This window comes from Geotrypetes seraphini, chromosome 1 (genome assembly GCF_902459505.1).
Source record: "Geotrypetes seraphini chromosome 1, aGeoSer1.1, whole genome shotgun sequence".
NCBI classification, from domain to species: Eukaryota; Metazoa; Chordata; class Amphibia; order Gymnophiona; family Dermophiidae; genus Geotrypetes; species Geotrypetes seraphini.
This window is the reverse complement of record NC_047084.1, coordinates 251,986,481-252,273,534: the sequence shown is the minus strand read 5'-3', so window position 1 is coordinate 252,273,534 and position 287,054 is coordinate 251,986,481. Positions and strand designations below refer to the sequence as shown.

Sequence of the window (287,054 nt, the reverse complement as noted above, 5' to 3'; positions counted from 1 at the left end):
ACTAGTTATTTCCATCTCTAGATCATTGATAAATATATTAAAAAGCAGCGGTCCCAGCACAGACCCCCATGGAACTCCACTATTTACCCTTCTACTCGTACATTCTGAATATTGACCATTTAAACCTACTCTCTATTTTCAGATTTCAACCAGTTCTTAATCCATAATAGGACATTACCTCTTATCCCATGACTCTAATTTCCTCAGAAGTCTTTCATGAAGTACTTTGTGAAATGCCTTTTGAAAATCCGAATACACAATATCAAATGGCTCACCTTCATTCACTCACCCCTTCAAAGAAATGCAATAGATTGGTGATGCAAGATTTCCCTTGACTTAATCCATGTTGGCTTTCTGTCATTAATCCATTCTTATGTATACTGTATGTTCTGTCATTTTGTTTCCCAGATCATCTCTGAAACCACTTTTAAAAATCGGCATCACATTGGCCACCTTCAAGTCTTTAGGTACTATGCTGAATTTTAAAGACAAATTACTAACAATAGCTCTGCAAGTTCATTTTACACGTTCAGGCAATTTGTTACTGTTCAAATTCAGAGCAATGTGTGCCTACAAGCAAAATGTAGTAGTACAAGAAGAAGAAGAAGAAAAAAAAAAAAAAAACCAACCCAAAGCAATATGACATACTGCAGCAGTACGAATGATGATGACAAAAGAAATTTAAAAAACTGCTAGGAGCAGAACAGATTTAATAAGAAAGCAGTGAATAATTTTATCTTGTCACTAGAGTAGGAGGTCTTTTTTTCTGAATATGTAAACTCCTTAGTGTCCAAAATGTTTGTGAGCCCCATAATCCATCCTCACCAGTCTCCCCCTCAGGTTCATCCCTCCCACTCCCTGTCTCTCTCCTTTCCATCCTAATAGATTCTCTCTCTTTCCTATTGCCCTTTCCTCCAAAAAAAGAAAGAAAAAAAAACTTTACTATCAGGGTCTCTGTTTCTCTCCCTCCCCCTCCCTTAAGAACATAAGAATAGACTTACTGGGTCAAACCAATGGTCCATCAAGCCCAGTAGCCTGTTCTCACAGTGGCCAATCCAGGTCACTAGTACCTGGCCAAAACCCAAGGAGTAACAACATTCCATGCTAACGATCCAGGCCAAGCAGTTGCTTTCCCCATGTCTTTCTCAATAACAGACTATAGACTTTTCCTCCACATAATAGTCCAAACCTTTCTTAAAACCAGCTACGCTATCCACTCTTACCTCAACCTCTGGCAATGTGTTCCAGAGTTTTACTATTCTCTGAGTGAAAAAATATTTCCTCCTATTGGTTTTAAAAGTATTTCCCTGTAACTTCATCGAGTGTCCCTTAGTCTTTGTAATTTTTGACAGAGTGAAAAATCGATCCACTTGTACCCATTCTACTCCACTCATGATTTTGTAGACTTCAATCATATTTCCCCTCAGCTGTCTCTTTTGCAAGCTGAAGAGCCCTAACCTTTTTAGTCTTTCCTCATACGAGAGGAGTTCCATCCCCTTTATCACCTTGGTCGTTCTTCGTTGAACCTTTTCTAGTGCCACTATATCTTTCTTGAGATAAGGAGACCAGAATTGAATACAATACTCCAGGTGAGATCGCACCATGGAGCAATTCAGGTGCATTATAACATTCTTAGTCTAGTTAACCATCCCTTTTTTAATAATTCCTAGCATTCTGTTTGCTTTTTGACTACCGCCGCACATTGGGCAAAAGATTTCATCATATTGTCCACAATGACAAGCAGATCCTTTTCATGGGTATTAACCCCCCATGGTGGACCCTAGCATCCGGTAACTGTGATTTGGGTTATTTTTCCCAATATGCATCACTTTGCATTTGTCCACATTAAATTTCATCTAGCACTTGGACACTCAAAGGGGCATAATCAAAAGATACGTCTAAGTCCGTTTGGGGCCTAAGTCGCTAGTCGCCCAAAGTCGGACATGGAAAAAGTCCATTGTCGAAAAATATGTCCAAAATATATATATATATTTTTTAAATCATCTAACTGTCCAGCCTTCTGATCGTCCAGGCAACTAAATCATCTATCTTTATACCCCATTTTCATCCAAAAATTCATCCAAGTCAAATGGGGTCAGCAAAGTGATGGACTAGACACCCAAATATTTCACCAGAGTAGTGGGGTACCTAGTGGGGTACCTTACAGAGCACTGCTGTGAACTTCACAAAAAGGGTGCCACATACACATCTCACCACAACAACCTTATAGGTCATGGTGAGTCCCCCAAAACACCCCTCAGAACCTACTAGATCCACCTGTCTTCCACCCCAATAGCCCTTATGGCCACTTATATGGCAGTACATAAGGGTTTTGGGAGTGCACATGTTTCACCATGCATGCAGTAGTTAGAATGGTGTATGGGCTTGGGTCCTCCTCTTCATGGTTCACTAGCCCACCCCCCAGACCACTTAAGCTTTACTATGCCAGGCTGCCAGGTGCTGATATTCTGGAGGCAGATATGTGATGTTTTTATTACAAATTATATAGCAAGGGGGGAGGGGTCAGTGATCACTGGGGGAGTTGTAGGAGTCTGTACTTTGTCCCTGCAGTGGTTATCTGGTCACTTTGGATACCTTTTTGCCACTTAGACCTGTTTTTAGATGGCCTAAGTCACAACGTTCAAGTTCCATCCAGGCAGTGTTGTTAAAGTTTTGGTTACACATGCAGTACGACTAAGTCTAGGACGGCCCATGTCCCGCCCAAATCCCGCCCTCACCACTCCTAAAACGCCCCTTTTAGCTCTGGGCGTACTGCAGCACTGTGAAGGCCTAAGTCATTTTTAGATATGTCTAAAACCTGGTTCGATTATCGGCACTTGGACAACTTGTCTCACTGATCGTCTAAGTGCCGATTTAGGCTGGTTTTTAGACATATTTCCGTTTCGATTATGAACCCCTCAGTCTTCCAATTTCCTAAGGTCTGGCTGCAATTTTTCACAATCTGCATTTGTTTTAACAACTTTGAAAAGTTTAGTGTCATCTGCAAATTTAATCACCTCACATGTCATTCCAATTTCCAGATCAATTGTAAATAAGCTAAATAGTACCAGTACAGATCTCTGTGGCACTCCACTGTTTACTCTCCTCCATTGCGAAAAATGACCATTTAACCCTACCCTCTGTTTTCTATCCGATAACCAATTTCTAATCCACAAATGAACTTTGACACCTATCCCATGACTGTTTAATTTTCTCAGGAGAAAACTTTGTCAAAAGCTTTCTGAAAATGTAATTACACTACATCAACTGGCTTACCTTTATCCACATGTTTATTCACACCTTCAAAGTTAATCAAATTGGTGAGGCAAGATCTCCTTCATCTGAACCTATGCTGACTCCGTCTCATTAAATCATTTTTGTCTACGTGTTTCACAATTTTATATTTTTATAATTGTTTCTACCATTTTGCCAGGCACTGAAGTAATTTCCTGGATATCCCCTGGAGCCCTTTTTAAAAATCAATGTAACATTGGCCATCCTCCAATCTTCAGGTATGACAGATGATGTTATCAACAGGTTACAGATCATAAACAGCAGGTCAGCAATTTTATGTTTGAATTATTTTAGTACCCTAGGATGTATACCATCCGGTTCAGGCGATTTATCACTTTTTATCTTGTCAATTTGGCTTAGTACACCTTCCAGATTTACTGAGGTTTCTTTCAGTTCCTCTGCATCATCACCCTTGAAAACCAGTCTTTCTCCCCAGGTTCTCCATTTTGCAGCCCTTATCTACTGATTTTTCTCTTATTTCTTATCACCTAACTGCTGGTGCTACACCACTTGGCTTTTATGAGTTGCTCCTGCTCCTTGCTGCAGTTCATGGCCTTCTACTGTACTTGCTGTGGTTCTTTGCCTGCTACTGTACTTGCTGCACCTATTCCAGGCAGAGTTCTACTGTTTCTGCTGTTCCTGGCTCATATGCTTTTGCCACTACCAATTAGCTAAGGAAATACAGCCTTGTCAAATGACTTTAAAAAAATATTTTATTGTAAGCATTCTTTAATTGTCTCATAGTCCCTCAGAGGACCCCAGACCATAGAAGCTATATTTCCTACCAGGACTATATTCAAGAAGTGCTACAAAGAAATAGAAATACCATTTCCCAGATTACAATAGTGCTGATTTTGTTTTCTCTGAGCATCATATCAGCTATTTGTTCCTATTGAATCCTGGGAAATTTGTCAATATACTTTTTTTCTATCATTTAAATATGTTCATATTGTATATTTTGAGGTACAAACTATGTACAGATCATATAACTTCACTTCTAGGATAAATTGGAAAGAGTGATTGACTATTTTTGGTGATAGGTCTGCATAGATGCTTCTACAAACTTTTTGCCTTTACGATATGCTTTTTTGCCTTTCTTATATGTGCCTTCTTCATTGGAATGACTTTGTTTATTACATAGCACTGTAGTTTTAAAATGTAGAGTCTGAGGCAATTAATAGCTATCTGTTAAGGCTGGAATTAAGTTTGGAATGAAATAATATTTGGTATTATGTTAATAATGTCTCAAAATGATAAATACACGTGGAAAGATGTACTGAAATTTAATAACTCTTAATTATTGACTAACTTTGTCACTAGATGGCACTGTAAGACTGAAAAAATTATCAAGGGACCCAGGTAGATACTGTAGTTTAACTGTATAATTGTTCAGTAAATTGGACCCTGTGGTGCTAATTTTCAAAAGTGGTTTTACTGTGTCAAAGTATTTAGTACAGGGTCTAATAACAAATGTTCAAACATGTACCCAGCACAACAACCTCAAACTTAATAGATTTCATCAAATGAGAGAGCATTTTAAATCACAACAAATTGATATTTAATTTATCATTTCCAGCATTCAGAGATCCTCTGTATTGGGCTGTATAAAAACATTCATAAAATCACCTCACAACCACCCATTTCTTCATTTTCAAAAGTGGCACAACGTGCCAGATGGGTGTTTTTCACAGAAAAACATTCAAGTTATGATTTTCGAAACTCAGATTTGAGACAGTTTTCTCTGCAGTTTGTCTAAATAGCAAAAGGGCATGTTAGGGGCATGTTTTGAGTAGAATTTGGGTGGGCTCAGAATTTGAATGTTTTCCCAGAATAATGGAACAAGATAAAATGTCTAGGGCAAAATTGAGACTTTTTTCTGGACCTGTTTCAATCATGGTTAAGTCAGAAAAGGGCATCTTAACTCATTTGGTGACCACTGGAGAGATTAAGGCATGGCCCCCCCTTAATCAACCACTAGTCTTTGACCTCCTCCTATCCCCCTAAAGATGTGACAGTGGCATTACATACCAGAGTTATGGCTTGTTTTTGTGCATTTTTCTCAAGGATTTTTTTTTTTTTTTTTAATAGTACTTGAATAAATATTTACTGAGCTCAAAAACTTCTGGCAATTAGTGATTTTTGAAACAAAAACAGATGATTTTCCAGTTTGAAAGTTGCTCTGCCCTATATTTAGCACTAGTTGACCAGTCAGGAACGGCTCCTGGCTAGTTAAATAGTGCTAAACCAGCAAAGAACTAATATTCAGCACAAGATGGCCATTGAATATTAGCGCTTAGCCAATAGAGAAATGCAAGGTCATGCATGTAGGGAAAAAGAACCCGATGTTCAGCTACAAAGTGGGGGGATCATTGCTAGGGGTGAGCAACCTTGAAAGAGATCTGGGGGTGATGGTGGACACAACATTAAAAGCATCGGCACAGTGTGCGATAGCCTCAAAGAAAGCGAACAGAATGTTGGGTATCATTAAAAAGGGTATCACAACCAGGACGAAGGAAGTCATCATGCCGCTGTATCGTGCAATGGTGCGCCCGCACCTAGAGTACTGTGTCCAGTACTGGTCGCCGTACCTCAAGAAGGACATGGCAGTACTTGAGGGGGTCCAGAAAAGAGCAACTAAACTGATAAAAGGTATGAAAAACTTTTCATACGCTGACAGGTTGAAAATGCTGGGGCTGTTCTCCCTAGAGAAACGGAGACTTAGAAGAAACATTATAGAAACCTTCAAAATCATGAAGGGCATAGAGAAGGTAGACAGGGACAGATTCTTCAGATTGTGGGGAACCACAAGTACTAGGGGTTACTCGGTGAAACTGAAAGGGGACAGGTTTAGAACAAATGCTAGGAAGTTCTTTTTTACCCAGAGGGTGGTGGACACATGGAACGTGCTTCCGGAGGTTGTGATAGGCCAGAGCACAGTACAGGGGTTCAAGGAAGGTTTAGATAGGTTCCTAAAGGATAAGGGGATTGAGGGGTACAGATAGAAGCAGAGGTAGGTTATAGAAATGGTCAGGAACCACTTCACAGGTTACAGACCTGATGGGCCGCCGCAGGAGCGGATCCCTGGGTGCGATGGACCTCTGGTCTGACCCAGTGGAGGCAACTTCTTATGTTCTTATGTTTATGTTTTATGTCACGTGAATTAGCTGGCTATCAGCAAAATTTAAAGGGCTGACTGGCTAAGTTTAGTGGCCAAATCAGGCCACTTAAATAACTGGTCTATCTTTGGCCATTATACATTTAGCTGGCTAAATCAATATTAAGCGCTGACCGGCGTAGTATATAGTGGGTAAAAATAGATCTGATATTCAGTGCTGCTCATCGGAAACAGCCTGGAATTGAATGTCTGGGTTCAGCACTGACCCCAGGAGTCAGCCTGGCTAACTCCTGTAATCTCGTATCAGGCCTGCTATGTTTATAATGAGAAGTTTAGACAAAACAAACTTCATCCTTCTTGAAAACTGCAAAACCCCAACCTTGACAAAAATAGAAATCAACTCGATCTCATACCCCATTCAACCCATGCTAAAACTCCTCGGAGTGCTGATAGACAGAGGCTGTACAATGCAACCACAAATCAACAAAATAACAAAAACTTCATTCACCACTATGAGAAACCTTAGACAAGTCTGAAAATTATTTGAAAGAAACAATTCCAACTTGTGGTTCAATCACTAATCCTAGGCCTAATAGACTACTGCAACATACTATATCTCCCCTGCCCAACAACAAAGATGAAACAACTCCAAACAATACAAAACACAGCCCTAAGACTTATCTACTCTTTGAAAAAATTCGACCACATCACGGAGGCCTACCACGACTCACACTGGCTCCCAATACAAGCCAGAATACACTTCAAATTCCTTTGCCTACTATTCAAAGCTATAAACGGAAACAACCCTTCCTACTGGAACAATCGACTAACTCACTCCACCTCAATCAGACACAGGAGAACCCATACAATATTCACACACCCGCCAACCAAAAATGTCTAACGAAAAAAAATATATGACAACCTTCTGGCCACCAGAGCAGCAAAACTGGACCGACAATTCACCAATCTGCTGACTTCAACCACAGACTACAAAACTTTCAAAAAAGAAACAAAAACCTTACTCTTCAAAAAACACATAAAACCAATATAACTTTACCAATAAAGTCCCAATCTCCACTGGCTTTACCAATCCTCTCCTTAGATAATTAGAACATGCTCTTTTATAATCTTATGTATTAAGATCATAACAATTCTTATGTAATTGCCTTGAACTGCAAGGTATAGGCGGAATAGAAGTCACTAATGTAATGTAATGTAATGTCAATGGACCCTACCTGTGCTTCCATCACCCCCATCTCCTTTCTCCCCTTCTAAGCTGCTTGAATGTGCTGTCCACCGCTGTTGCCTTGACATGTCAACCCTAACTGTTCTTAACCCACTCCAATCAGGCTTTTGCCTCCTACACTCCACAGAAACTGCTCTTGCCAAAGTCTCCAATGAACATAGGAACATAAGAATTGCCATGCAGTGACAGACCAGGTCCATCAAGCCCAGTAGCCTGTTTCCAACAGTGACCATCCTAGGTCCCAAGTACCTAGCTAGATCCCAGATCCAAAAGGCCTCTATTCTATCTTCATCCTTCTTGATCTATCCAGTGCTTTTGACACTGTTGATCACCACCTTCTCCTTATTACACTATCCTCACTTGGATTTCAGGACTCCATACTTATTTGGTTCTACTCTTATCTCTCACACTGCACCTTTAGAGTATACAGTGGTAGATCCTCCTCCACTCTTATCCCATTATCAACCAGGGTACCCCAGGGCTCTGTCCTGTGACCCCCTTCTCTTTTCCATTTACACTTACTCTCTGGGTGCCCTGATCTCTTACGATGTTTTTCAATACCACCTCTACATAGGGAGAGGGGAGACATGATCAAAACATTTAAGTACCTCACGGGACGTGTCGAAGTGGAAGATGATATTTTCTTTCTCAAGGGACCCTTGGCCACAAGAGGGCACCCGCTCAAACTCAGGGGTGGAAAATTTCATGGCAACACCAGAAAGTATTTCTTCATAGAGAGAGTGGTTGATCATTGGAACAAGCTTCCAGTACAGGTGATCGAGGCAGACAGCGTGCCAGACTTTAAGAATAAATGGGATACCCACGTGGGATCCCTACGAGGGTCAAGATAAGAAAATTGGGTCATTAGGGCATAGACAGGGGGTGGGTAAGCAGAGTGGGCAGACTTGATGGGCTGTAGCCCTTTTCTGCCGTTATCTTCTATGTTTCTATGACTTCCAAATTTACCTCTCCACACCAGAAATCTCTACAGCCTAACTATTTGACATTGCTTCCTGGATGTCCTGCTGCCATTTAAAACTGAATATAGCTAAGATTGAACCACTTGTCCTTCTGCCTAGGCCTACTTCTCCTGTGCCCCCACTTTCTATTTCAGTGGATGGTGCTCTCATCCTCATTGTCTCGTCAGCTCACGACCTCGGGGTCTCTCTATCCTTCTCTGCACAAATCCAGCAGACTGCCAAAACTTGACACTTTCTCTATAATATCACCAAAATCCAACCCTTCCTTTCGGAGCACACCACTAAAACCCTTATCTTCACCCTTGTCACTTTTTGCCTAGATTACTGCTTCTCACAGGTCTTCCTTGTATCCACCTCTCTCCCCTTCAATCCGTACAAAATTCTGCTGCATGACTTATACGAGTTATTCTGCCAGAGTCGCTATACCCATATCATCCCTCTCCTCAAATCACTCCATTGGCTCCCTATCCACTGCCGCATACAATTCAAACTCCTCTTACTGACTTACAAATGAATTCACTCCATAGCTCCTCAATATCTCTCATATCTCTCCCTATACTCCTCCCCGGGAACTCCGTTCATCAGGTAAGTCCCTTCTCTACTATTGCCAACTCCAGACTCCATTCCTTCTCTCTTGCTGTGCCATATGCCTGGAACAGACTCCCTGAATCACTACACCAAGGTCTGTCCCTGGTTGTATTCAAACCCAGGCTCAAGGCCCACTTCTTCGAGGTTGCTTTTAACTCCTAACCTCCACTTGCTGTAAGGCATTCATGCCTGAAAAACTTCCCAACCTCCTACTTGTCATGTTTATCTATTGATTAGATTGTAAGTTCTTCTGAGCAGGGACCATGTTTTGAATGTTCTAATGTACAGCACTGAGTACGTCTAGCAGTGCTATAGAAATGATAAGTAGTAATAGTAGTATGTGCTATCTTACTGTGCCTTTCTGTATACATTTTTTCTGACATCAGACACAGCAAAGAGTCATGCCCTTGCCCAGTGATGAAATATGTTTCCATCACTCTCAGCAATGAAGTGTGTAGCTGTTGTGTCCAATGATAAGGTATATGATTGTTTCCAGTCTAGTACTGAAAGGCAAATCACTTAATACCCATTGCTCCATTAGATAGAGTGGGAAGCCCATGGGCACAGTTAAGGAATAATGCTTGGGTACCTAAATAATTTGTAACCCGCATAGAATTGTAGGATATGCAGAATATAAATTATATTTTTAAAAAACCCCAACAACTGCGTATGCTTATTTTACTGTATTTTTCTCTACGGAGTCTACATGGGGGTGCTGAAAAGTTCTCAGCCCAATCAAGAAGGGAAAGACGAGGAGCCAAGAAACTTACAATTTATTCCACATATTCAAAGAAACATAGAATATGACGGCAGAAAAGGGCTGTAGCCCATCAAGTCTGCCCACGCTAAAGGCCCACCCCCAGACTTCACCCGGCTAGAGATCACACATACATATCCCATTTCTTTTTGAAATCGAGCACGCTGCTGGCGTTAATCACCTGCAATGGAAGTTCATTCTAATGATCGACTACCCTTTCGGTGAAGAAATACTTCCTGGCGTCGCCATGAAATTGCCCACCTTTGATTTTCAGCTGAAGACCTCTTGTGGTTGAAGGTCCTTTAAGAAAGAAGATATCGTCTTCCACCTCGATGCGGCCCGTGATATATTTAAAAGTCTCAATCATGTCCCCCTCTCTCTACGTTCCTCGAGTGAGTATAGTTGCAGTTTATTCAGTCTTTCCTCATATGGGAGGTTCTTGAGTCCCGAGACCATCCTGGTGGTCATTCGCTGAACTGACTCGATTCTCCGCACATCTTTTTGATAATGTGGTCTCCAGAATTGAACACAATATTCAAGATGAGGTCTCACCATGGATCTGTACAGGGGCATTATGATTATTCATCCCAAAGTTCAACACACTTGGTACATGAAGTTTCTATAACCCTTCCAAAAAATACTCTGATGTCTGGTCATTGAAACACTGCTCTACTGCTGCAATCATCTCTGAATCACTTGAAAATTGTCACCCTTTCAAACTCTTTTTAAGGTTCTAAAACAGAAAATAGTGGTGAATAGGGTGAATGGTCTATGAACTGAATCCCCAACTGTGTCAAAACATCCATCGTTTCGCCAGACTTGTTGGTGCATTGTCTTGCAAAAAGAGAACTTCTATCCACAGCTTACCTCTCCTTTTTTCTTTCAATGCCTCCTTTAATCAACACAGCATGTTATAGTAGTATTCTGCATTAACTCTTTGACCCCCTTGGAAGATAGTCAGTCATTTCAGTGCCTTCCTGATCCCAAAACACTGTGGCCATGACATTTCATTATGACTTTGGGGTCTTGAATTTCCTTGGCCTTGGAGAATCTGAGTACCATCATTGCATGGACTGTTGTTTTGTCTCAGGATCATAGTGGTGTAACCATGTTTTATCAGCAGTAACTAGTCATTCCAAAATATTGGCACCAGCTTACTGAAAATGCTGCAAAATCAACTTGGAAGTGTCCACTTGATGTCGTTTCTTGTCAGTATTCAAACATTTGGATACCCACTTGGCCTACAGCTTATGCATACAACCAACACGTTCTCTGGATATCTGTAGCGTCTCAGCATTTGTTTTAGCCAATATTCGCTGATCTACCAAAATCAGGTCATGGACATGGTCAACAATTTCAGGAGTTGATACCGTTTAAGGCCTCCCAGACCTTGCTGCATCTTCGGTCTCAAAATCTCCATGCTGAAAGTTTGCACACCATTTCTTCACTGTGGAGTATGACGGGCATTTGTCACTCAATGTTTGCATCATGGATTTCCTTTGGAGTTTTCTTTAGCAGGGATAGGAACTTCAAGATCGCTTGGAGTTCCACACTTCAAAATTCCACACTTTTCGTTGACATGGTTCAATCAATGTTCAATCAATGATTTGAGACAATGTCAAAACATAGCATTACGATTCTGCAAATTGGTATTTTGTAAATAAAATAACACTCTTTTCAGCTATGGCGATTGGGTAGAGGCTTGTGAACAAGCCATGAGAGGAGACAGAAGAGAGAAACAGCAGGAGAAAGAAGGCAGGAGAGAAACAGCAGGGGAGAAAAGGCAGGAGAGAGCAAGGGGCAAGCGGCGAGAGTTAGCTCCGCCCACTCTAACGTCATCCACCAGAGCTCCCCCTTAAAAGGGGAGAGGCCAACGGCGCTCAGCCGTTCAGCGTGCATCGAAGGCAAGCGTTAAAGGCGCTCGCCTTAGCGACAGCGCCTTTGCAAAGGGCCTTAAGAAGGGACGATTCACTGCAAAAGAGAACAAAGGACAACAGCAGCAGACTCAGAGGACACACAAACAAGCAAAGAGAGCAGAGGGCAACCGCAGCAGACACAGAGGACACATAAACAAGCAAGGAGAACAGAGGGCAAATGAAGCAGTCACAGAAAACAACCACAGCAGTCACAGAGGACAGCCACAGCAGACGCAGAGGACAGCCACAGTAGACCGGCAAGTGGGCAGCAATGGAAGCAGCAGACAGAAGCAGGAAGTTGAGCTACCCAGTTTTCTGCACCGTCTGCCATATGTACGACTATCTTGCATACATGTGGTGGAAAATCAAAAGGTGGAAAAGCAGGCACTGTAGCAGTCCTCAGGAAAGCCACTCATATGAAAAGGCACGTCAAAATGATTAAAAAAAATGTGTGTTAAAAATTCTGCACCTAAGCAGTTCAACTGGCTGCGGTGTCCAGGTGGTGATTGGGAACAGCCTGGACCCTGTCTGCAGCTAAGTTTATCGTCTTTTTCTGCTTTGGAAGATTTGTGGAAGTTGTTGGTGACTTTGTGCTTAGGTGCAGAATTTTTCACACAAATTGCTTTTTTTTTTTTTTTTTTTATTTTGGCGTGCCTTTTCATATGGGTGGCTTTCCTGAGAGCTGCTACAGTGCCTGCTTTTCCACCTTTTAATTTTCCACCACATGTATGCAAGTGTTTTTCAACCCTTGTTTTTCTTTATAAAGTGGAGTTTTTTGCCAGATGAAGCTGAACTGAGGCTTTTTCTCCACTTTTCTTTCTTTTTTTCTGAATGATTGGGTTGCGAGTATGAGCCTGTGTGTGTGTATGTGGGATGTGTGGCCTTACAGTGTCTCAGGGGCCCTCTGATTTTCCATATAGGACGTAGGTGTGTTTGGTAGTGATTTCAATTACCCCCAACATTGACTGGTTAAATGTTACATCGGGGAGTGCTAGGGAGGTAAAATTCCTAGATGTCATAAATAACTGCTTCTTGGAGCAACTGGTCTGGGAACTGACAAGAGAGGGTGCTATTTTAGATTTGGTCCCTAGTGGAATGCAAGACATAGTACAGGAGTTAACTGTGTTACGTCCACTGGGAAACAGTGATCATAATGTGATCAAATTTGAGCTGATACCGGGAGTAACGTCACAAAAGAAATATACTGTAGGGGTGTTTAATTTTCAAAAGGGCGGCTATGATAAAATGAGGAAAATGGATAAAAGGAAGCTAAAAGGATCAGTTGCAAAGATTAGGACTGTAAACCAGGTGTGGATGTTTTTTAAAAAAATACTATCGTGGAAGCCCAGACCAGATGTATTCCATGCATCAGCAAAGGTAGAAGAAAAGGTGTGGTTAAAAGGTGAAGTGAAAGAGGCTATTAGAGTCAAAAAAAATCCTTTAAAGAATGGAAAAAGGATCCAAATGAAGAAAATAAGAAGAAACACAAGCACTGGCAGGTTAGATGCAAAGTATTGATAAAGACATTTAAGAAAGAATATGAAGAGAAACTTGCAAAAGAGGCAAAAACTCATGGAATTTTTTTAAAGGTACATCAGAAGCAGAAAACCTGTGAGGGAATCTTTGGGACCGTTGGATGATCAAGGAACAAAAGAAGTGCTCAGGGAGGATAAGGCCATAGCGGAAAGACTGAATGACTTCTTTGCTTCAGTCTTTATGGAAGAAAATGTAAGAGATCTACCTGAACTGGAAATGGTTTTCAAGGGTGATGATGTGGAGGAACTGAAAGAAATTTTGGTGAATCTGGAAGATGTACTAAGCCAAATCAATAAGTTAAAAAGTGATAAATCACCAGGACTGGATGGTATACATCTCAGGGTACTAAAAACTCAAACATGAAATTGCTGACATGCTGTTAGTGATCTGTAACCTGTCATTAAAATTGTCTGTAGTACCTGAAGATTGGAGGGTGGCCAATGTTATGCCAATTTTTAAAAAGGGCTCCAGGGGAGATATGGGACATTACAGACTGGTAAGCCTTACTTCAGTGCCAGGCAAAATGGTAAAACCAATTATAAAAAATAAAATTGTGGAACATATAGACAAACATGATTTAATGAGACAGAGTCAGCATAGGTTCAGGCGAGGGAAATCTTGCCTCACCAATTTCCTTGACTTCTTTGAAGGTGTGAATAAACATGTGGATAAAGGTGAGCCAGTTGAGATAGTGTATCTAAATTTTCAGAAAGCTTTTGATAAAGTTCCTCACAAGAGGCTCCTGAGAAAATTAAAGTGTCATGGGATAGGTGGCAAAATTCAGCTGTGGATTAAGAATTGGTTATCAGATAGAAAACAGAGGGTAGGGTTAAATGGTCAAATGTACTGGGACCGGTACTATTTAACTTATTTATAAATAATCTGGAAATTGGAACGACGAGTGAGGTGATTAAATTTGCAGATGACACTAAATTATTCAAAGTTCTTAAAACGCATGCGGATTGTGAACAATTGCAGGCGGATTTTAGGAAATTGGAAGACTGGGCGTCCAAATGGCAGATGAAATTTAATGTGGACAAATGCAAAGTGATGTACATTGGGAAGAATAACCTGAATCACAGTTACCAGATGCTAGGGTCCACCTTAGGGGTTAGCACCCTAGAAAAGGATCTGGGTGTCATCGTAGACAATATGATAAAATCTTTTGCCCAATGTGTGACGGCGACCAAAAAAGCAAACAGGATGCTACGAATTATTTTAAAAGGGATGGTTAACAAGACTAAGAATGTTATAATGCCCCTGAATCGCTCTATGGTGTGACCTCATCTGGAGTATTGCTTTCAGTTCTGGTCTCCTTATCTCAAGAAAGATATAGCGGTGCTAGAAAAGGTTCAAAGAAGAGCAACCAAGATGGTAAAGGGGATGAAACTCCTCTCGTATGAGGAAAGACTAAAACAGCTTGAAAAAGAGACGGCTGAGGGGAAGTCTACAAAATCCTGAGTGAAGTAGAACAGTTACAATTGGATCGATTTTTCACTCTGTCAAAAATTACAAAGACTAGGGGACACTCGATGAAGTTACAGTGAAATACTTTTAAAACCAATAGGAGGAAATATTTTTCACTCAGAGAATAGTTAAGCTCTGGAACGCATTGCCAGAGGATGTGATAAGAGCAGATAGTGTAGGTGGTTTTAAGAAAGGTTTGGACATGGGGGAAAAGTCCATAGTCTGTTATTGAGAAAGACATGGGGAAGCCACTACTTGCCCTGTATCGGTAGCATGGAATTCCTAACATCTTGCTACTCCTTGGGTTTTGGCCAGGTACTAGTGACCTGTATTGGCCACCGTGAGAATGGGCTACTGGGCTTGATGGACCATTGGTCTAACCCTGTAAGGCTGTTCTTAAGTTTTTATGCTCTTAGAAAACAGAGAGTAAGTTTAAATGGTCAATATTCTCAATGGAGAAGGATAAATAATGGGGCTCCCCAGGAATCTGTGCTGGGACATCTGCTTTTAACATATTTATCAATGTTCTAGAGATGGAAATAACTATTGAGATAATTAAATTTGCTGTTGAAACAAAGTTGTTCAAAGTTGTTAAATTGCAAGAGGATTGTGAAAAATTGCAAGAGGACCTTGTGAGATTGGAAGACTGGGAATCAAAATGGCAAATTATGTTTAATGTGAGCATGTGCAAAGTGATGCACTATAGCTACTTGATGCTGGGTTTCATATTAGGAGTCAGTGACAAGGAAAATGATCTAGGTGTCAGTGTTGAGGATATGTTGAAACTATCAGCTATGAAAGATGTTAGGAATTATCAGGAAAGGAATGGAAAACAAAGATGAAAATATTATAATGTCGTTGTATTTCTCTATGGTACAGCTGCACCTCGAATATTGTGTGCACTCCAGGGATTTGGAGCAGAGGTAGCCAGACTTTCACATGTGTGTGTATAGATGACAGCTTCTGTGGTGCACTGTATGCTGTTTTGATGTCATTCTTATTTAGAAGTCTGCCTGCACTGCAGTTGTTAGTTATTGTTAATTTCAAGTGCTGGGTTGTCCAGATGTTTTGAGGCTTGAGAAATGGCCCTTCTGTTGCAGCTATTAGCTAAGAATGTGTCCCAGAGGGTTTCCTTTTCTTTCTAAAGATTGTCTGGGTCACAAACTCGTAGCACTCTGTTCACTAGTGTGGCCAAATGCTGGTGGGTCTCTGCATGTAGATAACTGTTGGTGTGGGTGGGTTTTCTGTATACAGTGTGACCCAGGCTTCCATCTGTCTGCTCTCTGGAAAGGCATCTCAGTCTCCATGGTGAATTTTATGCTGAAGTGGCTGCTATTCAGATGTTTTAGAAAATCACAGATGTTTTTCTATTCAAAACATACAGCTTGAATTCCTAATCCTACTAGAAAATGAATACCCAAGGGCCTTAAACCAGACTCCCTATAGCCCTTTAAGCTTTTAGAACAAGTTTGGAGCCAACAAACTATGTGAAAATAGTGCAAACTCTTTAAGAAGGGTGCACACTTTGGGAGAAATTCTATAAAAGGCGCCAAAAGTTAGTCGCCTAACTTACCCCCCTTTTATGAAGCCGTGCTAGCATTTGTATTGTTGGCTGTGGTGGTAAAAGTTCCAATGTTCCAATAGAATAGGAGGGAGGGGAGTTAATTAGTAAATTGGCTTGAATAATGAGCTTTAACAAGCTCATAATTGGAAAAAAATAAAATTTAATTTCGAAATAGGCATCTATCTTCATAGGTGTAATTCTACACATGATAAAGTAGGCGTGTTTAGGGATGGAGAAGGACTTAGGCACTGCTAGGTACGATTCTCTAACTTAGACACCTATAACGTAGACCTTAGACACCTATAACGTAGACCTTTAAAACCCTGGACTACATTACAGGTACCTAAGTTTTAAGCTAGGCGTGATTCTGTAATGGGCGCCTAAGTGTGATTGACATGCAATAGGCACCTAATTTTAGGCACCTAACTTTTTAATGTGCCAATTTCAGAATATGGCGCTTTGTGCGTATGGTGTGCACCCTTATCAGCAGATGAGAGCCCATCCTCAAAATTTATGCGTTATTTAAAATCTGCTCTACTGCCAGATTGTGATCATAGCAGAAAACAATATAAAATATATTTTAAAGAACTCCATTACCATATGACAAACTTATCTCATTCATACTACGCACGCAACCAAGAGTAAAATCATCTAAAAATAAAATTCATCTGCATATTATGCAATGCCTAAAAATATACTTGGTAAAAGCCAACAAGTACTCAGAGGTGGAGTTTGGGTGGCCCATTGATTCAGTCATGATTTATGTGTATTATACACCAGTACACGTATAGGGTCAGATTCAGTAAGTGACACTGAAAATAGGTGCTGAGAAAAATCAGTGTTCACTGCTGTTCTATATAGGGCATTCCGGGAAGAGCATTCTATTTGCTTTCTTAGCAGCTGCTGCACGTTGAGCTGAGGGTTTCAACATATCCTCAACAATAACACCTAGATCCCTTTTTCTGGGCAGTGACTCCTAACACAGAACCCAGCATCATATAGCTATAGTTTGGGTTCCTCTTTCCTACATGCATCACTTTGCACTTGCTCACATTAAAACATTATCTGTCATTTTGATACCCAGTCTTCCAGTCTCATAAGGTCCTCTTGCAATTTTTCCACAATTTTCTTTGCTTGGGGAAATCCACTGCTTATTCCTAGGATAAGCAGCATGGAATCTGTTTTGCTACTTGGGATCTAGCTAGGTGCTTGGGACCTGGGTTGGACACTGTTAGAAACAGGCTACTGGGCTTGATGGACCTTCGTTCTGTCCCAGTATGGCAATTCTTATGTTCTTATGTACTGGGTAAGGTCTGTGTTCTGCATGTGTGAAAAGACATGGTTTTCTGTCAGCATTGACTGCAGGATTAATTTACTATTCTAGCACGTTTAATTCTCCAATCAGTGTATTGATGTTCTAGCACCCTCTGTGATGCCTTCTTTTCCTAAGTAGGATAATGTTGTGTGACTCATGGAAGTTATGGTATGTTGGAATTGCTATTTAAGTCCTGAGTGACATATGTAGTGTTTTGTATTACTTCACATCATGCCTGCTATTGGATTTTGGATTTACACTACATATTTCCCAGTAAAATCTCACGGGACCAGGACGTGATGTTAGAAGGAAGCCAACGCCAGTGTGGGCAATAAGTGGAAAATGCTGCTCATGCCTACAAACATTTCAAGAGGTATGCATGGGGCGGTGTGTGGGGGGATGCTCAAGTGGGGGTGGGAAAGAATGGGGGGGGGAGGTGTATGGCAGGTCAAGGCCAGGCACCATCCTCACTTACTACACCACTGGTTCTGTCTATACTCTACCCTGTAATGATATGATACAATATGGTATTTATATTCCACTAGCTCCCATAAGAATGCTCAAAGTAGATTACAAAAGGTCAATATATAATCACAAAAAGCAATAACAGATTATTGTAGTATTTTTAAATAAATATAATTTCAATTTTTTTAACTCACTTGGTAAATCCTTCCAAATCTTAATGACTTGATAAGATACTTTCTTATATTGCACACCAGATAAGGAATAGGGAAAAAATAATAATCTAGATGTCCCTATCCAAGTACATTCTGTGTAAGTTAAGCAGCTATTTGCAGAATAGTGCTCAGGCAACATGCTAGCATATAGACATATGTATATGTTAGTATTCAAAATATTTATGCATATACCCCCAGTTTCTTTATATAACACTGAAATTAATTGAATAACAAGCCCTGAACCATCAATAATTGGGTTCTAGCAACCAAAAAAGTAAATCAGCCTCCATTAGAATTTACTCACTCATCTGGCTATATACTATTCTATAAGGCAGGGTACCTGAATCCCATAGTGCATATCTCAAAAGGGGGAGTGGTCGTGAAAGGGGCATGGACATGTCAGAGACGTTCCAATACTTGCAACGTAATTATAGAATACTAGGTTAGCATACCCAACATGGGCCCCAGTATTTACATCAGATTTAATCAGGCATCTGGTGCCTAAAATTAGGGTGTGGAAATCAGTACTAAGGCCCTGATTCTACAAATGGTGCCTAGCTCTTAGACATTGTTGAGCGTAGTTGTCAATCATTCGATTATAGAATCATACCTAGTTGTGCCTAAGTATTCTTAGGTGCCAATAGGCACTAAAACCTTTGGCACACTGCGATTTAGACCAGGGTTTTCTTGGCCTAAATGAGTTCACCTAAGGTAGGTGCCTACTGGCGCCTATGTGAAACCATGCCAAATATCTGACTCGAGCCACAAAACTGCTCCTAACCATGCCTACTTGCCGGTAGATGCCTTGGTGCAGGCCCCTACTGGCTAATTAATTTTTTAAAATGTTTTTTAAATTGACTTTTAATGGCACTTTCAATTATCAGTGCTGATTAAGCCAATTTTTTAAAAATTAGGTTATGCACCCAGATCAGCTAGGTGCGCCGATCTATATGCCTAACTTCAGGAACCATTTATAGAATCTGGGCCTAAGTGCAATTCTATAAAGGGCAATATTTTGTTTATTGAATCATGCTTAGCCCTGATCTTTTCCAGTTCCCATTTTTGAGCGCCATTTATAGAATCCAGGCCATATTATATGCATAAATGTCAGCACCTAGTTCATAGAATTGCCCTGTTAATGGGTATTAATACAGTACATGGTAACAGGCAATCAACCAGAAATCCCTTAATGTATTTATGCAGTAGCTTGCTGTCATACTCTAACTGCACATTAAGGGCTTCACATCCTTTAGTAAAAGGGTCCCTTGGGTATTTATATATATTTTCCTGCATATATTCTTTATACTATATCCTTTTGTCAGAGAGATTTTTTTTTTCAGTTTTCTGTAGTTTTTTTGTTATGAGAAGTTATCTTTTGTCCAGCTCAAAAATCATCTTGATGTTATCCAAGACACTCTTCACTACTCCATATTGTTCCATCAAATATCAAGCAATACAGATTTAAATTCTACAAAAATAGTGTGATGTTATCTGACCAAAGAAACCTCATTATTCCACTGAAAAATTGGAGGAACCACAAAACCAAAAGGAAAAAAGTGAAGTAGATGGCTGAAGCAACCACGTTTATTCCAACAGATGAATCAGTCTATAAAACAGTCAATTAAAAACTGTCAATAAAAACAGTAAATTAGACAGTTCAAAGAAACAATCCGGCTGACAAGTATTGCAATCAAAAAGCTTGTATTACAATACCATATGATGAATAATTGTGATGACCAAATACTGGAGATCATGCAGCCAGAGGGTTATACTACATGAGTCTATGTGAAGGGTGAAGACCCTACACGGTCTGTGTTTCAGCTAATATAGTAGCCTTCATCAGGGGTCTTTAAAAAGTCATATGAATAATTGTTTTGAAAACATTTTCTGAAAATGTTTATTGAGAATGGAGCAGGACTGCTGGAATGGAAGAGTGGTGGAGGGAAAGAAAGGGGGCAGGGTGGTATGGAAGGGTGGTGCTGATGGAATTGATGTCCAAAGAAAGGGGAGAGACATAAGAGGGAAGGATATTGGAGGGAAAGAAAGGGGGCAGATGCTGATTGAAGAGGGTTGGATGGAGAGAGAAAGGGCAGACATTGGATTGTAGTGGGGAGCCTAGATAGATGGAAGTGCAGATGGGAGAGATAAGGGAGCAAATGCAGGAAGGAAATGGGAGGCGAGAAAGAGGGGAGCAGATATTGGATGGAAGTGGACAGAGAGAGGAGAAGGTACTAGATGGAAGAGTTAGAGAAAGATGGAAGGAGGGGATAAATAAAAGGATGATGGGGAGAAAAGGATTAAGTTAGGGAAACACTGGAGGGGTGAGGGAAAGAGGTGGCAAGCTTTAGGTAGACAGTAAAAAAGGAAATTGATGAGAGGGTAGTAAGAACGTAATCTAGACAGAAAATAAATTGAAAAGGAAAATAAATTGAAAAGGAAAATGAGGGAAAAAAGGGAAAGGGATTGCAGAGGAGAGGTGTGGGAGAGGGAAGGAGAGGAGAGAGATGCCAGACCAATTGGGGTGAAAGGAGAGATGGAAGGGGGAGGTATACAGTTTCTGGAAGGGGTATAGAAGGAGAGAAGATGCCATATAGGGGAAGAGAGACGGCAGACAGTGGATGGAAGGAAGAGAGTTACAAGAAGATGAGGAAATCAGAAACCACAGAAGACAAAGGTAGAAAAAATGTTTCTATTTATTTATTGCTTTAGGAGACATGTGCCACTGTTTCTGTGGTGCATTGTATGCAGAGTCCAGCTTCTTGCTGGTTCAATTTAACCTTTGTCTATGTATTTCTATTTTATTCCCCCTTTTACAAAACTGTGGAGCATTTTTTAGCGCCAGCTGTAGTGGTAGCAGCTCTGATGCTCAGAATTCTATGAGCGTCAGAGTTGTTACCTCCATGGCTAAAATCCACACTACAATTTTGTAAAAGAGGGAGGGGTTAGTTTGTGATTACATATTCCATACTAGGCGAAGGTATTTTGTGTGTTTTCATACAGATGGGGGGGGGTGGGTGTCAAAAAATGATGGGCCCCGGGTGTCACATATGCTAGGTGCGCCACTGACCGAAACATCGGTTCTTTCTACACAGACATGGCGAGATCCGGTAATCTGCTACAATCAAAAATTATCCTTTGTTCAGCATGGAGGATTGAGATCACCTCCCCTCCATCTTTGCTTCAATGTTTTAAAAACAAAGAATTTGATATCTTGAATAGAATGTTGAAAACTTATCCAATGATTAACTTCTCTGATAATGCAGCTATGATGTTCAATGATGTGCATCTGCACCATTCTTTTGGTTTTACCTACATATAGAAGATTGCATGAGCAAATGATAATGTAAATGAAGTGATCTGTATTATAATTGCTGGAAAAATTTTATGTGTATGTTCTACCTGTGGTTGGATATCTAAAACTCATCATTGCAAATGGATGCTTGCAGACAGAGCATGATCCACATGGGGAGTGTCCAGAATGAATGAGATTAAAGTGTGTGGTAACAGGAAGAGTGGCAGGGACAAGTTCATTGCATAAATTTTCATTATGTGTAAGGGCTGTGACGGGATTATTTTCCCAAAAAACATTGATGTAATTCAAAAATGTGCCAGTGTAATCTTATAATTTGGCTAATATCTCATGAATAATGAGAAAATTTTAAAGAACACACTATTTCTGGAGGAAGTCTGACCTGTTGTCCCATTTTAAGAAGATCTTCGTGGTGTTGGAGTTTGGATCTTTGGTATCCTTCTTTGATGCATCTCATAGGGTATCATCTGCATATAAATCTGTGGAGACAGGAAGTTGTAGCAGAGGGAAAGCTTCCAGTGTCACCCAAGGAAGCAGTGTGTTTACTTCATTCACACTGCCCGTGTCCTAAAGAGTGCAGGACTGCAGTGCTGGAAAGAAAAAGTAGTAGATCCTAATTGAGGAGTATAAAATTATTTTGCGAGCCACCACAGAGGTCTTGGAGGGCTGCCATTGGCTTGCAGTCTTTGCAAATGAAGACCACTGAAGAAGCAAGAAGCTGGGGTTATTTTACAATGAGGTTTGGACCCTAGCGCAACTTGTAGTGTATCACCTCAAGTTGTGTTAGGGTATTTACATAGTAATGAGATATAAAACATAGATGTGCATATTTTGCATCTCATTACTGTGTAACCTGCAGTGACTTAAATATTACCAGCAACTATGATGTACAATTTTTTTCACTTGGAATATTCCGGAACAATATCCAATAATTATCACACACCAGACATGTTTTGCAATAGTGTGCTTTTTCAAGTTTATAGGTTTTGGATAGAAATTAATTTCTATTTTTCTTTTATTATAGGGGGACCCTTGAAAAAGCATGCTAGTGCGAAACATGTGGGGGTCAATTCTTCATGGGTCATACCAGCTGTTAAGATAAGTGGCTGAGAATAAGTTTTAAAGTTTATTACAGTCTTGAATGTGATAAGAATTGAACTTATAAAAGGGGATTAAATTAATGAAAAAATGAAAAGTAAATTAATCTATGGTCGATGATGAAGGTCCACATAATTCTTCACGCTCTAAATTTATACTAGCAGTGGAGTGGTGGGGCTGAGACCCAAGGATATTGTATATAAGAAACAAATTAATCTGGATCATTATAAGAAGGTATGATAGTTTTTAAATATTACCAGGGCAATTTTAATCAAGCAGCATTAGGACTATTTAAGTTGCATTATGGACCAAATAACATGACAAAGTCCTAATGCTACTTAATGAATTCCCTTCTTTAGAGGCATAAATCAACATTTTACACATTAAAATAGTTTATAATTAGTGTACAGTACAATGCAAGATTTTATTCTTTAGCTTATTTTCTGCGGTCATGCCTACAGTCTTCTCCTCGGAAACATAACACTGTTGTGATTTGTTCTCTCAACCTCCTTATTCACTTTACAACTACTGAAGTATTCATGGTGAGCAACTTCTATGTGCTTTTCTTGTGCCAGGGTGTGCTCCATTGTAAGTGAAAGAGTCCTAGATATTTTGCAATTTTCAACATTAAAGACAGAAATGATGATTAAGAAATTAAAGAAAAGATGCACAGTCAGAAGGAAATGCCAGAGAATCATGAAAACTCAATAAACAAATTTGTGCACTGAAATTCACTTACAGATGTGTTAGACTTAAACTAGCCACCAAGTAATAAGTTTAAATAGAAAGCTCTAAAGAAACTACACACAAGTTCCTCAGTTTGCCACACAGTTTTAACGTATAGTGTTCCTGTGAGGACAGCTACCATACGTTAAAACTGTGTGGCAAACTGAGGAACTTGTGTGTAGTTTCTTTAGAGCTTTCTATTTAAACTTATTACTTGGTGGCTAGTTTAAGTCTAACACATCTGTAAGAGAATCATGAAATCACCAGACAGTAAAAGGTAGGAAAAATGATTTTATTTTCAATTTAGTGATCAAAATGTGTCAGTTTTGAGAATTTATATCTGCTGTCTATATTTTGCACTATATTTGTCTATTTTTCTATAGTCACTGAGGTGACAACTTTGAAACCCCCCAAATATAAATGTGAACCTTTGAACCTCACTGAATTGCACAGCACAGTGTTTGATTTTACAACTGCTATTATTTTTATTGTTTTAAAGTTGTTTTATATTCAGTTTTCAAGTTAATTTTATTGTTTTATTTATGCTATTATTGTCTGTTCCAGTTGCTTCCTGAAGGCTTTTCTGCCGCCGCACAGCGGCGGCACGTTCCAGACTCCGCCCTCCCTCTTACCGTTGCTTCCTGAAGGCTTTTCTGCCGCCGCACAGTGGCGGCACGTTCCAGACTCCGCCCTCCCTCTTACCGTTGTTTCCTGAAGGCTTTTCTGCCGCCGCACTGCGGCGGCACGTTCCAGACTCCGCCCTCCCTCTTACCGGTACATGTCTTATAAATTGGAGCACTTTGCGGCGCACGCTGATCACCTTTGAACCTCACTGAATTGCACAGCACAGTGTTTGATTTTACAACTGCTATTATTTTTATTGTTTTAAAGTTGTTTTATATTCAGTTTTCAAGTTAATTTTATTGTTTTATTTATGCTATTATTGTCTGTTCCAGTTGCTTCCTGAAGGCTTTTCTGCCGCCGCACAGCGGCGGCACGTTCCAGACTCCGCCCTCCCTCTTACCGGTACATGTCTTATAAATTGGAGCACTTTGCGGCGCACGCCGCAAAGGCGCGCGCCTTCGTTCTGCTCCTTAATGCGCTCCTTTATGCGATACTTGTTTGCACATTAAAAATCTTTAAAACAATAGCACTGAAATTAAAAAACCGTCTACTAGTCCCTGGTCAGTTGCAGCACTCAATTTTTATATCATATATACTTTATCTATTTCTACTTTTATTCTTAAATAATTGTCTAAATTCTTATTCACAAGACGCTACTAAAACTCATATGACATTACACTATAAATATATAATGGATAATTCTCCTTCCACTTTTCAAGACCATTCTACTGCTTCTATCCCGGTAATTTGGGGAAATAGATCAACAAAATTAAAAAACAAATTAAATTTTCCTCGCTACCCCGAACGTCGAGAAATTCCCTTACATTCCCAACAAACACCCTCTCTAATCTCTCATCAACTATATTCCACTACAATAAATTCATCATCCTTAAATGAGGAAACTAAACAACTTAAGATAGGTTTAATTAATATACGTTCCATTAAATCAAAGTATCATATTCTAAAAGATCTCATTATACAAAATTCTTTTGATGTTTTATGCCTAATCGAAACATGGCTTGTAGAAGGGGAGGAAGCATACCTTAGTTATGCATGTCCTCCTGGTTTTTCATTTATATTTAATCATCGTTATCATAAAAAAGGCGGAGGTTTAGCAACTATTTACCAAAGTTCCCTTTCATTAACTAAAATTGACTTTTCAACAAACACACATATTGAATACATACAATTTTCTATTCACACAAAACCAAAAACCGATATTTTTTTATTATATGTACCACCCCCAATTAATAATGATACTCTTATCCATTTACAAACTCTTCTCTTTGACTTTGGTTCATCAACACCAAATCCATTAATTTTAGGAGATTTAAATATTCATTTTGAAGATCCTACCAACAACTATACTAAATCTATGCTTTCTCTAATTAAAGATTTAGACTTACATCCTTTAATGACGCAACCAACCCATCAAGCTGGTCATATATTGGATATGGCTATAATTCCCATTTCAATGACTTTAAATTATATTGTAAACTCATTACACCCAGTTCCATGGTCAGATCACTTCTTAATTTCAATATCATTATTTCTTTCACACAGTACACATCATTGCGAGTCCCGGACACTTAATATTAGAGACTTCAGTAATCTTACAACAGAATCAATTCGATCATCCTTTAAGTTAGATTTCTCTGATACAATAAATACTGACATTGAAATTTTATTAACACAATGGACCACCTCTATAAACACATTACTTGATGACCTTGCTCCATTACAAACTAAAACATTTTCAGCAAAACGAACAAAAAACCCATGGTATACAGTAGATCTAGCACTTATGAAAAAACAACTTAGATCTATTGAACGTAAATGGAGGAAAAATAAAACACATGAAAATACCCAACTATATAAAGAACACTCAAAAATATATAAATTAAAAATTAACCACACAAAAGAAAAATTTTATTCAGAAAAAATACAAAAAGCTAAGAATCCAGCAACACTTTATGCATTATTAAATTCTTTAACAAATACAAAAAAACAGCAAACACAAGCTCTTAACTCTTTACCAACAGCTCAAGCCCTTTCAGATTATTTCATTGAAAAAATTATAAATATTAGAAAATCTTTGACGAAACAACACTCCAATATCGAACAAGATCATATAATCACAAATCTGCCGTATTCAACATGTTCTAATTTCAACCTGCCTAATCTTATGGAATTAGAAATTATAATAAAATTCATTAATATTAAGAGCTCAAATGCAGATTCATATCCTCCATTTATCTTAAAAAAATTTTTTGAAATTTTTGGTCCTTTTGTCCTAAAATTAATAAATGAAAGTCTTACGCAAAGCATTATTCCTAAATCTTGGAAATCTTCTATTATTCGCCCTATCATTAAAGATCATAAGATGAGTTCAGAAAATGTTTCAAATTATAGGCCAATAGCGAATCTTCCTTTTATGGCAAAATTGACAGAAAAAATTGTGTTCAATCAAGTTGCAGAATTTATTGAGAAAACTAATGTCCTTCATCCAAACCAGACAGGGTTTCGACAATACCACAGTACAGAACATTCGTTAATAGGAATGACTTCTTCGATACACTACTTCTTGGATCATCACCAATCAGTTTTATTAATATCTATTGATCTTTCTGCTGCCTTTGACACCATAGACCATCATATTCTATTAGACAGACTTCAAACAATTGGCATTACTGATCAAGTATTATCATGGTTCATATCTTATTTCACAGATCGCACATCCACAGTTACATTTAATAATACAAATTCTAAAAGCTCACTATCTTCCCATGGTATTCCTCAAGGATCTATATTATCCCCTTTACTTTTCAATATTTTTCTGGCACCATTGATGACAGTCTGTCAATCAATAGGATTTCATGTTTACGCATACGCGGATGATATTCAACTTTTGCATCCATTAGATCCCAACAGTACTTCAGACATTATATCAATAAATAATAAACTTGAACAAATTCATCAATGGTTAGATACAAATAGGTTGTCCCTCAATATTGAAAAAACAAAAACATTATTTTTTCCTTGGAAAGAAACTTCTAAAATTATTGCTCCCATCACTATAAAAAACATTCCTCTGCAAATAGTTGACAATATCAAAATCCTAGGAGTTACATTTGACAGCAAATTAACCTTTCACGAACATATAAGCAATACCATTAAATCTTCATTTTATAGACTTCGTCAAATACGTTCTCTCTCGCAATATCTTTCTTCTAAATCATTAAATATCCTGGTACACTCTCTAATAATTTCCAAAATTGATTATTGCAATGCCCTCTTTCAAGGGATTACACAAAAAGAAATAAGAAGGTTACAAATAATTCAAAACACCGCCATTAAATTAATAACAAAAAAAAAAAAGTTTGATCACGTAACGCCACTCCTCAAAAATGCCCACTGGCTTCCAGTATCGCATAGAATAACATATAAAATATGTCTGCTTACTTTTAAAGCAATGCTTTTTAAAACTCCGGCCTTTATCTACAAAACTCTAATTCCTTATTCCACTAATAGACTATTGAGGTCCAATGAACAACATTTACTTACAGTTCCTTCTCTTAAAATTATAAATACAAGAAGACAATATATCTTTTCGGTTACAGCGCCACAAATATGGAATTCCTTGCCAATCTATTTAAGAAAAGAACGTGATATCGATAAATTTAAGATCAACCTAAAAACGTTCCTTTACAAAGACGCTTTCGATTAAGTACTCATAAACAGGAACACAATGATGCATTAATTTTAATTCCCAACCTCATGTTTTGCCCCTACCTCTCTTTTTTATTGAATATTGTATTTCTTATCCCATTTCCCTTTTATTCATGTCTTGTCATGTATGTATATAGTATATGTTTACAATTAATGTTTTAGTTTATATTTAATTTTTACTTTTTATTTTTTAATAAGGTAATTTTGTATCTACTTCTATTACTTTGTATTTATGTTCATCGCTTTGAAAATATGACAAAGCGATTAATCAAAAATTTAATAAACTTGAAACTTGATAACATTTTCTTTGCGTATAGGGTGCTTTGTGGGGGGTTTTAATTTTATGGTTACTGTTATGAAATAATAAGATATTGTGTGTACATGAAAAATGAATGGAAGAAATTGGGGGGCGGGGCTAGGGCGGGATTGGGGGTGGGGCTAGGATGGGATTGGGGCGGGACTGAATATTAATAGATGTCCCATTTTGATGAAAAAAATAAATGGTCACGTTAGGAATGCCTTGGCTTAGTCCAAGTAAAGTTCCCAAGTACAGCTTTAACACAGGTGCACAGTTTTTTAAGAGTCTTTTTAGTGGGTAACACAGTAGGGTTGTCCAGAAAATCCTAAAGTTGTAAAAACTGTATGAATTGAAGTTTTTTCCCCATGAATTTGATTGTGCTTAATCAGAAAATCATTTTTTAAATTAAAATTTTAAGTTTACAATCATCATATGAAGGGGTGCTGGAAAGTTCTCAGCCCAACGAAGAAGAGAATGGCGTGGATATGATTCAATTAATGAAATGAAACAATGTCAAAACATAAAATTTTGTTTCCTCAAACTGGCACTTAACAAAATAAGATAACACCACAGTGGCAAAATAACACTCAGAATTTAGGAAGTTGGTTGGTTGGTCTGAGAACTTTTCAGCACCCCATCATAATACAAAATATGAACTCCAGAAATTGAATCATAAAGGAAAAAACCCAAGAATATTTTTTAAAGACTATCAAACTCAGAAGCATTAAAGAAATTGAGAGAACAGTATATATTATAGGGGCCTCAGGCCCTGTTTTACAAAGGTGCGCTAAGCGTTTTAGCGTGGATTTAGCACATGCTAAATCGACGCATGCTCTATCTGCTAACATGTCCATAGGATAACATGCACGCATTAACATTTAGCGCATGTTTAGCGTGTGCTAATATTTAGCATGCGCTAAAAAGCTTAGCGCACCTTTGTAAAAGAGGGGGTAAGTCTTTTAGAGAATCTCGCCTAGTGGTGCCTGTTTTTCGCCACCCCTAAACATATCTACTTTGGTGTTAGGCACCATGTGATAGGCACCTATCTTTTGTAGAATCTCCCCATTAAATTCTAATTTTTTTCCAATTATTAGCTTGTTAAAGCTCATTATTGAAGCCAATTTACTAATTAAATTAGGCGCCTGACTTCAGGCGCTTCTTACAGAATTTCCCCCTGAATGCTTCAGTGCTTGGAACACCATTGGTAGATGACTACACCAAAATGTACATGTTTATTGGTTTATTTATCTTTACACATCCAGGGGGGTGGGGGGTTGGAGAGAGAGGAATAAATATCGATAGTGATATTTGGGTAACTTTATTCTTTATTTGTATTGTACATTAGGATATATTATGAAATTATTATATGCAGGAAAATGAAATTATTGAATGATATTTATGTTACCTGTATAGATAATAGTGTAATATGTGGAATATCTTTTGATCTTTCATTTGTATGACTGTTTTTTTTGTATGACTGTTTTTTTTTTGTATGACTTTTTTCATTTGTATGACTGTTTTTTTTAATGTTACATTTCTTTTAAATTTCAATAAAATTTTATTGTATTTATACAACGAAATACAGAACAAAAAAAAAAAGATTTCAAGAGCATAATACACTTCCCCAACAGAGTGCAGATATTGAAAGTTCATTTAGTGTACGGTAAATCATTTTTTTATTGCTGAGCAGTACTGAACAACATACAATATCCCAGCATGAACAGCAGCCAAAAACAGTTCAACAATAGTAACAATTTTCAGTTTCACCCCCCCCTACCAATTCCATATAACCCCTGCCCCACCCCTTTGCAAAAACAGCAGGTCCGAATCAGACGTCAGAAAGCTGTACTCTTATGCCTTCCGACTCTCCAGGAACCAGGAACTAGGGATCTAATGCCAATATACATAACATACAGTTTACAGCAGTGTTCTTCAACCTTTTGACATCTATGGACTGGCGGAAATAAAATAATTATGTGCCCTCTTCCTAGATCCCCCCAAATGAACCCCTCCCACCCCTTCAAAATCAAGTACACAACCAGTCATTCCACCAGTCACATCAAGGCTCATTTAATAAAAATCTGCTAGATCATTTGCACAGTCTTTTTTTATCAATATATCATTGCTAAGTGTGAAAATGTAAAAGTTATAGTTATAATACCATGAAATTTGCTCCATTAAGAAAAACTAATTGCAAATTTTAAGAAAAACGGAGTTTAACATAATCAGTGGCTTTGAGCGACCCCAGGATGGGCTTTAAAAAATGTTTAAAAACTTTTTTCTGATCAAGCACAATCAAATTCATGGGCTAAAACTTGTATTGAAAAACCTTGCACTGTAAATATGGCAAATTGCATCCTGTAAACCAGTGTTCTTCAACCGCCGGTCCATGGACCGGTGCCGGTCTGCAAAAATTTTCTGCCAGTTCACAGGGCCGGCACGTCCATCGGGCAGAAGACAGTATTCTTCAGCTGTTGGTCCATGGTAAGATCAACGTCTTCGAGCCGGCTCCCTGAGTGCTGCAGTGCACAAAGCCATGGGAAAAGGCTCCTATGCGCATCCTGCGCCTGAACTGGAAGCTTTCTCTCTGACGTTGCAACGTCAGAGGGAAGGCTTCCTGATGAGGCGTGGGAAGCGCGTGAGAAGCTGCTGCCCACAGCTTTATGCAATGCAGCACTGAGGGAGCCGGCCCGAAGACGCCACGTTGATCGTACCATGGACCGGCCCGAAGATAACACTGGGGGGCAGGCCTGACGGCAAGGCACAGCATGGAGGGAGAAAGACAACAATGGTAGGGGGAATGCTTTAATTTTTTTATTTAGTGATAGATTTACATCTGCTGTCTGTTCAGGAAGAATGCATTTGTTTCTTTTCCCCTGGGGTTGTACTGCTTGCAGAGTCTTGCATCTTAGGGTTTGTTTGTAAATATTAGTACTTTGAGTTTTTGGTCCTGCATTTGCATGAGGTTATCTGTTTTCTAGTATGAATGAATGTTGAAAAGCATACAGTGTGCTTTGTGTATTTTAATTTTGTGGTTAACCATTATATTGTGTTTGTGCATATATGAAAAATGAATGGAAAAAATGGTGTTACAATTAGTACTATTATGGGGGAGGGGTCTGGGGCGGAGATTGGGTGGAGATAAGCACGACTTAGCCCACTGTTCTTCAACTGCTGGTTCGTGAACCGGTGCCGGTCCACAAAATAATTATTTTATTTCCGCCGGTCCATAGGTGTCAAAAGGTTGAAGAACACTGCTGTAAACTGTATATTATGTATATTGGCATTAGATCCCTAGTATGTGTCAAATTAGGATAAAAACTTACATTAAAAAAACAAACTATGACAAATTGTAACCTGTTAACTGTATATTATATATGTCAACCTATAACCCATTCAGAGCTCCAAGGGGATAGAAAACAAATTAAATAAATAAATACTTCAATTTACATAGTTTTTCAAATGTTAGTTGGGGGGTTTTTCCGGACAACCCTAATAACACAGTCTTGTACCCATAGAAATGCTTTTGAAATGTATCCTCTGCATGTGTGTAAATCAGAATGAATTGTGCCTGAAGGAAATGCATAGGAGGAGGGGCTGAAGATGAAGTGTTCAGGCATTCTATATGCATGGGAATTTATGTGACTACAGAGAGCAGACAGAGTGGGACGAGTTGTCATGGAAAGGAAGGTGAATGAAGGAGAGGGGGGGATGTCACATCAGATGCATGCGATAGATCCGGTTATGGATGTGGGGGTTTCACAGGAAGATGCAGAGTAATAGACTACAGTGTTAAGGTAAGAAAAAAAAAATGGATAAGAAATGTGTGTGTTCTAACTGGGGTGAGAATGTGTGTGCATACGAGAAAGGGAGAGAGTAAAGGCACGTACAGGTTTTTGCTGGAGGAAAGAAGTTTCAAAGGATGGGGTGGAATTTTCTTTTAAGGGGCATCTGGATAAACAAGCAAACCGGATTATGAAGAATTCATTCAGATCAAAGGAGAAAATATTGTTTTATTTTCTGTCTATTCAAGAGCTAAAAAAAATAAAATAATCTAATCTCTGTGTCTCAAAGTACTGAAGTAAAGTGGTCTAGCCTTTATTTAACAAGAACAGATCATAGTATTAAATAAGCTTTCAGACCTGTGAGTGAAAAGATGGTACAGTCATCTGCTAAAGAGAACCTAACTATAGTAAGGGGAAGAGGCACAGATCACATAAGGGGCTGCTGTCCTGGAACTTAGGTAGAGGGGGGGGGGGGGTGGAGTGGGTATAAACAGCAGGTGAGAGATGTGGGGCCAATTTTAGGGGCTGGGGGGGGGTATAGAAACAGGACAAGAGAAGCATGGGAGACCCCAGCTCTGCTCAGAGCAGGCGAACCAAAGCGAACTGCACAGTAAAGGACAGCCCTCTACTCTAAGCAGTTGTTCAAAAGCAGCAAAATCTCTTCACAATAAACATCACTTCGCTCGGCACTCTGAGGTCATCTGTCTCACACGCCAAACCTACTGCAGTTATTTAAAGGGATAGAAAACCTGCAAACCGCCTTGAAGAATTGAAAAGATGGTTTGATTTGGGATGAATAGTTTCATAAAGGATGGCTATAAGGAGAACGCAGGCCATCCAGGCACTGCTCAAAAGGAACGGGGAATGCGTGAATACTGCCCTAGCAACTGAGGTCTGAAGGAGGTTGTGGGAACCCAGGAGGTCCGTGTTTTACCCCTTCCCGGATCAAAAGAAGAGAAGTGAGAAGAAACTGACCTGCTACAGTGCAGCAAACGCACAGCTGTTGGATATCATCAGTGCAGGTAAATAAACACTGAGTGGAAAAGTGAAACAAGAAGAAAAAAGAATAGAGACAGAAACGGGACAAGGAGCAATCAGAGGGCGAGAGATCAGAAGGGAAGATGCGGAACAGCAAAGGACCAGAGAAAGACACCGGTGATGGAGGCATCAGAGAGAGGCTGGAAACAGCCCGAAGATCGACAGCAGCAAACAATAAGGGAGAAACAACCTAGTGGCTAAGGGTTGCTGCATTGGACCAGAGATCCCAGCAAACGGGAAGAGTCTTAGAGCAGCTGCTTAACCAGCTGAGGACTGCAACAGGGGCTGTTCCGACATCAGAAAGGAAGAGACGGGACCTTCCAGAGCAGGAGCAGAAAGTGAGTATGGGACACACTCGAAGGGAGGGGCAGGGGGAGAGGAGAGGCAAAACAGACTCCCATCGGTACAAATGCGGTTAGCATTTATTAAACACAAAAGTTTTATAAACTAGAACGCAAGAGAAAATAACTGCACAAATAAATGTGAAGATGAATGGGCAGCAATCTGGACCAGTGCAGACATTTTTAAATGGTCAAGAGCAATACATACAAACTTTCCTGCTACACAATCAAGTAGATAACCAGGGTTTGCTCTTAGGAATAATGGGGAAAGGGTAAAACGCGGACCTGACGGATCTCGCGGATCTAAAACCGCACATCCTTAAAAATCTGAGGTCCGTTTCCGTGCCACTTGTAGTTTCTGTCTCTTGCAGACATCTATGACATTGTAGTTCTGACGGATCCATCTCAGCATAGGGAGGGAAAAGTATTAGGATCCGTCAGCACTAAAATCTCATAGAGGTCTGTCAGAGCCAGAGATTAGTGCTGGAGCAGCAGAGCAGAAGCCTTCTCATGTATAGGTTTAAGTCTGCCAGATCTTATTATTACCGTTTTGTGCTCTGCTTATCCTTTAAGCCCGACATAGAATTTGGCTCTGACAGACCTCTATGAGATTTTAGCGCTGACGGATCCTAATACTTTTCCCTCCCTATGCTGAGACGGATCCGTCAGCGCTAAAATGTCATAGAGGTCTGTAAGAGACAGAAACTACAAGCGGCATGGACATGGACCTCAGATTTTTAAGGACGTGCGGTTTTAGATCCGCGAGGTCTGTGAGGTCCGCGTTTTACCCCTTCCTGGAATAATGCATTTTACAGTATGTTAAGCTGCTTTAGATATCCAAGTGTGTGCTTAGAAACTGCACCATGCACTAACACAGGGGTAGGCAATTCCGGTCCTCGAGAGCCGGAGCTAGGTCAGGTTTTCAGGATATTCACAATGAATATGTATGAGATGGATTTGCATGCACTGCCTCCTTGAGATGCAAATCTATCTCATGCATATTTATTGTGGATATCCTATAAACCTGACTTGGCTCCGGCTCTCGAGGACTGGAATTGCCTACCACTGCACTAACAGATGTTATCAGGAGACACCACGATGAAGATAGCTGGGTTGGAGGGTGGAGAGAGGCTATGTTTTTATAATTATGTTATATATGATGAAATATATAGATACTAGTGTTTTAGCCCGTTACATTCGTTACAGTAACAGGTGCTAGAATAGCCCCACCTATACCCTGACTCTGACCCCACCCATGGCCCGCCTCTATATTTAAGCAGCATAAATTCATTCTACTCTTTGGGACCTGTGGTCTGTCTCAGTATGGTAACTGTTATGCTTCTCTGGCTTACTTCCTTTTGTTCTCTAGTCACCTCCTGCCTCATTCCATCCCTGTACACCATGTCCTCCCTATCGCTCCTCTTTCCCTCCATCCCTGTGTACCGTCTCCTCCCTCTCTTTACCCCTCCTATGGTCTGGTATCTTTATCCTCTTTCCCAGTCTGGCATCTCTCTCCCCTCTTTCTCTTTCCCCCCTTTTTGTTCTGGCATCTTTGTCTTTCCATTCCCCTCCCCCTGCCTTAGTCTTGAACCTTTTCCCCCTCCTTCCTTTCCCTGGTCTGACATCTCTCTATTCTCTCTCTGTCCCCCACCCCCACCCCCTTTCCCATCCAGTAGTCTTAATATCCCCTTTCCTTCCTCTTCCTCTTCCTCCCATGATCTGGCATCTCTATCTGCCCCTTCCCTTTCTTCCCTAGCAGGTGTGGTCCTTTATTTTACTTTTCTCCCCATCCGGCTCTGAATTAAAAAATGACCTCTGGGGGGGGGGGGGGGGGGGGGAGGCGCGAGGCTGCTAGTGCCGAGGCGACAAGCTGCGGTGGACTTCTTACCCCGGCTCTCCCAATGCTGATCCATTTGCATGCCACCTCCCCACCTCACCCTCGAAAACCTAAAGGTCCTTGGAGATCACAACGTGACCCAATCCGATGATTAAGTTCCATATCCCTCTCCTGTCCACCCTTCTTTTACACTGCACGTCCGTTGAATTTATTAAGAGTGCCGGCACCTTCTCTAAAGAGCCTCACCACCACTCGAGCGCTGCAGCCGACTCACACACACACCCCAGTTGAATTCGTTAGTTCCTCTCAAGAGCCGCATGCAGATCATGGGAGGAGGCGCTGCGCCAAGTACTTTACAGGGACTGGAGGGGGAGGGAAATAATGCTTCTCCTGCACATGGTGGCCTTGCAGTGGGGTGGGTGGGCTGCGGGCAGGGGACCTATAGCCGCCGACAGCCGCGGCGACGAATACCTTCATGCCGGCTGTCCCGCGCAGAAGCAGCGCCCGACCCTCCGCCTGGCCCCGTTTGCTGTTCCGAGCTCGGGGCAGTTGTAGTCGCGCATGTGCACTTCTTCAGGCCACGGACATACTGAACACGCAAATAGAAGTGCGCATGCGCGGCTTAGGGTTTTATATATTAAGATACTGTAGAGAGAGAGAGAGAGATGTGTATATCTGTCTATATATGTTACCTAAATTTATAAGCATGTGCAGATTTGGTGTTGCGTGTTTACTATAAATAGCAAGGAGAAGAGGATAGATATACGTATTTCGAGTAACTTTGTGCTAAAATGACCTATAACTTCAATGAATGAACAGCTGTAATGTGTCCTTAGGATCTCTCAGATGTATTTATTTGAGACCTGTTTTCATACAACTTGTAGCTGTGTGATAGCATCACTTTACTCTTCCTTTAGGTGTTAGACATGGGGGTCTCATAAAAGAAATTCAAGACATGGGTTTTTACTGAGATTGTTAATCTAACTTAGTACAGCTTTAAACTCTGATGTTGTGACAAGACTTTTCTTATGTCTCAGGTTTGAAGTTTTTTGGTTTATTTTGTTGGACAGTGCAACCCCTCCCCCCATGTTGCATGCATTTTGTCTATGTCAGTGGTCCCCAACCCTGTCCTGGAGGACCACCAGCCAGTCAGGTTTTCAGGATAGCCCTAATGAATATGCATGGAGCAGATTTGCCTGCCTGTCACCTCCATTATATGCAAATCTCTCTCATACATATTCATTAGAGTTATCCCAAAAATCCAACTGGCTGGTGTTCCTCCAGGACAGGTTTGGGAAACACTGGTCTGTGTGTTATTATACATTTAATTATTTTTGCTTTACTTGTATTTTTATTTATTATTACACCACAGGTCAAATGATGCTCTATTGAACTATCTGCTAAACCTATTGAGAAGACATATTTTGACGTTATAGGCTGATCTGAAGGCAGATATATGAAAACATTTGCAGTTCTACAGTATATATGAGAAGCTGATGTAATGCATCATAGCAATAATCCTCTAGTGACTTAATTGAAGAGTAGTTTCCTGCGGGGGAGCCTTTGCACACATAAAGATGAAAAATTGAGTCCTGATTTCATTGACAGAGCTAAGGAGAGGCCTTGCTTCATGAACAATAGACGGGGGGCAAGCAGGGAGTAAGGGCTATGGAACAAATTGTTGAAATTATGCAATTCATGGATATGTGCTGCAGGGATTTTAAGGGGGGGAATGGTACTCACATTTTTGTCAAGCATACAGGCAGGCGATGAGCGTGCACCAGGAGCTAATCACATTAGGTTGGTATAGCTCTTTGTCATACAATAATAAAGCCAGTAAAGCACATCTAGGAAGGGTCTGGAGCTGCAGGGCCAAGAAAACATCTGGTACAAGGGGTTGCTCTTAGGAACTGAAGAACAAGTCACTGCAAGGATTTAAATAAATACAACAAAATAAATAGCTAAATTATCCCACTTTTGCTCTCCTATACATTTAGGAGGCAATTTTATAAGGAGTTACCTAAATTTAGGTGGAAAGGAGACACATAAGTGCCAGTATTCTAGTAATTTGCACAAGCATGTTGACACATTTATGCATAAATGATCATTTTCTGAGGTGCACTTTTCTGTAAGAATGCCCCAGTATTTCATAGTGCCTACTTTGCAGGTGAGCATTCACATAGGTGGGTTTACATTTGCCTACATTTAGAGTACTATCACCTGTGCACCTTCTAGAACAATCTAGGCACAAGCATTTGCACCCACTCTTCCAAACATTTCCAATATCACAAACGTCACCAGTAAACATGGACCTCTCCAAATGGTATATATTGAAATAAAATTTACTACTTCTGCATAGGACAGAGATGGAAATCTGCAGTTTTGACTGCAAGGACTACAGCAGGAGCCGATTGTGGAAGCGAGCACGAGCTTTTGCCATCGAGTTCAAAGTAAAGCTTTGCAAGAAGAAGATCATTAGGGACCTCCTAAAGTATGACATTGAAAATATTCCATAAGACTATTGGATAAAAGTAGACAACAGATTTGCCTGTCTTGACAAAGGAGATAGTTTTCTATCATGTCACTCGTGCATTTTTTGTGTTTCAAATGTTCTAGAACTCCTGACGCAGGCATTTTAGCCAAAAAATGTTGCGTGTTGAATCCTGTGACTTGCCAGATGTTTTTATGACTGGTTGATTGTATCATTTGTATTGCTCTACTGGTTACTTCTGCTCTTGTTTACTGAATTTTGTTTGTGCAGAGGTGTTTGTCTCCTTTGGTTTTTTGCGTGGAAATGTTAAAACATGTTATACTGTATAATAAAGAATCCTGTGTGCATATGGTCACTTTATTAAGGTTTATGAGGACAGGATGTGATGGGTCTGGTATACTGGAGGAAAGATACCACAAGCCGAAGCTATGCAATTCCTTCTTTAGCTCTTATTGGGGTTTGGAAGCATTATTATTCAGGTTAATTTTGTATGAGGCCAGATTGCAAAACTATACGACAGGAACCAGCATTGGGATAATTGTATAAATTGGTGCCTCGGTTTAGATACCCCAATATCATGCATTTAGGGCCTGATTCTATAAGTGGTGCCTAGCCAATTTCTACATGGAACTTACAATTTTTTAATTGGCTTGAATGGCGTGATAATTAAAAATAGAAAACAAGGGGTTGAGACAAAAATAGTTTTTCACTAGACTTTGGCATGCCGACAATCCCATGCTGACATTTGCACGTAGGATATATGCACACTGCTGCTTCCGCCGCTTTTAAGCCTTTCTGTAAGTACTGTGAGGGTGTGTGGGGGGTGGGTGAGGAAACAAAAGGAAACGGGAGTTTTCAGTGTACTTGAGGGGGTTCCCCCCAAACCCTCAGAACTCCCCCATTGGGAGCGCAAGGACTTGTAAATGTAGTAGGGGGTTTCCCCCCACACCCCTCACAGCGCTAACGGAAAGACTTAAAAGCGGCAGAAGCGGTGGTGTACATATGTCCTGCATGCAAATGTCACTGTGGGATTGTCGGTGCACCAAGGTCCAGCGCATTTGACAATGTACTGGCGTGGTTAGGGGTGAAGAGTAGGCATGGTATGACTTAGGCGTTGGTAGACATCTGTGTTAGGCACCAGTAATTTAGGCCAGAGAAATCCTGGCCTACTCTACCGACGCTTCGCATTATGATGCTTACTTGTGTCGAGTTTGGCACTGCTAGGCGCAATTCTATAAATAGTGCCCAGTGGTTAATTGACAACCATGCCAAACGGTGCCTGGGAGTTAGGCACTGCTAGGTGACATATATAGAATTATGCCTTTATGTAATCTTAAATTAATATGTTGGAGTTCTCTAAGTGACACATATACAATAATTTGTAATCTTCTATAAACTATGCACATAATTGGGAAATATGCCCATAGCCCTCCCTCCCACCCTTTTTGCAGTTATATGGTATGGCACTTAGACACTACCTTATACAATAATGCTTAATGTACATAGGTGCCTGTCAATAATAATGCCTTGGATGGACATAATGGTGTATACCTATAGGCACCAGTTTCTAGAATTACCCCACATGTGTTTAACTGTTCTGCTGACTCTTCTTTTCTTTTCCCTTTTTGTTGCCAGGGTCCTGTGGCTGGGTTCGTGGTGACATAAATGCAGGCACAGGCTGGATACTACAGTAAAGACATGTGAATGTGCTTCTTGCAGTCCCTGTTTCCATGGAGTAGCCCCCTCAGTGCTCTTATGAAATCCGTGACTTTCTGGCACCAATCAAATCATCTTGGCTTTACTGCTCATGAAGGTCGAAATGCTGAACTGGACCCTGGCTCAGCAGCAGCTGCAGCAACCTCGAAGAGATCTGCTGGTTGCACAGATAGTGACTGGAAGCCTTCTCACCCTGCTCATTGTCTGGACCCTCTTTGGCAACCTCATGGTTTGCGCTGCTGTCATGCGATTCCGGCATTTACGGACCAAAGTCACCAACATTTTCATTGTGTCTCTAGCAGTCTCAGATCTGTTTGTTGCCCTCCTGGTGATGCCATGGAAAGCTGTAGCAGAAGTGGCTGGTCACTGGCCCTTTGGGGCTTTCTGCAACATCTGGGTGGCTTTTGACATTATGTGCTCCACTGCCTCAATACTGAACCTATGTATAATCAGTGTAGACAGGTACTGGGCAATCTCTAGTCCCTTTCGATATGAAAGGAAAATGACTCAGAAGGTGGCTTTAGTGATGATTAGTGCTGCCTGGACATTATCCATCCTTATATCTTTCATACCTGTCCAACTCAACTGGCATAAGAGCAAAGATGCCAGACTGGTATCCAGTAACCATAGCACTGGGGATTGTGACTTCAGCCTGAACAGAACCTATGCTATCTCCTCCTCTCTCATTAGCTTCTACATCCCAGTGGCCATCATGATAGTGACTTACACCAGGATTTACCAGATAGCCCAAATTCAGATCAGAAGGATCTCCTCGCTGGAAAGGGCAGCAGAGCATGCTCAGAGCTGCAGGGGCAAGCGCATTGACTGCAAACACCATAACAGCCTGAAAACCTCAATTAGAAAGGAAACTAAGGTCCTAAAGACTTTATCTGTCATCATGGGGGTGTTTGTTTGTTGTTGGTTGCCCTTCTTCATTTTGAACTGCATTGTCCCTTTCTGTGACAGATCTGAAAGTCATCTCAAGGCTGGACTCCCCTGCATAAGTGAAACCACTTTTGACATCTTCGTTTGGTTTGGATGGGCCAACTCGTCCCTGAACCCTATCATTTACTCTTTTAATGCTGACTTCCGTAAAGTATTCTCTAGCCTCCTAGGGTGTAGTAACCTTTGCTCTAATACTCCTGTACAGACTGTCAATATCAGCAATGAGCTTATATCCTACAACCAGGATACAATTTTCCACAAAGAGATAGTCACCGCTTATGTTAATATGATTCCCAATATGGTTGACTGTGAGGATGAAAACGAAGACACTTTTGATCATGTGTCTCAAATAATACCTCATGATGAGCTGGCTTTGGATTCTCTGTGCGATGTGGACTGTGAGGGGGGCATTTCGTTAGATAAAATAACACCCTTCACTGCAAATGGTTTACATTAATCTGAAAATAATCTATAATAATAAAATGCTAGCCGCGCGTGCGCACTCTCGCCACGTGTTCCCTGAGATCTGATCTGTCACGCTGTGCGGCGAGAGTGCACATGCGCATACTACGTCACCAGCCGACGATCGCCTCCACAAGCCCGCTTCCAGCCAGCTGACGATCGCCTCCACAAGCCAGGACTGGGGCACAAAGAGTGCCTCCTGCCCCCCCCTCTCCGGGACGAACCGAGAAATGGAGCAGGACCGCCCTCCGCGATAGACCAGAGGAGTCTGGGTCCTTTGCCGCCCCCCCTTCCCTTCCCTTCTCGCGGACCCGACTACGAACTAGAGAATGACACAGTGACAAAATTCATCATCGTTCCCGTCCCCGCGGATAACCGCGGAAAACCATCTTCATGTCATTCTTTAAGGAGAGAGGGAAGAATCAGAGTATAATTGGGCACAACCACTGACCCGCAAGCTTTGCTTTGAAGAATGCTGTTGTAGAAGGACCGAGGTTGAAATAGACACTAGAAAATGACATGGGATTATTTCCCGTGGTTATCCGTGGGGACGGGAACGGTGATGAATTTTGTCACCGTGTCATTCTCTACTACGAACCTGGCGATTCAAGCAGCGTGTGCAGCAGTCTTCACACACTGCTTCGGGCCCTTCTACTGCCCTAATTTGCTCTGCTGCGTCTCTGATGATGTCATCAGGGACGTGCCAGAGTAAATCAGGGCAGTAGAAGGACCCGAAGCAGCGTGTGAAGACTGCTGCACACGCTGCTGGAATCACCAGGTTCGTAGTCGGGCCCGCGGGAAGTGAAGGTGGGGGGGGAGGGGGGCGGCAAGGACTCTCTATCCGAGTAAAGAACAAACGGCTGAGACCGGGCCTGTACTAACTCCCGTGGACAGGGGGAGCAAGAAGAGGTGCTGATGGATGGGGGGGGAGAAATATGAAGGGAGGCCTACTGCTGGACAGGGGGAGCAGGAAGAGGTGCTGATGGACAGGGGGGGAAAAAAGGAAGGGAGGCCTACTGCTGGACAGGGGGAGCAGGAAGAGGTGTTGATGGACGGGGGGGGGGGGAAGGAAGGAAGGGAGGCCTACTGCTGGACAGGGGGAGCAGGAAGAGGTGCTGATGGACAGGGGGGGAAAGGAAGGGAGGCCTACTGCTGGACAGGGGGAGCAGGAAGAGGTGCTGATGGATGGGGGGGAATAAAGGGAGGCCTGCTGCTGGACAGGGGGAGCAGGAAGAGGTGCTGATGGACAGGGGGAGGTAAAACAAAGGGAGAAGTGCTGCTGCTGGATAAGGGGAGCAGTGAAGGGGTGGTGGTGGACACAGGGGAGGTAAAAAGAAGGGAGAATGGACAGGGGGAGCATGCAAGGGGTGGTGGTGGACAGCCAAAAGTGAGAAAGACAGAAATACAGAAAGCGGCTAAGGAGACAGAGAGAGAAAGAAATAAAGACAGACATACACATATATTCTAGCACCCGTTAATGTAAAGAGCTATAAAGCTAGTAGTAAATATTGATGAAGTAAGGCCAGTATTGGACAGACTATGTGTCTGTATATGATCTTTTGGTTGAGGATGGGCTGAGGAGGGCTTCAATGGCTGGGAAGGTATGGATAGGCTGGAGTGAGCTTTGACAGAGACTTCAGCAGTTGGAACTCAAGTACCGTACCGGGTAGAGCTTTGGATTCCTGCCCAGAAATAGTTAAGAAGAAAAATTTTTTTAAAAAATTTAATTGAATCAGGTTGGGCAGACTGGATGGACCATTTGGGTCTTTATCTGCTGTCATCTACTATGATGCTATGTTACTATTATGTATTGTATCTGCCTGATGCTTTGCCAAGAAAACAAACAAACAAAAAACTTTAAAAATGATAATTGGATATATTTTGATCAGAGAATTAAATTAAAAGAAAACTTTGAGATGATTTGTCCTTAAAGTGTTATAAATGCTACAGTTATGCACTGTAGTTAGGAGTGATAAGATAAGAATTTCCTGGGAAGAGTGCTGAAAAGTTCTCAGCCAAAGCAGCATCAGATGTTAACACAGACATTTGAGCCCAGAGAGCAGAGGGGCTCTTCTAAAAAGTACTGTAGTAAATTTCACATTAAAAGTATCAGGTACAGATGTCACTATATCTTGCTTATATTGTTTGGTGAACCCTAAAAATCCTACTGTACCTACATTAAGATGACACTTGCAGGCATAAGGGCTATTGTTGTGGTATATAGGTAGGTACCATAAGTTTTGGGAGGGTTTTAGAGGGCTCACCATTCTATATAAGCAATATCCCTCTTTTACTAAGGTGCATTAGCCGATTTAGCGTGTGCTAAATGCTAATGTGTCCTTAGAATATAATGGACGCTTTAGCATTTAGCGTGTGCTAAATTGGCTAGCGCGCCTTAGTAAAAGGACCCCATAGCGACATCTGTACCTGGGACTTTTAATGTGAAATTCACTACAGTACTTCTTAGAAGAGACCTTCTGCTACGCTCAGCTGTCTGAACAGTTTACTAAGAATGCAGGCTGCCTAGAGAAAACTTTTATGTTTTTCATGTGGACATATTTATATTTGAGAATGGCCAAAAAAGATATACGTACTAAGGACTAAAATGTCTACATAGGTAATTTAAAAATTAAAAAAAAGTACATTTTCTCTACTGGATTTCTGGACGTCTTTCCCAAAATATCCAAAATCAGACTTATCGAAAATGCCCCTCTATGGATTTAACATTAAAAAAAAGAAAAACTTTATTGTCAAGTGTCCTGAGGTTAATGCTGAGAAACAGTGCATGTTTGGTAAGGAGTCTACATGTTTGGTAAGCAGCCTTTCATATATACACAGAATCATTAAAATTAGATCTTGAGTCGATAGATGCTCTCAATTATTGGAAGAAAGTCCTTTGCTACCTGTGAAATCTAATGAGAATCTGTTTTACAATACTAAGTACAGCTTTATAGTGTTAATGAAGCTGCAATTTCTTTCATAATCTACTGTATCACTAACTGCAATAGAATGTTAGAAGAAATTGAGAAAGGAGAACCATGTGATAATGTCCTAATTATATTTTATGTGTAGAATACTTATAGCATGAGAGGGCAGACTTTGTTCTGGAACAGAGGATACAATACCTTGTGACAGCAAGCAGCCTGATTCTGGTATCTGAGCACAAAAATCTTTATTTAAGAATCAGTGGCGTACCTAACATATGTGACACCTGGGGCCCATCATGTTTGACACCCCCCCATCTATATGAAAAATATGATTTTTAGTAACAATACACATATCGCACAACAAGAGTGTACCTAGGAAAAGGCAGCAGCTTAAACACCGCAGTGAGCACTAGAACACCAACACATACATTGTAAAACTAAACAAGCCAGATCCCGCATAATCAATTGATCCTGCAGTCAATGCCAAATGAAAACTAGTCCTTTTCATACACACAGAGCAGAGATACACCCTCGCCCAATATGGAATAATCACAAATTAAAAATAGAAATATGTAGACAAAAGCTAAACTGAACCGCCAAGAAACCAGACTCTACATACAATGCAACACCACAACACCACAAAAACAGTGACACTTGTCCCCTAATACTGTGCACAATATAAAGACAGTAGATGTAAATTTGAAAAAACTGATACATAACAATCACCACTTTACAAATTAACAAACAAAAATAAAACAAATAATGAGCAATAAGAAAATACCATTTTATTGGACTAATCCATTTTTCAATTAGCTTTCAGAGGCCAAATCTTTCTTCAGAACAGTACAGTATACTGCTGTTATGGTATCCTGTCCTAACCTGAGGAAAGGGGTTTAGTCCAAAAAATTGCCTTATTTCCATTTCCTATTTATAAACTTTTATCAATACAGTTACAATACTACTTGATTCTAAGTAAAGCAACAAAAAATCTTTCTACCTTTTGTCGTTTCTGCTTTAATCATCTTCTCTTTGCTCTCTTCTTTCTATACAGACTTTGTCCTCCCTTCCATGCAACATCTGCCCTCTCTTTGCCCCTTCCACCCAGTTTCTGCCCTCCCTCTCTACCCCTTCCATCTACTGACCTCCCTCTCTCTCTTCTGTATGGTATCTTCCGTCTTTCTATGTCCCTTCAATAAACTGTATATCCTGTGTCCCTTCTCTCCTTTGCAAATGATTCATTTCAGCTTCACCCCTTCTCCATTTTTCTGTCTCCACCCCTCCCCTATGCTTTGGCATCTCTCTTTCTCTTCTCCTTTCTTTCCTTCCTTCCTTCCCACTCCACACCATGGTGTGGTATCTCTATCTGCTTCCCTTCCCATCCCCATGCCATTGTATCTCTTCCTCCCCCTCCATGGTCTGGTATCTCCTTTCCTTTTTTCCTTTCCCTCCCTCCCATGGACTTGGCATCTCTGGTTCCTCTCCCTTGTCTTCATTTTCCCTCCTTCCCTCTCTCTCCCCAATTGGGTACTGCAGCAGCAGCATTTCTATCCCCCCTTCCCTGTGCAGCAGCAGCATTTCTCCCCCCTTCCCTGTGCAGCATTTCTCCCCTCCTTGCCTGTGCAACATTTCTCTCCCCTTCCCTGTGCAGCAGCAGAATTTCTCTCCCCTTGCCTGTGCAGCATTTCTACCCCCCTGCCTGTGCAGCACTTCTACCCCCTTTCCCTGTGCAGCAGCAGCATTTCTCCCCCCTTGCCTGTGCAGAAGAAGCATGTCTTCCCCTTGCCTGAGCAGCATTTCTACCCCCCCCCCCGTTTCCTGTGCAGCAGCATTTCTCTCCCCCTTGCCTGTGCAGCATTTCTCCCCCTTGCCTGTGCAGCATTTCTACCCCCCTTCCCTGTGCTGCTGCAGCATTTCTCCCCCTTGCCTGTGCAGCATTTATACACCCCCCCTTTTCCTGTTCAGCAGCAACAATTCTCTTCCCTGCCCAGTATTTCTGGCTGGCTTCCCTGCTCAAAGTCATGGGCGTCTACACCTCACGCGATCTGCAGCTGCATTGGAAGCCTTCTCTCTGATGTCGTGATGTCAGAGGGTACGCTTCTGATGCAGCCATGGATCACACGAGGAGCCAACGTTCGTGGCTTTGAGCAGGGGAGCTGGTCAGAAGTTGAACAACCGCCGGAGAGGGAGCACCTGCGGACACCCCTGTTTACTGCTGCTGCTGCTGGTTAAGGAAAGCAGCAGTGGCAGAATAGGGAGAGTGGCCAGCTGTACACCCCCTTAGGGGGCGCACCCGGGGCAGACCTCCCCCCCTTGGTATGCCACTGTTAAGAATAGAAAACCACAAAATAATGCATGACTTACCTTTGAAGGCTTAAGAAAGTAGAACAGTAATATTAGCACCTTCATCACCTAACTTGGGCATCCTTGCTTCACTCATGACCTGGATTTTACCTTCTTTCCCTGGAGCCCATCCTCTATTCTATGTTGGGGTCCTTAAAGTGAATCAGGGATCACTTATACATTTTTTCATAAAATATAAGAAAAAGTTGAAATGATGTACCCAAGAGAGCATGATTCAAATTCTTAAAAGGTGTACTGACAATTTAAGAGTACTTATTTTCTTGTTGATATCTAAAATTTGCACATTTTTAGGGGGAAGTTACTAAGCTGTGGTAAAATATGGCATTTTATTGCAGCTTTATTGGAGTAATTAACTTCTGGAAATGCAGCACTGCAGGTTAGTGACTCTTGTGGTGAAGGAATAAAGCAACTTGTGATCAACATTACAAGCTGCATTATTCTGCTCACTGGGAGAATCAGGCAAATAAAGTATAGTCTGAGACTATTTGAGAGCCTCCCTTAATGAGCTGGTGCTATCAAAAATACAGGATCCAGGGTCCCCCTCCCCTCCTCCCTCTATCCTAGGCCAAAGATACCCCCAATTCCCAAAGGCCTCCCATTCCTGAAGACATAGTTCCAAAATATTCAAGTGTTGACGCCACTCTCCATGGGTTCCCTGAACCTCTTACCCTTACCCCACCCCCTGTTAGCACCTTGGCCTACCTGAAGGTTGATGATGTAAGGGTGATATGACAGGAGTGATCCCAAGAGCCTCCTAGTGGTAGACTGGGAATCGCTTCTGTTAAATAACCCCTATCCAATGTCCAATACACGTCTGTCCAATAACCCCTATGCCAATCCCAATGTATTTATAAATGATCTAGAAACAGGTATGAAGTGCGAAGTAATAAAATTTGCAGACGACACCAAACTATCCAGTAGGGCTAGGACTAAAGAGGACTGTGAAGATTTACAAAGGGACCTGAACAAACTAGGGGATTGGGCGACTAGATGGCACATGAAATTCAATGTAGAGAACTGTAAAGTCTTGCATGTAGGAAACAGAAACCCGAAGTACAGCTATACGATGGGAGGGCTGTTATTGGGTGAGAGTACCCAAGAAAGGGACTTGGGGATAATAGTGGACAAGACAATGAAGCCGTCGGCACAGTGCGTAGCAGCCACTATGAAGGCGAATAGAATGCTAGGTATAATCAACAAAGGTATTACAACCAGAATGAAAGAAGCTATCCTGCCGTTGTATCAGGCGATGGTGCACCCACTTCTAGAGTACTGCATCCAATATTGGTCACCGTACCTTAAGAAGGACCTGGCGATACTCAGGGTTCAGAAGAGAGCGACACGTTTGATAAAAGGTATGGAAAACCTTTCATATGCTGAAAGATTGGAGAAACTGGGGCTCTTTTTCCTGGAAAAGCGGAGACTTAGAGGAGACATGATAGAGACTTACAAGATCATGAAGGGCATAGAGAAAGTGGAGAGGGACAGATTCTTCAAACTTTCAAGAACTACAAAAACGAGAGGACATTCGGAAAAATTAAGAGGGGACAGATTCAGAACCAATGCTAGGAAGTTTCTCTTCACCCAAAGGGTGGTGGACACCTGGAATGCGCTTCCAGAGGGTGTGATAGGACAGAGTACAGTACTGGGGTTCAAGAAAGGATTAGATAATTTCCTGAAGGAAAAGGGGATAGAAGGGTATAGATAGAGGATTACTATACAGGTCCTGGACCTGATGGGCCGCCACATGAGCGGACTGCTGGGCATGATGGACCTCTGGTATGACCCAGCAGAGGTACTGCTTATGTTCTTATGCCACCAATGATTCCTTCAGGTAGGTATGTGAGCCTATTGTAGGGTTACCATATGGCTCCAGAAAAAGGATGATGAATTGAGACATCCAGATTTTACTTCTATTGCTTTCAGTGGAAGAAAAACCCAGATGTCAATAGTAGTAGTAATAGCAGATGTCTTAATCTGTCCTCCTTACTTCCATTGCTTTCAATGGAAGTAAAATCTGGATGTCTCAATCTGTCCTCCTTTTTCTGGATCCATATGGTAACCCAAGCCTACTGTGCAATAGGTTGTATTAGACAGGGTGCCAGGGGGACACAGGGCTTAAACACTTGGAAGCTAAAATATCTTTAGGAGGGTTTCTTTGGGGGAAAAGGTTTGCTGGGAGGAAGAAGAAGGGGAGGAGGAGGGGGACTGGGATGTGAGACCATGCATCGTTTTGCCAGCACTAGAGAGAAAACAGACAAAGAAATTATGGATATGGCTAATCTCACATTGTGGCAGGATACAGAAATTCCAAAGGCTTCTATAACTTTGGTTCATAAGGTCATTCCCATGAAGTTAGCCACTCAATGCACTAAAGCAGCTCAGCAGCATGATCTTAGTATAATTCCCTCAGAGGTTGCAGATGTTTCAGTTTGGGCACAAGACAAGCTAGATTGTAGGAGAATGCTTGTTGAACTTCTATTAAAGGGAGAAGATCCTCCACCACAAAATTAGTACCCACTATTTCATCAAGCAACAGAACCAATCACTAACATGGAGGAGAGGGGTCTGATTGGAACTATCTCTTCAGGGTGTGGCTCTAGCCTGGCCAGTTGCCAAACCAGGGGGCTCCTTTGGGCTCACTATAGACTCTCGGGACTTAAATCTGTGGTACTGGTGGTGGCCTCTTACTCTGAAATGATGTTTTAATTTTACCCCAAATGTACATTTTCCTCTGTCTTGGACATATCTAATGGCTTTTGGAATCTGCCCCTTGAATGCCAGGACTCGACAGTGTGGAACAAAGAAGACGCATCTAGCCTGAATCTGACCTCTTCACAGCAGTACCTACTCTTCAGATTGCAGTGGGATGCAGGTGGCAGACATGTGGTCTCTGTCGGCTGGACTAGAACATGGACAAATTTTGCTCTAAGTGATTTTGATAATATGAGTTAAAATGTTTCTTCTTCTTTTTCTTAGCAGCCACAGTTAGAATGCATACATGACTATTCCAGACCAGTTTTGGCACAGAAATATTTTTAATTTAAAAGGTACTCCAAGGAGTGTATTTACAGCTGCAGAGATAAGGACACTCCAAGGTGCAGTTAATACTGTGCCTTTTCTGATTATGAGATAGTTATACTATATATTATTTGTATTTCTTCTTTGTTCATGTGTGCACACAAGAAGTATGTCTAGCGCTATGACAGTGTATTGGGAATCCAATGGATACCATATAGGATTATGTTTTTATTTCTATAAGCATGTGTTTATTTGCAGATTTACAGTAAGTTCTGCCCTGAATCCTTGACAGATGGAAGAAAGTTTAAAGCCTACTGGAACTCTGTGTTTTGTCTTGTTTGTGTCATGTGGTCTCTGTTTTGTCTGTCTGTTTTAATAATAATAATAAAAATTTTATTCTTAATAATAATAATTTTATTCTTATATACAACAAGAAATACTGGACAAGCAGTAGAAAGATACATATCATCCGAAATACAGTATTAAAATAAGAATAAAAATGAGTTAAAAAGTTAAAACAATAAACCTTCAAATTAAAAATTGATCAAACAGCTGGGTTTTTACTTAATTTCTAAAAGTAAGATAAGAAGGTGCATGCATAAAGATATTACCCAACCAGTCATTCATTCTGTCAGCTTGAAAAACAAGGGTTCTATCAAAAAATCTTTTATACCTATAAGCTTTTACTGTTGGAAGAGTGAACAAATGAATTCGACGTGTGGATCTGTTAGAACAGTCCAAGGAAAAATGTGAAACCAGGTAGGCAGGTACCATATCAAATAGTGATTTAAAACAGATACAAATAAATTTAAATAAAACTCTTGCCTCAATTGACAACCAATGCAATTTTTTAAAATAAGGACTACTATGTTCCAATTTTTTCAAATCAAAAATCAGTCAAACGCTGAGCTTTGAACAACTCGAAGTCTATTAAGGGTTTTCTTGCAAGTTCCCAAATAAATAATATTACAATAGTCCAGCATACTTAGTATGGAAGACTGAACCAACAAACGGAATGAAAATGCATCGAAATATTTTTTATGGCTCGAAGTTTCCATAAAACTGAAAAACATAACACATTAGAAACTTAGAAACATAGAAATAGTTGGCAGATAAGGGCCACGGCCCATCTAGTCTGCCCACCCCAATGACCCTCCCCTACCTTTCTCTGTGAATAGATCCCACGTGTCTATCCCATTTGGTCTTAAAATCAGGCACGCTGCTGGCCTCAATAACCTGAAGTGGAAGACTATTCCAGCGATCAACCACCCTTTCAGTGAAAAAGAATTTCCTGGTGTCCCCGTGCAGTTTCCCGCCCCTGATTTTCCACGGAAGCCCCCTTGTTGCCGCGGGACCCTTGAAAAAGAAGATATCTTCTTCCACCTCGATGCGGCCCGTGAGATACTTGAATGTCTCGATCATGTCACCCCTCTCTCTGCATTCCTCGAGTGAGTACAGCTGCAACTTATCCAGCCGTTCCTCGTATGGGAGATCCTTGAGTCCCGAGACCATCCAGGTGGCCATTCTCTGCACCGACTCCAGTCTCAGCACATCCTTACGGTAATGCGGCCTCCAGAATTGCACACAGTATTCCAGGTGGGGCCTCACCATGGATCTATACAATGGCATAATGACTTCAGGCTTACAGCTGACGAAACTCCTGTGTATGCAACCTATGATTTGGTCATTTCTAGAGCTCTTTCCCCCCCCCCCCTTTCACTAGACAAATTGTGCAATGTCCTTTTCCAAAATGATTTTGCAATACAATCAGTACATAGTTATGGTCTCTTCTGAGTGACATAATAGCGGTGTGCAGAACATAAAAAGGTATCTTTTCCAGAATTTCTCATTAAGTACTTTAAGTACATGAATATTGTCTCTCTTTTATCAAACGTATACCAGTTTAAATGCATATTGTCCGATGTTGCCACACTCAGTACAGGCAACATGGTCTCTCTCTCTCTCTCCTTTGGATCACCTTACATGGGTACTGCCGCTAGATGATACCTAGACTTCCTTCAAGCCAATGGTTCTCTCTCTTTGTGTGCAATCACTATTTCAAGTGTGAACCTCATCAGTTTAAAGAGGCTGACAGCTCCTGCTGAACTAGTTCATCCTCCTGGTCACTGACTGCCAAGCTCAATGACTGCCTCATGGTTTTGGACAATCTCAGAGCTGGACAGTTTTGTTTTCGCTGTTATTTCCACAAAATCTTTCCTTTTCTCTTGATCCCCGGGTACATGACAGCCCCTTCCTAAGAACACTTTGCAATACAGTCAAGTTATTTACTACTACTATTATGTCTCAATCTATAGCGCTACTAGATATATGCAGCACTGTACAGAATCACAAAGAAGACAGATCCTGCTCAAAAGAGCTTACAATCTAAACAGACAAGACAGACAAACATGATATCATGGATACAGTTAAGGGGAACAGTTAATCTCCTGGCTGCAGGGCCGCCATCAGGGCAGTACTACCAGTCCTGCATTCAGGGGCCCGGAGCTGACAGGGGGCCCGGGCTCCTCCAGGGTCGCAAGCATAGTCTCCTCTCCTTCTCCTTACCTGCCCTGCCGCAGCACACAGCCGACCAGAAGTCTTCCCGATGTCAGCACTGATGTCGGAGGGAGGGCTTAAGCAAAGCCCTCCCTTCCTCCAACGTCAGCGCTGACATCGGGAAGACTTCCGGTCGGCTGCTTGCGGCAGGGCTGGTAGGGAAAAGGCAGTCGTGTACCGAAGGGGGGGGGGGGGGCGGTCCACTCCGGTGGGGGGGAGTGTGCACAGCTGGTTAGGTCCCCTTAGCCTTGTGGCGCTTCCCCCGACCGACCGACAACAGGCCCGGCTGACAAACCTCCCTGCCCTGTAGCAGCGAATCTAAATTATCTTCTTACAGCAGCTTCAATACTCCAGCTGCTGTAAGAAGGTAATTTAGATTCGCTGCTACAGGGCAGGGAGGTTTGTCCGACCGGGCCTGTTCTGTTGTCGGTCTGGTGGGGAAGCGCCACAAAGGTAAGAGGCAGGGAGGGAGAAAGGGAGGAAAGGTGGAGTGGAGAAGAAAAGACGCTTAAGGGAAATGGGTAAAACTGAGGGGGGAGAAGGCCGCTGAAAGCACTGGGGAAGACAAAGGGGTGGAGAAGAACGCTGAAAGGACATGGGGAAGATAGAGGGGGAGAAGGACGCTGAAAGCACATGGGGAAGACAAAGGGGTGGAGAAGGACGCTGAAAGGACATGGGAAGATGGGGGGAGAAGGACGCTGAAAGGGCATGGGGAAGACAGGGGGGAGAAGGATGCTGAAAGCACATGGGGAAAACAGAGGGGGGAGAAGGACCCTGAAAGGATATGGGGAAGACAAAGGGGTGGAGAAGGACGCTGAAAGCACATGGGGAAGATGGGAGGGGGGGGGGAGAAGGACGCTGAAAGCACATGGGGAAGACAGAGGGGGGAGAAGGATCCTGAAAGGACATGGGGAAGACAAAGGGGTGGAGAAGGACGCTGAAAGGACATGGGGAAGAAGGGAGGGGGGAGAAGGACGCTGAAAGGACATGGGAAGATAGAGGGGGGAGAAGGACCCTGAAAGGACATGGGGAAGACAAAGGGGTGGAGAAGGACGCTGAAAGGACATGGGAAGATGGGGGGAGAAGGACGCTGAAAGGACATGGGGAAGACAAAGGGGTGGAGAGGGACACTGAAAGGACATGGGGAAGATGGGAGGGGGGGAGAAGGACGCTGAAAGCACATGGGGAAGACAGAGGGGGGTGGAGAAGGACGCTGAAAGGACATGGGAAGATGGGGGGAGAAGGACGCTGAAAGGGCATGGGGAAGACAGGGGGGGAGAAGGACGCTGAAAGCACATGGGGAAGACAGAGGGGGGAGAAGGACCCTGAAAGGATATGGGGAAGACAAAGGGGTGGAGAAGGATGCTGAAAGCACCTGGGGAAGACAAAGGGGGGAGAAGGATGCTGAAAGGACATGGGGAAGACAGAGGGGGAGAAGGATGCTGACAGGACATGGGGAAGATGGGGGGGAGAAGGACGCTGAAAGGAAATGGGGAAGATGGGGGGGAGAAGGACGCTGAAAGGAAATGGGGAAGAGAGAGTGGGGAGAAGACACTGGCAGGGAAGAAGACAGAGATGCCAGACTATGGGGGGAGCGGAGGGAAGAAGATGGGTGCCAGACCAATTTGGGAGGGGGAGAAAGGGAGAGGCACAGTAACAGAGCAAATGGAAGATGCAAAAAGAAGAGAGACAGTGGATGGAAGGAATTAAATGAGAACATGAGGAAAGCAGAAACAAGGCAACAAAGGTAGGAAATTTTTTTTTTTTTTTTTGCTTCAGGATAAAGTAGTATATTAGTTGTGTTGATAAAAATTTATAAACATTAGAGGGTCTGGTAGAAACCCGTTTACAAAGTATGTATTCTTCCCAATTAATATTTCCAAATTAATAAAGTCTTTTTGCTTATTTTTAAATGGGTTTCTACCAGAGCCTTTAATTCAGTGGCATAATTAAATGAAATAACTATTTCTGTAGTTTATAGGGACGGGCGGGGATGGAGGTGATTCCTCGCGGGGACGGGTGTGGACGGAGGGATTCCTCGCGGGGATGGGTGGGGACGGGTGGGAGTCCTCATGGGGATGGGTGGGGACGGGTGGGATTTCTGTCTCCGCGCAATTTAAACATGCACCTTTCTTCCTCCATCCCATAACACACACAGCTTGGTGGTGATGATTATCAGATTGATTCATGAATATATAATGATGTTATGAGTGTGCACCTCTTCCTTCCCATCCTCCTTAGCATGTCACATACAGCATGTTACATTACACAAAGTCTGTGTAATGTAACATGCTGTATGTAACATGCTGAGGAGGATAAGAAGGAAGAGGTGCACACTCATAACATCATTATATATTCATCCATAGCTGCATGTTAATGATGTGCTCATATGCACTTATTTATCATCATAACATATACATCATCATTAACATGCAGCTGTGGATGTGTAAGGACAGGCTGAGGAGGATGGATGGGAAGGAAGGAAGGTGCACATATCAACATATCGTACATTTTTAACATGCATGATGCAGCTATAGGCAAGCTGAGGAGGATGGGATCATACAGATGTATATGTTCAGATATGCGCTCAGATGTGTATGTTTAGATATGCGCTCAGATGTGTATTTTTTTCTGATATATTTATTAAGCTTACAGTATTTATAAAAACACATTTAGATGAGGCAAGATGGCGTCAGGAGCAGGACGCTGAGAGAAGCACTCCCGTTCTGAAAGGAAAAATTTCTTCATTTCTACTTTTAAATAACGATATTTCTATGCCTAAAAGAAGAGGGAAACCGAGGGGTAACCCTCCACCTACCTCGGGCTTCTCGACGCCGAGGCAGACTGTGATAACATCATACACAGTCCCTACCTCTACATCGGGCGTCTCCGCTGCTGTGGAACGGGAAATCCACAGCTTGGACGGCGAGATGTCGCTCTCGCTGAGCCCACGAGGACCGCATACCTCTCCCATTCCCAGAGAATCTTCGCTGCAACGGAGCTGGCGGGAGGGCCCCCCCGGAGTGTGGGGTGAGGCTTGCTCTCTCTCCGAAGTTGACCCGGAAGTGGAACACGCAGCAGACACGCCGATCCCGACGTTGGAGAGGCAGCGTTCTGGGGGAGAGGAGCCATCGGTGGTGTGACAGGGATCTGGCTAGTCCTAATAAAGCCCGGGGAAAAGCCCAGGGAAAAGAGCAGGGAAGCATTAATAATGTGCCAGGGACTAAGGAGAAGAAATATCCTGAGTATAGGGAAAATCCTGTGCACAAGGTTAAGAGGGAGCCTGTCCCTTTAAAAGCTCACAGAGCTCAGGCTGGAACGGGAAGGACAGGGCTCTTTAAGGAATTAGCTAAAGCTGCTGTGAGGGGGCGTGGTTATGGGCCGAGTCTCCCTTTTTCTGAAGCTCCCTCGTCAGTGAGGGGGGAGGGACAGCTGGGACTGGAAGCTCAGGGGAAGCTGAGAAGGAACCCAGCTAAAGCAGCTAACTTTTGGCCAGCCTTGGAAAGTTCTCACCAGGATAGGGAAATGCAAAACCTTGAAACACTATCTGAGGTTTGTGACATGGACTGGTTAGAGAATAATGCTATGTCTTCTGAGGAAGAACACCCTATGGAATGGGAATAGGTTTAGGAAAGCCTGAATGTCCTTTTTCCTTGGTGAAAGGGGTTTTTTTTTTTGTTTCTTCCTTTTTGAGTTTTATGTTTTGTGAAGGATTTTGTATCCGTGTTTCAAGCTGGGCTGGAAGCTGCTGAATTTACTTTTGTGTTAGATGAGTGGTACAGTGGCCACACCTGTGGGAGCACAAGTCCCTCTGCTCCTAGTAAAAGGGAACTGCCACTCAAATCTACCAGAAGCCTAATTAGTGCCTAGAACCAGGTAGCCTAACTATTACTAAGGCAGGTACGGTTCTAGCACTGCTTGGGGAAATAACACCTAACCTGAACTGTATTTTATGTTCTTAATTTGTGAACCTGAATTGGCCAGCACTGAGGGTGCAGTGAAAAGAACTGGCACATGAGAGAAAGAAAGCAGAACAAGAGAAAATTGGAATGTTTTTGGGTTTTTACTTTGAATGCCAAATTTTGACCTTTTTTGTTTGAAACTTTCCTTGTGGATAAATAAAAGTAATATATTTGGACAAAACCCGGCCAGTGTGGTGTGCAGTTTATGGGAGGCACCAGGCCGCTGTGATCCACCACGGTTACGCTCGCGCCAAGACTGGGATTCTGGGGAAGTTACTAGGCCTTGCCAGGACCCCGGTCCCACAGTGGCCAGCGGTGGGGAGGTTGCAGGAGCCCAGATTTCTATCGCTGGAGCAGGAGCCGTGCTTGGGTCGGCTGATGTCCCCCTCCTTGGACCGTTGGTGAAACCACAGGCTGTTACCCTGGACTCCATTTGGTCTGTAATCGAGAATCTTCACCTGGTATGTTCTAACTTTGTTACTATGACTCAGAATTCTACCTCCAGGACAAGCTCCTTAGAGACTACTATTCAGCAACACCAAGTGGAATTAAAAATTTAGATAAAGCAACAACAGAGACTAAGAATTTGATTACCAAACAAACAACAGAAAAAATGATGATTTTGAGGAAGATTGAAAACCTGGAAAATCAGCAGAAAAATTTAAATTTGAGGATTCTTAATTTTCCGATTGCCAAGTTTATGTCTCCTCTAGAACTTTTTAAGAACTTTATGTTGAATGTTTTACATGTACCTGAAGTAAGTCTTCCCCCGATACAAAGAATTTACTATATAAAACAAGTGCAGAAAGAAAAAGCTACAGCAGATGAAAATGCTCAATTAGATGTTTCTGCTATTCTGCAGTCTTCTGATATTGAAATTCAGGGAAGAGCAACTTTATTGGTCTCGTTGGTATTTCTTCAGGACAAAGAGATGTTGCTGAAATTATATTTCAATTTAAAGCAGATTTCCTATTTGGGGGAAAGGGTATATATATTTCCTGATGTTTCGAGGTGGACGCAGTCCAGAAGGAAAGAATTTCTGTTATATAGATCAAAGGTGATTGCTTTGGGGGCAAGTTTTCAGTTGCGATTCCCTTGTAAATGTTTTATTTCCTATCAGGGAAGTAAATATATATTTTTCAAACCTGCCCAATTAGGTTTTTTCCTTGAAGGTAAAGGTATTTCTACACAGTCCGAATGATACAGGTTAATAACGTGGTTAATTTTATTTTGGATAGGTAAGATCTGACTGCTCTATTTCTAAAGTTTTAGTTTCCTTTGTATATTTCCCCTTTCCCGAGGGGATTTATTTTCATCTTGTCTCTTCTCCTTAAGTTGTGGACTGTATTATATGATTTATATGGATGCTTAAATTTCAATTCTTGGTATGTAATATGACTAAGAGAATAATATATTGCTGTATTTCTTTAAACATCTTGTATAGGATGCATTAAAATGATAAATAAATTAAAAAAAAAAAACCAAAACACATTTAATACTTGTTACAAAAAATATTGTGCAATTGTGATCTACTTCTGGCCTACAAAGGTCAAAAGAAATCCTTAACTGAGATTTTACATTCAAAAGTGAATTATAGCTACTAGCACTATTATTTATTAGTTATTTATTATGCAGATGTTTGTTAGTTTGTTATTAGTTCAGTATTAGACATATGTTAGTTTAGAATAGATAGGTATAGATTAGTTTAGTTTAGTTTAGGTTAGGTTAGGGCCCTGCTGAAAGAGTCTACCTTGACGTGGTTGCAGGCTTACAAATCTTTTGGTCAAAGAGTGCGGCGACAGAGAAAAGTATGTGTGTATTCGGCCCATGGAAGAAGGGAGGGTTGGGGGGGAGGGGTGCGTAGGGGGCCCAATAGGATTGCTCAGTAAGGGGCCCAGAAATTTCTGATGGCGGCCCTGTCTGGCTGGGTTTGAGGGCACTAGGAAGTAGGGTTATGGATTGAAGACTATATCAAAAATGTGTGTTTTCAGTCTGCTTTTAAACAAAGTAAGGGAAGGAGCTTGGTGGACAAACTCAGGTAATTTATTCCAGGCATAGAGGGCAGCTAGATGAAAGGAACAATGTCTGGAATTGGCAGTGGAGGAGAAAGGTGCAGCTAAGAACAGTTTATCTGAGGAACGGAGTTCTCTGGGAGGTGGATGAGGAGAGATATTGAGGGGCAGCAGAATGAACACACTTGTAGGTCAGCAGTAGGAGCTTGAATGTAGATAGGGAGCAGATGAAGTGATTTAAAGAGAGGGGTGATATGCGTGTAGCGAGGATGATAGAAGATGAGTCGTGCAGCAGAGTTTTGCACAGATTGCAGGGGGGAGAAGTGGCCAGTTAATTTTAATTTAATTTTCTATACCGTTCTCCCAGGGGAGCTCAGAACGGTTTACATTAATTTATTCAGGTACTCAAGCATTTTTCCCTGTCTGTCCCGGTGGGCTCACAATTTACTTAATGTATCTGGGGCAATGGGGGGATTAAGTGACTTGCCCAGGGTCACAAGGAGCAGCGTGGGTTTGAACCCACAACCCCAGGGTGCTGAGGCTGTAGCTTTAACCACTGCGCCACACATAGCCAGTTAGAAGTAGATTGCAGTAATCTATGTGTGAGGTTACACACGTGTGTACAAGGGTACATGTAGTGTGCTCAGAGAGGAAGGGGAGAATTTTGGTGATGTAGATAGAAGCAACAGGCCTTTGCAGTTTGTTGGATGTGCAAAAAAAATGAGAGGTCAGAATCAAAGACGACTCCAAGGTTGCGAGCAAAGGAGACTGGAACAATGACAGTGTTACTTACTAAGGTGGAAAATGAAGGAGGAGGAGCAGAGGGTTTAGAAGGAAAGAGAAGCAAGTTTATCAAGTTTCAAGTTTATTAGGATTTTATATACCGCCTATCAAGGTTATCTAGGCGGTTTTTACAATCAGGTACTCAAGCATTATCCCTATCTGTCCCGGTGGGCTCACAATCTATCTAACATACCTGGACATGTTTAGTTTCAGATGATGGCAGGACATCCAGGCAGCAATGTCAGCCAAACAGGCAGAGACTTTTCTTTGGACTTTAGGTGAAATTTCGGATGTAGAGCGGTAGATCTAGGAGTCATTGGAATATAGGTGATACTGGAAGCCATGGGAGGACATCAGGGCACTGAGGGAAGAGGTATAGAGCGAAAAGAGAATAGGTCCTAAAACAGAACCTTGGGATATGCCAACCACTATCGGGGTAACAGGAGAAGAGGACCCACCAACACATACACTAAAGGCGTAATGGGAGAGGTAGGAGGCAAACCAGGAGAGGACAGATTCACAGAATCCAAGTGAGGACAACGTATCAAGGAGTAAGCTGTGATTAACAGTTTCAAAGGCAGCAGAAAGGTCAAGAAGGATGAGGATCGAGTAAAGGCCCTTAGATTTGGCCATGAAAAAGTCACTGCAGACTTTGATGAGGGCATTCTCTGCGGAGTGCTTACTGAATAATTCCTGGTGTAGCCATATACCACTGATTTCCATCACCATTAATGGGACAACCTATTCCATACCTCTTGTAACTAGTGATTCTATGGACATTCCAGACTTTATTTCATATGCTATGCATCCACACCCTCTCAGCATGGGGGATGAGACATTTCACAAGCTGCTGAATTTTACAGAACTCCATACCTTTATTGAACCACTTAAGACAACCTCAAAAGAAGTGAATCATACCATCACTTTTGAAAATGAACAGATTGCACAAACTCTTGAAAATTTGCTATGAGATTCTCATGTCTCTGGGAACTTTTCTTTGTGTATTCGCTTACTGCTGATCATGTCTTCAATGTTCTAATTCAGTGGTTTCCAACCCTGTCCTGGAGGACCACCAGCCAGTCAGGTTTTCAGGACAGCCCTAATGAATATGCATGAAAGAGATTTGCATGTAATGAAGATGATAGGAAAGCAGATCTACCCTATGTATATTCATTAGGGCTATCCCGAAAACCCGACTGGATTACTAGCGAAGACATGAAGACTGCCAATCAAGTGGAGAAAGCTTCATCCATGGCTAGACAAATCATGGGCTGTATCCGTAGAAGTTTCGTCAGCCGTAAGCCCGAGGTCATAATGCCGTTGTACAGATCTATGGTGAGACCCCATCTGGAATACTGTGTACATTTCTGGAGCCCGCATTATCAAAAAGATGTGCGGAGAGTTGAGTCAGTTCAGCGAATGGCCACCAGGATGGTCTCAGGACTCAAGGATCTCCCGTATGAGGAACGACTGGGTAAGTTGAAGCTGTACTCACTCGAGGAACGCAGAGAGAGGGGAGACATGATAGAGACGTTCAAATATGTCACAGGCCGTATCGAGGTGGAAGAGGATCTCTTTTTCTTTAAAGAACCCACGGCAACAAGAGGGCATCCGTTGAAAATCAGGGGTGGGAAATTTCATGGCGACACCAGAAAATATTTCTTCACCAAAAGGGTGGTTGATTGCTGGAATAATCTTCCACAACAGGTAATTGAGGCCAGCAGCGTGCCAGAATTTAAGAAAAGATGGGATTGGCATGTGGGATCTCTTCATGGAGGTAGTTAGGGGGGTGGGCCATTAGTGTGGGCAGACTAGATGGGCCGTGGCCCTTTTCTGCCGTCATGTTCTATGTATCTGATTATCGCTACCACGCCCACTTTCTACCCATAAACATGCCCCCTTGAAGAAAATTAAGGAAAATATTTTGTGCATGGTGTATGCAAACAGACAGGCAAATTTATTATGGGACGGTAGCGCATGTCCAGTGGTAAGTCTGTTTAATGTGTGGTAAGCGCATGCTAGTGCTTACCACAGTTTAATAAAAGGACCCGATAGTGTAGAGCAGTATAGAGCAATCTTTTTCTGCCACAGCACACTAAACTCAGGGCCACATCTACAGGGCCTCTGAGCATGCGTGATGTCGACTAGTGATGTCGCACGCATGTTGCGTGATGTCGACTAGTGATGTCGCACGCATGTTGCGTGATGTCATCACTTCAACATCTGCATGTGCTCAGTGGCCCTGTACTTGGGGGCCTTCCAAAACCTGGACAAACTGCCTGGTTTCGGAAATCCCTCCATCACCGGGAAGGGGGGCGGGGGCAGAGAGGAGGAGAGGTACCTGTGCAGGCAGTGACCGATTCGTCTCTTTCATGGCACACCTGGAATCTCGCCATGGCACGCTATTGTGCCGCAGCATACAGTTTGCGATACACTGGCGTAGAGTACCACCATGTAAAAATTTAAAAGCAAACATACACATTTTAAACTGAATCCTAGCTTCTATAGGCAATCAATGCAAACTAATCAACATAGGAGAAACCCGTTCATACTTCCATGCAGAAGAAATCAATCTACCTGGCATATTCCTGCATTGTCTGCAATTTTTTTTCAGCAAAGCCCTAGAATGGCCTATTACAATAGTCCATCTGTGAGAGCATGAGGAAGCAGTGTTTTGATGGGTTTTGAATTGTTATCCATGAACTAGTTAGGAATTCTATGAGCGTTGGAGCATTTACCATGCCGGCTCATGTTAAAAATCTCTAGCACAGCTTGATAAAAGGGGCCCTTTTTAATTGGCCTGATAATTGACCATGCCAGTTTTCAGCCAATAAAAAAAAATGAAGCAATTTAAGAGTTCAGTGCTATAGTGATGCCTAAGTGGAGGTGCCATCCAGCACCTAAAGCCACCTAATGATGACTGTGTTAAAAAGTGGGCGTGGTTATGGGCAGAGACTAGGCGTGATTGACTTAGCGTCTTTAGGCATCTCACATAGACTCTGCCACATTAGGCGAGTGAAAAGCTGGCCTAATGGAGCGGCACTTATGTCTGGGATGTCTAACGATGCCAAAGTCTGCTTAGGCACTACTAGGCATGATTCTATAAACGGCACCAATTTTTTTGATTCACAGCTGCGATGAGCGCTGCTGTTTATAGAATCTGGCCCTAACTTCTTATTGAGAGCTTGACTGCAGAAGGATTTATGAATGAAACACAGTCAGAGATTAAGGAAAGTGCAGGCTCTCTCTTTAAGGGGAGAGCAGTGTTAAAGAAATGATAGTCTACTGATTCAATTTGTCAAAAAACAATTGCTGACCTTCAGAAAAAAAACTGAAGGCTTTTTTTAGTCCCTTCTTGATAGTTTTCTGTTGGTCTACATCCAGTTTTAGGTGTAGATGAAATATTTTTATGTTGACATTTTGTAATGTACATTGTTAAGTGTGTATTGCAATTTTAGTTGTTTATATTATTACATTTTAGTGTATTGTGACAGCCAAATGGTCACCTCCCATCATTGCATCACCACCAGGCTTTTGTGGTCACATTTTTCCATTCTATCACCAGGTTCTTCCAGGCACTTTTACTACCAGGTTCTTCCCTGTTTAATCTCACCACACTTCCCTGGTCAATCTGGCCACCAAAGATTGTGCCGGTCTCCACCAGTCCCGCTGGTCACCACAGGTCCTCTTCAATCCTCACTGGACTTATGGGTCTTCTAGCTGCTTCCGGTACCATTACCAGTCAAATCATGTTGGTCCCAGGCTCTAGTTTCTGTTTGTCTTCAGTTAACTCACTCACCAGGATCTCCTACCCAATGGACATTTTCTTCTTTTTCCATGCTCACCAGCTATCTTCCATCTCTGGACCTTCCCTTCCTCTGCCATAGCCAACATTTCTTTCCCACCGTCCCATCTCTTTCTCTCCCTGCCTTGTGCCCTGGGTCAAACCTCTCTATTCCCCACCATGCAGCATCTCTCCTTTCCTTCCCTCCATTATCATGTGCAACATTTCGTTCTCTCTCCCCATGCACCATCTCTCCCTGGTCTTCACCCTATGTCCAACATTTCTCCCTTTCTCTTCTCTGTGCATGACTCCTTCCCCTCCACCATATGCAGGATTTCTCCCTCACCCCTTTCTACCTCTTTCTTGCTTCTCACCAGGGTTTCCTACCCATTGGAAGATTTCTTCTTTTTCCATGTTCACCAGCCATCTTCCATCTCTGGACCTGCCCTTCCTCTGCCATAGCCAACATTTATTTCCAACTGTCTGCCATCTCTCATCTCTCTCTCCCTGCCTTGTGCCCAGCTTTCCATTCCTCCCTCCCATCTGCCTGTGCAGCACCTCCGGACCTGACCAAACCCCAGCATGAGATTTTTTTGTGGCCTGCTCTGTCAGGGCTTCTCTCTGCTATGGCATCAGTGACATCATCAGTGATGTGGCAGAGGGAAAGCCCTGGTGGGTCGTTAGAAGCCTGTTCAGAACGTTCTCTCATTGTTGGCAGCCTTAACTCACTGCTCTGCCAGTGTCGGGCCTTGATCCTGCTTTTGTGAAGGTAGGACACAGCAGAGAGGAAGGTCCGATGCCGGCAGAGCAGTGAAGTTCCTGGATCATGACGCTGACCCTGGAAGCACCCCCTTATGGTCTGCATCCGGGGCGGACTGCCCTCCCGCACCCCCCCTCGGTATGCTACTGTTATGGATATCCTGAAAATCTGACTGGCTGGGGGTCCTCTAGGACAGAGTTAAGAGTCACTGCTTTAAAATATTACTGTATAGTTTATGAAGAACAGTAAAATTGCTACCTTCCCGCAATCAACTTTGAGTAGCCTGCCACTGGCAAATAGTTATTAGCAAATGAGTCAATGCGTTCCAGTTGAGAGCTTTTAAAAGAATGTTTATGATAATTAGTTTAATTAGAATAAATGACACAGAACTAATTTGTAAGTGAATGTTTTGGCAAGCATATCTATGCAATGCAACATTTGCATCATGGCTGAGCAATTGTTATTAGCATAAGTTAAACAAATTAGTTATTTGAAAATGTGTGAAATATGAGTATTATATAATGACTTGGAATAAGTACCACATGCATTTACTGCTGTCTTAATGGAAAAAAACCTAAGTTGCGATCTGTTATTGCAGAGAGAAAAGAATGACATTTCTGTTGTCAACTGAATTCTGTATTCATATATTGCAAGATGCAATCATTGATGTTGCAAATAAAAGGGCCATTTTACTAAGTTGCATGGCCAGCATGGGTCTTTCCTGCATGCTGAGACCATTTTTAGTTTGATGGTAAAATGGCTCCATTTACATTTTTCCTGTTAATAGCTAATTAGGTCGAAACACGATCGTATCGAGTCAGTGTTATATTACCCAACAAAGGAGATCGAGCACCAACCGGTCACCTTCTTTGTTTGCTTTCTTTGCCTTCCATGATTTGGGAAGGAGGGATCTCCTGTTTTTTCTGAGTGACTGACTCGCATGCTAATTTCCCCAATAACGTGTGAACACATGGCCAGATTCTGTAAGACTCTTACCATGATATATACCAAGCTCAGTATATATCACAAACTCCTCATCTCCAATATATAATCTCCAGCTCCTCAGAAGTACCACCTGGGCTCAAAAGTTTTCACTGCCCTAGGCCTTATGTACTACCACCTCACTGGAGCCGCCATCAAATTTTACTAACAAACTTTACTTTTAAATTTTAATTTAACAACCCTTCTAGCATATTTCAAGGGTACTTAGCTTTTAATTGTGGTCTTAAAAGCTAAGTACCCTTGAAATATGCTAGAAGGGTTGTTACATAAAAATTAAAAATTTAAAAGTAAAGTGTGTTAGTAAAAATTGATGGCGGCTCCAGTGAGGAGGTAGTACATAAGGCCTAAGGCAGTGAAAACTTTTGAGCCCAGGTGGTACTTCTGAGGAGCTGAGGATTATATATTGGAGATGAGGAGTTTGAGATATATACTGAGCTTGGTATATATCTCGGTGAGAGTTTGATTGGTGATACTCACAAGAACATTCATATAAAAATTGAGTGCCGTTTGGATAAACAGATTCTGTAAGAGACACCTAATCAAGGTGCCACTAGGTGCTTAAATCGGCACCTATGAGATGCCGCTGAAAAGTTCTCAGCTCAACCAAGAAGAGAATGATGTGGAGCCATGAAACTTACAAGTTATTCCACACTTTTCATTTCAAATCACTGAAACAAAAAGCGTCATGAAAAGTGTGGAATAACTTGTAGGTTTCATGGCTCCACATCATTCTCTTCATGGTTGGGCTGAGAATTTTTCAGTGGCCTCTCATACATTAATTACCTAAACCAGTTTTAACAAGTTCATAATTGGGAAAAAATATTAAGTTTTATGTTTTATTAAAATTTGATATTCCTTTCCAGCTTCCAACAGTTCCAAGCAGTTTAAAAGTATACAAAATTATAATAAGAAAGAGAATTCCATAAAACAAAATTAGACCTAAAATAAAATCACACATACAAATCAACTATTAAAACAGAATCATGCCATTGTTCCAGATAAAATTTGTCATCTACCAAAATATCCCAAATTAGTAAATATGATCATTATTAGGTATCTCTTTACCAAAAACTTGTGAGAAGAAATAACTTTTAAGTAGTATTTTAAATGTCATAAAATTAGGTTCTAATCGCAAATAGTTTGATAATTGATTCCATAAACTGGGGGGCTAAGCAAAAAAATGCTTTGAATCTGGTATTCTCCCATTGTATTCTTTTAATAGATGGTATACCTAATCTGTTATCTTGTAGCGATCTAAGCGTTCAAGAAGGAACATATGGTATAATCAATGAATTAAAATGCATTGGTTCCTGAAGATGTAATACTTTATGCGTAAGCGTAAGCAATTTGTATTTTATCCTATACTAGTCTTTAAGCCCGTTACATTAACGGGTGCTAGAATAGATGTGTCTGTCTATCTTTCTTTCTGTCTCTTTGTCTCCTTAACCGCTGTTTGTCTTTCTTTCTTTCTTTCTGTCTCTCTCTCCTTGGCCACTTTCTGTCTGTCTTTCTTTCTGTCTCTCTCTCTCTCCTTGACCGCTTTCTGTCTTTCTTTCTGTCTCTCTCTCCTTGGCCGCTGTCTGTCTTTTTTTCTTTGTCTCTCTCTCTTTGGCCACTGTCTGTCTGTCTTTCTGTCTGTCTCTCTGGCTCCCTGTCTGTCTGTATTTCTTTCTGTCTGTGTCTCTCCCTGGCCCCCTGTCTGTCTTTCTTTCTTTCTTTCTCGCTCCTTGGCCGCTGGCTATCTGTCTATTTGTCTGTCTGGCCCTCTGTCTGTTTGTCATTCTTTCTGTCTGTGTCTCTCCCTGGCCCCTTGCCTGTCTTTCTTTCTGTCTGTCTCTCTCCCTGGCCCCCTGCCTATCTCTCTCTTGCCCCCTGAGCAAACCAAGATTGCTGCCTGCCCCCCCAGCACACCCCTCCCCCCAAGGCAGCCCTCTTTCCATCTCCCCATCCACTTCCCTGTGCAGCAGTAGCAGCCGGACGCCTCGCAACACCTCGGACACCCTCCTGCCTTGCTCTCACTGCTGCACCCTCCACAAGCCGCTGCACGCACTGCAAGCCACCGCAAGCCACAAATCGAAGATGGCCACAGCGTAACAAATCACGCTGTCAGGGATCACGGCATTGTAAGTGCGCATACGCGCTTAGGGTTTTATTATAGAGGATGTTCTCAGGAGCCAATGATATTGCAGGAACAAAGGTGCTACATGATCAAATTTTTGTTTATGGCCTAATAATTTTAGTTAGCTACTAGGTGCCTACCTGATTCTATAAAAGGTAGGCGTCTATCGCATGGTACCTAGAGGCACCTAATGCTTAAATGGGCATGTTTGGGGATGGAGATAGAGAAAGGTCCTGCTAGGCACAATTCTGAAAAGAACTTAGGCACCTGCAATGTAGGCCATTAAAACCATGGCCTACATTACCGGCACCTAAGTTTTATGATAGGCGCCATAAGACAAATTTCTGTAAACGGCACCTAAGCTTGATTGACACATGACAAGCACCTTTTTTCAAGGTGCTGCCAATTTAGGTGCTGTTTACAGAATCTGGCCCTTACTGACACTTATTTTCTAAGGGGTACGGGCTCATACATTAATCACACTCTAAGTCAGGGGTCTCCAAAGTCCCTCCTCGAGGGCCGAATCCAGTCAGGTTTTCGGGATTTCCCCAATGAATATGCATGAGATCTTTGTGTATGCACTGTTTTCAATGCATATTTATTGGGGAAATCCCAAAAACCTGACTGGATTCGGCCCTCGAGGAGGGACTTTGGAGACCCCTGCTCTAAGTGGTTAACACGCAGCAATGTAGCTGATTAGCAGAGAACATAATTACTTTCTGCCCCAGACACGTCCTATCAATAAAAAATAAAATTTATTTTTTTTAAATTGAATTTATAGCATACAATCCAAAGACAACTTTGAAAAATAAATTACAGAAAAAAATTCAAAGCTAATTAACATCAATAGCACAGTATTAAAAAATAAAAAAAATCTTTACTAAACAGTGTCTGCTAGAAGGAAGAAGAGTCAAGAATAATTTCCATGAGAACCCACTAAAAAACCACTAAGGGCTCTTTTTACTGAGCTGTGTTATGGCATTAACGCGTGGAATAGCGCTCGCTGAATTGCCGCACACGCTAGACCTTAACGCCAGCATTGAGTTGGCGTTAGTTCTAGCAGTGTAGCGTGCAGTGTAGCGCACGGTAATATCCTGCATGCGCTAAAAACGCTAGCGCACCTTAGTAAAAGGAGCCCTAAGAGCAGGAACCTGATGCAATCTAAATTCAAAACCTAAACTACATTAGTTTTCTATGGGCAGCCACCGAGATACCCTTATCCTCAAGGGAAAAAAAAATTGCAATTGAGCTGGTTCATCAAATATATATATATCTACTGCCATGAAAGGTTATAAAACATTTACAAGGACACCTTTAGAAAAGGGAAGTGCACACTGATCCCAAAACTACCGCAAGGTGCCTCAGCACGTCCTGCGATAGTGTTTTTTCCCCTGCGGTAAACACATGTTAGTGCTTGCCACAGTTTGGTAGAGGGCCACAAAGTACTTCTAAAGTTCAGGATTTTTTTTCTCACAGCTAAAAACTTTATCAGCTAATTTATTGACCAATAACAGGGTATATAGGCAACTACATTTCCTGTACTTGAATCCTTCCATGTGCTAGATTTTCTGAAAAGACAGGAATGCAAAGGTTCTTAACATAAAGGAAGAGCTACTAATATCCACTAAAACTAGGGATTAATTTGTAGACTAAAGGAAGTAGAACTGTATAATCCGCCAGTATCACAAAGTTCAAGAGGGCTCACATAAAGAAAAAAATAAAACTGAGCATGCTCAGGAATATGACAGATCATAAGTTGTCAAATACAACAATCCAAACTGATTTCAATTTTCCAGACCGAATTTCTGAAATAGAAAATCTTTTAAAGCTTTCCAATCAGGCACACATTTCAAGACATTCCAGTTTTTTCAGCTAAAAAAGTTAGTGATGTGGAAAACAGTTTCTTATATCTAATCTTTGTTATAGTAGGATACTGAAGCATGGAAACCAACCGGGCAAACACACTAGCCTGAAAAAGCTCCTGTAGGTCTTTAGTTGAAGAAAAAAAAAAAAAAAAAGGTTCAGTAGGCTGATAGCAGCTTGTTTTTCAGAAAATATAGTAATGTGAGTATAGACGCTACTTTTCAAGAAATGCCTGCAAACGACTTACTAATACTAGCTCCTTCCCACTTCCCAATACCTTCCCGATTCTCCCAAAGCAACCTCATCTACTCTTTATGTCCTCTAGAAATTACCAGATATCTTCCTCTTATTAATACGTTTTTTTGTAATTCTTTTGTAATCTGCCTTGAACCGCAAGGCAATGGCGGAATAGAAATCTCTAATGTAATGTAATGTAATAAAGACCTGCATGGTCCATCCAGTTTGCCCAACAGTCACATTCATTATCAAGGCAAATGTTGAACCAACAATCCAGTAATTATTTATTTTATTTGCTAAGGTTGTCACCGGCCGGGGTCACTGATCAAGTAGTATGGACCCCCAGCAAGTGGCAGTACAGATCCTCCTAGACAGGGGAAAGCCCTACAGTTCGGCCAGTACCCATTCACTGTCTCAACTATATTTAAAGAGTTCAGCTTGTTGCATTTACTACACATAGGGGGGTCTTTTACTAAGGCATGCTAGATTTAGTGCAAGCTAAATATTAGCACATGCTAAATGTGAACGCGTCCATAGAATATAATGGGCGCATTAGCATTTAGAATGCGCTAAATCAGCTAGCACACTTTAGTAAAAGATCCCCCCATAGCCCTTGTTTAAAGCAAAAATCAATAAACACTTGAATCCTCCGCTATCATCAAAAGCAACAAAACAAACACTCAGGCTTCTGCCTAGGTCCATAAAGAAAACAGGCAAGCTTCTGTAGAAAGCCAACAGGTTAAGTACACCATACAGTTTCTTTCCTGAAACTGTAATATCCCTTAGGTAATGTTGTACAGTTCCCAAAAAGGTGATTCAGTTTCCACCTTCTGTTAAGGAACCTGGGCTTTGAGACAAAACAGTTCCTTTTCTTCGCCAGGCCCTTTTTTTAGTTTCCAAGAAACACAAAACTAATACTAAAGCACAGTTCATTCAAGTTCACTAGTGCTGCCTGGCTTTAGACTAGGCAATTCCTAACTCCAGAGAGCTGGGGGAGGAGAATTGCTGAATCCACTATTCAGAATTGGCTTTTAACAAGCACCCACAAAGAAAAAACACACCTAAGAGCTTTACTGGATTCTGCCACACAATTCTAGCTTCACACTGTGACTTCTGGAGCAATGTAACACTCAAAAATAAGGGGAAAACCAATTAGCAAGCAAACAGTTCCAACAGCTAGTTAAACTGTGACATTCTGTGTACTGCTCTGTATTTAGTGCGAAACCTCCGTGATTTCCTCTGGATCACAAGGTTCTGCTGGGCCCAGCTGCTTCAGTTCCTGTCCCATGGGCTCTGCTTCCTGACCTTGCTTGGCTCTGAGAGCTTTCCAAAGCAACTCTTCCTGTGTTGCCTCTGAGTGTGTGTGCTCTGCTTAAGTTTGGTAGGACCACACCCAAACCTGTGTGGCAGATGTACAGGCTTGAGAACTCTCTGGTCAAAGCAGGCATAAGTTCCGGATCGGGCTGCTGAGCTAATCGCCATGGGGGAACTGGGGGAGGGAGGAGTAGGCTGGGTGGTACGCCAAGGGAGTGGGTGGGGGGGGGGGAGGGTCCAGCAGGAGGGACTGGGCATCCCTCATATCGGTGAAGAGCGGTTTGGGGGGTATCCGGCAGGAGGGACAGGCTTCTCTACTGCAAGTGAAGCGCAGTTTGGGGGGTGGGAAACCAAGGGATGGTTCTATGATTCTCTAACTGGCGTTGTTTATGACAGATGCTGGTTAGAGAATCATGCTTTTAGGCGAAGGACTGGCCCCTCCTTCGCCTAAAAGGTCATGTTTTGGGCATTTGGGACTTGGACAATTTTTTGGTTGGGAATGTGTTGAAAGCATACATGTAGTGGCAATCTGGGCAACTAAATTGCTGAACATACAGGTAGGCCATTCTCGAATAAAAACACATTTTGGACATTTTTCTTCAAGAATGGATATTTCCCTGCTGCCTACTTTGTGTGCCTAGGGCCTTAGACTTTACTTTTGATTATGCCCCTCCACGTTAAGGCGCCTTTAGAGAATATGGGCCAAACAGTTTAAATAAACATGCATTTCAATAAATGAATGAATTATAGAAATGGGAGATACCTCCCAAAATATGCCTCACCACTCAATCATGGCATATTCAATACATGCATTTATCATACAGTATGATAAGTGATCAAATAATCATCACAGAATAATATTAATTATCTCCCCAGTTATTGGCATATTCAATACATGCAACCACTTTAAGTTGTATGTTTCTAACTTCTTTAATAAAGCTTCAAAAATACAAAATAAACTTATCTTGAATCTGTGCATAAGGACACATTTTGGGAGGTTTTTCCCCATTTGGTCTCTGGGCCTTTGTGCATGTTCTGAGAATTAAATACTAATTATTAGTTGGAGACAGTGGTGTTCCAAGAGGGAGGGGTGGTCCGCTTGGGCTTGGGGGGCAGCACGGCTTAGGGGGCAGCACAGCCGGCTGGGTCCGGGTCCTCCTGCCCTCATGCCAGGTCCGGGTCCTCCTGCCCTTCCTTTCCCCCGGTCCGCACTGCTGCAATCTTACCTCCCCGCTGCTGCTGCTGCTAATCGCCGACAAGAAGTCTTCTTTCTGATGTCAATTCTGACATCGGAGAGGACGTTTCGGGCCAGCCAGGCAGTGATTGTTGGCCCAGAACGTCCTCTCCTACGTCAGAATTGACGTCGGAAAGAAGACTTCTTGTCGGCGATTAGCAGCAGCAGCGGGGAGGTAAGATTGCAGCGGCGCGGACCGGGGGAAAGGAAGGAGAGAGGCGCTTTTTTCCCACGGCAGGGAGGGAAGGATGTAGGCAGGCAAGCTGGCTGGCTTTAGCGCAGCAGGGAGGGAGGGAGATAGATAGGCAGGCAGGCAGGCTGGCTTTGGGGGTGGACAAAATCTGGAAAGCAGTGGGGGGACATAAGGAGACACTGGGGGCACTAAGGACACGGGAAGGGGGCACTATGGACACAGGATGGAGGCACTGGGGGCATCATGGACACAGGACGGAGGCATTGGGGGCACTAAGGACACAGGAAGGAGGCACTATGGACATGGGAAGGAGGCACTAGGGGCACTAAGGACACGGGAAGGAGGCACTGGGGGCACTAAGGACATGGGAAGGAAGGAGGGAGGGAATAGAAAGGGACAATTGTTGGGCCTGAGTGCAGAAAGAAAGAAATGAAAGAAAGGATTCACAGTCAATTAATAGATGTCCTTTTTGATGAAAAAAATAAATGGTCATGTTATCTCTGACTTACTTTCTCTGCAGCAGAGTTGGCAGCCGCGCTGAGGTGCAGGAAGGTCCCGCGATGACTCGTCTGCCGGCTCTGCTCCAGAAGAAGTAAATTACGTCAGAGAGGGTGGACCCGGCAGACACAGTCATTGCAGGACTTTGCCACAACTCCCTGCGTCTGCCGGGTCCACCCCCTCCGACGTATCTTATTTCTTCTGGAGCAGAGCCAGCAGACGAGTCATCGCGGGACCTTCCAGCATGCAGTTGCTGAGTCCCTTCTAGAGCAAGTACGTCGGAGTGGGGTGGACTGGCAGCCGGCAGCTACAGTCATCGTGGGACCTTGCTGCATGAAGGGAGAGAAAAGAGCAGGACTGCTGGAATGGAAGAGTGGTGGAGGGAAAGAAAGGGGGCAGGGTGGAATGGAAGGGTGGTACTGATAGAATTGATGTACAGAGAAAGGGGAGAGACATAAGGGGGGAGGATTTTGGAGGGAAAGAAAGGGGGCAGATGCTGATTCAAGAGGGGTGGATAGAGATAGAAAGGGCAGACATTGGATGGTAGTGGGGCGCCTATGCTGGATGGAAGTGCAGATGGGATAGATAAAGGAGCAAATGCAGGAAGGAAATGGGAGGAGAGAAAGAGGTGAACAGACGCTCGATGGAAGTGGACAGAGAGAGGAGAAGGTACTAGATGGAAGGGTTGGAGAAAGAGGGTACATGATGGAAGGAGGGGATAAATAAAAGGAGGGCACATGAAGGGGAGAAAAGGATTGAGTTAGGGAAACACTGGAGGGGTGAGGGAAAGAGGTGGCAAGCTTTAGGTAGACAGTAAAAAAGGACATTGATGAGAGGGTAGTAAGAACGTAATCTAGACAAATGCAGAAAATAAATTGAAATGGAAAATGAGGGAAAAAAGGGAAAGGGATTGCAGAGGAGAGGTGTGGGAGAGGGAAGGAGAGGAGAGAGATGCCAGACCAATGGGAGTGAAAGGAGAGATGGAAGGGGAGGCATACAGTGTCTGGAAATAGCTGATAGGAATAACATAGTGTAATAAACATTTGTTGGAATGCCCTGAATCTGGCCCTGATGCAGCGATTTTTTGACAGATTCGCGAAACGCTGGCCGCGTTGGCATATGTGGGAGGCATTCATACCACTGTGAAGCTAATTACCATTACAGTACTGTTTTCAATGAATATAGAGTTGTGCATGAAAATCTATAAAAAAGAAAAAATCCATAAAAATGATTTAGAATATAAGCTAAGTTTTAATGAACACTAAGTTAATAATGTATTATGAAAAAATAAGATTTAAGCTTTTTTGAAATTAAGTTAAAAAGATGGGTTTTTGCTGGCCGATGACTGGAGCAAGGAGCGTGACAACTACGCTGATCAATTTGATCAATTCAGCCAATGACTGTGCATAGGCTCCATATCTGAGGCCTTTTCCCGTTGTAATTAAAATTAAAGTTAAAAAATGAGTGCACTTCTCTGAAAAAGTAATAGTGGAATTTTTTCTAACATATTATTGGACTATATACTCCACTAGGGTAGGTTTATTTAGGTTACAATAAATTTCGGTGCTGCCATTTGAAAACTGTGGTGCAAATGCATGTGCCTAAATTTAGTTGCAGATGCCCTAATTCTGTAATTATATACATAATTTAAAAGAATGCCCCAATCTGCACCTTTTCTACCTATTTTTGAACTCCCTTTTTTGCCTCGTGTGTAAAGTTTAAGCTCAGATTCTGCACCTAAATTTATGTGCATAGCCCTTAATTGATTCTAATTAATGTTTGGTAAAAAAAAAAAAAGAGATTAGGTTCTTACCTTGCTAAAATATTTTCTAGTAGATAGCTATGTCATTCTGCACAGTAGGGTATTTACCCATGTCGAATTAGTATAATCACACCAGGATCCACATAAGTTTTTCATGACATGTTGGGGGTGAATTTGCTCTCTTTCTCAACACTATGTTATTTTTACTTATGATCGGCTACAATATGTTTGTTACACTTTTGTACACCTTTTTTCCTCTACACCATTGGTTCTCCTTTTGGCTCTTTGTTCATCATCTTATGCACCTGATTTTCATACACATACACAACAATGTCCTTTATCAACACACATTTCAATAAATTTCACCATAGGACCTGGGAGTATTCTTTGAAACATGGACCGTGTTGGGTCCCAGTGTTTTATCTACAAGAGCCATTTTTTTTGGAAAATAACATTTGTTTGCCTTTAATATAATTCCTATATCTAGTACAAGGGTAGGGAACTCCAGCCCTCGAGAACCATGAGATCTATTTGCATGCACTGCTTTCAATGCATATTCATTGGGGAAATCCTGAAAACCCGACTGGACTATGGTTCTTGAGGACTGAAGTTCCCTACCCTTGATCTAGTACATCATTTCTGCACTTTCTCCTTTTTTGTTTTTGCTACTTGATCTCCACTGCAGAACCGCTGGATTTTTCTTTGTTTTGTCAGTAGAGTATTCTCACCATGCTTGTAAGCCGTGCAGAAGGAATCCACTCCAGGTTTTCAAATCCACCTCCTTCTCCAGATGGCTCTGCTATCCCCTTCAGTTTGTACCAAAGCAGGCAATAGCCCTATATAGGAACAGATAAGAAGGAAGGGAATGGGGAGGCTCGCTTAACTACAAATCTGTTCTACTCTGAAAGTGTATCAAACATGTTAAACATTTTAATTGAATAATCAAAACAACATAATAACTAAACCAATCAGAAACATTTATGGAGCTCAAACAGTCCTCCAATGAATAATAGCAATAGATTATTGCGGTATACAAAAATTAAGTTATTATTATTATTATTATTATTGTTCATACCCTCAAAAATTAAGTTATTATTATTATTATTATTGTTCATACCCTTGGGGTCTGGCTGACATCAAAATCTCAGTTTTGACTGGAACTTCTGATTAAAACAGTAGGCAGCTGGAGAAGTAACTGATAGGGTGGGGTTCCAGAATGACATACTTATCTACTAGAAAGTAAATTAACAAGGTAAGAACCTAATCTCGTGTGCTTCTGGAAGATAAACCTGTCCTTCTGCCATGTTGAATAAAACTCCCAGCTATTCCAGGGATTGGGGCAGAACCAGTTGGCTCTTTCAAAAATTCACTAGACAGTACAGGCTGTGTAAGAGCTGGACTACTTGAGCTGCTGCTTGTTCTCCTTCTGAGAATGACGGAGCCCTGATCAGCCAGTTATCCAGATATGGGTGCAATTGCAACCCTGCCCTGTGCAGATGTGCTGCGATGGAAATAATAAAGAAATATATAGAGCAGATCAGAAAGATACCTTCCTGCTCGTGCACAGAAGGAAAAACTGAAGGGGGCAGCAGAGCCCTCTGGAGAAGGAGGTGGAGTTGAAAATCTGGAGTGGATTCCTTCTGCAAGGCTAGCCAGCATGGGATGAATACCTTACTATCAAGAATGACACACCTGTTGTTCTAGAATGCCAAGCTAATTATCAGCGCTAGTTAGCTTAGTATGCAATTAATTTGCACGTGCAATTTGGGTATGCGTCCAAAATTATGTTTGTAATTTTTGGTGCCTTTTATAGAACTAGGTTAGGGGGAAAGCTATCAATGTGGGCTACTGTTAAATCTATTTTACCATAAACTGGGTTATTTTAAGCATAGAATTCCATTTCATACAAGGAGACACTGTGTTAAAAATCTTAGTGGCCCACTTTATATCTTCTTTCCCTAGTGGTCTAACCTTCGAGAGTATTACGTTCAACTGAACACTTATTAGTTGTTCCGTCGTTAAAAGTTATTGGTACACGACGTCACTCCATTTTTTCAGTTACGGCCCCTCTAGCCTGGAACGCTTTGCCAATTTATTTGAGAGAGGAAAGAATGCTAGATAAATTTAAGAGTAAACTTAAGGGATTCCTTTTTAAAGATGCTTTTAGTGACTAATTGAATTTTTTCTTTTTTACATCTTATATTAAATTTCTCCCCTTTTCCTAATGTTTTTAACCTTAAATGTTTCTTTTATATTGAATTGTATTTCTCCCCATAATTTTACCCTTCTTTGATCATACATGTTAATCAGTCTTGTTGCCTTTGTCTAGTCATGTGATTTTATGTCAAGTACTTTTATGTTATTTTAACTTGTTTAATATTAAGTTCTTTTAGTTTGTATGTTTCCTTAACTTTGTAACTTATAGATGTACATCGCTTAGAACATGGAATAGGCGATTTATCAAATCTTATAAGAAACTTGGAAACTAACTGGAAAAGTCATATGAAGATGCAATTACAGATAGCATTGTACCCTTGAGGAGAGAAGGTGCTATGATAAAATCATTAAAATACCTCAGATGGATAAATATTTAATGAAGATGAGATATGAACAGGAATGTAAAACAGCTCTAATTCAGTTTTGACTTTAGGAGTTAAGAATAAGATGGAGAGTTTGCACCATTTTCTTCAGAGGGAACACTCTAAGGTGTTTTTGTGTTTGATTTGGCCATTGTCCAGTGTAGATGAGAGGTCTTTCCCAGGCTCTTGGTTTTCCTCCATTGCACAGTTTTCTGATTCAGGCACTGTAAAGGGCATTTTATTTCTCTTAGCGAATGACTGACTGATTTCTACAAAAGTTTTATTTTTTGTTTCAGGCAGCACAAAATATAGGTAGGAAGCTCCAGCCAGGCAGATAACAGCAAATACCAGGAAACAGTATGTCTGCAAAGCTTCCTGCAGAGATATAATAAACACAAAATAAAATATTAAATTGCCACTGGTCATGGGGAAAATGTTAAAAGTCAGCATTTTGGAAGGCAGTTTTTCTTGTGGACTTTCACTTTGAAACTGAAGCACATTGGCCTAAAATCAGCACAGAAAAAAATGTGCACTATTCTATAATCAGCATTTTGAGTTGGGCACCGTTTATAGAATATATTTAGTGCTGGGATCCATGACTAAATTTAGACACAACCATTTACATCAACTGAAATGTTGTGTAAATCCCTGTGCTTAACTTAGGCATGGATCAGGTAACTGTATTCTGTAACTGTGAGCACAAATCAATAGAATGTTCATGACTCGCCCATGGCCACACCCCCTTTCAGATCCATGCACTAGAATTTACACGCACCTCTTTATAAAATATGCCTAACAAGATGCAAACATAAATTCTAGATGCTAGTACTGATAATTGTTACTGCCCAATTATCGGTGCTGACTGGCACATTGTTCAATTAATTTGCATGCACAAATTGGGTGTGTGCCCAAATTTGCGTGCACAACTCAAAGTGCCATATACAGAATCTAGGGGAGTATGGGGTTATTGATTTAAGAAGGCTTTCGATAATGTCCACAGATAGTCACTATAGAACATTGTGAGAATGTACGGCATCCTTGAGTGCTACATTAACATCTGGAATGTGTATCTATACTCAAGTTGCATAAAAACTGATAACAGATTCACCGAATTCTTTAGTATCAACACTGGAGACAGACAGGGCAGTATCCTCTTTCCATTTTTATTTTTCTTCATAATGGACTTTAACATGAAGAGAGCAATGAATGGTTCAGAGCAAGACATCCCACTGAAGGACCAGTCTCGACTCACAAACTTGGGTTTTGCAGATGACATCACATTACTAGAAAAGATGAGAAAAGATCTATAAGACATGACAGCCAGCTTGGAAATAGAGGAAGCAAATATTGGATTGAGGATCAGCAGTGAGAAGTTGAAGGTCTTACAGATTGGTGACATTCAAAAATACATACAAAATGCACACATATAGTGGTCGGCTAGCTATCAGATGCGAAAGTTCTATTCACCTACCATGGAAGCATGGCATCCAATAAAGAGAATGTAAAAGCAGATGTTAATTGCAGGATTGGCAAAGCATCAGCAGTTTTCTAAAAATTGCAACCAATCTGGTCAACATCATCAATCAACACCACAATTAAGGTTCACCTCTAGTGTACAGCTCCATTTTCATCCTAATGAGTTTACACCAGAACCATACCATATTGTTTCTTATACCCTGTAATTGTCTGCTAGGAATCATTGCGGCTTATATCTAATCTAATCTTAGATTTATATATCGAGTCATCCCTAAAAAAAATAGGGCTCAATTCGGTTTACAACAATTTATCTAAATGAGATAACATTACAGTCCTTAAAAATTATTGTTTAAAAAACATTGAAACAACATGGTTTTAAAAAATTTTGGGAAGACCTTAAGCAAAATACAAGATCTTATTTGAGAAGGTAGATCATTCCACAATGCAGTTAGTAAAAACAACAAAAAAAAAAGAACCATTTTACTGACCGATCTGATACCTTTAACAGAGGCCCTGTTAGGGTACCTCACCATTTAAAATGACTCTCGCGTCAGAACCTGCTTAAGCTCTACATCTTCACTCACTGGCAAGCGTGGTGTTTTTTTGAAATTGGTGAAGATAAGTAACATTTAAAATATTATTGGATTTATATAGCATTTGATTATCACGTTTTTGATCACTTTATATTATCACCTATCAAAGGCTTGCAGCAGTGCTATGAAAGACTAAGGAGGCCACATTGAGGGGCTCGCCCCAGGTTTGTGGTTCTTCTACCTTATTCAAGGTTCTAAGCACTAGCAAGAGTCATTTTAAATGGTGAGGTACTCTTATTTGTATAGGGCCATTTTGGTTTAATTTAGGACTCATTTAGAGTTTATTGATCCAGCACAATATCATTTGGGAACCTTTAACAGAGGGAAAGGACAGTTTATATGTATGAATGGTTCTACTACCCGAAATTCTTGAAAAATTTAAGGACAAAGGAATCAATGAATCAAAGAATCCTTGTATAATTTTAAATACTGTACAAGCACATTTGAACTGGACTCTAAAATGAAACAGAAGCCAAAGTAGGATCATTAGCAAAGGTGGCACTTGATCAAATTTTGATTTCCCCAAAATCATCCTTGTAGCTGTATTTTGAATTAACTGCAACCTTTTCTCATTTCCTTTACTTAAAACAACATATAGTCATGTGAAAAAATTAGGATACCCCATGAAATATTCAGTTATTTCTTAAGAAATGTTCACATATAGATGTCAAATCTTTTTAAAATTTATCTCTGGAAAAGAAAGTGATGTAATTCAGTGGCATACCAAGGGTGGGGCGGGAAATGCGGACTGCCCTGGGTGCCAGCCCAAGGGGGGTGCACAACCGGCCGGGTCCGGAACCTCCCGCACTTCCCTAAACAGCACCTCAGCGCAGCTGTCGTACTTACTCTGGAGCAGAGTCGGTAGCTGCGCTGAAGGGCAGGAAGGTCCCGCAATGCCTGGGTCTACTGCCTCTGCTCTGGAAGAAGTAAGTGACATCGGAGGGGGTGGACCAGCAGCCGCGGGACCTTGCCACAACTCCCTGCATTTGCCGGCATACTCCTCTCCGACTTCACTTACCTCTTCCGGAGCAGAGGCGGCAGAAGCAGTCATCGCGGGACCTTGCTGATTTGGATGGAGAGAGAAAGGAGCATAGCAGGGTAGTGGAAGGAGAAAAAGGGGGTCAGGGTGGTATGGAAGGGTGGTAGAGGGAGAGAAAGGGGGCAGATGCTGATGGAATTGGTGTGCAGGGAAAGGGGAGAGAGACGAAGGCGGAATTGGATTGGAGGGAAAGAAAGAGTGCAGATGCTGATGGAAGTGGGGGGAAGGGAGAGGAGAGATAAAATGTCAGACCATGGGAGGAGGGAAGGGAAGAAGATGGATGCCAGACCAATGGGGGTGAAGGGAGAGATGGAAGGGGAAGGCATAAAGTTTCTGGAAGGGGAATAGAAGGAGAGAAGATCACATTACATTACATTAGTGATTTCTATTCCGCCATTACCTTGCGGTTCAAGGCGGATTACATCCAAACTAAAACAAGAATTACATTTCAACTTTGAAGTAATAGAATAAACGAAGAGATAAAATTTTAAGGGAGAATTATGGGTTTTAGATAATGTTTGGTAACTAGAAAATTAGAGAGTACTACGGGTTTATAGAGTGTTGGATGTTGGTTAGGATTGTTGTGCTGGATAGGTTTAACGTGTTTTTTGAAGAGTATGGTTTTAATTTCTTTCTTGAAGGTTTTGTAATCTGTGGATGAAGATAATAGAGTGGTGAGTTGTTTGTCCAACTTAGCTGCTTTGGAGGCTATAAGAAGATGCCATATAGAAGGGGCAGAGAGAGGGTAGACAGTGGATGAAAGGAAGAGAGTGACAAAAAGATGATGAAAGCAGAAACCAGAGAAGACAAGGTAGAAAAAAATTCTATTTATTTATTTTTTTTGCTTTAGGAGAGATTCATCGCTGTTTCTGTGGTGTTGCATTGTAGGCAGAGTCTAGCTTCTTGGTGCATCAGTTTAACCTTTGTCTACGTATTTCTATTTTATCTCCCCTTTTACAAAACTGTAGAGCGTTTTTTAGCATTGGCTGTGGTGGTAACAGCTCTGATGCTCAGAATTCTATGAGCATCTGAACTGTTACCACCGTGGCTAAAAACCACACTACAGTTTTGTAAAAGGGGGAAGGGTTAGTTTGTGATTACATATTCCATACTAGGCGAAGGTATTTTGTGTTCTGTGTGTTCGAAAGACATGGGGCTCCTTTTACTAAGCTGCACTAGCATTTTTTAGCATGCGCTGCATTGCTGCATGCGCTAACCCCGCGCTACACGCCAAGAACTAACGCCAGCTCAATGTTGGCGTTAGCGTCTTGCACATACTGTATTGTAGCACGCGCTACTCTGCACGTTAATACCCTAACGCACCTTAGTAAAAGGATCCCTTGGTTTTCTGTTAGGATTGACTATGCAGGATTGATCTATACTAGTCTGGCTTGTTTAGTTTTACAATGGGTGTATTAATGTTCTACTGCTCACTGCAGTATGTAAGATGCTGCCTTTTCCTAGGTACTCATGTGTGACGTGTGGATTGTTACTAAAAATCATGTTTTTCATACAGATGTTTTACATACAGATGGGGGGGGGGTGTCAAAAAATGATGGGCCCCGGGTGTCACATATGCTAGGTATGCCACTGATGTAATTGCAGGTAAAAAATAAAACTTTTCCTTGATATACTCATGAAACAAAAGATATCCACATTATAATATTATCGGTCTTATTTACAATCACTTTCCTTATCATTCCTAGCATCTTGTTTGCTTTTTTGCTACAACTACCCACAGGGCAGATTTCAGCATAGTGTCTAGAATGACACCCAGATCTTTTTCTTGGGTGCTGACTTCTAAGGTGGACCCTAGTATCAGGTAACTATGATTTGAATTATTCTTTCCAATGTGCATCACTTTGCATTTATGTACATTAAATTTAATCTGCCATTTGGATGTCCAGTCTTCCAATTTCCTAAGGTCTTCCTGCAATTTTCACAATTCTCATATGTTTTGACAACTTTGAAGAGCTTTGTGTCATTTAATCACTTTACTTGTCATTCCAATTTCCAGGTAATTTATAATTAGATTAAATATCACCATTCCCAGTACAGATTCCTGCGTCACTCCATTATTTAGCCACCTCCACTGAGAAAAATGGCCATTTAACCCTGCCCTCTGTATTCTGTCCAATAGCCAATTTCTATTCCACAACAGAACATTGCCTCATATCCCATGACTCTTTAATTTTCTCAGGAACCTCTCCTGAAGAACCTAGTCAAAAACTTTCTGAAAAATCTAGATACACAACATAAACCAGCTCACTTTTATCTATATGTTTATTCACACCTTCAAAGAAATCAAGCAAATTGGTGAGGCAAGACCTCCATTGGCTGGACACATACCAACTTTGTCCCATTAAACCACATTTGTCTACCTATTCCATAATTTTATTATTTATAATTGTTTCCACTATTTTGCCTGACCCTGAAGGCAGGCTTAACATTTGGTAATTTCCCAGATATACCCTGGAACCCTTTTAAAAAATCAGCTAACACTGGCCACCCTTCAATCTTCAGGTACTACAGACGATTTTAGTGATAGATTACAGATCACTAACAGCAGATCAGCAATTTCATGTTTGAGTTTTTCCATACCCTGAGATGTATACCATCCAGCCCAAGTGAATTTATCACTCTAACTTGTCAATTTGTCTTAGTAAGTCTTCCAGGTTCATTGCGGTTCCATTCAGTTCTTCCACATCATCACCCTTGAAAACCATTTCCAGCTCAAGTATATCTCTTATATCTTCTCCTGTAAAGACCAAAGCAAAGAATTCATTCATGTTCTCTGCTAAGGCCTTATCCTCCCTGAGTACCCCTTTTTCCTCCTTGCTCATCTAATGGTCCCATGGATTCCATCACTGGTTTTCTGCTTCTGATATACTTGACAAAGTTGTTACTATGAGTTGTTGTCTCTTTGGCAAGCTTATGCTTCATATTAGTTTTTAACTTTCATTATCAATCTAACTTGCTTATGTCTTTTCTTATTTTCTTCATTTGGATCCTTTTCCATTCTTTAAAGGATGTTCTTTTGACTCTAATAGCCTCTTTCACTTCACCTTTTAACCATGCCAGCTCTCATTTCTCTTCTTTCCACCTTTTTAAATACATGGAATACATCTGGTCTGGGCTTCCATGATAGTATTTTTAAATAACATCAATGCCTTATTTAAAGTCCTAACCATTTCCATCAATCCCTTTAGCTTCTTTTTAATCATTTTCTTCATTTTATCAGTCACCCTTTTGAAAATTAAATGCTGCTACAGTAGATTTCATTAGTGACATCAGTCCAGATAGTTTAAATTTGATCATTTTTTTTTTTAAATTGTGTTTATTGTGAATTGCAACAATGACTGTACAACTAGCAAACAATACAATCTTAATCATTACTATACAATGATTATAGGAAAATAGCAGCCTATAGGCAATAGCAAAAACCTGTGAGAATCATCTACCAACTAGTCAACAGCCTAGTTGCAACATTCATTTTCTATTTTATCCCCCACAAATACTCAACCCTACCAACTACCCCAAGTACAATCATATCCACATGCTCACCACCCATGACTCACCAGACACTCCACACTCACTCTACCTCACTCATCCACTCACTCTCACTAATCCACTCCTCCATCCGGACCTCTGTGATCTCCACGAAAACTATGAAAACCATGAGATCTCTCATCTACCCAGAAAACAACTGCAAAAGGTTATCTCCAGGACAGAGGATCAATAATTCTTTCCATAGGGCCACATAGCATCAGTACACCCAACACAGTTACCTCTTGTACTATGCCCTGCATTCCACTAAGGATCAAATCTAAAATAGCTCCCCCTCTTATCTGTTCCAGGACCAGTTGCTCCAAGTAGCAATCACTTATTACATCTGGGAATTTTACCTTCCTAGCACTCCTTAATGTAAAGTTATCCAGTTAATATTGGGGTAATTGAAATCAAACTTTTAACAAATTAAGCACTCATATATATTAAGAAAGGCTGACCAACCAACCCCACCTGTAATTCAAGACTTATCAATTTTGAGCCTATAATAAACTCTTACAATGCAGGCACAAAATATAATTGGAGAAAAAGACCTCAGATGTGATTCATAGGTCTAAAAAAAAACAACCTCTCAATGTCCAATATTATTCTAATCTGCTGCCTTATATTTAATCTCAATGATTAGTTTATATATTGTTAACAGCAGATCTCAAAATGTGTCCATAAAGCAGATAAGGTGTCAGCTTTCAAACTCACTGCACATATAAGCAATTAAATTAGATGGAAAAAGCTCTATGCACAGAATCATTCAACTCTAGATCTGATTTTTCTCACCTCCTTCTTTTGGGATTCCATATCCGAATTGATATTTGATAGCTGTTCATCTACTTGAGCTCTTCTCATATTATCTTACCATAGTTGTACTTGACTCTGACTTTGTCATGATCCTATGTTACTTATACTTGCATCTTCACCTCTTATGTACGGTCTTCTACTTAGCTCCTATGAACTGCATTGAACTTCACAGTATATTGCAGTATACAAATAAAATTTTATGTTATGTTACTTAGCTTGTTATCTCAGATCTCTCCAGTTATTATCTTGAATTCACTAACCGTTGGGACTTGCTCCATTGGTCTCTGTAACACATCCCACCAACATTCACTCTCAACGGTAAACAGATCCAGCTCTTTTTTATATGTGGGGCAGACCTCCCGTAAGCTAAACACAGGCACAGTTGAGGAATCATTGGTTTCTCATTGTCTACAGTGCCTGCATGATTTCAGTTCATTGTGTGGTATTGTGCTGGAGCATGTGGTGAAATCACAGTGGCATGGTGATTGGCAGTGGAAATTGCTACAAAAAGAGTAGTGCTAGATTTTTTAGATGGATTCTATAAACCTCAAAGGACTGAATGCACACACCGAATGGGCAGCATTTTTATTTGAATGAATGAGGAGACGTGGTTAGTGATTGGTGTGAAGAATGAAGATTGATTGGATACTGAAGAGGAAGATAGAGGCTTGTCAAAACAGGAAGTGTTTCTTTTGGATTGTCAGCGGCATCTGGCATCACTCAGAGAAGTATTCTAAGAGTTGAGTCGTTGTTCCTTTAATTACAGTGGAAGATTCCTGATGCAGCTAGAGGAAGACGAAATAAGGAAACCCTGTCTGGATCTGTTTACCATTGAGAATGACTATTGGTGGGATGTGTTACAGCAAGCAGTGTCTCTTTTGAATACACAAACCAACGGAGTGGGTCACAATGGTTAGTGAATTCAAGATGTTGACCATAGAGATCCGGGATAGAAAGCTAAGTACTGTGGCAGGCAACCGCCTGTCATGAGTAGAAATTCTCCATTTGACTCTGCCAGAGTTAAAACAGCCCCAGGTCCTATGAGTAGAGACAGTCCTTTGAATATGGGAGATGGGGGTGGAAGGCAGGCAGAGGGGCCTAATTGTTCAATGGAGCTTGGCACCAGTGATCCTGTCTTCAGTGACCTAGAGAATGACGTGAAGTTGATGTCTACTGAAGAAGACAGCATGTTTGAAGGTATGAGTGAATAGAGCTCTGTAATGTGAGAATGACTGAAAGTGAAAGAAGATAGTTCTAGGTTACAATGTGTGCTGTGAATGTGAGTTAACAGAGTTCCCTGAGACATAAATGGGTTTGGAGGGATTGTTGCTTAAGGGAAAGCAGAACCAGATGAAAGGAAAGGGAGTTTTATTTTCTTGGGGCACGTGGCCTAGGTACAGACAGTACAAGAACTGTTTGAGCTATATTGCCTGGAATAAGAACCTGTGGAAAGAAGACTAGAGGCTGAAATAAAGCAATTTTTTCTGTTGTAACTTAAGGTGTTGAGAGTGTTTCTGAATTTATCTGAAAAGTTAAGTACCACTGGCACTCCAGGAAGACGTAGGATCTAGCATCTGTGGTGGGAGACAGGGATTGCCCAGTGGCCTCTCACAGCCCTTCCACAGTACTCATTTAATTGCTTATATGTGTAGTGAGTTTAAAAGCTAGCACAAAACAAAAACTGCAGATCATGTACAAGATGCTCGTTCTTGGTTTACTGCAGTCTTTGTTGGATTCTTTTTTTGTGTTCTCTGAGTTTAAAAGCTGACACCTATCTGCTTTATGGACACATTTTGAGAACTAATATATATACCAGTGGTCTCAAACTCAAACCCTTTGCAGGGCCACATTTTGGATTTGTAGGTATTTGGAGGGCCTCAGAAAAAATAGTTAATATCTTATTAAAGAAATGATAATTTTGCATGAGGTAAAACTCTTTATAGTTTATATATCTTTCCTTTTGGCTAAGTCTTAATAATAATATTGTAATTTATAGCTAAAGAGACATGATCAAGAAACTGTTTTATTTTACTTGTGGTTATGATAAACATACTGAGGGCCTCAAAATAGTACCTGGTGGGCCACATTTGGCCCCGGGCCGCGAGTTTGAGACCACTGATATATACTAATGATTGAGATTGATATAAGGCAGTAGATTAGAATAATATTGGACATTGGGAGGATTTTTGTGACCTATGAAGCACATCTGAGGTCTTTTTCTCCCACATATTTTGTGTCTGCATTGCAAGAGTTTATTATAGGCTCAATATTGATAAATTTTGAATTAGAGGTGGGGTTGGTCAGTGGATAATTTGATGAAAGTTTGATCAGAAATTCACTTATTCCCCTAATTAACCTTCTGTAATTGAAATCACCTATTATTATACTGTTGCCCAATTTACCAACTTTCCTAATCTCTGCAAATATTTCTTCATCTGCCTGTTCATTCTGTCCTGGGAGATGGTAGTACAACCCTACCTTTATATTCTTTCCCTTCAAACAAAGAATTTCTATCCACACTGGATTCCACACTGTTTATTTTGTTTGATTCAATTCCCTCTTTAATATATAGTGCAACCCCCCTCCAATTTAATTACTCTATCATTGCGATATAATTTGTAACATTGTATCATTTGAACATTTGCATTAGTGACATTTCTTTTGCTTCATGTGTGATATGTATTTGGCTGACCCATGAACACAATAAGAAATTAATTGGAATGTAACTATCAGCCATATTAAGCTCTGAAAGGTTCTTCTAGTCAAAAGGCTAAAGGTAAAAAAAGGTAGCATTTACTCTTTTATTCTAATCTCTGCTTGAAATTTGATTTAAATACATTACAAAATTCTAATAATATTTATTTTGACCTTAATTCTGCTTTAGTAAGACTATATGCGAAGAGCATCTGATTTATATATTTGGGTTTGAGAAACTAATAAGAGACCAAATCTCCCGGAGAAGGAAAAATAATTTAGGCCCTCTTTTACAAAGGTGCGCTAAGCGTTTTAGCGTGGATTTAGCGTGCGCTAAATCAACACGTGCACTAACATATCCATAGGATAGCATACACATTTATACACATTTATAGGATAGCATACACGCGTTAGCGTTTAGTGCATGATTAGTGCGCGCTAACAAGCATAGCGCACCTTAGTAAAAGAGGGGGTTAGTGGTGGTCATCTCAATCCAAAAATATTAAGTTTCAAGTTTATTAAAAAATTTTTGATACCGCCTAATCAGGCTTCTAGGCGGTGTACATTAATCAACAAAAACAATTAAGTTAATAAAAATAAACATGATTGGGGGAATATTTAACCAGACAGACAGACAGACTTGAACAAAAGGAAAAAGGGGTAGAACTACAAAATTAAAAAGAAAAGAGACATGGAAGGAGAGAACAAGAGGTAGGGGAAAAGTCCAAGGAAAGGAATGTCAAGATGTCCTTATGAGGACAGTTGCTATTCAAGAGAGTCTTTCAGAGGGCAACTGCTACTCGAAAGCGTCTTTAAACAAAAAGTCCTTCTCATTACATTTGTGTCTCTATGTTTTTCAAAAGCCATCTTACAAACATCATTTTCTCTAAAGTGTTTTACTGACATTATAACCTTCGTCTTCTCAGCAGTCACTGTGCAGTCATCCATCATTTGCACACTGTGAAGGGAGTGAGTCTGAGCCCTGCACTTTCTTGGTAGTAAATAAACAGTTAGAAACATGATTATGCACTACATAAAAATATTTTACAGAGATTTTGTAGATAAGATTCAGTCAAAGGTAGGAAAAGGAATTTAAAGGAAACTGACCCCCCTCTTTTACTAAGGTGCGCTAACTGATTAGCACATGCTAATTGAATTAGCACATGCTACGCTAACGTGTCCATAGACTAACATGCACGTGTTAGTGTTTAGAGCGTGCTAAATCGATTAGCGCATGCTAATCGGTTAGCGCACCTTAGTAAGCAGGGGTGTCCAACCTGTGGCCCGAGGGCTGCATGCGGCCCAGTGAAGTATTTTGTGTGGCCCCGGTCAAGGGCGTAGCAGTGTTTTCCTCTGCTGCCCCCGGGTGTTTACCGTGTTGCCGGCTCCTTCCTCTGTCTTGCTGCAGTGTTTGCGTGTTTGTGTGGCCCACAGAAACATTTTTTTTTGGCCAATGCGGCCCAGCGAAGCCAAAAGGTTGGACACCTCTGAAATAGGGTGTATGTTTTACTCTGTCATCTTCTAAAAATCTACTGTAATTATTTCTCTCAAATTAGATTTGTTGATTTCATGATCCCGTCATCACTGTATAGATAAAGATATTATAATCACAAGGTAATGATGTCAAATGCAAAGACTCTTGAGGATGTGTTTGACAGAAATAAAAGACTGAATGACTTTAACAAATGGCAGTTAAATTCTTCTAAAACAGAATTATTGTGGTGGCATAGATATATTTGTCAATTTACTCATCCATCCCCTAATTGGTATGGAATTACTCTGGTAGCCAAAGACCAAGTTCATAGTTTGGATATTGTATTGGATGCTGGTCTTACTTTTTTTTTTTTTTTTAACAATTACAATGTATTCCCTCCCCCCCTTCCTTGTGTGTCATTTTCCTCTATTTTCCGTCTCTCTGTCTCTCTCTATATATTTTATTGTATATTTTATTAAATGTTTTTAACTTACTTGTAAACCACTTAGACCAGGGATGTCCAATGTCGGTCCTCGAGGGCCGCAATCCAGTCTGGTTTTCAGGATTTCCCCAATGAATATGCATTGAAAGCAGTGCATGCACATAGATCTCATGCATATTCATTGGGGAAATCCTGAAAACCTGACTGGATTGCGGCCCTCGAGGACCAACATTGGACACCCCTGACTTAGACACTCGTGATAGGCAGTATATCAAATTTAAATAAACTTGAAACTTTAGCTAATCCTCTATCGCAACTGGTGTCTACTTCTTTTTGTTATTTATGCCAGTTGTAAAGGCTTCACGCATACCTTTCTAAGTCTGATTTTGCCCAATTACTACACATATTTGTATTACTGCATAAAGATTATTGTACTGGATGGCTTGTAGAGTTACAAGATAAAGAGTTATATCATCTGCAGCATGTACAAAACACTGCTGTGAGGCTCTTAAAAAATCTTGGTCCTTTTGATCACGTCTCTCTAGCTTTGACTACTGTGCACTGGCTACCAAATTGTCAAGTTGTTAGTGATGGCTTTCAAGGTCTTTCATGACATGATTCCAAAGTACAGTATATGTTAGAAAAGTTACCCATGTATTTTCCAAAACATTTCCTTACATTCACAACAAGAGAGAAGTTTTTGTGTTCCCTCTGTAAAAATGTTTCATTTGGAATGTGCTCTTAAGCAAGCTTATTTCCAGTTTATGTCTCCTTTTAACAAGAGAACTTTACATGGATTATTTTCTTTTCATAAAGCTGTGAAAATTTACCTGTTTAGATTTTTAATTGGCTTAGTGCTTTTGTAAACGCTGTAAAATTTGCCTGTTTTAAATCTTTAGATGAGATTCTTAAAATGAATTATTGTTTTTTTGTAAAGCTGTGAAAAACTTGTGGTAAATGTTTCAATTTTTATCTTTATCATTATATGAGAATATTGTTAGATATGCCTTGAATATGGTTTAGGATCAGTCACTGTGGCCACATAAAATGGCTAGGTGGGCTGGATTTGGCCCATGGACCTTGTGTTTGACACATGTGCTTAAAGTGATCTCAGTGGAATTTTCACTGGCCACAACAACCAGTTAAACTGTCCATTGTGACTGAGTTCTAGAAGAATTGACTGCTTAGCCATGTCTCACACTGACAAAAAAAAAATGACATAATGGTAATGTATATACTCTCATGGGGTGTGCACCTGAATAAAAGGGAAGACAAGTCCAACGACAAAATTGCTGAACCAGTTGACAGTACCAGCTATCATGAATGCTGCCGATCGATGAGACTGTTGGAAGAGCTCTCCAGTTAGGACAAATGGAATTCCACCTAAAAATCCCATGAAAAAAGTTGAAAATTTAATAATATCAATTTCCTTAAAGATAATATAAAATACTTTGTTTATTATAGCAAGTCAATGTTCAAAAACACGAATGTGGCTATCGTTGTGTACTGTGTTTTTGTTTAAATTTGTTGGCATGTTCCATGGATAAGTTTTGGCAATATAACTTGTTATATGACAAAAAAAATTGCACCAACATTTCCAGTACTCAGATTTAAAATGCATATTATCTGTGCTGATATTCTGCTTAAAGATATACGGATAAAATTTCAGCTGGTTTTCAGTTATAATTGCAAAGAAGATATTTATTGATAAATCACAGAGTCTCAACACGGAGCCATGCTTCTGTGATAATGCCTGTTTCAGAAGTCTGCAGATATGAAGGCTAAAAATTAAATAAATCCTCTCATGAGATGGAATTGTTAATAAAAATGTCACCATAAAATGCCTAGAAATGCAAGAGGGCTCATCTATAAGATTTTCCCGTTATAAGGCGCTATTGTTATTAACAATCTCATCACATAAGAAAGCATTTAGTTAATTTTTAGGCTTCATATCAGCAAACTCCTGAAGCAGGCGTTCTTGCCGAGACACAGCTCTGTATCGAGTCTCAATGACTTATCAATAAATATGTACTTTGATGACTTTGTGACTATGTGATTTTTCTTGGAAGACCTATTTACAACCCTTTCACTTCCTTTGAGGTTTTCACAGCGGTTTCTTCGTTCCTCCACTTTGGTGGCATTTTGGCCTAGATTCTATAAAAGCCATACATTCCACATCAGCACCTAGGGCTCCTTTTACTAAGCTGCGATAGCGTTTTTAGCTCGTGCAGAACAATAGCGTGCCCTAACCCCGCGCTACGCGGCTAGAACTAACGCCAGCTCAATGGTGGCGTTAGTGTCTAGCGCACGTGGCAAATGTAGCACGCGCTAAAATCGCTATCACAGCTTAGTAAAAGGAGCCTTTAACGCAATTCTATAAAAGATACACATATTTTGTAGAATCGTGCTTAGTGTCGCACTAGTCAGGTTGAATGTTTTGGGTGTGATATAGTTTAATTTCATAGATCATAGTTTATTTGATTAAACGCAAATCATAAAATTCAAAGCATTGTACAGTTAAATAAAACATTTTTAAAAAAGGAAAACTAACTCCAGGTTACCAACAAGACAAGACAACCGGCCTAATCTTACTAGACATAGGGAGGATTGGAAAACAAGAGGAAAACCGTGTTTCCCCGAAAATAAGACCTATCCCGAAAATAAGCCCTAGTTAAGACCGAACCCCAAAGCCCCTCCTGAATGTCCCCGACACTCCCTGACTCCATCTCTGACACTAGTGCTGCCCGATTCGCCGGCAGCAGCACTTTAAATCCTTGCTACTCTCTTCAGTTTCTTATTCTCAATTTAGAAAACTACTGAACACTTATTTGTTCTCAAAATTTGGGGGTTCTTAATTTGGGGGTTCTAATTTTCGGGATTCTTATTCATTATTTATTCGTGATTCTTATTCATTATTTATGATACTTTTTAGTTAACCTTTTGTAAACTGCATAGAACTCAAAGGTAATGTGGTTAAGAAATAGATTTTATGTATGCTATGACTTTCTCCCCCCCCCCCCCCATGTGCAGCATAGGAGGATGGGAGGGAGGGATAGAAAGATACTGCACAAGGGGATGGGTAAGAGAGTTGGTGGGTTTCTGCTGCAGGGAGATGGGAGAAAGGAAAGAGGAAGAATTGGGGTGGAGGAGAGGAAAGGAGAGATGATTGTTGTACATGAAAAAAAATAAGATATTCCCCCCAAATAAGCCCTAATGCATTTTTTTTAGACCCCAAATTAATATGACACTGTCTTATTTTCAGGGAAACATGGTAGAATCAGGACCTTTGTAAATAGTGCATGCTCTTTTGAAAGAGAGCATTCTCCTTCAGTAAAGCATGCAAATTTAACAGGACACAAATTAACCCCATAAAATTTCAGATTTTTTCTGCTTGTTTACATTTGCCAGCAACATGAAATGGCATAGGATATGTTGTTTCAAACAAATACACATTTCTATTGTGGTCTGAGAGACAACATCTGATGCCAACTGACCATGGGACATGTGTTGATGAACCATAGACCCATCAGGCCCTCTTAAACCAGGAAGCAACTGCATGATATGCAGTCTGGCTATCAGAAAGTCTGTAGAGGGTGTACTTCACATTCCTCTTCAATGGATCTAATATATACATCTTGTCTTTTTTGATTCACTAGTTGACAGGATTTTCACCCAATCCGGCTTTACACATTCCTGTGATCAACTCACTCCCTGCCAAAATCCCTCCTCCAGCTCAGTGGAGCAGTAACCTTTCAAGGTTTATATAACCCCATTCATTCATTCTGTTCCAGTAGGGCTTTCAATGGATCTAATATACACATCTTGTCTCTTTTGGTAACTTACTCTGTGCCTAACTGCATTGAAATCCTCTCTTTCTTGTAAAAGTGCTCCTGCACTTTTCAAATAGTATTGAAATTTTGACTATTTCTCTTAATGCTGTATTTTCAAGTGCATATGAAACTCTCTTCTTTCCTGTGACCTCTTTGATCCTCAATCTTAGCTTTTTTTGCTAATTGATTAATCCAAGACATTCATTCACTTTCATTAAAGTATAAATTACCTCTAGGAGAGAGTCTCCACAGCCACATCATGAACTCAGCCTAGACTCACCCCTAGGCTCACATTAGATATATAGTCACACCCACCAATCACCCTCCACCTGTTGCCCAACTAAATCCAACCAATATAGAATAAAAGCAACTCTCATCTAGTTACACATGACAAATCATAGATTGTAGTAACTGCAACAGGATACAAAAAAAAAAAATGGTCAAGCAAAAAGTATTCCCAGTGCTACACCTAATCAATCTGGCTTTCATAAGAGCCACAATGAAAATGTATGAGAGAGAGCAGTACACCAGATCTCCAATGTACTTTATGTAAATATATCTTATTTATATTCATTACTCTGAAAACAGCCTGGTCAGGTGTTCCTCCAGGATAAGGTTATGAAAACATTGGTCTAATATGATAGATTCCCTGCAGGAGAAAACAATTAAGATCTCTGGTATGATGCATTATAGATGTGAGTATAAAAATGATTGTCTTGATCGTACAAGGAAAGTTTCTCTGAACCAAACTTTTAAAAATAGTTATGAGGTGTGAATAAAAAAGATGTTATCTGACCAAGTGGTCCAAATAATATAGAACCAAATAATATTAAATCTCACTCCTAAGTTGAGAGGTCCCTTAATTTGTAACATCAGACACAATAATTTACCATCTCACTCATGTAGATATAGTGGAAAAAAGCCTCAGAAACTGGAGCCCTACACACAGTAAATCCTCCAAAGTACACAGTTTTAGCATATTGTATCAATTCTGCTCCTCAATGCAGTCATCGGCAAAAAAAAAACCTTTATTATATTAATTTTTTATTTTTTAATTTTAATTTATTTTTAATTTTTCTTGTGTATTTTTGATTATTATTTCTTATCTTCACTATAACAATGTTAGGAATCACCCACAACAACAAAAAGTAACATCATTTATCTTGTTTCTTTTGTCAAGACTCTGCTCTTTCTCTTGTTTCCTTTTAAATTATTACTTTGTGCCGCTAGGGGAAAGCCAAAGCTGATGCGGCCAGCGTTTCGCGGACTTCCTATATTTTGTACATCCATAAGGTCTTGTTCTGGGCGTTTGGGACTTGGACAATTTTTTGGATGAGAATGTGGTATAAAGATAGACAACTTGGCAGTCTAGATGATCAAACGTCTGGATGTATAAGTAGACGATTTTTTGAAAAAACAATATTTTGGACCTATTTTTCGAGAACGAACTTTAGACACTGCTGACTTTGGGTGACTAGCGCCCTAGGCCCAAAACAGACTTAGATTTTTTTTTTTTCTTATTATGCCCCTCCACATATCTGGTAAAATGGGAGGCCAACCAGCACAGAGTTGCAGTAGTCTAGTTTATTAGAGATCAAGGCATGAATAAGCATTTTTTGAGCCCTGCTATCCAGGAATGGATGAAGTGACTGAATTTTCCTATGAGATAAAAACATACAGGTGATCATGGAGGAAACATATTTTGAAAAACTCAGGTGCCAGTCAAACATCACTTCCAAGGAATGAATCAAGCTCATCAAGGGCAAAGGGACCCCATCCAGAGATGGCTGAAAAGGTGGTGTGGTATCCTGAGAGGAAAATCAAATAACTGTACATTTTTGGTAATTTAGGAAAAACTTATCACTAAGCCAAGAGCACAGACAATCCAAACTGGAGCTAACTGACAACTGAAACGTAGGATCCCAGGTATCATGGGCAATCAGATGTTGAATGTCTTAAGTATACTAGTTTTATATTAGTTTTATGACATGGCTCTTAGGTATATTAAGGTTATTCTCACTTTCTAGAACTCTAGTGCTACAATCATTTCCTACTATGATGTGTTAGCAATATATTGTATGTAATGAAGTTTTGTGCATGCTGCAGTCACTCTTTTTTACCTGTATAAGCTTTACGGCTAGTGGTCTTTTCTCCTGTAAAGACTGCCTCTTTTCCTCAACTGAGCTTGAATCCTTTGTCTCCTTACTGTATTTCCTGGTCACTTCTACTTCTTTGCCCTGATGGGTCAGCAAGAGTATGACCTTTCTCTATAACCTGTTATCAATCTCTGTCACTATTGGTCTCTTCTCTTCACCCTACTAGTCTTGTAACCAACTGACTTTCCTGCCTCATTCACCTCATGCCCCAATCAATTGGGTTTGAGAACCTGCTATATGTGGTCTCCAAACTGAACACAATACTCCAAATGGAGCCTCATCAACAAACTTTACAGGGGCCTCATCACCTCCTTTCTTCTCCTGGTTATGCCTCTCTATACAGCCCTAATCCGATACCAGTGTGTTTGTTATTAGTTCTAACACCAACCCACTCCAATAGTAACAAGAAATAAACAAACTAGGTTGGCATGTTCGGAGGTAAATGGTTTCTCTAAAGTACCTCAGCCCCACCACTCCACCGCTATGTTTGTTTCAAAAAAGTGGGAGGTGTACGTGGTAACCAGTACCTATGATGAGTTACTACGTAAACCTCCCGCTTTTTTGAACAAACATAGCGGTGGAGTGGTGGGGCTGAGGTACTTTAGAGAAACCATTTACCTCCGAACATGCCAACCTAGTTTGTTTATTTCTTGTCTCTATACAGCCCAGCATCCTTCTGACTACAGCCACTACCTTTGTTGCACTGTTTCTTCACTTTCAGATTATCAGACCCTCCATGCATATCATTCTGATGATATTCACAATTTGATATATAAACATAGAAGAAAGATAACATAAATTTAGAGTAATTTAAAGTAATTTACAAGCAAGGAGGGGTTTGTTTTGAAGCCTCTGAGGTTCTTACCCTTTCTAGTCCTAAAGCAAGATTTGTTCTGTCTTTGGACAGGGATATAATAAAAGCAAGAACACAATTCAAACTCTACTGTCTCATTTTCAAAGTAACCCACGGCACGGCACCCAGTTACCTAAATAACCGTTTTCACCACTACCTCCCACCAAGAAGAAGGAGAACACAGAACCTTTTCACCTACCCACCACTCAACGGTACTCGTCGTAAGAAACTTTACGACAACCTCCTGGGGACACAGGCAGCTAAAATAGACTCTGACATCTCAAAATTACTGACCAAAACAACAGACATAAAAGAGTTCCGCAAAGAAATAAAAACATTACTGTTCAAAAAATATCTCCCATCACTCTAACCGCCACCCAATGACCTCCCAATCAACGACTTCGGAAATACCCACCTATATTATCTTTTTATCTGCGATCTAGAATGTACTGTAATTCTGCTACACTACACCCGATTCAACCGATCGAGTTAACATGTATTACCTCTGTTAAATGCATTATCTTCCGTTATATGTATTATCTTCTGTAACAAGTATTATCTTCTGTGAAATTGTAGTATCATATCTCATTACTGTTCCTGTAACTTACTCTTATCCTGAAATGTAACTCTACTGGAATATCCCAGATATTTCTATATTGTAATCCGCCTAGAACCGCAAGGCACAGGCGGAATAGAAACCCCTAATGTAATGTAATGTAATGTAATATGAGGCTTTTTTCCTCCTTGCATGAATGATTATCATGGTATATGTTGGAATTCGAGTGAAAAAACAATAGAAAAAGAAAAGGAAGGGTGTATTATACTGGAATAAAAGTGACCTTTTCTGCCTGTATATACATAATATTGAACTTCATTATTTACCCTTCTCCACTGAGGATATTGACCATTTAATCCCACTCTCTGTTTTCTGTCTTTCAACCAGTTCTTAATCCATAATAGGACATTACCTCCTATCCCATGACTAATTCCTCAGAAATCTTTCATGAGGTAACTTTGATAAATGCCTTTTGAAAATGCAAATACACAGTATATAAAACATTCTGAGCTCCCCTGGGAGAATGGTATAGAAAATTGAATAAATAAATATTCATTGGCACTATCTTTAATAAAATCTCTGATTTTGTGGAAAAAAACAATGTTCTTCATCCCAACCAAACGGGTTTTAGAGAACACCACAGTACTGAACTAGCATTGATAGGTATGACTACTTCCATTCAATATTTCCTTGACCATCATCAAACGACTTTACTAATCTCACTTGATCTCTCTGCGGCTTTTGACACGATTGACCACCAACTTCTTATAGACAGACTTCAATCTATTGGGATCACTGATCATATTCTTTCATGGTTTATATCTTATTTAACAGATCGTTCTTCCTCTGTCCTCTTTAAAGACTCAAAATCTAAATTTACATCAACTACTTTCGGGGTTCCTCAAGGGTCTATTCTCTCTCCATTATTATTTAATATTTTTCTTGCTCCTTTAATTACCTTATGTCAATCTGTAGGTTTTCAAGTTTTCACATATGCAGATGATATTCAACTCCTGCATCCAATAGACACTAATAAAATATCTGACATTCAAGAGATCAGCGAGAAACTTGACCAGGTTCATCAATGGCTAAATACAAATAAATTGGCTCTTAATATCAAAAAAAGAAACGTGATGCTCTTTCCATGGAAAGAAAATTCCACACTCATTGCTCCTCTCACCATAAAAAATGTTCCATTACAAATAGTTAATAATACAAAAATTTTAGGGGTAATTTTTGATTCCAAACTGAATTTCCACGATCACATTAGTAATACCGTTAAAACTACTTTCTACAGATTACGTAGGATTAGGTCTATTTCAAAATTTCTATGTCCAAGATCATTCACTCTTTAGTGATATCCAAAACTAGACTACTGTAATGCTCTTTTTAAAGGTATATCATTAACTGAACTCAAATGTTTACAAATTATCCAAAATGTTTCCATAAAACTCATTACCAAATCCAGAAAACTCAACCATGTTATGCCTCTCTTAAAAAACGCACATTGGCTTCCTGTTATCCATTGAATAACATACAAACTTTGTTTGCTTACTTTCAAGTCTCTACTGTATAAGACTCCTGCATTCATATATAAATTATTAATACCATATCACCCAACCAGAACCTTAAGATCTATTGAACAGAATTTACTGACTGTTCCATCACTGAAATTTATAAACACCAGACGGCAGTTTATATTTTCAGTAACCGCACCACAGACCTGGAACGCTCTTCCAACTTATTTACGAAATGAGCAAGATTTGGTAAAATTTAAAAGTAATTTAAAAACATTTCTTTTTAACGATGCTTTTAATACTTAATTTAATAATTTCTTAAAGTCAGTAATTTTAATAGTTTATACCTTAGTGCTTAAATGTCTTCCCTATTGTGTTTTCCCTTTGTTTTGCTTTTATTTAACAAATGTATTTCAAAACCCTTCTTACCCTATGTAATGTAAATATGTATTACCCAACGTAATTATTTATAGTTTGTACTGTTTGTTTCTTATTGACTATTTTTTTAATATGTACATTGCTTTGAATTTGTTTAAGCGATTAATCAAGAAAAATAATAAACTTGAAACTTGAAAGCAAATGCTGTTATCTCCCTACATCTTTAAGATTGCAAATATCCTTAGATCATTTTAAATTAGAACTAAAACATTCCTCTATACCAGTGGTCTCAAATGTGCGGCCTGGGGGCCACATGCGGCCCTCCAGGAACTATTTTGAGGCCCTCGGTATGTTTCTCATAATCACAAAATTAAAATAAAACAGTTTCATGATCATGTGTCTCTTTAGTTATAAATTATAATATTATTATTAAGACTCAGCCAAAAGGAAAGATTTATAAACTATAAAGAGTTTTACCTCTTGCAAAATTGTCATCCTATATAATAAAACCCTAAGCGCACATGCGCACTTAAGATTTCGTGTTCCCTGCCGCTGTGGTGTGTGATCCGTGGCAGCCAACCCAGCAGCAGGGAACATTCTGGCCACTTCCCTCCTCCCGCCCTCACTCACCCTGGAAGCCAGGCAAGCTCTCTCCCTGCCCATATCCTCGGCAGGGAACACACCTCGGCCCTCACTCGCCGCCGCCGCCGCTGCTGCTGCTGATCCTCTTGTAAAGAGCAGCCTGAGATGGTGGCCAACTTTAGCGAACCTCGCAGGCCGCTCTCCAACTCAGTAGCACATTCCCTCTGACACGATCCCGTGCGTCAGAGGGAACGTGCTACCGAGGCTGGAGAGCGGCCTGCGAGGTTCGCTAAAGCCGGCCACCATCGCAGGCTGCTCTTTACAGGCGGATCAGCAGCGTGAGAGGAGCCACCGCCGGCACTTTTAAAACTTAAAACAAAAACCTTCGGCCGCAGCAGGCCAGCCCGTGGGAAAGGAAGGGGGAGGGGCCGAACGGAGCAGGCCAGATCGCATTAAGAGAAGGGAGGGGCCGAACGGAACAGGACAGCTCACGGTAAGAGAAGGGAATTGCTTCACAGGGACCTGGAGGGGAAGGGAAATACTGCTGCTGCTTCTGCAAAGGAAAGTGGAGGGGGGGAGAAGGGAGTTGGGGGGGGGAAATGCTGCTACTACACAGGGACCTGGAGGGGAAGGGAAATACCGCTGCTGCTTCTGCAAAGGAAAGTGTGTGTGGGGGGGGGGGGGGAGAGACAGAAAGAAATACAGACAGACAAAGGAGGCCAGGGAGAGAGACAGACAGAAATAAAGACAGACAGGGGACCAGAGAGACAGACAGACAGACAAAGGGTGCCAGGGAGAGAGAGAGAAAAATAGCAGGAGGGAGAGAGACAGAAAGAAAGGAAGAAAGAGACAGGAGCAGGGAGAGAGTCATAAATAAAGAAAAACAGACAGGCATATATTCTAGCACCCGTTAATGTAACGGGCTTAAACACTAGTTTCTTTAATAAGACATTAACTATTTTTTCTGAGGCCCTCCAAGTACAGTACCTGCAAATCCAAAATGTGGCCCTGCTCTATACTGATGCATACTCTTAATGGTATCCCAGAAGTTTATGTATATTTTTATACATTTTGAGGAGACTCTGTGAACATATATTGTAAACATCTCCTGTACCTGTTCACTTTGTAATATTCTCTATCTTACTATAAACATCCCCCAATATCTCATGCACATTGTAATTTCCTGTATCCTATTCATTGTAATATCCTACTTCTTATTCACATTGTAATGATCTTCCTGTATTCAGCTTTGATCTCTTGTAATGTGAGTGTAGGCCTCCTTGAGATCTAGGGAACATAGCCAGTCGTGTTGAGAGAGAAGAGGGTAAAGCGTGGCAAGGGAGAGCATTCTGAACTTTTCCTTGACCAGACACTTGTTGAGGTCCCTGAGATCGAGGATGGGACGTAGGTCTCCTGTCTTCTTGGGTACCAGGAAGTAGCGGGAGTAGAATCCCTGACCCCTTTGGTCTTGGGGGACTTCTTCGATGGCATTGAGAAGAAGGAGGGATTGAACCTCCTTGAGAAGGAGGAGGGTTTGAGAGGAGTGAGAAGCAGACTCTATGGGAGGATTGTCTGGTGGAAGAGTCTGGAAGTTGAGAGAGTAGCCGTGGCGAATGATGGTAAAGACCCACTGGTCTGACGTGATGACCTCCCAACAGCTGAGAAAAAGTTGCAGGCGTCCTCCGATAGGTTGAGGAAGAGGTAACGCTGGTGAGAGACTGGCTATGCCCTAGAGAAAGGAGTCAAAAGGGCTGACAAGGTTTTGACTGAGGGAGAGGCTTGGCAGGTTGATGAGATTGGGAGCGAGCCTGAGTTTGCTGTTGCTGACGAGGTCGGCGAGGTTGTTGCGGAGGAGGATGAAGAGGTCTGGCTTAGAATCTGCGTTGGTATGAAGACTGCTGTCTATAGGGGCGAGCAGGCGGAGTCTTCTTCTTCGGTTTGGAGAGAGTATCCCACCTGGTCTCGTGAGCAGAGAGTTTCTGGGTGGTGGAGTCTAGGGACTCTCCGAAAAGTTCATCACCAAGACAAGGTGCGTTAGCCAGGCGGTCTTGGTGGTTAACGTCGAGGTCGGAAACTCTCAGCCAGGCCAGACGTCTCATGGCAACCGCCATGGCCGAAGCTTGAGAGGTGAGCTCGAAAGAATCATAAATAGAGTGCACCATGAATTTGCGGAGTTGGAGCAGACTGGAAATGTGTTGTTGGAAAAGCGGGACCTTACGTTCAGGAAGATACTTTTGTAATGAAGAGAGTTGTTGAACCAGATACTTCATGTAGAAGGAGAAGTGAAAGGTGTAATTATTGGCTCTGTTTGCAAACATTGAATTTTGATAAAGGCGCTTGCCAAATTTATCCATCGTTTTGCCCTCTCTGCCAGGAGGGGTAGAAGCATAAATACTGGATCCCTGGGTTTTCTTCAAGGTGGATTTGACAAGAAGAGATTCATGGGGTATTTGGGGTTTGTCAAACCCCGGGATAGGGATGACCCTGTAGAGACTATCCAGTTTTCTAGGGGCCCCCGGTACCGAGAGAGGGTTCTCCCAATTCTTGTAGAAAGTTTCCCGTAAGATGTCGTGGACGGGTAACTTTAGGAATTCTTTGGGGGGTTGCTCGAAGTCTAGGGCATCTAAGAAAGCCTGTGACTTCTTAGAGTCAGATTCTAATGGGATAGAGAGAGCCGCTGACATTTCCCGAAGAAATTTGGTGAACGAGGATTGTTCAGGCTTGGAACCGGTATCGATTGTGGAGGGCTCCTCGTCGGTTGAAGAAGCCTCATCGTCGGTACCGGGTTGGGATTCTTCCCAGAGGTCCGGGTCCCTCACGTCGGTGTGTATAGGACGGGACGGTGGTGTAGGTGGTTCTGCGTGGCGAGTCTTAGAGAGAGATTTGCCAGAACGCATGGAGAAGGTACCGGGGGAAGAGGAGCGGTGCCGGTCTCGGTCGGCTTGGCGACGGTCCCGATGTCGGAGAGGATTGGCATCAGAGTGTAGTTGCACGAGAGGGTTGATGGGTTCCGCCGCAAGCTCCGGCATGGACGTGTTTAATGGTACCGATGGAGTCGACTCCGGTGGTATGGTGCGAGGCTCGGGCCGGTCCGGTACCGGAAGGAGCGGGGCCAATATTGTTGGCAACAGGTGCTGTAGTTGTTGCTGTAGCTGCTCCTGTAATTGAGTTTGGAGTAAGGCCGCAATGCGGTCGTCCAGAGGAGGCACCGGTACCGCATTTTTCTTTTTCGGTACCATAGGTGCTGCTCTACGCCCCGGCGATGAGGAGGCAGATGACGAGGCACTCACCGGAAGTGGAAGGCTTCTTAGCCGGCTTACCTGACGCCATCGACCCCGAGGAAGGATCAGGCGGTGTGGAGGTAGTCGGTGCCGACTTTAGCGGCGCCGTCGATGGTGTGGCCGACTCCATGGCAGATCCGGTGCCAAAAAGGATGTTCTGCTGGATCTGCCTATTCTTTAACGTACGTTTTTTAAGAGTAGCACAGCGGGTGCAGGTGTCAGCCCGATGCTCTGGACCCAGGCACTGTAAGCACCAATTGTGCGGGTCAGTGAGAGAGATCGGGCGTGCACACCGCTGGCACTTCTTAAAACCTGGCTGAGGGGGCATGAATGGAAACACGGCCTCCGCAAAATCAAACCCGGAGGCCTGTATGTTGGCAACAGGCCCCGCCGGGGCTGGCCAGAAAAATAAAGGAAAAGACAAATTAAAGAATTTTTTTTTTTTTTTAGACGAAAAAGAAACCCGAAGGGAAAAAAGCAAAAAAGGAAGAAAATTACGCGAGCGGGAAAGCAAAGTAGAAAATTTCAACAGCCGTTGAAAGCACATGCGTCTTCTTCGCTCCGCGGAAACGAAGAAACTGGGGACCACACTCTCCTCCGTCGAGCGAGAAGGCACCCGCGCATGCGCGGTGCAGTCAACTAGAACTTTCTAGTTAAAAGTGTCCGTACCGGGGCTCCGTCGGTGACGTCACCCATACGTTAAGAATATGCTGCCTGCTTGTCCTGGGATAATAGATTTTGTTCTTCGTTAATATCTTTCAAGTATTTGAACATCTGAATTATATCTCCCCTGCCCCTCCTTTCCTCTAGGGCAAGGGTAGGCAATTCCGGTCCTTGAGAGCCGGAGCCAGGTCAGGTTTTCAGGATATCCACAATGAATATGTATGAGATGGATTTACATGCACTGCCTCCTTGAGATGCAAATCTATCTCAAGCTTATTTATTGCGGATATCCTGAAAACCTGACCTGGCTCTGGCTCTCGAGGACCAGAATTGAACTACCCCTCCTCTAGGATATACGTATTCAGGGCTTCCAGTCTCTCCTCATATGTCTTCTGGCACAAACCTCCTACCATTTTCGTTGCTTTCCTCTGGACCGCTTCAAGCCTTTTTATGTCTTTCGCCAGATAGAGTCTCCAAAATTGAACACAATTCTCCAAGTACCTTGTCACACTGTTTCTTCACCTTTAGATCTTCAGACACTATCACCTCAAAGTCCCTCTCCATATCTGTGCATATCAGCCTCTCACCTCTCAGCATGTATGGCTCCTTCCGATTTCTAATCCCCAAATGCATTATTCTGCACTTCTTTGCATTGAACTTTAGTTAACAAATTATACGAGGACGTACAACATATAATATGTTCATATAATGAGTCTAACGCTGTGAAGGCTGTATTGTTTGTTCCCCTGATGAGCCAAACATTGGTGAAACAAGGTTGCTTGTTGGGAAGATTGGAGAAGACATGACAGTGTTGGAGCTCAAGTCATCTTTTGTCAGCTAAGTCCTTGAACGTGCCTCCGGGTGACTTTGCCCTTTTCTAAATCTGAGCTGTTCTGTGAGGGAGATTTTTTGCCAGTGAAAATATTTAAAATATTTGTACCTTTTGGTTCTATACTGCTACATTAGTCTGATGCTTTTTTTTCTCTCTTTTTGGGTGCATGCTGGGTTTGAAGAGGGGGGTACCTTTGTGCCATGATCACATAACATTTTGACTCATTATTGAATTTTAGTTGCCAGATATTAGACCATTCCTCTAACTTTTGCAGATCCTTTTTCATGTTTTCTACTCCCTCCTCGGTGTCTACTTTGTTACAAATCTTGGTATTATCCACAAAAAGGTAAACATTTCCTTCTAACCCTTCGGCAATGTCACTCACAAACATATTGAACAGGATTGGCCCCAGCACCCACTACTCATATTTCCCTCCGAGCGAATTCCATTAACCACCACCCTCTGGCGTCTGTCCATCAACCAGTTTCTAATCTAGTTCACCACTTTGGGTCCTAACTTTAGCCCGTCAAGTATGTTCAAGATCCTTCTATTAGGAACCGTGTCAAAGGCTTTGCTGAAATCTAATATTTGCTGAAATCTAATATTTTACTACTCATGTCAATGGCAGTATATAAAAATAATGAATCCAATCCAATATATCATGGCTTCCCAAACCTGTCCTGGGGACCTCATAGCCAGTCAGGTTTTAGGAATACCGACAATAAATATGAGCAAGATCCAATTTACCTGCACTAGGTCTCCGTTGTTTGCAAACTGATCTCATGCATATTAATTCTAGGTTCCCTGGAAACTTGGTTTGCTGTGTGATCCCCAGAACAGGCTTGGTAAGCCTGGGGTACACAATGAGGCTAGGTAAAATTTTTAAAAACCTTGACTTTTACATACAATGAGAATGATGTATAGTAAATGAAGAAAATTGCTTTGTAATACGACTATTACATTTCAATGCTTATGCATGCTGGAAGTCACAAATCTTCCATAAATTATCAATTGAAATAAACATTCTTGTTTATTTCAGAAGTGTGTCTGCTAATCAGTCTCATTTCTCAGTGCATCTACTGGCACAGCAAAATCCACAGCTTTGAAAATGTCCTTTTTTCACAATAAGAACTGTCCTATGTGTTAGTGCTAAGAATAAGCATACTGACTTCTTTTAGTTCTACACACCAACATGTTTTATTCTCTGATCCACAGGGATCTAATTACACCAGAAAAAAAGCAATAATTCCAACAAAGCTTCTAGGGATTTTTAGCACTTACAGATTCATCAGAAGTAGACTATGCGACAACCATAATTTGCTATAATTCTTGAATAATTCATTTTTTGTTGAAATCCAATGGAGAACATTTTTTTTCAGACTTGAGACATTTTTGGAGCTTTCTTATTACCAAAAGGATGGTATTTCACATCACTCTAGTCTAAAATAAATTAATCAAATATATCTCTTAACAACTTTGTTGTTATAAACCCTTCAAACAGTCTAGGTAGCTTGCAATACTTGGGAGGTCATTTTAGAAGCCTCTAGAAGTGTAAATAAAAACGTTTGCACATCATGACAACATGCACAAATAACAATTTTAGAGGTCATTTTATTAAGCTGCGCTAAGCATCAATGGGTTCATAGTCTAAAGCGCGCGAGGACAAAGGCGCGCCGACAACCAACTGAGCACAGCACTTAATCACGCCAAAGAAAAACTGTATTTTAAAGGGCTCCGACGAGGGGTGTTGGTGGGGAACCCCCCCCCACTTTACTTAATAGAGATCACGCTGGCGTTATGGGGGAGTTGGGGGGTTGTAACCCCCTTCATTATACTAGAAACTTAACTTTTTCCCTGTTTTTAGGGAAAAAGTTAAGTTTTTAGAATAATGTGGGGGGTTACACCCCCCACACACCCCCAACATGGCAGCGTGAGGCAGTGCGATCCCTATTAAGTAGAGTGGGGGAGTAGAGTGGGGGGGTTCCCCCCACTCCCTGTCAGAGCCCTTTAAAATACAGTTTTTCTTTGGCGCGATTAAGTCCTACGCTCAGTTGTCTGCGCTCGGTTGTCAGCGCGCCTTTGTCCTCACGCGCTTTTAACCCGTCACCGCACAAATGTGCACTCGATGCAGCAAAAATAGCCTAATACAGGACATACTCATGTGTGTGTGCTAACTGTGGGGTCCTTTTTCTAAAGCACACTAACCTTAGCTTTTAGCGCGCGCTAATCTTTAGTAAAAGGACCCCTCTGTGATTATTTTTTTATAAATTTTTTTTGAAGGGGGTATGTTAGGGCTGGAGAGTGGGCATTCTACATTACTGTGCGCTAAATGCTTAGTACATGGCTAATGCAGGAGCCCTTACCACCTCCTAAAAAGGTGGTGGAAATTGCTGCCATGGTAATTTGTTGAAATGGTTGCTTGCTAATTTATTTATTCAATTTTCTATACTGGGGAGCAATATTCAAATTGATGGTGAATTTTTCTTAAGATTTCCTTTTAAATGTTTAATTATACATTACACTGGTCAACAAGCATTTTGCTACTGGAGTTCTGTCTCCTGTACCTTAACAATGGCACATGCTGACTCTAAGTCTGAAAACAGTTTTTGTCTATCATCTCCTGTTTTTAAGTTATGTGTCAGTTTGTATTTATATCATTTTCGTCAATAACAATATTGTGAAGCGTTGGTATTTTACTGTTCTGTAACACAATATTGCTTTTTAGGCCTGCTCATCGATCACATTTGCCAATAATTTGAAAATTTATACTAAAAAGTGATTGTGCTGCTTTTTCTACCTGTGAAGTTTTATATTTTGTTTGTTTTTGTCTAAGATATTATAACTACTGTGAACAGACGAGATTGTGTTAACCAACCTGATAATTTCTGTTATGTCTGTGGACAATTTACTGCACAAGATCAGGGAAAGAATCTGTCCAGCAGACTTCAAAGTGCATACAAGCATTATTTTGGCTGTAAAGTTGGCAACCGATAAAGCGTGAGCACCTCATGTGTGCTATACCAGTGTTCTTCAACCACCGGTCCATGGACCAGTGCCGGTCCACAGAAATTTCCTGCCGGTCCACAGGGCCAGCACATGCATCAGGCCCAAAACAGTGTTCTTCAACCGCCGGTCCACAGTGCGATCGATGCGGCATTATCTTCGAGCCAGCTTCCTCTTCCTAACTGATTCAGTGCACAAAGCCACAGGCAGTGGCTCCTATGGGCATCCTGCGCCTGAACCGGAAGCCTTCTCTCTGACGTTGCAACGTCAGAGGGAAGGTTTCCAGATGAGGCACGGGTCGTGCAAGGTGCAATTAGTACTATTATGGGGGCGGGGTCTGGGGTGGAGATTGGGTAGAGTTGGGTGGGGGTCTGGCCCACGACTTAGTCCCGTGTTCTTCAACCGCCGGTCCACGGACCGATGCCAGTCCACAGAATAATTCTTTTATTTCTGCCGGTCCATAGGTATAAAAAGGTTGAAAAACACTGTGCTATACTGACTGCTATTCTAGATTAACAAAGTGGCTGAATGGGAAATGGAAGAAGATGCCTTTCACTGTACCCATGCTATGGCGTGAACCAACAAATCATCATCACTCAGACTATTAATTTTGCATGACAAAAACTGCTGGATTCACAAAGAGGAATAAATAAAAAAATTGTGTATTCTGATTGCCTGTCAACCATTAAACCCATTACTCATAAGAACATAAGAACATAAGCGTTGCCTCTGCCGGGTCAGACCAGGGGTCCATCGTGCCCGGCAGTCCGCTCCCGCGGCGGCCCCCCAGGTCCATGACCTGAAAGTGTTCCCTACCTAACTTAAAATACCCCTACCCTGTTCACTCAATGTCCTGTAAGGTAAATCTCTATTTGTACCCTGTTATCCCTTTCGCTTCCAGGAAGTCATCCAGTCCCTTTTTGAACCCCAGAATTGTATTCTGTCCTATCACCTCTCCGGGAAGCGCGTTCCAGGTGTCCACCACCCTCTGAGTGAAGAAGAACTTCCTTGCATTCGTTATGAATCTGTCTCCTCTCAGTTTTTCTGAATGACCTCTTGTTTTAGTTGTCCCTGCTAGTCTAAAGAATCTGTCCCTCTCCACCTTCTCTATGCCTTTCATGATTTTATAAGTTTCTATCATGTCCCCTCTCAGTCTCCGCTTCTCCAGGGTAAAGAGCCCCAGCCTGTCTAACCGTTCGGCATATGAAAGGTTCTCCATACCCTTTATCATCCTCGTTGCCCTCCTCTGGACCCTCTCGAGTATTGCCATGTCCTTCTTGAGGTATGGTGACCAGTATTGGACGCAGTATTCCAGATGTGGGCGCACCATTGCTCGATACAGTGGCAGGATAACTTCTTTTGTTCTGGTAGTGATACCTTTTTTGATAATGCCCAGCATTCTGTTCGCTTTTTTTGAGGCCGCTGCACATTGTGCCGCCTGCTTCATTGTGTTATCCACCAATACCCCCAGATCTTTTTCTTGACTTCCTTCCCCGAGTACCCTCCCTCCCATCGTATAGCTGTACATGTAGTTCCCCTTCCCTATGTGCAAGACCTTACATTTCTCCACATTGAAGCTCATCTGCCATTTTTTTGCCCACTCACTCATTTTGTTCAGGTCGCTCTGCAGTTCTTTGCATTCTTCAACAGTTCCGGCCCTGCTGGAGAGTTTTGTGTCATCCGCGAATTTGATAACTTCGCACTTTGTCCCCGTTTCTAGATCATTAATAAATATATTGAACAGCAACGGTCCCAGCACTGACCCCTGCGGAACACCACTTGTGACCCCTATCCAGTCAGAGTAGTGCCCCTTTACTCCTACCCTCTGTTTCCTGTCCGCCAGCCAATTTTTGATCCATCTGTACACGTTTCCTTCCACCCCGTGACTCCACAGCTTCTTCAGTAAGCGTTCATGGGGCACCTTGTCAAAGGCTTTTTGGAAATCCAGATATATAATGTCTACTGGGTCACCTTGGTCCAATTGCTTACTTATCCCCTCAAAGAAATGCAGTAGATTTGTCTGGCATGATCGGCCTTTACAGAAACCATGCTGACTCGATCTCATCAGATTATTTTTTTCTATATGCTCGTTGATACCTTCCCTGATCATTGATTCGACCATCTTCCCCGGAACAGAGGTTAAACTCACCGGTCTGTAGTTTCCCGGGTCGCCTCTCGATCCTTTTTTGAAGATCGGTGTAACATTCGCTATCCTCCAGTCCTCCGGGATTACCCCTGTTCTCAAGGACAGGTTGCAAATATGCTGCAGTAATTCTGCTGTTTCGTCTCTAAGCTCTTTTAGTATTCTCGGGTGGATCCCGTCTGGGCCCGGAGCTTTGTCCGTTCTTAATCTATCTATCTGCCTGAGAACGTCTTCGAGGCTTACCTCCATGCATGATAGTTTCCCCTCCTGATCTCCCCTGAAGATTTTTTCCGGTTCTGGCACACTGGATGTGTCCTCTATTGTAAAGACCGACGAGAAGAACTTGTTTAGCCTACCAGCCACCTCTTTTTCCTCTTTCACCACTCCCTTCCGGTCACCCTCGTCCAGGGGCCCCACCTCCTCCCTCGCTGGCTGTTTCCCTTTCACATACCGGAAAAATGGTTTGAAATTTTTTGCTTCCTTGGCTAGTCTCTCCTCATACTCTTTCTTGGCTTTCCTGACTACTCGGTGACATTCTTTTTGTTGCTTCCTGTGCTCTCTCCAGTTTCCTTCAGTTTTGTCCTTTTTCCACTTCCGAAATGATTTTTTCTTGTCTCCTATCACTTTCTTTACTTCACTGGTTATCCATGCAGGGTCCTTTGTCTGATTTTTCTTGGAACCTTTCCTAAATCTTGGTATATATAGGTTTTGTGCCTTGTTTACTGTGTCCTTGAATAGGGACCAGGCTTGCTCCACAGTCCGCGTTTCCTTGGAGCTGTTTCTGAGCTTTTTTCTCACCATTTGTCTCATGGCATCATAGTTCCCTTTCTTGAAGTTAAATGTTGTTGCCTTGGTTCTCTTTCCCATAGGTAGTCCTACTTGCACTTTGAACTGAATCATGTTGTGGTCACTGGTTCCTAGTGGTCCTATGATCTCCACATCCTTCGCGGGGCCTTTCAGCCCATTGAGGATCAGATCCAGAGTCGCTGATCCTCTCGTTGGTGCCTCGACTAGTTGTTCCATGAAGCAGTCCTGTACTGCTTCCAGGAACTCCGTTTCCCTTGCACATTTTGAGTTTCCGAGACACCAGTCTATCCCAGGATAGTTGAAATCTCCCATAACTATGGTGTTTGGGTTCTTGCATTCCCTTCTCAGCTCGGCTACCATTTCTGTATCTTCAGCTTCAGTTTGCCCAGGTGGACGGTAGAACAGTCCCATCTTTATCTCGGCTCCGTTGCTTCCTGGTACTTTGATCCACAATGCCTCCAGTTGGGCATTTGTCTCTGCTGTGTCCACAGTGGTTGAGTGAATTGTATCCCTTATGTATAGTGCTATTCCTCCCCCCTTCTGGTAAGTCCTGTCTTTTCGGTAGAGTTTGTATCCTGGCAGTACTATGTCCCATTTGTTTTCCTCGTTCCACCATGTTTCCGTGATCCCTATGATGTCTAGTTTCTCATTATTGGCCATGACCTCTAGTTCCCCCATTTTGTTCTTTAGGCTCCTTGCATTTGTATACATGCAGTTCAAGTCCTGGCATTTTCTCTTCCTTTCTATTTCATCTTGCATTTCATTCTTCATTTTGTCCCCTTCCTGGCCTGCCAACTCCTGAGTATTGTCTCTTTTGGCCTTTCTTTGTGGTAGATTCCTATTGCCTTCCCCTTGTGGCATGTTCCTATTGTCCTCCTCTTGTTCTCTCTCAACATCCAATCCCGTTTTGACTTCCCCTTCCAGTATGTTCATCCTGGCCCCCTCTCGCTTCATCTGACTCCCTTGTTTGTTCATAGTCTGTTGCTTGCCACTTGTGTCATCCCCAAAATCTTTCCCCTCAGTACCCTCATTGGGTACTGTTTCCCGAACCGTCGATACCAGGTCGACTGTCGGCTTTCCCCCTCTTCTTAGTTTAAAGCTTGCTCTATCGCACTTCTGACGTTATTTGCTAGTTGTCTGGTTCCCGCCTTGCTCAGGTGTAGACCATCCTTCTTGAAAAGCTTGTTCTTTCCCCAGAACGTTGTCCAGTTCCTCACGAAGAGAAATCCCTCTTCCTCACACCATTTTCTCATCCATGCGTTAATTGATTGTAGCTCCGTCTGCCTCTTCGTTTCTGCCCTCGGTACTGGCAGGATCTCTGAGAAGGCTATCCTCTGGGTCCTCATCTTCAGTTTCCTTCCTAAGATTTTGAATTGTTCAGTCAGTGCATTCTTGCTGTAGTCCCTCCTGGTGACATCGTTCGTCCCGACGTGGACTATCACTGCTGTCTCTTCCGTCTCTGCTCCTTCCAAGATTCTCTCAATCTTGTCAACGATGTCCTTTGTTCTCGCTCCTGGGAGACAGGTCACTAGCCGATCCTCTCTCCCTCCTGCTATGTGACTGTCAACGTGCCTCAGGATTGAGTCTCCCACCAGGATTGCAGATTTCCCTTCTTTCAGCCTCCGTGTCGGCCGCAGGTCTGTGTCCTTGGTGTTCTTTGTTTCTTCCAGCAAGGTTCCTCCGCGGGTATCCTCTACCTTGGTGTCAGATGTTCCTTGTCCTCTGCTCTGTGTGTCTTCCTCATTTCCGTGCTCCTGTTCTTCCACTCTCCTGTAGGCATCATCAATGAACCTCTCGAGCTCCCTGACTTGTTCCTCGTTGCACTCATCTTGCATGGGGTCTTCGGCTGTCTGGAGGGGGGCTTCGGAGATGTAGAGTCCCTCCAGCTCCTGGATCCTGAGCTTCAGTCGACTGACTTCGCTCTTCAAGCTTACCAGTTCCTGGCATCGTCCACACACATATGACTGCTGCCCGGAGGGGAGGTAGTCATACATGTGGCAGTCCGTGCAGTACACTGGGAAGCTCATCCTTCGGGTTCCTTCCGCTTCCATATTTGTCCGCTCTCTAGGAGTCCTGTTGCTCTTTGCTAGTGTTTTCACTCCTGTGCCTGGCTCTTCCTTACCTTCTTCGTCTTTCGCTTCCTTTTACTTATGCGCTTGTGCTATTTGCCCCTTGCTTACCCTCTGTGGCTGCCTTTTCCTTTAGCTCGTGTTCTCTCCTGAGTCCTCCTTTTCTTGTCCTGTTGAGCTTGTTACTGCTGTCTCTGTGTATGTGTGTGTGCTACCTTCTTAGCCTGCTTCTAACCTGTCTTTTGCCCTTGCTACCGTTCTTCAGTGCCTTCCTTGCCTGTCGTTCCTTTGATGTGTGGTCCTTCCTGGGCCTACTCCTTCCTTCTTTTCTGTGTTTGCTTCCCTTTTACTTGTGTGTATGCGTGTATGTGTTACTTCCTTACCTTGCTTTCTTCCTTTCTTGGAGTCCTTGGTTGTAGTGACCTGGCCTGCCCTTCTTGAGGCCCTTCGCAAAGGCGCTCTCGCTAAGGCGAGCGCCTTTTCCGCTCGCCTTCGCCGCGCGCCGAACGGCTGGGCGCCGTTGGCTCCCCTCCTCTTAAGGGGGAGTCCGGCCTCTGGCTCCGCTGGTGACGCGGTGCGGGTGGGCGGAGCTTACTCTCGCCGCTGCCCGCCCTCGCCGCCGCCTCTACCTTCCCTGTCTCCCGGCTCCTCTCTCCAACAAGCCTCCACGCGGCTTGTGCTGCTTTCGCGCCGCGGCTCCCCTCCTCTTAAGGGGGAGTCCGGCCTCTGGCTCCGCTGGTGATGCGGTGCGGGTGGGCGGAGCTTACTCTCGCCGCTGCCCGCCCTCGCCGCCGCCTCTACCTTCCCTGTCTCCCGGCTCCTCTCTCCAACAAGCCTCCACGCGGCTTGTGCTGCTTTCGCGCCGCGGCTCCCCTCCTCTTAAGGGGGAGTCCGGCCTCTGGCTCCGCTGGTGACGCGGTGCGGGTGGGCGGAGCTTACTCTCGCCGCTGCCCGCCCTCGCCGCCGCCTCTACCTTCCCTGTCTCCCGGCTCCTCTCTCCAACAAGCCTCCACGCGGCTTGTGCTGCTTTCGCGCCGCGGCTCCCCTCCTCTTAAGGGGGAGTCCGGCCTCTGGCTCCGCTGGTGACGCGGAGAATCCAGTTCCAATTCCTCCTTCCACATCTGCAGCACAATATGCCAGAAGTTCAGATGAAGAATGTGCTTCTGCAGCTTTGGAGGAGTTGTAGGAAACTGAAGTGGATGAAAAACCACCTCACCTGCTAACTCAAGAAGATCTTAATGATATGGTTAGAGACTTGTCACTTCAAGGCTGAAGCAATGGAATCTTTTAAGGTAGGACACCAAAATATCTTTTTTCCGTGATTGTCATACCATCCTGGCTTCCTTTTACCAAATGGAAGGAAACATTTGTTTCTGTACTGATATTAATGAACTTGGATAGGAACATGTTTCTGACGAATGGAGACTATTAATTTATTCAAGCAAAGGAAGCCTTAAAGCAGTCCTTTACACAATGGAAACCAGAAGCCATCTGTTCCTGTTGCTCATGCAGTTGGGTTGAAGGAAACATACGAATCGATGAAGACACTTTTAAAACTCACACGCTATGCAGATCACCAGTGGAACCTCTGTGATGATCTCAAAGTTGTGTTACTCCTTCCGGGTCTGCAACTGGGGTACATCAAATACATGTGTTTCTTGTATCTTTGGAACAGTCATGATGATGTTAACCACTACAGGCAGAATCAATGGCCAAACTGAGATGAATCCATACCTGGCAGATACAATGTGAAGCACCTGCCATTAGGACATCATGAGAAAATCTATGTTCCAGCACTTTCCATAAAACTGCGCTTGCTGAAAAATTTTGTCAAGGTGATGGACAGAAATGGTGATGCATTTCAGCACCTAAGAAGTACGTTTGGTTTTGAGAAAAGTGAAGCCAAAATCAAAGAAGGTGTTTTTGTTAGACCTGAAATCTGTGAATTGATCCTAGATGATGAGTTCAAACAGAAGCTGAACCCAGCTGAATCAATAGCATGGGAAGCATTCATGCTGGCTGTTCAGAATTTTCTTCGTAATCACAAATCAGAGAATTATGCTGAGCTTGTGTCAAACATGCTGACAGCATATCAGCTAATGGGTTCCAGATTGTCACTTAAAATGCACTTCTTACATTCTCATCTCGACTTCTTCCCACCCAATCTTGGTGATGTCAGCGATGAGCATGGGGAAAGGTTTCATCAAGATATCAATGTGAAGGAAAGCAGATATCAGGGAAAGTTCAATCCCAGTATGATAGGAGACTATTATTGGTTCTTGCAAAGAGACAAATGTACAGTACAAGTGTAAAAGCAAGTGTCTCAAACATTTCTGAACATGCTAACATCACTTTTGTGTGAGTATATATGCTGTAACATTACTCCTTATTGTCTTCGTGTTGTTTTCAGAGTAAACTCCTTAACACAAGTTTAGTGGGACACAGTTCATACTCACAATATTGTGCTGATATGGCAAACTATTAAAAAAATCAGTAGCGTGCATCTCAGAAACCTGAAGTGCTAGATGAATTTCAATTACAGATCTGAAATCAACATCATTAAATTAACTAAGAACACTTCTTAAGTTCTCATTAGCAAAGAAAAACTTTTTTTTTGTTGACCAGTGTTATATATTTTATGAATCTAAGCAGTTAAAACTTTTCCTTGATAGAAAGATTACTGCCCAGTTAGAATGATTATGTTTCATATGAACATGAGACTCTCTTATGAAGGTGATATGTTGGAAGTGCTGAAAAGTTTATGTTAAAGTTCCCCCCTCCTTTTATTTTTTAATCTCTCATGGATTGCTAAATTCCCTCTGTATTGGGGACTATAGAGAAGTAATTTTTCTGAGCATTTATTTTCTATCTTAAGGTTTATTACTTTATTTTGCATCTCATTTTCTAAATAAGTTGAATGTTTATTCATTCATTGCTTGTAAATTTATTAGAGAAATCTCCATAAATATAAAAGCCCTTTTTTACTAAGCTGGAGCGCTAAATGCTCTAACACTCACAGGAATTCTATGAGTATCGGAGTATTTAGCGGTCCGGGCTGTGGTAGAAACTCTATCGTGGCTTAGTAAAAGGGGAGGAAAGTGAATAACATGGCATTTTATATGCACCCACTGTCATATTGACCTGAAAATTTCTTTATAAAATTACCAATTATCCCCCATGTGTGTAAGGCCACCATTTATGTGAGAAAAAACAGATTTTATAAAATGACATCCTTGGTTAAAGGCACTAGCTTCAAAATTCAGACTGTTAATTCCCCCCTCCAGCTCTCTTCCAAACCCCAGATTAGCACAAAAAAGGTAGCTGACCAGTATAACTGGTTTGACAAAGATCTAAATGTCAAATGGGAAATTTCCTGGATTTTTATATTTATCAGTATTTTAGATCCAGGACAAAAAATACATATGTGACCCACTGAGTGAAAAGGCAGCAAAAGTAGGGTATGTGACATATTTATAACACAAGATAGAGGGATATAAACTGATTAATCCTGCCAAACATCAGCCTCAGGTATGGACAAATTATGGGGCATGTCTTAAGTAAGACGTTTGTGGAGTGTTTTTACATTCCAGTATTTTCTTTCTGTTTTTAATGACCAAGATGCCTGTTTTCTTCCATCACGGTACTTTCGTACTCTCTGACTATAACACTGTAATGACTCTTCACCCTGGAAATATAAACTGCACAGAACATGGGTAATGCTGAATTGCCTTTGCAGTCCACCAGGTACATCAGATGTCACCAGGAGTCCTGGGCCGCTGAAAGGATGCCAATACTACATGGTCTGCGTCTGTAACACAATATGCATGTTTGCAGCTTCTACCCTTTTTTTAGCTGCAGGGCAAGGCTTTTTATTTCCGGGGGTATACACTTGAAATTAGGGACTAATGGGAGCTCCTTTTGGCCCTGGGTAAGTCACTTAGGCCCAAATTCTGTAACCAGCGCCTAAAGTTAGACACCTATTTCGGAGGCGCCCACCTAGATAGACGCCTATCTAAACTGAATAACAAGCTTAATTAAGCTTTTTAATCAGCACTGATTGAAACATAGGTGCCTATAAAGAAAGCGCGATTCTGTAACAAGGCGCCTCTAGAAATTTAGGCGGCCTTCAAAAAAACAGGCACTATGCAAGTTAGGCGTGGGCGTGGTTACTTGTTAGGCGCCTTCTTACAGAATCACTGCTCTTAAGCGTGCTTATGCGCTCAGCTAGGCGCCTCACTTTTAGTTGTGCCTAGAGCGGGCCTATTTGCTGGGCCCCTCCAAAATAGGTGCCGCTCAGCGTGATTCACTAAACAGCACCCAACTGTGCTTGAATCGCGCTGAACGGTGCCTAATTAGGTGCCTAACATTTGGGCGCTTCTTATAGAATTTGCTCTTTAATCCCACCATTGCCCCAGCTGCATTAAATAGGATTGTGAGCCGACCAGGACAGACAGGGAAAAAAATGCTTGCGTACCAGAACAAATTCATGTACACTGTTCTGAGCTCCCTTAGGAGAATGGTATAGAAAATGAATAAATAAATACAAATTTGTAATACAACAAAGGTAGAATGCTGGAGAGAGATAGTTTTCTGAAGTCTAAACAGAGAGGAATTTGGAAACCATTCCAACAAGAGAAAGAGAGAGGGGAGAAAAAGCCAAGTTGTTTGTTAGAATTTGCTAATTCCTAGATACTGTACAGGAGGCATAGCTCGTAGAGAAGCTCCTTAGGAAGAAGAAAGTGAACCTAAGTTTTTACTTATTTGCCTTTCCTAAGCCAAATGGTGTTCGTTATAAGACCTTTTTTGACAGGACCTTAGCGTTTCAAGCAAGTAAACTGCAATTTTGGCTTGGTGAATGTATTCATCAAGCCACGTCTTACTGTTCATTTCGAAAATTAGTTAAGTCTTCTTTGTTCACCAAATGTATTACTTAATTTGGTATTCTTAAGATTGTAACCATTTTTAACTTTATTGTATGATTTTTATTTCCATGGTATGAATGTATTTCGCTGACCGTCCAGTTTCTCTTGGTGTAAACCGCCTAGAACTTTTGGTAATGGTGGTATAAAAGAATAAAATTATTATTATTATTAAAAATAAATCTGAGCCTAAGAACATTTCCTTTCTTTAGAGTTTGTAAAACCCCAAAAGACAAGGCTCCTTTTTTCCTCTGAAGGAAGAGAAATCTTTTGAACTCCTAGTTTGATCTGCAGGAGAAAGGGTGTCCTGTTGCTATTAGCTTTAAATCCTAAGACTTCATAGATCCTTGCTTTTCAAAGGACCAAAGAAGGACAGACTTGTTTTCCACTCTGCCCCATGGCAGTTCATGGATCATAATATATGCAAGTAAGTGTGCAGTGAGAGCTAGAGACAATTTTATTTTCCATTTTGCTTGTCTTCTACCTGGTATCTGTTCTCCTATGTGCTCAAGGTCATTCATGAAAGGAATTATGGAGTCAGTAGCCAAAAGATTTTTCTGGTTAAGTTCAGGAATTAACCAGGCAGATTTTACTTTTAAAATTCTTGCTCTGAAAGAGTGATTCAGCACTATCAGGTTAAAGATTATTTGAATCAGTAATTCTCAGAATTGTAGATTTAACTAAATGGCTTTAACTATCTGGTTTAAAATAACTAGTTAGATAACTTCTCTGGTTATCTTTATCTGGATATCCCACAACTGAAAACCAGTCCCTATGTTTTCAGCACTACATGGGGTGCTGACTGCTGAAAAGTTCTCAGCCCAACCAAGAAGAGAATGACGTAGATATGGTTCAATCAATTATTTGAAACAATGTCAAAACATAGAATTTCATTTCTGCAAACTGACACTTAACAAAATAAGATAACACTCTTTTCAGCTACAGAGGCAAAATATTGCGCAGAATTTAGGACGTTGGTTGGTTGGGCTGAAAAATTTCATATGCCATGAGTCAATCACCAAACCCAGCCATCTCTTAGATGACTAAGGACTGGCTTTTCCCTAATATGAAAAAAAAGAAGAAGTTAGGAGGGCAATTCCCATATATGGAAAACTGAGCCCTAACGGTAATACTGCAAGACTACAGGTAGGGGGTATGGTGGCCATTTTGGGAGCTGTACCTTGATGAGTAGGAGCAGAAAGAGACTGTTCCTGTCCTGACTCAATTTATGACTTAATGTTACCTCTGGGTAAGGTCCAGGGGTGATCAAGTTTCAGGTTTCAAGTTTATTAAAATTTTTTATACTGCTTAATCAAATTTCTAGGCGGTGTACAATGAAAAAAATTCCATAAAACAAATTAAAATTAGAAATACTAAACAATACCAGGGTAGGTTAATAGGACACATAACAAGACATATAAACTTACTTCACACAAATGAGAAAAAAGGGCAGGAACTACAATCTTTGAAGAAGAGCACAGTAAGAGGAAAAAACAATAGGTGAGGGTAAAAAGCTATAAAGCTTTGTTTTGGTCCTTAAAAGGACAGTTATTGTAAAAAAGCATCCTGGAACAAGAATGTTTTTAATTTAGATTTAAATTGATTTAATACGGATTCGATGTGTAAGCGATTAGGCAGTGAGTTCCGGAGAGAAGGTGCAGTGACAGCGAAATTATTAGATCTCAGCGTGTTGATTGATTTTAGTGATGGTACAACAAGGAGATTCTGCGACATTGAACGAAGCGATTTAGAAGGACTATAAGGGATTAAGAGTCTATCAATGAACTCTTGTTGATTGTTTGAACGTATTGTAAAAATTAAAAATAGGATTTTGTAACTGATTCTATGTTCAACGGGTAGCCAGTGTGCATTGAACAAAAGAGGTGAAACGTAATCATATTTCTTAGCATTACAGATAAGTTTGATAGCTGTGTTCTGCACTATCTGGAGGTGTCATTTCCTTTTTAGTAATGCCCTTACAAAGTGGGAGGAGCTGAGAGAAGGGGCTCCTATTGAGACATGTAGGTGGGGCTTTGGGCTGGGAAGGGGCCTCTCGAGCTTTGCTTTTCAGGATGGTTAGAGGGGACAGAAGCATATGCCTTTCAGTGTGTGTGTTATGGAATGTGATTGGGGAGTTGTGGAGTGATCAGGCAGTGTCAAGGTAGTTGGATGTCAGAAGGGGGATCAGATGGTAGGGACTCAGCAGAAAGAATCTGACAGGACTGGAACAATGCAGTGGCATCTGTCATCGGGTATTAATATAGAACTAAATCAATGTTAGGAAATTATTTTTCATGGAGAGGGTGGTAGATGCCAAGGGAAGTGGTGGAGAGGAAAATGGTGATGAAATTCAAAAAAGCGTGGGATAAATATAGAGGATCTCTAATTAGAAAATGAAGAATGTAAATTAAAGAGCTAAGGCCGGTACTGGACAGACTTGCATGGTCTGTGTCCCTTATGTGGTGATTTAGTGTAGGATGGGCTGGGGAGGGCATCAATGGGAACTCCACTAACTTGGAACATGAGGATGTTACTGGCCAGACTTTATGGTAGATATCCTGCAAACTGGCTGGATGAGCTTGGATGGCAACTTCAGCATTTGGAACCCAAGACAATACCAGGTGGACTTTAAAGTCTATGACCCAGAAATATCAAAGAAGAGACAACTAACTAATGGGTACAACTAATGGGCAGACTGGATGGACCGTTCAGGTCTTTATCTGCCATCACTTACTATGTTATTTATTTTTGCCAGCCCATTTTCTGCAGTGCCAGATAATGAATATAATGCAGCTCCTTTGCTGGGCACAAACCCTGCATTTACTGCACAGGCTTTGCACTTGTCATGCATTACTTTTTATTGTAAACGTGCAGCAAGTGTACAACTTACCATACTTTAGTAGAAAGGCTTCTATATTTCATCATTTTCAGGGGGATTTTAGTACCAGAATCTGCAATTGTCATTTAATAAATTTATCCATGGAAAATTCCCAAATGACAGGCAAGATTTAAAATTGCATTCATTTCTAAAGGTTAATGATGCAAAGGAATTTTATGTATTAAAATGTAATACCATTACTGCAGGGTAAAGTGACTTTGAAAATGAACAATTGATTGCACTGTGCTCTATTGCCTTGCTGTTCTGATTTATGTACGGTAAGGTAGCATGTACGGCTCACGATAAAGTTTAATGCACGGTGAAAAAACTGATTTACATTTTAATGCAAATAAATATCTGTAAAATTAAATAGTCATGGTAGGAATGATGTGCGATAATTATGATAAATATTTTCTAAAGGCTTGAAGGCAAACAAACAACTGTGGATTGTATTAACTAACAGGGGGATGATCCAGCAGCAGTATCGGGAGCCCCTCTCCAGCAGGGCACCTGATCACAGTTACACCCCTCCCCCGATCCAGCAGGGGAGAACACTTTAAATATATATTTTTTATTTCTCTTGATACTTATTTTTTATCTCTATTTTTTTTTTTTATTTTACTTATTTATTTTTAATTCTATCTTTAAATTTATTTATTCATTACTTGGTGGAATATTCATTTCTATCTCTATCTTTATATTTTATCTTTATTTTTCATAAATTGTCTCTTCAGGTACTTTAGTTAGATTGTGAGCCTTTGGGACAGTTAGGGAATTTCCAAGTACCTATCTTATTTATTTTTATTTATTGTATCTTTTAATGCATTCATTTTTGTAAACCGCTTAGAAACCTTACGGTTATTAGCGGTATATAAGAATTAAATTAACTTAAATATCCAAGAAAGTGATTTACAATATAATCGCAAATCTCAAAACACAGAAAACGCCCAGTATGGAATATGTACAGTAATCACATACTAACCCCTCCCTCCTTTTTACAAAACTGTAGGTGCAGTTTTTAGCACTGGCCATGACGGTAACAGCTCTGATGCTCATAAAATTCCTATGAGCATTGGAGCAGTTACCACCGCGACCAGTGCTAAAAAAAGTGCTATGGTTTGTAAAAAAAAAAGGGGGGGGGGGAGAGTGTTAAAATAGAAATATGTAGACAAAAGTTAAACTGAACCACCAAGGGGCTGGACTCTGCATACAATGCAATACCACAGAAACAGAAACAGTGATACATGTCCCCTAATATTGTGCAAAATATAAAGATAGCAGATGTAAATTTGAAAAAAACAGAGAAATAGCAATCATCACTTGTTATAGAGGTGGGCAGCGTATTCCGAAGAAGGGTTGCACAGACGGACAGACATACCACACTCTGGGCATTCAAGAAAAAAACCTCTTTATTTAAACAGTAGTGCAGAGCCTGTTTCTTCACAGGCTCCTATAAGTTTGCGTTCTTCCAAGAAAACAAGTAGGCTTTACCCCAGTCTTTTCCCAATCACAAGTCCCATTCCTAAACAGTCTTTATTTTAGGTGCAGGAATCAGTTAGGCAGCATTTGGTCCCAGGTCTTAGCAGGCACTGAACAAAGGCAGGTTTTTAAAGGCAGGTTTTTAAATGCAGTAGTGCCTTACCTCCTACAAACTGTCAGTGCCAAGCCCTTCCAAGCAGCTTCTCCAGCTCCTAGGTTCCCTCTAGCACACCTCTTCTCCTGGGTCTGGCTTGGCCTTTTAAGTTCCCCTGAGTCATTTCCTGGTTTCCTACTTCCTCCCCTCCCCCCGTCCTGAGGAAACCTCTTTCTCACTGCAGCTGTGATTGTGAGACAATTAAGCCAAGAGGGGGAGTGCCGGGTTTTCCTGAGGTTTATTTTGAGTCTGAGCAGCAAGTGGCAGGGTTTCATACACTCTGTCACATCACTTTAAAAATTAACAAATACCCCCCCCCCTCCTTTTATGAAGCTGAGTTAGGTTTTTTTTAATTGCAGGTCATTGGGGTAAAAGCTCAAATGCTCATATGAATTCTATAAGCATCGGAGCTTTTACCGCCATGACCGGTAATAAAAAACCCTAATATGGCTTCATAAACCCCCCTTTTATGAAGCCGCGTTAGCCTTTTTTACCACTGGCCTTGGCAATAAAAGCTCTGGCGCTTATAGAATTCCTATGTGCGTCAGAGCTAATAATTTTGCAGCTTCATAAAAGGGGGCCAAAAGAGGGTGGGGGGATAAAACAAAAATGGAAAATAAGATAATACCATTTTATTGGACAAATACGTTTTTCAATTAGCTTTTAGAGGGCTAAACCTTTTTTCTCAGTTCAGTAAAGTATACTGCTGTTATGGTATCCTGTTCTGACCCGAGGAAGGGGGTTTAGGTCTCTGAATTAGTCAAAAATGTATTACAATTAGTCCAATAAAAATATCACCTTATTTCCGTTTTCTATTTATAAATATTTATCAACACAGTTACAATACTACTTTATCCTAAAGCAAAAAAAATATCCTATATAATAAAACCCTAAGTGCGCATGCGCACTTAGGGTTTCGTGATCCCTGCAGTCGTGTTTCTGATCCGTGGCTGGATTCTATTTTAGAATCCAGCCTCAGGGAACACTCCGGCCACTCCCCTCCTCCCGCCCTCACTCACCAACCGCTGCTCCTCGAAGAAGCGCAGGCAAACTCTCTCCCTGACGGGATGAGCCAGGATCCCTGAGAGACACATGGAGAGAGCTCGGGGCCAGTGTGGGGCTAGCGATTGCCCCCTGCCACCCCCATGCTCTTACCTAACCCACCTCGAGCTGAGCATGTCTGAAGCATGCAGTAGCGGCGCCAGCATCCTATGGAGAAGATAGACCTTCGGTTCTGAGCAGGACTTCCAGTCCCAGGTATGGCTCCCCATCCGCTCCGTGGCTGTTGCTCACTCACCAACTGCTGCCGACGCCGCTTCTCTTCAAAGGAGCCTGGTGAGGATCGTGGCTGGCCGTAGCAAACTTTGTAGGCCGCTCAGCACTTCGGTAGCACGTTTCCTCTGACGTACGCGATCACATCAGAGGTAACGTGCTATCGAGGTGCAGAGTGGCCTGCGAGGTTTGCTACAGCCAGCTGCAATCCTCACCAGGCTGCTTTAAAGAAGAGGAGGACAAACGGCCATGCTGGACAGGGGGAGCAGGTAAGGAATGCTGCTGGACCTGGGGAGTAGGGAAGAGGTGTTGCTGGACAGGGGGAGCAGGGAAGAGGGACAAGGGGAGCAGGTAAGGAGTGCTGCTGGACAGGGGGAGCAGGGAAGAGGTGCTGCTGGACAGGGGGAGCAGGGAAGAGGGACAAGGGGAGCAGGTAAGGAGTGATGCCGGACAGGGGGAGCAGGGAAAAGGTGCTCTGCTGGACAGGGGAAGCAGGGAAGAAGAACTGCTGGACAGGGGGGAGCAGGGAAGAGGGACAGGGGGAGCAGGTAAGGAGTACTTCTGGACAGGGGGAGCAGGGAAGAGGTGCTGCTGGACAGGGGGGACATAAAACAAAGGGAGAAGGCCTGCTGCTGGACAGGGGGAGCAGGGAAGGGGTGCTGCTAAACACGGGGAGATAAAAGGAAGGGAGAAGGGCTACTGCTGGACAGGGGGAGCAGGCAAAGGGTGATGGTGGACAGCGAAGGAAAGAGAGTCAAAAAGAAAGAAAGATAGACAGACAGACAGAAAGTGGCCAAGGAGAAAGAGAGAGAGAAAAAGACAGACACATACTTCTATTCTAGCACCCGTTAATGTAACAGGCTTAAAGACTAACATATATATATTTCTACTTTTGTCTTCTCTGGTTTCTGCTTTCCTCATCTTTTCTTCGCTCTCTTCCTTATATCCATTGTCTGCCCTCTCTCTGCTCTTCAATATGATATCTTCTCTCCTTCTATGCCCCTTCCAGAAAATTTCTGCCTTCCCCTGCCATCTCTCCCTCTACCCCCATTGGTCTGGCATCTATCTTCAACCCTTCCCACCCCTTCCCAATGGCCTTGCATCTCTCTACTCTCCTTCCCTTCCTTCTCCCACACCCCTATGGTCTGGCATTTCACTCTTTCCTTTCCTTCCCTCAACTTTCTTCTCAATTTATTTTCTGAACCTTAGATTAAATTCTTATTACCTAGTCCTCAATTTCCTTTTTCACTGTATCTACTTACAGCTTGCCACCTCTTTCCCTCACCCCTCCAGTATTTCACTAACTTTCTCCTCTGTCCCCCCTCCAGCATGTGCCCTTTTTTATTTATCCCCTCCTTCCATCATGTGCCCTCTTTCTCTACCCCTTCCATCCAGTATCTTCTCCTCTGACACTTCCATACAGCGTCTGCCCCCTCTCTCCACTTCTATTGTCTTCTCCCCTCTTTTTTACCTCCCCACTTCCATTCAGCATAGGCTCCCCCTCCCTACTAACATCCATGTCTGCCCATTCTCTCCATTCACCCCTCTTCCATCAGCATCTGCCCCTTTTCTCTCCTTTCACCCCATTTCATCAGCATCTGCCCCCCTTATCTCCCTCCACCACCCTTCCATACTAGTCTCCTGATTCCTTCTCCCTCCCTCTACCCGAATGCCATTGAGTATCTTGTCCTCTCACCTCCCCACCACTGCTGTATGCTTTCCTAAACCAGCAGCAGTGGCTGTAAACTTAAATGCATTCATCGATCATGAGACCTTGCTGCACCTCCTCGCACTGCTGTCTGTGCTATGGAACAAGGAAGTGATGTCAGAGGGGGTGGATCGGCAGCCATGGGGAGGTGCAGAAAGGTCCCATGATGACTGGATTTAAAGTGTACTACCGCTGCTGCTGGTTCTGGAAAGCAATAGTGGCAGAATAAGGCGGAAGGTCCCAGACTCGGTGTGCCGGCTCTGCACCCCTTTAGACCGTGCACCTGGGGCGGACCGCCCCTCCCACCCCATCCTTGGTACACCACTGGTAATCTGTTATACTAGAGAGAAGTTTGCTGTCTGTTTTTCCTCTCTAGTTTTGCCTCTGACACATCCCTCAAGTGAAAAGTGGCCATGTCAGGCACATGTGACATTACATTTATTTTTGCTCCATATAATAATAATCATCAATTTATATACCGCAAGGCCGTAAAGTTCTGATTATCTCCCAACTCTTTTCCTGTGGTATAAAGTTCCTTTGAAAAAATTACATGTCTCACATGACTTGTATCAAAGCGTAGAAAATTATTTAAATTATAATAAGTATCTAGACAGCCTTTTAATCTCCTGCTTTCATTCTTATTTCAAGTCATTCTTTATTTTGATCTCTAGACTAAGACCTTTATTATTCCCATTCATATCTTATGTAGTAGTTTTTAATGGCTTACATCTAACAGAAATCTGGGAGCACAATATGTTTCTTTTGGTTGCCAGAGGCTACACTGAAATCAATAGAATGAGAGCACCTTGTAGACCAAAGTATTTTCAGATTAACGTTAGTTACATGATTGATCTAAGAGGTAACTCATCATCTGTTTTAGATGAACTGGAACATTTTGAAATGGCTCGTAATACATTAAAAACTTTCTACTAGTTTTCCACAGGAATCTATGCCCCTGGAAGAATTTTCTACTGAAGGCATTTGACAGGGTATCGTGTCCCTGTATGGCATACATAAAACTTGTTTCAGCAACAGAATAAGTTAGAGTCCTTTTTAATCTGCTTGTTTCCTAGAGCAGTTCCTGTTAGTTTTCTCTGCTACACTGGTGCCTTTAATAATGTTTCCTTTGGATTGTGAACATAAATTACTTTTTCATCTGTTAAACCCATACTGAGAACCTGAAACATATCTTATTCAGACAAAAGAAACATAAATAGCTATATATGGCATGCCAAACTTTTCTATAGTGTCTCAGAATTCAATTTAAATGCGCAAGTATAACATTAAAAATTTTGCATGGAATTTTTGCACCTTTGGTTTTCATTTCTTTGAATTCTTTACAGTCTATAAAATCAAGAAGCTCCCAGATGTATAAATTGTCTTTTCCTTCTCTTAAAAAAAATAAAATCTCTTTTTCATGTTTTTACACCTATTTGGAATGAACTTCCTGCTAAGATTAGAATTCTGCAGATTCACAAAGGGCTCCTTTTACGAAGCCGCGTTAGCGGCTTTATCATATGCAACTTTTTATCATGCGCTAACCCCCGTACTAGCCGAAAAACTACCGCCTGCTCAAGAGGAGGCAGTAGTGGCTAGCGCGGCCGGCAGTTTAGCGTGTACTATTAAGTGCGTTAAACCGCTAACATGGCTTCGTAAAAGGAGCCCAAAGTCTTTACTGGAGAAAATACATACAGTATACTGTATATGAGAACCATTATTAGGATTGCTACATTGGATTTTCTCCAATAAAGACTTTGTACCTTGTACATCGTATCTGCAGTTTTTTTCTTGTTTTCGTCGTTTGACCCTTCACTGCGGATTTGTTGGAACGTTCTTTTGTTATGATTAGAATTCTTCCATTTCTTCCAATCTTGAGAAAATCTTTAAAAACACATCTTTTTAATTATTCTTACTGAGGATGTAGATTATGATTTGAACCGCTAATTAGATCCGATCCTTTTATTTCATCAAGAATTTTTATATAAACTGAGTCGAGTTTCTAATTTAGAAGATGACCCAGTATACAAATCCAAGGGTTAGATTAGATTAGTGTCACATTGTGGTGCCATAGACATGAAATGAAATAAATCACATAAAGCTAGACAAAAGAAGCTTGAAGAAAGAGAGGAACATAGAAAAGGTAAATTATTTAAATTAGGGTTGTCTAACCTTGGTCCTTAAAGGCTGCCACCCAGTCAGGTTTTCAGGATTTCCCCTATGAATTTGCAGGAGATCTATTGGCATGGACCGCCTCCACTGTATGCAAATATATCTCATGCATTTTCAATGTGAAAATATATACAATATTGTATAGTAAACTAAGGGCTCCTTTTACTAAGCTGCGTTAGCATTTTTAGCGCACGCATTTCAGCACGCGCTGGCGTTAAGGTCTAGCACGTGCTATTCCACGCGTTAAAGCCCTAACACGGCTTAGTAAAAGGAGCCCCAAGTTAAAGTTATGGATAAAATATACTTTACAAGAACCTGCTGGACTATGATATATTTTAAAACCATTTAGGCTCCTGTCTACTAAGATGAGACGGTGTGTTTCATCGCAGGCTAAATGGAAAAAAACGTGCAAAACTTGCAGTGGTTGCAAACTTTTAGGCGTTAATTCCCAGGTCCTTAAATAGGTTGCAGGCTGGCATGCTAATAAACTGCAATACATGCAGGTAAATGCAAAGTAATTCAGTAGTATGGTCGAATGCAGAGATCTTTCAAGGCTGTTTTGCACAGGGAAAGAGTGTTTTTAGAGCTGGGAGCAAGTTTCTATTATGTGATTAGTAGTAGTAGTAGTGATGCAGAGGAGTTTCACCCCATTAATCACACGATAGAAACTTGCACCAGCTCTAAAAATTTTCCCTACCTCTCTAAACCACTGTGACAACTGGATCTCTCTCTCAGCTCTGTGTATTTGTGAGTTAACACCAAAATACAGTATAGGCTAATGCTAGAGCCACAAATCCATATATCACTCATTAAATTGGATCTCAAGTGCTCGCAGTTATATTGCCAGTTGAACAAGTCTCGGCTTATAACTATCTGGTGAGCTATCATCGGTCCTTTAAACTCTTTTTTTTATATTATTCAATTTAATATATATAGAAATTTTTCTTTTTATGCAATTCACTATAATTATTCTGCTTTGGTTATCTCCTTATGTCATTATCCTTATAGTACTTAGCTCGGGTGTGGATTTTCTACCCGGCCACCTGGAAACAATGACGGAAGATCTCAGTTTCGCTCTTTCTTACAGCACTAGAGCTTCTTCAGGAACAATGCATTTGGTATTGTCAGCACTGTTTACTATTCAATGCTGCGTAGCTGGATTGGGACCCTTGTTAAGGATCACCAAAATCTCCTGCCACGGAGGTTATTTCGAGGCATCTTTCGTCACTTCTGAAATTTCTTTACTGGAAGTGACGAAAGACGCCTCGAAATAACCTATATTTTGGTGGTAATAGTATGTTTCAAAAGTTTTTAGAAGGGATTATTAATATTTGTGAGTTAAGCCATGTTCTTTGTGCTCTGCCAGACTTGCATGCTTTCATGTTCTTTCTCTGCAGCCTCCCAGCTCTGAAAACTTTCCCTATCTCTCTAAACCATCGTGAAGCCTGGATTTGTAGTTCCTGAAACAGGACTCTGGCCATCTGCAAACCCCTCTGAAACTTGTATGTACTTTTTTTTTATCTCTCTCTCAGCTCTGCTTGCTTGTAAGGACATCATTGGAGATTGATTCCACAGCTAAACTGTGCACACATCCCTGCTGCTTAGGCCCTCCCACTTTACCCTCATTCCACCTACCCCAGGCTCCCATTACCTTCATATTCCTCTTAATTACCCATAACACTCCTCCAGTTAATCCTAACAAGGGAAAACCATTACTAATTGAGGCTCCTGTATCCAAGCCTTTCATTAGGTGACCCTCTTGACTATCACTGAGCCATCTTTTCCTTATACAGTGGTACCTTGGATTACGAGCATAATCCGTTCCAGGAGCATGCTCGTAATCCAAAATGCTCGTTTATCAAAGCGAGTTTCCCCATAGGAAATAATGGAAAGTCGCTTTGATATGTTCCCACCCCGCACGAGAACCGGCAGGCCCCCCCTGCGATCTGGCACCCCCACCCGCCACGTTCCGACACCCCCCCCCCCCGACTCGATTGGGCACCCCCCTGCCGCGAACAGGCACTCCCCCGCAGCGATCAGGCACCCCCCTGCCGCGATTGGGCACCCCCCCCCCCGTCGCGTCTTACAGTCATCTGGGCACCGGCACGTCCTGTGCTTGGTACCGGTGCCCGAAGATCGGCCTCCTCTTCTGCTGGGCCTTGAGCATGCACAGATGCTCAAGGCCCATTTGTTTGAGAATTTGGATCAAAATTCTGGTAGGAGCTAATATTCAGACTGTGGAAGGCAGGCCGGCTAACTCTCATGGTCGGTGCTGAGCCTGGATATTCAATCCGAGCCATTTCCAGGGACAGCAGTGAATATCAGGGTTTTTTATCCAATGATAATTTAACTGGCTAAATCAATATTGAGCGCTGGCTGGTTAAGCTTATAGTGGCCAAAGACAGGCCTGCTATTTACACAGCCCAACTTGGCCGCTAAACTTGGCCATTCACTGCTCAATATTAGCCAGCTATATTGTGCAACAGCTGCCATGTTTTAGTTACTAACCATGAATATTGAGCAGAAATAGCTATCTCCTGCTGAATATTTGTGGTTAGGTGCTATTTAACTGGCCAGGAAACATTCCTGACCAGTTTAATAGTGCTGAATATCTGGCAGTGTTAGGGTATATTGATTACAAAAAACACACACTAACGCTTATTGAAACTTCAAACAACAATCAGGTATTATATAAACTCTTTTCAGAACATTAAGTCACAAACATTTCATTATAGCTACTTCAGAATGACAAATGGAGGAGGAAAAAGCTTTCAGAACTCCACCTATGTTATTGTATAAATTCAATGATAGTGTTTTGGGGGGTTGAAGGGAACCTACCTGGCATAAAAAAAACCAAACCTCCTCACTGTCTACTTTGTGGACTTGTGCAATACAAGCAGCGAACACTGGGGATTGAAGGTATCTGATGTTTAAGTCTATATCCTGAAGCAGCTGAAATGGCGAAACGCTGGCCATTGTCAATGTGGCAGGCTCTTAACCTCCATAAAGGGAGCACGTCTCAAACAAATGGTAACGGAGCCCACTAGGGCCCAGGCGATCCTCGACCTGGTACTCACCAACGGGGAAAGCGTCTCAGAGGTCTCAGTAGGAGATACGCTAGCCTCCAGCGACCACAACATAGTATGGTTCAACCTTAGAAAAGGCTTCCCTAGATCAAACACGAAAACAAAGGTACTCAATTTCCGGGGCACAGACTTCGCACGCATGGGAGATTTCGTCCATCGGACGCTGCAAGACCAAGCGGAGACCGATGATGTAGAAGCTAAGTGGTTAACACTGAAATCAACCATACATGAAGCAACTAGCCGCTTCATAAAATCAGTAAATAAACGACAAAGAAACAATAAACCCCAATGGTTCACCGTGGAGATCTCGCACCTCATTAAGGAGAAGAAAAAAGCGTTTCTCTCCTACAAGCGCACGGATAAAAGAGAGGCAAAGGTAGAATATAGGACCAGGTCTACAGCGGTCAAAATGGCAGTTAGGGAGGCAAAACTTCGAGTGGAAGAAATTCTGGCAAAAAACATTAAAAGGGGGACAAATCCTTCTTCAGGTATATTAGTGACAGAAAAAGGAACACAGGCAGGATAGTACACCTTAGAAGACCGGACAGAAGTTACGTGGAAGCAGATTCCGATAAAGCCGAACTACTGAATGAATACTTCTGCTCAGTCTTCACCTGTGAGGCACCGGGACACGGTCCGCAGTTGAAGGCAACACAAAGCACAGAAGACCCGTTTCAGAATTTTGAGTTCACACCAGGTGAAGTTTACAGTGAAGTGGAAAGACTCAAGGTGAACAAAGCCATGGGACCAGACAATTTGCACCCAAGAGTGCTCAGAGAATTGAGCGATGTCCTGGCGAAACCGTTGGCTGAGCAATTCAATCTCTCCCTAAGTAAGGGGAAAGTTCCCCTGGACTGGAAATTAGCTAATGTCGTTCCTCTGCATAAAAAGGGTTGCAGGGCAGAGGCTGCGAATTATAGACCGGTGAGTCTCACATCAATAGTGTGCAAACTCATGGAAACACTAATTAAAAGCAAATTGGACACGATCTTGAATGAAGGGAATCTTCGGGATCCCAGTCAGCATGGATTCACCAAGGGTAGGTCCTGCCAATCCAATCTCATCAGCTTCTTTGACTGGGTAACAAGAAAGTTGGACTTGGGAGAGTCTTTGGACGTCGTGTACCTGGACTTCAATAAAGCTTTTGATAGTGTCCCACACCGCAGGCTGCTAAGCAAGATGGAATCGATGGGGTTAGGAGAGACACTAACTGCATGGGTCAATGATTGGCTGAGTGGCAGACTTCAGAGGGTGGTGGTTAATGGTACCCTCTCTAAAACATCGGAGGTGACCAGAGGAATGCTGCAGGGCTCGGTCCTGGGTCCACTCCTTTTCAACATATTCATAGGGGATCTGACTCAAGGGCTTCAAGGTAAAATAACACTATTCGCCGATGATGCCAAACTATGTAATATAGTAAGTGAATGCAGTTTACAGAATTATATGGCGCAGGACCTGCTTACATTGGAAAGTTGGTCCTCAACCTGGCAGCTAGGCTTCAATGCTAAGAAATGTAAGGTCATGCACCTCGGAAGCGGAAATCCATGCAGGACGTACTTCTTGAACGGAGAAACTTTAACTAGGACTTCAGCAGAACGAGATTTAGGAGTAATCATCAGTGCAGACATGAAAACTGCCAATCAAGTGGAGAAGGCTTCATCTAAGGCAAGGCAGATATAGGGTTGTATCAATAGAAGTTTTGTCAGCCGAATGCCTGAAGTCATAATGCCGTTGTACAGGGCCATGGTGAGACCTCATCTGGAGTACTGTGTGCAATTCTGGAGTCCACATTACAGTAAAGATGTGCGCAGAATTGAATCGGTTCAGCGGACGGCCACCAGGATGATCTCAGGGCTCAAGGGTCTCTCGTATGAAGAGAGACTGAACAAATTGCAGCTCTACACTCTCGAGGAACGTAAGGAGAGGGGAGACATGATCGAAACATTTAAGTACCTCACGGGACGTGTCAAAGTGGAAGATGATATTTTCTTTCTCAAGGGACCCTCGGCCACAAGAGGGCACCTGCTCAAACTCAGGGGGGGGGGGGGGGAAATTTCATGGCGACACCAGAAAGTATTTCTTCACAGAGAGAGTGGTTGATCATTGGAACAAGCTTCCAGTGCAGGTGATCGAGGCAGACAGCATGCCAGACTTTAAGAATAAATGGGATACCCATGTGGGATCCCTACGAAGGTCAAGATAAGAAAATTAAGTAAGCATAGTGGGCAGACTTGATGGGCTGTAGCCCTTTTCTGCCATCATCTTCTATGTTTCTATTTTCAGATAAGTCTCTGAATGTTCAATATCTTCAGATTCATAATGAGTCATTTGCTTTGCACAAGGCTACATAGTAGACAGTGAAGAGGTTTTTTTTTAAAATGCCACTGAGGTTCCCTTTAACCCCCCCCCAAAAAAAAAAAAAAGCTATCACTGAATTTATACAAAAAGATAGGTGGGGTTCTGAGGCTTTTTCGTCTTCAATTTGTCATTCTGAAGAAGCTATAATGAAATGTATGTGACTCAATGTTCTGAATAGAATTTATATAATACCCGATTGTTGTTTGAAGTTTCAATAAGCAAGCAATAAGTTATATTTCCAGTTGTTCCTGCTATTTTGAGTGATAGATATGTGGAAGGGCATAATCAGAACATATGTCTAAGTCCAATTTGGATGTATGGCGCTAGACACCCAAACTTGGCAGTGGGAAAATGCCCATTATCATAAAATATCCCCCTCTTTTACAAAACATGCGCTAAATGCTAATGCGTGCATATTATCCTGTGGATACGTCAGCGGTTAGCGCACACGTTGATTTAACGTGCTATTTCCTCGCTAAAACACTTAGCGCGCCTTTGTAAAAGAGGGCCTATGTCTAAAAAAATTTTTTTTCCCCAAAAATCAGGTTATCAGGATGCCCAGTTCTCCAGGACATCTATTTTTATATCACATTTTCAACAAAAATTTCATCCAAGTCCCAAACGCCCAGAACAAGACCATTTTGATGTGGGAGGGGTCAGTTATGTAATGGACTGGCCACCCAGACATGGCAACAGAGCAGTGGGGCACCTTACAGGGCGCTGCTGTAAACTTCACATAAAGGGTGCCACATAAACATCTCACCAGAACTCCTTTATAGGTTATGGTGAGCCCCCCCCCCAAACTATATACCCACTTGTCTACAATCCCAATAGCCCTTATAGCTGCAGGTGGCACCTATATGGCAGTAGAGTAGGGTTTGGGGTTTTTTTGGTGGGCTCACATTTTCCACCATGAATGTGGTGGTTAGAGTGGTTATGGGACTTGCTACCCCTCTCTATGGTTAACTAGCCCACCCCCTAGCTGTTTAGAACACCTATGTGCAACTTCACTAGGCTTTCTGAAACCAGATGCTGATGTTCTGGAGACAGGTATGCATTTTTTTATTCTGATCTTTGTGGGTGTGTGAGGGGGCAATGAACACTGGGGGAGTGTGTGAGTGGCTTTGTCTCTGCAGTGGTTATCTGGTCACTTTGGATCCTTTTTGGCACTTACACTTGCTTTCACATCGTCTGACTCACAATATCTAAATTTCGTCCAGGATGTCTAGTAAAACATTCGATTATCCCTGCAGGACATCTAAGTCAGCCCACATCCTGCACAAATACCGCCCTGACCACTCCTCCAGAAACGCCCCTTTCAGCTCTGGGCTCATAGCGGCATTCAGAGGCATAAGAAATCCCGTTACACATCCAGAAAGTCAGTTTGGTTATTGTCACTTGGATGTCCTGTCTATTAGGATGTCAAAGTGCTGACTTAGGCAGGTTTTTAGACATTTTAAAGTTTTGATTATGAGCCCCTAAGTGTATATTGATTAACCAGATTTGACTCAAGTAACCGTGTCAGCGATAAGAATTTCAACTACGCTTAAGTCTGGAAGCATTCAAAAACTAAACCCCGCGCTGCTCCTTGTGACCCTGGGCAAGTCACTTAATCCTCCATAGCCCCAGGTACGTTAGATAGATTGTGAGCCCACCGGGACAGAGAGGGAAAATGCTTGAGTACCTGATTGTAAAAACCGCTTAGATAACCTTGATAGGCGGTATATAAAATCCTAATAAACTTGAAACTTGATCCCTAAGTTGGAAATCACAACATAACATGAGGGCAGAGCACTAAACAGCTTAACATGTCCACAGCAGCAAAAGTAAGATGTGCAAAAGCTGGTCATTCAAAATCATATAGCCACAAGGCACTGCCAGAGTTTGCTGGTGATATTCTTAAGTTAAAACTTTGTGACCAAACAAAAATATAATATTACTTACCAGGCCCAATACAAAATGAGGCAATGACTGCAAGAATGCACACGATACTGAGATAGGGAATCCATGGCTCACGATGCTGCAGAACAAGATGTGTTAAAATGAGAAGTTTTTCAACATCTATACTCATCCCTCACCCGGTTCAGGAAGTAATCCACTTCAGTACCCCGATTCATCCTTTATTATTTTGTCACACGCTTTCAAGTTTGTTTGATCTTCCATGGATTGTAGAACCAAATCTCATACAGTCCTCTCCTTCCACTCTCATTAGCAAGAAGAAAGCAGTGGTTTTTTTTTTTTTGTTTGTCCCTCATTCTGCTTCATCCAATCTGATGTTGGAAAATGTAGGACCAGGGGGTTCTGTGCAATCATAGAGCCCCATACATTCAGATGTAAGATTAAAGTTGATGAGGAGGCATATGGAGGTAAAAGGTGGCACTCTCTTCCTGTTAGCAGGAGGAGGGATAAAGTTGCTAGATTTCCAGTGAGTGCACATGAAAGAATTGTTCCCTATAGTGCTAGAAATCAGTGAGCAGTTCGTTTTGATGGGAGGGAGAAGTCCAAAAAGCACATTCTTATTGCAATGAAATATTTTAGGGCCCCTTATGAAATCCATAGTAATTCTCTATTACTGACAGATCTCCTTTTTTCATTATTTATTTATTGACTCATATTTTGGCATTGTTGGATATGCTGGAGTCCTATGTTTCTTCTAAGGTGGAGCACGTGAGCAATCACTCATACGTTCTAGGAGTGTCGCTCACAGGTTTTACATGGTTGATCAGTAAAAATACTTACAAAGCTGGAAATTTGTTGGTTTTTAGAATTTGCTGCTCATCCGAAAAAAAATTTTTTTTAGACCCCCTTGTCACTCACAAGAGAAAAAATTTGCATACACCCGGCCAATCCTTAGAGGAAACATTGGTGAGGTCTCTCAGGCCCGTATTCTATAAACAGCAATGTAAGTTAGACGGCGGTAGGTGCCCTACCGCTGCCTAACTTAATTGCTATAATTGGTTTTAATCAGCACAGTAATCGATTGTGCCATTAAAAAACAAATAAAAAGTTGTTATAAAAATGTAGGCACTATAATCTCATCTAAGCATGGTGTCTAACAGTACCTAAGGTCAAAGTAGGCGTGGTTAAGGGTGGAGATGACCTTAGGTACCGTTAAACTCCATCAAACTTAGGCATTGGTAATGTAGACGTTTAAACCCCTGGCCTACATTACCAGGCCTCAGTTTTACTGTAGGCACGATTTTGTTAACGGTGCCTTGATTCTGTTAACAGTGCCTATGAGTGATTGACACATCGAGAACACCGTTTTTGTAGCTACCGTTTACAGAATCTGGCCCTCAGTGACACATGAATTGTGAGTTATTTTCTGTTATCCCCCTTGAATCTGTGCATTCCACAGCATCTATGTAAACAGTGGCATTATAAAACTGGTTTTATATATGAATGCCATCACACATGAAAATACCATACAAGTTTTCTAAAATGACCTCCAAGGTGCTATTTGTAAAGCTATATTCATTTATGTACCACTTTTCAGCAATTTAAAAACTATTTAAGACACTTAAGTTTTTGTAAGCTTTTGTTAATACAAGTTGAGGCTTTCCATGATGGGGATTTCTTTATCAAACTTTTTTATATTTGTGATATCTTTAAAGTTAAATAGTAGGATTTGGGTGGTTAATATCACTACAAAGGATTTATTGTGATGTACATTTTTAGCCTGAATGCTTGTGCTAGTTGTTTTGTCTTCTTTTATGTATGTTTTTATTGTCAGCTGCTTAGCATTAAAAATAAATAAATAAAATAAACTTTGTGTTGTTTTCTAAAATGTCTAGGAGCTTTTTTCGTTTAGGCAGATCACCGTTTCTGACTTCCTTGCTCCTGCAACAGCCATTCACATTGGATCCACAGGCTCAGATTATCTTGTTAGCTACAGTTCCTTTGTAACAAACCTGTGCCCTTCCCACTTCCCATTTTTCTATCTCACAAATGAACGTATAGTCAAGGTTGGTTTGGTTGTTTGTTTCCATTTCAAAGCTTTGTCAATAAAGTTATTGTACTGGTTGGTAGGGGAAGGTAATGTACCAGAGTTGCTTTTTATTTTTTAAGACTCCAAAGGCCTAATTGAAATGCCACTGTTTTGCTAGACCAATAGAATGTCTGTGTCTGAGCAATGAAATCAAAAGTAAATGTCAGAAAGTAACCATGGCTACCATGGATAAAATAATTCCTTCACCTTGAGCAAGGTTGACTCCTATTGATGAATCAAAGGAATCGTTCTTTTATGATTAATCTTCCGAACTACCATTCTTTTCACTGTAGCCACCAGGCATAACCGCAACAAAAAATAAATTTGTCACAGTAGCATAGAAATTTGTCCATGAAAAACAAATGCTAACCTTTACATACTGATTATGCATTCAAATGTTTACATTCACAAACCTTTTATTAAGATTTTTTACCAAGAAAAAGAACAAATAAAACCAACAGAAACACATACAAATCAGGGTACAATGCAAAATAACTCAAAAAGATAAATGAGAAACAGTATACGAGTACACTACAAATGTACACTACAAATGTAGAAACCAGCAAGAATGGAAGCAAAGTTGTGAAGTTGCAACCTAACAAGTAAGGATGTAATTATGTACCTATATTTAACTATGATATTACACTTGGCAAGATACTCAAACTGAAGGAGTCTATAGGACTCTGCTGGATACTCCCTCACAGTATCAGAGCCACTTTAAGTTCCATAGCCTCTCCCAAGGGGGAAGCAACATGGGAGTGGTGGACCCAGGAAAGCAGCTGCCAGGAAATATTAAATGATTTTAACAATAAAGAACCCAATAGGAAAAGAATATGCATCTGGCACTCCAGGAACAGTTTTGGATTTTCGAATTCCAAACTGTTGTTCCCCGGGGTTTAAATGATTACATAGAATGGAATTGTGCTATTTAATTGCTCTATTCAATCATGGATTTGATCTTTCAATTTTCCCTCGTGAGTCCTTTTGTTTCTTTGAATTAATTCCTCCTTTACAATCCTCTCTGGATGATGTAATCGCATTGCTTGACACTGTAGTTAATATAGAAGGCGTTGCCCACATTTTTCAAATTGCTTACCATCTCACAGATTGCTGGAATATATCCTTACCTCAAAGCAGTGCCGAAGTTCCCAAAGAAGGTTTTTCCTTCGAAACGGAGCCCCAGATTTTATTAACTGCAGAGTGGTTGATGGGCACTGATTTTTATTTCTCTAAGATAAGTACTGCATTGAATATTTTTATTTTCTCCAGTAAGTTGTTTCATGCTTTACACTAGGGGTTTCTAACCTTTTGGCTTCCCTGGGCCGCACTGGCCCAAAAAAATGTTTCTCGGGCTGCACAAATGCGCAAATGCTGCAGCAAGACAGAGGAGGGAGCCGGCAAGATGGTAAACACCCGGGGGCTGCACAAAATACTTCATGGGGCCGCAGGTTGGACACCCCTGCTTTACACTGTTTTTGTGGTGATATTTAATCCATTTATTTGGATGCTGACTTTTCTGATTGGACAGCAGCGATACAAAAATACTTTTTGATTTATTGCACTTTATGATTATGTAAAATCACATGTAATTCACTTAGGGCCTCTTTTACAAAGCCGCGCTAGCAGCTGCACTGCACTAACGGCCCCGAAGCCCATAGAGATTTAAAGGGCTTCGGGGCTGTTGCCGCACGGCTATGTAAAAGAGGCAGTTAATCCACGGGATGGGTCCGGGGATGTTTCACAATATTTACTCTTGTGGGTTTCTTGAGTGACAACTCTGCTTCTTTTCAGATATGAGCTGTGAAAACGGAGGACCTTCCCCCATTACATATTATATATGTGTTTACCAGCTTTTCTTGATAAACTCATCATCCCTTACTCTTCTCCACGGACCTTCAGATCAGCTATCCCCCCCCCCCATCAAGGAATTTTATTACACTAGAAACACTAATTTCTCTGTTACAGCTCCATCTCTATGGAATGCCATGCCATGCCATCTCAGCTTCGTCAAGAAAATTCACTTGATAAATTCAAAACTAAACAAAAAACTTTCTTATTCCAAGACGCATACCATAGCGTAGTATATAACACAAACCGCTTTTAAGAAGCGATCGCCTTGTCTTGTGTCTTTTCCTCCCCCCTCTTCCCCTCATTTATTTTTAATGATGTAATTACAAACTTCCCTTCCCCCCCTCTCCCTCAAACTTGCATATGTCATCGTATTTGTCTATTCAATGTCCAACCTTTTCTTTTTACCCCCCTTCTTAAATTTATTTTAATGTTTTTAGCTTTGTAAATGGGCCAGATACACGAAGATGGTCGGTATATTAAAATGTAAATAAACTTGGAAACGTGGATAGTTCTGTGTATTTAGTGCTTCCCTGCTGCCCGAGTTAGATACAAGGGAGGAAGTATATAAGACAAGGCCAGAGTTAGATTAAGGAGGTCCAGGGAAGGAAGATGTGATCCCCAGTATGTCTTGACTACGTGCATCTAGATATTCTGCTTGGCTGAGTTATGCCTTGATGAAGCTGTTGCGAAACATGTTGGATCCAACCTCTCAGGTCGCAAGTAAAAACTAACGGCAAACAACCATTGAGATAAGTAAAAGTCAAACAAATACTTGAATAAATGAGATTTAAAGTTATTTGAATTAATCTTAAGTCTTAAGATGAGAGAAGTTAGATATAACAAAAAAGTACAACACAGACCATTGAGGATTTAACACAAAGTTTGCCGCAGAGAAAAAAATCTTTTCCTTTGAGCGGTGGAGTGGTGTTTCTGAGGTCTAATGTTGAAGTATATATACACAAGCAATTTTGTTTGCTTGGCAACATTTTCTAAAGGTATGTTACTGTTTTTCTTCTTTCATTTCTAAATCGCTTTGGGCGCTGACTGCATTCTTATTGTTTTTTGTTCCTTGTTTGTTCTTTCTTTGTTCACTTTTCCATCCCTATATGGCTACATATACAAGAGATTCCTTGATAGAACATTATCATTCCAAGCAGGCAAATGGAATAAATGTTTAACCAACTTTATTTCAAACACACTTTCCTATCAAACTTTCAGGAAGCCAATTAAAACCTCTCTCTGATAAATTTCTCTGACCCCGTTCCTGCCTTGATGTATCTTTAAAATACCTCCAGATAAATGTCATTAATCTTAACGTGTGAATGTAATTTTGAATATTTTTTGTAATGTTGCTGTCTGTATACAGTCTCTTCCTCTGTAAACCACCCTGAACTGTTTGTGGTATTGTAGTATATAAAAATAAAGTTATTATTATTATTATTTTTGAAAGCGTCAGCATCAGGCACTTTAAGTTTTGCCTTTATCTGTATTTGCTTTCCCGGTTTTTCACGCATTCACTTTCCCTCCATTTTAGTTCTTGTTTCATCTTTATATCTTTAGTTTCTCTTTGGTTTGTGTTCCTCTAATTACGGCAACACTTCATTTATGCTTCGGTTTCCCTCCTACATTTATAATTCTGTTTTTCACTCTTCTGCAATCCTTTTTGTACAATCTATGGGTTTATTTAAAGATATTGCATTTGGCTCGATGATTTTAAACTCTGCACAACCTTTTTCCCTGGTCTTTGTTAGTGTTTTAAATATGTTTTATCCATTGTTGTCTTTCTTTCTGCATTTTTAAAATAAGGTTTTCTAAGGTGGGCATGCACATGCCATGGTACTATATCAATGCCTTTTTGTTCTATATTATTTCTGTATGTTTATAATGTATGTTTTTAAGCTCTGCATACCTTTTACTATGATATTTGCTTTTTGTTTTAGATGTGTTTTATCCATTGATGTGACATGGTTTAATAAGTATGTCATTCATTTTCTATTTACTGTTTTGTTGCCCATTTTATTTACATTCTTAAATTTGCATGTCATCCTTATAATGTCTTTTTTTTATAAATCTCATTTTTTTTTATAATTCTTTATTAATTTTCAAAGATGACAAAAAGTGCAGAACAGTATATAAATATGAATCATAAAGTAAGCACTTATGTTCATTCAATAACCATACATAAGAATATATCCTCCCCTATCTCTTCCAATATATTCAATCAAAGATTAAATGAATCAAAGAGATATCCATCCCCCCTCCCTGCCTCCCTCCCTCTCGCCCTGGATGTGTATGCAGATCCTCAAACATTGAAGATAAAGACAATTATAACATGGTAATAAAAGATGTCAATTGTCTCCAAACCAGCTTGAATAAATTACTATGTCCCAACAAATCAGCATACATTTTCTCATATTTGCCCACCAAAAAGGAAAACAAAGGCAATCATAATTTTTCCAATTGCGAGTAATCATCTGCATAGCTACCCCTGTCATGACAAGGAGTAGTCGATTTTTATATCAGTCTAGAGGGGGTTTATCATATGTCAGTGGAATCGATGAATCCAATGTGGTATTAATAGGTCCCCATATCGATTTCCAATAGAACAAGAGAACAATAGAACAACAGATGATCCAATGTCCCTATATCGAGATGACAGTGCCAGCATTTGTTAGATTTAGAACTATCTAACTTATGCAAACGAACCGGGGTCCAAAAAGTCCTATTCAATAAAAAAAAAACAAGTTTGTCTCATTGATGCTAACGCTGTACATCTCATCCTCCAAGATCAAATTCATGGCCACTGAGTAGAAGAAATCTGTTTCTTTATCTCAATGCTCCAAATGTCTTTAAGACTAATTTTTGGATTTTTATTTAAAGATTCAGATATTAATTTATACCACTTGGCTGCCTGATGCCCCAGCAAATCTGTCTGGAAGCACAGACCCAGCAAACTATACTGAGTTTTTAAATTTCGCCAATCAGGGAACCCCCTCTGAATGGCCTGCTTCAACTGCAACCACTTAAATACTTGAGAATTTGAAAGGCCGAATGTCTGTTGCAGTCGTGAAAACTCAAGCATTTTCCCATTTGATAAAACATCATCTAATGTACGTATACCCGCCTGCAGCCAATGCTTCCAGAGGATCTTAGACTCGCTAATTTGAATCTTGGAGTTCAACCACAGGGATTGACATGTGGACTGTTGTATTGGTTCAGATGATAAATTATTCAGATATTGTAATGTTTGCCATGTGGAGAATAAAATTCTATTGTCCTTATAAATCCTAGGTAACTTGATACTTAAAATATGACACAATCATAATGGGGACAGGAGTTGCCATTCTAAATAAAGCCAATCCGGGTGATGTTCCAAGACTTCAGGAAGGATCCAATACATACCCTGCCGCGTAATAAAAGCTTGATGGTATCTGTAGAAATTTGGAAAATTTACCCCACCCGCCGCAATTGGTTTTTGCAAAGATACTAAAGCAACAAAATTGGCACTCGACACTTGTTGCCTCCTATCCAACTCTTAATACCTTGCAAGTATTACACAGACACACTTGTCTTCGACAATATGTAGATTTATTAATGGCCGCAGCCATAAATGCCCTACAACATCATCTACAAACAGCAAATACCAACATACCAAAACTATAACCATGCACAATTTAGATGCCAATGTATATCATCATATTCATTCACCTGAACATTTTATAGGCACATCATATTGCTGCATCTCAGTCCTTACACCCGTCAACTGATCCGTGTTCTGCCCAGCATCTCTGGCTGGGCCACCGTTGTTCTCGTGGGAGAGCCGTTCAAGCTGCCCCAACATCTCCCCCTCCCGTTTAAGGAGGGGCAATCCACCTGTCGGTTGTAGAAGTTATGTCACACGGCCTCCCTGCCGTCCAAGCCGGGAGATAAGCAAGCCTCTGAGTGCTTACCTCACTTACTTCTGCAAGGCTATATGTCGCCACATCATTTGGCATCAACAACTGTAATGCAGTGTTCTTTCATATCTGTATTCTGTGCCTATGACCCCACTATGATTATTTCTGCCACAACCCGAGATAGCGAAACCTCGCTTATATCGGGTCCCCACCAGGCATATGGCTGTGGCCTCCACTACACATTTTGGCCCTGAAGACCAGTACTTATAGTATATCCACACTCAAATCAACACCCTCCACTGAGGGCGCCCCCAATTGCCTGAACCCCTCACCTCAGAGACGCTCGTTCTTACCTCCAAGATGCTCCTAAATAATGGACCCTTACCTTTTCCGCGGGCTTACGTTGAGGATGAATAAAGGAAAACCATGCAAGGCAACTGTTCAGACATGACACATGTAAGACATGATGTATGATGCAAGTGATGTTCCCCGTTAAATCATAATCGGCAGTCAATCCCGCTAGTCAGATCCTCATCTGTATATGGTAAGAATGGGTGAACTAAAAAATGCAACATACTAATTCAACTTGATGTTAGCTATAGCTCTAGCGTCAGATGAGAACATGGGTGAGACCTGAATTGCCTGAAATGCAATGAAGCCAAAGACCCAAGGTGTCATGAGGAGTATAATGACATATAATTTAGACTCAGTTGAACTCTATCCCCCTAGACCTGGATGACATCAAATCACCATGACATCAAAAAAGATGACAAACATGGGAATTTCCTTCTTTCCCCGCCAACACTAAGCTCCCCTGAAGTCTTACGAAAAGGCCAAATTTGGAAGATGCATAATCTCAGTAATGACGTATAAACTAAATGTGATGGGCCTAAGATCCAATGTTCTAGGGCGTTCCAAAGCCAACCTTTCACAGTGACTGGACTGACGCCATCTGGTTGGACCATCTGATGGCTAACCTTCAGAACCTATGGAACAATACACCCCGACTGAACAATACAATGTAGAAAGTACAATCCCAATCGCAGGCTTCCGGCCTTCTCCAAATCCCACAGAATTATAAAAGACGACTGTTATGACATGGAATTAACAACCCTAAAACAAAAGTCACCTCAACTAGAAAGAACTAGAACGAAACAAAGAACGAAAAGGATAATGCAATATGGAGATCTAGGATAAATGAGTACCAAAGAACAGCGTACCCTCTGCTTTAACAAAATAGGATCTTCAAAACTAATAGCAAAGAACTCTTCAGATTAATTAACACCCTCATTGAGATGGACCACCTTGACCACATCCCGTGCTCGACTATTGTCCGCCATGAATTCAGCCCCCACCTCCTTCAAGGCAATACTTTTGGATCACTCTCTTACTGTCTACCGTTGAATTTCGAACATCGGACACATCCTAATCACACACATCGTGAAAACCATACAATCCCATATCGACCATCACCAATTACAGACCTGTAGCCAACATTCTCCTCTTTCTCATACTGATGAAAGGGTTGATCAACACAGATCTAACACATTACCTAGAAATTCTCAATATTGCACAAATATCATTCAAGATTCCGTACCCACTACGGCACTGACACAGCCTCCATTGTGGACTACTTCAACTACGTGCTCCGTTTGGGAAATCATGCACTAGTCCTCTCATTGGCCTGAGTTGTACATTTTACTTTTACCTAGTAGACCACAAACATACTACTAAGCTGTCTAGATGCCATAAGTATCTGAGGCAACTTGTATTACTGGTTCGAAGGCTTCACCAAGTCATAGTAGATGATGACGGCAGATAAAGACCCGAATGGTCCATCCAGTCTGCCCAACCTGATTCAATTTAAATTTTTAAATTTTTTCTTCTTAGCTATTTCTGGGCAAGAATCCAAAGCTTTACCCTGTACTGTGCTTGGGCTCAAACACTTTCACAGCTCTAAGCTTTACAGCCCCTGACCATATGGACAGTTTAAGATCTGAGATAAATGATGCATAAATAATAGAGATTGCATACAAAAAATTGTGATTATATGTTTAAAAAAATGAGAGATTTATTTAAAAGTTACTTTTAAAAAGGGCTAATGATGAAGTAGATGTGTAAAGCTTAGAGCTGTGAAAGTATCTGAGCTCTAAGTGACACTGCTGAAGCCCATTAAAAAATGTAGTTTTTGTGATATTCCTGGGGCGATTTTTGTCTTGTGTCTAAATGTTAAGCATATATATTCGTTAGGCTAATATTCTATAAATGAAAGTAGGTTTCTACGTTCCTTTACCAAATAGGTTCCTCCAGGGCACCTAAACCTTTTGGGAAATGATAAACACATCTGAACAAATGTATTTTGACATACTTCTTTCTCTCTTACATATGATGAGTGTTACAGGGAAATATGTACTTTTAAAACCAATAGGAGGAAATTTGTTTTTTACTCAGAGAATAGTTAAGCTCTGGAAAGCATTGCCAGAGGTTGTGGTAAGAGAGGAGAGCGTGACTGGATTTGGACAATTTCCTGGAGGAAAAGTCCATAGTCTGTTATCAAGAAAGACAAGGGGAAAGCCACTGCTTGCCCTGAATTGGTAGGATGGAATATTGCTACTCCTTGAGTTTTGGCCTGGATTGGCCACCATTTGAATGGGCTACTGGGCTTGATGGACCATTGGTCTGACCCAGTAAGGCTATTCTTATGTTCTTATGAGTGCCCATTATACAGTAGAATTAGCACTGAGTGCCAACTTCAGCACCCAAATTTGAGTGCCAGGACTTAAGCCTGCTGAAACCAGGTATAATTCCTGGCACCCAATTTGGGTGCATATCCCCGGTATTCCATAACACTGCATGCAAATTTTAGGAATGCCTCTGGCCCACCCATGTATCTCCCATGGCCATGCCCCTTTTGGGGGTTCCCGGCTATGGGTTTGGGGGCACATAATGTTATAGAGCAATGAATGGCAAGATGTACACACAAATTGAAATTAATGTCAATGAGCTGATAATTAGCACCCAATTATTGGTACCTAACTGGCTCAGTAGCCAATTCAGTTGGGCACACTTCTTGGATCAGCACTCAAATATCAGAGCTCATGTCTGAGTCTGAGCACAATATAGGGGAAGAGTGCGGTGCAGTGGTTAGAGATACAACCTCAGCACCCTGAGGTTTGGGGTTCAAACCCTGCACTGCTCCTTGTAATCCTGGGCAAGTCACTTAATCATCCACTACCCCAGGTACATTAGATAGATTGTGAGCCCACCAGAACAGATAGGAAAAATGCTTGAAGTACCTGTATATAAAACCACTTTGAACGTGGTTGTGTAACTACAAAAGAGCAGTATAGAAGTCCCTTATCCCTTATATAGAATCCAAAGGATTTTGTTTCCATTCTCTCAGAAGCTATATTTTGGACTGCTATAAAAACTAGTTGTGATGTTTGCTCTGTTCCTTATTTCCTTCTGATCTGATCCTGCTGATCCCACCTAAAAAAACTAATCCTTTAGGCTATATTTCAGTTACCATTTTAAAGTAGGCCACCGAGTCCTTTCATGTGATCTTTCTGGCAGTGTGACAGAAAGCAGGCTCCTGCAGTCAAATTCTCTGAGACAAACCTGCCTAGGAGATACTCAGATACTTCTTTATTCTCCCCTCAAATGAGCTCACTCCTCTTCAAAACTTCACATTTGTAATTATTTGCCTTACAATCAGAAGAATTGGGGGACATTCATGCTGTTAGTGTTGCTTTATTCTTTTCTAGGAGCTAAATGCACTAAACAGGATCGGTAAGACCATGTGGGTCTACTCCGATCCAATTTTTGGCAGATTCTAAAAGAGCTATTGATGCACTAAAAATTTTGCATGCAAATGATTCATGTGGAGGTTTGTCGTAATTCATGTCTCTCCTGTCTGAGTGATCACTGTGAGAGTGACTCTCACACATACACAGAACAGGTAGGGAAAGCCTGAACAGCTGAGAGGGAGGGGAAATGTCCTGCCAATTGGATGTTTGGGGTAGGAAACTTTTTTTTCTTTTAATGGGCACAGATTCTCTGTATGTGCCTCATTAAAAAAAAAAAAAAAAAAAGAACCCCCTTCCAATGGCAGCCCTTGACATCCCCCCCGATGAATCAGCACCGGAGACCGAACCTCCCCTCCCTCCACACCAGTGAAAATCGGCATGAGGAAAACCCAATCCCTTCTTCCTTGTTGCTCCCCCCCCCCCCCCCCGCATGAGAAAAAATTGGCAGGAGGGATACCCATTCCCTTTTGCCAATGGAGACCTCCCTGCACCAGATGCTACCCCCTGAACCATTCCCCCTAAAAAAAGTCAGGAGGGATGCCCACTTCCTCCTGCTACCGGATACTCCACTGAACCTCCCTCCATCCCCTGGACCCCTCCCCCAGGATTGCTGCCCCCCCTTGCTTTTTCCTTAACATCCTTCACCCCTGACTCCCCTGAACAGAATTACAAAACTCTTTGACACAACATCCCTGCCCCCATAAGGAAAACTCTGTACCCCCAGAACCTTCTCCTTCCTTCCATTCCCTGACACCCCCACCCACACTTGGGGTCTACATTGTTAGTGTAGGGAGGTTTCATTAGCAGCAGTTATCCTTAAATGGATAGATGACCCCTAAAAGTAAGATAATCACTAGAGGGCAGAGGTGTCATTCTTGATGATGGCACTGATTCAGCTGGCAGTGGAGAGTAACCACTGTTGCCAGGGATCCCTTGAACAATACAGGCACTGGGTAGGTCCCATGGAATTGGGGATAGGGGAAGGGTAGGATTTTTTGGGGGTGGCATTTTCCTATTGGGCAGGGTTGTTGTATCAGGGTATTGGGGGTTCTGAAGTTCTAATTGGGAAGTGTCAGGGTTCTGATTGGGTTATTGAGAGGTTCAAGATTATGATCAAGGATGGGTTTTGGTATTGTGACTGGGACGATTGGATCGGGGAAGATGAGGAATATGGGATCTTGACTGGGGGTGTGGATCAGATTGGGGGGGGGTGAGATATTGGAGGTAGGGTTGTGCTACCACACCAGTTTTTTTTTTATTATTTACTTTCCAGTAGGACCACACCACACTACATGCAGTGATAGCGCATATAACATGGTGCCTGTGCACTATAGTCTAGATTCTATAAACAGCGTCTAGGTTAGGCGCCACTTGGTGCCCTAATCATGGGTGTCTAACTTACCATAACTTAGTAAAAGAACCTCTAAGTGTCTTTTGTGCAGTTAGCGCTGTGCACTTCTCAAGAGAAGTCATTAAAGGCCCGTTTCTATATATGTCACCTAAAAAATCAGCACTGACTAGTGCGGTGCTAAACTGGGTCAGACCAGTGGTCAGACCAGTGGTGCTAAGCTGGGTCAGACCAGTAGTCCATCGTGCCCAGCAGTCCACTCCCACGGTGGCCCCCCAGGTCAAAGACCAGTGCCCTGAGACCAGCCCTACCTGCATACGTTCCAGTTCAACAGGAACTGGTCCAACTTTGTCTTAAATCCCTGGAGAGTCTTTTCCCCTATAACAGCCTCTGGAAGAGCATTCCAGTTTTCCACCACACTCTGGGTGAAGAAGAACTTCCTTCCATTTGTATGGAATCTATCCCCTTTCAATTTTAGAGAGTGCCCTCTCGTTCTCCCTACCTTGGAGAGGGTGAACAACCTGTCCTTATCTACTAAGTCTATCCCCTTCAGTACCTTGAATGTTTCGATCATGTCCCCTCTCAATCTCCTCTGTTCGAGGGAGAAGAGGCCCAGTTTCTCCAATCTCTCACTGTACGGCAACTCCTCCAGCCCCTTAACCATCTTAGTCGCTCTTCTCTGGACACTTTCGAGTAGTACCGTGTCCTTCTTCATATACGGCGACCAGTGCTGGATGCAGTACTCCAGGTGATGGTACAGCAGCAAGATAACCTTCTCTAATCTGTTCGTGATCCCCTCCTTAATCATTCCCAGCATTCTGTTCATCCTTTTTGCCATTGCCGTCGCGCATTGCGCGGACGGCTTCATCAACTTTTCGACCAGTTCTCCCAAGTCTCTTTCCTAGGGGGTCTCTCCAAGTACCGCCCCGGACATCCTGTATTCGTGTATAAGAGTTTTGTAATCGACATGCATCACCTTACACTTATCCACGTTGAACCTCATCTGCCATGTTGCGGCCCATTTCTCGAGCGTGTTTATGTCAAGTTGCAGATGTTCGCAATCCTCCTGTGCCTACCAGGTTGTGTGCCTAACATTCAATTAACTCCAATTAATTGCCAATTATGATGTATTAATTGCCAATTATCAGTGCCAATTTGGCCTATGAATCAATTAAGTTAGTGCCAATATCAGCTAGGCACACTGATGTAGGCACCTAACTTTAGGCGGACTTTATAGAATTTAAGCTTATGTGTATATGTGCTAATTGTGATTAGTCTTAACGTGGTAAAGACCTTTTCAGTGCAGTAACACTGGGCCTTGGCTTTGAGGTACAATGCTTCTGGGATACTAATTTTGCTGCTTGCAAGGTTGTGGGAGTGAGTTACTTGTAGAACTAAACTACTGCAGGTTAGTCACTTCCCTGATAAAATGTTACCATAACCTTAACAACTAAACCCCCAAATAATCAAACTCAGGCAGAATGCGTGGCAATGGACAATGCATGGAATAAAATAATAAAGCGGTAAATATTATACTCTACCTGTAACGTCAGAGATATTGTTAGAATCCCAAAGAACAATGTCATGAAACCAAATCCTCCAATAAGAAGTGGTTTACGTCCAAGCCGTTCAATAGTTAGGCCCTAGAACAGAAAAAAAAGCAACCAAAGGTTATTACAGAACTACATCTATTCAGCTGGAACGTGTATGGAACAAATTATTCATTCATAGGCCCTTTCATTAAGCTGCAGTAAAAAGTGGCCTTAGCGCATGCTACGTGTGTCATTCTTGTGCGCTAAGGTAATTTTTACTGTGTGGGTAAAATGGTTGATTTTTCTATTTCCAGCATTAGTGCATGGCAATGTAGCTGTGCAAACTGATTAGTGCAGAACACGCCTACTCTCTGTCCCCGATCTGCCCCAGTGCTAAAAAAATAACCTTTTTTGCAGCAGTAAGCACACATTAGTGCTTACCATAGCTTAGTAAAAGGGCCCCTAAGCGATGTTCTACTGCTTGACTATCAAGGCAATACTGTATTACACTCAGGCTATCTATATTTTGACCAAATGCCATGGTTCTAACTGGTAAAACTCAAACCTTATACTAAAGGAGAAAGACAAATGGCGGATGAAAATTCAGTTAAAACTTAGCTAGTTAGATTTAAATCTGATGGTTTCTTGTATAGGTACAGCCATAACAAAATAGCAAATTAGTGTTGAAAATTAGTTCTAACTGGCAAAGATCCTGCTTCAACCTAACCATAGTATTTGTAGACCCCAGAATGCCTTGATTTGCCTACTCTGTGAACTTTGACAGTCTACCTCTAACTCCTTACTGATGTGAGAGGGTTTTAAAACTGCCTTCTACTGGTAACTATCCAGACTGCAACAGTGAGATGTCTAAGCACAGGTACTTTTGATGTAGAGATGTAGCCTGGAATGTTTGCTGACTTTTCTGATGAAGATTACGTGTTATAAACCACCTAGAACTGAAAGGTATTGGTGTAAGGTAATGTACTAGCGATATGCTATGCATTGCTAATATTTATTTATTTTTAGGTTTCCCTCACAGATCTAAAAACATTATGGGGCTTATAATCGAAAGAGAAAAATGTCCAAAAACTGGGCTAAGTCATCACTTGGACAAACATTGTCAAAATACGTCCAAGTGCCGATAATAAAAATGGGTTTTGGACGTATTTCTAAACAACTTAGGCCTTCATAGTGCCGCTGAACGACCACAGTTAAATGGGGCATTTCAGGAGGAGTGTAGAGGGCGGGAGTTGGGCGGGATGTGGGCCGGCTTAGCCTTAGTCGTACTGCATGTATAACCGAAAGTTATACACCACAGGATTGACGGAACTTGGACGTTGTGACTTAGACCTTTTAGAACATGGTTTAAGTCACAAAAACCCACCTAAAGTCACCAGATACGCACTGCAGACACAAACTACAGACCCCCACACACTACCCCAATTGATCACCGACCTCCCCACCCCCATAAAAATATTAATCACAAATTGAAAATTGTGTCTCCAGAACATCATCACCTGGCAGCCTGGCATAGGAAAGCCTAGTCGTGCTGCACAGAGGCGTCTTAAGTCATCTTGGGGGTGGGTTAGGGACCCATAGAGAGGTGGACCCATGCTCATAAGCCCCTGTAATCACTGCATTGATACTGAAACATGTGCACTCCCCTATACACCCCCAAAACCCTTTTTTACTAGCATATAAGTGACTCCTGCAGCCATAAGGACTATTGGGGTGGTAGAAAAGTGGATCTAGGGGATTCTGGAGGTAGTTTGGGAGGCTCACCATGTCCTATAAGGAAGCTGTAGTGAGATGAAGACATGGCACCCTTTTTGTGAAGTTCACAGCATTGCCCTGTAAGGTAAACCACTGTTTAGGTGCCATGTCTGGGTGTTCAGTCCATCACTTTGCAGACCCCTCCCACATCCAACAGGGCTAGTTCTAGGCGTTTTTGACTTGGATGAAAAGTTGGACGAAAATGTGGTATAAAGATGGATGATTTAGCGGCTTGGACGATCAGATCAGCAGAATGTATAGTTAGATAATTTTTGAAACGAAAAAAAATTTGGACGTATTTTTCAAAAATGTGTCCTAAGCTATTTTTTTTACTTTGGACGACTTGCGACTTGGATGAAAACGGACTTAGACGTTTCTTTCGATTATGCCCCTCTGTATTCCTAAGAACTAATTACTCAAAAATAGAAATCGAGCTCAGTGGTAATATACCCACAGTTTAATCTAAACTACTGTTTATTACCTGTATTTTACTCAGTACTCTATATTTTTATACAAATTCTTCTTGCACACATCCAAATATTGATATTGTTTATTAAAAGGATAGCAAAAGCCTCAGAAATCAGAAAGCGGTGTCAACCCTCCTTCATTCAGTCATTGGGTAGAAAACCTTCCCACAGCTTTTGTCTTTTTCTTGCAAAAGAACATCAAGAGGCTCATTTTCAAAACACAGACATCCAAAAAACGGTAAAAACTGGTACTTGGACGTTTTTCTCACGAAAACGTCTAAGAGCCAATTTTTGAAACCAACTTTGTGGACATGTTGCTGGGCTTCTTGTCCTTTGAGTATCCAAAGTTCAAGGTGGCATGTTGGAGGTGTTTTATAGGTGGGCTTTGGGCACGCTTAACACTTGGATATCTTGCAATGGTAATTGAACCTTTACCAAGATATACAGGATGCAACTTAGATGCCCTGTTTTAGAAGAGTCTAAGTGCCAAAAACGTACCTAAACTGATCAGATGACCACTGTGGGGATGAAGCATACCCCCCACACACAGTCCCCCAGTGGTCACTGACCCCCTTCCCCCAAAAAAAAATTAAAAAAAAGATGTGAAAGAAACAGTAGATATCGGCATTTATGACAGCTGCAGATATTATGGGACATCCTAGTACAGCAACAAGCAGGGCAGGATTAATTCTTTGAAGGCTCCTAGGCCACAAGTACACTGGGCCCCCCTGGCCCTGCCCACACCCCACACCCATTTATCTGTTTTCTTATTTGCTTCTTTATTTCCAATTCTATTTCTTTTTTTTTTTATTATTCAAACCAAACAAAGATTAGCCAGTGCACAGTTTTTCTTCTATGCAACCCCCAAACATCTCTGAACAAATCCCCCTTCCTTCCCTTCCCACCTACTTACCCAGGACTTTAACTCTGAACCCTTTCTATGCATATATAAAAGTGTTCAACTATATTATAAAGCAGTAATACTATCCAAAATACTGTATAAGTCTATATTGTCACCCAGTCAGCTCCGCGAGAGCACTGCGACGTTCACCGACGGGTGGCAGCACAACCCTGGCATGGCTCCCAATGAAGGAAGACCCTACATAATAGTTCAGTTCACTGGCGTATTAACTAAATCAATATCAGATACACCTCATATGGTCAACAGTTTTAATAAAAAAAAACCCACCAAAGCAACAAAGCTGACTTTCTGTCTCCGCACATAAATAGCAAAAGACAATACTTCTGTCCAGGTTCTTGGAAGCTCAAGTAGCCAAATGGAATCAACACAAAAATATCCTGTCCCAGGTAAGTATTGTAAAGTTCTCAGTCAGCCCAGTCTTTAATCATTCTTTCAAGGAATGCCAAACTCACAGTCTTCAGTCCATTACATTCCAAGGATTCCTGGACTTTAGCTTATCTTAGTCCCAGTCTTCACCAGGTCCTTGGGGTTTTTAAACAAGCCAAACAAAAACTCCAGCACCGTGCAGCACTCCGGTCCTGGTGTTGCAGGAACAGGATTGCCGGATTCACTCTCACAAAAAGCTTTTCACAAGCACCCACAAAATAACCCAACCCGAGGTCTTCAATGAACCCAACCCCAATCCTGTTAGTTCTCAGACTTGCTCCAGTACTCACACCAGCCACACACCAGCTTCTCACAAAGCTCTCACCCAGCTGGTGTGGAGTAGCTCAATTAATGCTAAGCTCCATTTCAGTACTGCTTCCAGTCCAGCTGCTGTGCAACAAAAAACAAAACAAAACAGTTTTCAAAAACATGCTTTGCCAGGTTCTTGTAATTCAAAGTAGTCCCAACAAACTCTTTAAAGCAACTTTCCAAAAGCAAAAGAATAATTCATCAGCAGGAAACTGCCACACTCACATCCATGGGTTCCAGGGATTCTACTCCAGGAATTTCAGATTCTGCCACTTCCATTTTCTCCTCTGGAACCTCTTGCTCTGCCATATCCTGTATAACAGGATTTTCCCAGTCCATAGGTTCTGGTTTGGGCACTTGCCTTTGCCTAGCCAGGAGGATCCTTTCTGCCAGCCCTTCCTGAGCTGTCCCTCTCAGACTCTTGGAGAGCTACCTTAAGGGAGAAGAACCACTCCCAGTCCTACCTGGCTGAGGTACTGCTTTGGAGGCTCTTTGGCTCCCTCTCAGTTCAGGGTTAAAATTACACTCTGGGAGCTGGTTATATTTCCTCAGGGAGCTGGTTTTCCTGACAGGCTTTGGCTCGGGCAAGGGATCAAGGTTTACATCACCTTCATTCTCCGCAGGATAGGCAGCCCTGTCCTCTACAACCTTTGAGGTTCTATCCGCTTCGGGATTCCTGGTTAGGGGAGTCAGCTTAACCCCTATCCTACCTGTGACATTCTCGTCCTTGGGGCTGGGAGTGTCACAATATTAATAACCAAGTTTACAACGCCTCTCAACTGCCTCACTTGTAACCCATATATATGGATAAACAATCAAATCTGTAACTCCTCTAATATGTTCCACTCCATGTACACAGTTATGTTAATTTGTAACGAAACAACAAGGCAAGCAGTCCACCAAAGAATCTAACATGAAACAAAAGAAGATCGGCAGAAAATGAGGAGATTCAAATCAGGTTTATTCAAGGTGCTCCCAAGAACCACGCCCGACGCCCACGGCTTTGAGCGGAAAACCACTGCAGGCAGCAAGGGAGCCAGCCAGCAGCTAAACACCGTCAGAGGGAGGCACAGAAGGAAGGAAGGACGGACACCCCTGATTTAAAGTTTACTGCCGCTGTTGCTGGTTAAGGAAAGCAGCAGCGGCAGAATAGGGAAGGTGGTTCCAGCGGTGGGTCCCCCTGACCAAAGGCAGACTTAAATGTTCTATCAAAAAAGCCCCTCAACACATTATGAAACCTACTTCATAAATTATACTCGGAACATCTCAAAAAAATATTTGTGTTATTTAGCTTAAGTCCAGGACTCATTACATCTTTCTTTGTTTAAATCCACTGTCCTGTAGTAAATCCTCATAACATCTCTTCTGCAGCCACTTCAACAGCTATCAATGAGATATGCATACATCTCTAAATGACCAGGAACATCCCCTGATGCAACAGTGGTAGGCCCATGATACGAACTAGCCACTTTGGAGTGGCTAGAGAAGAGTTGTTATGAAGATTTGCTACAAAAGAGTAGATTTATTTTATTGGGTTTTATTAACTGCCTTTTATGAAGAGAAATACATCCAAAGCGGTGTACAGCAATTTTTTTTTTTTTTTTTTAATCAGGTAATCAAGTATTTTCCTTATCTTTCCCAGCAGGCATTTTCCCTATTTATCCCAGCAGGCTCACAATCTAATTAAGGTACCTGGGACAATAGAGGGTTAAGTGACTTGCCCAGGGTCACAAGGAGCTGTGCTGGGATCAAACCCACAACCGCAGGGTGCTGAGACAACAGTTCTAATCACTAGGCCACTCTTTCACTCCTATTTTAAACAAAGATGTAATGAGTAAAGCTCTGGAAATCATTGCCAGCATATCTGGGTTAAAAAAAGGTTTGGATAAGGTCCTGCAGGGAAAGCTCATTGTCTGCTATTTAGACAGACATAGGGGAAGCCACTGTTTGCCCTGGGATCAATATCATGGAATGCCACTATTCTGTACAAAGACACAGCAGATCACTGTGATGAAAATATAAACAATATACAGTGGTGCCTCGCATAACGGACGCCTCGCACAGCGAACGCTGCGCACAACGAACTTTATGTCTTGATCCGTACAACGAACTTCGTTTCACACAACGAAGTCGCCCGAGCTGCATCCTTCCGCGCAGGCACTGCGCTTAACTGCCCTCTCTCCGCCTGGTTCCCTCTTGCCCCCCCGACTCCCCGACACGATCGGGGCAAAAAGGAGCCCAAGCCCTCTTGCCCCGCCGATTCCCCAACTCCCCACACAATATCGGGCCAGGAGGGAGCCCAAGTCCTCCTGGCCACGGCGACCCCCTAACCCCACCCTGCACTACATTACGGGCAGGAGGGATCCCAGGCCCTCCTGCCCTCGACGCAAACCCCCCCTCCCCCCAACGACCGCCCCCCCCCCCCAAGAACCTCCGACCGCCCCCCCAGCCGACCCGCGACCCCCCTGGCCGACCCCCACGACACCCCCAACCCCCTTCCCCGTACCTTTCTGTAGTTGGCCGGACAGACGGGAGCCAAACCCGCCTGTCCGGCAGGCAACCAACGACGGAATGAGGCCGGATTGGCCCATCCGTCCCAAAGCTCCGCCTACTGGTGGGGCCTAAGGCGCCTGAGCTCCCTCTTGCCCCGATCGTGTCGGGACCACACGGAGTCACCCACCGTACCACCCGATTCGGGTAAGCGCAGGTATCGGTGGGTGGCTTATTTGCGGGGGGGTGCCTTATTTTACATTTTTTTCTAAAAAGGGGGGGCTGTCTTATTTGATGGCCCTGCCTTATCATCGGGGAAACACGGTAGAAAAAAAAAAAATGAACAGTTAAGTCCCAGTTTTTGCCGCTGAGACTCTGCCCTCTCTCACTGTAAAATTAGACTCTACTTAGTCTGTCTTTAAATTTAAAAAATGTGTGTTGTTTTAAAAAACAATTATGTTTTTAGATGTATCTAAATAAAAATAATAACCAAAAATTTATCTTTTTTTATGTCATCTTAGCATATTTTATGCTACAGAACGAATTATTTTTTTTAACATGTATTGTTATGGGAAAACGCGTTTCACATAACGAACTTTTCGCATAACAAACTTGCTCCTGGAACCAATTAAGTTCGTTGTGTGAGGCACCACTGTATATTAAAACACTCCTATTAGCCCAACATGGCCATGCCCCCACCCCCGGGCCTGCATCAGGGGCTGAATTACACTGTAAAATAATTAAATACAAAGCATATTATTATGCAAAACAAAATTACAAAGGCTCTACCTAAAATACCAATTGCAATATAAACCATGAAATCTTTTATACATAATCCATAGCTGAGTAAAATAACGGATCTCACCAAATTGTTATCAGTCAGACCCAGAGCACAGCATGACTAGCAACAATTTGGTGAGTTGCATGTTATTTTACTCCTATTTAAACTGAGGTTTTGCTCTGTGAACTGATTCCTCAGTATTGTATTCACTGTTTAAAAAAAAAAAATAATAATAATAATTGATTTTTAACAACGTTGTATTTGACATGCTTTGCTCTTGTTTTTAAAAATTGCCAGATAAATTAGATCTTGGATTAGCATTTTCTGTGCATGTAAAAGTTTTTATAATGACCAGTTTATTTGTCAGCAATGGATTATAAAAGGTGTAATAGTTTATATTATAATTGGTATTTTAGGTAAAGCCTTTGGAGCATATTCTATAAATAGCGTCCCAATTGTAGGCAGCGGTAGGCATCCTACCGCTGTCTAACCAGCCAATCGGGATGCATGTTTTTAAAAAACACCCCCCAAGGCAGGCCACCTACCTTAGGCGTGCCCTTCCAACTGTAATTGTATTCCATACTGAATGTTTTTTACCTTGTTTCAGATTGAACGTTTCTACCTTGTATCAGATTAACTGTTCTTACCTTATATCTCAATCACTGACTGTATGTATCCCAATTGTAAACCGCTTACAACTTCTGGTATAGCAGTATATAAGAAATAAATTATTATTATTATTATTAAGCTCCTATCCCATCTTTCTAATTTCCTCAGAAGTCTTCCATGAAGTACTTTTGTCAGATGCCTTTTAAAAATCCAAATACATAATATCAACCAGGTTACCTTTACCCACATGTTCATTCACCCCTTCAAAGAAATGCAGTAGTTTGGTGAAGCAAGATTTCCTTTGACTAAAACTATGTTGGCTTTCTCTCATTAATCCATGCTCATATGTATGTTCTTTCATTTTATTTTTTGTATGAGATAGTCTCTACCATTTTGCCTGGCACCTACGTCAGACTTTATAATTTATAATTGGCATCACATTGGCCACCCTCCAGCCTTCTAGTACTATGCTGGATTTTAAAGATAAATTACAAATTACTAACAATAGCTCTGTAAGTTCATTTTTCAATTCTATCAGAACGCAGGTATGTATACTATCTGGTACAGACAATTTGTCCACAAGGAAATCTATGAGAGATTGTATATGTTGTAAATTATTTCTCCATCTCTACCTATAAATAGTTGCTGTTAATGACTGTCCCATGTTTTTCCTGAACAATCCATGTAAACCCTTTGGTTAAGAACTTAAATTCTGGCTTGCACTGATTTATTGGATGAGAGAAGTGTGCTGAATGAGTGAATTATTGTGCCATCATTCTAGCTCAAGCTGGTTCAGTTCTGACCCTCTTGCAAACACTTACATTTTACTATAGATAACCACCCCAGTGTCACACTTTTGGGCTCATTTTAAAAACAGAAAGACATCCAAAAAAACTGCATAAATTGGCACTTGGATGTTTTTTTTAAATTATTATTTATATTCTTTTACAAATTGTTAAACAACAATTTAAGTGGAAATAAATAATTGAAATAAGAAACAAATAAAAAAATTATAAAATAATTCCACATTAGTAACCAATATTAAAGTCACAATATGGGGAGAGAGAATCCAACACCTCCAAGGGAATTTGGTTTTCAGGAATAGTTCAAAATGAATCAGATTAACAGAGTGCAATTGGGTTCAATTAACTAACGGCCTGGTTGAGAGACTCCATGGAGGCCTCTGGAGTTCTTCCAGCTGCCTTGCCCTCAAGAAAAAAGTTCAACTGATCAGGTTCATAAAATATATATCTAATACTCTGATAGGTAAAGCAGCATTTGCAAGGAAAACGTAACTGAAAAGTTGCTCCCATACTCAAAGTTGACTGACGATAAGCCAGGAATTTCTTCTGTCTGGCTTGCGTCCATTTCGAAATATCAGGAAACATTGAAATTTTGAATCCACGAAATTCCACATTATCAGTCCTATAGAATAAATGGAGAATTGCCTCCTTGTCCTTGAGAAAAACGAAGGTTACCAATAAGGTAGCTCTAGTAACTATTTCTTCTTGTTGAGATGTTTCCAACATACCAGTATGATCCAAATCTCCTGGTATTGTTCCTTTGCCTTTATCCTCTTTAGGAATATTCAAATAATATAGCTTTTGTAATGGTGGCATGTTATTTTCAGGAAATTTCAGTACTAATTTTAAGAAGGAATGAAATAGATCTCTTGGTGTTTGAAATTTGGAGACAGGAAAATTTAAAAGTCTAAGGTTCAAACTTCTATTTGCATTCTCTAAATTTTCCATTTTCCTAGTAAGCAAACACTTTTCCTTCAATTGTAAATTAGTGGAAACCTTCATTTCTACCACAGATTTTTTTTTAACTTGTCCATTCTATCGGACTGTTTTTGGAACTTCTCTTCAAAGGATTTAAATTGAGTGTTAGTATTCTGCACTGAAGTAACAAATTGGAAACATACATTATATAAAGATTCCAAACCGCTCCAAATCGCTTCCTTGTCGATCACCTCAGGTCTTGTTAAGGGAGCAGGAAAAGATATTCTGGGAAAATCCTCAATGGGTTCTACCTCCTCCTTCCGTGCTTCAATGCAGGTTTTGGTTCCTCTGACTTCTAATGTCGACTGTGAGGAAGTCGGCAAGTTGTGGACCATATCCGGGGTCAGGGGTGAAATCTGCAGCGCCAACAGAGACATCAACTCCGGCGCCTCCTGCATTGCTGATAGTGTCCCCGACATCCTCCCGGGACGCGGAGGAACTCTAGGCACCAATGAGCTAAGCGACACCTCACCCTCCAAGACCAAGGTCTGCCCACCTCGGTCAGCGGATATGCTCCCTCCAACCGGAATGGTATAGGTTGTTATTGCCACCTGCTATGTCAATGAAGTGGCAGAGGAAGCTGGAAGAACACCCCACTGCTTTCCCCTGCGCTTAGGCATAGCAAAAGGTACGAATATTCGATATAATGTGAAAATCGCCAGTAAAGTGCAGGAGCCTCTTGCAGACGCGACTCACTCTGTCGCCATCTTGTGGCACTTGGATGTTTTAATCACCAAAATGTTCAAGTGCCGTTTTTTGAAACTGACTTTTTTAGACATTTTGCAGGTCATTTGCTCCCCCCCTCCCCAGTACAACTAAATCTCAAGGCAGCATATTAGAGACGAGTTATAGGTGGGATTAGGATTTGGATGTCTTGCAGGGATAAGCAAACCTTTTTGAAGATGCCCAGGGCATCATTTAGACATTCTGAGTTAGACCTATTTATAAAGCACATAAGAGCCAAAAAGGTATCCAAACTGACATGATGACCCCTGGATGCATGAAGGCATGATCCCCCCAACATTCTACCAGTGGTCACTGACCCCCCCACCCCCACACACACACAAAGATGTGAAAGAAATAGCCTCTATGACAACTACAGATATTATGGGAAATGCTAGTAACAGCAAGAAGGGTGTCTGGAGTAGCCTAGTGGGTGGTGTAGTGAACCATAGAGAGAGGGATCCAGGCCCATATCCCACCCTATCCATTACTTTTATGGTAGAAAGGGTGAGGCCACCAAAACTCACCCAAAACCTAATGTATTACCATATAGGTGACACCTGCAGCCATAAGGGCTATTAGGGTGGTAGACAGGTGGGTATAGTAGGTTTTGAGGAGTTTTAGAGGGCTCACCATATACTATAAGGAGGCTATGATGAAATGTATACTAGGTACCTTTTATGTGAAGTTTACAGCAGTGCCCCCTAAGGTATCCCACTCTTCTTTTGGCATGTCTGTGAGGCCAGTTCATTAACATGCTGGCCCCTCCTATGTCCAAATGCGCTTGTTTTGGACATTTTGCATTTGGATGTTTTGATTTTCAAAAATGGTCAAAAATGATAGACATCCTAAGGGCCAGAACATCTAGAAGAGCTATTATAGGAAAAAAAAAAAAAAAAAGATAGCCATCTTGCTGTTTTGAAAATGGTCATTTTTTCCAACCCAACATTTGTTCATCCTTGCAGAAACATCGAAAGTCAAGACTTAGGCATCCTATCAAAAATGCACTTATTTTTTAAGCATATTGTGATAGGGAAGCACCTGTCATGAGTAAAAACCTTGCTCTAAAACCCACAATCCCTAAAGTGAAGCGAGTTCATCAGCCAGAGAATAGGGTTTTAGGCAGAGTAAAACAAGCAGGGTTAAAACAAGAGAACCATCCACCAGGAAACCCAGTGGGGAGAGCTCCCAGACTACAGTCTAATTGTCATTATTCCTTTCCCAAGAGCAGAGAAGTTTCCCTACAAAACTAAGTTGTGAAACAGAATCAACCCAGAAGGGGGCGGGGCTACTCCTGGGAAGCTGCAAGCACATAAGCCTGCAGACATGAACAGAAGGAAAATAAATTAAACCCAGCTGAGGCTGGAAGGGAGATTTGAGCCCAGCACACAACTCCATGCTGAACATTCCCTCCATAGAGACAGAAAGGCAGCTCTTTGCCACCCAGAGAAGGACAAACAGAAATTTCCCAAGCAGCTAAGTACTGGGACCTTGCAGAGGGTTTTGTAAGAGATAGGCAAAGTTATGCTACAGAGGGGGGAAGGGAAGTTTGGTCAGCCAGCTCTTCTAAATACCCTGAAAGAGGAGGAGAATGGGAAAATGTAAATGCAGAAAGCATGGAAATAGCTGAGTATGATTGTGATACCAGTAGTATGGGCTGGGAGAGCCATACTAATATGCCAGAAGAATATAATTTGCCAGAAGAAGGCATGTAGTTGTAATATAACTTCTCACCAGCACTGCTCTTTGCAAACGTTTCTCCAGCCAGAATATTAAATGATCTAGGAAGGTGTATGTGCTGGGGGAGGGCTACAGAGTGCTGACGGGAAACAGGGACCAAGCACATGTGCTAGGGGAATTAGCCATTCCCTGAACAAACTTCTAAACTGCTGCGAAGTAGAAAGGGGTACTTGGAAACTTGGGTGGGACATAAAACAGTTGTATGCATAGGAAGGATTGCTTGTTTCCACCCCCACTGCTTGGGGCAGAACGAAGAGGTCCCTTGAAAGGCAAGCAGTGAAATCTGAGAAGTTAAAAGTCAATGAAAACTGTTTTAGTTTATTGTTTGGACTGGCTATGATATACCAGGCATTGCCTTGAGAGAGGGGAGTAAGCTGACAGAGCGCTCCGTAAGAGGAAACCTAACTACCTGCGGGTAGGGGTCCTAACAGAGACTATAATATTATTTTGACATTAGTATTAGAGGCAAATGAAACCTGGTGGCAATGAACTATGAAATGAAATACAATAATGAGAATGAATGCTTTACCCAGGTGGCAGTGAAGACTGAACTGCATGGAAATTATCACTGGATTTAAGCCTGATATTTGGGGGGGAGGAGGGGGGATTCTTGTGGACAAATAAAGTATAAACCTTATTTTGAACTAAATCCAGAAAAATTCTGTGTTTTTCTTTTCACCAACCAAATCAAAAACGCCTACAATCTTGCCTGCGGTCCAAGCCGGGTCTTTCGCTAGCCAAGAGCCTGGCCCGGCCATAATATGGATATCTGACAATGTTGAAATGAACATCCATGTACTTGAAATGTCCACATTCCAAGAGGGAGTGTTGTGGGTGGAACTGGGAGGGCCCAAAATCAGGACATCCAACGGTGATTATCAAAAGGGAAGCAAATATCCAAGTCTAGAAAGGTGGACGTCCAATTAGACCTGTTTCAGTCACATCAAAAGTACAAAAAGCCGATTGAGCAGCTGACCATTAGAGGGATTAAGGCATGACATCTCCTAAATCCCTCAGTCGTTGCTGTCTCCCCCTCTCTCTCCCCTGAAAATGAATATCTTGTTCTGTGACCGTTTCAGGTATTATGGGCATTCTGAACAGAGCACCATGCAGATCTGATGAGTAGCCTATTGGTCAGTGCAGAGGATTGTAAATTATGGGACCCCGATTCAAGTCCTACTTTAACTCTTTTTTCTTATTTTTTTTAAATTGTGTGCCCTCTAGGGACATAAAAATATCTACTGTACCCAAATACATTGATGTGGTGTACATTCAGGTACAGTGTGTGTGTGTGTGGGGGGAGGGGGGGAAGGTTCTGTTTCTTGGAGAGCTCACAATTACAAAATAAAAAAGTTAACATGTGATTTGAACCTAGGTCTTTTGGTTTACAGAACACTGCACTAATCACTAGGCTGCCCCTCTCATCTGCATGGACATCTAAGTGGTTATTTTCTAAGAATGTTGCCTTACAGCTTGTCATTCATAATTTGGACATTCCAATTTGTAAAATAGCTATTCATGCCGGAAGGACGTCCATCTCATGTAATTTTGCATAGGAAATCTCTACGTATTTCATATTTGAAAATATATGTGAGATGGACATCCCTGTTCTGACTGTCCTTCCAAAAATGCCCCTTTATGTATTGTAATTGAAAAATAAAAACACATTTATTAAGAAATCATGCCTCTGACACAGCACTGTGTATGCCTTTCAGCGCTATAGAAGTGATAAATAGTAGTGGTTTCTCTTCTCTCCACTACTTGAAATCAATGTGTATAATAATTCAGTGACTGCTTCTGTTTCCATGGCAATTTAGTGGATGAAATTGAAGAAGGACTGTGTAGGAGTAGTGATGTCTACCTTTTTAATCGTGGATCACCTGAACAGAATGAAAGAGGAGGCAAACTCTCAAACCTTCTACTTTTAAATCATGGACTTCAAATTTCAATATCTTTCTCTTAGCACTCCTTAATTACACCTGTTTAATTGGTTGAAAATAATATATACATCCACTTATTCCAGTTAGGCAAGGAAAATGAACCTCACAATCTGACGCTGGATGTTCTCCAGTACAAGCAATTTGCTGGAAAAACTTCAATTCCTAAAACAATACTTCAATAACCATGTGCTGATAAGTAAAATGTATAAAAGCTAAAAATGATATATTCACTATTTATTTACATTTCTTACATACCATTTCTATTCAAAATGGCTTATCTTCCAGAATTCTAAGTATTTCTCCCTGATTTCTACAATCAGGATCCCCAGCCTCCCATGATTCTGCGGCCATAGGAAGGGCTACAAAGCATGGCCTTTCCCATGTAATTTTTTGCTCCCCATAGAACTGCCACATAACTCAGTCAGGGGATGGAGGGGTAATGAGGGAGGGTGTAAGTGAATGGATGGTGAGAAAAATAGAGAAAGTGAGCAAAAGGATGGGGAGCAAAGAAAATTGAATTAGTGAGAGGTGTGTGCAGTGGGAGTGTGAGTAAGAGGATGGGGGCAAGAAAAGTGAATGCCGTTATGCTGAGTCCCACAGGGATCACCTCTGTCCCCTATTCTTTTCAACATCTATATGTCTACTTTGAAATTTTTCCATCTATCTCCCTTTGAAACACTATATACATATGCAGATGACATCTTTGTCGTTCTTGAGATAGATTCGAATCTCACTAACCTCGCTGAGAATATAATTGCATGTATGTATAATGAAACTTCAATCTTGGGCCCTTTACTGTACAAATGAAGCTGAATGAGTCCAAAACAAAACTACTTTGGCTTGGCCCAAAATTAGATCAGTTACCTTTGCTCATTTCATTGCCTTCTGGATCCTCATTGCAGATTGAATTCTCAAGCAAAGTTTTGGGTGTCATTATAGACTCAACACTTTCATTTATCGACCATCTTAACTCTCTGGTAAAAAAAATGTTTCTTTAGTCTCCACATGTTGAGAAAAGCGAGATCCTGTTTCCACCACCAACATTTTGCTGTCCTTGTACAATCAATCATTCTTTTGAGGTTGGATTATTGTAATTCTATCTATTTAAGTCTAACCAAGAAAAGTCTTCAAAGACTTCAGCAGATCCAGAATACTGTGGCTAGGTTGAGCTTTGCAAAAAGCAAATTTGATCATGTTTCCCCACTTTTGTTAAAACTTCACTGACTCCCAGTAATTTCTAGGGTTCACTTTAAATGTGCTTCCCTAACATTTAAGATCTTGCATGGCACTCTTCCTCCTTTAATTCCACTATCTAGGAACTCTGCGAGACCTGATATTACCAGATATATCCAAAAGCTTAAATTATCTTTCCCCTCGCTTAAAAGCATTATCTATGTTGGAAAATTAGGGAAATCTCATTACTTCAAAATTACTTGAGCTTTGGAATAATTTTCCTGCCTAGCTGTGAAATTTGAGTTCCTTCCAATTATTCCAAAAACATCTGAAAACTTGGCTATTCTCAAAAATGTAAATCTTGCTGCTCTCTATACAATCACTAATTCTTATTATGTTTTTCCTTCTTTTTAAATTTCCTGTAAACCGTACCGAGCTTTATCTTTTTAGAGAAGATGTGGTATATAAGCTTAAGGTTAAGATTTAGTTTTAGTTTTTTTTTTTGTTTTTAGAGTATCGGGGGTACAGCAAGTGTTGTATGGGAGAAATATGACATGTGAAAGCCAAGCATGTGATGGTATAATAATGAGGGAATCATAGGAGCTTTGGAAGAAAGTAAGGAGATAAGAGGGAAATGCAGAAAGAGAGTAAGAGGATAAACTGAAAGAAGAGATCACTGTAGGGAGAAGGGGTATGAGTAGCTTGCTCTCCCCTATTCTGATTCTGGATCACCTTTTCTCATTATGTTCCCAGTTCCTCCTCCTCCTTTCCATTCTCTCTCTTCATTATATTCCTTGATTCCCTCTATTCCCCCTCTACTCCGCATCCCCCACATTCCCCTATTCCTCTACTTTCTGTGGATCCTCCTCTATTACTCTCCTCTGAGAACCCCTCGTTCCCTCATCTCCATGATTCCCTTCCATTCCCTTTATTCTCCTTCCCTTTACCCCTTCTCAACTCCAACCAGAAAGATCCACCCCCTTTCTCCCCAATAAAGGGTAAAATAAAGTAACTGGGCACACAAAAACTGCAAGAAAAAGCTTTTTTTTTAAAATAAAGGTTAATTTTAAAAAAGTTGGAAACATAGAAACATGATGGCAGATAAAGGCCAATTGGCCCATCCAGTCTGCCCATCCGCAGTAACCGTTATTGCTTCCTCTCTCTATGAGATCCCACATCCCTATCCTACACTTTCTTGAATTCAGTCTCTGCCTCCACCACTTCTTCTGGGAGACTGTTCCACACACCTAACACCCTTTCTGTAAAAAAGTATTTCCTTAGATAACTTCTGAGCCTATCACCTCTTAACTTCATACTATGTCCTCTCATTCCAGAGCTTCCTTTCAAATGAAAGAGACTCGTACGCATTTATGCCACGTAGGTATTTAAACATCTCTATCATACCTAATCTAATCTAATCTAAACCTTAAGTTTATATACCGCATCATCTCCACGAATATGGAGCTCGACACGGTTTACAAGAACTTAAATAACAGGTAGAGAAGGGTAAAGGTTTACATGGAACTTATGTGTAGAAGGGAGGAGGAAAAGGGGGGAGGATAGAGTTACAATTTGGTAAAAAGCCAAGTTTTCAGTTGTTTGCGGAATAATTGGAGGGAGCCCAGGTTCCGCAACGGGATGGTGAGGTCGTTCCAAAGTCCTGTGATTTTGAAAAGAAGGGATTTTCCCAGTTTGCCTGCATAGTGAATGCCGCGTAGAGAGGGGAAGGCTAGTTTATACCTTTGGGCGGTTCTGGAAGAGTCGGGACTGGAGGAGTTGAAAGATAGTGGGATAAGGGGAGGAAGGATGCCATGAATGATCTTAAAAGCCAGGCAGGAACATTTGAAATGGATTCTGGAGATCATTGGGAGCCAGTGTAGTTTGGCAAGGAGTGGGGAGGCGTGGTCAGATTTGCGTTTTGAAAAGATCAATTTGGATGCAGTATTCTGGATTAATTGGAGTCTTTGAAGACTTTTTTTGATAGATTTAAGTAGATGGCATTGCAGTAATCTAGTTTGGATAGGATGATGGATTGGACAAGGACGGCAAAATGTTGTTGGCTGAAGTAGGATCTTACTTTTCTCAGCATGTGGAGGCTGAAAAAGCAAGATTTTGCCAAGGAGTTGAGGTGGTCATTGAGGGAGAGAGAGGAATCGATAATGATGCCAATGACTTTGGATGAGAATTCAAGCTGCAGTGGGTAGTGCAAAAAGGGTGGGCAGGTGTTCGAATTTTGGGCCGAGCCAGAGTAATTTTGTTTTTGATTCGTTAGTTTCATCTGTGCCGAGAAGGACCAGGAGCGGAGTCTCATTATGCAAGCTGTAATGTTCTCGTGGAGGTTGGTGAGGTTCTGGTTTGACTCAAGGAGGACAAGGATGTCATCCGCATATGTGTAGATTGTTTCAAGGGGGGATAGTTGAAGGAGTTTCAGGGAGGACATGTAGATGTTAAAGAGAATAGGGGAAAGGAGTGATCCCTGAGGGACACCGCAGGATGGTGTCCAAGGAGTGGACATGGTGCCATTTGTATTGACGGTGTAGGAGCGGGAGCGTAAGAAGTTTGAGAACCACTTTAGGACGGTGGAGTCGATTCCGATCTCGGAAAGTTGGTAAAGTAGTATGTCGTGATGGACGACATCGAAAGCAGCAGAAAGATCAAATTGTAGTAGGACAGCGAATTTGTTACCTCTCTACTTCCACCTTTCCTCCAAAGTATACAGATTGAGATCTTAAGTCTGTCTGGATATGCCTTATGATGAAGACCATGCACCACTTTAGTAGCCTTTCTCTGGAATGACTCGATCCTTTTATATCTTTTTGAAGGTGTGGCCTCCAGAATTGTACACAATATTCTAAATGAGGTCTCACCAGAGACTTATACAGGGACATCAATACCTCCTTTTTCCTACTGACCATACCTCTCCCTATTTACGTTAGCATCCTTCTAGCTTTCGCCGTCACCTTTTCTACATATTTGGCCACCTTAAGATCATCACATATAATCACACCCAAGTTCCGCTCTTCTGTTATGCACATAAGTTCTTCGTCTGCTAAACTTTACTATTCATTTAGGTTTTTCAGCATTACCTTCCATTTCTTAGCATTAATTCCCTCCTTTAAAAAGCCACTCTAGCATTTTTAGCACTGGCCGCGGCAGTAAGAACTCCGATGCTCATAGATATCCTATGAGTGCCGGAGTTCTTACCGCCACAGCCAGTGCTAAAAATGCTAGCACAGCTTTGTAAAGGAGGGCCTAAATTTTAGCTGCCAAATTTCAGACCATTCTTCAAGTTTTTCTAGGTCTTTCTTCATGTTTTTCACACCATCTGGGGTGTCTACTCTATTGCAGATTTTGATATGTTCTACAAAGAGGCAAATATTACCTGATAGCCCTTCAGCAATATCGCTTATAAAAATGTTAAGAAGAATAGGCCCAAGAACAGAACCTTGAAGCACACCATTGGTAACATCTCTTTTCTCAGAGCGATTTCCATTGACCACTACTTTCTGCTGTCTTCCACTCAACCAGTTTCTGACGCAGCCCGTCACTTTGGAGCCTATTTCGTGGGCACTCAGTTTATTTATTAGATGTTTGTGTGGAATACTGTCAAAGGCTTTGTTAAAATCTAAATACACCACATTTAGCGCACTCCCTCTAACCAATTCTCTGGTCACCCAGTCAAAGAAATTGATTAGATTTGTCTGACAAAACCTACCTCTAGTGAATCCATGTTGCCTCCAGTCCTGTAATCCACTGGATTCCAGAAACTTCACCATTCTCTGTTTTAAAAGCGTTTCCATTAATTTGCTTACCACAGAAGTCAGACTTACTGGTCTGTAATTCCCTACTTCTTCCTTACTTCCACTTTTGTGCAGAAGGACCACAACTGCCCTTCTCCAGTAATCCGGTACCACTCCTGACTCTAGAGAAGCATTGAAAAGGTCAGTCAGCGGAGCCAGCAGAACTTCTCTAAGTTCCTTCAGCACCCTCGGATGTACACCATCTAGCCCCATCACTTTGTCTACCTCTATTTTAGCTATCTCTTCACAAACACAACCCTCTGAAAATCGATCAGGGTCTATCACTATTCCATCCCTATTTGTGTTTGTCTTCTGTGGTCCTCCTCCTGATGCTTCAGCCATAAACACAGAACAGAAATATCTGTTAAGCAATTCAGCCTTTTCTTTATCAGCTTCTACATAATTCTCCCCTTCACCTTTGAGTCTCACAATGCCACTTTTCCACTTCTTCCTATCACTGATATATCTAAAAAATGTCTTGTCTCCCCATTTAACCATGTCAGCTATTTTTTCTTCCATTTGTATCTTTGCTTTCCTCACTACTCAATCAGCCTCTCTTTCCAGATATTTTTGCCTGTCTTCCTCTTTCTGCGATCTTTTGTAGTTTATGAAAGCTAACCTCTTATTCCTTACCTTCTCAGCTACTTTTGAGAACCAAAGCGGCCTTCTTTTCCTCTTACCTTTATTTACTTGCCTCTCAAAAAGGTTTGTCATCCATACAATAACTCCTTTCAGTTTTGCCAACTGCATTTCTACTCCTTCCATAAGTTCCCTTGACCATCCGAACAAAGTTCGTTTTATTAAAGTCTACAACCTTCACTTTTGAATGAGCCCTCTCGATACCCATTTCGATATTAAACTGTACTATACAGTGATCACTGGATTCCACATGATCACCACTGTAACATCAGAAACACTTTCCCTCTTTGTAAGTATTAAGTCCAGTATGACCATCCTGCATAGGTTCCATTACCAACTGCTGGAACAGTTCTCCTTGTAGAGAAACCAGGATCTTCCTACTTCTAGATGATCCTGCAATAGGATATCCCAATCAATATATGGCATGTTAAAATCACTTATTAGCCACAATTTTCTATCAATTTTTGAAAAATCTGCCACAGAACTACCAAACACATGCCACTGAATCTTGAAAAATTTGTTGGAGGAAACCAGGGGCTTTGGCTATAGTGCAGCATTCTCTTGCAAAGTTATGGAATCACAAGTAATTAGGGAATGTGAGTAGTTTATTTCTCCTTTCTAAATATTTCTTAAGAAACATAAGAATAGCCTTACTGGGTCAAAAGAATGGTCCATCAACCCCAGTAGCCCATTCTTATGGTGGCCAATCCAGGTTACTAGTACCTAGCCAAAACCCAAGGTGTAGCAATATTCCATGCTACCGAACCAGGGCAAGCAGTGGCTTCCCCCATGTCTTCCTCAATAACAGACAATGGACTTTTCCTCCAGGAACTTGTCCAAACCTTTCTTAAAACCAGCTACGCTATCCACTATAATCTGTTATTGAGACAAACATGGGGGAAGCCACTGCTTGCCCTGGATAGGTAGCATGGAATGTTGCTATTCTTTGGGTTCTTGCCAGGTACTAGTGACCTGGATTGGCTACCTTGAAGACAGGCTACTGAGCTAAATGTACCATTGGGCTGACCCAGTAAGGCTATTCTTATATTCTTATGTTCTTGAGTTAACCAGATAGGAGTGGCTCCTACCTGATTAATTAATGCTGACCAGGTCTTGCAGTACTTAATGGGCCTTTGACTAAACCCCATTAAATGCTAACATGCACTTAACACAGGGAAAAAAGGCCTACCATAAGATATGGTAAAGTTTTTGTGATAGTTTGCTTCTTAAGGCATGTTAATCACATACTATTTATTGTTTTTTACATTTTTTGGGAGGGAGTATGATATCGGCAGGGAATGGGTTTGGAAGCATTATACAGCTAACATGTTCTGACTAGTGCGCGCTGACTGGAAAAGGCAGATTTAATGCAAGAGCAATTCGCATCTCCTGAATAAGAGGCAGTAAGACCCAGATTCTACAAACGGCATCTCGATTGTAGGCAGCAGTAGGTGTCCTACTGCTGTCTAACCAGTCAATTGGGATGCACGTTTTTTTTTTTTTTTTTTAAAAAGCTCCCAAGGCAGGCCACCTACATTGGAGGCGCCTCCAGGAGCATAGGGAGGTGCGCAAGCCTGCCTATGCTCGCCTAAGGCTAGGCACGGGCGTGGTTTGGCCTGGAAGTAGCCTTAGGCGGACCTAAGCAGCTGTATGCATCTCCCTAAGCCAGTGGGAGACACGTACAATGCAAGACAGAAAAATGCCTATTCATTTTACATAATAGCCTTACTGGGTCAGACCAATGGTCCATCAAGCCGAGTAGCTCATTTTCATGGTGGCTAATCCAGGTCACTAGTACCTGACAATATTCCATGGTATCAATCCAGGGCAAGCAGTGGCTTCCCCTATGTCCTTCTCAATAACAGATTATGGACTTTTCCTCCAGGAAATTGTTTGTTTTTAGTAAAAAAAAAAAAAGTTCATCTCACTGCTATAATCAAAGAGCAAATATAGACATTTTCCTTGTTTTATTATGGCTGTAAAATGGGCAGTTTTTTTGGACTTAGATTTTTTTTTTTTAATGCCCCTCCATGTAAAAGAATTGTAGCCATATAAAATTATAAAACATACGTACCGCAACAACCGCAGCAATGACCTCAGTGATACCAGTGCTCAAAGAGATATATGGAATTTTGTCTTCATTAATTCCAGCATTTGTAAAAATGCCTTTTGTGTAAAACCAGATCTGTACGAATCAATAAAGAGATTAATTAAATGAAAAAAAAAAAAAACAATGGGAAAAATAAGTTGTATCTATTCTATCAAAAAGGCACATATGTTTTGGTATACAATTCAAAAAAGTGATGATGTTTTGCAAGCTTTACAGGTGTGACAAAGAGCAATAACATGGATAAGCATGCTACAGATGGAGATCAGTGCTGTGTAATTAAAGGTAGAAAACACGTGGAAGCATATACATAAGGTATCAATTTTCAAATTATATTGGGTAAATATGATTATAGGTGAGATATGGAGCAATGAAATAAAAAAGAGAAATTTAATCACCTTTATATCACACAAATAAGTTGTATCTATTCTATCAAAAAGGCACAAATGTTTTGGTATACAATTCAAAAAAGTGATGATGTTTTGCAAGCTTTACAGGTGTGCTTATCCATTCAAACAGAGAGATGTGATAATGTACAAGTTTGTAATGCTATCAAAGTATTAAGATATAGTAAATAGGGTAAGATGAAATAAATGAATGTTAGCAATTTAAAGAGGAAGTACCGCTGAGGTTGTTTATGCTGTTTTCCAACAGTCAGCTCTTAGTTAAGCTCATGTGATCTGATTATGTTATCTGAAGATGCTAAACAGCAGATGTGATGTAAAAGAAGCTATAAATGTAATAGCCTGAAAGTTAGACTCCGGAGTATAGGGACAGGAGAGAAGGGCAACTATACTCCCAGACATAAACTCTGTATTTTATTTATCATCTTTTATTAATAAATCTGATACTGTATTAAGTAAATTTTAAAAACCAATGCACACGGATTCCACAGTTAGGCGTGCTTGGCAGCCATAATTAGGGTACCTAGTAGCACCTATCATAGGCATCCTTTATAGAATGTGGCCCATAGTTTCTACCTGCTTTTTTTAAGTAGGCACAGACAGTCATATTTGCTACAAGGCAGACACAAATGATTCCCCTAGGTTAGTACAGATATAAGTTATAAGCAACAGATCTTCTGCTTGGGATCTACCAGTGTTTTGACACCATCTGGCCAATGTTTGAGACAGGAAGCAAAGCACCAAAGAATGGCTTACAGTATATTATGTCCTTATAAAGCAATATCCACAATAAAAAAATAGGAGTTAAAAAATGATTTACTCAATTATAACCAAATTAGCTTCATGAATTGAGAGTACACTTATTCATCCAACATGCATGTTCATTCTTAATAAACCGATATATGGGTCCTCATACACCCAGGGAGGCAAATATTCATGCTGATATCCCTCTTGGGGTAGTGTAATTCATCACTGAACCCCATTTAAATTTTTATATCTGTTTTTTTCTTCTTTTCAATGTATAAACCAAAAATGCAACCACTGCAAATTTTATATCCAAGCAGGAAAAAAGATCCTCGTTAAAGGATTTAAAGTGTACTCACTCCAATTACAGGGCCTCGAAAGAGTCCTGTATTGTTATTTTTCGTCATTTACAATTTGTTGACTTTTAGTTGTATGGAATTAGCTACCACAGAAATTAAATATAAACATTCACATCAACCAAAACTATTTTTTAATGCAATGTTTCATTTATACTTGTAAAAGATGGCATCACTTGCAATTCATTGTACTGTGAGACAGTTCCTTATTTGTATGTCACTCATCCCACACACACTATTCAATTATTCCTGCATATATGTGACTGGTGTCTTTTTGGCAGCACCATGTCACTCATGTTCTCTGCAGATTTTGCTCTCAGATACAACCTGGCATATCAAAACCTTTAAAAATAGAGCATCACTAATGAATAGTGTGCCACGGTGCATGTCCATGAGCCGAGAGCATCATTTTTAAGGATGAGGCATCTGACAACCAAAAGGGTTTTTTTTCAGTAACTAGAAAGATACCATATAAGCAGAAGTGAGAATTCATAATACAGCAGGCTAAGCCCGATCTCTTTTTTACCCAGCAGTAAAGAGAAAGAGTTGAATCATTCAAATTCTGGCAATCTAGATATGCAGTCAATATGAAAATAAGTCACTCAGGAACCAGGTTTTGTACCTAATAAGAACTTAAGAATAGCCTTACTGGGTCAGACCAATGGTTCATCAAGCCCAGTAACCCGTTGTCAGGGTGGCCAATCCAGGTTATTAGTACCTGGCCAAAACCCAAGGTGTAGCAATATTCCATGCTACCGATCCAGGGCAAGCAGTGGCTTCCCCCATGTCTTTCTCAATAACAGACTATGGACTTTTCCTCCAGGAACTTGTCCAAACCTTTCTTAAAACCAGCTACGCTATCCGCTCTTATCACATCCTCTGGCAACGCGTTCCAAAGCTTAATTATTCTCTGAGTGAAAAATGTTTTCCTCCTATTGGTTTTAAAAATATTTCCTTGTAACTTCATCAAGTGTCCAAAACCTTTGCATTAATATTTGAGGGCATTACCAATGCTTTGGAAAAATCAGTCATGCAGTCATCACATAAGAACATAAGCATTGCTTTACTGAAACAGGCTGAAAGTCCATCAAGCCCAGAATCTTATTTTCAAAAGTGGCCAAACCAGGTTACAAATAAGAGTATCTGGCAAGATCCCAAAAGTGAAAGCAGATTTTATGCTGCATATTCTAAAAATAAACAGTGGATTTTCCCAAGTCTCCAGACTATGGCTGAATACTTCCATGACAAGGTTCACAAAATTAACCTTGAGTTCTCAACCAAATTGCCTCCGCCTTCTGTCTCTCAACCACCTTGCCGTCTTTTCTTCCTTCTCTGAAATCACTGAAGAGGAAACTGCACATTTTCTTTCTTCATCCAAACTCACTACTTGTTCCTCTGATCCCATCCCCACTCATTTACTGATCACCATTTCTCCTACTGACATCCCTTCTATCTGCCATATGCTCAACCTATCTCTCTCCATTACAACAGTACAACACTTTCAAACATGTCGCAGATATGCTGCTCCTCTAAAAACCATTGCTGGACACTACTTGCCCCTCCAATAATCACCCCATCTCCCTCCTCCCCTTCTTAAACTACTTGAATGTGCTGTTCACCGCCGTCTTGACTTTCTTTTGTCTCAAACTATCATCAACCTACTTCAATCAGATTTTTGCCTTCTTCATGCTTTGGAAACTGCCATTGCTAGAGTCTCCAATGACCTGCTCCCATCCAAATCCAAAGGCTTTTACTCCATCCTCATTCTCCTCGATTTATCTGCACTGTAGATCAGTGTCCCGCAAACTTTCTCGAGCTGCGGCACACTAAAAGTAGTGGCTGCGGTTCAAGGCACCCAGAAGTGCGCAGATGTCGCCATGATGACATCACGTGCATGTGCAACTTCATCACTTCGATGGCCATGCATGCACAAAGTCCCTACAGAAGGGCCCTGAGATGCCAATGGGGGTGCTAGCAGAGAAGAGGGCCGGAGAGAAGAGGTGTTAGTGCCCGCTGATTGCCTACAGGACGTACCTCTCACCACGAGAGGCACATTCTGTAGGTAGTCAGCGGGTGCTGGCACCTCTCTTCCTCCCAAGTGTGCCACAGCACACCTGAAATCTCAGGAGGCATACAGTTTGAGATACACTGCTGTAGATCAACACCTACTCATTGATACACTCTCCTCTCATGGGTTTCAGGGCTCTGTTATCTCATGGTTCTCTTCCTATCTTTCCCATTTCACTTTTATCATAAATTCTGGAGGATCCTCCTCCACTATCATTCTGCTATCAGTCAGCATATCCCAGGGCTCTTTCTGGAATCTCTTCTCCATCTTCACTTTTTCCCTTGGTGCTCTAATCTTCTCCTACAGCTTCCGGTACCACCTCTATTCTGATGACTCACAAATCTACCTCTCTATGCCTGAAATTTCTATGGGAATCTAGGCCCTTGTGTCAGCCTGCCTGTCTGACATTGCTACCTGGATGTCTCACCGCCATCTAATATGGCCAAGACTGAACTCTTTATCTTTTCTCCTAAACCCACCTCTCCCCTTCCTCCATTCTCGGTTTCAGTGGATAACACTCTCATCCTTCCCAGTCTCATTGGCTCATAACCTCGGGGGTCATCTTTGACTCATCTCTTTCCTTCTCTTCACATATCCAGCAGATCACCAAAACTTGTTGCTTCTTTCTCTACAACATCGCTAAAACCCAGTGGCGTACCTAGGGTATGTGGCACCCGGGGCCCATCATTTTTTGACACCCCCCCCCCATCTATATGAAAAATATGATTTTTAGTACCAATCTACATATCGCACCACAAGAGTGTACCTAGGAAAAGGCTGCATCTTAAACATTGCAGTGAGCACTAGAACACCAACACATACATTGTAAAACTAAACAAGCCAGATCCCGCACAGTCAATTGGTCCTGTAGTCAATGCCAACTGAAAACTATGTCTTTTTCAGAACACACAGAACAGAGATACACCCTCGCCCAAAATGGAATAATCACAAACTAAAAATAGAAATATGTAGACAAAAGTTAAACTGATCCGCCAAGAAACCAGACCCTGGATACAATGCAACACCACAAAAAACAGTAACACATGTCCTCTAATACAGTGCAAAATATAAAGACAGTAGATGTAAATTTGAAAAACCTGATACATAACAATCACCACTTTATAAATTAACAAATAAAAATAAAACAAATAATGAGAAATAAAAAAATACCATTTTATTGGACTAATCCCCGTAAGCTCGGTCCCCATCCCCGCAAACCACCTGATTCCATCCACACAAGCCTTGAATTGTTTATATTAAAGTATAAAAAGAAACAATATTCTGTACAATTGTCAATTTATAAATCAGCGTCTTCTCCCCACTCTCTTCCCCATTTCCCTTCAGCATCCTCAGCCCACTCTCTCTCCACTTTCCTTCAGCGCACGCACATAAAAACAAGCAAGTAATTTTATATCATTTTCATTCTATTCATTCATAGAAATTAAAGTCTAGATAATGCCAGTCACATAACAAAACATGATTTTACAAAAATAATTCCCTGCAGTCAAGCCTGCAAGGATTACTAGATGTCTTTCAGCAGTTCCCCTCCCTCCCTCCCCCTTACCTTTGTGGCCAAGTCAAAATGATCTACCAACAATAAAATTTTAAAAACACAAAGCACGCTGTACGCAGAGAAAATGTTAATTATCATTTATATTCCGCGGGTTTTCAAAGAGGTCAAGGCAGATGACTTTATGCAATGTCACCTCAGTAACAACTATACAAAAATAGACAAATATTCCCCCTCCCTTTTTACTAAACTGCGATAGCGGTTTTTAGCGTAGGGAGCTGCGCTGAATGCCCCACGCTGCTCTCGACGCTCATAGGCTCCCTGCGCTAAAAAACTCTATTGCGGTTTAGTAAAAGGGGGCCATAGTGCAAAATATAGACAGCAGATATAAATTTTCAAAACGGACACATTTTGATCACTAAGTTGAAAATAAAATCATTTTTCCTACTTTTTTGTCTGGTGATTTCATGAGTCTCTGGTCCTTCTTCTGGTCCTTCTTCTTTCTCTCTCCCCCTGGCTCCCCTCTTTATTTCTGCCTTTCTTTCTCTCTCCTCCTGGCCCCCCTCTTTATTTCTGCCTTTCTTTCTCTCCCCTTGGTCCCCCTCTTTCTTTCTGCCTTTCTTTCTCTCTCCCCCTGGCCCTCCTCTTTCTTTCTGCCTTTCTTTCTCTCCCCCTTGACCCCCTCTTTATTTCTGCCTTTCTTTCTCTCCCCTTGGTCCCCCTCTTTCTTTCTGCCTTTCTTTCTCTCTCCCCCTGGCCCCCCCTCTTTATTTTTTCCTTTCTTTCTCTCTCCCCCTAGCCCGCACAAAGCCATCGTGCCGATTTCTCCACTTCCACGATTCTTTCCCTACCCTCACCCCCAAGCCAGCAGCCGATTTCTTCCTGCTCCTTCCCCGATGTCCTGATGTCCTGAACTTCATCGGGCAGCAGCAGCATTCACAATTCACTGCTGTTGCCCGCTTCAGGCCTTCCTCTCTGTCGGGTCCTGTCTTCATGAAAACTGGAAGTAGGCAGGACCAGGCAGAGAACAAGGCCTGAAGCCGGCAACAGCAGCGAATTGTAAACGCTGCTGCTGCCCGAAGAAGGTAATGGAGCACCGAGGCAGTCCGCTTCTCCCCCCTCCCAGCCGAACCCCCGCTGACCCTCCTATCTCCCCCCCCCCCCCCCGTGAACCTTTCCGACCTTCCCAGCGAGAGCAGCAAACCTCCTTCGCGGCTTTCTCCTCCCTCTGCCGCGTTACTGATGACGTCATCAGTGATGCGGCAGAGGGAGGATAAAGCCGACGCTACTGGAGGGAGGTTTGCTGCTTTCGCTGGGTAGGTCGGAAAGGTTCACTTGGGGGAGGAGAGATAGGATGGTCAGCGGGGTTTCGGCTGGGAGGGGGGAGAAGCGGTCTGCCTTGGTGCTCCAAGGCCTGGCGCCATTACCTTTTTCGATAATGGCGCCGATGCTGCTTTCGCTGGGAGGGTAGGAGCGCGATAGGGACCGGGCCAGCTGTGCACCCCCCCCCTAAGGCGGCACCCGGGATGGACCTCCCCCTCGCCCCCCTTGGTACGCTACTGCCCTGGGGAAACAGCCTGCAACAAGATCGCGCGATGCCAGAGATCTTTGCCTGCTTCGGCTGTTTCCTCCGCCGCGGTCCCGCCCCTCCTCTGACATCAGAGGAGGGGCAGGACCGTGGCGGAGGAAACAGTCGAAGCAGGCAAAGATCTCTGGCATCGCGATCTTGCTGCAGGCTGTTTCCAGACGCGACACCCGGCGCAGGGGGGGGGAACTGGACCGGACCGGGAGCACCCCCTCAGGGCTTGGTACCCGGGGCGGACCGCCCCTCCCGCCCCCCCCTTGGTACGCCACTGCTAAAACCTGACCTTTCCTTTCTGAGCACATTTCCTTTCCTAGTCCCTTATCCATGCTCTCATTACTTCTCACCTGGATTACTGTAACTTGCTTCCTTTTATCCTGTGTGCCTGTCATAATTATATTGTAAGCTCTTTCAAGCAGGGACCACGGATTGTGTATTTAACGTACAGCACTGAGTGTGTCTGGTAGTGCTATAGAAATAATAAATAGTAGTAGTAATAATGGCTTATAGATTTTTCTTTTAGGAAATTGCTATCTGCTTTTACCACATGCTCTGGCAACGAATTGCAGAATTTACTTGCATGTTAATTAACCTCCAAATTCTGTATATGGAACCTTAAGTTGTGCGTATTGATTGATCCAGCTGATTTGTGCACACAACTTAATTGATTGGCCTAATTGCCACCAATAATTGGCAATTAACACTTCATTTCAGGTGATAATTGCCTTCTAGACATCAATATATGATTTAAAGCTTGTTTGTACTTCTGAACTGATAGAATTTGTGCTCTATCCCTATTATAAAAGGGATGATTAACGATGTTGTCTTGACATGTCTATGTTATATGTGATAATCAGAGGGAAACAAGATTCTATGTATGTCATATAGAAACCACATAGTTGTATGCGGTATATACATTTTTAAATAAATAATTGATGCTAATTGACATTCATTAAAAGTTACACGCACAACTTGGAAAGCATGATTCTATAAAACATATATGCCAGTTCTAGTGTAAAAAATTTGAAAAGGGAACATGGTCAGGAGGGGAGCATGGGCGGATCATGGGAGCACCTAAAAGTTATGAGTATTGTTATAGAACGCACCCGAACCACGCAGAGCTTAGGCACAGGCCTTAAGACCTGGTTTTTGCTCACCTAAAAGAGTGCGCCTAGAATTTTGAAATTTGCATTAAAAAAAATTTACTACTTACTAGAGAATGACACGGGGACAAATTTGTTCCCGTCTCCACAGGAACTAAATTTCCACATCCCATCCCCACGAGTTTTGTCACTGCCCCTTTCCCATTCCTGTAAGCTCTGCCTTATCCACACAAGCCTCGGACACTTATGATTTTAAAGTGTTTAGGCTTGTGCAGATGAGGACAGAGCTTAGGCACTGCTGGAATGAGGCATTATGACATCATAATCTGAGCTCTAGAGTATTGCTTCTTATGATTTTAAAGTGTTTGAGGCTTGTGCAGATGAGGACAGAGCTTAGGCACTGGTGGAATGAGGCATTATGACATCATAATCTGAGCTCTAGAATATTGCTTCTTATGATTTTAAAGTGTGTTTGAGGCTTGTGCAGATGAGCTTGCAGGAATGGGGCAAGGACAGGAAATGAATTCACAGGGACGGGATGGGAAAATGAGTTCCCGCAGGGATGGGGAAAAATTTGTCTTGGCGTCATTCTCTGCTACTTAACCTAGCCGCGTTAGCCTTTCCTCAAAGGGAAGTTGTCTCATTCCTTTTATTATTTCCATTATCCTTCTCTGTACCTTTTCTAATTCCACTAAGACACTTTTCTATCAAACTGCGATAGCAGTATTTTAGCGCGGGGAACCGCGCTGAATGGCCCGTGCTGCTCCCGACACTCATAGGAACTCAATGAGCATCGGGAGCAGCGCGAGCCATTCAGTGGGGCTCCCCGCGCTACAAAACGCTATCGCAGATTGATAGAAGCGGGCCTATAAGAACATAAGAAGGTGCCTCCACTGGGTCAGACCAAGGTCCATCTCGCCCAGCGGTCCGCTCCCGCGGCGGCCCATCAGGTGTCTTTTCTGAGATGTGGTGACTAGAATTGCACACAGAATTCAAGGTATGGTTGCACCATGGAGCGATGCAAAGGACCTCTTTTACAAAGATGAAGTAGCGATGCTGCTGCAGTAAATGCACCAAAGTCTATAGGAATAGAATGGGCTTCGGTTCATTTACTGCAGCATCATCACTACCACAGCTTTGTGAAAGGGGCCCAAAGGCATTATAACATTCTCATTATTGTTTTCCATTTCTTTCCTAACAATTTCTAACATTCTGTTTGCTTCCTTTGCTGCCACTGCACAATGAGCAAAAGGTTTCAACATACAGTATCACCAGCAATGACATCTAGATCCTTTTCCTTATCTACCTTCCCCTTTGAAGCTTAGTGCAAAAATAGATGAGCAAAATGTACCTCTGTAGGAAGCCTGAAAATTGCCCCTTTTATTACTCTGGGGAATTTGCTCAGTATCGGAAAATGACACGGTGACAAAATTCATCACCGTTCCCATCCCCACAGATAACCGTGGGAAACCTTCTCATGTCATTCTTTAGTGTTTATCTCAGCCTCAGTCCTTCTACATCAGCATTCTTCAAAGCAAAGCTTGAGGCTCAGTGGCTATACCCATTCATACTCTAATTCTTCCCTCTCTCCTTAAAGAATGGCATGGATTTGGTTTCCGGCGGGGACGGGAACGGTGATTAATTTTGTCACAGTGTCATTCTCTACTCAGTACCTATCATGCTCATTATTAGTCTCCAGTAAAGTACATGGTATACTCTTTTTGGAATACCCACATTAAAAAAAAAAAATTATTTGTAGATTTTTTGGAACACTCAAATTAACCCCCTCCCCCCTCCTTTTACTAAGCCGTGGTAGAGGTTTCTAACATTGCCCAAAGCACTAAATGCTATGATGTTCATAGGAATCGGAGCAGGGTTGAAGCATTTAGCGCTCCGGGCTGTGGTAAAAACCTCTACCATGGCTTAGATAAAGGGGGCTAAGTGTGATTGCAAAAGCTTAGAAATCCAAGGTACACAAAAAAAATGTAGCTTTCATAAGCAATAACTTACAGAATACTTACTGCATTAATCCCACAGAGCTGGTAGGAGGCCATGGTAATGACAACAGTAATTATTTGCCAGCGCACAGACCGATTTTTCAGAAGTTCCAACACCGATGCCATGTGAATGTTTCTTTGTATTCGGCTCTCTGCCAGAACTTCTTCTAAGTCCTGAGAGACATCATCTTTCCCAAGAAAGACTTGAAATGCTAAGAGCAAAGGGCACATGACAAATTATTTGTATACTGTCCTTTAACTTGAATACTGCCATACCCTAAAAAGAGGGCAAAGTTACTGTCCAGGCACATGAGAGGGCATTTCTCATGATACATTAATGCAAAAAGAAAACATACAAGGGACCATTGAAAAGTTCTCATGGCTCCACATCATTCTCTTTTTGGTTGGGATGAGAACTTTCCAGCAGCCCCTCCTACTATGTGATATTCCACTTATGTGCACCCTTAGAGAATGGCATTTAGGCATCTTAATGTGAAAGTGCTAGTATTCTACACATTTAAGTACAGAAGGGGTGTATAAATATGGTTATTACATTACATTGATGTCTTCTATCCTGCCAATATCTTTCAGTTCTAGGCAGTTTACAACAAGAAATTAGCCTGGGCATTCCCAGGGAGATTATAGCCCTTCCGCTGCAGGGGAAGTACCTCGGGCCGGCGTGGAAGACCAGCTCCGCCTCCTGACGCCCCCCCGCGGCTCCAACTTTGAACTTTCTGCCTCTTCAGGGAGTAGGGTTCTGCTAAGGACAAGCTCTTATTAAGATTGTCCAAGACAAATAGAGAGACCTGTGCCATAAGAGTTATCTCCATCAACACAGTCAGTACTAGCCGAAACTGACTACGTTAAGGAACAAGCATTCTGACTAGGGTCAATCTATAACCTAGAAATTGGGAGTGCTGATGTCAATTTATAATTGTGTCAATTTAATAGCATCAATTTATAATAGTGTAAATTTAACCTAGAACCTGGGTAAGATAGAGAAAACATTATAGTTACTGGGACAGGTAAGGAGTGCGTGGCGCAGTGGTTGGATCTACAGCCTCAGCACCCTGGGGTTGTGGGTTCAAACCCCGCGCTGCTCCTTGTGACCCTGGGCAAGTCACTCAGTCCTCCATAGCCCCAGGTACGTTAGATAGATTGTGAGCCCACCGGGACAGAGAGGAAAAATGCTTGAGTACCTGATTGTAAAAACCGCTTAGATAACCTTGATAGGCGGTATATAAAAAAATCCTAATAAACTTGAATAATAAATAATAAACATGAATCTCCTATTGATACTACTAATCTATTTAATAAGCGGTAGCATTAAGGATGTTAACTCACTCTATCCCCAACTAAATTCAATCCAATATCCTGAGGAATCCATTAGGCTCATTACTAACCAACAGGAAGACAGAGCAAATCATATTAAAGTAACTACAAACAACGGCAGACATCAACGTATCCTTAAAAAAAGGGCAAGGGAAGTAAAACCTATCAGAACCACCACAGCCACAAGACCTATCACATCTACTTCCATTTCTTGCGCATATCTTAATACTAGATCCTTAAGGAATAAAGCTTTTTTAATCAAAGACTGGATCATCAGCAAACAAATAGCCTGTCTTTTTCTAACAGAAACATGGCTATTGTCCAAAGAGGATCCAATAATAAATGACCTTCTACCAGATAATTTTAAAATTCACATGTTAAATCGTGATGGCAGAAGAGGGGGAGAACTAGCAGTGATTTTTAAAGAAGGATTTGAGTTTGAACTATTAGATATCAAAAAGACCAATCAGTTAGAAATACTAGCCTGTAAAATTAGCAATAAGGAACTTGAAGAATCCCTTTCTTGCATATTATTTTATGTTCCACCAAAAAGCTGGATAAAAGCTAGAGAGGACTTCTGCGAATTTGTTCTACATAATTAGATTACTCCTTCATATAACCTTATTGCAGGAGACATAAACTTACACTTAGACGAAGAAGACAATCCAGAAGCGAAAGATTTTAAAAACTTTCTATCTTTGCTTAATTATAATCTCCCTATAACCATCATCTAGATGTAGTAGCTATGTCCACAAAGGAGATACTAGAACCTTCCATCTCTCTACTCGACAGTACTTGGTGTCACGATATCTGGTCTTATCACTTTACGTATTATTTTACTCTAATCTGGTCCCGTCTAAAATCCAAAACACACTCAAGGATAAAAAAAGAACATCTCACAAGGGGCCATATCAATCCAGAGGAATATTGGTCACAATATGAATTACGAGAGGAGATAAAAGAAGGGGTCGATTTCTGGGATCACTGGATGAAAACAAGCAAATCCATTTTAGACAAAATTGCCCCTAAACGAAATAGCAGAAGCTGTTCAAATAAATACAATAAATGGTTTGACACTGAACTTCTAAAAATGAAACAAGTAGTAAGACGATTGGAAAGGATCTGGAAAAAAATGGGAAAATTATCAGACCAGAACAACTGGAGATCCAACATAAAACTCTACAAACAATTGATAAAAGAAAAACATAAAGCTTTCTACTCATCAAAAATTGACACATCCAACACTAGATCGAAAGGAATCAATACAACAGAACTATTCAACCTAGTTACAAATCTATTCAACACCACACGCTACACTCAATCTATGCATAATAGTAAGCTACCTTCAGCAAACAATCTAGCACAACATTTCGACTCAAAAATTAAAAACCTAAGAAATAACTGCTCGGCAAATGATATACATGATCATCAAATAGTTAATGTACTAAGAAATGAAATACCAGCGGATATGATTTGGAACTCCTTTCAAAATTTAAAATGGAATGATTATATTAAATTATATAACAAGTATACTAAATCATACTGCATCCTAGACTCCTGTCCCCCAGAAATTATGAAAACAGCCCCATTAGGCTTTAAACTAACTGTTGAATTATTTGACCGATAATTTAAAAAATGGAAAATTCCTCACTAATAATGCTCACATTATAATAACCCCAATTCCAAAAAATCTTAAAGAATCACCAGCAGTGGCAACCAACTATAGACCAGTAGCATCCATTCCACTTTTTGTAAAAATCATGGAAGGATTGGTACATGCCCAATTGATGGAATATCTTGAACAGTTCTCTCTTTTGCACGAAATTCAATCTGGTTTCAGACCTCATAAACACCTCATAAACAACCCAAGGTGCTATAATTTTCCTTGTACCGAAAAGCTCCTAGTTTATGGTTTATCAATGTTTATATACCACCTTTTGCAGAAAGCAGCAAAACAGTTTACCATACAATATAAAGCAGGGTGTTTTGATTTTCAAGATTTGTTTGTCAATGTTGTTTTTGGTGGTGGTGTTTTGTTCTTTTCGAGCAGGAATTCTTACATAAAAGGATATTAGCAGCTATCTGTTTTAAGGATCTAGGAACTCTATCTACAGAAATTTACAGGCTGGGGAAGAATAAAATATTTTTAACATGACATAGATGTAGAAAGACATTTTAGAAAGGTTGCCCAAGTCTGAGTAACAACATCCAAGTCTGTGCATCACCAGTGGTTGCTGAGTTCATCCAGAATGAAGACCCATTTTTAAAAACTGGAACATCCAAACTAGGGACATAGGAAAACCAGAACTTGGACAGCAACATGAATGACTGAGAGGATGCTCTAGAGCTGTGAGCTTTAATGTAAGGTTCACGGGCCAATGGCGGCCCCTGGAGACCTCTGGGGCAGCCCTTATCATTCTTGCTTTTTTTTTTTTTTTTTTTTGGGGGGGGGGGGTGCTCTCTGCCTCTCTATCCAAGCTTATGACAGAAAGGAGGAAGTGGGTGGAAGGAAGAGCCACATGCTTGAAAGACATGGACTTTCTCAACAGACAAAGAGAATGTCTCTGGAAATGCCCACTTCCTTGAGGAAACACATAATAAAGAGTTTACACACACACTGGTGAGATGTACGTCATCGACACTAATCAACAGTGCTGAGTCCTCGCATAGCAAATATTTGGTGGCTCTCCTTCAGCTCATTTGGATCCAAAGAGGCCCTGACTTAAAATTCAGTGAAGACTACTGCTCTAGAAGTTGGCCCAGTGAAGGCCTATCCTGAGTGGGAGGAGAGTACATGGACCTGTGGGAGGGGGCTGGGAGGGGGGTCATCTCATCAGGAGATGGGAAGGGGATATGGATCTAAACAAGAGGGACGAGAGAGGGGATCAAAAGGAGACCTACAAATTTCAACTCTGTTAGTACTACTCAATCTGTAACATTTTTTAATCACTGTAAACCACATAGAACTTCACGGTCCTGCAGTATATAAACTGTTATTATTATTATTATAACTCGCAGCTCCTATTATTTATTTATTCAATTTGTTTTCTATCCCATTGTCCCCAAAGAGCTCAGAACAGCTTACAGGTTAAACATATATATTTTAGGTTGTAAAATTAGATCTTTTTTAGACAGGATGCTTGCATTTCAAGCAAGTAAACAACCGTCCTGGTTTGGTAACTATTTTAGTGGAGCCATGTTATCTTACGGTGTCTTCTGAAAATAAATTAAGACAGTATTATTTGATAAATTTATCTCTTAATTCGAAGTTTTTATTCATAATATAATAATTTTATTGCTTTTACTTAAATTTTTATTGTCTTTTTAGTTAATATGCTGTATTCTCATCTTAATATTGTACTTCGCTGATTGTCCAGTTTTTTTCTCTCTTGTGTAAACCACCTAGAATTCTTTTGATTGTGGCGGTATACAAAAATAAAGTTATGTTATGTTATATTATATAGTTGACATGTTACAATTTGACATAATTACAAACAAGATTACAATACAAGATTGTATCCTAACTTGATACAAACTAGGGATTTAGTACAAAGAAATATAAAGTTTCCAGGTTACAATTTGCCATAATTATCCTTAACAGTGAGTGTTTTTTTTATTTTCAATACGAGTTTTTATCCTAATGTGACATATATTGGGGTCTATATATGACCAATATATATTTCTCTGGAATCCATTGGTCATGGGCAGGTAATGGCTGTTACTCCTTTTTTTGTGTGATAGCCTAATGGACAAATACCTAGTGTAACTATCATTATTTTTAAGACAGGTTTTAGTAATCAGGAATGTCTCAGTTTTTATCTGTGAGGTCTTTTTGTATGATCTGTTTGTTATTTACTGATCTGGCATTTATGAGGGTGATCAGATACATTTTTTGTTGTGGAGGTGTATAAGAAAAAGGGGATTCCTCCCAGGTTGTGGGGTCTGTGTTGGGAGAGTCTGACCTAGTTGATCATAACTGGGATAGCGCAGCACATGATGGATAAGATTATTATAAGTTTAGGGTAAAGCATTTGGGTTGTTGAATTATATTTTTATTTTGTTACCTTTAGTCTGTGTCAGTTGGATCAGATTGGGCAACAGGTGAAGGGTGGGTCTGTATATGTAATGTGAGCCTAGGGGTGGGTGGGATTATCTCAAGAGATCTCCTAGAAGTTGGCCTATACAAGGAGCATTTTTCAGAAGTAAGTGTCCCTGGTAAAATCAAAAGTAGCAAGAGGTGAAACTTGCTTGCCGGGTGGAAATAGCTGGGTTTATATGAGAGCAGATAGTTGTAGAATGATTTGGGTTAACAAGCTTTAGGTTGCTTGTTTCTTAAGGAGGGTGGATTTTAGGATATTAGGAGGGATAACTGGCCTGCCCACTTCAAACATGGCTGATCAGAGCTAATATTCAGTGACATTTCCTGGTTAGGTACTACTACTTAATTAATTGTTAATTATTTCTAGAACACTACCAGATGTACGCAGCGCTGTACAGAGTCACACAGGAGACAGTCCCTGCTTGGGTGAGCTTGCAATAAACAATCAAGACAGAAAAACAGGATGCCAGGATTGGGATTACAATTAGAGGGGATGGTTAAACTGCTGGCTAGGGTGATGAGCAAAGGGTAGAAGGGAGTAGGGTATGAGTTGAAGGCCATCTCAAAAAGGTGGGTTTTCAGTCTACTTTTGAATAAAGGAAGGGAAGGAGTGTGGCAGATGGACTCAGGTAGGTTTTTTTTCAGGCATACGGGGCAACGAGCTGAAAGGAACGAAGTCTGGAAGTAGAGGAGAAGGGCAAAGCTAAAATCAATTTGTCTGAGTAACGGAGTTCTTAGGAAGTTGTATAAGGAGAGAGGAGAGATACTGAGGGGCTGCAGAACAAACATACCTGTAAGTTAGTAAAAGGAGTTTGAACTGTATACGAAGGTGGGCAGAGAGCCAGTGGAGTGATTTGAAGATTATAGTGAGGTTGGCTGAAGATAAGTCATGCAGCAGAGTTTTGTACATATTAAATATTGGTGATTAAGTGGCTTTATGTAATTTATCCCCCTCCCCCCACCCTTTTACAAAATTGTAGCACCAGCCGTGGCAGCAATAGCTCTGACGCCATTAGAAATTCTATGAGCATCAGAGCTGTTACCGCCACGGCCGGCACTAAAAACTGAGCTACGGTTTTATAAAGGGGGGGGGGGAGGAGGAGGGGGGTTAAGTAGGCAAGAGCTTCTCATACCCATTTAAATGACTTTGAATAGCAATCAGAAATGCTACGGGCTAAATTCATCCAAATTATTTTTGGCCACTGGAGATCAAATAGCAAAAAATCCTAAATATCAGATAAAAGCAGATAATCGAGATAAAAGCAGATAATTGACATCCTGGTAGTTTTAATTGCCACCAGTGAATGAATTTCACATAAATGCATCACTGAAATGGAGGACTAGCCTATTAGCACAACAGATTGAACCTATTAATTAGGGCAGATGGAGAACTGAAGAAACCAGGGTTAAAATATATTTCCTAATAACATTTCTTGTGACATTCAGTAAATTATTTTACCCACCATTGCCTCAGGTAGACCTGGAAAGGTTGATATACTCAAGTACAAATGTTAAGTACAAATGGGGCTTTGCTTTTTTTAGTTCAATATTTTTATAATACAGTATCTTATATGCCACAATTCTCTACAAGGAATCTAAGTAGTTTACAATAAGAATTCGATCTCGTTCTTGAAGTTACATGTTTTTTTAATCAGATCTTGTGGTTGTTAAAGGGGAGAGGTGAAGGATAGAATGTAGGTTATAGAGAGAAGTCCAGGTAAGTAGTAGGTTGCCTTATTTTGGCAATTTGTTCCAGAAGTGGTCCTTAGTATTCAAAGGTAGCCTCAAACGTCTTTTTCCACTAAACTTGTTGAAGTGACGGGAAGACTGCAAAAACTCCAAAAACCATGCATAAATGTCAGCATTTTTGTAGTCCTTACAAAAGGAACACAGCATTCTCGACTACTGCAACATCATTTTCCTTAACGCCACAAAGAAAACTACCAGGAGATTAAAAATAGTCCAAAATACCGCAGTGCGCCTCATTTTTGGCCTAAAGAAATGGGAACATGTCACCCCATTCTATCACCAACTGCACTGGCTGCCATTAGAATCTAGAGTTCTCTTTAAATTTGCATGCTTTTGTTACAAATCAGTTAACGGTTCTTCTCCAAGTTACATAAATACCCACTTCAACCTTTACTGCAACAACAGGACAGCACGCAGAATTCAACTGTTCGCCTTCCCCTCGCCAAAACACTGCCTTCTCAGAAGATCCCTCGAAAGAACTTTCGCCTTCCAAGCAGCCAAGTTGAACCCATGGCTAGCCCAGATGATACTCGAGGCCCCCACTTACCTTGCCTTCAGAAAACTACTAAAAACTTACCTATTCAACAAACACGACTCCTAATTAATCCCTTCACCTCACATAACCCCGGCCCCACCCCTAACCCCTTCCTCCCTCACCTGATTCTCCCTTGACCCTCTCTCTACTCCCCTTGTCTAGTTCGATCTAAGCCGCAATTTTTCAGTTAAACTGCTGTACATCTTCCTCTCATTGCAGACTACTGTAAATTGTGGTAACTTCATTGCTGACTGTTGTAAATTGAAAATTCTTGTAATTTGTTTGTAAATCTGCTTGTAACTTGTTGTAAATAAGCTTGTCAATGCAGATCATTTGTTAATGGATGTAAACCGCCTAGAACTCGATGGGTATGGCGGTATATAAGAATAAAGTTATTATTATTATTATTATTAACATACTTCATTGCTATCTCCTCTCATTCTTTTAAGATTGTTGCTCCCTCCTTATGGCTTGTATGCATTTTTTCCTTCACTTAAATTGTAGACATATAACTAGTTTGACTTCTATGATTGCATTGTTCATATTTTCAATTGCATTGTTTGTATTTCATCTAACTGCTGTGAACCGCCTAGAACTCCCTGGGTATGGCGGTATACAAAATAAAATTATTTTTATTATTATTATTAATATCCATATGATGCCATTCATATGAGCTATATCCTTTAACTTCTGCCGCTTTCTGTCTTGATATATCACTTCTTTACTAATTGTTTATACTACAAAAGGCTGTTGAAAAGTTTAGTCCAACCAAGAGAAAAATGATGTGGGGCCATGAAACTTACAAATTATTCCACACTTTTCTTGACACTTTTTGTTTCAATGATATGAAATGAAATGAAAAATGTCAAGAAATATATACATAACAGAAAAGGAAATCATCAGAATGAATTTCTATAAGAGCATAGTGCAGGCTTTGATAAATCAATTTTCTGAGATGCACTCAGAGCCAGCTGTGGACATTTGCATTATCCTACATTTGACATCTGGGGGCTACATTTGTCAAGAATACTCCTTAAGAAGTGACAGCTGTTGCAAGGCTTTGGAGAAATTAGTAAAAAAAAACCCCAAAACAAAAAAAGGATGATGATGAAAACTCTTGTGAAGTGGTAGAGAATGGGAGGAGGGGGGGGGGGGGGAGATGAAAACCAAGAAAATCAGAATGAGCAAGAAAGAGAAAAAGAAAACATCTCATGCACAGAGACAGAACAAACCACTGATTATTTAAGTAATCATTAAAGTGAACAGTTCTAGAGATTTCCATACTGAACTACAAATAACAGGAACTCCTGTGATGCTAATTCAAATACCATCTGGTAATCACTGCCTCTAAAGCAGAGCAAGTCTGTTTGTGGTCCATATTAAAAGCATTCTAGCCAGCAAAGTAAGCCTGTGAAAATTCATCAGACTAACCACTTAAATGTATCAATCTCAGGGGTATAGTTATCAATGTACACTTCCCCCTCCGTATTCACAGGGGTTAGGGGCAGAGCCGGCCGGGAATATGGAAAAACCGCAAATAATATTTGGGCCGGTTCTGTCCTTATTCCCCGCTTCCACCGGCTATTTTTAGCCCTGTGAGCCCCCCCTTAAGCCTTACCTGGAGGTCTAGCCGGTTTTCAGGCAGGAGCGATCTTCCCACGCTCCTGCCCCATGCAGATCGTTCACAGGAAATGGCTGCCTTGAGCTCCCGTAGTCTTTCGAGCCATTTCCTGTGAGTGATCTGCACGGGGCAGGAGCGTGGGAAGATCGCTCTTTCCCTGAAAACCCGCTAGACCACCAGGTAAGGCTTAAGGGGGGACTTAGAGGGCTTAAAATAGCCCAAAAAATGAAAGCAAATTTTTTCGTTTAAAACCGTGACTAAGCGAATCCATAGATACGGAATTCACGAATACGGAGGGGGAAGTGTAACTCCCATTCAGATGTATTTTACCACTAAATTAAAAAAAAGTTTCAAGTTTTTATTAAAAATTTAATATAATCACTTATCTTGTTTTACTAAGCAAAATACAATAGTTAAAAAAGTAATTAAAAAAAAAAGACAAAAACAAAACAAAAGTACTATTACAATTTAAGAACTGAATATTTTAGCGCATGTCCCATTTTAAGCAATGAGACCTAGTTACTAACGTGATTTAATGGTAGCCTACATTTATAACGTCCCCCCTCCCCCCTAAATCTCACTTAAACTAAACTAAAAATTAACTTTATATACTGGGTCTTCAACCAGAGGAAGCTCGATGTGTTAACAATAAGTTAAAAAAAATAAGCTAAAATACAAGAGGATTAATTTTCAAAATGTTTAGCAAATAGAAAAGTTTTTAAAGATTTACGGAAAGATTGAAAAGAGCTGGGACACCTCAAAATTAAAGGAAGTTCATTCCATAATTGGGGAAATTTAAAAGCTAGAGAAAGGCTAAAATTATTGACTCCTTGAGATCCTTTCCTAGAAGGGAGGGAAAGTTTAAATCGTTGAGTGCCTCTCGCACATGAAAATCCATAAACATTCCATAGAAGAGGAACAAAAAGAACAAAAATACCATATAAAATTTTGAAAATAATACAAAAACATTTAAACTAAATTTAGTCAGTCAACTAGAGAGCCCTAGAGATCTAGTTAGGGTGGAGTTAAAGTTAGGCAGCTAGCACTGGTTTTCAGCACATGTATACAGCATAATTCTGGGGGGAAAAAGGGGGGGGGGAGGGAAATCAGTTAGCTTTGCAGGGTTTTTAAAAAGTTTGGATAATTTCCTACTAAAAGAGAAGTCCATAGGCTATTATTGAGATGGCTTGGGGAAATCCACTGCTTATTCCTACGATAAGCAGCATAAAATGTTTTACTACTTAGGATCTGGTTAGGTACTTGGGACCTGGGCTGGCAACTGTTGGATACAGGATACTGGGCTTGATGGACCTTTGATCTGTCCCAGCATGGCAATTCTTATGTTCTTATTCTATATATTATATAAAGTCCGCCTAAAGTTAGGCACCGATATAGGCACCTAATTTAATTTGAACAATAGGCTTAATCGGTGTCTATATTGGCACTCAACACCTCCCAATCAGCTTTAATTGGACCTAAAGTTAGGCATCTAACTAAAAAAAACTTGATTCTATAAAATGTAGGCATCTAGCCCAGGAATAGGCAATTCTGGACCTCGAGAGCCGGAGCCAGTTCAGGTTTTCAGGATATCCACAATAAATATTCATGAGATAGATTTGCATCTCAAGGAGGCAGTGCATGCAAATCCATCTCGTACATATTCATGGTGGATATCCTGAAAACCTGACCTGGCTCCGGCTCTCGAGGACCAGAATTGCTTACCCCTGACCTAGCCCAAAGCTCCTATACTATAAGTGGGCATGGTTAGGGGCAGATCATGGACATGTTTTCAAATTAGGTGCCTCTTTGTGAAACGGGTGCCGTTAGGCTCTTATATCGATGCTTAACACTAGACATAGAAAATCCTGGCATAAATTGGGAATGCCTAAATGATAGGATGCTGAGTGCTGCCATAATGGGCACCTATGTTTTATAGAAACGGTGCTTATAGCAGTACCTAACTTTAAGGGGACTTTATAGAATCAGGGCCCAAGTGTTATCTAACCTACTTATGTACCTTTCATGCATCCGTTGAAAATCAGGGGTGGGAAATTTCATGGCGACACCAGAAAATATTTCTTCACCGAAAGGGTGGTTGACCGCTGGAATAATCTTCCACAACAGGTAATTGAGGCCAGCAGCGTGCCATATTTTAAGAAAAGATGGGATTGGCATGTGGGATCTCTTCATGGAGGTAGTTAGGGGGTGGGCCATTAGTGTGGGCAGACTAGATGGGCCTGGCCCTTTTCTGCCGTCATTTTCTCTGTTTCTATGTTTCTACCCACATGCAGTTACCCCTTTGCAGTTACACACTAAAGCACCTAGGCGCTAACATAGTGTGACAAGCAACCACATATCACGAGTAGAAATCCTCCATTTGACATTGCCAGGGTTAAAACTACCCCAGGTCCTTTGCATACAGGAGAGGGCTTAGAAGGTAGGCAGAGGGGCAGCCCACAAAGAAGATGTCTACCAGGACTAGCCAGGCCTGTACACTTGCCCATTACTCCTTTTGTAGAAACCCTGAACAGAATCTCTTCAAGCCAGAGAAAATTAAATCTGACACAAAAGGGGTTAACAGAGAAGGTGTGGCTAAGGGAACTGAGCCAGAAGTTGTATGGCCAAGGCTTGTCAAGCAAGAATAGAATAGGCTGCAGGTAAATTAGCCCTGCTGCAGTGTTCAAGGAGAAGCAGCCCAGAACTCCAAGAAAACCAGGTTACAGGGAACAGCAAGAGGGCTTCTTAGTAAAGAAAGTCCCCGCTCCTTCATGCCCAAGGAAGTCTGCTTTCAGGGAGAACCAAGCTAGAAACGTGAAAGTTCTTAAGCCTAAATTAGAAGGGAAAGAAAGATTGGGGGATGTTAGAGATTTGAAGCAGTCCAGAGAACAGTGAGAAACTGTTGGGAGCTGATTGTTCAGTGGAGCTGGGAGCCAGTGATCCTGTTTTCAGTGACCCAGAGAATGGCATGGAGTAGATGTCTGCTGAAGAAAACAGCTTGTTTGAAGGTATTAGTGACCAAATTTCTTTAATGTGAGAACGGTTGTTTGAAAGTGAAAGAAGTTGGTTCTAGGTTACAACCGTGTGCTGTGTATGTGAGAGATACAGTGACTAGAAGGAATCTCCAAAAAAGCTTTAAATGCTGATCTTAATGTTCTTAGAGTCCACCTTGGGGGTTAGCACCCAAGAAAAGGATCTGGGTGTCATCGTAGACAATACGATGAAACCTTCCGCCCAATGTGCAGCCAAAAAAGCAAACAGGATGCTAGGAATTATTAAAAAACGGATGGTTAACAAGACTAAGGATGTTATAATGCCCCTGTATCGCTCCATGGTGCAACCTCATCTGGAGTATTGCGTTCAATTCTGGTCTCCTTATCTCAAGAAAGATATAGGGCTCCTTTGACTACGGTGCGCTAGCGGTTTTAGTGCGCACTTAGCGCACGCTATAATGCCGCATGCACTAGACGCTAACGCCTCCATAGAGCTTGCGTTAGTATTTTCCATTTAGCGCTGGTTTTGCATGTGCTAATCTTCAGTATGCACTAAAAACGCTAGTGCACCTTAGCCCATAGTGGCGCTAGAAAAGGTTCAAAGAAGAGCGACCAAGATGATAAAGGGGACGGAACTCCTCTCGTATGAGGAAAGACTAAAAAAGTCAGGGCTCTTCAGCTTGGAAAAGAGACGGCTGAGGGGAATTGTGATTGAAGTCTACAAAATCCTGAGTGGAGTAGAACGGGTACAAGTGGATCGATTTTCCACTCCGTCAAAAATTACAAAGACTAGGGGACACTTGATGAAGTTACAGGGAAATACTATTAAAACCAATAGGAGGAATTTTTTTTTTTTCACTCAGAGAATAGTTAAGCTCTGGAACGCGTTGCCAGAGGATGTGGTAAGAGTGGATAGCGTAGCTGGTTTTAAGAAAGGTTTAGACACGTTCCTGGAGGAAAAGTCCATAGTCTGTTATTGAGAAAGACATGGGGGAAGCCACTGCTTGCCCTGTATCGGTAGCATGGAATATTGCTACACCTTGGGTTTTGGCCAGGTACAAGTGACCTGGATTGGCCACTGTGAGAACGGGCTACTGGGCTTGATGGACCATTAAGGCTATTCTTATGTTTTTATGTTGTCAACAAACTGCATTTGTGTCAAATGTCTTCTATTCATACCGTATGGAAACCCATTGACATTTATTTGCAAATGTTTTAATATATTATTTTCTTACCAATCTCTTTATACTTACCTGATATGTATGTAGGACTTTGCTAACTTTTGTGAACTGTAACTTCTATCATGTTTAATTTTGTTATAATTTCAATAAACAGATTGAACTAAAAAAAATAAAGATTCTCATGGTTTTCCTCCTTTGTTATTATTTTAACCTTTTGTAAACCGCATTGAACTTCAAGGTTTTCTCTTGCTCACATTCACATCACTGGCTTGAACCCATCCTCCCTACCTTCTTTCTAAAATTAAGGGCTCCTTTTACTAAGGTGCGCTAGCGTTTTTAGCACACGCACAAGATTAGCGCACGCTAGCTGAAAAACTACCGCCTGCTTAAAAGGAGGTGGTAGCGGCTAGCGCGCACACGTCCTAAAACCATAACAATTGGACTCGCACCATGCAAATAAATAACACAAATAAACACTCTAATAAACTACTCACACTTAATGGCAGAAAATTTGGCCGCAGCTTTATTAATTCATTCAAACAAATAACATTAATCAACTTTTATCCCTCTCTTCCTTGGCGGCCTTCCAGTTTCTTTTCCCAACAGCTAGTCGGTCACGACCTAGCTGCTCTTCCCCCCAACTCCCCATATCTTAAATTCAATTCAAACAAACCCATTCGCAAGACCTGCGGTGTCGCCCGGCCTCACATCTGTCTGTGGCGGTGCCGCACACAGTCAACAACATTATAATATCATTACTTATTTTCCCAAATCTCTGGCCGCCAGGAAGGATTACACTTCCTCTTTCCGCACAGCTGCGACCCCCCACCCCAAACCCTTTTTAAATTCCCTTATGAACCACACCCAACCATAAACCAATCCACACACCCCGTACCCACAAACCGTCCCCCCCAAATCACCCACACCCGTTTAACCCAAAATGACCGGGAGGGAAGGGCGGGCAACTATCCAAATTCCTCCACTACCCACTCCACTTCAAAATTATATTTTTCTCTCTCCCTTCACACGCCTACCCTCCTCACACCCCACCTCCCTCAGATAAACACCACAACAACTCTCCCGCCCGATTTCCACCTATCTCTATCCCTATCTCTCCCACCAATCACACCTCATTACCCACGACTTTCATCCTTCTAAATTGCTACCAATCCCATCAATCCACTTATCCCCCGCCTCACTTTCCAATCTTTCTTCCAATCATCCGAAGACCCCTTCCTACCCTCCCCACACCTAAACCTATTAATGTTTGCTGGGCTCGCCAATATTATGAGCCCTCTGCTCACTCAGTGGGCTTACATAACAATTGGACTCGCACCATGCAAATAAATAACACAAATAAACACTCTAATAAACTACTCACACTTAATGGCAGAAAATTTGGCCGCAGCTTTATTAATTCATTCAAACAAATAACATTAATCAACTTTTATCCCTCTCTTCCTTGGCGGCCTTCCAGTTTCTTTTCCCAACAGCTAGTCGGTCACGACCTAGCTGCTCTTCCCCCCAACTCCCCATATCTTAAATTCAATTCAAACAAACCCATTCGCAAGACCTGCGGTGTCGCCCGGCCTCACATCTGTCTGTGGCGGTGCCGCACACAGTCGACAACATTATAATATCATTACTTATTTTCCCAAATCTCTGGCCGCCAGGAAGGATTACACTTCCTCTTTCCGCCATAGTGGTGACAGCATAAGCTTGTCACCACTCCCCACTGAAAACTAGAGCTGCAGCCAAATTACTCCTTGTATAAAGATTCTAACAAATCCTGCAATGTGCTTAAGAAAATATCTAAACCGATATCAGATAAGTGGATTCCATCAGGTCGATAAAGACCAGGACAATCTGCAGTCAACAAATCATGACTCAGTATCATACCCCCCAAACATCCAACCCATTTAGCCACATCCACATTCACACGGCGACGCAGACGCTCAATACCTCGTTCAGAACGAGCATCCTTCCATACTAAACGAGGGATAATCTTAGACCAAACAATACGAGTTAAAGGAAAATGTGAGAAGATAAACACAAAGTCCCTCTTCATTTGGTTAATTAAATCCACACCCTTAACATAACATAAATCATTCCCACCCAAATGCACCAAAATTAGATCAGGATAGGAAAAACGTGTAGCTTCCAATAAAGTGGGCAAAAGTTGATTCCAGCGCATTCCTCGCAGTCCCATCCAGTGAATGTCGATACCAAAACCAGCAAGGCCAAGATGCAACCCCCATCTGGATTCAGCTGCATGCTTATGCGCCCAAAACAGGAATGAATGCCCACACAGCCAGATACAAATATCAACTGGCAAATTCCGGATGTGAACTAAACAAAGAAAAACAAGACAGAAATGTACAGCACAATTAGCACTAAACTGGACGTACATAACCTAAATATCTATTAGAAGCCCAACGCCCAATTCTTCTAATAAGATCAGGGGATCCCCCTTTATGTGCTGCAAAAGTCGCTGCCCCAATTCTGAAAGAATGAGTACCAAAGTGTGACGAATCTAAGCCCATCCTGCCCAATGCTTTCTTAAAGACTGCCGAAAATTGAAATCGAGTTAACGGAGTCCCATCAGCATGTACCAACCAATACAGACCCTCAGCAGGCCTGATCTGAGCATACATGTGGGCCAAAGCCACTGGACACTCCGAAAATTGAGCTGACTTATGCAAACGCACCCAACTACCCTTTCCCATAGTATCTGTCTTAGAGCGTCGTATACAACAACGCAAGTCCAATGGGGACAACACCACATCGGACCCCAAAATCCCTGTCCAACCCAGTGCACGCCTGGAAGGAGCCACTAACTCGCTAATTCGAAGGGCCCCAAAAAAGGCTATAGAAAAAGCCAAACGAAAAAGAATGACTTCAAAAGGAGACAAACAAATCCCTTGAAGTGCAGCTCCCATAGCCACCAAATGCTCAGGCAAAATAGGCAACCGTAACAAAGCCTTGCGGGTGTGAGCAGACCCTTTAACATACCCAACCCTTAACTTTTTAACCAAAAAGGAAGCAGTAGGATCCTTCCATCCTTGCAACTTGCACAAAAAAGACACCCCAGCTAGCGCTTGATTCAGAACACCCACTGACCAACCCACTGAATGTGCAAATAAAATGAAACCAATAATGCAACCCTCGTCTATCACAGGAACCCCAGGCCCCAAAAATTGCAGCAAAAATTGCTCAAAACGCCGCAAGCCAGCACTGTATACTCTCCATGTAGTTGCAGCTAATGAATCCTTCAACAAAGACGTGAAGATACCAGGAAATGCTGCCACAACTCTGCAGGCATCGCTGTTGGCCCAGTATCTGCTTCCGGGGCCAAAGCATGAAAACGGACCCACTGAAAACGAGAGAGAGAATCAGCAAGATCATTACAATAGCCCGGTACATGCCTCGCCCGCAAAGTCAAATTCAGCTGCAAACAGTCCAGCACCACCAAGCGCAATAAGCCCACCAAAAGCGGACAATGTGCACTTTGCCTATTTACCGCCTCCACCACTGCCACATTATCAGAATTCAAAAGGACTCTTCTATTCAACAAACTGTGTCCAAACAATTCCAAGGCCACCCAGACTGGAAAGAGTTCCAAAAAAGCCACATTGTCACACCATCCACGAGCCCGCCACCACTCCGGCCAGGCCTCTGCACACCATGCCCCATGAAAATAAATTCAGAAACCTGACCCACCAGCTGCATCTGTAAATAACTGCAAATCAGCAGCCGACACCACAGGCTGTGGCCATACCAGAACACCATTGAATGTTAACAAAAAGGTTTTCCAAATCAACAAATCATCCCGCACAGCCCGAGACAATCGAATCCGATAGAATTTCTTATGTACCCCTTTTGTCAAAAAGGCCAGGCGACGAGCAAAAACCCGTCCCATCGGAATAACACGAGAGGCAAAATTCAAACGCCCCACCAAAGACTGCACTTCAGTGAGGGTCAACTTACGCTTCAGAAGAGCCCTATCAATTTCCATGCGCAATGCACTCACTTTATCCGCCGGCAAGCGTGATTCCATGCGCACAGAATCTAACTCTATGCCCAAAAAAACTAAGACAGAACAAGGCCCTTCAGATTTTTCTTCAGCCAAAGGAACTCCCAAAAATTGCATCATGCCACGAAAAGTATCCAACAAAACCCCACACTGATCTGACCCCACTGTCCCACCAAACAAAAAATCGTCCAGATAATGAACTATAGAGGCTGACCCAGAACTCTGTTCAGTCACCCAATGCAGAAACGTGGAGAAAGCCTCAAAATAGGAACAGGACACCGAACAGCCCATGGGCATACATTTATCAAAGTAATAATGCTGTTCAAATTGAAAACCTAATAAATAAAATGAAGAAGGATGCACAGGCAATAAACGAAAAGCTGATTCAATATCAGCTTTCGCCATTAACGCACCTGGACCCAACTGCCGTAGCATATCCAATGCACAATCAAAGGAAGCATATTGAACTGAACAAAGACGGGGATCGATAAATGAATTCACGCTGTGATCCAACGGAAAAGATAAATTATGAATTAAACGGAACTTCCCATGCTCCTTCTTCGGAATGACACCCAATGGAGACAAGACCATATTCACAAAAGGAGGAGTCTGGAAAGGCCCCGCAATTCTGCCCAACTGAATTTCTTTATCCAATTTGTCCCTAACAACGTCTGCAAACTTAGAAACTGAAGGTGAATTAACACAGCGGTGTGACAACATAGGACCGTCAAAAGGTATATGGAAACCCTCAGCAAAACCGTGAAACAGCAGGCCCGCAGCAACCCGATTTGGATAAATATCCAACCAAATTGAAAGCTGCTGCAAATTAACGGGTGACGGAGCCTTGACCAGACACACCTGGGGCAACGGACCAGGCTGATCTTCCTGTCGGCCCTTTAGCCCATGCTCCCGGGCACCGAATAGCGGGGTGGGGACCTGTGCATTGACTGCACAAATGTCGGAATCTACAGCCAATTCGGTCACACCGACCGGAATTGAAATGGAAACACGCGGACCCCAATACCCCACCTCTCTGCCCACCTTGCCACCCAGGTAAACCTGATCCCCCACCACTGGTCCCGGCTCTACCAACTCCTGCTGTCCCCCATCCACCCCTCCCCAAGGGCACAGAGCCTCCTGAGGAGGGTACTCCCCGAAAAAACGCCGGTCTAACAGAAGTCATTTCCGTCAACCACAAATCAACATCCCGATAACCCCAGGCTTCCGACTTATCCTGAGCAAGGCTACGCCTGAAATGCTCATCATAGTTTAACCAAGCCCACCCCCCATATGTCCTGTAAGCTCTTAAAATCAAATCAGCATAACGAAGTAATCCAGGATATAAACCAGGTTTTGTACCACCTAAAACACTAGCATAAACATGAAAACCTAACATCCAATTAAAAATAGTCCGAGAAACCCTACTTTTCTTTTTCTTCCCTTCGTCCCTACTGTCGTCACTCTTTTTCTTATCTATACCCTCCTGCTCATGCTCTAATAATGCAAAAACATCAACATATTTCATTCGTAAAATCTTTCTCTTCCATTTCTGAGACAGTTGTCCATCTAAAGGAGCAATCTCACATAAAGTATGCCCCAATCTAGAAAACTGGGCAACACCACCTGCAGTCCCATCCAAACCAACACCCCGTCCTCCTGCAGTTCCCACAGGCACTACATCAGAAGATGAAGAGGATGATGGAGAATGGGAAGAGTCCCACGAGTCAGAGGACTCCCAAACCTGCATAGGATCAACTGTTCCTGATCTCCTACTCCTCCGATCCCTATCTAAATGTTTCACGACATGCTGAAGGCGATGCAAAAATTTTTTATTCCTCAATCGCTTACCCAAAGACTTTACCCTATCACCACCTGAACCAGCGCCCACAGCAGCACCCAACCCAGCAGAATTTTCCCCACCTCCAGAAACCATACCCAATATATCAGACAAACAGCGAGAAAACTCACCAGCAGGAACAACAGGTGAGGCTGAAGCAGCTTGGGATTGTGAAGTGCCCGGGACTGCACTTTCCACTGCCTCTGCTGAAACCTCTAACTGCTCAGCCACTGGCACTGAGCGCGCCACACCAGCCGCACTAACCGTAGTAGACCTGCTCTTCCTCCCCACACCTTTAGAACTAGAAGAGCTGTCCGCCACTCTCTGTCCCTTGCTACCAGCAAGATCTGTCACTCTTACAGCTGTTGCAGCCTTCCGAGAGGCCCTCCTGACACCAGGTGCGCTCTTCTCTCCCCCCACATTCTTCTTGGAAGTACATTTCTTAGGAGCCATAATCACACAATGTGAACCACACCTCCCCCACCCAGCCGTCCACTTCACCAGGCACTATAATACTTAAAGTAGCCAAAAGAAAACCGGGAAGCAATGAGCTCACAAGTGAAATATAAACTGCTCCACTAAAGTAATTCTTTCACCAAGAAAACAATTAATTCCTTCACAGAGAAAGGAAGAAAGCCGTTTCACTCACCAAGATAAATGCCTGCTACACACCGATCAGAAACTTTAAGTCCTTGCAGGCAGCTCTCACAGCCAGCCGCACACAGCTGACAGGACCCAAATAAGGCCCTACTTCACAATTCAGCTGAGGCGCTAATGCGCTCCACCGCACTACCGCTCCTCAGCCAGCCCACGATGCTGCCTCGGCCGCAACCGAAGGTACAGCTAACGCCGGACACAGCCCGACACAGCAGACAACGAGCTACAAGGTAAATAGCTCAAACTCGCTGCTGTTTAAACTCGTTGCCGACTTGAAGCACGAACTCACCCCACCGCACCAAGGCAAATTCGGCCGCACACACCAGCCAGTGGCACAGAAGCGCGTCCACCCAAAATGAATTAAAGAACCTCACTCACCCGAACTCACTTCTTCCTCAACAAACCAACTATCCAAATTCCTCCACTACCCACTCCACTTCAAAATTATATTTTTCTCTCTCCCTTCACACGCCTACCCTCCTCACACCCCACCTCCCTCAGATAAACACCACAACAACTCTCCCGCCCGATTTCCACCTATCTCTATCCCTATCTCTCCCACCAATCACACCTCATTACCCACGACTTTCATCCTTCTAAATTGCTACCAATCCCATCAATCCACTTATCCCCCGCCTCACTTTCCAATCTTTCTTCCAATCATCCGAAGACCCCTTCCTACCCTCCCCACACCTAAACCTATTAATGTTTGCTGGGCTCGCCAATATTATGAGCCCTCTGCTCACTCAGTGGGCTTACACTAGCGCGCCTTTCTAAAAGGAGCCCTAAGTATAAATTTTATTTCTTCAATAATTTTCATTAAAACTGCTATTTAATACTGTTTAATGCTATTTGATACTAAAGGGGCTTTTTTAATAAGTTGCCCTGCCCTGCTCACTCATTGCTCTGAACCGGCAGGAGTTCTTCTGTAGCCCAGATAAACGTTGCAAAAAGACTCTTCCCTGACGCAGCGGGGATGTACTTTGATCCCGCAAAACATAGGCCACGTTGGACTGAGAGTAGCAAACAATGGTCTTGGTTCTTAAAGAGCATAAGAACAAAGATAAGAACTTTAAGCTCTATGAGGTTTAAATATTTACAGTACATATGCACTTTTGGAATGGCACTTTATGAAATGGCACCTTTAAGCACTAGTACACTTTTGCACTAGTGCACTTTATGTCGGTCCAGAGTTTCTGAAATGAACTGTGAGGTTTAAATAGTCTGTATTATGAATGAATTAAACAGTATTAAATAGCAGTTTTAAAGAAAATTATTGAAGAAATAAAATTTATACTTAATGTTAGAAAGAAGGTAGGGAGGATCAAGCCAGTGATGTGAATGTGAGTAAGAGAAAAGAAATGTCTTTCTCTTTGAAAGAACCTTGAATGGGTGAAAATCTAATACTCAATATTCTGAGGCTTGTCCCCATCTATAAATAGAGAAAAAAAGAGAAAAGAAAAGATCTCCAGTGTCATTTTGGTTTATTTTGGTGGTTCTATATGTGGAGGGGCCTAATTGAAAGGAACGTCTAAGTCCGTTTTCGTCTAAGTCGCAAGTTGTCCAAAATAAAAAACAGCTTAGGACACATTTTCGAAAAATACGTCCAAAATTTTTTTCTTTCGAAAATCATCTAATTATACGTCCTGCCGATCTGATCATCCAAGTCGCTAAATCGTCCATCTTTATACCACATTTTTGTCCAACTTTTCGTCCAAGTCAAAAATGCCTAGAACAAGTCCTGTTGGATGTGGGAGAGGTCTGCAAAGAGATAGACTGAACACCCAGACATGGCACCTAAATAGTGGGGTACCTTACTGGGCACTGCTGTGAACTTCACAAAAAGGGTGCCATGTCTTCTCCTCACTACAGCTCCTTTATAGGTCATGGTAAGCCCCCCAAACCACCTCCAAAATCCCCTAGATCCACTTATCTACCACCCTAATAGCCCTTATGGCTGCAGGAGCCACTTATATGCCAGTAAAAAAGGGTTTTGGGGGTGTATAGGGGAGTGCACATGTTTAAGTATCAATGCAGTGATTACAGAGGCTTATGGGCATGGGTCCTCCTCTCCATGAGTCCCTAACCCACCCCCAAGACGGCTTAAGCCGCCTCTGTGCTGGACGACTAGGCTTTCATATGCCAGGCTGCCAGGAGATGATGGCCTGGAGGCTGAATTTTAAAGGTGTGATTACGAGTTTTATGGGGTCGGGAGGAGGGGGGGGTCAGTGATCACTGGGATAGTGTGTGGGGGATCTGTTTTATGTGTTTGCAGTGCTTATCTGGTGACTTTAGGTGGGTTTTTGTGACTTAGACCATGTTTTAAATGGTCTAAGTCACAACATCCAAGTTCCGTTGATCCTGAGCTGTATAACTTTCGGTTATACATGCTGTACATCTAAGTCTAAGCCGGCCCACATCCCGCCTAACTCCCTCCCTCGACACTCCTCCTGAAATGCCCCATTTAGCTTTGGTCATTCAGCGGCACTATGAAGACCTAGGTTGTTTAGAAATACGTCCAAAACCCGTTTTTATTATCGACACTTGGACATATTTGGGAAATGTTCGTCCAAGTGCCGACTTAGGCTGGTTTCTGGACATTTTTCTCTTTCGATTATGAGCCCCCTATTGTATTTATGTTCACTACTATAGATATGTAATAGAAATGTGAAATGTACATGTCTATTACATGTTAAATGCCTTTCACTGCTATAGAAATGATAAATAGTAAAATGATATAGAAATGATAAATAGTAAAATAGCAAAATGAGGAAATTGACAGGGATGTGTTATCTCGATGCATGTAAATGCATGGAACACAGATATAGGAGTTACAGGAAGCAGACTCCATTAGTTCAACGAGGACTTTCTGCATTGCTTGAATACTACATTAAGTACTTTCAAACCTGCTGGTTTAACAAATATTAAACACTATTGAATGCTGACTGATTTTTTTTAATTAAAAAGATACAACACAGCTAAAATATAAATTACATAGTACAATACCTTTCTCTGCTCTCACTTTATCATGTTTTTCAAGTAGCAAGTAGCGGGGACTCTCAGGAACAAAGGGTAAAATGGCAAGTTGTATCAGTGCAGGAACAATAATCACTCCAAACAGGCATGGCCACAGTGATTCCTTCAAACAAATGCAATATGAACATTAATATTCTCTTTTACAAAGTCAACAAACAAAAAATATGATTCATGAAGAAAATTCAGAGGGCTCTGTATTAAAACTCATCCTAAAAAACATTTTAGAACGTGTTGCAAAACATTTAGTCAGAAACATCAAGAAATTCCTTCTGATTCTTCCATCATCAAAAGGAATTAAATACAAGTGCATATTTAACACCCTCATCACCTAAATCGGCACAAAGAACTGGAACAGCTACCCAGCAAGTATTAAAGCAGAAGAACACCACTACCTTAGGTTTAGAAAAAAATTAAAAGCTCTCCTCTTCGGGCCAATATGCTCCATTGACAATGGATAGAAAACTCATTATCTCAATTAATGTCATAACACCACTCAATGTAATTGTACCTCAAATGTCATCTTCATATCTTCTTCTCATCCTCTCCTACTTATAATTCTCTCACTCTTAATAACAGTCCATTTACCTTGCGTTCGTCAATACATTTTGTTTTCCTATTAATTTGTATGTTGCCTTGAACCTAGTCAGGCATAGAGCGACTCATAATTATTCGATTCGATTAGATTTAATGGAATAAATATTCAGCTGGCAGTTATGAGTGTTTAGCTGAATATTAATATTCCTGAATATTAAATGCCAACCATGTCTGGGTTCAGCACTGACTATCTAGATTTTGCAGAGCCAGCTAATACATGGCCTGTTAAGCTGATAATAAGCACTTAAGCAGCTATGGGTTACTGCATTAAGGGCTCCTTTTACAAAGCTGTGGTAGTCGGTCCAGGTGCGGCAGGAATTGATTGAGTTGCATTGTATTTGCTGCATGTGAATTGCTATCGCAGCTTTGTAAAAGGAGCCTAAAGATAGGACTGACTTTTATTTGGTCCTATTTATGCAGTTAACCTGGCAGGTTAACTGCTAAATATCCGACTTAACTGCTAAATATCAGCACTTAACCAACCAAGTGCTAACTCTGCTCCTGGAACATTCCCAAAATAGCAGATTTTCACTTATGTGCCAACTGTTAATTTTCAACGATTAAAACCAGTTAAGTGCCACTATGGGAGGGACCTCAGGTGCCTGGGCCAATCAGGACCTTAGGGCCCTTCCCAGTGCACACCACAATGCACCGGGAAGGGTTGGATTAGGGGTGGATTCAGGGAAAATTTGGGGTGTGATTTTGACAGGCACCAGTAGGTGCCTAACTTAGGTGCACTCATTTAGGCCACAAAAATCCTGGCATAAATGGCAGTGCAACTAAGGATTCAATGCCTACCGGCGTCTAAGACCGCTTATGCGACAAAGGGCACGATTCTATAAACAGCGCCTAGTAGTTAATTGGCAATCATGCTCAACGGCACCTAGGAGATAGGTGCTGTTTATAGAATCAGAGCCCTAGTGTCAATTCTATACCCAACTCTGGGCACCAGACTTATGTCTGCTGAAACCTGGTGTAAATTCTGGCACCCAAGCTAGATGCAGAGACTCATTATTCTATAACACTGCGTGCAATCTTTTGAAATACTCCTTACCTACTACTACTACTACTACTTATCACTTATATAGCGCTGAAAGATGTACGCAGCGCTGTCAATTTTGACATTTATAGTCGGTCCCTTCTCGGAAGAGCTTACAATCTAACTTGGACAGACAGACATGACATATAGAGTTGGGGATGCAGAACCCAAGGTAAGAGGCGTTAGGAGTCAAAAGCACTCCTACCATGCCCCTCACACAGCCATGCACCCTTTTGGGTTGCATACTATGGGATTGAGTTGCCCAGCGTTATAGAACAGTGTGGAGCTAGATGTGTGTGAAAATCTTAATCGGTGGCAATTAACATCAATAACTGGTTATTAGCATCCAATTATTGATGGTTAACAGCTTATTGGAAGCGTGACCGAACCTGGGTGCAACATACAGAATCTGAGGGCTTATGTGCATACTTTTGCACAAACTATGTAGCTTGTTATAAATTTACGCCCCTCAACACCTTCATAACAATATTTATGGTTATTTATTTTTAGTTCAAGCCATTTTATTGAATATAATTATGTTTAAATGATTTTTATTATTCCAGCAGTAAGAAGCAAATACAAACAGTAGTACCATTCAGGAAATAACATTTTCAACAATATAATCAGTTCCCCTCCCATCCCCCCTCCCCTCCCCAAGAGTCCATGGCCAGTCCAACAGCTGAGAGTGGGAATAAAATCTTAAAGATTCATATTGAATATAATTAAACAAATTAGAGAAAAACAATCATATTAATGTTTAAATGATTTTTATTGAGCCCAAAACAGAACACACACAGAAAAAAAGGTGAACAACCATACAAGGCTCATAAAAGAACAATTTTTCCATAAAGCAACCCACCACCACCAATACTACCCTCCCCCCCTGCCACAGTCCCTGCCACTGCTAATCCTGCAATACAAAATACTGTAAACAAAAGAGTATCAAAGTACAGTACAGTTAACATTAGAATCTGCTCCAGGCCACAGATGTCATGGTGTTCCGGAAGGGCTCCCAAGTAGCTGTGACATACCTGAACAGTGGTAAGATCATGTACCCCCCGACGCTCCCAGGACAGCAGGCCAATCATCTGAGTCCTCCACAACGAAATAGTAGTGGCCTCCGGAGCCATCCAATGGAGTATGATGCATTTCAACGCTATCAAGACTGACCATCGAAGGAAGGCACTGGTACCCGGCTGTCTAGGATGATGAGAGGGAAGCTCCCCAAATAAAAGTGTGGGCGAGGATCAAATAAACATCTTACAAAAGTGGCCAATATACAAAAAGAGTCTGGTCAAATAGGCTTGAATAGTGGGACACGACCAAAACATATGGCCCAAGGTAGCATCCAGATGTCCACATTTGTCACAAATTGCTGTAGGTCTAAGTTTAGTATGACAGGCCCATCGTGGGGAGACATAGATTCAAAAAAGCAATTTATATTGCATTTCCCAAAAGTACATATATCTCCGCAAGGAGGGCAATTTTTTCAACGCATTCAATACAATGTCATCAGGTAACAACACAAGGAGATCTTGGGAACACAAGTCCCGCAGCCCCACATGGTTAGGTAAGGGGGTCTCATCCTTCAAGTGCCTGTGATGGAACGTAAGGGGCACTTTTATCTGGGAACCGAAGGTATAGGCCGCATATATTAATTCCTGCCTTTGATGACACAAATTTTATTTTTTAAAGAGGCCATATAATGCCGGATTTGCATGTAGGCAAAATGATCAGCCCTGGTCAAACCATGAGACTGACACAACTGTTCAAAAGACTGTACGGTGCCATCCTCCTTCACCAGATGAAACAAAAATGTCAAGCCCCGTGCCTCCCATTGAGCAAATCTGAAGCCCTCTATATCAGGCAAACATTCCTATTAAATCTAATAGGTAGAAAAGGAGATTCTCGGGCACTAATCCTATGAAACCTACACCCACTTCCAAACCCTGCGCAGAGGCAGACAGAGCACGTTCAGCGGCAAATTGGAAGCACATGAAGGAGAAACTGAGTGAAAGTATGCACTGAAAGGATCGTTCTGAAAACAAGCCAATTCCAAAGAGGTATTAGTGAAGTCTGAGTGCCTCGAAAGGAATTGTTAATATGACGCATGCCACAGCCAACAGTGAGATAGCGAAGATTCAGAAGGCCTAGACCCCCTTTGTAACAAGGCCTAGCCATATGCGCATAAGAAAGACGGGCCCTATGACTCCGCCATAAAAAACGTCGAATTAAACAAATATATTTGGTCTCAGCCCAACACAGCAAATAAAGTGGAAGAACTTGAAAGACATAAAGCCAAGTGGGAATCACAATCATGTTAAGCAACGCCACATGTCCCGTAAGGGTAAGAGGAAAGGCCTGCCACAAACGCAATTTAGTTGTCAAAGAGCTCAGCAGAGGTCTCACATTAAGAGCAGACAAAGCAGACAAATCAGATGGAATTTGGACTCCTAAATATTTAAAAGAAGACGAGGCCCACTGTAAGGGGAAAAACACCCTCCCACTGTTGACGGATAGCAGCATGGGATGGCAAGGTAACCGATTTATCTTGGTTAATAGAAAGACCAGAATAAAACCCATACTCTGTAATTAGATCTAAAGCGGCTGATAGAGAGAGGGCCGGGTCCATAAGAATCAACATTAAGTCATTTGCGAATGCTAAAGTTTTGATGTCCTGACCCGCCAGGCGCATCCCACGAACCTCCTCAAACTGCTGCAAAGTACATAATAAGGGCTCCAAAGTAAGAATGAAAAGCAGTGGGGAAAGAGAGCAGCCTTGACGCGTACCGCACTGAATTGGAAAAGTATCTGAAAATGTCCCGTTAACTATCAGTGAGGCCATGAGATTGGCATAAAGAGAACACAAAGCAGAACTATAAACCCCAGAGATACCAATATAATCTAATATTTGAAAAAGATAGGACCACGAAACATTGTCAAACACTTTGGCAGCGTCAAGACTGACAAATAATGTTGAGACATCAGCTGAGTGGACATGAGCAAGGGCTAAAAAAATCTTACGCACGTTTAAAACCGATTGCCGTCCCGGGACAAAGCCCACCTGATCCCTGTGAACTAAATTAGGTATATAGGAAAGAAGTCTATCCGCAAGAATACGGGAAAAAAGCTTAAGGTCAACATTAATCAAAGATATGGGATGGTAGGACCCAGGAAGATCAACAGGTTTGCCAGGCTTAGGTAACAGCGCAATGGAAGCATTATTAGTAAAGTGCGAAAGGCACCTTTTTTGCACCGCGGCATTATAATAGGCAATCAATGGACCACAAAGCTGGAGCTCTATGATATGGTAGAACTCCCCCAAAAACCCGTCCGAGCCAGGGGCTGTTCCACCCTTGCTAGCCTGAATCGCCCCCTGTAATTCAGACACCTATTGGGGCCTATTTAAGCAAGCAATGTCGACAGCCTGCAAACGTGGCATCCCAGAGGAAGCCAAATAGTCATTAACCAAATCATCTGGGGAGGCAGGCATGTCCCCATACTGGGAAGCAAAGTGATCATGTAGGATTCTAGCGATAGCATCTGTTCTGGAGACTACCGCACCCCCAGGATTACGCATAGCCAAAATGGGCCGCCTTCCAGTGTACATATCAACAAAGTTAGCTAACAATTTACCCAGTTTGTTTCCATAACACTGAAACTGATATTTGCGATAGACAGACCACCACTGATTATGAAAGTGAAGCAAGGAGTTAAGCGCAGCCTGATGGGTGGGCCACATGCACCCGCTTAGCCTCCCGCAGTGCTCACACCAATGTAATGATGGCTTTATTGATTTGCCAAAATCTAGTACAGGTGTAAGTGATTATATGGCCCCGAAGAACCGACTTGATAGTCTCCCAGAATAAGAGAGGGTCATCCTGATGTTGCACGTTATGTTGTACAAAAGCCTCCCACTGCTCTAGAAGAAATTTTTTAAACTCAAGATCTTGACTGAAAAAGGCAGGAAAGCGCCAGTGAGCCGAGCGGACATAACTGGCATCCAGTTGTAAATTGACCCACACCAGAGCATGGTCAGAGATATGAACCGCTCTAACCCAGGCCGCAGTCACCTGGGAAAACAAGGAGGAAGATAAGAGTACATAATCAAGACGAGACCAGGAACCATGGATGAAGAAGCCTCTGGATGAAGAAGCCGCCAGGGATCAATCAGATCAAGAGTGGAACAAAAGTTACACAACAGTTGACCCCGAGGGCCAAGAGGAGTCTTCAGACTAGCGGACTTGTCCAGGTCGGGGTCCATATCTAGATTAACATCCCCCAACAGCGGATCATTAGGATACTTGGATCTAAGCGCTATCAAACTTTGAAAAAAGGTGAGCTCTGCTGAGTTAGGCCCATACACCACTAATAACAGATAACTCAGGTCTCCCATCCACAGAAGCAATAGTAAATAGCACCCAGCAGAATCTTTCTCCAAAAGCTGTACCCCAATTAGAGAAGATTTACGCATAAGTACTGCCACAATCATATTTATAAAATATTACCTGGATTTACTGGATCTATAAAATATTTTATTACATTTAGGAAGTGCTGAAACTATAGAAATCAGATATAATTTTTACTGATGCTTGTCAACGTTTTACATTGCTATTTCACCAAAAGGATGCTAAAAGAACATGTTATTAATATTCTGCCTAAGCAGTGATTTAAAATAGACCTATTCTAAATCTCTTTTATTTTAACTGCTTTGCCCTTCACAAGTTCTCTTCAATGAAAGCTGGTCTTGTGTCCTAAAGCTATAAATACAAATTATCCCACTACTTGAAAAAAAAAAAAAAGCAATTTCTGATCTTGAGGGTAGAATAAAAACACTATTTCTAGGGACCATTGATCTTTTTTTGTTTCTTACATAAAAGACTGAGCTTTCATTATTTCAGCTTGAGGGCAGACCTTTGTGTAAATTGTTCACCTAATACAAAATTGAAATCAAGATCTATTTAAGATATAGTTTTAAAAAGCTGTGCAAATGCCTCATTTGTGCAGAACAATCTAATAATAAAGGTTTAAGGGGAGATCTGGGAAACTACAGACTGGTGAGTCTGACCTCAGTACCGGGAAAGATGGTAGAGGCTCTGATAAAAGACCGCATCATTGATCACTTTGACGGACACAATCTGATGAGGACCAGTCAGCACGGCTTCAGCAAAGGACGATCTTGCTTGATGAACTTGCTGCACTTCTTCGAGGGAGTAAACAGGCAGATAAACAAGGGTGACCTGGTCGATATTATATATCTGGATTTTCAGAAGGCGTTCGACAAGGTTCCACTTGAACGACTACTTTGGAAAATTGAGAGCCATGGAATAGAGGGTGAAATACTCACGTGGATTAAAAACTGGCTAGCAGATGGGAAACAGAGAGTGGGGTAAATGGACAATATTTGGACTGGAAGAACGTCACCAATGGGGTGCCACAGGGATCGGTGCTTGGACCCGTGCTCTTCAACATATTCATAAATGATCTGGAAATGGGTACGACGAGTGAGGTGATTAAATTTGCAGATGATACAAAGTTATTCAGAGTAGTGAAGACACAGGGGGATTGTGAAGATCTGCAATGCGACATAACCACGCTCAAGAAATGGGCAGCGACATGGCAAATGAGGTTCATCGTGGATAAGTGTAAGGTAATGCATGTCGGTATCAAAAATCCCATACACGAACACAAGCTGTCCAGGGCGGTACTTGGAGAGACCCCCCCAGGAAAGAGACTTGGGAGTATTGGTCGACAAGTCAATGAAGCCATTTGCATAATGTGCGGCGGTGGCAAAAATGCTAGGAATGATTAAAAAGGGGATCACAAACAGATCAGAGAAGGTTATCATGCCGCTGTACCAGGCCATGGTATACCTGGAATACTGCGTCCAGCACTGGTCGCCATACATGAAGAAGGACACAGTACTACTCAAAAGGGTCCAGAGAAGAGCAACTAAAATGGTTAAAGGGTTGGAAGAGTTGCTGTACAGTGAGAGATTAGAGAAGCTGGGCCTCTTCTCCCTTGATAAAAGGAGATTGAGAGGGAACATGATCGAAACGTTCAAGATAATGAAGGGAATAGACTTAGTAGACTTAGTAGATAAAGACAGGTTGTTCACCCTCTCCAAGGTAGAGAGAACGAGAGGGCACTCTCTAAAGTTAAAAGGGGATAGATTCCTTACAAACGTAAGGAAGTTCTTCTTCACCCAGAGAGTGGTAGAGAACTGGAATGCTCTTCCGGAGTCTGTCATAAGGGAAAACACCCTCTAGGGATTCAAGACAAGGTTGGACAAGTTCCTGCTGAATCAGAACAAATGCAGGTAGGGCTGGTCTCGGTTAGGGCACTGGTCTTTGACCTGGGGGCCGCCATATGAGCGGACTGCTGGGCGCGATGAACCACTCGTCTGACCCAGAAGCAGCTGTTCTTATGTTCTTATATAGTTTCATGGTTTGGTTGCAAAAAGACTAGAAGTTCATCAACTTTATGATAGCAATCAGGACCAGTGCAATGTGTTTTTTTTTGCCAATCTAAATAAGTGTGAAAATGTGTTGCTTCCATTCCATGACACCCTCTGTTGCTCCTCTCCTTCCCTCCTTTTTCTTGTCTGTGCACTTCCTGAACACTTTGATATTTTATCATGCTTCATCACCGAGACACATGGTCCAAGTCAGGATTGGGACATCCTGCTTATAACATCCCCAAAAATGTTCATCTCACAGCAATTTTTGCCAGGACAGATGTCTATGTTTTCTGTTCATAAATGCATAGAAACATAATGGCAGATAAAGACCAAATGGCCCATCCAGTCTGCCCATTCACAGCATCCACTATCTCCTCCTCCTCCTCTTATCCTCCTGTCCCACACTTTCTTGAATTTAGACACAGGGCTGGATTCTCAAAATTCACCGTTCATTTAACGATGGATACTAAACCAATCCTAGCCAGTTTAGCATCCAAGTATTTTACTGGCCTATTCTCAGAATGCTAACCGTGCTCTTTTCCGAGCTTCTAAGCAGCCTTTGACTTTGCCATGCAGATGTAACACAACTAAGTCATTTAATATTAAAATGGTAGTACAATGAGGTCATTAATATTAAAAGAAGCACTCTGGGCGATTCCTTAAACTGTCTAGGTGATTCTCTTACTTCATTGAACAACATTTGCATGCAAAATTTTTCTGGCAGGGTCTGAGCTGTTGTAACCTTACTTTCTGGTCAGTGCCTGACCGTAAAGTAAGGCTCAACAGTTCAGACACTCCCCCCCCCCATACACACACACACACACACACACACACACACAAAAAAGACCCCTGATTTAATGCCCCTGTTCAGCAGGAATGGATTCCCACTCCCTCCTGCTGCTGGGGTCCCCCGCACCCCTCATGCCTATAAATTAATGGACAACCAGAGCTATGCCCATTCCCTCTGGCTGCCAGGCCAACCTCTTTAAATGGTGGGCCTTCCCCTTCCCTGATTGGCTCAGATGCTTAAGGCCCTCCTCTAGGGGAATGGGCATTCCTCTGACCATCCTTTGACTTCAAAGTGGAGGGATGTTATTGGGGGACTCTGACTGCAGCAGCAGCAGCCTGCCAGCTGGTTGGAGAGAGAGAATATCACTCCAACCATCCTTCAACTTCAAGGTATGGTGGGGTGGGGGGGGGTTGTCTGGGGATCCCAGGGGTTGTGGCAGAAGTGGTGGCCTGCTGGCCAGAGGGAGTAGTCTTCCCTCCTGCTGTCCTTCCACTTTAAGGTATTGAGGGGGGGGGGTTGTCAGGACCCAGTGGCCAGAGGGACTGGGCATCCCTTTGGCCATCCTTCAATTTAAAGGTATGGGGGAGGGAATTAAAGGGGTTGTCGGGGGTGGGAACCCTGGCGGCAGGAGGAAGTGGGCATCGGAGCTCTTTCTGCCAGCTGAGCTGATCGCAGCAGGGGGAGCCCCAGTCAGCTGAGCCAGCAGGGAGTGCAGCAGCTGTGGGTATATATATATATATATATATATATACTAGTGTTTAAGCCCGTTAGATTAACGGGTGCTAGAATAGATGTATGTGTCTGTTTTTCTTTCTTTCTCTCTCTCCCCTTGACCGCTGTCTGTCTGTCTATGTTTATTTGTTTTTCTCTCCTTGGACACTGGCTGACTCTCCTTGGACGCTGCCTGAATGTCTTCATTTCTGTTTGTCTCACTGGCCCCCTGTGTGTTATTCTTTGTGTCTGTGTCCTTGTATCATTGCCCAACCTCCCTAGAGCAAAGTTGTCTGCCCCCAGCATACCCCTTCCCCTCTCCCTGACTGTCTCTCTATGGCCCCCTTCTGTCTTCCCCTTCCCCCCCCCCTCCGAGCAAAGCTGTCTGGCCCCCAGCAAACCTCTCCAATAAAAGCATCCCCTTGTACCTGCAGCATCGGCACGACACCCTTCAGCCAATCGTGAGTGCTCAGAGCGCGAGAGGGAGCGGGGCCTGCAATTTTTTAAGCGTCGGTGAGGAAGGAGAGGTTGGCCCAACTCAGGGGCTTTGTGGACAGTCTTCTGCAGCTCGAAGCCCTCCTCCCAGCAGCCACTTCCAGCAGCACTCCGTACTGCCTTCCTCCCGCCGCCCAGAGTAGATGTCTGTATGTTTTTTTGTTTTTTTTTAAATTTGTCTCTCTCTCCTTGGACGCTGTCTGTCTGTCATTCTTTGTGTCTGTGTGTCTCCCTGGTCCTCTGTCTGTCCGTCTTTCTTTCTGTCTGTTTCCCTGGCCCCCCTGCTTGTCAAAACAGCCCTCTTTCCCTCTCCCCCTGTTCTGCAATGCCTACCTGCTCCGTGGCCCCCTTCTGTTCCTCCCCCACCTGATTGCTGTCTGCCCCCAGCACACCCTTCCCCCCAAAGCAGCCCCTTTCCCTCTCCCCTATTCTGCAATGCTTACCTGCTCCATGATCCCTTTCTGTTCCCCCCCCCCATGATTGCTGTCTGCACTCATCACAACCTCCCATCAAAACAGCCCCCTTTCCTGTCTGCTCCATGCCCTTCTTTTTCCTCTTCCCCTCCCTGCATCCATGTTTTCTGCCACCGCTGCCACTCCTATTTAAAGCGGCCTGCTGAGGTTCGCGGCCGGCTGTAGCTAATCGCGTCAGAGGGAACATGCTACCATGTGGAGAGTGGCCTGAGAGGTTCGCTACAGCCGGCCGCGAACCTCAGCAGGCCGCTTTGAACATGAGCGGTAGCGGCTGTTGCAGGAGGATGGGGGGGGGGAGTCATTGACGTGCAGGACGCTGTGAACAGGAGCGGCGGCAGGACCATGAGGCGGGAGTGAGCTGTTCGGCTTCCCCTATCTGGGGAAACCGCCGTGCCGAGGAGAGCCGGAAGTGAGTTTTTCGACTTCCCCTATTTGGGGAAACCGCCGTGCCGAACTCAGCTGCGCGTCGGGAGTGAGTTGTTCGACTTCCCCTATCTGGGGAAACCGCCGTGCCGAACTCAGCTGCGCGTGATGCCGTAGTAAGCGCGGGGCATGCTGCACTCTTGGCGGCTACGGACATACGGATCATGGAAGCACGCCGATAAGAATGCGCATGCGCCGCCTACGGTTTTAATATATATATATATATATGTATATATATATATATATATGTATATATATATATATAATTTTATTTTTTTTAATTTTTGACAGGAGGGAGGAGCTGTATTTAGTAATTACTCTTCTGAGCAAATGCTAGGGACAGTTCCTACCCCTTTTACTAGTGATTCTCCACACAAATATCGAACATATAATTGCATGCTATGATGTTTATGTTTATTGAAAGCTTCTATACTGCTACTACTGACTAGGCGAGTCAATTCAGAGCAGTAAACATGAGCTTCTGTAAGATGTTACATTAGTTGAGCTTTTGCAAAGGTGTTACAATACAAAATTAGGGTGTTTCTGTGATGGTTTTCAATACTGCACTCACTTTTGATTTTGGTATGGTGCATTTAGGCATCATGGTGTGGTACATTTACATATGTTTTACATTTAATCTCCAACACTCATAGGAATTCTATGAGCGTCAGAGCAGTTACTGCCGTGGCCAATGCTAAAAACCATGCTACCATTTTGTAAAAAGGTGGGGGGAGGGGATAACTTCCCCAGGGCTTCTCCCTCAGAATCCTTTCTCTTCCACCAGCGACCTCACCCTAATGACTCTCCTCTGTGACAGATAAACACCTCCCTTCTGTACCCTGCCCCCTGACTCAACAGGGATACCTTGTTAAGGTAGCACAGCACTGAGCTGTAAAGCCCGGTGCGGTATAGGACACAGTCTGCTCAGCCTTGGAATGGTTAGGGTTACCAGACATCTGGATTTCCCAGGACATGTCCTCCTTTTCAGGACATGTCCAGGGGTCTGTCTGGGTCTTGAAAAGCTTTCCTACGGGTAGGAGGGCATTCATGCATCCACGTGACATCATTGCATCACATCTACGTATGCACGAATGTCCTGCCTAACGAGAGCAGGCAGCAGGGGGTGGGATTGGAGGTGGGGCAGGCTTGGGGGCATAAAGGGGTGGAACTGGGCGGGCCTGGGGGCAGGTCTATGGGGTCCGGATTTTCCATCAAGGATTACAAAGACTAGGGGACACTCAATGAAGTTAAAGGGAAATACTTTTAAAACCAATAGTAGGAACAAATTTTTCACTCAGAGAATAGTTAAGCGTAAGAGCAGTTAATATAGATGGTTTTATAAAAAGTATGGACAAGTTCCTGGAAGAAAAGTCCATAGTCTGCTATTGAGAGAGACATGGGGGAAACCACTGCTTGCCCTGGGATTGGTAACATCAAATGCAACAACTATTTGGGTTTTTTCCAGGTAATTGTGACCTGGTTTGGTCATGGTGTAAACAGGATACTGGGCTAGATGGACCATTGGTATGACCTAGTATGGATATCCTTATGTTCATATGTTTTTATGTTCTTTTACCATGCATCTCCTTCTTTCTCCTCCATTCTCTGTCCAGCACCATTATTTCCCTACTCCCCTCTTTCCCTGGCCCATATTGTGTAGCAGATATGGAGATGATATACCACTATAGTAGTACCCACTCATTCACAGTGCTCTAGATTAGTGTTTTTCAACCTTTTTACACCTATGGACTGGCAGAAATAAAAGAATTATTCTGTGGACCGGCATCAGTCTGTGGACCAGCGGTTGAAGAACACTGGGCTAAGTTGTGGGCCAGACCCCACCCATCTCTACCCAATCTCCACCCCAGACACCGCCCCCATAATAGTACTAATTGCACCTTGCACGTCCTGTGCCTCATCTGGAAGCCTTCCCTCTGACGTTGCAACGTCAGAGAGAAGGCTTCCGGTTTAGGCACAGGATGCCCGTAGAAGCCACTGCCCGTGGCTTTGTGCACTGAATCAGTTAGGAAGAGGGAGCTAGCTCGAAGATAACGCTGCATCGATCGCACTATGGACCGGCTGTTGAAGAACGCTGTTTTGGGCCTGATGCACTTGCTGGCCCTGTGGACCGGCAGGAAATGGACCGGTGGTTGGAGAACACTGCTCTAGATAGCCACACAGGTCATGCATGCCAAAAAAGGCTAGCCTGTAGCACAGCTATGCTATGGTGAGAATGGAAAGCCACGGTTTAGTAGCTCAGCAAAGAGGAAAACCATACCAAGAACCCCTTACTCCCTTCCAAACTTCATTCACCTCTCCTGTACCTTTTTCCTGCTGCTGCCCTGCTATTTCAGACAATACAGCAGAATGAGCCCACTTAGTCCAACACCATTGTCTTCCATAAGATGTAAAAAGGAAGTAACTTTTTTTTTTGTGTGTGACAAAAGGAGATGATGTTACTCTCTATTCCTCTTTCAGTCTCAGGTTCAAACATAGGTCTCTGCATTTCAGAGCTGCCAAAAGGAAACAATTTTAAAGATAGTACTATTTTCAGACTATGGCATCAAATCCTGGCAAATTCCCTCTTGTTCCCCCATGTCTTTCTAGTAAAACAGCATATGTGATTAGAGGGCTGGAGGAGAGAGGCAAAATATAGCTATTGCCTACCTTTGATCCAGGCCAACTGGCACAGAAATATTTACTAAAAACTTATAATAATTTTTGAACCTTTGGCGTCTGTAGTTTAATTTCAGTCCTCTGTCTCTACTTGTTCTTGGTTTCCTCGCTGTCCTCATGCTCCTTCTTTTATGGATATTTTTCCAGTCTTCCATGTCATCATAATTTTTTTTCCTCCATGTATATTCTCTCATCAAGGATTCTCTCTACAGCTTTGCTCATCTCATTTTCTTTTATTTATAAGTTTTCAATTATACATTCAAGATTAAACTTGTACAGAAAGAAGATTCAAGACAAAGAGAACAATATTATATATATCAATCCTTCAAAACAAATAAGAAATAATTAACTAACATAAATCTTCTCAAGTCCTCAAAAGGATCCAAAATGTGAATTAAGAGCAAAATAGAAATACTTCTTATAGAAATCAATTAGCTAACAAAGGGTTAGCTTTCTCGTCGGGCCCCCTCTGCATCGAGGAGAGGAGCGTGGGAGCCCTGCTCCGCCCTCCTCCCGACACAGGAGAGCCGACTGCTGAACACATTCACACCGGAGGAACTTGCCTTCTTTTCGGGTCCCCTCTGCATCGAGGAGAGGAGCGTGGGAGCCCTGCTCCGCCCCCCTCCCGACACAGGAGAGCCGACTGCTGAAATCACATTCACACCGAGGAACTTGCCTTCTCTTCGAGCCCCCTCTGCATCGAGGAGAAGTGCGTGGGAGCCCTGCTCCGCCCCCCCTCCCGACACAGGAGAGCCGACTGCTGAACACATTCACACCGAGGAACTTGCCTTCTCTTCGAGCCCCCTCTGCATCGAGGAGAAGTGCGTGGGAGCCCTGCTCCGCCCCCCCTCCCGACACAGGAGAGCCGACTGCTGAACACATTCACACCGGAGGAACTTGCCTTCTCTTCGGGCCCCCTCTGCATCGAGGAGAGGAGCGTGGGAGCCCTGCTCCGCCCCCCTCCCGACACAGGAGAGCCGACTGCTGAAATCACATTCACACCGAGGAACTTGCCTTCTCTTCGAGCCCCCTCTGCATCGAGGAGAAGTGCGTGGGAGCCCTGCTCCGCCCCCCCCTCCCGACACAGGAGAGCCGACTGCTGAACACATTCACACCGGAGGAACTTGCCTTCTCTTCGGGCCCCCTCTGCATCGAGGAGAGGAGTGTGGGAGCCCTGCTCCGCCCCCCTCCCGACGCAGAAGAGCCCATCGCTGAACATACTCATTTACTACTTCTAAATGTCTCTTACTATTCCTGTTATTATCCTGCTACCTAAGTTTGATTGTCCAGCTGTTCTGATTCTTAGCCCACCTTATTGCTGATCATCCAGTTCTCAACCTAGCAGACTACCCAGTTCACTACCCTATCACCAAACCAGTCTAGATATCTTAGTGCATCCTCCTCTAGCTCTGGCTCCATGCCAACGCCCTTCCTCTTTTGATACAAACTACCTAGCGCCTCCCCGATAAAGCTCTCCAAAAAAAAAAAAATAACCCATCATCACGAAGCCACATTCATGGCTCCTTCTACTCCTGCTCTGCTCTTCTCCATACATCACCCCCTGCTTGAAACCTCCTTCCCCCAACCTTCCCAACCCCTCAATTAACTCTAACATCTGCCCTGGTCTCAAAATCCCCACATTGCTGCGCACCAGAAATCATCCCTCCAAAAAAAACACTCGAAGAGTCAACCACACATCCCTAAAACCTGTTCCCTCCGCAAATCTCCCCAACCTTGCTTCAGACTCGCTCACCACTGTCCCAACACTCTATTGCAATGCCAGATCCGCTTGCAATAAGATCCAAATCCTGAAAGACCTACTCGAAGACTCTGACCCAGGATTCCTATGCGTCACGGAATCTTGGATCACAAAAGATGACTTATTTACACAAAACGAACTCTGCTCCCACGGCTACCAAGGTCTCTTCTCTCCCAGAACTACCCGAAAAGGAGGCGGTCTGGCACTAATTTACAAATCATTCTTCAATGTCCAGCTCATCGAAAAGAGCAACCACCCCTCTCTAGAATACATGCTAGCCTCAGTCAATGATGAACTCCAACCTCGCCCACTGGGTATCCTACTCCTTTATCACCCACCTACCCCTTGGAGCAAATCCTCTGACCTCGTTCTCGAAACCATTTCAAACGCCTTCCTCAAATTCCAAAGACTTCTGATCATTGGGGACATCAATCTCCACCTTGATGACAACACCAACAAGGATACGATCGAACTGAAGAGCTTCCTCATCTCTCTTGATTTTTCCCCCCCTTCACCTTCCCCAACCCATGAAAAGGGACACACTCTAGACCTCATTAGTTTCCTGGACCTTACCGCCAACAAAACCACAGCCGGCAACATCCACTGGGAACAGATCCCCTGGTCTGACCACTTCCTTGGGACCTTCTGCCTCCCCATCTTCATGTCGCACCTCGGGGCCCCTCCCCCCTCCTCCAATTCCATCACCTTTCGCAAAAAAATTTCTAGCAACCTGCTCTGGATGAAATTCCTCAAACAACTCTCTTCGGCTCCCAAACCTGCAGATCCCGAATCCAACTGGCATAACTGGACCTCCCTCTCCGAGTCCACCTACCTCTCTCTTGCCCCCCTTTCCACCAAATCCATCTCCTACCCTCGCAAAGCCCCCTGGTACCTCCCTTATCACAGAGAACTAAAGCAGAAATGCCGTGCCCTAGAGCGCATATGGAAAAAATCTAACTCCCCTATAGACAGACAGTCCTGGAGAGCTAACATTAAGCTCTACAATTCAGAACTAAAAAAGGCTAGGAAAAACTTCTACGGTGAGAACATATCCAGATCCAACAACCAGAGCAGCACACTTTTCAAAATCTGGCGCTCTCTAACCTCCAGAAAAGACTCCACCTCTCTCCCCTCCTCTCCCTCATCCGAAGTCCTAGCAAAATTCTTCAATGAAAAGGTCACCACCCTTCGCTGCTCCTTCCCACCTGCAATCTCCTACAACTCCCTAGTTCGCACTGACTCCAATTCTACTCCAACGGCCTCTAACAATATCCCAGCCGACAGACTCTGGGCAGCCTTTGTACACATATCTGAATCCCTCATCCTCAAACTCTGCCTCAAACTGAAATCATGCAATTGCTCTCTAGATCCTTTCCCCTCCTACCTCTATGAGGAAATACCCACTCAAGCCATCTCCTCCATTACCATACTCCTAAACTCCACCCTACATTCGGGCCTTTTCTCCCCAGAAATGGGCCATATCGCCTTAACCCCTCTATTGAAAAAACCTGACCTTGACCCTTCCTCACCATCCAGCTATCGCCCAATAGCAAATATTCCTCTTTTAACCAAGATGCTCGAGACCATCATATCGACCCAACTCTCATCCCATCTAGAGAAATTTTCCATTCTCCTACCTTACCAATATGGCTTTCGCCCCAATTTCAGCACTGAATCCCTATTGACCTCCCTAATCTCCAAGGTTCAACAACTCCACTCCCGTAACAAGTTCGCTGTCCTCCTACAATTCGATCTTTCCGCCGCTTTTGACGTTGTCCACCACGATATCCTGATCTACCAACTCTCCGAGATCGGCATCACCTCCACAGTCCTTGAATGGTTCTCAAAATTCCTCCGTTCCCGATCCTACACTGTTAATAGGAATGGCACCTCATCCCCCCCTGGAAACCAATCTGTGGAGTCCCGCAAGGCTCACCTTTATCTCCTATCCTTTTCAACATCTACATGACCTCTCTAAAACTCCTCCATCTATCCCCCCTTGAAACAATTTACACCTACGCTGATGACATCCTTGTCCTCGAGGTCGACTCGAATCTCACCAATCTCTCAGAGAACATATCTTCTTGTATCTCGAACCTCCAATCTTGGGCCCACACCGTCCAAATGAAATTGAATGAAACCAAGACAAAACTCCTTTGGCTCGGCCCAAAATTAGCTCACCTACCCACCTCAATCCCACTGTCCTCTGGCTCCACTCTGCAGCTAGAATTCTCCAGCAAGGTCCTAGGCGTCATCATTGACTCCACATTGTCTTTCAATGACCACCTCAACTCCCTGGTAAAAAAATGCTACTTCAGCCTACACATGTTGAGGAAAGTAAGATCCTGTTTCCACCAAAATCATTTCGCTGTTCTTGTCCAATCCATCATCCTCTCCAGACTGGACTACTGCAATTCTATTTTCATAAGCCTAACGAAGAAAAACCTTCACAAACTCCAACGGATTCAAAATGCCGCGGCCAAGCTTATCTTTGCAAAAAGTAAATTTGATCACGTCTCACCGCTTCTTTCCAAGCTTCATTGGCTCCCGATAATTTCCAGAGTTCATTTCAAATGCATCTGCCTAACTTTCAAGATCCTCCACGGCATCCTTCCTCCATTAATTCCACTTTCCTGGAATTCCTCAAATCTTAATACCACCAGACCTACCCAAAAACTAAAATTATCCTTCCCCTCACTAAAAGACATCTCCCACCCAGGAAAACTGGGAACCTCCCTCCTCTTCAGATTCATCGAGCTCTGGAACAGCCTTGCCTCCCCTCTTAGGAACCTGAGTGCCCTCGAACCCTTCCGTAAACATCTGAAAACCTGGCTTTTCTCAAAAACCTAACACTCCCTCCTCTTCTGACATCCCAGCCCGCTAACATTCTCCCCTCTCTGACCTTCACCCATCCCTCCCTTGGAGTTCCTTTCTCATTACAATTCTTGTAAACCGTGCCGAGCTCCACAAATGTGGAGATGGCACGGTATATAAACCCAAGATTTAGTTTAGTTTAGTTTAGTTACTTAGGGCAGGGGTAGGCAATTCCGGTCCTCGAGAGCCGGAGCCAGGTCAGGTTTTCAGGATATCCACATTGAATATGTATGAGATGGATTTGCATGCACTGCCTCCTTGAGATGCAAATCTATCTCATGCATATTTATTGTGGATATCCTGCAAACCTGACCTGGCTCCGGCTCTCGAGGACCGAAATTGCCTGCCCCTGGGTTAGGGTATCTGATTTTCATTCAGCACTGTCCTTCTCCAGACGAGACAGGGACAGGAATGTCATCAATTGGAGAGGCTCAAGAAAGACAAATTTGTGAGTTTTATATTGAATTACACACTTGCACGGGTGACGAAGAAAAAAGGTAGCCCCTAAAGCCAAAACACCAGGTTTTAATAATAGGAATTCTCTTCTATGCCTTTGTGTATCCCTTGCTAGGTCTGGGAACATTTGTATCTTATAAGCTAGGAATTCTTTTTGCTTATTTTTATAAAACATTCTCAGAAGCCAACTTTTATCAGGAGTAAGAGCTACAGTCAGTAGTAAAATAGCTGGAACAGCCACTTCTCTATCAGATGTTTCCAATAAGGTTGATATATTCATAGGTTCCTGATTTGTCCCTTGTTGGTTATCCTGTGTCTTACTCGTTAGATAATAAACTTGTGTAAATGGAGGTAATGAAGCCTCAGGAAGTTCCAAAATTTCCAAGAGGTAACGTTTCAACATTTCTCTAGGAGTTATCGTAGTAACCCTAGGGAAATTAATCAATCTAAGATTATTATTCCTGGAGAAATTCTCAAGTGATTCAAGTTTTCTTCTTAAGTTTGTGTTATCCTTTGATTAGCATCTCTTGTAATTTCTTGCAATTTATCTATTGAAGATTTAGAGGCACCAATCTTTTGTTTTAATTTATTAATGTCATTATCATGCTTCTTTAATTTCCCTTCTATTTGTTGGGACTGAGAGTTAATATTCTTTCCCAGGTTAGTAATCAAATCCCACAGGGCTTCTAAGGTAACTTCATGGGGTTTTTGAGGTAAAGAAAATTTTAAGTTCAAATCACTCTGCTCACCAATTGGTGTTTCTCCCCATCTCTGCTCCAGCTGGGAAGGTCCTGTTCCTGTTGTTATCTGGTCCTCACTATCCATGTTCAGGCTCCTTTGAAAAGACTGGGAACCAGAACTCCTGCTCTCCGATTCAATCTCTCTAGCCTCCAAGGGAGAGTGTTCAACGCCTCCTGGAAGCACCCCCTCACGCGGAGAACTGGTGGTGTGAAGCTGTGGGGGAGGTGCTCACATGTCAGGGCTCAACGTTGTTTCCAACACTTGGGAGACCGCTTGCATCTCGCCTCTCTGCAGTGTCTCCAGCAGGGAAGTAGCCGACACTGCCATCATGCCCTGCATACGTCTCAGTAGTTCGTCGATGTTGCCGAGGACGATGAGCCCAGAGCACCGCGAGGCACTAGCAGCGCTCCTGCCTCTTCTCTTTGGCATATTTTCCCCAAGATGGTAATGGCCAGGTAATTTTTAAAAACGGACTCGCAAGGTGTTCCTCTCTGTTAGCCTATGCTGACGCCGTCTTGGATCTTCATCTCATTTTCTTTCTAGACTTACTCTCTCCTCCATGTCTCACCTTCATGTCTGTTCTCTCTTCCATGCTGTTCTTTCCCCAGTCCGACACAGTTACTCTCCATCCCTTTCAGCTTCTCTTCTGTCTGCAGGTTTTGTCCCCTCTGTCCGATCTTTCTCCTCTCTCCCAGATCATGCCTCCTTCTGCTAGCAACCTTCTCTCACATACATAGCCCATGCTCTTCCTGAGTTCTTCTCACCCTCACAACCTGCGTCTTCTCCCTTCCCACAGCTCCACCAACAGTCCCTGTCCCTATCACCCAGCCTCTCTGACTTTTACAGTTCCTTTCTGCCTCCACCAGTATTTCAGATAGTGGCATAGTAAAGGGGGGGGGGGAGGGAGCGGGTTAGGGTTACCGTAGTTAGTGTCCTTTGATGAATTCGCCCCTCCCCTAATTATTTTAGCATAGGCTACAGAGCAACAAATTTTGTGTTATAAAAGTGATATAAAATAAAGAGGGTTATTGTGAGCATGTGGAATGCACCTATTTTTAGATGCCTAGAATGTGTCTATTTAGGAACTATTTAAGAAAAGTAGACACTTACTTTTCTTTATCGAACTCTGCAAGAACCAATTAAATGTGTATGTATGTTTTTATGCACACGCATTTATGCCAGTGATGGAGCTGGTGTAAAGGCTTACACCTAGATTGAAGAAGTACAAATATAAATTACATCATTCTAAAATTATATCACTTGCATAGTATGCTCCATCAAATACTAGCATATTTTACTATTTGGACCAGGGGTGTCAAAGTCCCTCCTCGAGGGCCGCAATCCAGTCGGGTTTTCAGGATTTCCCCAATGAATATGCATGAGATCTATTTGCAAGCACTGCTTTCATTGTATGATAATAGATCTCATGCATATTCATTGGGGAAATCCTGAAAACCCGACTGGATTGCGGCCCTCGAGGACCGACTTTGACACCTGTGATTTGGACGAAAAATATTACTTGGCCGAATACAAATACTAGGCATTTAGCTTTATATAATTACATTACATTACATTAGAGATTTCTATTCCGTCATTACCTTGCGGTTCAAGGCGGATTACAAAAGATATAAAAATGGGGGTTACAAAAGATATAAAGAATGGGGGTTACAATGGAAGAATAATTGTCATTTCTAGAGTTGTAAAGAGTAGATCATTTGTAGAGAGTTGTAAAGAGTCGATCAATTGTCATTTCTAGAGTTGTTAAGAGTAAGTGTTGTTAAGAGTAAGAGTTGTTAAGAGTAGGTGTGGTTAGGACTGTTTCAGGAATTTCTTGAAGAGTATAGTTTTTATTTCTTTTCTGAAAATCTTGTAGTCTGGGGTGGTTAACAGTAGGTTGGAGATTTGGTTATCCAGTTTTGCGGCTCAAGTGGCTAGGAGGCCATCGTATTGTTTTGTCCGTTTTACTTCCTTGATCGGGGGAGGTGTGAATGGGGAGTGCGTTTTTCTATGTCTGGTTGAGGTTGCTTGGGTGAGGCGATTGTTTAGGTAGGCTGGGCTGTTTCCATTTAGGGTTTTGAATATCATGCAGTAGAATTTAAATAGTATTCTTTCTTGGATAAATAATAAAAGAAGCAACATATAATAAATAATAAAATATATAAATATTATATATATAATAAAGAATCATAGATTAAGGCCCCGCTTTATCAATCCATGGTAGAGCATTTTAGTGCAGGTCAGCGAGGTAAATGCTTGTTCAATTCCTATGAGTGTCGGAGCATTTATGTTGCTGGCCTGCGCTAAAATGTTCTACCGCAGCTTGATAAAAGGGGGTCAAAGTGTTTATTTCAGTAGGATTTACCACAGCAGAACCCCAGATTATTCGTATTTGAATTTAAATCACTATTTGGCCGTGCTTTTCAGTTAGGCGCCACTGTGCGCTTAACTTAGGTGCAGGCATTTAGGCCAAGAAAATCCTGGCTTAAATGCAGTGCGCCTAAAAGTTAGGATGCCTAGCAATACCCAAGTGTGGTTCTGTACAATGTTCCTAACTTTTGTTTAATTGCACTTGTTGGCGCTGATTTTTTAGGTGACCTATATAGCCTTGTTGCCTATAGGCAGTTTCTTATAGAATTATCCCCTTACTGTATACACTTCCTTCGACCTGCTCTGAGAAATAATAAAGACAAAAGTGCTTTACCTTTCCAAAGAGTTCTGGTAGTCCCAATACCTGGCCAGTGAACACTCCGACACAGATGAATGTAGCTGTAACCTGACCCAGAGAACCACGGATATGCTTGGGCGATATTTCACTCAAATACATGGGAAGTGTACTAAGAGCTATGCCTGTAGAACAAACAAGCAAACTACAATTTTAGAATACAAGTTTCATGCAGAAAGTTTTTCACAGATATTTACCCAGAGCACATTGGCTGTCTGAAAGTTGCCCTCATTCAGTTCTGCTTGAAAGAACCTAGCACATGCACTTGAAGCCAGTTTGAGGGGGAGATAGTCTGCAAAGGAATAACTAATTTTGGATACAATAAAACAATAACATATATAGAAGGCTGGCTACTAACCAGTAGGTTAATAAATTCCTTTAGCAAATTTATGTTTGCATTGCTGCAGCTGGGATTTATGCCTGCTGCAAGCCAAAAACTTCTCTGGGCTTGTGGCTTAGGCAAAAATTCCCTCTCAAAAAAACCCTTCCATCCATTTATAACCCCTCCTTCATGATCTCTTTTCCAATCCACATACCTTTCCAGCTCCCGATAGGTAGTGGCAAGGTAAGAACAATCCCCAGAAGTTCCTGCTCCAGGGCTTCCTGATTCAAAATGGCAGCCTCAGTCCCCCTAGCAGTAGTCTTGAGGTAGTACTGCTAGGGGATCAGGCTTCCATTCTGAGCCAGCAGGGCATGAACATCTAGGAATCAATCCTGCCAGGATTGCCAGAAGATCCCAATAGGTTATGGGGAGGTGCATGTGTCCCTTTAAATTGATGCTTGGGAGCAAAGTTAACAATACCATGAATAGCACAGCTTGTTAAGTTTAAAGCAAGTTGCATTAAACTTCCATTTGCTTGTCACAGTCTTCCAAGTCACGCCGCATCTGGTCAGGTAGAACTGACGTTTCAGCCATCATGCTGTGGCTTTCTTCAAGCTAAGCTGCGAGGACTGCAGTTTACCTTTATATTTAGTGGGTCTTCAAACCCAATTGGCTGGGGCTTATTCTGCTGCCCCTCAATATCTCTCCTCTCTCCTTATACACCTCCCAGCGAACGCCATTCCTCAGATAAGTCACTCTTAGCTGTACCTTTCTCCTCCACTGCCAATTCCAGACTTGGTTCCTTTCATCTAGCTGCACCCTATGCCTGGAATAAATTACCTGAGTTTGTCCACCAAGCCCCTTCCCTTGTTTAAAACCAGACTGAAACCCACCTTTTTGATATAGCTTTCAATCCATAACCACTGCTCACCAATCAAGCCGGCAGATTAAGTGTTCCCCTTAACTGTATCCATGACATCTTGTTTGTCTGTTTAGAATATCAGGGGTGTCCAACCTTTTGGCTTCCCTGGGCCGCATTGGCTGAAAAAATGTTTCTGGAGCCGCACAAATGCGCAAAAGCTGCAGCAAGACAGAGGAGGGAGCCGGCAAGACGGTAAACTCCCAGAGGCAGCAGAGGAAAACACTGCATTGCCCTCGACCGGGGCCACACAAAATAGTTCACGGGGCCGCATGCGGCCCTCGGGCCACAGGTTGGACACCCCTGGTTTAGAATGTAAGATCCTTCAAGCAGGGACTGTCTTCTTTGTGACTTTGTACTTTGTGCCTGGTAGCGCTATAGAAATAATTAATAGTAATAAGATTGCTCAGTGGGATTGGCTCAAACAAACAGAAAAAGTAAACATACTAGGATGTTAATAAATTTACTCTTTGGTTGTTCTATGACACCTCGCATGCCTTGTTTCTGTTTGTTTGACACACATTGAGGTAAGTGTTCTTCCCTTTTCTTGTTTGCTTGGCTGGATTTAGTGGGATTGACCAACATTTATTTCTGGCAGCGGCACATCTCTTTGCTGGTAGTACATCAGAAAGAAAATGCAACTTAGAAGACGAGATTCAAGCAAAGGCATAAAGTATGTTTCCTTTTTACTCTCAGAGCAGCCACGGAAATGCACAGATATTTAATTCAATTTAATGTATTTAAAACTCTGAAAGAAATTAAATTACATTGAAAGCAATTTTATTTTCATAGTCTTTCACAGTGCAACAGCAATGTTACATAAATCAAACCTTTCCAGCCGAGTTCCATTAACACCGTAAAACTGCACATTTTTATCAGTTAGCGCAGTGTGGCATGCCAAGTTTAAATTAATTTATCAAAGAAATACAATTTTAATATACAAAAATATAGCGTAAGACCTCATAAAAATGCCATAATAAGGTTACAGAATACTAAAATCCTTCTTTCCAATAATGTCCTCCCCCCATCATGCCAACACTGTCGATGCTTTATCTGGCACAGAAAACTACCTGCCAAATATGAAGAAACCAAAGTGGCAATATTCACCAATATCTCCTTCCAGAACTGTAACAATATTACCAATAGCTCAAAGTTCCAGATATAATTGTTTTAATGAATACCATAGATCTCTATGAAGAGACCTCAGCCCCACCACTCCGCCACTGTAAATTATTCTGATGCGGGAAGAATCACATGGTGCAACTCATCATCGGTCTCGACATATTATATTTTTAAATATATATATATATTTTTTTATAACTTTAAATATTTTTAAATTAGTATAAAAAATACTTTAATATTAACATAAATCACTTATCTCAGTATATACTATAGGGAGTTGGGTGACAGGAGCAGCCTCGGGAGACCCTTGAAAAAGCACGATAATGTGCGAAACATGTTGGGTCATAACTCCAGTATCAAGGCTAGCTGAGATAAGTGATTTATGTTAATATTAAAGTATTTTTATACTAATTTAAAATATTTAAAGTTATTAAAAAAATAAGAATATATATATATTTATTTATTTAATTTTCTAAACCGTTCTCCCAAGGGAGCTCAGAACGGTTTACATGAATTTCAGGTACTCAAGTATTTTTCCCTTTCTGTCCCAGTGGGCTCACAATCCATCTAATGTACCTGGGGTAATGGGGGGATTAAGTGACTTGCCCAGGGTCACAAGGAGCAGCATGGGTTTGAACCCACAACCCCAGGGTGCTGAAGCTGCAGCTGTAGCCCTTTCAGGACCAAGGGACATATTTGTCCCATAACTTTAAAATCCTATAAATTTTGATTGGGATAGTCTATAGTTCTAAATTTGATATGTACGGATTCCATATGATACTGCCTTTATGTAAACAAACTGGTTCCGACATTCATTCATTAGCGTCGTTGCCAGATTGACGAGAAGATTCACTTGCCACACTGTCCATAAGCCAGAAGTTTGATTTTTTAAAATAAAAATAATGATATTTCACAAAAAAAAATCAATTTTTTGGCATCTGCAAGCCCTTTTTACCATAAAAATGTCGTCAAAACCACAAAAATTGGCCTACGATCCTTATGGTCCTGAAAGGGTTAACCACTGCACCATTCTAGAAATCAAAATGTAATAAAAGTAAGCCAAGTACAGGACAATCAAGCCATTGTGACATCACTGATGAGGTTGGTTCTTAGGCACTGGTGGAATGAAGCATTATGATGTCACAATACCAGCTCTGGTAGGCTGAAGTGTTTCACACTATTCAATTTTCTGTACTGCTCTCCCAAGGGAGCTCAGAACACTTTACATGAATTTATTCAGGTACTCAAGCATTTTTTTCTGTCTGTCCTAATAGGCTTACAATCTATCTAATGTACCTGGGATAATGGGGTGATTAAGTGACTTGCCCAGGATCACAAGGAGCAGCGTGGGTTTGAACCCACAACCCCAGGGTGCTGAGGCTGTAGCTTTAACCACTGCGCCACACACATATAAATGATGTTTCACATAAAGGGATCATTTTACTAATTTATAGTGAGCACTAGCGCATGCTTAACGCAAGCTAAAAAGGCATTATTGCAGTATGCACTCAGACGTCCCGTGGTAGTTTTGGGGTCGGCGATCATTTCCCACTTGCTAAAGGTCACCGAAAGTTAGGCACCGGTAGGCACCTAGATTGTGCTTACCAGCACCTAACCTCAGTGTTTTAATTGATTTTAAGTGGCGCAATAATTGGTTGCATCATTAAAATAAATTTTAAAAACATTTTAAAACATTAAGCGCCCCTAAGTGCCCTCCAAGACTGGTGCCTTGGTCCAGGTGATGCCGAAGACCAGAAGTGTTTTATAATCAACTGAGAGAATTTTTCTCACAGCATTACTCCTTCATTCACACGTGTAGTTAATCATTCACTGTTCCTCAGCGGGCCACCATGCGCTCAAACAATCTCATTGAGCATGGCTTTACGCCCCCCCTCCTCATCGGAACCAGCGTGTTTTACTCTTATTTTAAATTTATTTGAAATTTATAGTTAAAGTTTCAATACTTAAAGTACTTAGCTTTGTGCTAGATGTTAAACCGGGGAGTTCTTAGTACATACTAAGAACTCCCCGGTTTAACATCTAGCACAAAGCTAAGTACTTTAAGTATTGAAACTTTAACTATAAATTTCAAATAAATTTAAAATAAGAGTAAAACACGCTGGTTCCGATGAGGAGGGGGGGCGTAAAGCCATGCTCAATGAGATTGTTTGAGCGCATGGTGGCCCGCTGAGGAACAGTGAATGATTAACTACACGTGTGAATGAAGGAGTAATGCTGTGAGAAAAATTCTCTCAGTTGATTATAAAACTAATGTGGGCTTCATTCTAAGTTACCTAGTAAATAGTGCTGAAAGTTACATTGAAGACCAGAAGTGGGCATGTTTACGGGTGGCACTGGATTTTGGTGTCACTAGGTGCCGCTGGTCACAATTCTACAAGGACCATGGGCACCGGAAATGGGATGTAAAACCCTGGCCTATATTTCCGGCACCTAGAGTCCTTGCTAGCTGTGATTCTGTAAGTGACACCTGTCCGTCACTGACACATGACAGACACCCGTTTTCCAGATGCCTGCCATGTTAGGTGCCACTTATAGAATAAGGCCCATTCTGTGTAATCTTCTTTGAGTTGCTAGGGCTGCAGCAGCTAGAATTTATTTATAAAATCTTGATGTACTACAAATCACACCAAAAATAAATGCAGCAAAGCGGTTGACAATGTTCTAAAAGAACCAAAAGAGGGTAACAATTAATAAAGTCAAATTGGGAAAAGGGAAGAGAGGAGATCCTATACATGCTAAGGGTTATACTAAAGTTGAGGAGGGAAGGAAAATGGAAATACGAAGAGGTTAGTGGGCAAGTAAACAGAAGAGATAAAAACTTTCCTGTTCTGTGATGCATTTAATAATCTTTAGAACCATTCTTCTTCTTCTTCCTATTCACAACAATCTCTTTGACAAAGCAACCCCTCCCTTTATGTATTACCCAAACCCTACTATCTCCTTTTTTCTTCTCAAATATGTAACTTTACCCATCCCTTTATTCCACCCTCACTTTCCAGTACGTCTGGTAAATGTTTTTTTTTATGTTCACACATTATTATTAATCTACCAATTTTTATTTTTCTTAGTTTTCCCTATCTTTTTAATTCGATTGTTAACCGGCCAGATATTAATTTGATGGTTGGTATATCAAAATCAATAAAACTTGAAACTTGAGAAGAAAGAAGGGAATTAAGACTGAGTGTGTGTTAAAGATTTGAATGAACATAAGAACATAAGAGTTGACATACTAGGATAGACTTAAGGTCTGTTAAGCCCAGTATCCTAATAATGGCCAACCCAGGTTACAAGTACCTGGCAAGATCCCAAAGAGTATCCTAGGAATAAGCAATGGATTTCCCCAAGTTCATCTTAATAATGGCTTATGGACTTTTCTTTTAGGAAGTTATCCAAACCTTTTTTTAAACCCTTCTAAGCTAACTGCATTTACTACATTATCCGGCAACAAATTCCAGAGTTTAATTACATGTATAGTGAAGAAATATTTTCTCCAGTTTGTCTTAAATCTACCATTTAATAGTTTCATTGCATGCCCTTTGTCCTAGTATTTTTGGAAAGAGGAAACAAACGATTCACATCTACCTGTTCCACTCCACTCAGTATTTCATAGACCTCTATCATATCTCCACAGAGCCAACTCAACTCCAGGTTGAAGAGCCCTAGCCACTTTAGCCTTTCCTCATAGGGAAGTTATTCCATCCCTTTTATCATTTTTGTCAATCTTCTCTGTACATTTTCTAATTCTGCTATATCTTTTTTGAATTGCAGCGATCAGAATTGCAAATTATTCAAGGTGCAGCCGCCCATGAAGCAATACAAGGACAATATAACATTCTCATTCTTGTTTTCCATTTCTTTCCTGAGTGAATAGGTGTGGTGGTTGTATTAGTCATCTCTTCAAGGTAATATGTAGAAATAAAACAAAAATATAAAGGAAAAAATATATTACCTTTTTTTTTTTAGACTAACAATGTAGTTTATGATTAGCTTTTGAAGGTAATCCCTTCTTCCTCAGATCAGATTTCTGATCTGAGGAAGAAGGGAATACAGTACTCCCCTGATATTCGCAGGGGTTCCGTTCCAGGAACCCCCGTGAATCTTGAAAAACCGCGAATACGGTTTTTCATGGGGGAGACTGAAGAGGGCAGCGGGAGAGGGCAACAGGAGAGAAGCCGGAGCTCCGTGAGTGCAGGAAATCACTCGCGGTATGCTCCGACCGCCTCTTCCTGCACTAAGTCGGGCCTTATCCAATCAGGAGCATACCATGAGTGATTTCCTGCAATCGCAGCGCTCCGGCTGCTCTCTCCTGCCTCTCCTGTTGCCCTCTCCTTGTCGGCGGTTCGCGGTTGGAAAATACCGCGAATGACCGGGACCGCGAACCACCGACCGCAAACGACCAGGGGAACACTGTACATGAATTTATTCAGGTACTCAAGGATTTTTCCCTGGCTGTCCTGGTGGGCTCACAATCTATCTAATGTACCTGGGGCAATGGAGGGATTAAGTGACTTGCCCAGGGTCACAAGGAGCAGCGTGGGTTTGTACCCACAACCTCAGGGTGCTGAGGCTGTAGCTTTAACCACTGCACCACACTCTCCCTCTCCATTGCACTTGCTAACATTAAATGTCATCTACCATTTTGATGCCCAGTCTCCCAGTAGCCATTTCGGAAAGGTATCGTAAGAGGCAGGAATGAGAGGCCTATGCTGCTGGTTCCAATGACCCTGCTGGCCAGCGATACAGGTAGGCACTGGGGAAGCTGGGGGAGGTGAAAGGGAAAGAGGAGGCATTGTCGGGGAGGAAGAAGGGGGATCAGGGTCTTTGATGGATCTTTTTTTTTAAAAAAGATATGTGGGTCTCAGCCCAATTCAGCTAGGGCCGCTTAAATCTTATGCAGGTCCCAGCTGAATATTGGACAGGCCTACATAAGCTCCAGGGCCCATCCCGCCTATATTTAGTCCCCAATATCCAGTGCTTGTGCTTGGACATGTCCTGGCACTGAGTATTGGGGGCTAATTTAGCTAGCAACAGTCAGTGTTAAAAAAAAACGCTGAATATCTATGGTAAGTGCACACATTGCTTTATAGAATAGACACCTGTTATAGAACTGTCCTTCATATGATCCTTAGTCTAATAGGAGTACCAAGAAAAGCTACAGGCCTTTGTGAATAAGGTCTGAATTATCTAACACACTAGCCTATGTTTGCTAATATCACACAAGAGACAGGACAGATATTTCTGGAAAATTTAGAAAATGTCAAATCATGTTAATTCCTCTATGATATCTTGTGACAGGTTTTTTTGGTTTTCATATGTCCCTTCATCTATTAATACCTCAGAGCACTTCATAGAAAGGTTACACGGTTGTTTTTCCCTACCCAATTACAACACAGAAAGATTAAAAGCTGAGCTATCCATGCCACCAAGTTTGTGAATTTAAGCTTCACCCAGATTGTGCAATGATGTATCCTATTAGACAGTGGATGTTTTGATGCTCAGCATGTCAGTTAAACGAGGAGAAAACTTACCTCCATCTACGCCCATAATGAAACGTCCCACTATAAGCAACTCAAAGAATCCAGAAAGCTGCGAGAGAGACATAAGCAGTGCTGCCACGACAGCAAATAAATTGTTGAGAAGCAGTGTGCCTTTCCTGAAAGGAGATTCAAAATAGAAGTGAATATGGCAAGGCCATTTCAACTGGCAAGAGGTCATGATGCATAGTAAGAATGAATAATGGTTTAACAGGATTTAAAAAGTACTGTACGTAGCAGACTGTATAGTAATCATATGTGCACAAACAAAATAGCTAAATTCACTATATTCTCTAGCGCCATGAGAGTACATAGTGCTATATTAAGATAATTCACCTGGTTGCTGTAACCCTCTTTAAAGGCTTAGAATTGTAGTTGCAGTGTTAGTCCACTTGGATAAGTAGAAATAATAATCAACAACCATAAGACACAGGTGATACCTTTTTATTGGACTAACTTAATGCATCTTTGACAAGGTTTTGTTGAGGTTTATTCTCTTTCATCAGATCAGTCTTTTGTCCTTATATGGCAGCTTGAACCCTAACAGTAGTAATGCAAAAATACCTCTAGAGATCTCTGGCAGTGGCACACTTAGGGCATCTTCTATTAAACTGCCCTAGAAGTTTGTAGCACGGTGAACCACGCTGAATGGCCTGCGCTGCTTCTGATGCTCATAGAGTTCCTATAAGAGTCAGAAGCATCGCGAGCCATTCAGCGCGTCTCTGCGCTAAAAACTGCTAGCACAGTTTAATAGAAGAGGGGGTTAGTATATTTGACATCCAGGGCTGATCTTTTTTTTTTTTTTTAACTTTAGTTTTTAATGCCAACAAAAAGTGCAATACAATTTACATACAAATAATGATAATCAACCAAGCACTTATAATCAATCAGTATCTATAGAAAAGATAAAAATTCCCTCCCCCATCCATCATTACCATCAGGAATAATACAAAAAAAAAGGTATACCCCCCTCCCGCTCTCATCCCCCCAAACTGAGAGGGAGGAGAGTGATTTGTCTACATTACCTGCCCTGCTCTTAACATTTAGATATAGGCTGGCCATTCTCTACCAGATGCAGTGGCGGGAGGTGCAGGAACAGATGAAGTGGCGGGAGGTGCAGGAAGTGGTCTGCCCCGGGCGTGGTCTTCCTCAGGACACTGGCACCCCTCCTCTTCTGCCCACTCCTTCCCCTACTGTGTCCGCACCCCTTCCTTCCCCCCCCCCCCCGTACCTTTTTATCTTTGGTGTGAACAGCCATGAACTTGTTGCCCGCATCGGCTTCAGCGCTTTCTCTGACGTCACTTCCGGGACCCGTGCCTGGGAAGTGACCTCAGAGAGCGCACCGAAGCCAATGCGGGCAGCAAGTTCATGGCTGCTTGCGCCAAAGTTAAAAAGGTATGGGGAAGGGGTGCGTGGCAGGGGGGGCAGGGAAGAAGGTGGGAGAGAGGCACCACCGCCTTGGGCACTGCTCACCCTCACTACGCCACTAACCAGATGTATTTTGTTTTACTTTGCAGGACGAGAGGAAATTTATGATGAGTTTTTTGAGTTCAGCACCCCGAATCATTTTCAAAAGTTGTTTTCTATGATCAGCGTTATTCATTTATCACAAGAATCAGCAACTTGCAGAACTGGGATCCCACAGGCTGGTGACCGCCATGGTAATAGCAAGGTGTGGTAAATGTACGTGTTGGACAACTTTTTTTTTTTTTTTTTTAATTCTTTATTGATTTTCAAATTTTGACAGTGCTTAAAATACACAAAATTAATACATTACCAATCCTTTTCTCCTTCCCTTCCTCACATAACTATTACACTGTACATGTATATATTATTACAATATTATAGATAAATACATTTAGCAAACCCAAATACCTTGCCCTCCCCCCACCCCACCCTGAATGTGTAAGGAATCTGTAAAAAGGGAGATACCTGACATTCATTGCAACTCAACATATGCAGTCAATGGGCTCCGCACCTTATTGAATGTCATACTAGACCCCAAACACTCCGCATTCATTCTCTCATATTTATACGTGGAACAAATATTTGCCCACCAAAATGTGTAATTAAGTCTGTCATAACTCTTCCAGTTATGCGTAATCATCTGGATGGCTATTCCGGACAACTTTTGAAAACTGTATTTCTGTGCTTCAAACCCTAGTTTATATGTAGAAACGCCTTTGAATAGTCCTCTCGAACATTGCTAATGGTAATTTTCAAATTTATGTACAGATCTCCTTCCATTTCCCATCCTTCCTGAATGTATACCAGACAGACCCCGAGTGTTTGTCTACTAGAGGTAATGAAGAGCCCTCCTTCCAGCTTTGACACTGTACTTACTGTACACTGTACTGTACTTAATTTGTATTAATTTGTACTGATTCATGTTGATTTGGATTTATTTATTTCATATAACATTTTTGGTGGATATGTTTTACAAATGTTAATTTCTTTGATGCTCTCAAGCTCTGCCAGTGGCGGATCTGTGAAGTGTGCTGTGCCGGGAGTTGTATTAAGACCGGCACTAAAATATGACTGTTTGCTATCAGGCCGCATCAGAGATTTTTCTGTGTCTTAAATTTGTTTTATTTCATTTTTAATTTTTTATCTTCTTTGATTCTTTCTATTTTCTCTGTCTTTGATTTTTGATCTTGGAAGTGTATTATATGTTGTTATTACATATTTTTAATTTATCAGGTACTTTAGTTAGATTGTGAGTCTTCGGGACAGAGAGGATAGTTTTTCTCAAGTACCTAATTTCATTTTAGTTTGATACTTTGGGCTCCTTTTACAAAGGTGCGCTAGCGTTTTTAGCGCATGCACCGGATTAGCGTGCGCTATAGCACGCGCTACCCGAAAAACTACCGTCTGCTCAAGAGGAGGCGGTAGTAGCTAGCGCACGCGGCATTTTAGCGTGTGCTATTCCGCGCATTAAGGCCCTAACACACCTTTGTAAAAGGAGCCCTTTGTAAACCGTTTAGGTCAGAAAAATGTAGGAGCGGTATATTAAATTTTAAATAAATATAAACGTGCTGTTTACTGAATCATGCCACCTAGTGGCCGTCCTGTGTTGTGGTGTATTATCCAATGTAGAAAACATGATGACAGATGCTGAAATTGTTCAGAAGTTAAAGGTAAGAATAAAGCTATACTGATACAATATAATGCAAAAGAGGAAAAAACATGACTCCTCATTGGGATTCCTACATTAGTAACCATTATCAGCATAATGAAAGGAGACTTTAGAGATATCCACAAACATAAAATATTTGAAATATGATCAGACACTTTAAAACAAATATAGAAGGAATTTACTTGGACATGGGTTCGCTCATCTAATACCAGACTTAACCTTGTCTTGACCTGCTTCTGTCCCCTACTAGCACATCAGCTTCTCTGCCATCCTTTCCTCCTATCCTTTTAGGTTGTATCAGCATTGTATTGGAACCTGTAATTTATTTGTGTATTTAGACAGCATCCTTTGCATTAACCTGCTCATTTGGCCCTCATCTGATGAAGGGAGTGCATCTCACAAAACTTAAATAGAAATGTATTGTTATTCCTACGAAAAAAAGATATCGCCCTGCTACTCATTTCCTGACCTCCTTTATTTAGATCTTTTATTTCTAGGTTATATTTACACCACTCCATTGTTTATTTAATGGATGAAAAGCACCATTACCCTTAGAACAACTAGAGGTTGTTTGTTTTTCTTTTCTTTTCCAAAAAATGACTTGACTTTATTAAATGTGGTGGCTTGATTCATCAACTAGCTTAAAGTAAGTAACAAAATTAAAGCCTGCAAAATGTTTTTATCCATGGCCATTTTCACAGAACTCTGCATTAATGAACTGCTTTGCAAATTTTCACTTTGCAGCAGCTCATTAATCGGGAATTTATATAACTTACTTTTGTATAATGACTGACATTTTTGTGCTTTCTGTGCTTTTCTTCACATGAAGTCCACTTTTGCAAAGTTGCTTCACATTCTAATACAGTGTCTCTCAAAGTTTTTAAGCTCCGGTACACTAAACGGAGCAAATGTTTTTCATGGCACATTATAATGGAGGGTGGGGGATTGGGGGGTTGGGAGGAAATATTGATAATGATATTTTAGGTAACTTGGTTTCATTTTATATTATTTACTTGGTTCTTATGTTATTACTATATGCAAAATAATGTAATTTTGAATATTAGTTCTGTTATCTATATAGATATTATGTTATGACTGAATGCAAAAATATACTGTTCTTTTATTTATATAACACTGTTTTTGTTTAAAAATCAATAAAGAATTATTTTTTAAAAAATAAATTATAAAATTGCAAAACCAACAAAAAATTAAATTTGAGAGTTATTTATTTAAAGTTCTTTAAGCTATGTATGGGTAACTATGGTGAAACTAAAGTAGATAGAATTGCTAATCAATGCAATGGATTTGCTTGTTCTTGAGTGCAAATTAACTCGGCTCAATAGTCAACAAGCATACATTAATTTCATCATCTATCATCTGCAGTCATTCTCTTTTTTTATTTTTGATTTATGTCTGAGCTGAAAATCCAAGTTAGCAAAGATAAGAAGATCCAAATGGTAACCAAGCCTTGATTGCTTTGTTGCTCAATAAAAATAAAGCTAAAATTACTTGCCGAATGTTTTCAAAGACCAATCACGTGAAAGAATGATGCTTGTCTGGGTGGCTATATCCTTACGCATAGAAACACTCATAACATTGACAGACATATATGTCATCTATTCTAGTGTATACTTATGAAGGGAATTTTTTAAAATAAAATAAAATTCTAGAATCTCTCGTGGCACACCCAGAATTCCTTTGGAGCACACCACTGTGCCTTGGCACACAGTTTGAGAACTGCTGTTCTGATACATCAACTGCTTACATTTTTCTCTGCCATACTAAGATGCAATATCTGATTTAAAATTAAGAATTATTCTTCATTTTTAAGAACATTTATTTCTGTGTCACTAAAGCAATTATGAGGAAATCAGTGACAAATATCAAGGACAACTCTAAGTTAAGCGCTGATAAGTCTCTTTTTCACAGTTTCCTAACATTTCCTCTATTAACCTACTGACAGGGAAGAACATCTCTGAGCACTTTAAAAAGTTTAATCTTTATGCTTTATCTGAAAAAGAGATTTTTCGGAATTTTGCAGTGCATCACTTTTCCAGCTTCATCCAAATTCAGATACATCTCAAGGGCAATCCAGGAAAGATCAAAATAAAAAGCATATATAGTACTTCTTTATCCATTCTAACTTGAAGCTTTTAGGGGCCCTTTTACAAAAAAATGTAAAAAAATTTGCAGGTACCACACATTAACCCCCAGATTCTATTTATTGCGTCCAAAATTGTGCACTGATGTTTGTTCACTGATGCAAGATGTGCTCACATCTAAATTGGTGGGTGCTAATTGGCACCAATTTGGATTTGAGCACACTTCTTGCTAAGTATTATTTTATAACAATGTGCACTCATCTCATAGCGTGCCACCCAAAAGGGGGCAAGGCCATGGGAAGTGCATGGGCAGGTCAGGGGCCTTCCTAAAATGTGCACGCAGTGCTACAGAACAGTGTTGCTCAACTCGGTCCTGGTGTGCCCCTTTGCCAGTCAGGTTTTCAGGATATCCACCATGAATATGCATTAACCTGATGTGCATACATCACCTTCATTATATGCAAATTTCTTTCATGCATATTCATGGTGGATATCCTGAAAGCCTGACTGGCAAAGGGGCACTCCGGGACCGAGTTGAGAAACACTGCTATAGAATACTGGAGGAGGGGGGGGGGAGAATCTAGTGGTTAGAGCTGCTGCCTCAGCACCCTGAGGTTGAGGGCTCAAGCCCAGCACCGCTCCTTGTGACCTTCAGCAAGTCATTCAACCTTCCATTGCCCCAGGTTAGTTCGATTGCGAGACTGCTGGGACAGATCGAGAAAATACTTAAGAGGACCTGCACACTAGTCAACGTAGTGTAAACCACTTTGATATCTGCAGAGGAAAGGCATTACATTATGACCCCAGACTACAAAAGAAATAAAGACCCTACTTTTCAAGAAATTCCTGCAAACGACGTAATACCGCTAGCTCCTTCCCACTCCCAATACCTTCTCAATTCCCCAAAGCAACCTCATTCACTCTTTATCTCCTCTAGAAATTACCAGATATCTTCTTCTTGTAGTACATTTTTTGTAATTCTTTTGTAATCCGCCTTGAACCACAAAACAATGGCAGAATAGAAATCTCTAATCTAATGTAATATAATATCAAATAAAGATAACCATTTAGGTCAGGGTTTTCTTGGCCTAAATGAGTGCACCTAAGTCAAATCATGCCCCAAATCCCCCCCCCAATCCGCCCCCAACCATGCCTACTTTCTGCTAGGCGCCTCAGGGTAGATGCCTTATTTGAAGTTAGTAGGTGCCTACTAAGTTATGCACCTATCGGATAATTAATTGAATCATTTTTTAATTTGTTTTTCATGCCACTTTTCAATTATCAGCGCTGACTGAACTGATTTAAAAAAATTAAGTTTGGTGCCGAGATCAGCTAGGCACGCCAATCTAGGCACCTATCTTTAGGCATCTTTTATAGAATCAGGGTCTTTAACAGATCACGTACAACTGGAAAAACTGGAATAGACTCAATTACTGTTTCTGGTGGAACTCTGTGTGCCACATATATAAAATGGAAAGGACATTAGCTGTCTAAAAAGGAAATTACAGCAAATTTCAGAATGTGTGGAGGCCATTGATAGATTATTGCAAAGATTAAAAATATTCTTCCCTGATTATAATATATGACATATGAGGGAGGGTGGGGGGGAGGAAAAATTTGATTATTAAAGAAATAGATCATATATATATATAAAATGAGGGGGGTATAATATTTTAGAATGATACGATCAAATGTAAGAATTCAAGTGTTTTTAAATATTCAATTGTTAAACATCATTTACTGTACTTGATTTTAAGATATGAAATGAATAAAGATTTATTTAAAAAAAAAGAAAAAAGAATCAGGGTGCTTACTTTAAGAAGTGCTTACCCGTCTAATCCATAAATTCATGGGATTTCATTTTTATCTTACTAAATACATATTTTAAATTCTGCAGTTTTAATAAGTTGTATGTGTAGCAGTTAATAAAAGTTCAACATAAATCAGTGAAAATCAAATACAGTGGTATCTTGGATTATGAGCATAATCCGTTCCAGGTGCATGCTCGTAATCCAAAATGCTCGTTTATCAAAGCGAGTTTCCCCATAGGAAATATGGAAACTCGCTTTGATAGGTTCCCCCCCTCCACCTCCCCCGAGGCCAACAGCGCTGCTCCTCCCCCCCCCCCCGAGAACCGGCATTGCTCCCCCTGAAGGCCCCTCCCTGCGAACCGGAACCCCACCGCCGCCCTCGGACACCCCCCGCCGCGACCTGAGGTCCCCCCAACTCACCCTAACCCTCTTCTTACTTTGATGTAGCCTCCGCACCAGCACCAGCATGTCCTGTGCTGGTGCCGGTACCCGAAGATCTGCCTCCTGTGCTGGGCCTTGAGCATGTGTGCATGCTCAAGGCCTGAGAGTTCACGTCGAATGTGAACTCTCACGTCGAACGTGAACTCTCAGGCCTTGAGCATGCGCACATGCTCAAGGCCCAGCACAGGAGGCAGATCTTCGGGCACTGGCAACAGCACAGGACATGCTGGTGCCGGTGCGGAGGCTACATCAAAGTTAGAAGAGGGTTTGGGTGGGTTGGGGGGACCTCAGGTTGCGGCGGGGGTGGGTGCCCGATGGCGGCGGGGGGGGGGGGGTGCCCGATGGTGGGGGGGGTGCCGGTTGGCGGCGGTGGGTGCTGGATCACGGGGGGAGGGTGCCGGTTCACGGGGGTGGGGGGGCGCTCGCAAATCGAGGCGCGCTTGGTTTATGAGGCACCAAGTTTGCAAATGTTTTGGTCGTCTTGCAAAACACTCGCAAACCGGTGCACTCGTAAACCGAGGTACCACTGTACAATCAAACCTTGGTTTGCGAGCATAATTCGTTCCAGAAGCATGCTTGTAATCCAAAGCACTCATATCAAAGCGAATTTCCCCATAGGAAGTAATGGAAACTCAGACAATTCGTTCCACAACCCAAAAACTTTAATACAAAATACTATACGTATGTGTATTGCAAGACCTCGCTCATTTAGAAGAGTCACTACACTCTTGCAGCGTCAGAGAGAGAAGAACCATTGGCTCAGTTGTGATGATGTAACGCGTGTATACTGCATGTACTCGTATTGCAAGACTTTGCTTGTTTAGAACAGTCACTACACTCTTGCAGTGTCAGAGAGAGAAGAACCATCAGTTCAGTTGTGATGTGTATATACTGTATGTTCTTGTATTGCAAGACATTGTTTGTATATCAAGTTAAAATTTAATAAAATATTTTGCTTGTCTTGGAAAACATTTGCAAACCAAGTTACTTGTAATCCAAGGTTTTTCTGTACTGATAAGAAAATGGAAACAACGTGTCACTATTGTTTCAAAGGAATCAAAGGAAAAATAAATGGATTCAAAAGTAACTATGAAGGAGCTTTTAATTCATTCATTCAAATGGCAGGCTGGTTTTATACATAGCTGTCTCAAATGGAGGAGGGTGTGACACAGTGGTTAGAGCTATAGCCTCAGCACCTTGAGGTTGAAGATTCAAATCCCATGCTGCTCCCTGTGACCCTGGGCAAGTCACTTAATCCCCCATTGCCTAAGGTACATTAGATAGCGTGAGCTCACCAGAACAGATAGGGAGTGCCTGAATGCAAACCACTTATGCTACAAGTGGCATTTAAAATAATAAAAACACATGGACAATCCATTGTATGTGTCTATAGAGTCTTTGCCTAATGTTACCCTTTAACTGGAAATGTTTCTATATTACTCAGTGGGAATAAAATAAATATCTTAGCATCTCTTAAAAGGTTCAAAATAACTGATATGGACAGAAAAAAAGCTGCTTACCCCATCTGACTCTTTTTTCTATGTTATGTGATTTTATTGTTGCATCTTTAATCACAAACAAACCTCCAATGCCTAACTGAGGGACCAATGAACAAAGCTTGGGCAGAAGCATGCAGTTACCAAGACATCTGCGAGCAACTGTAAGGCCACATGGTGCAGACGAGTGTTTCATGCAGAAAATAATGCTCTGCAAATCTGTCTTTAAGACACTGGCCCACAGTATATTAAAATGAATAGTAATGAGGTTATTAGCTATTCAGTCTCAATGGTGAAGTACAGAGAATACGTAAGGGTGGCTTTCTGCATCAACACCTACAGCAGTGCCAAACTTTTTCTTTTTAGCTCTGGAACACTAAATGGAGCAAATGCTTTTTGTGGCACAATATAATTGAAATTATAATATTACAAAAGCGAACAAAAAATTAAATTTGAAAGTTATTTATTTAAAGTTCTTTAAGCTATGTATGGTAATTGTAATGCCCGTGAAACTAAAGTAGATAGAATAGAATTGCTAATCAATGCAATGGATGTGCTTGTTTTTGAGTGTAAATTAAGTCAAAACACAGCTCGATAGTTGAAAAGCAAACATGCATTTCATCGTCTACCATCTTCAGTCATTCTCTTTTTGTCAATTTAATTTCTGTCAGAGCTGAAAATCCAAGTTTGCAAAGATAAGAAAATCTAAACGGTAACAAAGCCTTGATTGCTTTGTTGCTCAAGTTAGGATACTTACTGCATAAAAAATAAAAATAAAATTGCATGCTGTTAGTTTTCTAGGACCAATCACATCAAAGAATGATGCTTGTCTGGGTGGTTGTATCCTTATGCACACAGACGTTCATAACATTGACAGCCTCTTGCATACATACATAACACACATGTCACCTATTCTAATGTATACTTATGAAGGGAATTTTTTAAAATAAAGTAAAATTCTAGAATCTTTTGTAGCACACCCAGAATCTCTTTGGAGCACACAGTTTTAGAGACACTGCCCTACAGCTTCCTATTGGCTTCACAGAATTGAAGAAGAAGAGCAGTAAAGAACAGGTTGTATGTTTTCAGGAGGAGGCAGAGAGGAATGTAACTACAGTGGAACCTTGGTTTGTGAGCATAATTCGTTCCAGAAGCATGCTCGTAAACCAAAGTGCTTGTATATCAAAGCGAGTTTCCCCATAGGAAGTAAGGGAAACTTGCTTGATTTGTTCTCCGCACCCACAACAAGGCCACCGGCGCTGCTCGCTTCAACCCCACCCCATCTCAGAAAGACCCCCCAACCCCGAGGCCACAGGCACTCTTCCAACCTCACACAAGAACCGGCATTGCCCACCTAAACCCAAACCCTTACTCTGATCGGGGGGCGATACCAGTTTTGGGGGGCTCACAAATCAAGTCAATGCTCGGTTTGCAAGGCACGATTTGCAAAACACTCGCAAACCGCATTACTCACAAACCAAGGTTTGACTGTATATGTCTTATAAAGAATGTGCAATTGTGTGTGTTAAATATGAGAAATGGACACCAACTCTGGAGGCTGAATGCCTCTTATCTCCTCCCACAAGAGCACTTCTGTAGGGTGATAGGGGAAGTCAAGATGGAGGGTCATAAGAGAGTCACCGTCTTCCCAAATATTAAGAGAGGATAGGGAGAGGACGATCACAGGGAAGATGTGACTTTACACATTTCACTTTAACCTTCAGATAGGAGACAGGTTGTGGATGGCAAGATTAATTAACTACATTTGTTTTTTATCCTGTCCTCCCCAAAGAGGTCAGAATAGGTTACAGTTTAACATATATAATACACAGTTAACAGGTTACAATTTGCCATAATTATAGTACAAGTTTTTGGTGGTGTTTTTTTTTTTTTTTTTTTGCAGTACAAGTTTTTATCCTAACTACGTAATATACAGTTTACAGGTTGCACTTTGCCATAGTTTTTTTTTTTTTTTTCAATTATCTTTATTAACAATTGCAATGGAACATACAACCATGATGCGACACATACTAGTCTACAGTATACAAGTATGTAAACACAAACATACACACACACACATACATATATTTATGTGTGTATGTGTATATATATATATATATATATATATATCTATTTATATATATGACTCTTGCCAACATATAGCTCAATAATGACACACCTCAGTACGCGCCCAAGTGCATTTATAACTATTGCGGCCCCCAGGCAGGAAAACTTATGGGTGACCAGCACCAGGTTAACAAATCTCAATAAGTCCTGCCCGGTACATCATTCGGTCTCCATAATAATAAATAGTGGCAAAGTTTTTCTTTTCCAGATGGCGTTATTTTGCCTGTGGTTGGAGTCATTGCATTGGTTTGAGGGTTTACTGTTCTCTGGGAAGCAAGATCTTTTCTTCACCAAGTTTCTAGTCAGGACTTAATTGGATGTTTCAGCTCCTGAAGAAGTTTTCGACACAGAACTCTATCGAGTCGGTAACAGTCACCCGCTGAGCCTAACCCCCTCTTTTACTAAGATGCGCTATGCTTTTTAGCGTGTGCTACATATTAGCGTGCGCTAAACACGCATTAAACGCTAATGCGTGTATGTTAGCCTATGGATGCATTAGCGTTTAGCATGCACGTTGATTTAGCGTGTGATAAACACATGCCAAAATGCTTAGCGCACCTTAATAAAAGAGGGCCTAAGATAAGTTTTGCAAATTGTCTGCGACTCTTTTACATTTTAAGCACTTGAGCGCTTTCTAAACAATTTATTGTGGGACGGGGCTTTTTGAGTCGCCCATATTGTCCCTTCACTCCCCTCTCAGAGCTTTCTGCTGAGTGTTTATTGATGTATTCTTTGGCACTATTTATTATTATGGAGACCGAATGATGTACGGGGCAGGACTTATTGAGGTTGCTGGTCACCTATAAGTTTTCCTGCCTGGGGGCCGCAATATAAATGCACTTAACTTGGGCCCATACTGAAGTGTCTCATTATTGAGCTATATGTTGGCAAGAGCCAGCATCACCTTTTTGAGGGGTACTTGAAGGGTTCTGCCAATTGCTTTTTCTTTGTTATGCTCTTATTTTTGGCAGTTTCTAGTGGTTTTCAAGATCCTACATGGCATCCTTCCTCCCCTTATCCCTCTATCTTGGAACTCCTCGAATCCTAACATCACCAGAGCCACCCAACAATTCAAACTATCCTTCCCCTCATTAAAAGGCATATCCCATCCTGGAAAACTAGGGTCATCCCTCTCCTTCAGAATCACTGAGCTATGGAACAACCTTTCTACCCCACTTCAGAATCTGGGTGCCCTCCAACTTTTCCGAAAACATCCGAAAACCTGGCTGTTCTCAAAAATGTAATATGTCCTCCTCTTTGCTATACTAAGTCCCTCTAAACTTTCTCTTTACTGTCCTGTTACCCTCTTTGGAGTTCCTCCTCTGCACCTTTTCCTGTAAACCGTGCCGAGCTCTACAATTGTGGAGATGATGCAGTATACAAACTTAAGATTTAGTTTAGTTTAGTTTTGGTTTGCCTATATATATACCAGAATATAACGCAAGCAAAAAGGAAATAGGGAAAAAAAAAGTTTTATATTTCTTACTTACATCTGTTTCTCAGGGCATTAAATATCTCCTGGTATTTTGTATTCAAAAATCACAAATTCATTAGGCTTTTATAACGACTGATCATCAGAAGTCACATGCAGCTTTAAGTTAATCACTATTTTCTGTTGAACTCCTGTTACTCTATCATATCTGTCTATATGCTCCATCTCCATTCACATGCTATGCTACCTTAAGATGTTTTTGTGTGTATTATGTTGACATTGTAAGAAGTATATTATGCCATGCCATGAATTATTTGAATATTTTTTCTGCTTTAATTTTCTATTACTAATGTCCAGATTGTTTCTGTTGAACACTGTCTTGGGTGAATTTCTTCAAAAAGGTAGTAAATAAATCCTATGAAATAAAAGAAGTACTAATGAAGTTCCTAGATTTTGTCAACAAAGATAGCCTGTACCTGTACTTCCCAAACTCTGTTGGTAAAAGTTAGTTGTCTCACAGTCTGACTAAAAGTCCATTCACCAAGGAAGAAAGTGAGGGTAATTTTCTGAAAATTTATCCATTAGCCCCCAAATTTGGGCATGGATTTCAGACTGGTGCCCAAAATAATTTGTTAATGGGCTCCAATGATTTTATTTTTGGAGTTGACAAGCATTACATTGGTACTAATTATGATTTGGGCAATGATCTGGTTACATGCTATTCTGTAATAACAAGCATCTTTATTTTCTCTTCTTTATTAATTTCCAGGTACTTTAGTTAGATTGTGAGCCTTCGGGACAGTAAGGGAATTTTTTAAGTACCTTCTTACTTCTCATTTATAATCTTAATGTATATTTTCTTCAAACCGCTTAGAACCTAACGGATGTAGCGGTATATAAGAAATAAATTACATTACATAAATTGGATTGTGGCATGGGCGGGTCAGGGGAATTCACAAAAGATGCAAACGGTATTGCAGAATAGTATGGATCCACACCCAAGATTTACACTTTGAGCGGGTAAGTCCGTGCGCCCAAAGCTAAGCATTGAATTCAGCTCAGAAATTTAGTGCTGAATTTTCGGTGCTATTTATAGAATCCGACTCTAATAGGGAAAACAGGAATCTATCCAAGTAAATCACTCTTTGCCCAATTAATGGCTTTGAAATTTACCTTTCCCATAACTTCCTATAGATAATTTATTTATTTACTTCGATTTCTATCCCATCCTCCCGTGAGCTCAGAACGGGTTACAAAAGCACGTTCACAGTAGACACATACAGTCAGTTATATTAGACATTCATGATACATAGGAAAGCCAGATAGTGTAGGACATGATAGCACATGTATCGATGGTGCTTCACAATTATATAAAGTGATATGGATAGTATATATTTTAATGATATAGTTTTATGGTGCATACCTTCCAAGAAGCTTCACAATTGGAGTTGCTAGCAATGTCCCCATTAGTCCACCAATGGCAAAAATAGCAACCGTTATGGACCAAAGAAGGGTTAAAGATGTATCAATTGGATAGTTATATCTAGTTATCCAAGATTCATTGTAGAAGGCCTTGATATACTGAAAAATAAAACAAATCATTAACGAATAATGAGGTTTCAAAATCTTTGTGTGAGAAAGTGAAATACTACACACCCTGTAATAAATGTGATCAAAATAAATCAGAGATTTTCACGCAGCTGCATTCTGAGAGCCAGATTTGCCTGTAGGCCAGCTGTATAATCACACACTGCTGTTATTTGTGCTTTTCTGTATTTTTAGCTCCCTTTTTCCAGCTTGTTGACTTATGGAGAATGATTCTATAGTAGAGCACCTACCAAATGTGCAGGTCTTGACACTTCTTGTAAGCCTGTTCTATAAAGAAAAGTAGGGAGGTCCTACTTTTTTTTTTTTCACAGAATACTAGCACAAGTGACCAGAGACATGCTCACAATTAAGGCATGAGCACTGCACCAGCCCCATAGCTGATGTAAATGTCTGTGCCTAGTGTGCTAGAGCTGTGTTCTTCAACCACCGGTCCGTGGACCGGTGCCGGTCCACAGAAATTTCCTGCCGGTCCACAAGGTCAGCATGTGCATCAGGCCCAAAACAGTGTTCTTCAACTGCCGGTCCACGGTGCGATTGATGCAGCATTATCTTCAAGCCAGCTCCCTCTTCCTCACTTATTCAGTGCACAAAGCCTTCAGAGGGAAGGCTTCCAGATGAGGCACAGGACACGCAAGGAGCTGCTGCCCGAAGCTTTGTGCACTGCATCAGTGAGGAAGAGGGAGCCGGCCTGAAGATAATACCGGGGATGGCATAAAATGGCCAGGCAGGAGCAAGCCAGAAGGTAAGGTATAGCATGGAGGGAGGGAGACAACAAAGGTAGGGGGAAATGATTTTGTTTTTGAATTTAGGGATTGGATTATGTCAATTTTGAGAATTTACATCTGCTGTCAGTGTGCTTTGTGTAGTTTAATTATATGGTTAATCATTATGTGTTGTTAATAAGATTATATTATGTATCTGTGAAAAATAAATGGAAAAAAATAGTGTTACAATTAGTACTATTATGAGGCGGGGTCTGGGGTGGAGATTGGGTAGTGATAGGCGGGGTCTGGCCCACGACTTAACCCAGTGTTCTTCAACCGCCGGTCCACAGACCGATGCCGGTCCACAGAATAATTCTTTTATTTCTGCCGGTCCATAGGTATAAACAGGTTGAAAAACACTGTGCTAGAGCACAGGTAAATTATAGCCTTCTATAATTTACATACATACGAGAGGGGGCTGAAAAGTTCTCAGCCCAACCAACCAACTTCCTAAATTCTGAGCGTTATTTTGCCACTGTAGCTGAAAAGAGTGTTCTTATTTCATTAAGTGCCAATTTGCAGAAATTAAATTCTATGTTTTGACATTGTTTCAGATCATTGACTGAACCATATCCACATCATTCTGTTCTTGTTTGGGCTGAGAACTTTTCAGCACCTCCTCGTACTTGTGCACTCTGCCTACTGTCTGTCCAAAGTTCACCTTTATGCATACCCACCAACAAAATACATGCTATCAAATCATGACAGATACTTTTCCACTAGTCAGTATTCTATGGACCCCTGTTACTTTCCCACATGCTAAGTCCAGATTCAATGTGGCACAATTTAACCCTTTATTTGGCATTGTTGCTCAGAAGCAATATGTGTCTTCTATGGCTCTTATGGGAGATCTGCATCTCCAAATGCCTGTTTCTTGGCACTGTTGATCTCATTCAACTTCACGTTACTTAAAGCAGCCGTTTCATCATCTATTAAAGAGTTAAAGCATTTTTTTTAATCATTTTTTTTTTCAGAGCATGTGCTAATGTTTGCATTAGCACACGGCTTCAGAAAACCTGGTTTGAAATTATTCTCCGCGCCTTTGCGCTTTTTGGCATGGGTATTTATTTTCACAAAATAATCTTATAGGGATGCTATGATGTACGGGGTGTTGTTTATTTAGATTTCGATCTGAGTCGCCAATGAACATCCGCCTGGGGCTAAATTTGAATCACAGGGTTGCCTGAACCCGTACTGAAGTCCCTTTAACATTAATAATATTATTATTATCACTCAGACGCTGGGGTAATTCCATAGGGAGTTTAAAGCTCTCACCAATTGTTTTTGGTATATGCAGTAGCACATGTCATCTGTACAGAGTTAACATGAGAGCACTTACTGCTTCCTAGTTAGGAGGCGCTAACACCTAAATACTATGAAGTCCGCCTAAAATTAGGTGCCTATATCGATACACATAGCCGATGTAGGTGTCTAACTTAGATTCAAACAGTTTTTATTGATACAAATATCATCAAATACAATAATACAGCATCAAAAAACATCAATATGTATCAATTATTAATAAACAAAATAAAAGACAAATTCAATATCAATATCAATAAACCCCATTTATCTATATGAGTTTGAACCTTTACCTTCCCTCTCCATACCCACCCCTTCCCACCCAATAGTATTCTCTACCCAGTGATATTCTCATAAATAAAGAAATCTAACTTAAAATCTCATTACAGCCCTTAGGGTACAAAACTTGCAAGTAGGTGTCTAACTTAATAAATAGCCTAAATTGACATTAATTGGCACTTGACACTTTATAATTGGCACAATTGGACTGAATTTAAGGTTAGGCAGCTATTCCAAAATACCTAACTAAAAGTGGGCATGGTTAGGAGCAGGACATGGGCATGTTTTGGAATTTGGTGCCTGTTTTTGACTTAGGCACCCTTGTGGCACCTAACTTGGGCACTCTCTTTTAGGCTAAAAAAAATCCTGGCATTTAATACAGTGTGTTTAAATGTTAGGATGCCTAGTGACACCTACTAAGAACATAAGAATTGCCGCTGCTGGGTCAGACTAGAGGTCCATCGTGCCCAGCAGTCCGTCCACGTGGCTGCCCTTAGGCCAAAGACTAGTGCCCTAACAGACTAGCCTTACCTGCATACGTTCTGGTTCAGCAGGAACTTGTCTAACTTTGTCTTGAATCCCTGGAGGGTGTTTTCCCCTATAACAGCCTCCGGAAGAGCATTCCAGTTTTCTACCACTCTCTGGGTGAAGAAGAACCTCCTTACGTTTGAGCGGAATCTATCCCCTTTCAACTTTTGAGAGTGCCCTCTCGTTCTCCCTACCTTGGAGAGGGTGAACAATCTGTCTTTATCTACTAAGTCATTATCTTGAATGTTTCGATCATGTCCCCTCTCAGTCTCCTTTTTAGAGACGTTTTAGAGGCGTTTAGGTGACACTAAATGTGATTCTCTACAGTGTGCCTAACTTTTATAGAATCACGCTTGGCGCAGCTCTAATCAGCACCATTTTTATAGGTGACCTATACAGAATCGAGGCCTAAGTGCACAGCCAAAATAACCGCAAAATACAATAACGTGCTTTGCAGTAGCCTATTTCTCATGCATTAAGCACTGATTAGGGCTTAATATCCTTTAGTAAAAGGGCCCTTGTAAGAGGTCATTTACATATATAAGTGGCTAAAATGTTATTTGTGTTCCTTCTTGCCACCTACAAATAGAGAGTTCCTTACAGAATAGCCCCTATATAGAGCTAAGGATATAATTTTCTATGGTTTTCTTTTTGTTTTCATCAATGACTAACAATTTTATATTCCTTTAGTCTTCAAGATATTGCATCTTTGACATAGGTTTAGAGAGCTTTATAAATGTAATAGAAAAATCATTAAAGAAGCTGATGGTAACCTCTAAAATGAATTTACAGCAAACTCCCAACATGGCAATAAAATATGCATCCAGCACACATCTTCCAATGGTGGTGATATGAGGTGGGGGGGGGGGAACAAAACTGTCAAAAAGAGGAAATGAAAAGAGAAGAATCTACATTTCTTTCTAAAATATATATCATCATTTCAAATTCTGGTACAATCCCTTATACTGAATCAACTCGATTATTGTAACATTGCGTACTTGGCACTCCCCCAGAAGAATATGAGGCAATTGCAACTGGTACAAAATGCAGCGGTTAGACTATTTTGTGGACTGAAGAAGTTTGATCACGTAACATCTTCCTATCGACTTCTACACTGGCTGCCGATAGAGGCACGTGTGAAATTCAAGTTTGGTTGTTTTTGCTTCAAGGTACTTTACGGCTTAGCCCCTAAATATATAACAGACCTTTTCTCTCACAACCAACAGACACAGGCGAAGCTCACACCCGAACTTTGTTTCTCCACCGGTTAGAAGTTGTAAATTTAAAAGTCATCACCAACATCTTTTCTCACATCAAGCAGCACTATGGGGTAAAGATCTAGAACAATTACTCGTTCCTACTACTTATAGGGAATTCAGGAAACTCCTAAAAACACATCTGTTCCTGAAATACTTAGGAAACCATCCTATACAATCTTAGTCCTCAACAAACGATCTCTAGAACTGTTAATCACTAAGTCTGTACTTTGTTTATTCCACTAAATCTGTAACATCTTTAATCATTGTAAACCGCATAGAACTGCACGGTCCTGCAGTATATAAAAAAATTGTTATTATTATTAAATCTGCCAACTGGATTGAGAATGAGCAAATGCCAAAAGTTATGGCTTAACTTAATTGCTACTTATTGGAAAGAAAAGAAAAAAAAGAATGGCACCGATTAATAATCCAGTAGTTCACAGATCAAAGGCTAACATTTAGAACCGACCTGTCAATGAAAAGTCACAATTTAATTTCTATAAGCATTAGGCCCTTAGTCAAAAAAGAATTTTAGTTTAGTTTAATTTATTTAAACCCCCCCACCCCACCCTCACCCCCAGCCGGGTTAAGCTTTTTTTATCACGGTATTAGCTCCGATGCTTATAGAATTCCTATGAGCGTCTGAGTTAATACTGCCACGGTGAGCAATAAAAAAGTTTAACGCAGCTTCGGAAAAAGGGGGGGGAGGGTTAATTTTTTAATATAACACCTTTCATCAGCAATGCCGTTTACAATAATCAAAACAATAGGAGAGAGACAGGAAAAGAACAATTATCTATTAGTAAGAAGAGAGTGAAAAGGCTAGGATTCATCCCATCCTCCTGATCACAGTTCCCTTAGACTTAGAGGGAACCCATATAGGAGCTAGGCAGCAGCTTCTCACTCTCCAAAGGCCAAAGTAAAGAAATAAATCTTTAATGCTGATTTAAATTGAACATGGCTTGTCTCAGGACCACAGAAGTTTAAATGAATGGAAGACTCAATTTATTTGTCCATTGTCAATGCAGTGGATGATGGAAATAAGGAATAAGCAAGTCACAAAGGTAGAGAGGAATACCAGTATGGAGCATCTTACACATGAGAACCAGAACTATGAAATTCATTCAGTATGAAATGGGAAGCCAATGAACTATTTTCAACACAGGAGAAACATGATCACACCTATTCTTTCCCGTGAGGAGCCTAGCAGTTGTCATTTCTAAGCATTGTAATCTGCAGATGGCATGTTGAGGAAGTCTAAAGTATAGAGAACTACAATAGTATAAGTGATTTGAAACAAGAGAGAAGGCTACAGTTCTCAATCCTGTGCACTAAAATAAGGCCTCACAGAATGAATCTGAGGGTAAAACAAATGAACTTTGCATGTGGGATTCAAAGGATAAGGAAGAGTTGATTTTGAGACTCATTTTTAAGAGACAAAAATATACCAAAAGTGACAATTCACTATTTTCAAAACCTATTTTCTAGAAGGTTATCTATGCTTTTGGTCTGAAGGGGGGAGTGTTAAAGGCGGGACTACAGTGGGCTTACGACTTGGATGTTTTTCTGCCATAACCAAATATTTAAGAATACATCCAGGGTGCAAGTTAGACATCTGGGGATAGACCTGTTTTAATAACAAATAAGTGCCAAAAGGGTGCCCAAACTGGCCGGATGATCACTGGAGGGAGGGATGTAAGCATGACCTCCCCCCCCCCAGTGGTCACTGACCACTCCCACCCCCCAAACGTGTAAATTAAATAGTATATACCTGCCTGTATGACAGCTGAAGATGTTATGGCTAGATCTAATAGATCTGAAAGCAGGTTCATGGAATAGCCTGGCAGGGAGTGTAGTCAGTCATGGAGATGGGGACTCAGGCCCATACTCCACTCTAACCACTGTATTTATGGTGGCATCTGTGAGGCTTCCAAACTCCACCCAAATCCCACATGTGAGGTGTCACTTGCAGGCATAAGATCTATTGGGGTGGTATACAGTTGGGCCTAGTAGATTATGGGTAGTTTTTGGAGGGCTCACCATACACCATAATGGGGTTATGGTAAGATGTGTACCTGGGCCTCATTATGTGAAAATCACTACAGTGTCGCCTATGATGCCCCACTGCTCTGCTGGGATGTCTACATGGCCAGTCTAGTACAAATGCTAGCCTCTCCTACATCCTACAGGCTTGCTCTGTGTGTGTTTCATTTAGATTTTTTTTTTTTTTTAAATGATTCAAAGATAGCTGCATAGAGCACAAACACATGCATTTTTTGGGGGAGAAAAAAAAAGATAGACATTTTGCAATTTTGAAAATAGGCATGGTTTTACTGGATTTTTGTAGGTGTTCTACAAAGGATTTAGTTTCATGTCACAATTATCCAGCCAGCTGGCTACAGTACATAGATTCATAAAAATTTGATAAATGTGAGTTATTCTGATTAGTAAAACAGACAATCTGAATATTGTCCATGAAGATATAAGTACTGAGGCTTAAGCTCTGTATAAGAGGAATAGTTTGAAAAGTATAGAAGCGAGAATAGTTCCCTGGGAGACTTCTAAAAGAATATATCTGGGGAAAATGAATTATGTATTTTTAGAGTAGGTGTGATTAAATAAATATGGGGAACAAAAGCTATTCAGAACAATGTTCTTAATCCCTGGTAAAGACATAAAATTCAATAGTCAGGAAGGATCAATGAGATCATAAGTTGCACTGAGCTTGGAAAGATCCAACTTATTCTTTTCTCACTATGGAAAATGGGGTCATATTCAGAAAGATTTCTCTAATTAACGATCAAATGCACCCATGCTCACGAGGGTTCATCGCAAAAAATGGCTGCAATTTGCACATGAATACCGATATTGGACTTGCACTGACTGGCAGAAGGTTGCCTCCTTCTCTGATGTGTCATGTCTTGAGCTTCATCGAATGGATGGATATTGGTGTGTCAGGTGTGAAACTGCTGAGAACAAACACCCAGCAACCACTATTGGATGTACACAAGTTGGTGGCGGCGGCATTATGGTCTGCGGAATGTTTTCATGGTATGGTCTGGGTATACCTCTGGAAGGCACTCTCAACTGATATTATATCTCCATCCTTGCCAATCAAGTACACCTGTACATGTTGATGGTCTTCCCTATGGCTGATGGGATCTTTCAGTAGGACAATGCAACATGTCATGCTGCTAGAATTGTTCACGAGTGGTTTGCAGAGCACAACCAAGACTTCCAGCTACTTCCCTGGCCTCTGAATTCCCCAGACTTTTACTCAAGCAAATTTAAGACCATCTTGATCGATATGTTTGATGATTGGATCCACCACCATGCACCTGCCAGCAACTGTCAGACACACTACAGTCTGCATGGCTTCAGATACCTCTAGCAACCACCCAGCATCTTATTGAGTCACTCCCATGACATCTGGCTGCCAGAGGTGATTATTCTGAATATTAGTTGGTGGTCGTAATAATGTGACTTGACTGTGTAATTTATAAGCTTTATTAAAGCTCCATTTCACCCCATTTATTTGACCCTATCTCTTACTGGAAGGATTCTTACTGGAAAATTCTCAGCGACATAACTACAATAAAAAGAGGCAGTGAGAAATTCTCTCAAGGGTGGGGCAGGTTACAATACTGTTAATGCTAATTAGTTTGTATTCTAAAACTAAGTAGTATATACTAATTAGTTTTAGAATATGAACTAATTAGCATTAACAGTATTGTAACCTAGAACATGTAATCTAAATCCAGAGCATATAATTTAAAGCAAACTTGTAGAGATCATCACATGAATTTTTGTCAGTGACTGTGCTGTGAAGGATACAAAATCCCAATGCTGAACTCAGTAGCAGCACACACACACATGCACATACACATTCACATATACTGTACACGCATAATCCATTATACCTCCCTTCCCCAGTCAGTATCCGCATGGCTACCAAAACATTCAAATATAGATGCCACCTCACTCTTCCAGCCATAGCTTTTGAGCTGTCCTAAAGTCACCCACTTATCTTATGCGGGCTAAACTTATCACTAGAGCCTGTTTGAGCCCCAGCTCCTCCCTCAATCCGCCCCTAATCAGACTTTATTGAGGACAGATAAGAGTCAATATCTGGTGGCACTGTCCAGCTAAGTGGCACTGAATATTGGCAGTTGGGTGGCCATACACGATTTAAGTTGGCCCCAAAGTGGCGATATAATAAATAGGTACAGATTAAAAATAGTACAGAGCCACATATTAAGAATTAGTAAGCACATGGAAATAGCATAGTATGCACTCCTCTATGTGCTATTAAGTGGATGCTTAAGTCCTAAAATTTAATACTTGCTTAGAACCAAGATGCATTGTGAGATGGGACTGTTGAAGATGAGGCTCTTAGAGCAGAAGAGGGCAGATATGTAATATTAGACAGAGTAGAGTGTGAAAGTGAAAGGAGGAGGTGGGATAGTATAGACACCAAGACGTTGAGCACATCCAAAAATTCCTATAGTTAGAGAAAAATTTTCAAACAAATGGTGCACTAATGACAACTATTTCATGTATTGTTGTATACTGCACAATGGGTGAGGAAGGGATAGTCGATAGCAGACTAAATAGGCCATATGGCCTTTATCTGCCTTCATTTTTCTATGTTTCTATAACAATCCCAGATGTTTCAATCAAATGCTAAACAAATTACTCCTCTCTGGGAACTGCAAAGGAATTTGCTCAATATTGGTAGGATACTCAGTACCCCCTGGTACCCATAGAGCTGGATCCTATATTTAGGATGGATCTGATTTGGTTGAGACCTATCCTTCTCTTTTTTTTCAGACTTTCCAAGTTGCATGTCATGTGAGAATATAGTTTGGTCATACATAGTGTGTGTAGCACAGCTTCCAGAGACTGCTTCAATTTCTTTTAATGGCAGGAGGAGGACTATCCTCTGGTATGGGCCTTGTACATCTTTGATTTCAGCTTCCTCTCTGCAAAATCACTTTTATTGAAATACTTAGATCTCTGAATTAAAGATCTGGCTTATCAGATAACAAGACCCTTTTAAGCTTATCTTGGTTTTCATTAGAGGTGTGGAGGGGCATTTTCGATATGACATCTAAGTCTGATTTTGGATGTTTCCCGCAAAATTTCCAAAATTAGACTTCCAAAAGGGTCCATTTTCAAAAATGCTGGACGTCCAAAATTTTATTTTTTGAAAATCGTCTAGTTGGACATCTTGGCCACCAGGACATCCAACTAAATGTCCAACCTCAGTTTGTCTAACTTTATTCCTCATTTTTTACCATAATACAGTCCAAGTTGAAAGCATCCAAATGAAGCCCATTTAGACATGGGAGGGGCCAGCTTTCTAATGGACTGATAACACAGACATGCCAGCAGAACATTGGGGCACATTAAAAAGCACTGCTGGGAACTTCACGTAAACAGTGCCAGCAGTACATCTCATCATAATTCCATTATAATGTATGGTGAGCCCTCCAAAACTCCCCCAAAACCTACTATACTCACTTGTTCATCACCCCAATAGCCATTATGGCTGCAGGTGGCATCTATATGATAGTGTAGTAGGGTTTTGCTGGGCTTACACTTCCCACCATAAATGTAGTGGTGAGAGTGGCTTATGGGCCTGGCTTCTCCTCTCTATGGTTCACTAGCCCACCCACCTGACTACTTAAGACACTTGTGTGACGCTCTACTAGGTTTTCCCCATACCAAGGTATGTACTGTTTCATTCAAATTTATGGAGGGTGAGACAGGGTCAGTGACCACTGGGGGAGTATGTGGGGCTCATTACTTAATCCATCCAGTGGTCACCTGGTCAGTTTGGGTACCCTTTAGGCACTTAGATGCTTCTCAAACATTTCTAGTTGAAAACATCCAAGTTCTGTCTAGAACATCCTGGAAAAGGTTTGATTATAGCGGTAGGACATCTAAGTCTAAGCCCTCCCAAAGCCCACTCATTCCCTGCCCATAGCATGCCTACCAACATGCTCATTTCTACTCTGGATGCACAATGGCTAAGAAGTTCCACTAGACATCCAGAAAGTCAGTTTTGAAAATACCCATTTGGACGTTTTGACAAGTAAAATGTCTGAGTGTCAGTTTATGCTGTCTTTTGGACATCTATCTTTTTTTTAAATGAGCCTTATATTGTCACGAGAAAATATTACCCGCAAGAGTTACACATTACACAGGAAGTTTGCAATTTCTTGTTCTCTATGTTAAATTATGGTTCTGAATCAAAAGGTATCAAAATAGCATAATGTCAAGTTAGCCTCAGCTTGCATTTTAGAGTTGCATTGCAATCTTAAATCAGCATTTAGTACTTACTGTACCCTGAATATAACTCATCTTGAGCTACCAATGAAAAAAGCATGAATTTAACTTGAGAACTTGCTATACAGCAGAACCTCAATATTCGCAGGGGTTAAGGGCAGAGCCAGCCCGCGAATACTGAAAAATCACGGATAATTTTTAGGGCCGGCTCCGACCCACCCCCGCCTCCCTTCTATGTCCCGGACCTTCCCCAGACCTTACCTGGTGGTCTAGCATCAACGCAGAGCAAGATCCATTGTCCTACGCTCCTGCCCCATGCAGAGCTGTTTTCAAAATGGCTGCCGTAAGTTCCTGTTGTAGTTTTGAGACTACAACGGGAACTCAAGGCAGCCATTTTGATGACTGCTCTTCACGAGGCAGGAGCATAGGATGATCGATCCTGCACTGCGTTGACGCTAGACCACCAGGTAAGGTCTGGGGAAGGTCCGATGCAGAGTTTTGTTTAAAAAAAAATTGTGAATAACTGAATCTGCGGGTACTGAAACTGCAGATTCGGAGGGGGAACTGTCCTGCATTTCCATAACAAGTCTAATGATACAGTTTACAATCTTAAAAAAGGCAGAAAGAAAATGGATTAAAGTACTGTAATTCATAATATTAAATAAAATAATAAATACATAATCTAAAAGCAAGGGGAAAATGGGCAAATAAATAGAAGAAATAAATGGGCTAAGAGTCACATTAGCACCTAGAGTGACTTAGTATAAGGACCCCTATATTACCGTGTTTCCCCGATGATAAGGCAGGGCCATCAAATAAGACAGCACCCCCTTTTTTAGAAAAAAATGTAAAATAAGGCACCCCCCCGCAAATAAGCCACCCACCGATACCTGCGCTTACCCGAATCGGGTGGTACGGTGGGTGACTCCGTGTGGTCCCTCCGTCTACCGTATTTGCCTCCATGGCTGCGTGCCGCACCTCGTCATGAAGTGAAGAGGAGGAAGTGACAGGACTGCAGCGCGCGCACGTGACTCCGCGCCAGGAAACACAGGCAGCTTCCCTCATCCCTCCCTAACGGAGACTGCAGGAGTTTGTTCACGGCCAGAACATCCAAAAGTGAGACACGCAGACAGGTTTGTATTACCGTATTTTCACGCATATAAAGCTGAGCGCGTTGTACAAAATTTTTTTTACACAGTTCCCCCCCCCCCCCGACGTCCGATTCACCCCCCCGCAGGACCGCTCGCACACACCCGCACCCCCACCCCGAAGGACCGCCGACTCCCCGACACGATCGGGGCAAGAGGGAGCTCAAGCCCTCTTGCCCCAGCCAACCTTGGCACCCCCGACACGATCGGGGCAAGAGGGAGCTCAAGCCCTCTTGCCCCCCCCGACTCCCCGACACGATCGGGGCAAAAAGGAGCCCAAGCCCTCTTGCCCCGCCGATTCCCCAACTCCCCGACAATATCGGGCCAGGAGGGAGCCCAAGTCCTCCTGGCCCTGGTGACCCCCCCCCCGCTAGTTGTTCGGGCCAGGAGGGAGCCCAAACCCTCCTGGCCACGGCGACCCCCTAACCCCACCCTGCACTACATTACGGGCAGGAGGGATCCCAGGCCCTCCTGCCCTCGACGCAAACCCCCCTCCCCCCAACGACCGCCACCCCCCAAGAACCTCTGACCGCCCCCCCAGCCGACCCGCGACCCCCCTGGCCGACCCCCACGACACCCCCAACCCCCTTCCCCGTACCTTTCTGTAATTGGCCGGACAGACGGGAGCCAAACCCGCCTGTCCGGCAGGCAGCCAACGATGGAATGAGGCCGGATTGGCCCATCCGTCCCAAAGCTCCGCCTACTGGTGGGGCCTAAGGCACCTGGGCCAATCAGAATAGGCCCAGGAGCCTTAGGTCCCTCCTGGGGGCGGGGCCTGAGGCACATGGGCCCAACCCGACCATGTGCCTCAGACCCTGCCCCCAGGAGGGACCTAAGGCTCCCGGGCCTATTCTGATTGGCCCAGGCACCTTAGGCCCCACCAGTAGGCAGAGCTTTGGGATGGATGGGCCAATCCGGCCTCATTCCGTCGTTGGCTGCCTGCCAGACAGGCGGGTTTGGCTCCCGTCTGTCCGGCCAACTACAGAAAGGAAAGGAGAAGGGGGGTGGGGGTGTCGTGGGGGTCGGCCAGGGGGGTCGGGTCAGCTGGGGGGGCGGTCGGAGGTTCTTGGGGGGCGGTCGTTGGGGGGAGGGGGGTTTGCGTCGAGGGCAGGAGGGCCTGGGATCCCTCCTGCCCATAATGTAGTGCGGGGTGGGGGTAGGGGGTCGCCGTGGCCAGGAGGATTTGGGCTCCCTCCTGGCCCGAACAACTAGGGGGGGTCGCCAGGGCCAGGAGGACTTGGGCTCCCTCCTGGCCCGATATTGTCGGGGAGTTGGGGAGTTGGGGGGGCAAGAGGGCTTGAGCTCCCTCTTGCCCCGATCGTGTCGGGGGTGCCACGGTTGGCTGGGGCAAGAGAGCTTGAGCTCCCTCTTGCCCCGATCGTGTCGGGGAGTCGGTGGGGCAAGAGGGGAAGCAGCAGGACACCGGTAGGAGCTTCTACATGATGGGGGGGGGGGGTCGGGAGGCTGTGGGGGTGCGAGCGGTCCTTCAGGGTGGGGGTGCGTGCGAGCGGTCCTTTGGGTGGGGGTGCGAGCGGTCCTGCGGGGGGGTGATGAATCGGACGTCGGGGGGGGGGCATCAGGTTTTCAGGGTGGGGACAGGACTTCAAGGGGGAGAGGAGAGTCGGGGCGGGCGAAAGAAGAGTCGGGGTGGCCAGAGGAGAGTCGGGGCTGGCGACTGGAGAGTCGGGCAGCATGCGCGGTATAAGGGTGTGCGCGGTATACAAAAATTTCTGCACATAAATTTGTGTTTTCCGCGCGCTATACCCGTGTGCGCGTTTTACACGGGTGCGCGTTATCTACGTGAAAATACGGTACTGTATATAAAGCCTGTTTAAAATGCATATGGTATATAAACAATGGTTTCACATTGTCAAGTCCCCTCTGATGCTGCACTACAGAATAATCTCTTTACTGTGTTTCCCTGATGGAGAACATTGGGGACATTAAATGGTACAATATATGGTATGATGGATAAAGCTGGCCATACACGGTACGATTTTTCGGCCGACCGATTCTTCAGCCGACCGCTTTCTTCCTCCAATGAACACATTGCGAACGTACCTATCGCGAACGTAATAAAATTCTGTTTTTTTTCAACAATAACTGTGTACTGTAGTCTTCTTCATGGGTAAATAAGGCATCCCCCCGAAAATAAGCCCTAGAGCATATTTTGGCCTTCCAAAAAAAATAAGACAGTGTCTTACCATCGGGGAAACAGGGTAGTCCAGTCTTTTGATTATGGGAGCATTCTCTTTTCACAAAGTGGGACTAACTGTTCCAAGGCCTGGCTCCTGATCTGTTAGAAGGAAGACACTCAAGTAATGCCAATGACTTTGGCATGAGGTAGATTTTCATTATGCCCATCAACTCCAGCTAAGTCTTATAATAATCCTTACTAAGCTTACTAAGAGGAATTTGCAGACAGGAGCAATCATGATCTCAATTTTTGGTCCTTTTTGGACCGTACCAAATGAGTGACCTCTAGTGCACCTGCAACCCAGCTGTGAGTGTTTCAACTATTCTGCAAGGTTTGGTTATACAGGTTGGAGTTTTTTTATGCCGATGACTGATTTCATGACAGCACTATACTACCTATGTTTATGATTCTCACTTTTTTCTGAGGCTTTTTTCTCCACCTGCTACCATTGCAGATAGATTATTTGCTCTCTCTGTAGTTTAATCCTTTTCAACAGTAAAGTAGAGTTAGTTTCCTTTTTGGACACCCCACTGCTTTTTTGTTTGTTTGTTTCCTCCATGTAAATGCATAGAATCTAATAGCAGACAATATAATTGAATATACTGTAAGGCAGGGGTATAGTACTGGTGGATTTTCCCTGAGTCACATTTATAACTATATTTTTCCTTTAATTTTATACGGGCTTTCCTGTCCCCTTTCCCCACAGACAATTGCACTTCCCTGCAAACATCCATTCTGCACTGATATTTCATATCCTAATAGCAATCTTTAAGAAACTGAAACCAATGAATCAAGTAAAATTTACCGTTCATACATTTTTTTTTTTTTACATAGTTAAGCTAATTAAATTGTAAATGTTTATGAAAGATGTACAAATAGAATGTTGCTAGGGTAAAAACCTTGATTAGCATTACTGCTCACAAATTTCAATTTGTACTAATTCTATCCCTTTAAACAATAGGTACGGTATCTCAACAAAATATAAACATTAAAACTGCTCATTTTTATATCAAAAGACTTGAACTACTTGGTATTATAATAAAACCTCTGTGAAAATAGCTGAGATCTATAAAGGTATCCACCCCTCTCTATGTATACTAAAGAGCAAAATCAACAAGTCAGGACTCAAATTAAAATAAATTTCAGTCTAAATTTTGAGAACACTGCCATCTTGTGAGCTATAGTTAAAATAACTTCACTCAGAATCTGCCACATTCCAATATCAGGTAGGCAGAGCCAGGGCCGCCATCAGAAATTTCTGGGCCCCTTACTGAGCAATCCTATTGGGCCCCCCCACGCACTCCTTCCCCCCCACTTTTGTCCGGGGGGGGGGGGGTGCTACCAGGAAATCGGCAGGGGACAAAAAAAAGTATGACAGCAGTGTTTATTGTTTATTGTTGTGCACAGCAGAAGCATAATACAGGAATTTGTGCTATGGTGGCCTAGGACCAATGCTTCCTCTAAGGATTGATGAGGTGTGTGCAAAAAAAAATATGCATGAGCGACAAGTTACATACTCCACAAATTTATGAGCAGGCACGGAGGACGCATTTTTAAACAAATATACTTTATCCTTGTACTCCTTATGTAATTTTAATCATCTATGGATATGTTTGTATGTTTATTGTTCAAATGGTTTTATTTATTTCCCCAAATTTATTTTTGTTATACTCATTGAAAATATTTGATATTGCGTTTAAATCAAAATCTCAATAAACTTGAAACTAGTGCCCGTGAGATTGTGGGAGGGTTAAATACTCAAAACTTAGAAGAATAACAATTTACTTAAAGTTTTTACTTCGACAGCTTTCTGGTATCTTTACATACAGTGGCGTACCTAGCATATGTAACACCCGGGACCCATCATTTTTTGGCACCCCCCCTATCTGTAAGAAAAACATGATTTTTAGTAACAAACCACACGTCACACATGAGTACCTAGGAAAAGGCAGCATCTTACATATTGCAATGAGCAGTACATCAATACACCATTGTAAAACTAAACAAGCCAGACCAGCACAGATCAATCCTACATCGTCAATCCTAACAGAAAACCATGTCTTTCAAACACACAGAACACAGAACCTTCACAAACTAACCCCTCCCCCTTTTACAAAACTGTAGTGTGGATTTTAGCCATGGTGGTAACAGCCCTGACGCTCATAGAATTCTGAGCATCAGAGCTACTACCACCACGGCTGGCGCTAAAAAAACGCTCCACAGTTTTGTAAAAGGGGGGATAAAATAGAAATACACAGTTTCAACGCTCTAGCTCAGAGATGCCCAAACTTTTTGGGCTTGCGAGCTACTTTAAAATGACCAAGTCAAAATGATCTACCAAAAATAAAATTAAAAAACACAAAGCACACTATATGCTGAGAAAATGTTAATTATCATTCCTATTCTGGGTTTTTTTCAAAGAGGTCAAGGCAGATGACTCTATGCATTGTCACCTCAGTAACAACCATACAAAAATAGACAAATATACCCCCCATCCTTTTTATTAAACCACAATAGCAGTTTTTAGCGCAGGGAACTGCGCTAAATGCCCAGCGCTGTTCTCAATGCTCATAGGCTCCCTGCACTAAAAAACACTATTGCGATTTAGTAAAAGGGGGCCATAGTGTAAAATATAGACAGCATATATAAATTCAGACACATTTTGATCACTAAATTGAAAATAAAATCATTTTCCTACCTTTGTTTGGTAATTTCATCAGTCTCTGGTTGCACTTTATTCTTCTGACTGTGCATCCAATATTTCTTCCCTTCTTTCAGCCTCCTGTATGCTTCCTCTCCTCCAGACCTCATTCCCTCCCCCAACTTTTTCTTTCTTTCTCTATGTCTGTCTTTCTCTGATTCTGTGCCCCATTTTTTTTGCTTTGTTTCTGGTTCCCTGCCCCACCTTCTTTCTTTCTTCCTTCCTTCCTCCGTGCCCGATTTTTTGCTTTTTTTCTGGCTCTCTGTCCCCCCCCACATACCTTCTTTCTTTCTTCCTTCCTGCCTCCCCCATGCCACCACCGCCGCGGAATAGGCTGCTGCCGCTGCCGTAATCGAGAACAGGCCGAGATCTCCCTGCTTCTCTTCTGCACGGGGCCGATCAACTCTCGCCGCCCGACGTCAATTCTAACATCGGAAAGGACGTTCCAGGCAGCCAGGCAGCGATTGGCTAGCCAGAACGTCCTCTCGACGTCAGAATTGACGTCTGGCCGCCGCGAGAGTTGGTCGGCCCCGCAGGGAAGAGAAGCAGGGATATCAAAGACACGGTGCCGGCCTGATCCCCGATGGCAGCAGTGAGAAGGGAAGGGAAGCAGGTTGGGCACCAGTGCTCTAGACCAGTGTTCTTCAACCTTTTTACACCCGTGGACCGGCAGAAATAAAAGAATTATTTTGTGGACCGGCAAACTACTAGGACTAAAATTTTAAAACCCCGTTTACACCCCATCTCTGCGAGCTCAGTCCCCGCAAACCATCTGATCCCATCTGCACAAGCCGCAATTATGATTTTATATTGAACGTATTTTATTAAAGTATAAAAAAAAACAATATTCTGAACAATTGTGATTTTATAAATGCAAATATACAGAGCACGGACCAACAAAACCCCTGTCTCCCCTCCCCTTCACATATATCCCCTCTACTATCAAGAAAACTGAACAAGCCAAGTTCATAGAAATATCATGCTAACAGAATACTGCAGTCCCCAGTTATGTCTCTAGCAGGATATATATTTCAAATCTGATATATTCTAATCACAAAATAGAAATAAAATTATTTGTTTCTACCTTTTGTTGTCTCTGGTTTCTGCTTTCATCTTCTTTTCACTCTCTTCCTTCCAGCGTCTGCCCTCTCTGTCTCTTCAATCCAGCATCTGTCCCTTCCATCTACTGTCTGACCTCTCCCCCTTCCATATGGTATTTGTCTTCTTTCTATGCCCCTCTCCCCTTTCCATCCAGCCTATGCCCCCTCTCCTTTTTACACGACTCACTCCAGCTTCACTGCCCTCTTCATTTTTATCTCTCCTACACCAGATCTAGCATCTTTGTCCCTCTCAATTTCTCTGCTGACCCCCTTCCCATCTCATTCCTGTTTCTCCCCTTCCCCTCCTCTAATCTCCCTGCAAGCTGTTTCCTTCCTTTTTTCTTCTCCCTTCCCTCCTCCCCCTGTCCAGCAGTAACTCTCTTCCCTTTCCTTTCCCTCCTCCCCTCCCAGCAGCATCTCTCCTTCTCCCTCTCCAGGTCCAGTAGCAGCTGTCCCTTTTTTTTCACCATGCCCAGCAGCTTCCCAGACTCCTTTCCCTCCTCCCCTCCCAGCAGCATCTCTCCTTCTCCCTATCCAGGTCCAGTAGCAGCTGTCCCTTTTTCCCCCTTACCCAACAGCTTCCCAGACTCCTTTCACTCCCCCCTCCCAGCAGCATCTCACCTTCTCCCTCTCCAGGTCCAGTAACAACTGTTCCCTTTTTTATTTTCACCATGCCCAGCAGCTTTCTTCCCTCCCTCCCAGCAACTCTCCTTGCCAGCGCTGCGATTCAGTAAGGCAGCCTCAGGTCCTTTGTTGGGTCGCACCGCCTCTGAGGAAAGCGGAAGTTGCATCATCAGAGGCGGCCCGACTCAGCAAAAGCTCCAAGGCTTCCGTTTTGAATCGCTGCGTTTGTAAGGAGAGCCGCTGGGAGGGGAGAAAGCACAGTGTGAGGCTCCCTATTATGTCTCCGGCCCTGCGCGAATGACAGCTCCTCGATCTTGCCGGTCCTGTGCGGACCGGCAGGAAATTGAAGAAGTTGATCTCGCCGGTCCTGCGCGGACCGGCAGGAACTTTCTGCGGACCGGCGGTTGAAGAACTGTGCTCTAGACGAGCCGCACTCTAAGGAGAACAGTTGACCGCCCCCCCCTTGGTACGCCACTGGAGCAGCAGCGTGTCTGGCTGGCTCGTTCGTTCAAAGCCGCGGGTGGCGGCTCCTTGCGAGATCCGCGCCTGCGTCTGAAGCCTCTCTGATGTTGTGACATCAGAGAGGCTTCCGATGCAGGAGTGGATAGCGCAAGGAGCCGCCAACCCGCGGCTTTGAACGAACGAGCCGGCTGCTGCTCCAAAAGGAAGAGAATGATGGCCTCCAGACCGCGGGCCACAAATAAAACCTGGAGAGCCACACGCGGGCCGCGTGTTTGAGACCGCTGCCTTAGAGGGAACACTGCCTAGGACCCTGGGGGAGCCCGGGCCCCCTGTCACCTCCGGGCCCCTGAATGCAGGACTGGTAGTACTGCCCTGATGGCGGCCCTGGGCAGAGCAGACAATTTCCACTGTGCCCTTTATTTTTACAAAGGTGAGATGTCATTAAGAGGTTGGTTCCTAGCAAGATGTCAAATACATGATACTGGAACTGGTACTGCCTGTGGTCCTAATAGAAGAGAAGGTCTGTTGATATTTATTTAATTTATTTTTTTATTTTAAAAATTTCTATACCGTTTAAAACTAAACGGTTTACAGAATTACATACATAATTTAAAACAAAATCATCATAACATAGACATACAAATAGTCCTGAAAAATCATATTTACAAACTAAAACCATATTAAAAAAGATCGTGAACAGTTCATCAGTTGAAGTAGGAATACTGAAAGGAAAGAGAACCACAGCGACAACTTTTAACTTCAAGAAAGGAAACTACGAAGCGATGAGGGTAATGGTAAGGAAGAAACTTAGGAACAGCTCAAAGAAATGGCAGACTGTAGAGCAAGCCTGGTCTTTCTTCAAGGATATGGTGAGCGAGGCGCAAAATCCCGGCATGGATAACTAAAGAAGTGAAGAAAGCGATAGGTGATAAGAAGAATTCTTTCAAGAAATGGAAAAAGGGCAAAACCAATGAGAACTGGAAAGAACACAGGAAGTATCAAAAAGAATGTCACCTCGTGGTTAGAAAAGCAAAAAGAGAATATGAAGAGAGGCTAGCCAGGAAAGCAAGAAATTTCAAACCGTTCTTCAGATATGTTAAAGGGAAGCATCCGGCTAGGGAGGAGGTGGGACCGCTGGATGACGGAGATAGGAAGGGAGTGGTGAAGGAGGAGAAAAAAGTAGCGGAAAGACTAAACATGTTCTTTTCGTCAATATTTACAAAAGAGGACACATCTAATATACCGGAACCTGAACAAATCTTCAAAGGAGTCCAAGCAGAAAAATTGACATCCATGGAAGTAAGCCTCGAAGATGTACACAGGCAGATAGAAAACTTAAAAACTGACAAATCACGTTTGTCCAGACGGAATCCACCCTAGGGTACTGAAAGAACTAAAGGAGGAAATAGCGGAACTACTACAGCAAGTCTGTAATCTATCCCTGAAAACAGGCATGATCCCGGAGGATTGGAAGATAGCCAATGTTACGCCCATCTTTAAAAAGGGATCGAGAGGTGACCCGGGGAACTACAGACCGGTAAGTCTGACCTCGGTTCCGGGGAAAATGGTGGAAGCACTGATAAAAGATAGCATCGAGGAGCATCTAGAAAGGAATAAACTTATGATAACAAGCCAACATGGCTTCTGCAAGGGAAGATCATGCCTGATGAGCTTATTGCACTTCTTCGAAGGAATTAACAAACAGATGGACAAAGGGGATCCCATAGACATCGTATACTTAGTCTTCCAAAAAGCCTTTGACAAGGTACCCCATGAACGCCTACTTTGGAAACTGAAGAACCATGGGGTGGAAGGAGACGTACACAGATGGATCAAGAATTGGTTGGCAGGTAGGAAGCAGAGGGTAGAAGTGAAGGGCCACTACTCGGACTGGAGGAGGGTCAAGAGTGCTGTTCCGCAGAGGTCAGTGCTTGGACCGCTGCTATTCAATGTATTTATAAATAATCTAGAAACAGGGACAAAGTGTGAAGTAATAAAATTCGCAGACGACACCAAACTATTTAATGGGGCTAGGACTATAGAAGACTGCGAAGATTTACATAGGGACCTGAACAAACTAGGGGAGTGGGTGACGAGATGGCAGATGAAGTTTAATGTAGAGAAATGTAAAGTCTTGCATGTAGGAAACAGAAACCCAAGGTACAGCTACACGATAGGAGGGCTGTCATTGAGTGAGAGTACCCAAGAAAGGGACTTGGGGGTAATAGTGGACAAGACAATGAAGCCATCAGCACAGTGCGCAGCGGCCGCTAAGAAAGCGAATAGAATGCTAGGTATAATCAAGAAGGGTATTACAACCAGAACGAAAGAAGTTATCCTGTCGTTGTATCGGGCGATGGTGCGCCCACATCTGGAGTACTGCGTCCAATATTGGTCGCCATACCTAAAGAAGGATATGGCGATACTCAAGAGGGTTCAGAAAAGAGCGACACGCTTGATAAAAGGTATGGAAAACCTTTCATACACTGAAACATTGGAGAAACTGGGGCTCTTTTCCCTGGAGAAGTGGAGACTTAGAGGGGATATGATAGAGACTTACAAGATCATGAAGGGCATAGAGAAAGTGGAGAGGGACAGATTCGTCAAACTTTCAAAAACTACAAGAACGGGGGGCGCTGCTGAGCCCACAAGGAATGGCAGCGTGAGGGACTAGCTCCTGCACCAATATTCTGCAATCGATATTCTACTCGAACAAAAATCGATCTGCTCACGCTAAAAATTCATCAGAGTGACTCTGCACACTTCCTGTTACTACTTCTACCAAGTGAAAAGATCAGCGATGTCTGAAAAGAAGATAAATAAAAGACACAAGCCTGAGCCGTCTTCTCCCTCGAAGGCTCCACTTCCGGACACCCCTGCAGTAGTAATCGGGAGCTGCTGGATGAAATAAAGGAACTGAAAGGCTTGGTTACTGACACGAAATCTGATACGGAGGAAATAAATGACAAGCTCAGCACTCTTACAACAGAGTTCCTGGCAATTCAAACACGTGTTGCCTCCCTTGAAAACAAAATGGAGGTGAACACTAACAACATAACAGATCTTCGAAAGCAGGCACTGCGTATCACGGCGCTGGAATGGGAGCTTGAGGACAGCAACAATCGCTCACGTAGAAGTAACTTCAGAATCCTCGGTTTATCTGAAGAAATACCAGATCGTGATTTGATCAAACATTTATACACCTGGATCCCGAAACTCCTTGATCTCATCTTTTCTCAAGAATTTGAAATAGAAAGGGCACATCGTGTCCCTTCTCACCGCTCCTCCTCTGATCGCTATCCTCGCCCGGTGGTGGTGAAACTCCTTCGATATCAACAGGTAGTTGACATCATGCAGCGTGCAAAGATCCGTGCTCCTCTGAAACATGAGGGAGCCTCCATACTTTTCGTCCCTGACCTCAGTAAGTCGACGGCCTACAAAAGAAAACAACTTCTTTCGTATCGTCCCCAGCTGGATTCACAGAACATATCAGAACAAGTATCAAAGATTATTTTTTACTCAACCAAGCTGAACAGACATCCTGGAACACCTGATGGGACGCCTTTAAGGCATTTATCAGAGGTCATATCATTTCATACGTGGCTCACAAGCATAAAACTCAAAGAGATGTACTAAATCAAATGGAGCTGGAAATCCAAAATCTGGAAGCCTCACATCAGAAAACCCCCTCTGACATGTCTCTGCTCCACCAGCTCAGCAAACTGAAATTTAAATATAACACTATACTGAGCAAATCTGCTGCACACACTGTCTTCCAGAAATCTACATCATACTTTGCTGAAAGTAATAAATGTGGACATCTCCTGGCTGCATCCTTGAAAAATCAGACATAGCAAGTATAACCCTGGAAGATTCGACTGTTCTTACTGACCCTGCGGACATATCTCAGGCCTTTATGAGATATTACCGTACTCTGTACACCTCAGAACTTGATGAAGATGAAGGTTCTACTTCTTCCTTCTTAGAAGACCTCCCATGACCCAGAATAGACCCTGTAGACTCGGAAATACTAGACTCACCTATCACCATAGAAGAAATATCTGAAACGCTTCACACAATGGCAACCGGAAAAGCACCCGGCCCAGATGGCCTAACTGTAGAATTTTATAAAGAACTAGCTGATGCCCCGGCGTTGCACTGGTATTTAATTATAGCAATAACACTGTACATGGATTCAAATAAAGATACTTTATAGTGGTGAATGAAATTATTTTTTACAGCTTAATAAAAAGTACAATATTCAAATTATAATGTGAAATATTTGACAAAATGAATACAATACAACTAACGCAAAACGTGATTATAAACAACAATTTTAGTTTCACCTCCTGGAGCAAGAACATATAAATTCTTGGGTGAACCCACCCTTGAGCAAGCAACATAGAGTTGTGGGCCGCGAGACCCCCAGAACATATCACCCCAGGTAGTGAGTGATCTGCATACCAAGTTTCGTTCAAATCGGTCAAGCCGTTTTTGAATTACTGTGAGAATGGCAGCTTTTTACATTTTTTCCATTGACATGAATGGGTGAAATCTGATTTTCTGTTTGTAGCTCCGCCCACATGTGCAGGTGGGCCGCGAGACTCCCAGAACATATCACCCCAGGTAGTGAGGGATCTGCATACCAAGTTTCGTTCAAATCGGGCAAGCCGTTTTTGAATTACTGTGAGAATGGCAGCTTTTTACATTTTTTCCACTGACATGAATGGGTGAAATCTGATTTTCTGTTTGTAGCTCCGCCCACATGTGCAGGTGGGCCGCGAGACCCCCAGAACATATCACCCCAGGTAGTGAGGGATCTGCATACCAAGTTTCGTTCAAATCGGGCAAGCCGTTTTTGAATTACTGTGAGAATGGCAGCTTTTTACATTTTTTCCACTGACATGAATGTGTGAAATCTGATTTTCTGTTTGTAGCTCCGCCCATGTGTGCAGGTGGGACGCGAGACCCCCAGAACATATCACTCCAGGTAGTGAGGGATCTGCATACCAAGTTTCGTTCAAACCGGTCAAGCCGTTTTTGAATTACAGTGAGAATGGCAGCTTTTTACATTTTTTCCATTGACATGAATGGGTGAAATCTGATTTTCTGTTTGTAGCTCCGCCCACGTGTGTAGGTGGGCCGCGATACCCCCAGAACATATCACCCCAGGTAGTGAGGGATCTGCATACCAAGTTTCGTTCAAATCGGGCAAGCCGTTTTTGAATTACTGTGAGAATGGCAGCTTTTTACATTTTTTCCATTGACATGAATGGGTGAAATCTGATTTTATGTTTGTAGCTCCGCCCATGTGTGCAGGAGAGCCGCGAGACCCCCAGAACATATCTCCCCTGGTAGTGAGGGATCTGCATACCAAGTTTCGTTCAAATCGGGCAAGCCGTTTTTGAATTACTGTGAGAATGGCAGCTTTTTACATTTTTTCCACTGACATGAATGGGTGAAATCTGATTTTCTGTTTGTAGCTCCGCCCATGTGTGCAGGTGGGATGCGAGACCCCCAGAACATATCACCCCAGGTAGTGAGGGATCTGCATACCAAGTTTCGTTCAAACCGGTCAAGCCGTTTTTGAATTACAGTGAGAATGGCAGCTTTTTACATTTTTTCCACTGACATGAATGGGTGAAATCTGATTTACTGTTTGTAGCTCCGCCCACGTGTGCAGGTGGGCCGCGAGACCCCCAGAACATATCACCCCAGGTAGTGAGGGATCTGCATACCAAGTTTCGTTCAAATCGGGCAAGCCGTTTTTGAATTACTGTGAGAATGGCAGCTTTTTACATTTTTTCCATTGACATGAATGGGTGAAATCTGATTTTATGTTTGTAGCTCCGCCCACATGTGCCTGTGGGCCACGAGACCCCCAGAACATATCACCCCAGGTAGTGAGGGATCTGCATACCAAGTTTCGTTCAAATCGGTCAAGCCGTTTTTGAATTACTGTGAGAATGGCAGCTTTTTACATTTTTTCCATTGACATGAATGGGTGAAATCTTATTTTATGTTTGTAGCTCCGCCCATGTGTGCAGGTGGGCCGCGAGACCCCCAGAACATATCACCCCTGGTAGTGAGGGATCTGCATACCAAGTTTTGTTCAAATCGGTCAAGCCGTTTTTGAATTACTGTGAGAATGGCAGCTTTTTACATTTTTTCCACTGACATAAATGGGTGAAATCTGATTTTCTGTTTGTAGCTCCGCCCATGTGTGCAGGTGGGATGCGAGACCCCCAGAACATATCACCCCAGGTAGTGAGGGATCTGCATACCAAGTTTCGTTCAATCCGGTCAAGCCGTTTTTGAATTACAGTGAGAATGGCAGCTTTTTACATTTTTTCCATTGACATGAATGGGTGAAATCTGATTTACTGTTTGTAGCTCCGCCCACGTGTGCAGGTGGGCCGCGAGACCCCCAGAACATATCACCCCAGGTAGTGAGGGATCTGCATACCAAGTTTCGTTCAAATCGGTCAAGCCGTTTTTGAATAACTGTGAGAATGGCAGCGTTTTACATTTTTTCCACTGACATGAATGTGTGAAATCTGATTTTCTGTTTGTAGCTCCGCCCATGTGTGCAGGTGGGACGCGAGACCCCCAGAACATATCACTCCAGGTAGTGAGGGATCTGCATACCAAGTTTCGTTCAAACCGGTCAAGCCGTTTTTGAATTACTGTGAGAATGGCAGCTTTTTACATTTTTTCCATTGACATGAATGGGTGAAATCTGATTTTATGTTTGTAGCTCCGCCCACGTGTGCAAGTGGGCCGCGAGACCCCCAGAACATATCACCCCTGGTAGTGAGGGATCTGCATACCAAGTTTCGTTCAAATCGGTCAAGCCGTTTTTGCGTGATCACGGCACATACAAACATACATACCTCCGATTTTATATATATAGATGGATATTTTGAAAAGCCAACTGGTTCCAGGATCCCTAGAACTGATTTACGGATCCCTTCTATAGGCATAATCTTAATACATCTACACATAAATCCAGACGCCATATTGAGGCATTTCTGTAAAAAGAACTTCAATTACTTACTGAAGAAGGAGCATTCACTACTGATAGATTGTACCCATACAAAAAGGAAGATCCAATGGCTCCAACCAGGGAAGCAATGATTAGATAGCATGACCCATTCTGGAAAAAAAAATTCAGATTCTTCAACAAGAAACTCATGTAAACTCTCTTCTAAATCCTAATATGGCATAGGAAACCTGACAAAGAAGACAATTTAAGACGTTCAACAACAGAAGAAGGATAACTGCATGAAATGAACAAATGACCTTTCACACAAACAGGAAGATGTAGGTGATGAAGAATAGGATACAAAATCTGGTACGAAGTGGCTGAATTAGTACTGGAAGTAGCTGGTGACACTGGAGAGAAATCAGAAAGAGAAGAAATGCAAAACCAGCAGATGTGATATGAAAAGAGGCTACGATACAGAAGAAAACAGGAAGGGCAGGATACTATTATGATATGAAAGCCTGAGGATACAGGAAGTTAGTAGAGAAGCTAAAGCAGAAGTGGAGGAAAGTCAAAGTGGGAGACTTTCAAACGGTGGTCTGATGTCAGCCTCCTGCTATCACCTTCAAAAGATCACTTAGGAGTCTGTTTATTAAAGTGTGCTAAGCAGCTAGCATGCAAATTAGCACATGGTGTTAGTACATGAGAACTAGTAGAGAGGCCAAGGGTGAACCATCCCCAAAAGTGCAATTTGCCATGCCAAAGAGTGAGATTTTTCAAATATAAATGTAGAATGGTTTAAGTGTAGTGTTGCTTTGCAAATGATATTGGTTTTTCTTTGGAGCCCCTGAAAATACAAAGTGGGGAGCAATTTTCAGCTGAAAAAACTTCTACCCAGTTTCAGAGCATGGGTACTTGCAGTAAAGGGATAAGGAATGAGCAAGGGGAGGCACGTACTAATTTTCACACTAACAGTATACAGTTATGGTCAGGAACCGGGTAAATTACAGGCAAAGAATGTGTACGGATGATATGCTGAGGCCAGAGCAGTATATTTGCACTGAGTGAAATATTTACCATTGCTTTTTTTTTGCTGTTATGGTTCTATGACCATTGCCACCTTATAAATTCATGTTATAAAATAAGGTAAATCACTCACCTGTTTTGTTTTCATAGCTTGGTCTGCTTTGCTTTCTGTACTCTTTTTGTCAGTGAGCTCCATTCTATATATATCCTACAAAAAAACCCCACAGTAACACGAATTCAGTATGGGTGTTGGCAACACAGGCTGTGAATTAGAAATTAATCTCACAGCATCTATATCTGTATTTGGCTACACAAAGATCAAAGCAGGATGGGACATGCCACCATCTTTCATATCTACACAGTCAACTAGGAAATCAAAGGTTAAAACAGCTAAAGTTAAAAATTAGGGCTAAATTAGGATTTTTTTTTTCTGTAAGTGGTAGGGCTAGGACCAGTCAAGGAATTAGTCAAGGGAAATCTTGCTTCACCAATCTACTATATTTCTTTGAAGGAGTGAATAAACATATGGATAAAGAAGAGCTCATCAATATTGTGTATCTAGATTTTCAAAAGGCATTTGACAAAATCCTCATGAAAGACTTCTGAGGAAATTAGAAAATCATGGGATGGGGGTAATATCTTATTATGAATTAAGAATTGATTAAAAGATAGAAAACAGATTAGGGTTAAATGGTCAATATTCTCAACAGAGAAGGGTAAATAGTGGGGTTCCCCAGGGGTCTATGCTGGGACTGCTGCTCTTTAATCTAGAGATGGGATAACAAGTGAGATAAATACATTTGGTGATGACAAAGTTGTTCAAAGTTGTTAAATCAGAAGAGGATTGTGAATATTATGAGGGCCTTGTGAGACTGGGAGTAGAGAATGGCACGGGGACAAATTTATCCCCATTCCCGCAGGATCTATCTCCATCTTCATCCTATCCCCATGAGTTCTGTCTCTGTCCCATCCCTGATGGGCAGAGCAATGGCAATGGCAGATGAAGTTCAACGTGGAGAAATGCAAAGTAATGCATTTAGGTAGTAAGAATAAGGAATACGAGTATAGAATGTCAGGAGCAACTCTGGGTAAGAGCGAACAAGAAAGGGACTTGGGTGTACTGATAGATAGGACCCTGAAGCCGTCGGCACAATGCGCGGCAGCGGCAAAGAAAGCAAACAGAATGTTGGGCATGATAAAGAAAGGAATCACGAGTAGATCAGAGAAAGTCATAATGCCGCTTTATAGAGCAATGGTCAGACCACACTTGGAATACTGTGTACAACATTGGTCTCCCAACCTAAAGAAGGATATAAAACTGCTGGAGAGGGTGCAGAGACGAGCAACGAAACTAATAAGAGGTATGGAGAAATTGGAATATGAGGAACGACTCAAGAAACTGGGATTGTTCTCCCTTGAGAAGAGGAGGCTGCGAGGGGACATGATAGAGACGTTCAAAATACTGAAAGACATCGATAAAATAGAGCAGAAAAACAAATTATTTACATTGTCCAATGTGACCAGTCAAGGAATTAGTCAAGGGAAATCTTGCTTCACCAATCTACTATATTTCTTTGAAGGAGTGAATAAACATATGGATAAAGAAGAGCTCATCAATATTGTGTATCTAGATTTTCAAAAGGCATTTGACAAAATCCTCATGAAAGACTTCTGAGGAAATTAGAAAATCATGGGATGGGGGTAATATCTTATTATGAATTAAGAATTGATTAAAAGATAGAAAACAGATTAGGGTTAAATGGTCAATATTCTCTCGCTGTGAGAGGCACATACTGTAGGCAGTCAGCCGGCATGGACGACTCTCCTTCTCGCCATTGTGTCGTGGCACACCTGAAATCTCAGGAGGCACACTGGTATGCCGCAGTGCACAGTTTGCAATACACTGAGATAAGTATTTAAGTGCCAGTTTATGCACCTCTCAGATGTGAATAGTTCTAAAATGACTACCTTTGCTTTCAATAGCACATACACTTTTAGCTTTTGAGAGAAATGCAATTTTCAACCAGGGGAATGTATCTAATAAGTAATGAGTGCGATAGGGATGACTGTGCTCTCCTTTTGTTATAATGCTCTTTGTGTGCCTTTTTTAGGCTTTCCTATAATTAAATGATGTTCCTTCTATTTTATTTATTTTTACTTAATTTTATATTGCAAACCACCATGATCCATGACAAGAGGACATGGTTTGAAGCTAAGGGGTGACAAGTCCAGGACAAATGTCAGGAAGTTCTGCTTTACGCAGCGAGGGGTGGACGCATGGAATGCTCTTCCACAGGAGGTTATTAAGGAATCCACTGTGCTAGGATTCAAAGGCAAATTAGATGCACATCTCCTTATGAGAGGCATAGAGGGATATGGGTGATTAGAACAATCAGGTGTATACCTGACTGGGCCTCCGCGTGTGCGGATCGCCGGACTCGATGGACCATGGGTCTGATCCGGAGATGGCAGTTCTTATGTTCTTATGTTCTTATGTTCATCTGCACAAGCCTTGAACACTGTTTAAGGCTTGTGCAGATAAGGACAAGATTGCAGGGATGGGGCATGGAGAGGGACAGAAGTTGTGGGGTTGGGACAAGGATGGAGATAGATCCTGCGGAGATGGGGACAAATTTGTTCCTGTGTCATTCTCTAACCGGGATATTGGGTATCAAAATGGCAGATGACATTTGATGCAAAGTGATGCATGTGGGAAAGTGGAACCTGAACTATAACTACATGATATAGGGTTCCATATTAGGAGTCATCACCCAGGAAAAGGATCTGGCGCCATTGTTAAGAATATGTTGAAACCCTCAGCTCAGTGTGCAGCAGTGGCTAAGAAAGTGAATAAAATGTTAACAATTATCAGAAATGGCATGAAAAACAAAGAAGAAAATGTTATAATGCTCTTGTCTTGTTCCATGGTACAGCTACACCTCAAATATTGTGCACAATTCTGGTCCCCACATCTGAAAAAATATATAGTGGAATTAGAAAAGGTACAGAGAAGGACAACAAAAATTATAAAGGGGATGTGCTAAAGCAGAGAAGGCTCATGGGAGATATGATAGAAGTCTATAAAATAGAGTGGAGTGGAATGGGTCGATATGAATCGCTTGTTTACTATTTCTAAAAATATTAAGACTAGGGGGCATGCAATGAAGCTACTAAGTAGTAGAGAAAATATGTAATTAAATTCTGGAATTCATTGACAGAGAATGAGGTGAAAGAAGTCACTTTAGCAAGGTTTAAAATAGGTTTGGATAACTTCCTAAAAGAAATGTCCATAAATCAGTATTAAGATGTATTTGATGAAATCCACTGCTTATTCCTACTATAGCATAAGTAGCATAAAATCTGTTTTACTCTTTGACATCTTGCCAGGTACATGTGACCTGGGTTGGCCACTGTTGGAAACAAGATGCTGGGCTTGGGTGTGGCTTGAGAGTGCTGCGGAATGGTCGGGTAGATTTGAAGCTCCTCACACCCAGGCTATTTTTCAGTTATTTTCAACCTTAAAAGTTTTGTGGGTTTAAAAAAAAAAAATAATAATCCTTTCATATCCAATAATAGATGATGGCTGGAACAAAACAAACTAAATTAGAGGTAGCTTTTGTGTCAGGAGGAAAGAGCAAACGTGTGTAACAGGATCAGGTTACTCCCTGCGAGATTCCATTGTCTGACACTGATGGAGAAATTGATTTACTGGATCTGATGGCAGAGCTGAAAGCTATTAAGCTGATTACTACAAGCAATGTTGAACAGCTAGTAGCTGTAAGAGAGGAAGTCTCCAGTTTAACAAAGCAAATGACTTTGGCCAATAATAAGCTGGATCAGCTAGAGAATCGTGTGGCTACTTGAGGAGAGGATCAGACACGCTGTAAGAAAGACTGTAAGTTGCTTAATGAGATGGCAAAGCAGCTAGAAAATTTTGAAAATAAATCACGTAAATGAAATGTACGTGTTCTTGGTCTGGCAGAGGGTTTGGAAGGAAGGGATGCTATTTTATTTTTGCAAATTACTTCCAAAGTCATTAAAGTTCCCTTTGGAGGTAGAAAGGGCACATAGAATCTCATATAGAGGTTCAAACAGTAACTCTGGTCCCAGGCCACTGATATTCAGTGTTTTAAGATTACAGCATGCCTTAGAAATTCTTCGATTAGCAAAGGAAAATAGAAATTTGAGATATAAGGATTCATAACTGCCATTTGTTTCAGATTTTGCTAAAGCAAAGGCAAATCGGAGGAAGCAATTTTTATCTCTAAGGTCGGATGTACAACAAATTGGGGCAAGATATGGCCTTCTCTATCCTGCCATTATGAGGGTTACCCATGCAAATCATACAGTACAGTATGAAGACCCTGCAAATACATTATTCAGCAAGCACAGCCCATGTCCTAAAGTTTTCCACTTAAGGCTTTTCTATGTGACAAGTTTAAAGAACATGGGGTGATTTTATTTTATTTTTAATATAATTCAAATGGTCTCACAAAGAAATTATTTCAAAGGTTCATTTATGCAATGTGGAAAGGAAGAAAGGATCCCAAAAGGAGAAAAGAAGGTGCATTCAACATAACTGGAACCCATTCAAGGGTTAATTGGAATATTGAGCTAGTTGTTATCACTAAAATCAACACGGTCTTTCATGCTGAGAATGAGCAGGCTGACAGTTGAAAGTATTAGCATTTTACAACTTACAACGGTTTTGCCTTGAAGAATGTCCGTTTGGCAGCTATGGTGATTGTTCTGGAACGTGGATGTGTCAGAGGAAGGGAGATCCATGGATACACTGGAATAGCAGAAGGAAGTACTATGAGGTTTCTGCTGGGAAACTGGAAGTATAACTGTGTACAGATGAAAACGAGGCTTGAATCTCCTGGTTCTAAAGTTGTACTTGGAAATTGCAGATAAAGGTTTTTGGAGCCTTTTATCAGAAGTTTGCTGCCACGGAAGATAATTGGTTGGTGGATATAGTAGGGAAATTGTTGTATGGACATTCTTAACAAAAGGAGGAGGAGGAAAATTCGGTCTGGAAGCTTGTGTTATGGATTGCATGAGAGATTGCATTAATTGGGACTTTTCTTCATTATTACTTGATAATTGACTGCAAAGTATAAAATATTAAATGAATTGATGATCGATATTCTTTAAAAACACATTCAAGGGTTAATTGTTATTGAATGAATTTAGATGGGTTTGTTATTAACTGAGCTAATATTAGTTTAAGGAGCAGTGTGTGTATGTTGTTTATTTATGTATGATAAAAGGTGAGAGTGGGTTTCATTGAATGGTTGATCTGAAAGAATGGTATGATTGTGACGATTCTGTGGGAACTAAATGATCTTTTTGTTTTCTTTTCTTAGTATTAACAATAAAGGTACCCACTTATTAATTAAAGGGATAATGGGAATGTTAATGGAATCAAAAATAAATATTTATAGTAAGGTTTGATGATTGGGGGTTTCATGGGGTGAATGTGTGGGGAAGGGATGTAGGTTTAATGATTTAGATAAGAAAAAGATATTTTTATTCCTATGGTTCACTAACAAGTTAAATAGAGCTGATTCTGAATATATATATATTAAAAAAAAGAGAGTATATATCTATGTAGCTAGAATAATAGGAAGGTTGATAATGAAGTCCTTAAGGAGTTTGGCTTCATAATGAAAATTATATGTATTTTATAGAGATGTTTAGATTTACTTTATTAGAATTGCTTAAAGGAAGTGTGTTAAGACATATCCAGAATAGGTAATAAGACTGCAGCTCTTTTCGTATAAGGACTTGAATTTTAGATTAATTTATATTCGCTTTATAATATATAAATAAATTATTGATTAAATAGTGATGAATATGAAGGAGTATATATAAAATTAAGGTATCATTAGAAATAGCTACTTGGAAGACGATGGCTCAAAGCATGATGATCACAGTGCTGCCATTCAGCTTCGTTTTGCAAGTGAAGAGAGGCATAAAATTCTAGAAATGAACAAGAAGTTAAAACAGAAAAATCAGCAACTGAAGCAAATTATGGATCAGTTATGGAATCTCATCTGGGATATTAATGCAATACTTGCCATGCGGAACTAAACTGTATATTTTGCTCTTTTGTGCTTTTTTTGTTTGTTTTATGACTCGAGACTGACTTATTTACTGCAAAAGATATGGCATTCTGTTTTGTCTTCAAGAAATAGTTATCGTATTATCTGAATTAAACTTCAAAACCCAGTGGAAAAAAAAGAAATATCTAAGATGCATTATAATTAATTAAGAATGACTAGCTTTTTTTCTATTTTATGAATTATCAATATTAAGTTAATTTATTTACTTGGGTACTAATTTAATGATAATTCATGTTTGTATTTGATTTGGAAAGAAGGTTGATTCTTGTGGAATATAATATGAGATGCCTGGGGAAGAGCTTTGAGTTCCTGATCAAAATTGGTGCTTTCAGGCATTCGTATTATAAAGGGGGTAGGGGAGGGGTGGGGTTTTATATAGGGAATTAAGGATGTGTATTGTTTATACGAGGTTAGGTGGGGTTAAGGACATTGCAATACATTTTCAGATCCCCTTTAATTAGAATGCTCAGTATGTTGAAGTTATATTCATTAAATGTCAATGGGCTCAATCATCCAGTCAAGAGAACTAAAATTCTTAACTTCCTGAAACAACAAGACGCTGATATTTATTGCATCCAGGAAACTCATTTGAGTGCTTTAGAGTCCAGTAAGTTGGCAAAAGGGTGGGTTAAACATTGTTTTTTTTGCTCCTGCGGTGGGAAAGAAGGCTGGAATGGTTATTTTAATTAACAAAAGGTATGTGGCTTCATTTAAATTACTCTCTTATGATCCTTCAGGGCGGTGGGTTAAGGTCAGTATGAGCTTAGGGGAACATGTTCTGACACTCATTAACATATATACTCCTAATTCATATCAAATTGAATTTTTTAAAGATCTTCAGCAGTTGATTCTACCACTGGCTGCTTCTGATTTAGTGGTTAAGCACAACAAATACACTCAATTTTTGCCAAAAATCCTACAATAGAAACAACGTAACGAGGCAATTCAAGTCACTTCAGGGTTTGTTTGAAGGGCGCTCAGGGAACTAAACCTATATTCACAACTCACAACCAGAATCATGTGATTATAATATAATATAATATAATATAAGTGAAGGGTACTCTCAGTGTGAACCATCAGCGATAGGAGTCCAGCTCTGGCACTTCACTTCTGGGTCAAGGCGAAAAGCCTCCACCCCCACACCATCATTGAGCACCCTGGTGTGCTGCAAATTAAGTAATTCAATAAATCATTCAAATAATAAATCAGTGAATAAATCAAATATAATTCAACGAAAAATACCTGAGCGACCCCCAAACAAAACCCTGCCAGCCAGACCCCCCAAAAACATTCAGCAAAATCCAAAACAAAAAATCACATACAAGTTGAAAAAAATACTTATCTGAGACACTTCTCACACATTAACGAGCAAAAACCGCGCCAGGAGAAAAGGTTCAACCACGCTGGTTTCGGGGAGGAGCCCTTCTTCAGGAACCTGACCCCCGACGAAAACATGTATAGATTATGTTTTTGTGTCTGATTCATTTGTGAATAAGGTTATAAGGGCCACCATTGATACAATCCTTCTATCAGATCATGGTGGAGTGTGGATTGAATTTAAAGTTGGAGAACAAGAACATAATAGACCTGTGTGGAGGTTCAATAATGCATTGCTTGCAGATTCTAGCCTTATTGAGGAAGCACTGGATAAAGGCAGGTATACACACTTTGGATGATGTGATATCAGATGGTAAGCTGCTTGATTTTTCACGATTGCAACACAAATTTGGACTTAATAAATCACAAAGTTACAGATGGTTGCAGTTGAAGCAGGCCATTCAGGAGGGGTTCCCTGAGTGGAAAAATCTTACAAATCAATATAGCTTGCCGATCTTATGTTTTCAAGTGGACTTTCTGGGGCACCAGGCCACTCAATGGTATAAAGTAATATCTGGATTTTTGAATAAGAAACCAAAAACTAGTCTTCGTGGCATTTGGAGCATTGAGATTTAGCATCAGATTACTGCGTCTCAATGGCCACGAATTTGGACTTGGAGGATGAGATGTACGGTGTCAGCATCTATGAGACAAACTTGGTTTTTCTTATTACATAGAGTTTTTTGGACCCCCCTGTTCGTCTACATAAATTAGATAGCTGGGACTTTGGATCATTTACTTTACTATTGTTCCTTGATACTGCAGTTTTGGAGGTCTATTTGGGACCAAGTAAATAATATGTTAGAGAATCAAGTGGCTTTATCTTATGATACTATTTTATTTGGTACACTTATGAGAGCTAAAAGCCAATTATCAATGAGAAATAACAAACTTCTATTAGTAATGACAGGAGTTGCCATGCAGCTCATTTTAAGAAATTGGAAAAACTGCGATAGGTTGAATTACTCATTTTGGTGGGAAACCCTGTGTTATACTTATAAAATGGAATGTTGCATGGCCATACAACAGGGACGCTTTAAGAATTTTATGGATGTTTGGGAGCCATTGGCTTAACATTGTAAAGAGGAATAAATTTTCATTTTGTGGACATGTAAACATATACATCTTGGGGGGGAATGGAAATGGCAATGGTATTGATATAGGAATTTATAAATAGTTTCATGAAAGTTTTGATTTATTTGTTTGTTTATTAACTGGGAGGGTGGAGGAAAATTTCTTTGTGCAGTAATATTTGTAAGGTTTGTTGCGCTTATTATATAATGTATAAATATGTGAATCATTTATTGCGCATTTATAGTTTGAAAATCAATAAAAAAAATTTTAAAAAAGGATGCTGGGCTTGATGGACCTTTGATCTGTCTTAGTACGACAGCTCTTATGTTCTTATTTAAATGATGTTCATTTAATAAAATAAGTACCGTATTTTTTGCTCCATAAGACACACTTTTATCCCACCCAAAAGAGGATGGAAATCTTGGGGTGTCTTATGTAGGGAAGGTACAAAAAATTAACACCCCCTGTACAGTTTAAAAACACCCCTCCTGCAGCTGCACCTTTTTAAAACACCCCACCTGCTGTGCCGCCGCCTGCCCGTTACACCTTTGTAAAACACCCCACCCCTGCATGCCCACCGCCGTACCTTTTTAAAACCCCAACACTCACCGACCGACCGCCGCCGTCCGCCTGCCTTGTTACAAATAACCTGGTAGTCCAGAGTGATCCCTCCCTCACTAGCTGTCTCCTCCTATTTCCCAGCCAGTGGCGCGGAGGTCAGGATCAAAGCTTTCCATACTCTAACTTGGGCCCGCGCTGCTTTCTGAATGGCTCTGATCAATTCTTACGAGTCCCGTGAGAACTGATCGTAGCCATTCAGAAAGCAGCGTGGGCCCAAGCGGGAGCACGGAAAGCTTTGATCCTGACCTCCACGTTCTTCTGATGTCTGCGCCACTGGTTGGGAACTAGGAGGAGACAGCTAGCGAGAGAGGAAGGGATTTTAAAAGTATCAGGGGCAGGGGGATGTTTAAAATACCAAAACATCTGTCGAGGGAGGGATTTTAAAAGGTACTGGGGTTGGAGGATGTTTAAAATACCATAACAGCCGTCTAGGGAGGGAGGTATTTTTAAAGGTATGGGGGGAGGGGGGGATGATTTAGGGCACAGTTCTTCAACCGCCGGTCCGCGGACCGGTGCCGGTCCGCTGAAAATTCCTGCCAGTCCGCACAGGGCCGGCGAGATGGACGCTGTTAAATTTCCTGCCCTGGTGGTGTTCGGGGAAATCTTCTATTCCTCCCAGCCTCGGGCGATCAAGACAGACTGCTGACGTTGGGCATTCCCTCTGAGTCTCGCCTATGCGGAAACAGGAAGTTGAAACAAAATAGGCGGGACTCAGAGAGGGAAGGTCCCGACGTCAGCAGCCTGTCTTGATCGCGGCCCCTGCCGAGTCGCCGAAGAGGGCCGTGGGGAAGCGGCAAGTAGAAGGGAGATGGTCAGCGTGCGCGGTGGGGGGCAGCGTGTGGATTGGGGCCATCAGCAGCGTCTGTGCTGAGAGTCTGCCCACGTGCAGGATGCAGCGGATAGGGGCCTCCGGCTCGTCTTGGGCGGCAGGGCCTGCGGTGCAAAGCTGTTTTTGCCGGCTTGGGAGGGGGGGTTGCGAATGTGCAGGGACCCTTCAACAGTGGCTGTCTCCTCTCCTAGCAGTTTTGTACTTACCAGGGCAGTGATTCACTTTGGCAACTTCCCCTTCCTCAGAGGCAGCAACGACCCAAGGCTGCCTAGGGAAATCACTGCTGCAGGCAAGTACTGAGAGCTGCTGGAAGGAGAGGAAGCCACTGTTGGAGGCTGGGAAGCTGATGGATAAAGGGAGAGCTAATACTGGACCTGGAGGGAGGTAGAAGGAGAGATGCTGCTGGGAGGGGAAGAGGGAAAGGGATGGGAAGAGAGCTACTGTTGGATAGGAGGGAAGGGAGAAGGTAAAAAGGAAGGAAACAGCTGGCAGGGAGATTAGAGGAGGGAAAGGGGAGAGACAAGAATGAGAAAGTAGAAAGAGATTGATGCTGGAAAGGAGGTCAGCAGAGAAATGAGAGAGGGATAAATATGCTAGATCTGGTGTAGGAGAGATAAAAATGAAGAAAGCAGTGAAGCTGGAATGAATGATGTAAAAAGGAGAGAGGAGGCACAGGCTGGATGGAAAGAAGAGAGGGGCATAGAAAGAAATCAGATACATATGGAAGGAGGAGAGGCCAGACAGTGGATGGAACGGGCAGACGCTGGAAGGAAGAGTGGAAAGAAGATGAAAACAGAGACCACAAAAGGTAGAAAAAAAATCATTTTATTTCTATTTTGTCATTACAATATATCAGATTTGAAATATATATCCTGCTAGAGACATAACTGGGGACTGCAAAGCCTAACACTATTCCTATCATGTGTGACTGCAGTATTCTGTTATCATGATATTTCTGTGTAGCATTCTGTAATAATTGGCTTGTTCAGTTTTCTTGATAGTAGAGGGGATATATGTGAAGGGGAGGGGAGACAGGGGTTTTGTTGGTCCTTGCTCTGAATATTTATATTTATAAAATGACAATTGTACAGAATATTGTTTCTTTTCATACTTTAATAAAATACGTTCAATATAAAATCATAACTGAGGCTTGTGCAGATGGGATCAGATGGTTTGCGAGGACCGAGCTTGCGGAGACGGGGCGAAAATGTGTTTTTTATTTCGGTCTTAGTAGTTTGCCGGTCCACAAAATAATTCTTTTATTTCTGCCGGTCCACGGGTGTAAAAAGGTTGAAGAACACTGATTTAGGGTACATGGGGGGGTATGGGGCCTGCCTGCCTGCCACTAGAACACTAAGCCTGCCTGCCACTAGGCCTGCCTGCCTTGTGCCCTGTCCTGGCCTACCACTAGACCACCAGAGGTGGGACAGGGTGCCGAGCCTGACAAGGAGTATGGGGTTGGATACAGAGCATGGCAAGGAGAATTTGGTTCAGAATGTTTTCTTTTTCTTGTTTTCCTTCTCTAAATCTAGAGTGCATCTTATGGAGCGAAAAATACGGTATGTGCTTATGCCTCATAACTGTTTCTTATCTTTCAAGGGGACTATTTCCTATGCCATATTAAAATGATACATCAATATATGCACTTTTAATACAAGATAATTCCTGTGGGATTTACTAAACTCCGCTACAGCAGTAAATTCTGCTTTGGGCCCTGCAAATGCATGTTGTTACAGCTTAGGTGTTCTGAGCATCAGCCAGCAGGGGCGCTGACAAGCAAATTATTGCAAAATGTGATTTACAATAAGCCTTTATTCTGTGTTAAACACGTGTTAGTGCTTAACACAGTGTAGTAAATGGGACCTTAGGTTTTAAAATGGACTGAAGAAATGATCATACTTTTTTGCCCTTAAAACCTGGGCCAGTAACTACATTTACTTCTCAAGACATACTAGACTCACACTGGCTACCGATTAGAGCCAGAATCCAATTCAAACTATACTGTCTAATCTTCAAAGTACTCAACGGTACAGCACCTGCCTATCTAATCGATCGCCTACACCGTAACCTTCCACCCAGAATAAGAAGAACACTGACACCATTCTCATACCCACCACTCAACGGCACTCATCGTAAAAAGCTTTACGATAACCTCATAGCAACGCATGCAGCAAAACTCGAACCCTCCATAACCAGATTGTTAACCTCAACATCTGACTTCAAAGCATTCCGCAAAGAACTCAAAACGCTACTTTTCAAAAAGCATATTCAAAACACCTAATCTCCTCTTCCACATACACCGACCAGGTCACCCACTCCCTGACACCATATCCTCAACCAACCAAAAAAAAAAAAAAAAAACCTAATTCATCCTACCGATTCATATTACCTACCAACGCCTGGAAAAAGATTTGATATGTAATGTAATATAACTGCTTTCATCCAATGTTACCAAGTCTATACTCATTCTGTAACTATGTCTTACCCTAAATGTCACGTACCCTCCTGGAAATGTCCAGCTTCTTCTTATGTAATTCGCTTTGAACCGCAAGGTACAAGCGGAATAGAAATCACTAATGTAATGTAATGTAATGTAATAAATAAAGATATAATACTATTCTTGAGCAACAGATTTGAATTAATTTTCAAATTTTGCAGCTCATTTAAATCCTCCCCCGCTCCCCGTCCCCCTTTACAAAACCGCATAAGAGGTGATGAATGCTCTGTGCTGCTCCGACGGTCATAGAGTTCCTATGAGCATCAGAGCAGCACAAAGCATTCAGCGTGCTGGATGGTGCTAAAAACCTCTTGCACAGTTTTATTTTTTTTAAAAAAGGTTAAGTTATGTGAATTGTCAGCTGAAAACTTAGGACACAGAGGGACACTTATTTAGTTAGTTGGAATTACCTCACAGCTTTTTCAGTAGCAGCTCTAGAAGAATTACGTTTCAGACTTAGGGTCTTGTTCACAAGAGGAGAGGATATATGCGATTGCTATGGCACTGCTTGGCTGTGCCAATGCAGCATTCCAGTGTGGTGGAGGGATAGAGATGTTGAATGGGTACACCTTGCCCAAAGTAAAAATTTGGCTAACTTAAAATCTGTTTCAGGGCTATTCCCTCATAATAGTTAGACCGCCGACTGGGAGATGTGTGCTGCATAACTGTCAGTCCTTGAGGTCAAAGGTGGATTTGTTTAACTTGTTTCTGGAGGAAGTTAAGCTGGAGATGGTCTGTCTTACTGAGACATGGCTGCTACAAGGAGAAGAAATGTATTTGATGTAATGTAAATCATTTTCAAAATTTTATTAATTTTTTTATTTAATGTCATAACTTATACTGGGTTTACTAAACAGAGCTAGAGGTTTTTATAAGGTGACCATACGTCCCATTTTGAATGGGACAGTCCCTTTTTCAGATCTCCTATCCCGTTGTCCCCACTCACAGATTCGGGATGCCGAAATGTCCCGTTTTCAGAAAGGGCATCCCGAAATTGTGAGTGGGGAAAACGGGACAGGGGTATCGCAACCTGGATTTGGCAGCGGCAGCATCATCGCTCGGGCCCCACTGACCCTCCTATCTCTCCCTCCCATGTGAACCCTGCCGACCCTCCCAGTGAGATGACCAAGCAACAAACCTCCCTCCAGCAGCGTTGGCAGCAGGAGCACGCTAAACAGGCTTCTTTACGGCTTTCTCCTGCCAGTGAATCCCTCTGCCGCATCACTGATGACATCAACAGTGACGCGGCAGAGGGCCTTAAGGCCAGCCATTCCGGGGATGGCTGCCCTGTCAGACTGACGGGCTTGGCACCTGTCCGTCCGACCAATGATTTTCAGGTATGGGGAGTGGGGGGGGGGTCGATCGGGGGCTCGGGAGGGCAGTCATAAGCAGGAGGGCCTGGGATCCCTCCTGCCCGTATTATAGTGGGGGGTAGGGGGTTTTAGCAGGACAGGAGGGCTTGGGTTCCCTCCTGCCCCGATTGTGTTGGCGGGTTCAGGGGTGCCACAGGGAAGGAGGGCTCGGGCTCCCTCCTGCCCAGATCGTGTTGGGGGATCGGGGGTGCTGCGGGGCAAGAGGGCTTGGGCTCCCTCTTGTCACGATCGAGTCGGGTACTTTGCGGTGCCCTGGAGCAGGAGGGCTTGGGCTCCCTCCTGCCTGGATCGTTGTAGGGGGGGGGGGGATTCTGTAACCTGTGTTGTTTTTGACAGACACCGGTTACAGAATCCAGCTTTTAGGCGAAGGACTGGCTCCTCCTTTGCCTAAAAGCTCTTGTTTTGGGTGTTTGGGAGTTAGACTTTTTTTAGGTTGATTATATGGTGTTAGTGTAGACATAGTGGTGGTCTGGGCATTTAAACAGCTGAACGTAGAGGCAGGCCATTATAAAAAAAACAACCTCCTTTTGGACGTTATTTTTATAATGGACATTGTCCCTGCTTCTATTTTCAACGTTTAAGGCCTTAGGCCAAAAGGGGACTTAGACGTTGTTTTTTTTTATTATGCCTCTCCACGCATTTACCAGTCAGAATTCTAAAACATCAGTTTACAAATTT

The 287,054-nt window shown here is 41.9% G+C and overlaps 2 protein-coding genes across 5 annotated transcripts; one reads left to right on the top strand and one right to left on the bottom strand.

Moving 5' to 3' along the window:
• Positions 1–39,551: 39,551 nt before the first annotated feature.
• Positions 39,552–40,850, top strand: DRD5 (dopamine receptor D5). The gene has a single exon (XM_033930468.1). It carries the CDS (start codon positions 39,552–39,554, stop codon positions 40,848–40,850), a length of 1,299 nt encoding a protein of 432 aa, XP_033786359.1.
• A 34,967-nt stretch (positions 40,851–75,817) lies between these two features.
• On the bottom strand, positions 75,818–277,287 carry SLC2A9 (solute carrier family 2 member 9). Of its 4 annotated transcripts, XR_004539921.1 has the most exons (14): positions 277,182–277,287; positions 272,614–272,688; positions 271,527–271,625; positions 245,630–245,787; positions 231,656–231,780; positions 223,723–223,868; positions 201,501–201,633; positions 178,485–178,672; positions 168,664–168,774; positions 147,026–147,127; positions 132,540–132,615; positions 89,158–89,285; positions 76,931–77,105; positions 76,068–76,197 (listed from the first exon to the last, which is right to left on the bottom strand). XR_004539921.1 is itself a non-coding variant. In XM_033949181.1 (13 exons), exons 1-13 carry the CDS (start codon positions 277,263–277,265, stop codon positions 75,931–75,933), a joined length of 1,692 nt encoding a protein of 563 aa, XP_033805072.1. In that variant the 5' UTR covers positions 277,266–277,287; the 3' UTR covers positions 75,818–75,930. The 4 variants fall into 4 exon arrangements, 3 of the variants coding, with proteins under 3 accessions (XP_033805072.1, XP_033805089.1, XP_033805080.1); XM_033949181.1 differs by lacking the exon at positions 76,931–77,105 and having other exon boundaries at positions 75,818–76,197; XM_033949198.1 differs by having other exon boundaries at positions 76,056–77,105.
• Positions 277,288–287,054: the final 9,767 nt, after the last annotated feature.

Excerpts from the sequence above, each read along its gene's own strand:
- DRD5 (XM_033930468.1), top strand. The coding sequence starts at position 39,552 with ATGCTGAACTGGACCCTGGCTCAGCAGCAGCTGCAGCAACCTCGAAGA.
- SLC2A9 (XM_033949181.1), bottom strand. The coding sequence starts at position 277,265 with ATGGATCTCCCTTCCTCTGACACATCCACGTTCCAGAACAATCACCAT. Across the intron at positions 245,788-271,526 it reads TAGTGAATGCTCCTTCTTCA|TATATCAAGGCCTTCTACAA; the intron begins GTAAGTAATTGA and ends TTTATTTTTCAG. Across the intron at positions 147,128-168,663 it reads TCATTGCTGCGGTTGTTGCG|GGCCTAACTATTGAACGGCT; the intron begins GTACGTATGTTT and ends TTTCTGTTCTAG.